We start from the raw sequence: 288,358 nt of genomic DNA on the forward strand, positions 1-288,358 counted from the left end.
GTGTCATGTCCCACACGGTTGCAGGTGTAGCATTTTGGCATCCTTGGAGCTTAGCCTCTTCCTCGGAAGGGACGTCTGGCTGGAGCCTTTGACGCTGGGGGTCATTGCAGATGTGGTGTAGCTAACTTGATAGCTTCCTCTTCCACTAAAAGTCTGCAAACGTGGTTAACTGTGCGTTGAGCAATAGGCACGTAGTTAATCTTTGCAACAGCATCTTTCCATTCATAATTCAATGAGTTAATGATGATGCTAATCATTTGGATATCATCGATTACATGGCCATTTTGTCTCAATTCACTTCTCATTCTTTTCAGTTTGGTCAAATGTCCACCAATTCGTTCACCAGGTTTCAACTTCGAACCATGGAACTCAGACATGAGCAAACATGAAGATTCAATTGAAACGGGCCTGTAGCAATCTTCCAAAATAGCCCAAATTTCTTGGGCAGTTGCATCAGGTGGAAAGATACCTTGGATCTCAATTTCCATTGACATGAGCAAAGTCGTGATAGCTCTGTTTTCCAGGTCTCTCATTGCAGGTGTCCATGGCTGAGGAGGAGGATTAAAAATCATGGAATGTGTGCCTTCTCTTCGAAGCAAGAGCGCAATTTCACTGACCCAGGCTTTATAATTCTCTCCTGACTCCTTTAATTTGGACTCACCAGTCAAGGGGGTGACTGTGAATACCTGCTGAGGAATGTGCATCGGAACAATTTGTTGATCTGGTTGCAAAGCTGGTTGTTGAACCAGGGGATGCTGGGGTTGCATCATTGGCCTTTGCATGGCAACATCAAATTGGCTTCCTTGCATTCGCCTTTGGCTTTGCCTTTTTCCATCTAGGGAGGATTCAGCACCACCAGGGGGTGTTGAAGACTTAACCTTTGGAGGCAAAGTTTTGGCTTCTAAAGAACTCATAGGTAAATCTTTAAAGCTTTGATGAAACTGCATCATCTTTTGCTCTAATGATTTTTCTCCGCCAGCAGATGGCAGTGCAGCTTCACTTCTTGGCTGCAGCCCTCTATACATGGCCGGAAGTTCAATGGGCTCAAAGGGATCACGTGACCTCGGTGACGTGTACATATCTCTTTGTTCTAATTGACCAATGAACTCTGTGGGGTGTGTTTTAGGCTGTTGTTTTGAAGACAAGATGGCGTCCTCAGACATTTTGGGAGTGGGGGAGCTCCTCCTACTCCTCTTCATCTCCTCAAAGCACACTCTCGCCTCCCTAGCATATTTTTCAAAACGTTTTAATTGATAAAGGTAGCTTTGCATTTCTTCGTCATCATCTGGGGAGGATTCATAAAATCTGCTTTCTGCGTGGGAGTGTTTTTTCTCTGCCGGCAGTTGCCGTTTAGACTTTTGCCGTTCATTAATTGTATCTTGATAATGAGGGAGATTTACTGACCTCAGTCCGTAGATCTTGCCTTCTGTAGCTCCTTCCCCCACATCTGGCTCGGCACCTGAAGAATCTTGCTGCTCCTGGAATACGTTTGAAGGTCCTTGTTTCTCTGTGTCTGAGGGAGCCTCCTTGTCAGAAGAAGCTGATCCATCTGTGCTTGCCCCATCTTTCTTTTTTTTCTTTTTCTTTTTCTCCGACATTGCTAATTAGCTTTAGTCGGTTATCATAAGATAGCACGAAGGGAAAATACAGCCATAAATTGTAGCCATCTCAGCTGGTATCATCAACCAACCTCTTGCATACCAAGCTGTCAGCAGAAAAAACACCCTGGAGAAATCTGAGATCAATGGACCGGGCTGATTCCCTTCCGCATATCTTTTGAGATATTAAGAAAAGAAATAAAAGTCTTTAAGAAGTATATTCTAATTAATAAACAAACTTTAATACGAAAATAATAAAAGTAAATGAAACAGAAATAACTAATGGTTACATTTTGATAATAAAAGCTCCGGTTGCCAAGTTGGCAGCCGAACAAAGAAGAAAGGAATTAGTTCTGGAATGTGTGACGCATGCGCAATAAATCACTTTCAGATAACATTTTGTTTTATGACCTGCGCAATAAAGCTTTCTTAGTTTAACTCTTGAATGTCAGTTCAGGCCTAGCAAACTTTTTAACATTGTGACATTCAGCACCACTGGTTGGGGCATAGACTTGGACTAATGTGATGTTGAATGGTTTGCCTTGGATTTGAACTGAGATCATTCTGTCATTTTGGGGATTGTATCCCAGTATTGCTTTCCCTACTCTTTTATTGACTATGAAGGCTACTCCATTTCTTCTGAGGGATTCTTGCCCACAGTAATATACCTGATGGTCATCTGAATTAAATTCACAAATTCCTGTCCATTTTAGCTCGCTGAATCCTAAGATGTCAATGTTCAGTCTTGTCATCTCTTGTTTGACCACGTCCAGCTTGCCTTGATCCATGGATCTTACATTCCAGGTTCCTATGGAGCATAGATCTTTACAGCATTGGACTTTCCTTTCGCCACCAGATACATCCACAGCTGAGAGTCCTTTCGGCATTGGCCCAGCCACTTTACTCTTTCTGACGCTACTAGTACTAGCCCTCTGCTCTTCCCCAGTAGCATATTGGACACCTTCCGACTTGAGGGGCTCATCTTCCTGCATCATATCTTTTTGACTTTTGGTACTGTCCATGGAGTTTTCATGGCAAAGATATTGGAGTGGGTTGCCATTTTCTTCTCCAGTGAATCACGTTTTGTCCGAGCTCTCTGCTATGACCTGTCCATTTTGGGTGGCCCTGCACGGCATAGCTCATAGCTTCATTGAGCTACACAAGCCCCTTCACCACGACACAGCAGTAATCCATGAAGGGTCCAAATTTAAGTCCAAATTTAAGTGGCTGCAATTACAATTTTTTCCTAACAAGTGGTGATAGCATAGACAAATATGTACTAAGGAAGTAAAATGAATGAAGTAGGTTGGAAAAGTCATTTCTACCCAAAGTAGTTTAGTTGGTGCTTAAGTGTTGTAATTAATCTGAAGCTTTGCAGGTTGACTGCTCAGAACCGCTACATACAATCTTTCATAAATTTATAATAATTTGCAAATCTGCTGGGCTACAAAAATATGTTTTGCAAGGATGAGAAAAAGAAAGGGAAAAACAACTAATAGAAGATAGATGGGATCAAAGAGATCACAGCAATATCCTTGGTTTTTTATTTTTGTAGTGTTGGAATATCCATCTAGTTCAGTTCCAAGTGGGGAGAAAGACACTGGAAACATGGAGGCTGATTGGAAAGATGGTTTAATGAAGCAGAACCATCAAGCACATAGTCCTGGTGCAGCTGACCACATGGAGTGGAGCGTGAGGGTTATTTATACCCTCTCTGGGCTTTGAACCTGAGCTTCCTATTCCTGTGGCAAGAGCATGTATTCTATTGGTTGCTGTAAGGGTCATAGCTAACCTTTTAGGTTTCCTGAGTTAAATTTGATTGAAGCCTGGACTCTCTGAGATGATGTAATGAGGAGGCTTGTGTCCTGAAAGGGTGTTGGGTGATTCCTATTGTGCCTTAATGGCTTTCCTGGTTTGGATCTTGAGTGAGGGCTGATCCTACTGTATGGTCCCAGAGGTTTCCCCGAGCCACTGAGATGCCAAAGAGAGTGTGACTCAAGACGAGGCTTGCAAAAAAGCAGATTTTATTTTTTGCCAAAAACAAAATACTGGGTGAAACCATATCCAGAACATACAGACACAATGCATGTAAGGAATAGCCACACCTTGGGGAAGATATGGTTTGCTTTTATACCTTCAGAATACCCAATTCTGGCCTCCTGGCCCATGCCTTCCTTGTAGCCCACCATTGGCTGTGCAGCAAGGAACAGGGAGGCTGAGTGCTTAGCAAGAAGAGGGGCTGGGTGCTTAGCAATCCTGCTTCTTGAGATATCCACCAGGCACGGAGTGGTACAGAAAAGCAAGTTAACCAGATAACAGAAGTTAAATCACTGGTAGCAGCAAATGGCAAAGGCAATTCCAATTCTTAGCAAACCAATTCTTACAGAAGCAAAACAGCAAGTTATTATTATGTCCCAGTAATTCTACTTATTCTACTATTATTATGTCCCTACAGTCTGGTCAAAATTGAACAGAATTAGGTGTGGTACTGGAAGAAATGCCTCTGCCCTGTATCGGTGAGGATGGAAATATTACCCTTGTTGCGATTGTGGTGCTGTTATGCAAACTATTAAATATATTGTAAATGTGCATTCTCTAGAAGATCTACATGAAGCAATGCCAAAGGCGATTGCCCAGATAGCTGAATTGGATATCCAGTTATGAGGCCACTGCCATGCCCCCGTAGAAGTTTTACTTATGTGGACTGTGTATATATATTTACTTCTCTTTTATCATGTTATCATACACTAAACATTACTTGAGAGTTGCTATCTGATGTAAAATAAGGTGATTTATTACTGCATTATTGTGTTTGTATTTTATTGTGCCTGCCCGGTTTGATTTGGCTGAGCTGAAAATATGTAAAACAAATAAATGGTCACATAGCAAACAAAGTGGACAAGTCAATTCCCTTTGAGTTGGGACCAATGGCACAACTGTTGCGGCTAATCTTCCCGGTCAGGGGCAAAAGTGAACTTGCTATATTCTATAGCATTCTTCTAGGTTGGCTTTGAAGGAAATAATAAGTTATTCTTTTATATAAAGTGTAAAATGTAACACAAAGGTGTGAGACTCTTGGGCGCTGTTTTTCTTGATTGTAAATTTAAGCACAAATAAGCAGTAAGTACCGGATGACTTGCTAAAATTCCTTTGACATTGAAATACCGATTGGGGAGATGGTAACATCCGCAGCTTGAATTGAAATAACAAAAGAGGCACAGATAGGAAACAAAGGGGTCTGCAGGAAAGGTCATGCTAATTATTATTTATTTATTTATTTATTTTATCAGACTTATTAGTCGCCCCCTCTCCCCACAGGGACTCGGGGCGACGTACACAAGCAACGGTCTACGGACTACAAAGAAGGAGGTAAAAATAAATAAATACAACAATCAGAGAAGTTAAAACCCCAATAAGAATAAAAGTTTAAAAGCTAACATTGACAATTAAAATTAACCAAGGGGTGGAACAGTTGTCGAGATTATGTCAGGCCGGCTAGCCGAAACAGGTGGGTCTTCAGTTTACTGCGGAAGGAGCGGAGATCGGTTGTTGTCCTGATGTCTGGGGGGAGGTCGTTCCAAAGGGTGGGACCCGCCACAGAGAAGGACCTACTCCTGGGCACCGCCCTCTGACAGTCTCTAGAGGACGGCACCCGGAGAAGGCCCTCTCTGTGTGAGCGAATGGGCCGCAGGGATGTATGGGGCAGGACACGATCCCGCAGATAACTAGGCCCTATGCCATGGAGCACTTTAAAGATGGTGACTAACACCTTGAAGCGCACCCGGTAGGCCACAGGAAGCCAGTGCAGCTCGCGCAGGAGAGGTGTTATATGGGAGAACCTCGATCTCCCCATGATTACCCGCGCGGCTGCATTCTGGACCAACTGCAGTCTCCGGGTGCACCTCAAGGGGAGCCCCATGTAGAGAGCATTACAGTAGTCCAGACGAGACGTCACCAGCGCGTGAGTGACTGTGCGCAGGGCCCCCCGGTCCAAAAGGGGACGCAATTGGCGCACCAGGCGAACCTGGTGGAATGTCCCCCTCGCCACGGCTGCCACATGATCTTCTATAGTCAGCCGGGCATCAAGGAGGACGCCCAAATTGCGTGCCCATTCCACCGGGGCTAATTGTTCATCCCCGATGGCCAGCGATGGAATGTGCTGGTTGTATCGGGGAGCCGGGAGCCACAGCCACTCTGTCTTGGAGGGGTTGAGCCTGAGCCTGTTGTCACCCATCCAGACCCGCACGGCTTCCAGACAACGGGACATCCCTTCGACGGCCTCGTTGGGGTGGTTTGGGGTGGAAATGTACAGCTGGGTATCATCAGCGTACAGGTGGTATCCCACCCCAAAACCACGGATGATCTCGCCCAGCGGTTTCATATATGTGTTGAACAGGAGAGGTGAGAGGATCGACCCCTGAGGGACCCCACAAGTAAGGGGCCTCGGGGTCGACCTCTGCTCCCCTGCCAACACACATTGCGTCCGGCCAGAGAGGTAGGAGCGGAACCACCGCAATACGGTGCCTCCGATCCCCAACCCCTCCAGACGGCGCAATAGGATACCATGGTCGATGGTATCGAAAGCTGCCGAGAGATCTAATAGGACAAGGATGGAGGAACAACCCCCATCCTTTGCCCTCCAGAGATCATCCACTAACGCGACCAAGGCCGTCTCAGTACTGTGACCGGGCCGGAAGCCGGACTGGCGCGGGTCTAGATAATCATCTTCCTCCAGGTGACGCGGGAACTGTTGAGCCACCACACTCTCAACAACCTTCGCTAGAAAAGGAAGGTTGGAGACAGGACGATAATTTGCTAGCTCCTCTGGGTCCAGGGAAGGCTTCTTGAGCAGGGGTCTCACCACCGCCTCTTTCAAGGCGGTAGGTAAAAGGCCCTCACCCAACGAAGCGTTCACCAGCCCCAGTAGCCAGCCTCGTGTACCCTCCCAGGAAGCCAGTACCAACCAGGAGGGACACGGGTCCAATAAACATGTGGTGGCTCGCAGTCGCCCGCGCAACCTGTCCAAATCTTCGGTGACAACAGGGTCAAACTCCTCCCAGCGTGGAATCTCAAGACTAGCCTCGGACGCCCCCTCTGGAACACTGGAGTGGGTCCACCCCCTCCGGATCTGATCAATTTTATCCTGCAGGTATTCCCCAAACTCCTCTGCCCTGCCCTGCAACGGGGGATCCCGCTGTCCCTGCGACAGCATGGAGCGGGTCACCCGAAACAGGGCGGCAGGGCGGTTCTCTGCGGACGCTATAAGGGTGGCACAATACTGATGCTTGGCCACCCTTATTGCCACAAGGTAGGTCCTTAAGTAGGCTCTTACCTGTGTTCGATCGGATTCGGAGCGGGAGGATCTCCACTTGCTCTCTAGGCGTCTCCTATGGCGTTTCATCGCCCTTAGCTTCTTTGATTAATCTCAAAGAAGTGGGAAGGGCTTCTTAATGTATGTATGATGAGTAGAAAAACGTATAAATTGTATTACTGGAAATCTATCTGGGCGCTCCTTGTACTCAAGCCAATGGGAAGGCTCTTGGAGGCCGCGCTTGCAACCACAATAAAAACTTTTGAATTGTGAACCAGACTTGTCTATTGAATTGTGAGCATAAAAATTGGGTTTTAATATCTCACAATCTTGGCGCCCAACGTGGGGCTTGAGTGCTTCAATTGGGGGTGATCCTCAGTAATTCTGGGGGCGCGCCTGTTGATTTCAACTGCCTAGAGTTATTTGAGATTTAACTTCCAGTTGCGGGCCCCGAGCCAACTAAATTGACAGCTCTGGTCTGCAATATCAAAAGGAAACAGAGGGAGTCAACAACTGAGAGCCCAGGACCAGGCAACTCTGTGCACAGACCCAGGTAAGAAACTTTTGCCCCAAAGGAGGGAAACATGCAATTGTACCTGGGTGGTCAGGAGAGCAATTGTGGGAGGTTTTTCAATAACGGCAGTGTGTGTGTGTGCTGGACTGTGTTCTGGGAACACTAGTGAGTCCAGAGCAAGTGCAGACCTGAAAGGTTGTGGTTCCTTACTCCGGGGAGGGGGAAGACCAGCCTGAAGGGAAGTGGACTGGTGTGTGGATTTGGAGTGGCCGTAAAATTGAGAACCTCAGGAAACCATAGTCAGGGAAACTCTCAAGAGAATGGGGAATAGTTGTAGTTGTTGTATTAAACCTAGGGTTAAGTAGTTTGGAACTACTGTTTGAAACTAGAAAAAAAAATAGGGGTGTGTTAGCCCACTGGGACACATTGAGAAGTTGTCTTTAAAAAAAAAGAAAAGTGGAGTTCAAATTTGTGTGAAAGCCTTGGCCAGGTGCAAACAATGTGTGAAAGTCTCTATACATCTTGATCTTTAAAGAGAAACCAGCATCTGCTGGGAAATTCAAGGGAGATAGAGGGTTTCACCCCCAGGGCAGAAATATGTAACAATAATCAAGTGCTTGAGAAGATAGAACAATGGGTGTAACGTCAAGTAAAATTGAGAAGTTACTAAAATAATTAGGAAGAATCCTGAATTGTAAATAGACCCATACGTTGGGGCTGACCAAAGAAGATATGGTTAGCTTATGCTGTTATGTTTGGTAGGAAGACCTAGGATTAGAAGGAAAGAAATACTGCAGTTTTATAAAGATCTTGAGCAATTACTATTCTCAAAAGAGCCAGAAAATTCTGAAAGAACTAAGAATAAAGAAGAAAAGGTTTATTGTTTTTCCCTACCCAGGGTTTAGCAGGTAATGAAAAAGGTAAAGCCTTTCTAAATGGGAAGACTCTGATAATTTGACTTTTAACAATTTGATGTGAATTCTGTTAAAAAAATTCTTAAATGTGCATCTATAATAATAGTGTGAAGAATTGAATGCAATCAGTTTTGGTCACCACGATGTAGAAAAGATGTGGAGACTCTAGAAAGAGTACAGAGAAGAGCAACAAAGAAGATTAGGGGACTGGAGACTAAAACATATGAAGAACGGTTGCAGGAACTGGGTATGTCTAGTTTATTTATTTATTTATTTCTTAGATTTTTAGACCGCCCCCTCTCCCAAAAAGGGACTCGTTTAATAGAAAGAAGGCCTAGGGGAGACATGATAGCAGTCTTCCAATATCTCAGGGTTTGCGCAAAGAAGAGGGAGTCAAACTATTTTCCAAGGAACCGACAGCATTAATCCCCCGGAAGTTGACACAGAGCTTTTCTCCTGGAAAAGAATGGGGGCGGCTACCCTTGATCTAGCTGGCTGAATAAAGCCCCTTTTTAAGTTCTTTTCTATGTATGCCCTCATTTCTGCTAGCTCTTGCGGAGTCATGGAATACATTCGGGGCTTTGGCAGCTTAGCCCCAGGGAGTAGTTCCATGGCACAATCCGTGGGGCGGTGAGGGGGCAAAGTATCACATTCCCGTTCGCTGCATACATCCTTTAAGTCTGCATATACCCGAGGGAATTGCTCCTCCCCACCTATATGTACCGATGGCACTGTAGTTTGCATACCTGGGCCATGGTTTGTGCCTCATGAAGAGGGGGGTCCATGCCAAGCCCTATTCTGAGATGCCTAATACCACCACCCCACCATATCGTGGGGCCCCACTTGTCCAACCATGCCAGGCCTAGTACAATCTCTTCCCTGGTGTTTAGAACTACTACAAAACACAGGACGTGTTAATACCACTTTATAATGCCTTGGTAAGGCCACACTTGGAATACTGCATTCAGTTCTGGTCGCCACGATGTAAAAAAGATGTGGAGACTCTAGAAAGAGTGCAGAGAAGAGCAACAAAGATGATTAGGGGACTGGAGACTAAAACATATGAAGAACGGTTGCAGGAACTGGGTATGTTTAGCTTAAGAGAAAGAAGGACTAGGGGAGACATGATAGCATTGTTCCAATATCTCAGGGGTTGCCACAAAGAAGAGGGAGTCAAACTATTCTCCAAGGCACCTGAGGGTAGAACAAGAAGCAATGGGTGGAAACTAACCAAGGAGAGAAGCAACTTAGAACTGAGGAGAAATTTCCTGACAGTTAGAACAATTAATCAGTGGAACAGCTTGCCTCCAGAAGTTGTGAATGCCCCAACTCTGGAAGTTTTTAAGAAGATGTTGGATAGCCATTTGTCTGAAATGATATAGGGTTTCCTGCCTAGGCAGGGGGTTGGACTAGAAGACCTCCAAGGTCCCTTCCAACTCTGTTATTGTATTGTATTGTATTGAATGGGATCCAATTGAGTGTGATATGTTTGGCTGGTTGGCAAAATGTGTGTGGGTGTTGTATATATGTGTGTATATGTTTGTGTGTAATCATTTCTAGACCTGAAATAATTGTAATGATTGGTTTGCATGAAATGGGATTTCTACATGAGAAATTGGTTTATGCAAGCAGTTTTATTGCAGTGCAAATGTTGAGAGTAAAAAGTTGGTGTGAATGTACTGTGATTCCCTTTAGCTTTGATGAAAGAAATGTCCTTCTGGGTTCAGCTCCAAGTGGGGAAAAAGACACTGGAGACATGGAGGCTGCTTGGAAAGATGGTTTTAATGGTGGACAGGACCACATGGCTTGAGCCCTGAACAGAAAAGGTGATCACATGCTTCAATGTTGGTGGAGAAGAAGAGAAGGGCAGATGGAGGGGCTTGCTAGGCTTTTTATAACCTGTTCAGTCCCACCGCTCTGTTTCCTGTTCCTGTGTAAGAAATGTATTCTGATTGGTTGTCAGACTCACATGGGCCCATGCAGGGGCAACTCTCTAGGCTGAGTCCAGGTTTGGTTGAGTTCTCAGATGCCATGTGGTCAGTCACGATGTCACGATGTTAAAAAGTTTGCTAGGCCTGAACTGCCTGAATTGACACTCAAGAGTTAAACTAAGAAAGCTTTATTGCGCAGGTCATAAAACAAAAAAAAGGGTTCTTATCTGAAAGTGATTTATTGCGCACGCGTAACACATTCCAAAATTCCTTTCTTCTTTGTTCGGCAGCCAACTTTGGCTAACGAAGCTTTTCATTATCAAAATGTAACCAATTAGTTATTTTCTGTTTTATTTTATTATTAAAGTTTGTTTATTAATTAGAATACTTTTAAAGACTTATTTTTCTAAATATCTCAAAAGATATGCAGAAGGGAATCAGCCACGGTCCATCGGTCTCTAACAGGGTGTTTTTTCCCCTGACAACTTGGTAGCAGAGGTTTGGTTGACAACTTGGTAGCAGAGTTTTGGCTTTTTTGATGATACAAGCTGAGATGACTACAATTTATGGCTGTATTTTCCCTTCATGCTATCTAAAGATAACCGACTAAGCCTAATTAGCAATGTCGGAGAAAAAGAAAAAAAAGAAAAAGAAAGATGGGGCGAGCACAGATGGATCAGCTTCCTCTGACAAGGAGGCTCCCTCGGACACAGAGAAGCAAGATCAAAACGTGCTTCAGGAACAGCAAGATTCTTCAGGTGCCGAGCCAGAAATGGGGGAAAGAGTTACAGAAGGCAAGATCTACGGACTGAGGTCAGTAAATGTCCCTCATTATCAAGATACAATTAATGAACGGCAAAAGTCTAAACGGCAACTGCCGGCAGAGTTAAAATCCTCCCACGCAGAAAGCAAAGTTTATGAAATTCCCCCAGATGGTGAGCAAGAAATGCAAAGCTATCTTGATCAAATAGAACGTTTAGAAAGATATGTTAAGGAGGCGAGAGTGTGTTTTGAGGAGATAAGGCGAAGTAGAAGAAGCTCCCCCACTCCCAAAATGTCTGAGGACGCCATCTTGTCTTCTTCAAAACAACAGCCTAAGACACACCCCACAGAGTTCACTGGTCAATTAGAACAAAGAGACATGTACACGTCACCGAGGTCACGTGGTCCCTTTGAGCCCATTGAACTTCAGCATACGTATAGAAAGGAGAGGCAGCCAAAAAGTGAAGCTGCACTGCCATCTGCTGGCGGAGAAAAATTATTACAGCAAAAGATTAAGCAATTGGACCAGATTTTCAGAGATATGTCTATGAGTCCTTTAGAAGCCAAAACTTTGTCTCCAGAGGTTAAGTCTTCAACACCTCCTGGCGGTGTGGAATTCTCCCTAGATGGAATAAGGCAAAGCCAGAGGCAAATTCGAGGAAGCCAATTTGATGTTGCCACGCAAAGGCCAATGATGCAACCCCAGCATCCCCTGGTTCAACAACCAGATTTGCAACCAGAGCAACAAATTATTCCTCAGCAGGTATTCACAGTCACCCCCTTGACTGGTGAGTCCAAATTAAAGGAGTCAGGAGAGAATTATAAAGCCTGGGTCAGTGAAATTGCGCTCTTGCTTCGAAGAGAAGGCACATATTCCATGGTTTTTGATCCTCCCCGTCAACCCTGGACACCTGCAATAAGAAACCTTGAAAACAGAGCTATCACGACTTTACTCATGTCAATGGAAATTGAGATCCAAGGTATCTTTCCACCTGATGCAACTGCCCAAGAAATATGGGCTATTTTGGAAGATTGCTACAGGCCCGTTTCAATTGAATCCTCATGTTTGCTCATGTCTGAGTTCCATGGTTCGAAGTTGAAACCTGGTGAACGAATTGGTGGACATTTGACCAAACTGAAAAGAATGAGAAGTGAATTGAGACAAAATGGCCATGTAATCGATGATATCCAAATGATTAGCATCATCATTAACTCATTGAATTATGAATGGAAAGATGCTGTTGCAAAGATTAACTACGTGCCTATTGCTCAACGCACAGTTAACCACGTTTGCAGACTTTTAGTGGAAGACGAAGCTATCAGGTTAGCTACCCCACATCTGCAACGGCCTCCAACGTCGAAGGCTCCAGCCAGACGTCCCTTCCGAGGAAGAGGCTACGCTCCAAGGATGCCAAAATGCTACACCTGCAACCGTGTGGGACATGACACCCGGGATTGTCCCCAACGAGTTCCAGCTCCCGCCACGTACCAGCCCAGAGGAACAGATTCCAGAGGCAGAGGTAGAGGCGGAAGACAAGGTCGTCGTGGTCCAAGGCATGATTCACAAGCTCCACTTGCAACACTGGCCATAACCAACGTTCCACAACCTGATCCAAAGTTCGACAGACGTCTTTTGTGGACTTTAGATAGTGGAGCAGCTGTGCACGTTACCCATAGAAGGGAACTTTTCACAGAGATGGGCGAACCAGAGCCCGAGTATCGAGAACTGTATTCCTTCACCAACCACACTTGCAAGGTTATGGGAAAAGGAACTGTTTACGTTGAAGAGCTCGATACACACATCCCTGATGTTTATTACATACCTTCAGCAACCAGTAATTTGCTTAGTCAAAGTCACTTGTCTAGAGAGTTAAAGTTCCAGGTTCACCACCTCGAAAAAGCAAGTTACTTAGTTAAAGATGGTGATATTGTTGCTGAAACTATGCTGATTGGTGGTGTTTATTACTTAAAGCCAAAGCCTAAAGGGCAAGCACAGGCAAGTATGCAAACTCCAAAAAGGCACAACGCAAACCCAGAGAGAGTTGTCCCAGAGAGAGAAAGCGTTACTGTGCCAAAGGCTCCTAAAGCCAACAAACAGAGAAAACAAAAACAGATTGCTCAGAGCAAGCCTGAGGGTCCTCATGAAACTGTTAATGTTGAGAATTCACTAACTGGTAAACCTTTGCATTCCAGGTGTATTCACAAGTGGCACAGAAGATTGGGGCATGCCAGTTTCCGTGTTCTTAGAAAGATGCCGGAGTTCGCAAAAGGTTTGGATCTAAAGGGGTGTAAGGTGTTTTTGGATTGTGCGGTTTGCAAAAAGGCTAAATCCAAGGCGGCTGCAATTCCCAAACACGCTACACGCCGGTCAACACGCATTTTTGATTTGGTACACACTGACATAGTGGGTCCTTTCCCACCAACACTTGGTGGCAGAAAGTATTTTTTAACAATTGTAGATAATCATTCTAGATATGGATTTGTATATCCTATGAGAGAGAAATCTGAGACCTTTCAGATCTTTAAAGACTTTGCAGCGTTTGTTTCTACACAATACCAAGTTCGCATCGCCAGAATCCAGAGTGACCGTGGTGCAGAATTCATGTCTCAGCGTTTCCAGGACTGGATGCGTAAGAATGGAATTCTTCATCAGACATCTGCTCCATATACACCGGCTCATAACGGAGTCGTAGAAAGAAGACAAGGGGTTCTACAAACCATGATGCGTTGTCTTCTAGAAGATGCCAATCTCAGTAACGCATACTGGGGTGAAGCAATCAAATATGCAAATTACATTGTCAACCGTACTTGGAGCAGTGTAATCAATCAAACTCCTTTCTACATGCTGTATGGCTACAAGCCTAATCTCAAGAACCTCCACATTTTTGGTTCATATGCTATGGTGAACACTCCCTTAAGTCAAAGAAGAAAGGGAGGTACAGTAGCAAAGAGACTGAGATTTATGGGTATTGATGATAATTCAAAATGGTACAAATTCATTGATACTAAACATGTGATTGTCATTTCACAATCTGCTAATTTTGAGGAAGATATTGACTGGTCCAGGATTCATTCCAATGATCCTGAAGTTTATTTTCCTAGAGATGGTGTTCCAGATGCCACGCAGCCTGATGACAATTCGCAGGCAGATATTCCTTCTACCAGTTCTTCACAACCTGATGTTCCGTCTTCTCAAGCCGCGGATGCTGATGCTAGCGACGAACGTGAGGACGAGGATGATGATGATGAAGAAGAAGAAGACTGGTCTGTTGTTCCTAGACGCTCCAAGAGGGCCACAAAAGGAATCCCTCCACAACGTTATTCATGGCAACTGACAAAAACACCATTACCTTTGATTTGCAACGTTACTCTTCCTCCAGAGACATTCACACAAATCAAACAGCTTCCTGATTCAGAACAAGACAAGTGGTATGATGCAATGCAGGATGAAATGGACAGTTTAAAGAAACTTAATGTATTCACACCTGCAAAACCTCCAGCAAACAAGAAAGTCATTGGCACCCGATGGGTCTACAGAATCAAGAAGAAACCAAATGGTGAGTCTTTATACAAAGCCAGACTGGTAGCTCAGGGTTTCGCTCAACGTTATCCTGAGGACTACACAAACACTTACTCACCAACAGTCAGAACTGAAAGTGTAAAAATTGCCTTAACCACTGCAACTATTCTTGGTTTAGAAGTTTTTCAATTTGATGTGGACACAGCTTATCTACATGCAGACCTAGATGAAGAGATCTACGTGAGAAGCCCTCCAGGATTCCGAAAGCAAGAAGGGGATACCTGGTTTCTGAACAAAAGTCTTTATGGTCTGAAACAGTCAGGTTTAATGTGGTATTTATGTCTTACTGACAAACTAAATTCAATGGGCTTTATTAAGTCCGAAACTGATGAATGCGTGTTCACAAAAAGATCTAACAATGCATATGAGATAATTCTTGTTTATGTTGATGATATTGTTTATATTGGTCCAAATAAGAAAATGAGTGAGATTTTTGCTAAAAGTTTGCAGAGATACTTCACACTAAAATCTTTAGGACACATTAGCACTTATTTAGGTGTTCAAATTGAAAAGACACAGAAGGGGTTTAGTCTTTCACAAGAGGAGAAAATTGACCACATTCTACATCATTGCAACATGAAAGATGCTAGCACAACAAAGACACCCATGCAAACAGATTTTCACAACTTAACACATGAACCAAGTCCTGAGTTCGAGGATCAAACACTTTATCGTTCAGTCATTGGTTCACTATTATACATTAGTAGTTGGACCAGACCTGACATCGCACTTAGTGTTAATCTTTTATCACGACACGTAGGTAAGGCAACACAATTTCATTGGTCATGCATTAAGAAGTTATTGAAATACCTAAAACACACTAAACACATGAAGTTATTGCTAGAACCAACACACACTGATCAACCAAAGTTGATTTGTTATGCCGACGCCGACTGGGCGAGCGACAAGAAGTCACGCAAAAGCACTTCTGGTTACATGATGTTCCTAAATGGTTGTCCTGTTTACTGGCAAGTGAGAAAACAGAGTTTTGTTTCATGTTCATCTACTGAAGCTGAATATGCTTGTGTTTCAGATGCTTGTAATTCTCTAACGTGGTTTGATGCTTTGATCACAGATATCTGGACACGTCCGATTCGACCAATCACCGTGATGGAAGATAATGTATCTGTTGTTTATATTTCTGAGTCACATTTCACAGGTTCTAGGTCCAGACACATTGACATTCGTTATCAAAACACAAAGCAATTAGTTAAGCAAGGTTTTGTTAAATTGCAATATGTTTCTACACATGATCAGATCGCAGACATGCTTAACAAACCACTTGCCGCAAATCAACACGAGTATCTGCGAAAGAAGATGTGCCTTAATTGATGATTTGATGACGTCAGCCCAGACTAGCAAAAGAAGGGGTGTCACGATGTTAAAAAGTTTGCTAGGCCTGAACTGCCTGAATTGACACTCAAGAGTTAAACTAAGAAAGCTTTATTGCGCAGGTCATAAAACAAAAAAAAGGGTTCTTATCTGAAAGTGATTTATTGCGCACGCGTAACACATTCCAAAATTCCTTTCTTCTTTGTTCGGCAGCCAACTTTGGCTAACGAAGCTTTTCATTATCAAAATGTAACCAATTAGTTATTTTCTGTTTTATTTTATTATTAAAGTTTGTTTATTAATTAGAATACTTTTAAAGACTTATTTTTCTAAATATCTCAAAAGATATGCAGAAGGGAATCAGCCACGGTCCATCGGTCTCTAACAGGGTGTTTTTTCCCCTGACAGAACGGTTGCAGGAACTGGGTATGTCTAGTTTATTTATTTATTTATTTCTTAGATTTTTAGACCGCCCCCTCTCCCAAAAAGGGACTCGTTTAATAGAAAGAAGGCCTAGGGGAGACATGATAGCAGTCTTCCAATATCTCAGGGTTTGCGCAAAGAAGAGGGAGTCAAACTATTTTCCAAGGAACCGACAGCATTAATCCCCCGGAAGTTGACACAGAGCTTTTCTCCTGGAAAAGAATGGGGGCGGCTACCCTTGATCTAGCTGGCTGAATAAAGCCCCTTTTTAAGTTCTTTTCTATGTATGCCCTCATTTCTGCTAGCTCTTGCGGAGTCATGGAATACATTCGGGGCTTTGGCAGCTTAGCCCCAGGGAGTAGTTCCATGGCACAATCCGTGGGGCGGTGAGGGGGCAAAGTATCACATTCCCGTTCGCTGCATACATCCTTTAAGTCTGCATATACCCGAGGGAATTGCTCCTCCCCACCTATATGTACCGATGGCACTGTAGTTTGCATACCTGGGCCATGGTTTGTGCCTCATGAAGAGGGGGGTCCATGCCAAGCCCTATTCTGAGATGCCTAATACCACCACCCCACCATATCGTGGGGCCCCACTTGTCCAACCATGCCAGGCCTAGTACAATCTCTTCCCTGGTGTTTAGAACTACTACAAAACACAGGACGTGTTAATACCACTTTATAATGCCTTGGTAAGGCCACACTTGGAATACTGCATTCAGTTCTGGTCGCCACGATGTAAAAAAGATGTGGAGACTCTAGAAAGAGTGCAGAGAAGAGCAACAAAGATGATTAGGGGACTGGAGACTAAAACATATGAAGAACGGTTGCAGGAACTGGGTATGTTTAGCTTAAGAGAAAGAAGGACTAGGGGAGACATGATAGCATTGTTCCAATATCTCAGGGGTTGCCACAAAGAAGAGGGAGTCAAACTATTCTCCAAGGCACCTGAGGGTAGAACAAGAAGCAATGGGTGGAAACTAACCAAGGAGAGAAGCAACTTAGAACTGAGGAGAAATTTCCTGACAGTTAGAACAATTAATCAGTGGAACAGCTTGCCTCCAGAAGTTGTGAATGCCCCAACTCTGGAAGTTTTTAAGAAGATGTTGGATAGCCATTTGTCTGAAATGATATAGGGTTTCCTGCCTAGGCAGGGGGTTGGACTAGAAGACCTCCAAGGTCCCTTCCAACTCTGTTATTGTATTGTATTGTATTGAATGGGATCCAATTGAGTGTGATATGTTTGGCTGGTTGGCAAAATGTGTGTGGGTGTTGTATATATGTGTGTATATGTTTGTGTGTAATCATTTCTAGACCTGAAATAATTGTAATGATTGGTTTGCATGAAATGGGATTTCTACATGAGAAATTGGTTTATGCAAGCAGTTTTATTGCAGTGCAAATGTTGAGAGTAAAAAGTTGGTGTGAATGTACTGTGATTCCCTTTAGCTTTGATGAAAGAAATGTCCTTCTGGGTTCAGCTCCAAGTGGGGAAAAAGACACTGGAGACATGGAGGCTGCTTGGAAAGATGGTTTTAATGGTGGACAGGACCACATGGCTTGAGCCCTGAACAGAAAAGGTGATCACATGCTTCAATGTTGGTGGAGAAGAAGAGAAGGGCAGATGGAGGGGCTTGCTAGGCTTTTTATAACCTGTTCAGTCCCACCGCTCTGTTTCCTGTTCCTGTGTAAGAAATGTATTCTGATTGGTTGTCAGACTCACATGGGCCCATGCAGGGGCAACTCTCTAGGCTGAGTCCAGGTTTGGTTGAGTTCTCAGATGCCATGTGGTCAGTTGAGTAAAAGGCAATATTATTCCGCCTTAATCCCATCCCCCTGGAGCTGAAGGGGAGAACTCTTTATTATGTAAAGGGACTGGCTTGGCTTTCTTAATGGCCCACTGACAAAGTGGGGATGGGCCGGAAGCTGCAGGAATTTACTTTGTGTTTAAAATGTGTTTCTCCCTTTTTTCACATCCATGAAAATATAATATTTCACATCCAGGAAACATCAATATTTCCTAGGATATTTCATTTTTCTGGGAGAGGGCTGGGTGATAACTTCCTACAGCTTAAAGAAACGGAGAAAATTATTTTGTTGAGAGAATGCAAGAGTGGAAAAAAAAAGGAGTGAGATTCCTTTGTGGGCTATTAAATTTTTTCCCTTGTCCTCACTGGTTGTTAACTCAAGGATTTTTTTCTTTGAAGAGCGCGTAGCAGGAAAAGGGGGGGGAGTGCAGGAAAGGGGGGGAGTGTGGCTTTTCTGCTCCCTTTAACAATTTTTTCCTTTACCCTTCTGTCTTAGAAAGGAGGGGCAAATGGGTGAACTGCTCATGGAGGTTTGCCCTTCATTGTTTTGGTTTTCTTACATTTTCTTCTGCTCTGAATATAATTTTGATTTTGTTTTTTTTCTGGGAAAGTTTTGAGGTATAAGATGTTAAACTAAACCTATATAAAAGGAAATGACTTTGGAGGATTTTGTTTGCATTTGTACATGTTTTAACCTACTTAATGAGAATTTGCTTCCATCTGAATGGAATCTGAACCTAACTCACATTTTACTAAAAACAGAGAACTGACACAAGTTTGATCCAAATATATTTCAGAGCATGGACCCAAAGTACTTCATTTAGATTGTTTGTTTTATTTTTGAAGCTGCTTTTCTTACCTCTATTTTCCCCCTTCCTTAAATGTCTTTATGTTTGAGTGCATTTTGAATGCTTTGTTTGGGCATCACAAGTTGTTGCCCTTTTAGGAAAAAAGTCTAAAAGATGGGAAATGTGGAATGGAAATTGTGGCAGAAACTCAGAAAGTACATGTGAATAGAGATGGACAAGATAGAAGAGAGGATAAGAAAGTGTGGTTGTCAGTTGTAGGAGTAATGATGGATAAGAGGTTAGGAGACCAGAAAAGACAGAGAAGGGACTTTGGAAATTGAGGATAATGGAGAGGAAGGTGGCAAGGCAGGGGAAAAAGAATGTGGGCAGGAGATGTGGAAAGGACGGACATTTTTCTAGAAACTGTCCACAAAAGGAAGTAGAAAGAAAGAGGGAACAACAAGTATATTGACTGATGGATGAGGATGAAGAATAGGATGGGGAGGATGAAATATTTGTTGGTTATTGTGGATCATTTGACTCGATGGGGGGAAAGGCAAATGCTAGTACTACAGCACGAATATTACTAGAGAATATAATCCCTCGATATGGTCTTCCTGAAGTAATAGACAGTGACCAGGGGACGCATTTTACAGCCAGGGCAGTAAAATTAATTAATGAGGCTGTGGGGATTAGGTGGGATTATCATACAGCATGGCACCCCAGTTCTTCTTCAATTGTGGAACGAGGGAACCAAAAATTAAAACAAACATTAATTAAATTGATGGAAGAGACAAATATGCCCTTGAATAAATGTCTCCCCTTGGCCTTATTACGGATACGAACACAACCACACAAAGATATTGGACTATCATCTTATGAATTAATGTTTGGAATACCTTATATGGGAAAGGAGGGGTTACCAAGAATTGAATTAAAAGATAAAATTATAAGAAAATATGTACTAGAACTGTCCAGATGTTTTTCTCTTTTGCGGCAGAAAGGGATTGTAGGAAGTTATCACCCAGCCCTCTCCCAGAAAAATGAAATATCCTAGGAATATTGAAAAGGCAGAATATTATATTTTCCTGGATGTGAAAAAGGGAGAAACACATTTTAAACACAAAGTAAATTCCTGCAGCTTCCGGCCCATCCCCACTTTGTCAATGGGCCATTAAGAAGGCCAAGCTAGTCCACTTTACATAATAAAGAGTTCTCCCCTTCAGCTCCAGAGGGATGGGATTAAGGCAGGATAATAAGCCTTTACTCAAGTGACCACATGGCATCTGAACTCAATCAAACCTGGATTCAAAACTCAGCCTAGAGGGTTGCCCTTGCACGGGCCCATGGGAGTCTGGCTACCAATCAGAATACATTTCTTACACAGGAACAGGAAACAGATAGGTGGGGCAGAACAGATTATAAAAAGCCCTGCAAGGCTCCTCTCTTCTCCTCTCTTCTCTTCCCTTCTCTTCTTCTCCACCAACATTGAAGCATGTGATCACCTTTTCTGTTCAGGACTCAAGCCATGTGGTCCTGTCCACCATTAAAACCATCTTTCCAAGCAGCCTCCATGTCTCCAGTGTCTTTTTCCCCACTTGGAGCCGAACCCAGAAGGACATTTCTTCCAACAGCATTCTTGCACAAACACCACCCTTGGATTTTGCTGTACACCATATAAAGCAGGACAGTTGGTGCTGATAAAGGCCTGGAGAGATGGAAAAACAAACTCCAACTTGGGAAGGACCTTTCAATGTCCTGTTAACTCTGAGACTGCAATTCGGACTGCTGAAAAAGGGACTCATTACTTCTGAATGAGAGGGCCCGTGCCAGCCCTAAAGGAATGGGAAGGTGGAGTCTCACCAAGGAGACCCACTGAAGTTAAAATTTCGAAGGACTTAACGGACTGATGGTTGATTTTCCTACCAACAGGAGGAGTAATAGTTGTACTTGGACTAATTTTATATTTTTCTAATCTAGAGCCGAGTGGTTGCCTATGCTTTTCCCTCAACTAAGAAAAACCATGATTTAACAAATACCTCTACGCAACTCCCCCGGATGTGTTGATTTTGTAGGTGTAAGTGTGGATGTTTATTTATTATTTATTTATTTTATTAAATTTGTTAGCCGCTCCCTCTCCACAAAGGGACTCGGGGCGGCGTACAATAAATAAAACACATATTATAAAAATTACACATTGTACACATTGTACAGAGGAGGTATAAAACACAATACAATATTATAATAACATAAATATTAAAATAAGTTAAATTAAAACCCCAATAGAGATTATAAGTTTAAAAATTGCCAGGGGGAATAAAATGGAACTATGGTTGAGCCAGGCCTGCTAGTTGATGTTGTTACTGTGCTCACTGCATAGATTGTATTGTGTGTACTAGGGGTAAGATAGTGTGTGATATTAAGATAATTGAAGATGTATTATCATTGCTTATATACTAATCAATCATTGGAACAGGGAACAAAATAAAAAGAATTTGGAATAGGAATAGACGGAACTGGAAAGGATCCATGGGGATGGTTAGTACTAAAAATAGAAACTACAAACATAAAACCTGTACATACCAGCATATTCTGGTCATACTATCAAGAATTTGAGAAATTAGAATTACCAGAATTCCTGAAGAAAGCAGTAAACATGTTCGTGCAATTGGCTGAGGAAATTGCTAAAACTCTTACTGTGAAAAACTGTTTTGTATGTGGGGGAACAAATATGGGAGAACAATGGCCATGGGAAGCTCAGGAATTACATCGTGGTACAGTGGTAGAGATGTGGAACAATAAAACTTTAACATTCATGAAAAGTAAAGAAGGAACATGGGCTTTAACTACTAATTTAGTGGGAAAGGTGTGTTATGAGCGAAGGAAAGGAAACAGAAAAGTAGCAGTAGGGAACATGATTTGCTTGACTACATGGCAGTTGATGGGGAGGAGATGGAAGCAAAAAGGAGGAAGCCTTATTAAGTGAAATAACTGAAATGGCTTAAAGGATCCAGAAAATGACACCCTGGAATGGATTGCACCTGGAGGTATGTATTGGATATGTGGTAAATATGCATACGGGGTTTTATCTGTTGGAAGAAATGTCCTTCTGGGTTCGGCTCCAAGTGGGGAAAAAGACACTGGAGACATGGAGGCTGCTTGGAAAGATGGTTTTAATGGTGGACAGGACGGCATGTCCTGAGTCCTGAACAGAAAAGTTGATCACATGCTTCAATGTTGGTGGAGAAGAAGAGAAGGGCTGATGGAGGGGCTTGCTAGGCTTTTTATAACCTGTTCAGTCCCACCTCTCTGTTTCCTGTTCCTGTGTAAGAAATGTATTCTGATTGGTTGTCAGACTCACATGGGCCCATGCAGGGGCAACTCTCTAGGCTGAGTCCAGGTTTGGTTGAGTTCTCAGATGCCATGTGGTCAGTTGAGTAAAAGGCAATATTATTCCGCCTTAATCCCATCACTCTGGAGCTGAAGAGGAGAACTCTTTATTATGTAAAGTGGACTAGCTTGGCCTTCTTAATGGCCCATTGACAAAGTGGGGATGGGCCGGAAGCTGCAGGAATTTACTTTGTGTTTAAAATGTGTTTCTCCCTTTTTCACATCCAGGAAAATATAATATTCTGCCTTTTCAATATTTCCTAGGATATTTCATTTTTCTGGGAGAGGGCTGGGTGATAACTTCCAACATATCCAAGGGGTGGTTTGGATCCTGCGTATTAGGAATTGGTGAATAATAAAACCAAGTTTTTTCCTCCTCCCCATTGAACAAAAACAACTGCTGGAATTAATGGTATATGATGTTATCAAGTAGAAATTGAGAAAAAAGATCTGTACAACCAAGTGATATACAGATTGGAGAATGGAAAGATAATGAATGGACTAAAATTCAGTTTGAGTAATTGTTGTATAGAAGTTGATGGAAGTGGTAAGGTGGTAAAAGGAATCACAGATCCCGATGATAAAGCTAGCACATGTCCCAGTCCAAACTTGGAGAGGACTGACAGCAGATGCTAGCGAAATTTGCAATATTAGGATTTTTGGCTATTATGTTCCTACCATGTTTGATTCTTCTCATACAACTATTAATAACAAGGACCATGAAGAATATGTCCCTAATAACAACTTCACTAGAAAGTGGGAAAAAGGAGACAATGTTAATAATGAAAGTGGGAAGGCAGAAATTAGAAAAAGAGGAATCAGAATATAAGAATTTGCTTCCACTTGACTTCCAGTTCCGGCGGCTGATCGCAACGGGCAAGCTTTGCTCGCTCCGCGCTCTCCTGGTGGGCCCCTCACTCCTTGGGGGGCACAGGACGCCCCGTAGAGGCTCCTGCCGAAGGGGCGGCACCGCGGGGATCCCCTGAGTCGGCGGCGGCCGGGGGGGGCGCATCGCCCTAGGCACCGGGAAGCATGATGGAGAGGCGCTCCGGCGCCTTTGTGAGGAGGCTGCTGGAAGAATGAGCAATCCGAAGGACGCGGTTGCGGTGCGGTGAGGTGGAAACTTCTCCCCATTCCTTTATTTGCTTTTAAAGAAACTGCCAGCTATACCTAAAACTGCTTTCAACTTGGTTTGGAGAAGCGCGGCTGGAGGGAGGGGGATTCCCCCCCCCCCTCGGACAGGCGGCTGTAAACTGTTTTTGCTCTCAGCCCTGGAGGAGGAGGAGGGAGAGAGCCAACCAATGACTCCATGCTCATAGCAAGGGCTAATTTTGGATCATTACCCTACAAATGAAATGATGATCTGAAAACTTTTGGAACTTTGAAAACTTTCTTTTATGCCTCTTAACCCCGAAACTGGCAGGGCAAGATGGCACACTTCCGTTGTCTTTATAAACACTGAAAACTGACTCCACCTACAGAACTTCAGGCTTCCTGTCTTTGTCTCCGTGCTACTCAGACAAATCTCTTATTGGTTTGAACTCCCTGGAATAAGGACTTGTTACTCTAATACGAGAAACTGTGATCAGGAAAATCTCCTTCTGCCCGGACCTTTAGTCTCTTGAACTCTCTTGGCGGTTTCCCCTCCCTGATTGATCTCTCTCTGTATTGACTTTGAACTCTTTATTGCTCATACAATGCCACCTAAAAAACCACCCCTGGGGAAGCCAGGCTTTGCTTCCTCTGCCCCGACATCCAGTCCCAGTACACAATCAACGATAACATCCCTGATGCAGCCTAAAACTACCGAGACGGACTTTCAACAAATGTTTCAACAAATCTTAAAGGGACAAGAGGAGATAAAAAGTCAACTGAAGCAGATGAAAGAAGAGCTTAAAGAGAACCAGGACCAGACCAGTAAAAATTCACAGAGACTGGATCTTTTGGAGGGGGGGAAGGCTGAGATGAGGGGGGAGATGGAAGGGGTGCAGAGGGGGAACAAAGAACTTGAGATCCACCAGATGAAAACAGAATTTGAAAGAATGTCTTTTTTTCTTAGATTTCAAAATGTGGTTGAGACAGATGATGAAGATTTAAGGGACATTATGACAAACATCTTGGCTGAATACATTCAGAAAGAGAAGCAACAGATGGGGTGGGAATTAGACCTGGTTTATAGAGTAAATTCAGCATATGCTAGAACACACAATGTACCCAGGGAAGTACACATTAAGTTTCTTAGACAGACTACAAGAGATGAAATTCTGAGTGCACAAAGGGGGCAAGTTTTGAAATACCAAGATAGAGAAATAACCATTCTGAAACAGATCCCCAAGAAAGTGAGGGAGAAAAGAAAAAATTATTCGCAATTAGCGAAGAAACTTTACCAGAAGGGGGTGTGGTTCAGATGGCTGATGCCTGAAGGTATGCTAATATTCTGGGAGGATACAAGAGTTAGAATTAACACAACCATAGAGGCTCAGGCCTTTATGGAAAAAAACAAAGGACTCCTAGATAAACCAGATGATCTTACAACAGACATACAGGACACGGGAGGGGCCGGAGCTCTGCTGGCGGGGGGAGAAGGGGCAACACCAAGGAAACTCAGATCACAAAAATGAACAAGAAAATTTGCTTGATATAAATTGATTGAAACTACTATATGAATTTATATGCTGACTAAATATTGTTATTTTGTACTGAATTTTGTTTAAATGTATACCATGAGTATGGGGGGAGGGGACACCTGCCGCATATTGCAACTGCCAAAATTTGTAACCTTTTCCAGCACCCTTTTCCTTTTTATTTCCAAAAAACCAATAAAACTTTGTTTTTAAAAAAAAATAAAAAAAAAAGAATTTGCTTCCACTTGAGTCCAAAGAAATGATAGGGAGTTATGAATAAATACAAGTATAAAAGAGTAATATAGGTAGAAAAGAAAAAGGGTGGATTTGAAGGAAATAATAAGTTACTCTTTTATATAAAGTGTAAAATGTAACGCAAAGGTGTGAGACTCTTGGGCGCTGTTTTTCTTGATTTTAAATTTAAGCACAAATAAGCAGTAAGTACCGGATGACTTGCTAAAATTCCTTTGACATTGAAATACTGATTGGGGAGATGGTAACATCCGCAGCTTGAATTGAAATAACAAAAGAGGCACAGATAGGAAACAAAGGGGTCTGCAGGAAAGGTCATGCTAATTAATCTCAAAGAAGTGGGAAGGGCTTCTTAATGTATGTATGATGAGTAGAAAAACGTATAAATTGTATTACTGGAAATCTATCTGGGCGCTCCTTGTACTCAAGCCAATGGGAAGGGTCTTGGAGGCTGCGCTTGCAACCGCAATAAAAACTTTTGAATTGTGAACCAGACTTGTCTATTGAATTGTGAGCATAAAAAATGGGTTTCAATATCTCACAGCTTTGTATTACATTGATTATATCTCCAAATTTCCATTATATGAATGCATGATTGGCAGATAACATTTTTTAACGTGCCCAAAGATGACAATACATTTACTGAAACCAACAAATGGGGCAAAATAGTGCAGGCAATGCATTTATCCACAACGAAAGCAAGACAGGAAATATTTTACCAAGCTAAACTCAGTTCTACTACTGTTTCTCAACAAACGTGGGTAGGATACAAAATAAAGCAGGAACGGTGAACGTTAAGAATTTCACCATGACTCTTCAGTGCTTTTCCTCACAATGCATGCTGGGAGACGTAATTCTGAGCTCTCCACGTGCCCTCTTTCCGAAGCATGCCGGGAAATGTAGTTTTTCCACTCCAGCTTTGAATCGCTGTTCCTGTTCCGCGTTACTTCCCCAGCTGGGCATGAATGGAGCAGGAGAGCCGGATCCGGGCGGTGGGGGCTACAAGAGGTGTTATAAAGCCTTAAAGAGGAGGCTCAAATTCCTGATTTTTGTAAGCGGCCGGGAATATCAGGGGTGAAAGGGAATTGGTGCCGGTAGAAAGAAAGGAGGTGGGTTGGGGGAGCAAATTTTAGGAAGACCTGGGCATGGGGGTGCGTGGGTGAGAATAATAAGGGGAGTTTTACAAGAAAGAATAAATGGTAAAAATCATATTGATCGCATGCCTCCCAGACATTTAAAGAGATTCTGACATTTGGGTAGGAAAGGCAACACGTGTGGATGTTGAGTAAATTTAGGTGCGATGACAGGTGAGATGAGGGTGATCAGAGAGAAAAGACCTTCCACGTGAACGTTGTAAAAGGATTATTACAAAAAGGGCGGTAAAGCGGTACAAACTGATATAGGTTGTTTTGTTGGGAGCAGCTCAGAAATAATTTGCCCTTGCTGTTAGATATTTGCATAAACTGCTGTAGTCTCCACTCAGGTCCGCCGCTAGGGCGGGAACAAGGGGTTGTTCTGATTGGACGGGAGGTCTGCCAGATCCCCATAAAATGGGAGCTGCACGACCCCGTACTCAGCTGGATCACTTCTACCTAACTAATAAAGAGCTGTTGTCACAATCGTCTGGAGTCTGTCCTCTCGTTGCCCGAATCTAACACTGGCGACGAAGGTGGGATCGAGAGGCAGATAGGACAAAGATCTACTAGTAAGAATCCACGGATTCAATCCAGCCCCGGATTTCGGCGGAAATCCCGGCAGCCATCTCAGCGCGGCAAATTCAAACGCAAGACAAGATGGCGATGCACGCTCCACCAACCCCGTACAACCCAGTAGCCGAACATTGGGAATCCTACATGTTGAGATTCGAATGCTTCCTCGAGGCAAACGATCTCATGGGAGTACCAGACTCCCGGAAAAAGAATATGTTCCTGAGCTACTGCGGTCGAGAGGTCTTCGAGATGGCCAGGGATCTATCGGAGCCAACCCCCATCCAGGCGGTAACATGGATGGCGCTACAATAAACACTACAGACGCATTACGCGCCAAAACCTTCCCGCCACGTTCGCCGCCACGAATTCAACATGAGGAACCAGAAGGCGGACGAGTCCATCAACCAATACGTTGCAGCACTCCGAAAAGCAGCAACGTATTGCGAATTTAGGGATCTGGATGAGCACATTCTATCACGCCTCATATGCGGAGTACGGGACAATGCCTTGCAGAAACGGTTGTTGGCCAAACCCAACTTAAACCTACAAATCGCACTTGATGAGGCAAGAGCTTCGGAATCAGCAGACAGATCAACAGAAACGCTGCAACGTGGGAACAGCGCACCCCAATCCGGAACCAGACAGACCCGGGTGCATCACGAGGCCGGAAGTCACCGGCATCAACGCCGTGGGTAACAGCAGCGCCGAGGGAATTTTTAAGGAGTTCGAGGATGTGTTCAGCCCCGGCCTTGGTAAGTATGTGGGGACACCAATTTCATTCAATTTGGATCCAAATGTGGTGCCTATCAGACTCAAGCCCAGGAGAGTGCCTTTTGCGCTCCGACCCAAAATTGATAAAGAAATTGATAAGCTGGTAGAACAAGGGATCCTCGAACCAGTGGACCACGCTCGCTGGGAAACCCCAATCGTGACCCCGGTTAAGCCAGACGGGTCAGTCCGCATCTGCACGGACTATAAATGCACAATTAATGTCGCCCTCCAACAGAGCGCTTATCCTGTGCCCGTAGTACAGCACCTATTGCACTCGTTGGGGCCAGGAAAAATCTTTGCAAAACTAGACATGGCACAAGCTTATCAGCAGCTGCCAGTGGATAGCGCCACGGCGGAGGCCCAAATCATAGTGACGCACAGGGGTGCTTTTAAATGCAACCGTTTACAATTCGGCATAAGCATTGCTCCGGGATTGTTCCAAAGCGTCATGGAACGGCTTTTGCAGGGCATACCAGGAGTCGTCCCTTATTTCGACGACATCTTAGTATCAGCTGCAAATGAGGAGCAACTATTAAAGCGTGTTAGGATTGTTTTGGCCAGAATTCGAGAAAAGGGTTTCCGCCTGAAAAAGGAAAAATGCCAAATTAACGTGCCCAGCATAGAATTCCTGGGTTACAGGATCGATGGACTGGGAATACACCCGACATCGAAAAAAATTAAGGCAATTCAGGACGCCCCCACACCACGGAATCAGACCGAGTTGCAGGCCTTCCTCGGACTTCTTAACTTCTACAGCGTCTTTCTCAGACAGAAAGCTACCGTTGCTGAACCGTTGCACCGACTTCTAGCGAAGAACACTAAATGGACCTGGGGGCGCTCCGAGGCGACCGCCTTCACCGCAGTCAAGCGCCTGCTGACGGCCGACTCCCTGCTAATCCAGTACAGCCAAACCCTACCGCTGGTGTTAACTTGTGATGCTTCACCTTTTGGCGTCGGCGCAGTACTCAGCCACAGGATGCCAAACGGAAACGAAGCCCCCATCGCATTCTACTCAAGGACATTATCTTCGGCGGAACGCAACTACAGCCAACTGGACAGAGAGGCGTTAGCCGCTGTGGCGGGAGTCAAGCGTTTTCACGAATATCTCTACGGCCGCGATTTTGAACTTGTGACGGACCACAAACCATTGCTGGGTCTACTGGCGGGAAACCGACCCACACCGGTCTCCCTCTCCCCGCGCATGACCAGGTGGACTGTTTTCCTGGCTGCGTACTCCTACAAACTGGTACACCGACCGGGTTCTACGTTGGGACACGCAGACGCGCTCAGCCGCTGCCCGTTACCGGAACTGTTGGCCGACCCCACTCCAGAAATGCCGGTCCTTTTGATTGACTGTTTGGACACAGGACCAGTATCTTCTGTGGACGTTGCTAGGTTTTCTGCTAAGGACAACGTAATCAGACAAGTGCAAACTTGGGTATGGAGGGGGTGGCCCAAAGGGATTGTGGGACCCGAATTCAAACTGTTTTGGTCTAAGCGGGATGAGCTGTCGGTTTTGAAAGGTTGTTTATTGTGGGGGGATCGAGTTGTTGTACCGCACAAACTGCGGAAGAATGTATTAGAAGCTTTGCATGTAGGGCATCCAGGGATCGTAAGGATGAAAGCATTAGCAAGGAGCTGCGTTTGGTGGCCTAACATGGACAAGGAGATAGAGGAATGGGTGGCTCTTGCAATCCGTGCCAAGAATCCAGACCAGCCCCCCCGAAGCACCCGCTACGGAGTGGGACAAACCGCAGGCACCCTGGTCGCGAATACACATAGATTTCGCAGGGCCAGTTCAGGAACAGACGTTCTTAATAGTTGTGGACGCATACTCCAAGTGATTGGAGGTAGTCCTGATGACCTCGATCACGGCAGAGGCGGTCATCAAGGTACTACGGCGACTTTTCGCCACGCACGGCCTGCCCGATCTTCTAGTCTCTGACAACGGGCCCCAGTTCACAGCCATGCAATTCGAATCCTATTTAGCAAGTCAGGGAATTCGGCATGCCCTCGTCGCACCATTCCATCCAGCATCCAATGGTCAGGCGGAAAGGATGGTGCGAGCTGCAAAAGAGGCCCTCGCTAGGATGGGCCCGGGGGATTGGCAAACACGGGTTGACCATTATCTACTAATTCAACATATTAGCCCTAGCGCCACGACGGGAAGGAGTCCCGCTGAACTCCTCATGGGTCGCCGACTAAGGTCTCACCTAGACCGGCTACACCCAAATTACTCTTGTCACATCGCCCCCAGACTCCACGAGCAAAATTCTGAATTTTAGCATAGGGGATTCAGTATATGCCCACAACTATGCAGGGGGAACACTGTGGATTCCAGCAAAGGTAATAGGCATCACTGGGCCTCATTCCTACTTGTTAGAATAGGAAGACGGTAGGAACTGGAAAAGACACATCGACCAACTCCGAGGTTGCCTGACACACTCCAACCTAAGATCACCTAACGAAGAGCTTATACCATCGGAGAGATTGCCGACACAACAAACCGACACACCCATCGCAGATGACTACGGCACAGCGGAACCAAGGGTGGAACCAGAGGCCGGCGTAAGAACAGAGCAGTCCCCGAGTAAAGGGAATCAACAATCCCCAACCAGGACGGAGGAACAAAAAGAACACTCCGATCGAGCACCCGTTCAGGCGCAACCCGAATTACGCAGGTCCACCCGAGCAAGGCAGAAACCCGCGTACTTACAGGACTTTGTAACTAACAGGAACACTCCATCTAAGAGGGGAGGGGTGTTAGATATTTGCATAAACTGCTGTAGTCTCCACTCAGGTCCGCCGCTAGGGCGGGAACAAGGGGTTGTTCTGATTGGACGGGAGGTCTGCCAGATCCCCATAAAAGGGGAGCTGCACGACCCCGTACTGAGCTGGATCACTTCTACCTAACTAATAAAGAGCTGTTGTCACAATCGTCTGGAGTCTGTCCTCTCGTTGCCCGAATCTAACACTTGCCTTATTCTGGGATGTGTTTTAGAGTTGTCTGTCTCCATACAGTTTTACTCGTCATCCATTCAGCAATTAGTCAGATCCAACTAACTTTAGTTTTTACAGGTCAGTGTGTAACATACACATCTACAATTTATGACTGACTACTTTGCTGACCGTCCTGGTAAACTATTACTGTTTGCTCAAGTGTCACATGTTAGGTGAACTCAGCAATTGTATTTTATTCACATCTTAAAAGTTGCTAAAGTTGAGAAACACTGAGCTAACAGGCTACAGAATTTGAGGAGACTGCAAGAAAGGGGGTTAGTCCCACAGGATGCCCACTTGGGTCCTAGACCATGCTTTCCAAACCACAATGACTGATTCACATCATATGCTAAGGGAACACTAAGCAATCAACTTAGTGCCAGAAGAGCCTTGTCTGTCAAATTTGCAGTGGTATAAAAGGAACAATAATACTAATCTGCCTTGTAGGTTGCTGGGATTATCTCCCCCCCCTTCAAGGCCCCCAAAATTTGGGGAGAATTTATCTCCATTTAATATAGCCAATTAGTATTATCACACTAAAGAGCTATTTTCTTAAAACAGCAATTCTGCTGTTGGAAGAAATGCCCTTCTGGGTTTGGCTCCAAGTGGGGAAAAAGACACTGGAGACATGGAGGCTGCTTGGAAAGATGGTTTTAATGGTGGACAGGACCACATGTCCTGAGTCCTGAACAGAAAAGGTGATCACATGCTTCAATGTTGGTGGAGGAGAAGAGAAGGGAAGAGGAGAGAAGAGCGTGAAGAAGGGCTTGCAGGGCTCTTTATAATCTGTTCGGCCCCACCTATCTGTTTCCTGTTCCTGTGTAAGAAATGTATTCTGATTGGTTGTCAGACTCACATGGGCCCATGCAAGGGCAAATCTCTAGGCTGAGTCCAGGTTTGGTTGAATTCTCAGAGTTTTCCAGTGGGGGAGAGGGAGCGGTCACATGCTGGTATTCTCAAAGCCTGATTGGTCCAAAGACTGAGAGCAAACTCTTAAATACTCCTGCCTTCCCATTCTTGCCCAGTTTCCTCTCAGTCTATTGGTCCAAGCACTGTTGAGATTGGTTGTTTAGGAAAGGTATCTTTTAAAAATTTTGTCTTGGAAATTGGATTGTTAATTTGGTTTAATTAGTAACTTAAATTCCAAATTAATTCAGCTGTGGCCCAAAGGGACAGTCCTTTCTGCCTCAGGCGGTTTGGGGGGGGGGGGGCTCGTGGGGCAATCTTCCTCCCCTCCGTGGGCCTGGAGTTCTAGCCCGATCCCCGGGGCTGCGGGGGTGCCAAGCTCCATTGGGCAGCTGGTGAGTGAGCCCGGGCCTCCCGGCTGCGTCTGAGGAGAGCCGGACTTTGTATAATTGCTGGAGCGTGCGCGAGATGCCTACAGAGCCGCCGTTTTTGCTCCAGGCGGCTGCAGCGCTTGATTTAAAAGCTGCGAGGCACGAGCCCTCGGCGGGGGAGTGCGCGTTGCTGAGCGGGGCCCCAGGAGGTTTTAGGAGGCTGCCTTGGCCCCGGATCTCCCGAGGGGGCGAAGGGCTTTTCTGCGGCGCTCCGAGATCGGCGCCAGCGCACGGTTTAACCCGGTGGCCATTTTGAGGCTGAGGCCACGTGCACAGTGCTAGGCCTTGGCCCGGGCGGCCATTTTGCGGAGGCCTAGGCCGGCAGGCCCCGATCTACTAGCAGCTCCTTCAGGCCCAGGTTCCGGCGGGACCTACAGAGGCCTAATTTCATCGCCCCGAGCTTCAGGACACGTAAGTGGGGCGATGGAGGAAGGGTCGGAAATCCCCCAGGGTCAGGTGGAGGCCCCTTTGGCGGGGAGTGGAGAGCTGGGGCAGGTGTCTGGACCCAGGGAACCCCCAGCCAGGCCCTTGGCCTCTAGTCGGCCCTCAAGGACCACTACAAGGGAGGAAGCCAGGAGGCACAAGGCCTTGGAAAAGACATTTGCCAGGGCTGAGCGACAGGCCAGGGCTGCTGGGCCTATTTCCTCCAGCAGATCCAGACCTCCACTCAGGCCTGCTTCAGCACGTTCCTCTCCTAGTGGGTTCAGCCCTTCCTCTCCTTCGGCTTCCCCTGCCAGGTCACGCTGCCATTCTAGACGAAGGGGGCGTTATTCTCCTTCTCCTTCGGTTTCCCCAGGTTCGGGGAGGGGTAGCTCTGAGGACCCCCTAGAGGGTACCTCTGGGGACTACCACTATGGCCGTAGGCTGGCACCATGGTGTCCCAGGCATTCTGATAAGGACTTGGATGACTTGGAGAATCTCCCTGTAGGGATTCAAAAGCTCATTGCTTCTGCCATATCACGGGGCATTGCCCAGCGTGATAAGGGCTCTCACTCCTCCAAGTCAAAGGGGGGTTCAGGCCGATCCCATTATAGGGCTCCCTCCCCCTCCCTGGTTAGTGAGGGGTCAATCTTGGGGGAGGAGAACCTCCAGGACATGGGGTTTTCGGAGGATGAGGATGCAGCGCCCCCTGATTCTCCTCGCTCCTTGGGCCTTTTTCCTCCAGCCATGTTCAAGATGCTTCTGAACAAGGCTAGGAAGACTACCAAAATTGGGACTGGGGATCCCACTGTGCCCCCTCCTAGGGACCCCGATATGGCTATTTTTTGCAACACGGCCACTAACAAGGAGGAAATTCCAGCTCCTCCTTTGTTTATGGAGGTACTCACCAACCAGTGGGCCCGGCCATCTACTTTCTCTAATCTGGGGAGCAATGATCGCAGATTTTATAATGTGGAACAGGCCTTTGCACAGGCCATTCATTTGCCTAACATTGACACCCCTGTAGCTACTCTGGTTGCTTCTTCACCGGGGGTATCAGGGGACACGGCCGACAAGTTAAAGCCCGAGGATAAGCGCACAGAGCTTACCTTGCGTAAAAATGTCAATGCCACGGCCTGGGCCATTAAATCTGCAGCGGCGGCGTCATACTTCAACCGCACCACGGTTATGTGGCTTCGCCAACTCCAGGATCGCATCCCGATCCAGGATGAGCGGATCCACCAGGATCTCACTAAAATCTTGGCTGCCTCGCAGTTTTCTGCGGACGCGACCCTGGACACGGTTAACTTTGCGTCTAGCGCTCTGGCCACCTCAGTCACCTCACGCCGTCTGTTGTGGCTTCGCAATTGGCAGATGGATAACAAGGCCAAGTGGGATTTGGCGGCTGCTCCCTTCAAGGGCCCAAACTTGTTTGGGGAGGCCGTCGATCCCATCTTGGTCGAGAATAAAGATAAAAAGAAGGTCCTGCCGTCCAAGGACAAGAAATCCGAGACTAGGACTCACCCCTATTGTAGGCAGTCTTATAGGGGTTCTAACTATGACCGTGATCAGCGTTTCTCTTCTTTCAGGTCGGACAGGCAGTTCTCTAGGTCGTCCTACCAGGACCGGAACCGTTATCAGCAACAGTCCCGGTGGCACTTTCGAGGCGGCGGCGGTCATCCCTTCCGCAGAGGGAAATGACTCGAACCCGAGTCGTCCCATAGGCGGCAGCCTATCCCATTATGCGGAACACTGGGACGCGATTACGTCAGACCCTTGGGTCAGATCCACAGTTCGGCTAGGTCTCAGGTTAGAGTTTCTTTCCATCCCCCAGATCTCTTCAGGTCGTTCCCTCAGTCTCGGAGCCTGGAGCGCCGTCGCCTGATGGATCAGGCGATTCTTCACCTGCTCGACATTCGGGCGGTGGAGGTCGTTCCCCCGCCAGAGCAGGGTCGGGGCCACTATTCCAATCTGTTCGTGGTCCCGAAGAGTTCGGGGGGCTGGAGAGCCATTCTAGTCCTCAAGCGCCTGAACCAATATCTGGTGTACAGGCGCTTCAAGATGTCCTCCCTCAAGTCTATCCTTCAGGGCATCAGGAAGGGGGACTTCTTGGCGTCAGTAGAACTGACGGAGGCCTACCTTCATATTCCCATCCACCCAGCTCACCGCAGGTTCCTAAGGTTCTCCCACGAGAACTGCCAGTACCAGTACAGGGCACTTCCCTTGGGGCTGGCGTCGGCTCACCGGACTTTCATGAAAGTTCTGGCGGCATTGGTGGCTCACCTCCGATCCATTCCGGTGAGGCTCCAATGCTACCTGGATGATGTCCTGGTCCAGGCAGGTTTGCTACCTCAGGCGGTCTCGGACCTACGACGCACGATCCAGTGTCTTCAGTCCTTGGGGTTTTTGGTCAACTTTCCAAAGAGTCACCTCTCCCCCTCCAGGCGCATTCTTCACCTGGGGACCCTCATAGATTCCGAGTCAGGGGTGGTCAGGCTTTCCCAGGACCGGCAGAAAAGTCTGCAACAGCTGGCAAGAAAGGTTCACGCAAGTCGGTCAGTTTCTGTCCTCACATTGTCACAGTTGCTCGGCAAGATGGTGTCTTGTATAGGGATAGTTCTGTGGGCCAGACTTCATCTTCGGCCTCTTCAGTGTGAACTCATTCCGTTCCAGAGGGGACGGCTGAGCAACACCCTTCGGCTTCTACGCCCTTCTGTGGGGGTTCGAGCCTCCCTCAGGTGGTGGATGTCCCCGGCAGTTCAGAGGGGTTGTTCCTTCTGGGAGCCGGACAGAGTGTCAGTGACCACAGACGCGAGTCTCTTCGGTTGGGGGGCCCTGGCAGGCTCACGCCTAGCCCAGGGCGGGTGGACAGCCTCGGATCTCCGACACAATATAAATTGGTTGGAGTTAAAGGCGGCACGTCTGGCCCTGCAGCATTTCCGGACCTCAGTGGAGGGCTGTCATGTGCTCCTCCTGACGGACAATGTGGGCGCCAAGGCCCACATAAACCGTCAGGGGGGGACCCATTCCCGGGCTCTCTGGTTGGAGGCTCTCAGGCTCGGCGCCTGGGCAGAGAGACACCTGGCATCCTTGGTCTCGGAACACATCTCCGGCCTGGCAAATCACCAGGCGGACTGGTTGAGCCGAGCGACTCTGGACAACGGCGAGTGGCAGCTTCACCCGGCCTTGTTTCAGAGGGTCTGCGAGAGGTTCGGCACTCCTCTGGTGGATCTGTTTGCTACCCCGGCGAATTCGCAGCTGCCGCGCTTCTTCTCCCGGTATCAAACCCGGTCTGTGGAGGGCACGGACGCCCTCCGGAGCAGGTGGCCGGCGGGCCTTCTCTATACCTTCCCTCCCATTCCCCTGGTCCCGGGGACTATCAGGAAGGTGATGGTGGAGAAGGCTTGGGTCATCGTGGTAGCCCCATATTGGCCCAGGAGGCCTTGGTTCGCGGACCTCGTCCAGCTCTCGGTGGCCCCGCCGTGGAGGATTCCACAGGAGGAGGTGGTTCTGCGGCAGGGGGTCCTTCTTCACCCGGAGCCTCAGTGGCTCCATCTAGCCGCTTGGTTATTGAACGAAGACTTTTGAGGGCGGCTAGCCTGTCTGCCGGTGTCATTCACACCATCGAGGCGGCTAGGCGCCCGTCGACCACGAGGATTTATAATTCCACCTGGGCGTCCTTCGTCAGGTGGTGCGCGCCGCTTTGTGTTTCCCCTGAGGGGGTGACCATTCCGCAAGTTGTGGACTTCCTGCAAGGGGGTCTAGAAAAGGGGTTGGCAGTTAACACCCTGCGCCGGCAGGTCACAGCTTTGTCTTCCGTTTTGGGGGGGTGGGGGGGTCTTCCTCCCTTTCTCAAGTTCCACTGATCAAGCGCTTTCTGAAAGGGGCGGCTAACCTCCGGCCTGCGCCTATTCATCGGTTCCCCTCTTGGGATTTACCCCTAGTTCTCCGGGCTCTGACGGGTTCCCCATTCAAACCGTTTCGTTCTGTTCATCTCAGACTTCTGTCTCTTAAGGTTGTTTTTCTGGTAGCAATTACTTCGGCCAGGCGCATCTCAGAGCTGGGCGCTCTTTCATCCAAGGAGGACCTTTGCCATTTTCACCAGGATAGGGTAGTACTTCGTCTTGATCCTACCTTCCTCCCGAAAGTGAACACTCCCTTTCACAGAGCACAGGACGTCATCCTGCCGGATTTTTGTCCGGGTCCTTCCAATGATAGGGAGAGGCTTTGGCACCATTTGGACGTGCGTCGCGCTCTGTGCATCTACCTTTGACGGACCGCGGAGATCCGTAGGTCGGAGGCATTATTTGTCTCTTTCCAACCTCGGACGCTGGGGACCAGGGTGTCCTCGGCGACCATTGGCCGTTGGTTGAGACGCCATCGTGGAGGCCTATGAGGCGTTGAGTCAGCCCGTTCCCTCGGGCATAACGGCCCATTCCACTAGGAGTGCGGCAACCACGGCGGCGTGGGCCACTAGGGCCCCCTTCGAGGATATTTGTCGGGCGGCAACTTGGGCATCCCCGACTCCCTTCATCAGGCATTATCGGCTGGACTCGTTTGCCTCGGCGGAGGCGTCGTTTGGGCAAAGGGTCCTATAGAGGGTGGTAGCGGATCCTCCCCTTGGGCCGTAGTTGTTGGTTTTTTTCCCTCCCTGGGACCGAGCTTGGGTATGTCCCGCATGTGACCGCTCCCTCTCCTCCACTGGAAAAGAACGTTGGTCTTACCTTGTCACGATGTTAAAAGGTTTGCTAGGCCTGAACTGCCTAAACTGACACTCAAGAGTTAAACTAAGAAAGCTTTATTGCGCAGGTCATAAAACAAAAAAAAAGGTTCTTATCTGAAAGTGATTTATTGCGCACGCGTTACACATTCCAAAATTCCTCTCTTCTTTGTTCGGCAGCCAACTTTGGCTAACGAAGCTTTTCATTATCAAAATGTAACCAATTAGTTATTTTCTGTTTTATTTTATTATTAAAGTTTGTTTATTAATTAGAATACTTTTAAAGACTTATTTTTCTCAATATCTCAAGAGATATGCGGAAGGGAATCAGCCACGGTCCATCGGTCTCTAACAGGGTGTTTTTTCCCCTGACATACCTGAACGTGTCTTTTCTGGGGGGGAGAGGGAGCGGTCACAGCCCGCCCTGTTACTTGGTGGTGGGCCCAGGGGAGGGCCAGGTGGTTTTGTGCCCGGGTTGTGATTTGGGTTTATTGTTTTTCAGTTCTGGAGTTCGCCTTCAAGAATGGGAAGGCAGGAGTATTTAAGAGTTTGCTCTCAGTCTTTGGACCAATCAGGCTTTGAGAATACCCGCATGTGACCGCTCCCTCTCCCCCCCAGAAAAGACACATTCAGGTAAGACCAACGTTCTTTCTCAGATGCCATGTGGTCAGTTGAGTAAAGTGCCAATATTATCATGCCTTAATCCCATCCCCCTGGAGCTGAAGGGGAGAACTCTTTATTATGTAAAGTGGACTAGCTTGGCCTTCTTAATGGCCCATTGACAAAGTGGGGATGGGCAGGAAGCTGCAGGAATTTACTTTGTGTTTAAAATGTGTTTCTCCCTTTTTCACATCCAGGGAAATATAATATTCTACATTTTTCTGGGAGAGGGCTGGGTGATAACTTCCTACACTGCCTATAAAGGAATAATTCACAAAACAATACTGTAAAAAGATAATATGAACAATCATATTACTGTATATTGATGATGCAGATAGTCCTCAATTTATGAGTGGTTGCTTAGTGACTCTTCGAAGTTATGACAGGCCTTCCCAAAGCTACTTATAAAGTGATTCTGGTTTCTTGGGGGTTGTCACATGAGAGCATGTTGGGTACTTGGCAGTTGGTTCACATTTATGTCCATTTGCAGCACCCATGGTTATATGACCATGTTTTATTATATATATTTTTGCCCAAACTGGCATTTACTTTATTTTTGTCAAAAAGTGGCCCATAATGAACAATGGATTCGCTTAATGACTGCTGCAAAATAAAGTTAGAAAAACAAGCTGATCACCTGGGTGACCTGCACTATGACTCACAATCGTAATGGGCAGGCTCCATTATGGTCGTAAGTGGAGGACTACCAGTAATGAACAAGGGAGCCAACTCGAGCAGGAAAACAAAATCTGACCAAGAACTGAAACTTAAACTATTAGCAATTGGCTGATACTTGATGGCTCTGAAAAGCTGCAATTTTTGCTGTGCCTGTTTGCGTGATTTATATGGAGGGGGAGGATCAACCTCCAAAGAGGAAGAATGAACCAGGGGTGGCAACTGTCTGGTGTGACGCCTGGCATTCACTTAATCTTTCCAGATCCTAGAGAGACTGTGTATGTGGACAAGTGAAATAAAACATATATTGGAATGCTGGTTGTATGTTAAACATTTATTGATCCTCATTACTTGATATGAGGGAATATTTGAAGTACATTGAATTTTCTCCTACAAGCTACTGTTCTGACCCCCTCCTCTTGTATACCAAGACACTCCGACACAAAGTCTCTTCAAAGATGTTTATTGACATACAGGTTCCACCTTGGCAGCAATCCAGCCTGCCAAGGTCAAGATAGCACTCTGGGCAGCAATCCAGCTACAGCGACACCCCTTGGCAGCAATCCAGCTACCAAGCTCCAGATAATCACCTTAGCAGCCAAGGTCCAGGGAACAGATTGACAGTAATCCAGGTAAAACCTTTAGCAGCAATCCAGCCTGCCAAAGTACGACACAGATCTGAGCTTCTCCAACTCCAATGATCAGTTGATTCCTGCAAAGGGTGTGTCCACAAGCAGTCCCTTTTTAGTCTGGAGAGGAGTCTAATGATCAGCAGCTGAGAGCCATTACCTCCGGTAATTGCTCAATTGCTCCTTACGCCGGGTAGCAGGTCGGTAACGAGCATCTAATAGCTCACTGCTGTCTGACTCACTGTCCTGTGACTCCTCTCCACTGCTCCAAGGCATGACATCAGGAGCCCCCTTCCTTTGGCTTTCACCACTGCTCCATGCCTCAAGCGCCCCCTGGTGGCCAACCAGCCTCTCTGTGCCCTGCTCAGCGTCGGAACCCTGTCCAGGGTCCCCCACCTCCTCTTGAGCCGACTCAGAGGACACCTCGCTGTCGGAGTCTGGTGGCAGCGGCACCGGCACCGGCTGGGCCACAACAAGCTACTATCCAATTTGTGACCCAATGAGTTAACTTTTGCAGTTAATGCAGCAAGGTTGAAAGGAATCCTTGACTCACAACCACAACTGAGCCCAAAATTTCTGTTGCTAAGCAAGACAGTTGTTAAATGTCTTTTGCCTCATTTTACATCCTTGCTTTGACTATGCTTGTCAAAATGTCACAAAAGGTGATCATATGACCCCGGGACACTGCAACCATCATAAATATGAGCCAGTTGCCAAGTGTCTGAATTTTGAACCATGGGACATGCTGCAACAGTTTGTGGTCCGCTGGCGGCCTGTGGAGCTGGCAGCAGAGTTGGACAGTGAGGAGGTTGGGGAGGAACATGGGCCAGTCCTGGAGTCTGGGGAAGGCTCAGACGAGGGCTCTGCGTCGGAGGCAGAGAGGGGGCCAGGGCCATCTGGGAGTTATGTGCTGCCTCCAGAGCCTCCAGAGTTGGACAACAGTGAGGCAGAGGAACAGGGGGAGCCTGTTCCCAGTGCGTGCGTGCGCAGAGCTGCCAGCAGGCAAGAACAGTTAAGACAAAAGGGGCAACTCGGGAGTAAGGCTTGGAGGTGATTGGCCCCTCCCATAGGACATAAAGGAGGAGCAAAGGCACGTGAGCCTTTGCAGGAAGTAACTTTGTTCATGCTGGTCGGTTTACATTCAGAAGCTCCATTTTGACTTTTTGCTCTGTGTGGCCTTGCAAGCTAATTGTCAATTAGGTCTTTGGCAGCGCTTCAAGAAAATAAAGGTGGGTGCTTATCCCAAAAGACTTTGGCAGAATACTGTCAGACTCTTTACAAATTATTTGTGACTCATTACGGGCTGTGAATGAACATAATTCACAGCCTTTGAAATAAAAAGAGGGTTTTTGGGACTAAGCGTGTGTTTTTTACTGTATCAGGAAGCCTAGGTCATAACACAGTTGTAAATGTGAAACACAGTCATCAGTCACTTTTTTTCAGTGCCGGTGTAACTGAATGGTCACTAAACAAATGGATGAAAGTTGAGGACTACCTGTTGTAGATTCTGCCTGACATGAATAATTATGTTGTGCTTCTATTTCCTAGGAGTCTGACAAGATGTTTTAAAATCCCCTACTCTATTTTCTTAACCATTTTAAAGTTTTATGTAGCAAAGGTTCAGAGATTTTAATGGTATTGTTTAGATTTTAGATTTAAATTTTAATACCTGTAACATGTTCAGATTTTAATAATGTCTCATTTTAAAATATCTATGTATTGTTATTACTCTTGGAGTACTTAAAATGGTCTGAAGATTTATTTAATATACTATTTCCTTACTTATACTTAGCCTTTTTAAATAAATTCTCAGGAGCAAGAATGTTTCCAAGAAGAACTGAGAAAAGCACAAAGAAAACTCTTGAAAGTTTCGCGGGATAAAAGGTAAGCTGATTTGATGAGGAAGGCTAGAGGGTATGTGAAATTGCCAAGAGTGCAATCAGAATTAGAATGTAGTGGCAGAAAGACAGAATTAGCATCCTTTCCCACTTGAGTCTGGAGTCTTCGATGGCCGGGTGGCAGGTAGAAGTTTAACTGGTCATTTTATTTTATCCAAACGCCTTTTGAATGTTTGTCCTTAAAATTGGCAGCTTAATCATTTGAGTTATAGGTAGAAATAGTTGGTGCAGTACAGGGATGTCCAACCTTGGCAACTTCAAGACCCATGGACTTAAATTCCCAGAATTCCCCTGCCAGCAGCAGGTCTTAGAATTGCCAAGATTGGACACCTCTGGCGTAATAGTTAAAGCCACCAGACTAGAAACAGGGAGGCTGGGAGTTCTAGTCCTGCTCTAGGGTGCAAAGCCAGCTGGGTGACCTTGGGCCAGTCACTCAGATGGCAGTGGCAAACCACCTCTGAAAGATGCTGCCAAAAAATCCCTGCACAGAGTGGTCCAGGTGGCCATCAGGAGTCAAAACAGGTTTAAAGACATTAAAAACGAAGCAACAACATCTCCGTTGAAGGGATAACATCTCTTTGATATATATGCAGCCACCTAGTCTGGGCTTGGAAACAAAGTAAGATCAAACCTTGTTAATATTTGCAATAGTGACTGTAAGGTCTTATTAGCAAGCAAAGGGCCAGATTGCTCCATTACAGTGTTACTTGACAGTGGTCAACTGCTTCCTCTGTTGAGAAGTGAATGTCTCTCAGGCTGTTGCAATGCCTGGATGGGGGTAAAAGTGGATTTGAACCTTGGATCTGCCATATAGAGCAGGAGTTCCCAAACTGCGGTCCGTGGACTGGCACCAGGTCATAGCATGCCAGAAACTGGGCCGTGCAAACAAGCGAAGCCCATCTGTGGGATGCAGGCAGCATGTGAAAACACTTCCCCTCCAGTCCACAGAAAAATCTCTCCACGGAACTGGTCCCTGGTGCCCAAAACGTGGTGGGGTGCTGATATAGAGGATATCACTTGAAATTTACAGATTGCAGTTGCTGGTTTTCTTCACATTAATGGCTTTGCTAGTGCAGGTAATCCCCGACGTTTAACCATTTGTTTAACAACTGTCAAAGTTTTTTTTTAATATAACATTTTTATTTTCAAACAAACATAAACACGCAAAACATAAAACAAAAAACCTCTTCAACTACATACAGTGTGTCGATTGGTTATAAAATCTTCCTCCGTCCTTTCCATAGTCATCACTTGAGCTTTATCAAAAATTACTTATTGTCAATCAAATATCTTTGTATACATTATTATTGTACTTCATTTGTTTAATTATCACTATTGTTTCACCATTTTAAACAAGGTATTCTAAATATGTATCCATTTATATTATGATGATTCATTATATCATCTTCAATATATCCAATAATAAAGAATTTTTTTGTATCCTATTCTAAATCATTCTATTATTTTAGCATTAATAACATTCTCTAATAATTTTCAATTCCATGTTTTTTCCATTATTAGTATCATCGGTTTAATATACATTTATACAAATTATTATAATTGTTAAACTTCCATTAAGCATAGCTATTATTACATCCTTTTTATATGAGGCATATTACATTTGAAGTAAATTTATATTATGGTGTTTCATTACATCATCCTGAAATCATCCAATGATATTACATCTTTATATTCTATTCTATATAGAATTATTTATCTTTTATAAAAAGGCTCTTCAACATCATCTCCATCATCCTCACTTACAGTTTATATGAAATTTCATATTATCAATCTAGTATATATAAATGCTTTATTATCATTATTGATCATTTATTTGACTATAGCTATTATCACTTTATCTTATACATACAACTCAAAGTTTAACTACATTTAACTAAATTTTATTGTGACATTTCATTTCATCATCCTGTATCCTTCCAGAAATAGTGCAGTCCAATATCTCTTACCATTAGTAGAATCTGTATTCTAAGTGTTTTCTTGATAAGTCTTCTGTGGACTTCTCTTGACAACTTGTTGTTCATTGGATATCTTAAAAGAATTCGAAACCCTCCATCTGTTCCTTTCATCTGCTTGACTTTTGTTATCACTGGTGCTTCTGCCGAAATTACTCTCATTGTTTCTGCCAAATTTTCTCCCGTATCTTCATCTATGTTTTGACATCTGAGATAGAGTTCCAGTTCATCGATTTCTCCTTTCCGTATTCCGCACTTATCATTTCTGTCGGCACTCGATTTGCTGTCAATGTCAACAATTTTCTTATCACTTTCATATGTCTCTGTAATTTTTTGAACTCTGTCCTCAAATTTCATCGTTGTTTTATAAGTATTCTCAACTCTTCCCTCCGTACTTTCTGTCAGGCCTGTAGTTATATTCTTTTTAGGATCTTTGGCCTGCCACACTTTCTTATAATTTTCTATGCTGTTTCAATAGTGTAGTATTTGGGAGGGGGGAATAGAAAGGAGTAGGATTGTAGAATGGATTGTTGACATTCTTTTATAGAAGCCAAGGTCATCTTTTGTCTCCGCACCTCGACACCTGACCGGAAGCAGAGGGGTGTAGATGCCAGCGTGGAAGATGGTGATTGGAACATGTGATGGATTTGTGGGTGTGGGGATAGATCATGAACTTTCAACTGGGTGGAATTTCAGGATGTACATCAGAGTTGGAATTTTTCCATAGAGGTGCTAACTTGCCTGTAGAATAAATTGGACCTTTAAGGATGTTTTGCCTTGGACAATGATTTATTTCTGCATGGTATTTAGAACCATAACACTTTCTGTATTTTGATATTTTGTATTTTGATCTATAAATTCAAAACTCTTTTCAATTCTCTCTGTAGTTATTAAGAGTTTTTGAATTTCTAACATAATTTTTTGCAATGTTAGTTCCTTTTCTTCTTCATATAGTGCCATTTTTCCAAGTTATAGACACTGCCACTAAAATATCCAAGGCTTTTGCTAGGTTTCAAACAAATTCAGTGAAGTTTTTTCCATTGACCCTTTCAGTAAACCAAGCTGATAGCTTTGTAATATCAGATGTTGCCAAACCTCTAGCCACTAGATGGCAGTCTTACATATTTTCCCTCTGTTTTTGGCTCTCTTTTCTAAACTCCGAACTCCGGAAAGGGTTTTTCTCCAGAAAGAGGGGAAAAAATTGTTTAAAGATTACGATCCGGCTGAGCCTTGCGAGGAAAGATGCTTTTAATCCACAAAAAATGGGAAAAGTATAGAGGAAGAAGGGGGAAAAAAAGACCAGTCCAGTTTAAAAGTAAGAGGCATTTGTAAAAAGTCCATCCATAAAAAACAAAATTAAAGTGAAAAAGATAACACAATAGTTTTAAACCAGGGTAAATTCACTGCTTGTTTCCTTCTGTCTTCAATTTTATTTTAATTCTGAGTCTTTTGGGTTTTCTCTTCTCTAATAATAAATATTTTTTCTCACCATTTCGACACACTGTCTCTCCTGTGCTGCTTCCGTTTCAGGGGCTTGTCCCAACATTCTGCAGCCATATTGGCTGCTTCTCTTGTAGCCGGCAAAAAGAGCTTTTTCCTGGATCAAGGAGGGGCTTTGCGATGTATCTGAGATCAGCAGGACATGCCCTTCACTATCACCGTTCCTTCAGAACGGTTTAGATCCGAAAAGGATCGTCCAGCAACAGAGATATCGACAGCAATCCTGGAGCCCCAAGATTGCATGTCATGTTGTTGCGACGTCAAGCCCCTCCCTTCTACAACTGTCAAAGTTTTAATAGCACTGAAAAAGTGAGTGACAGCTGGTCTTCACACTTACGACTGATGCAGCATCCCTATGGTCACATTATCAAAATGTAGCTGCTTGGCAACCAGGACGTATTTATGATGGTTGCAGCATCCCTGGGTCACGTGACCATCATTTGTGACTTTTCCAGCCTGCTTCTGACCAGCAAAGTCAGTGGAGGAAGTGGTGGTTTCACAAGTGCAATGATTTGCTTAACAACTGTGGTAAAACAGTTGTTTCAAATGATACCAATACTTAAAAAAGACACAAATCTGGAAGAATGGCAGAAAGGTATTAACAACTTTGTTTGGGCAGGAAAGAAACCGAGAATAAAACTTAAAATAATGCAAGATATACGTGAAAGAGGAGGCTTAAAAATGCCTAACTTAAAATTATACTATGAAGCAGCAGTTTTAGCAACAATTAGCGATTGGATTAACCTAACAGAGGATAGAATATTGAATATTGAGGGTTATGATTTGGTATATTGGCATGCTTATTTAATATACGACAAGAAGGCCGACAATATCTTTAAAAGTCATATTTTAAGGAATGCCTTACTGTGTGTTTGGAAAAAATATCAATATAGGTTAAACGACAAAATACCTATGTGGGGGGTGCCTAGACATGCTATCGAGAATATAAGTATAGAACAAAAACAAGATCTAACTACATATGCAGAACTCCTTAGTATGGATAGAGGTGCACTGCAGTTGAAATTTTTGAATGCACTAAGAGATGAAAGGGTAATTCAAACCTGGTTCCAGTATGGTCAGTTACAGGCTAGATGGAAAAAAGACCAGAAATCCAGTATTATTCAAAATGAGGATAACTTGATAAAACAAATCAGGGATCAGGGTCAAATGCACATAAAAAGGTTGTATAATGTATTGATAGAAATAGACTCAGAAACAGAATTAGTTAAAGATTGTATGATAAAATGGGCACAAAATTTTGAAGAACCAGTAATGATGGAAACATGGGAAGAGATTTGGGTAAGAAATGTAAAATTTATACAAGCTCAGAACTTGAGAGAGAATTTCTACAAGATGTTGTACAGATGGCATTTAGATCCAAAAAGGCTAGCCAGTATGTATCCAAAGCTACAATCTAAATGTTGGAGATGTGACTGTGCTGGTGCCACGTACTACCATATTTGGTGGACTTGTAAAAAAGTTAAAGCATTTTGGATAAAAATATGGTGGGTTATTCAAAATATTTTGAAAAAGAGGATAAAGTTCACACCCCAGTTGTTTTTGTTAGGCGTAGTTTCAGACTGTACTGTCATAGAGACTAATCTGATCTTGAACCTAACGATGGCTGCAAGATTGTTGGTGGCGCAATACTGGAAGAAGGAAGAGTTGCCTACTATCCAAGAATGGACGTTAAAAGTAGTAAACTTAGCAGAGATGGCCAAAATTTCAGCGTATTTGAAGGACCATTCGGATGAGAAGTACAAGCTGGATTGGAGAAGATGGATTGACTATATTCAAAACAAATACCGGACTAAAAAATTCCAGTTAGCTTATGAATGAAGGCATAAAGAACGTTACAATTTATTCAAAGTTAGTTTAATAAAGGAGGAGCTAAAGCACAAGAATAGTAACATGTTAAAATTAGTTAGCTTATGTTAGCGTATGGTTGTTAAATGTTTATACCCTGTATTTTGCTCTGGGAGGTCGGGGGGAGGGTGGGAAGAGGGAAGGGTAAGAGGGGTGATAATTGTAAAATTTATTTTAAAAGTTTAATTAAAAAACAACAACTGTGGTAAAACCATTGTAAAATCAGGTGTGGATCATTTAACAACCCCCATGTTTGCAATAGAAATTCTGGTCCCAGTCCAGTCCTCGACTTTTGACCACAATTGAGCCCAACATTTCTGTTGTTAAATGAGACATTTGTTAAGTGAGTTTTTCCCCATTTTACAGTCTTTCTTGCCTCAGTTGTTAAGTTAGTAACCCGGATGTTAAGTGAATCTGGCTTCCTCGTTGACTTTGCTTGTCAGAAAGTCGCAAAAGGGGGTCACATGACCCTGGGACACAGCAAAGGTCATAAATACGAATCAGTTGGCAAGCATCTGAATTTTCATCATGTGACCATGGGGATGCTGTAGTAACTATGGAAAATGGTCATAAGTCACATTTTCCAGTGCCATTGTTACTTTGAATGCTCACTAAATGAACTGTTGTAAGTCAAGGACTACCTGTATGTACAAAGATCTTTCTGTTGCCAAAGAATAATTGCAGCTAGATGCTGGATGCCTGTCCTGGAATAGAGGATGGCCCAGGAAAACGGCAAATCTTTGGAACCAGCTTAACGCCTCGGTCTCTTCCTAACAATTAAGCATCAGGTCTGAGTCACTGCTTTTTCCTACCTGTTTCCTCTTTCTAGTTTCCTGCTTGATCGCCTGCTCCAGTATGAGAATGTGGATGAAGACTCCTCAGGTAAAGTGAGGCTCACAACCTCCATTTTATGGTGCTGCAAGAAGGGGGAGGATATCCTCTTTCTTTTTAAAGGGGCTTAATAATATTAATTTGGCTGTTGTGGGTATAACATCACCTATTCAGGCCAGAAGAGAATAAAACAATGATATGGCAGGTTAAAGGATTTCACATCAAATATATAAATCTTAACCAAATCTGACATCCTTATAATCATTTGTAGTTTATCTTTTAAGGATAAAAGTGGTCCATATTCCACAAAAGGTACCAAGATACCTTTTATTTGCTGTTAAATATTATGGAATCAAACCAGGGCAAATCCACAGTGGTAGATTTTCTGATTCTGGCTGACGATAGCATTTATTAATAGTTAGATATTGCAAAACACATCCTTGAATATAGGTAGTCCTCAGCTTACAACCACAATTGAGTGCAAATTTTCTTTTGCTAAGCAAGACAGTTGTTAAGTGAGTTTTGCCCTATTTTATGACTTTCTTTTTTTTTTATTGAAAAGTTTTAGTAGAATTTACAGATATTTCCCCTTCCCCTTCCCTCCCTCCACCCCAACCCTGCCACCCTTCCAACCCTCCCTCCCCCCAACTTCCCAGAGCAAAATAAAGGGTATAAACATTTAACAACCATACACTAACATAAGCTAACTAACTATAACATCTTACCTCCCTCTTGTACTTTAACTCCCCTTTTATTAAGCTAAGTTTGGATAAACTGTAACATTCCTTATTCATTCATAATCTAATTGAAGTTCCTTAGTCCAATGTTTATTTTGAATATAGTCAATCCATCTTCTCCATTCCAACTTGTGTTTCTCCTCTGAATAGTCTTTCCAATATGCTGAAATTTTAGCTGTCTCTGCTAAATTAACTACTTTTAACGTCCAATCTTGAATAGTAACCAATTCTTCCTTCTTCCAGCAATCTTGTCGCCATTATCAAATTCAGAATCAAATTAGTCTCTATAATTGTACAGTCTGTAATTATACCTAGCAAAAACAACTGAAGAGTGAACTTTATCCTCTTTTTGAGAATATTTTAAATAATCCACCATTTTTATCCAAAATGCTTTAGCTTCTTTACAAATCCACCATACATAATAATACATAGCATCAACACAATCACATTTCCAACATTCAAATTATAAATTGGGATACACACAAGCTAACTTTTTAAGATCTAAAGACCGTCTATAAAACATCTTATAAAAACACTCTATCAAGTTTTAATCTTGCATAAATTTTTCATTTCTTACCCAAATCTTTTTCCATATTCCCATCATTATTAGACAAAATTATCAATACCTTTCTACCATTCTTCCATATTTGCATCTTTTTTCCCCTTTTTAAAAAAAATCTTGGTATCATTTAAAGAAAAAATAAAAACTTAAACAAAACTTTCATTTTACTACTATTATCCTTCCCAGCAAAAACTATTGTAAGTTCTCCCATTTATCCATCTCTATCTATATTTTGTGCCATAATGGTCATAATTATACTTATGTAATCTCCCATTTAAAATTGTAATATAGAGTCCTAAGTGGATAACCTTTTTTACTATCTCACATCCTGTTATTTTTCTGATTCTTCTTTTGGATTTATCCTGGGGATGGTGGATATCCATCCTTTAGTACATTATTGTAAAAATCTTTTGCCTTCCAAACTGAATTAAGACGATATCTTTCTTCTAAATAATTCACCACCAATCCGGCTGCAGCCTCCCATTTATACTGTATCTGGCGATTTCTAAATTCATCAACTAGGAATGCATAATCCTTTCTAGATCTCAATATTTTAAAAGCAATTTCCTTCAGTACTGCCACCTCCTGTCCTGCCACCTATAGTTTGCTTTCGTAAGTCGCTTGTAATATTCCATTCCTTGTTTTCCTGGTAACAAAGTAGATTACAATATCTCTTGGTAGTTGTCTCTGTCTGGCAATCCATGAATTAACACGATATTTTTTTTCAATCTGCCAATCATATTCTGCTTTTGGTTCACCAATTAACTGAGCGAAAGCTTCTGCAAAGATTTCTTTCAAATTTTCTTGGTTATCTTCTTTCAGGCCTCTTATTCTCAAAGCAAATTCCATCGCTCTGTATTGTATCATTGTAACTTCTGCCTCTGATTTTTCAATCTTGATTTGAATCTCATCAACTTTATTCTCCAAATTCACATTAGACTGAGTAATTTCTTCCACCCTGTTGTCCAATGATGTTACAAAAGCAAACAAACCCTTAAACGCATCCACTATATCCTCTCTTATTTGTTGATTGCGGGTTTGAATTAAGTCCTTAATTTCAGACATTTCATCAGACACATCTTTAAGGGCAGATGTAATTTTTTTCTTGCAAAAACGAGGCTTGTGCTTTTGAAGCGCCTTGGAGCGTTTCAAATGTCACTGTTTGTGTATCCGCTAAAGATAATAAAGACTGCAATTTAGGTGGCTGGGCCGGGTGACTTCCAGCACTCTTAGAGGCACTTATTTTGATTTGTTTTGAAGGCATTTCCAAATATTCAAATCACACTTTCCAACAACCAAATTATTGAGTCCAAAAAGTCCACTTAATCCCCAAACTTGTTAAATCTTATAGCTCATTAGTAAACCAAAACTGTTTTCTTTAATCTTGAGCTCTTGAGTCTTTTAACGACGTTAATAAACACTTAACAAATACTTTCCTTTTAAGTTTTGCTTTGATCACACCCTTTGACTTGCAGACGCCATCTTTATTACCCTTTGTTCTCCTCAATCTTCATAGAAGGAAGTGATACTGCGTCGGAGTTAAAGTTTATACTTGCAATTATAATCGCTCCTGTCTTTGCTCTGCCTGCTTCTTATTCAATTGTAGATTAAAACATTGATTGCAGGTGTGGTCGTGGCGTTTTGTTTCTACTGCAGCAGAAGTGTCCCGAGATGCGGAGCCTTGTCGGGCTGCTGGGGGGCTCTCACCCTTCGAGCCCCAGAATTGTTCCTGGGGGTCTATGGGGAGCTCTACCCTTGCCCGACTGCTCTTCTCCCCCTCTTTTCCCGAGGAGAGTGTTTTCAAGCCGCTTGACAGCTGATTTACGCTGTTCTAGCAGCTTAAACGCGATCATGAGGCTGGCGTTCCCAAAGGAACGTCCTTCAATGCCTACGGTGCCAACGGAAGTACCTATTTTATGACTTTCTTGTATGTTTCGAATGGTTGTTGAACAAGTCATTAAATGAGGACAACCTGTATAAGCAAGCATACAAATAGATATCCATGGTTGAGGTTTAATCCTGAGCCTTTCCCTAACCTGATCTCTTTCCTAAAGTATGGACTACAACAGTGTTTCTCACCCTTAGCAACTTTAAGGGGAGTGGACTTCAGTTCTGGGAGTTGAAGTCCATTCCTCTTAAAGTTGATAAGATTGAGAAACCCTGGACTACAACTTCCAAAATTACTAGCCCTATTAACTAGGGAAAACTAAATTCTAGCCTAGGAGAGTACGTTGAAGTTGCTATCTCTCTTCATGCAGAAGGACATTTATTTATGTACAGATACATGAACCATTGTGTTGTTAATTTTTCTGGCTTGTTTTCCCCTCCTTTGAATTGGTGTGAGTGGTCCCTCTTTTCCAGTTCTTCTGTGCATAGCAACTTTTTATATTGGTGCTTGTAAAAAATTTAATTGCTATGTTTTTTGAGGATCCGGCTGCTGATTACTTGTTAATATTTGATTCCTCCAGGACATGTTATTCTTAAGCACTTTTATTTCTGTATTATATTTTATATTTGGCTGACATTGCCTTTTTATTTTAATATCCAATTACCGGGGGAGTTTTTAGCTGCCCAGTGAAGCCTCCCTATTATGCTAATTTATCTACATTTTTCTTTCTGCTCAGTCCCATTGGTGATTTTGACTAGATTGGATAAATGACCATGACATTCTTCATTTGAAAGCTGTCTCTGTAAAGATGAATGGCTAGAAATTGAATGTTGATGTTGTTTTGGAGACGTCTTCATTTTGTTGCAAATGGGTCTGTTGCGGTATCTCTGATAACCTCAGTTAGGAGAGCAAGGTGCTGGCAAAAAGTGAGATATAAATAAATTGGATGAGTGACTTGTTCCAAAGCATACTTTGTTCTGAATTATGCAAATTAGAAGTGTAACTAAATGCAGATTTTGGTATCTGAGAATTCAGGCAGTGTCACGGTATACTTAGGATGGTGTATAGTTCAGTAAACATGGTTTATAGACGTGTTTGCTTCACAGGATAGTTTGCAGAGCCAAGCTGAGAAAAAGTGGACTTCTAGGCAGAGGGAGCTATATTTAGTGTCTGAAAAGGGAGTCATTGCAATATAGTTAGTCCTCGATTTACAACTATTCATTTAGTGACCGTTCAAAGTTACAACAGCACTGAAAAATGTGACTTACAACTAGTCCTTGCTCTTAAAACTGGCACATCATTCCCTATGGTCACCTGATCAAAATTTGGTTGCTTGGCATCTGGCATGTATTCACAATAGTTGCAGTGTCCTGGGGTCGTGTGATCACCACTTACGAGCTTCCCAGGCAGCATCCAGCAAGCAAAGTCAATAAGGAAAGCTGGATTTGCTTAAAGACCGCAGGATTAATTTAACAACAGCAGAGATTCTCTTAACAACTGTGACAAAAGTCATAAAATTGGGTGCAACTAATTTACTTAACAATGGAAATTCTGGCCTCAGTTGAGGTCGTAAATCAAGGACTACCTGTATTTTGACCTTGAATCCAGAAATGAAAATCGCTGGGGAGCCCAACCTGGATGAGATCACCTAATCAACATCACCAGGAAATGATGCAAATGCACACAGCAGCATTATGTGAAGTCTATAACTCTCTGGCAGAAGGAGGTGGTGGTGGAATGGCTTTGTCTGATTTTATTTTTCCGGAATCAGATTCGGAAGCAACAGCCTCCTCAGACAACAGTGATGGAGAGATGCCGAAAGGGTTGGAGCCTCAGTCCCTCAAGAGGTGAGTATGTGGTGGGCTTCAGGTTAGAGAGAAAATGTAAAAATCAAAGATGATAGATGACTAATTGCGGCTAAAGGGGCTGTTCTCTTTAGCAGAGAAAAGAGGTGGAATTCTTGGATATTTTCAACGTACGTCCACAGTGACTTTCATTAAATGATGTTCTAGTGGTAGGTGTAGGAGATGGTGTTGTGAAACCAGACTAGGCCTACACTAGGCCTACAGGCTTGAGCTGGCTGGGGGATCCTGGGAGTTGAAGTCTGCCAATCTTCCAGTTGCCAAAGTTGAGATAAATTAGTGAGTCCATCTGGTGAGATTTTTTCTTTGAGAATGATTGCCCAAAGAAACTTTTAAAAAACGATAAATTAGTCCTTTAAGCAAAAGAATAAAGTGGCGAAATTTATCTTTATTGGACTGCCTTAGAAAGTCTTTTTTTTTCCTCTTTCTTTGTAACAATGTTTTGTGGATTGAAGTGATTGTAATGCTTCCCGTTTCTCCTCTTAAGTGAATTAATTGATTTTTTTTCTCCTATTCTTTGCTACCTTATTTTTTGGCTGAACTAAAACCTTTTTTTTATTCTAACAATCCTCCCTACTACTGCTTATTAAACTTCATTAAAGACATTTAAAGACTTTTGCTTTCCATAAGCTTGAAACAAATAGGAAAAAATTGAATCTGCCACTCGGAAGCCAGAACTTGGTTTTTTTCCCCCTTTTTGAAACAATGTATCCTTTGTTCTCTTTCCTTTGATTTTACTGACTGTAACTGGAAGGTTTGCAGCTTACTTGTGGAGACTGATAAGGAGCCAAGGGCACGGATTGTTTTTTTTGCAGGTGCCTTTGTGAAATATTTTGGCAAGGGAAGGAAAAGAAAAGAAAAAGATAGAACCCTTCCTTTTTGAAAAAATTAAAAGAACTTGTACACAAAAGAGACATTGAAGGCTAGAGTGGCAGTGGATTTTAGACTCTTTTTTACCTTCTTTCTCCTCTTTTTTCTTTTTCTCTTCTTGGAAATATGTATCAATATGCAGATGAGGAAACCTTATGTTTTCAAGATTTTTTGGTTGGAATTCAAAACATATTGGAAGGATTTGGTGAGACGACTTCCGGTTCCTGACGGCGACGGAAGTGTTGTCCGCCGCTCATCTCCCCGGCTGGCTCCGTAAGGACCCCAGGGGGCCCTGGAGGGGTCCTCTGCCGAAGGGCGGCTTGCTGAAGCCCCCCGGAATTGGCGACAGCCGGTGGGGGTGCTTTTCAGCTTCGCCTAGGAGCCGGGGAGCGGAGGGGGGGCAAGGGACAGCGTTGAGCTGTCCGCCCTTTTGCCGAATGGATTCGGAGGAGAGAATGTACCTGGAGAAGCGCTGCTGGATCCTGGTGGTGGGGGACCCATCCTGAACTCTTTGATCGTTTAAAAGAAAAGCAGCAGAAAAACAGAAGACTTCTGTAAGTTTTGTGTTCAAGCTATTTGAATGGAGATTAGAGGGGGGTGTTTCTCCTTTCTACCCACCCCTCCTCGGATTAAGCGGCATTTGAATGATCTCTCTTGAAGAGAGAGAACAAAGGCGGACCTGTCACTTGAGCTGGCTAATTGAGAAAGATCGTGATCACAATTGCTAGAAATGACTGCTGAGCCGTTTCTTCTTTAAAAGTTTTGATAGAGATTTCTGCTTTCTTTCTTCCTGTGGAAAGAGGAGCCAAAATGGTGCCCGCCCTTCTTTGTTTTTCTACTGATAAATGAAGTCTGCCCTTTGAAATTACCTTCAAAAAAAAATCCCCTTTGGAGCTGCCTTATTACTCTCTCTGAGGGAAACCGAGACTCCTCCCTGCTACGTGGCTCTTCTGAACTTTGAATATTTGACCCCCTCCTTTTGATTTGCCTCTGCCTTGGAACTGTGAACTGTCGCTTTCGGCTTTGTTTTTGGGATCAGCACAGCTGCGAAATCCTCAGACGCCATTTTTCTGGGAAAAGACTCACATCTCTGAATTCTAAACAAATGGGGCCTAAGAAACCACCGATGGGCAAGTCACTTTTGGCCCCCTCATCTGCCTCCTCCAGTCCTAGTATGCAACAAACGAAAATTACCTCACTGTTACAGCAAGAGGGGACTGGAGAGGGACCAAAAGAACTATCTGTCTCTCAAATGTTTCAAGAACTTATGAGGGGTCAAAATGAATTGAAAAAAGAAATGACAGAGATTAAAGAGGAACTCAGAGAGGCTAAACATCATATTGCAGAAAATAAACAGAAAATTGTGGTGTTGGAGGAGGGAGCAGCTGGGCTGGGGGAAGAAATTAAAACAATCCGGAAGGGAAATGCAGACTTGAAAAACTTTTTGGCAAAAATAGAATTTGAAAGAATGTCCTTTTTTCTTAGATTCCAGAACCTACCAGAGACAGAAAATGAAGACCTTAAGGATATCTTGAGTACAATTTTAGCAGATTATATTAAGAGAGATAAAAATCAGCTGTGGTGGGACATGGACCTAGTTTATAGGATAAATTCAGCATATGCTAGAAGTCATAATGTTCCAAGGGAGGTATCCTTAAAACTCCAATTTAATAAGACAGACATGTTGGCATTATGCTGTGAAATTTCAACTCTAATGTACATCCTGTGGATTCACCCAGTTAAAAGTTCATTATCTATCCCCACACCCCATAATTCATCACATGGTCCAATCTTCATCTTCCACGCTGGCATGTACACCCCTCTGCTTCCGGTCAGGTGTCGAGGTACGGAGACAAAAGACGACCTTGAGCTTCTAAGAAGAACCATAACAATGCATTCCACAATCCTACTCCTTTCTATTCCCCCCTCCCAACTACTACACTAATGAAACAGCATAAGAAATTAATAAAAAGTGTGGCAGGCCAAAGATCCTAAAAGGAACATAACTATAGGCCTGACAGGCGGCCTCTCCTCAGAAGAAAAACGTTTCCTGAAAAGAGAATAACATAAAAGTTAACATAATAAAATTTAACCACCTCTTCCTCCCCCAGGGGGACCCTTTGGCTTATCAGGGAACTTCTCATGGAATTGTTTCACTAATTTATCTGCTTTCAGATCCCAACTTTTCACCCACGTAGCTTCGGACAAAGGGTATCCCTTCCAATGCACTAAATATTGTAAGCGACCTCTATACAGCCTGGAATCTAATATTTTTTTCACCTCATAATGTGTTTCCCCCTCTACCACTACGGGAGGAGGTGGAGTTTGGGTGGATGGTCTTATGCTAGACTCCCTTACCGGCTTCAATAAGCTGTCTGTCTCATATCGTCCCCTTCCTCTGAATCCATGTCCTCTAAATCCTCGTCCCCTAGAGCCGGGGGGAGGCAACGCCCTGCCTCTTCCCCTGAATGTCCTGCAATTCCAGGATCCCAAATGCCGTGGGCATTCCTGTTGCCAATGTCCCTCTTCTTTACAGAGAGTACATTGATTGGATCCAAGTGTGACCCCTCCTATGGCTGCCGCTAAAAGTTCTGCTTTTTTCTGCATTCTATTGTCTTTTGCCCTTTTCTCAACTTTATCTCGGTTTACATACACTTTCCTGGCTATCTCAAGGAGCTGGGTGGTATTCATTCCCTATGCTCCCTCCTGTTTCTGGAGTTTTTTTCTAATATCATCTGTACTCTGGGCGATAAATCTTTCATTTAACATTGGTAGATTCTGGGGTGCACGTATGTCAACCTGGGCATACTCCTCATATGCGGCAACCAACCTTTGGAAAAATGACTCGGGACTTTCTTGAGGTTCTTGAATAATACAGTAGTTGCAGGTTTGGAGAAATTTATGGGCGGTTTCCCCGCTCGTTTTAAAGCTTCCATTGTCAAAGCTTGATATTCTACTAGTTGGGTCATATGGACTGGATTATTTATGTCCCACTGGGGATCCTGATTTGCAGCTCTGATTCTCCTCTCATTTATATCTGCTACAGTCTCATTCGGAAATCTTTCTTTTAGAATTTTCTCTTTCGCTGTCCTCCACTTTTCCTTATCTTCGGGGCTGAGCAATGTCCCTAACAGCTGGCCAATATTACCCCAAGTCGGGAGATGGGTCTGCATGATGGTCTGAACCAGCTCGATCACCTCTCTTGGTTTTTGGGAAAACGGACCATAGTGTTGTTTCCAATTAAGGAGATCAGTCATGGTGAATGGAGTATATTGGAAAAATGACATCAGTTGGTTTTGGTTTTGTGCATTTAAGACCCTTTGATCCACCTGCCTAAGTGGAGCCATTAAGGTGATTTGGTCTGCCTTACTTCTAGTCCTTCCTGAAATTGGGGATTCTAGACCTGCGCTGGACTCAGTCTCTGTCTTCAGTGGGGCTGATGCCCCTTCCTGTTTTGGCCTGACTAGGTCTTCCTTCGGAACCGGCACTTCCATTACTGGGGGTGGCTGATGTATTGGGGGGTAGCGGGGGACGTAAGGTGGGGGACACTCGTCTTCCTCCTGCCTTCCTGTTAAGATCGTGGCTGCCCCCTTTGTTGTGAGTAAAGTTTTCTTCCTCTGGGCAAACTCTAGGGTGTGATTTACACATACTCTCAGCATTTCAGCTTTGCACTTTTTAAGCCAATCGGGACTTTTTCTGACTGCAATTTGCCATTGATCAATATATTGATATTGATCTGGATGGCCAATCTCTGGGTCGGTTATGACTTGATGAACTAGGCTTATAATTCGGGGATCTAGGGTCCCTTCTGATGGCCACCCTATGCCGAAAGTGGGCCATTCTGATTCGCCAAGCTTCCTCAGCTTAGACGGGGTTGCTGGGGAATCTCCATAATCTCCACCATACGCCCTTTTAAAATTCTTCAACATACACTGGAGAGGTGTCCTTGGGACACTCCCTCCCCCACCCATGTTCTAAAAACTCTACCACTGACCTGCGGTGCCGACGGACACTCGAAGAGTGTCTGAGGTACCCGGGGCTTGGATTCCTTTGCCAGCGCGGCGTCCTAGTTGTTCCGAGCGAAAGATGGCCTGGCAGTCCCTTTGTGTGTCGCCAGAAATGTTGCAGAAATGACGCCAAACCAGCTCTTTGTCGAAGGGAAAGGTTTATTGCACAAGATTCAGCAGTGATAGCTCAAGCAGAATCTGAACCCCGAAGGGCAGTTTGTTGCAGATTTTTATACTTTATCAGGCAGGATATTGATCATTCTCCTAATACACATTCTTCCCGTGTCACGTATGCCTTGTACACATTAACCCTAGTGACAGGATAGCTTGATTGCCTTATGAGGATAGAATAATACCAATTTCCTAGCTAGACCTAGTCAGGTAGATAAGGTATTTAATACCCTGTGGAATGGATAAGGCTCGTGGCATTCTTATCCAGTTCAATTTTACATTTTATGTTAACCCTTTACTTTAATATGATCCTGCAACATGGGCAGCAGATGGAACGTATGGGTACCTGTTCTGACCCAGCTCCGTGTCCAACAAAGCACTCCGAGACAAGGACTCTGCAAGATGATTTATAAACACACAGACTAAATCTTGGCAGCAATCTAGTACAGACAAGACCTTGGCAGCAATCCAGCCTGCCGAGATAGTAAATATCAGCTCTAGTAAATATGTTGATTCCTGCAAACAGTTTGCGCAAAGTCATTTCTTTTTATACAGTCTTGAGAGGAGCCTAATTGCAACCACCTGGATCCAATTATCTCCTGTAACTGCGTAGCTGTTCTTTACATCTATTAGCTCTCCGTTCCCAGGCATCCAGAACCACCTCCCTTTTTTTTTCTTTAAAAAAGACAAGACAACACATACAGAACAAGAGCAGGGAAGAAAAAAGAAAAAACCCAATTTCATCAAGCATGTCGTTTGGTTACAAGTTTTGGTGCAATGGTTTTTACAATTAAGGATAAAGTCACTAATTATCCATTAAACATAGTTAAGTATTTCATTGAGCATTGTGTGTTCAAATTACCATTAGTATTCTTTCTTTTATGACAACCCTTGTTTCTTTACATCCATAATTATCTACTAGGTAACAATAAGTCTTTATAAAATTATATCACCATTCTCTAAAAGATAAGAATAAGCATTAAGTTAAAGAAAAAAAACCTCATTACTTCATATAAGACATTTCTACTTTCCATTAGCCATAGAATTTCCAGTCATCCAGAACTCCAAATATAATTTTTCATTATTATTTGTCAATCCATGTAGTCATTAAATATTTCAGTCTATATTTATATCCATTATTCATTACATCATCATTATTCCATTTTATATTATAAGATAGTTACCAACTACAATCATACCTAACAATTTAAATTGACTCACTCTTATATATTGAATACCTTATTATTCTTATATCATATAAGCAGATAGTCTATTTCATAGTTAAAGCTTAACACATATAAAAAGAGAAAAAAGAAAAAATAATTTTTTTTCCAACATTAAATATAGCTTTCTATTATTATTACATATAAGATAAAATAAAGGGGGAAAAAATCATTTCCAGGTTTTTTTATCCAACCATTGGTAAAACAAATCCCATACTTTATAGAATTGCTCATCCTCTAGTTCTCTAATTTCAAATGTAAGTTTACTCATTTCAGCACAGTCCATTATCTTCCGAACAATTTCTTCCTCTGTTGGTACTTTCTCATTTTTCCAATGTTTAGCAAATACAATTCTAGCAGCTGTTAAGACATTTATAATCAAATATTTCAAGTCTTTATTGTATATTTCTGGTATTATTCCCAATAGAAAAAGTTCTGGTTTCAAGTCTATATGTTTATGTATCATTTTCTCCAACCACATGTGTATTTTAGTCCAGTATCCTTTAGCTTCAGGACAGGTCCACCACATATGGTAGAATGTGCCCGGCGTATGTTGACATTTCCAGCATTTTTCAGACTTATTCTTCGACATTCTTGCTATTCTCGATGGGGATAAGTGCCACCTATAAAACATCTTATACAAATTTTCTTTATATGCAACTGACATTGTCATTTTGTAATTTTGAGTCCACAATTTTTGCCATTTTTCTAAGTCAATCCCATGTCCAAAGTTTTTTCCCCAAGCTAGCATAGTTCCTTTCACTTGTTCTTCATATAGTTTCACCTCTAATAGATAATCATAAAAAAATTTAATTACTTTTTCATCATTACCTGTTAAGTTCACCCTCAGTATTCAATAATTCAGCATATCTAACTGTTTCTTCCCTTTTATATACTATTGGATATGAAAAAGCTTCAATAGTTGATATCCAGACTGGAATTTTCAAATAGTGCAACCTCTTAACCTTCTCCCAATTTGATAACAGAGCCTCTCTTATAAAATGGTCTCTGAAATAACCATGCTTTTTAGTTCCTTTATACCATAAGTATGCATGCCACCCCAACAGCAGGTCATGACCCTTTAGATTCAAAAGCCTAGCATTTCTTAGCATTATCCATTCCTTGATCCACATCAAACTAGCTGCTTGGTAGTATAACTCCCAATCGGGTAGGCCCCACCCTCCCCTTGATTTGGCATCTTGTAACAATTTACGTTTTATTCTTGCTTTTTTCCCTTGCCATATGAATTTCAACACCATTTTATTTAATTCTTCAAAATAGCCTTTCCCCAACTTAATTGGAATAGTCTGGAACAAATATAACAGTCTAGGTAAGATATTCATTTTAATTGTTGCGATTCTACCAATCATTGATAATTGAAAGTTCTCCCATCTCGCCAAGTCTGTTGCAATTTGTTGCTTCAATTTAAAATAATTATCTTCTTTGAGGGTGCTGCACTTGGCTGTTAGGTGAATCCCCAAATATTTAACTTTATTTGTGATTTGCATTTCCAAATTTTCCGCCAGTTCTTCTTTTTGTTTTCGGGGTATATTTTTTGTCAAGATCTTTGTTTTATCTTTGTTTATTTTTAAACCTGCAACTTCTCCATACGCCTCAATTTCTCCTATCAATTTAGGTGCAGATTGAAATGGCTCCTCAAGAATGAAGACTAGATCGTCAGCAAATGCTTGCAACTTGTATTCTTCCTTTTTAATGGTCATTCCCTTTATTTCTTTCTCTTCTCTAATCTTTCTATTTAGTACTTCTAATGTTAAAACAAAAAGCAATGGTGATAGTGGACAGCCTTGTCTCGTACCTCTTTTAATTTCGATTGGATCCGTCAGTTCTCCATTTATCATTATCTTGGCTGTTTGCTTGTGGTAAATCGTTTGTATAGCTTGAATAAAGTTCTTACCAAAGTTCATCTGTTCCATTTGTTGTGTCATAAACATCCAGTTCACATTATCGAAGGCTTTCTGCGCATCCAGAAACATCAAGGCCACTTGCTTCCCAGAGTGGACCTGATAATATTCCAAGGTGTCCAGAATTGTCCTTATATTGTCTCTAATTTGCCTCTTTGGTAAGAAACCATTTTGGTCCGGATGGATAAACCCATTTAAGTATTTTTTCAGTCTCTCTGCCAGTATGGAAGCAAATAGCTTATAATCTGAGTTCAACAAGGAGATAGGTCTATAGTTCTTAATTTGCGTATGGTCTGCCTCCTCTTTGGGCAGCAATGTAATATATGCCTCCAACCATGAATTAGGTATTTTGCTTTCAATCATTACTTCATTCATAACTTCTAGTAAAGGAACGGCCAAGGATTTTTCTAGTGCTCTATAGAATTCCACAGGAAGGCCATCCAGTCCCGGGGCCTTCCCATTATTTTGTCTTTTAAGGGCCTCGGTTAGTTCCATCATTGTTATTTTATCTTCAAGTATAGTTCTAGTATCATTTGGTATTTGGGGGAGTTTGGCATTTTGTAAATATTGTTTCACTTCTTCCTCTTTTATGTTCTCTTGTTCATACAATTTGGCATAGTAATCTTGTATAATTTTCTTTTTTTCCATATTTCCATAGTGCAATTGTCCTTGTTCGTCTCTTAGTTGTAATATTTTCTTGATCTCTCTTTCTTTTCTCAGTTTATATGCCAGCCATCTGCCTGGTTTGTTTGCATTTTCAAAATAATTCTGTTTAGCGCCTCTGATTTTTTGAGCCAGGTCCTCCTTTTCCAGTAGGTCCAGTTTGTGTTTTATTGTGTCCATCTTTATTTTAATCTCTTTCTTTTGCGGAAGTTTCTGTAGTTCTTTTTCCAGTATGCTATAATCTTTTTCTAGATCCTTAGACACTTGTCTTTTCTTTAAGTTTCTCTTTCTTGTATAGTCTATTATCAAACCTCTAGAAAAGGCCTTCATTGTATCCCAGAGATTCTGTAGGGACGTGTCTTCTTTTTTGTTTTCTTTAAAGAAAAAGGTCAATTCTTTTTCCATTTTCTTTACAAATTCTTTCTCTTTCAATATCCTGTTATTTAGTGTCCATCTAGATCTTATTCTTTGTTGTCTCCAGCCTATTGCCATTGGATTGTGATCCGCCCAAGTGTTTGACTCAATCTCCACGTCTAGTACGCTGCTAGATATGCCCGTTGAGGCCCAAATCATGTCAATTCTAGAGAGCGATAAGTGTCTATTTGAATAGAAGGTGTATTGTTTTTTAGTGGGGTTCCTTTCTCTCCAAACGTCTTTTAGGTTTATTTCATCCATCATCCTGAAGAAGGACTTTGGGAGTGTTTTTCTATTTAGTTTTGTTGTTTTGTGGGTTTTATAGTCCAAGTTCTGATCTACAATACCATTGAAATCTCCCATCATGCAAATGTCAACATAGTCTAAATCAGAAATTTTCTTGTGGATTTTTTTATAAAAGTGATCTTGTTTTTCATTAGGTGCATAAATTCCAATTAGCAGTATTTTCCTAGCATTGTCCATTATCTCCACCATTAAAATTCTTCCATCTTCGTCTGTAAAGATTTGTTTCGCAGGGATTTTATCTTTAATGTAAAAAGTCACACCTCTTTGTTTACACTCCGCTAACGAAGTAAAAATTTTCCCCAGCTTTGGTTGTACTAATAGATGACTATTTCTTTGCTGGATGTGTACTTCTTGTAGGCAGATTATGTCATTTCAATTTTCCTAATTTGTGAAATATTTTGTTTCGTTTATATGGCGAATTAAATCCATTTATATTAATTGAGAGTAATTTTATTCCTTCCATCCTTATGTTTTATATATAGGATTTATAGCTCTAGTTGATCTTGGTTCCCGTTGTGCTCTGATCTCTACACCCCCAACAGCACCTTCTTCAATGTCAATTCCACCTACAGCACCCTCTATCCTCTCAGTTTCGATTATGGGTAAATCCAGCAGTTGCACTGGTAGCTCTTCATTTCCAGGCTTCTCTGCCTTTCCTCTCAAATGTTCTGTATAGAAGGCTTCTGCCTTCTCAATTGTATCAATTCTATATCTCTGTCCTTTCTATACAAACATGAGGCCTTCTGGAATCAACCATCTATAGTTAACTCCTATTTTAAGTAAAACTGTAGTCAAAAATTGATATTTTCTTCTTTTCTCTCTCACCCTTCTTGGTATTTGCTTTAGAATTGCAATCTCCTTGCCTTTGTATTCCAGTTTTTTATCTCTTGTATTTTGCAGGATTTGTAGTTTTAGTGCTTTTTTCGTAAATCTTACATGGACCTCCCTTGGGAGGGAGTTCCTCGTTGCATATCTTGTATTAACTCAAAATGTCTCATCTATCCCGTCCATTATCTTCTCCTCAGGTATCCCTGATATTTCTATGAGAATTTCAGATATTATTTGTGGCAGATTTTCACCCTTTTCTTCTACTATATTTTGAAACCTCAGAAAATATTCAGAGCGCTCCATCTCCAATCCAATTATTGCACTGCTTTCTGTTTCCACTTCACTCAATCTGGAATCAAATTCTTCATCCCTCTTCTCTCTCTGCTTCTCTCTTTCAGCAATTTTTTGCATAACATCTTCTTGTTTTTTGACCCACTGTTGTACATCTTTTATATTTCTCTCTGCTTCATCTGTTTTTTTTTCTATGTTCTCCATCTTCATTTCCATATTGCCCGTTCTCTTTATAAGTGTATCTAATTTTTCATCAGTGCTTGTTTGTAGTTTCTGTATTGATTGCATAATTGAATCTAAAGATATGGTCTTCTCTTTTTCCTGTTGAATCATAGATTGTATTGATCTTTGTCCGCCTGCCGGTGAAGAAGCAGGAGTTGTTGTTGTAGAGCCCACTGGTGTTGGCTTTCTACTCATCTTGTTATTTTATTCTCTCTTCTTCTTCCTCTTCGTTTTGTGGTTCAGTCCAATTGCAATTAACACTAGGAGAGGAAGAAGATAGGAAGAATAAAAGAGGAAGGGAGGAGGAAAAAGGGAAAAAGAGTGTATGGTAGTTAGATAAAAGTAATACGGGGAGAAAGCAAGATTTAATAAAGGATATAAAAGAGAGGTAGAAGGAGGAGAGGGACAAAAAGAGAAAGTGAGAGAAAGGAGAAAAAAAAGACAATCCGTATAAGAAAGATAAGGGTAAATAAAGGAAGTGGGAGGAGAGAGAGAAAAATTGTATCTCTGTTATTTCAAAAAAGAAAAAGGGAAAAAAAACAAAAAAAAAAAGTTACGGACCAAGAGGGGAAAAAAAGAAAAAAAAAGAAAAAATTATTCAGCGCTTCCAGGCTCCAGGACTTCAGGAAAAAAAGAGACAAACAGCACACGCACCAACCAGGAAAAAGAAAAAATCATCACATCCCCAGTAAAATAGTATAGACACTTGATGTAATTTCCAAAGTCACTCAAGTTTTCTCTTATAAGTCTTCCAAGATAAGTTTCCAGACCTTACAGCTCCACAAGAAATAGCCTGCTATAAACAGCTGTGTTCCTTGCTTCTTATCAGGTCTCGACCTTGGATGAATGTTTTTTCTCAAAATAGTCCCAGCAGTAGGAATTAGCAACAATGTTTCAAAGTCCGCTAGATGGCAGTGTTAAAATAGCAGTGTTAAAATGTATCCAGTCCCTAACCCCTCAAAGCGCTGCCTTTAGTAAAAGAGAAAGTTAAACTCAGCAAAAAAAGAAAAAAAGTCTTTTAGGCATTAAAAGGGATAAAGTAAAAATAAAAAAAGGCTCTAGTGAAGTCACTTTAAAAAAAAAAAGAAGGGAAAATTAAAAATAAAGAAAAGGCTTCAACCGCAATTGTAACAACAGTAATGAAAGTCCCGTCTGGCTTCCGGTAGATAAAAAGGGAAGGACAAAAAGCCCAAATGGTTTCAATTAACTCTATTCAAACCCGCCGCTAAGTCTTTGGTTATTTTCTATTTTCCTTTAATCTTCCAAGTTAAGGGTGTCCTCTATATAATTTAAACAAAAAAGAAATACTTTTTTCAAGTAGTCTCACCAAAACACGGCATGTTTCTCTTTCTCTCCTCTCTCTCTCTCCTGCTCTTGCTTTACGGAGCCGTCAGCCGCTTCGGCAGCCTGGGGGCTGGCTCCTGATCGCAGGCAAAAAGGGGTTTCCCCAGGGTTTCCAGAGACTTTGCGAGTGTCTCTGGGTCCCCCGGAATTTCCCCTTACCACCCACTGTCTCCCCGAGACAGCTTGGGTCCAGTGGACCGTCCAAACGATCAGGATTCAACGGATCATCTGGAGTAACCAGAAGACCCGTGGTAACGCAGCGACGCGTGGCTCCTCCTCCAGAACCACCTCCCTTGTCTCCTCCCCACTGCTCCAATGCATGACGTCAGGAGCACACTCCCTTTGGCTTTCACCACTGCTCCATGCCTCAGCCGCCTCCTGGTGGCCAACCAGCCTCTCTGATCCCTGATCGGAGTCGGAACCCTGTCCAGGGTCCTACACATCTTCCAGAGCCGAGTCATAAGACCCCTCACTGTTGGAGTCTGGTTGCAGCTCCAATGGCTCCTGCTGGGTAACAACACTATCCCTCACCGCAGGGCCCTTCCCCCGGGTCTGACACTCGGGGTGCAGCCTCGAGGGATATTGTGCATGATAGGCTCGCACCAAAGCAGGGGCATGCACGTCTGTTGCATCGGTCCAGGTCCCCCCGTCCGACTCCTCGTCCTTCCAGTCGACCAAGTACTGAAAACGTCCCTTCAGCCATCTCGAGTCTTGGATCTGGGCCACTTCGTGCAGTAGCCGCGTCTCCACCTCAAGCAAAGTTGGCTGGGCGGGGAGAGGGTTGGCGGAGAGGACAAGTTGACCGCTCAGGGATCAGGAGCGAGCGATGGAACACCGGGTGCACTCGATAAGCCACCGGGTTGATGACGGCCTCCACGGGGAACGGCCCAAGATACCGGTGGTCCAACTTCTTAGTCAGGCGGTGGGACGGAAGATGCTGCGTGGACAGCCACACACGATCTCCCACAGCCAACTCCGGCACCGCACGTCGAGACTTATCTGCCACACTTTTGTAGTCCTCCTTTGCCTGATTCAGATAGCGGCGCACCACTTGGTGGACCATCTGGAGCTCAGAGAGGAAGTCCTGTGCTGCGGGGACCGGGGAGTCCACTGGGGTGAGAGGGAAAAAGCGAGGGTGGTACCCGACATTCGCCATGAAGGGTGTCATCCATGTGGAGGTATGCTGCGAGTTGTTAAATACAAACTCCGCCACGGTCAGGTACTCCACCCAGTTGTTCTGCTGCTCATTCACGAAGCAGCGCAGATATTGTTCCAAAATCCCAATCACCTTCTCCGTCCCCCCATTGGTTTCGGGATGGTGTGCCGAGGACAAACAAACCTGGAAATCTAGAGCTGCCATCAGCCCTTTCCAGAACTGGGCTGTGAATTGTGTCCCACAGTCCGACATGACCCGGTCGGGTAGGCTGTGCAGCCGGAAAACGTGCTGGATGAACATGCGGGCAGTGGCACGGGCTGTCGGCAATCTCCGATAGGGGATGAAATGTGCCATCTTGGTGAGCATGTCCACCACCACGAGGACCATGGTAAACCCTGACGACGGAGGCAGCTCGGTCAGGAAGTCCATGGACACAGCCCCCCAGGGTCTATCCGGGGTCGGCAATGGCTGCAACAAGCCTGGAGGAGCTCCCATAGCTGACTTGGCCTGTCGACACTGCACACATGACATCGTGTCGCAAGCGGGGCCACCAGAAAGTACGGGAGACCAGGTTCAAAGTCTTGAAAAGGCCAAAATGTCCCGCCGCTGGATTGTTGTGACATTGGGAGAGCACAAGTCCACGGAGAGGCCCTGTGGGCAGTCCCAGTATCTGAAAAGGTCCTCGTCGAAGGTCCATGGGGAAGCCGGCCCTACCTCTGCTCTCCGTTGCTCTACCCACTCGTCGCCCCACTGCGCATCCCATATCAGAGACTGTAAGTCCACGGGCTTGTGAACTGCAGCGAAGGAGTCGACGGGCAGAATGGTCCGGGGTGGAAGTGAGTCTGCAGGGTCAGAGTACTCCGGTTTTCTAGACAGGGCATCTGCCCTTTGATTGTTCACACTAGGAATGTAAGTCACTTTAAAGTTGAACCGGGCAAAGACCAGAGACCACCGGATCTGGCGTTGGTTCAGCTTACGCGCCGTTGTCAAAAACTCTAAATTCTTATGGTCTGTCCAGACCTCGACCTGATGCCTGGCCCCCTCCAGGTGATGCCTCCAGGCCTCAAACACCACCTTGATAGCCAACAACTCCTTCTCCCAGATGGTGTAATTGCGCTCGGAAGGATTGAGATTCCGAGAGTAATAAGCTCAAGGGAAAAGGGTACCATCAGGGGCATGAGCCTGCAGTAACACCGCACCCACCGCGATGTCAGATGCGTCCGCTTCCACTACAAATGGACAATGGGGATCAGGGTGCTTCAGGATCGGCTCCCTCGTAAAAGCGCGCTTCAGGGCCACGAACACCTGTTGCTCTGTGGGCCCCCTCTTTCTTTTGCAGGAGCCGAGTGAGGGGCGCGGTCAAGAAAGCAAAGCTGGGGATGAAGGTCCGGTAATAGTTGGCAAACCCGAGGAGTCTCTGAACATCCTTCATATGTCGAGGAGGTTGCCAACTGCACAACGCCTCCACCTTGCCTGGCTCCATTGCAATTCCCTCAGGGGAGATACGGTGCCCCAGGAACTCGATGGTAGTCTGCCAGAACTGACACTTCTCCAGCTTTGCGAACAAATGATGCTCTTGGAGTCGTTGCAAGACCAGGCGCAAATGTTGTTGATGATCCTTCCGGGACGTTGAGTAGATCAAGATGTCGTCCAGGTAAATGACAACAAACTGATCCAAGAGGTCCCGAAAGATATCATTCATGAAGTGTTGGAAGACTGCCGGGGCATTGGTCAACCTGAACGGCATGACCGTGTACTCGAAATGTCCGTACCGGGTGCCAAAGGCCGTATTCCATTCATCCCCCGCCCTGACTCGGACCAGGTTATACGCCTCAGGCAAGTCCAGTTTCGTGAACACCGTCGCCTCCCGGAGCCGCTCCAACAACTCAGGAGTCAGGGGCAGAGGGTAACGGTTACGCACCGTGATGGAATTCAGGCGACGGTAATCACAGCAAAGTCTCAGATCCCCCGTCTTCTTTTTCACGAACAAAACCGGGGCAGACAATGGCGAAGACGAGGGCCGGATAAAACCCTGGGCAAGGTTCTTGTCTATAAAGTCCCGCAAGGCAGCCAACTCCGGCTCGGACACGGAGTACAGACGACCCCCAGGGAGCTTCGCATCAGGTACCAGGTCGATGGAACAGTCATAAGGCCGGTGTGGCGGCAGTTAATCCGCCTCCTGCTCGCTGAAGACATCCGCAAACTCCGCTAAACCCGGCGGCACGGCCACCTTAGGCGAGCTGAGTACCTGGGCCGCACAGATCTGCCGGGTGTGGTCGACACATTGCAGGGACGGGAACGTGATCAGGTTCTGCGACCAGTAGAACTGAGGATCGTGCGCCCGCAGCCAAGCCAAGACCAAGACCATGGGGAAATGCAGGCCCGAAGCCACGTAAAATTGGATGGCCTCCTCGTACTCCCCGAGGATCAGGCCCAAAGGCTGCGTGGCGGCCTTGATAGGCCCAGACAGAAGCACCCGGCCGTCAATGGTCTCGAAACGCATCTGTGGGTCCACCGGGCACAGAGGGACATCGTACTTTGTAGCAAACGCCGCATCCATAAAGTTTGTGGTAGCCCCGGAATCGACCAAGGCATGGGCCGGAATTCCTTGCGGACTACCTGACAAGAGGATGTGTGCTGGTAAGATCATGTGCCGTGGAGGCCCGTCAACCTTTGTTTTGGCCTGCGCCCAACCTAAAGTCTCCCTCAGATTGGGCTCCGCCTGTTTTCCGACACGTTGTTCCTGAATTGAGGGGGAGGCCGCAGGCCGCGCAGCCCCCCTACTCTTTTTGGGGCAAACCAAAGCCAGGTGTCCAGGATCCCCACAGTAGAAACACAACCCCCCTGCATGCCGTCTGTCCATCTCCGTGCGCGACAAGCGGGGTTTGGCGGCACCCAACTCCATGGGCTCCTCCCGCACAACTGTAGTCTCCTGAGGGACCGTCACCCTAGTGGTCTCCTGGGACGCACGGCAAGGCCTCCGCCTCTGCAGCCGGGCGTCTATCCGGAGGCACAAGTGGACCAACACGTCGAATGTCGGTGGCCTGTCCACCCTCACCAGCTCATCCTGCAGGTTATCTGACAGCCCGTCCTGAAAAGTGTCCATGAGGGCTGGCTCATTCCAAGCTGAGTCCTGACTAAGCAGCCGGAATTCGCTGACATAATCCTGCATGGAGCCATGGTCCTGCTGCAGCAACTTGAGTAGTCTAGTGGCTGTTTCCCCCTTAATGGGATCATCAAACATCAGCCTGAGATGGTTACAAAAGCCCTGGAAGTCATCCAGCAAAGGGCTAGGCTGAGATAACAATGGAGTAGCCCAACAAGCTGCTGTGCCTGAGAGCAAGCTGATAATAAATACCACCTTAGTCCGGTCAGTGGGAAAATCCTCCACTCTCAAGCTGATAAACAGCTGGCATTGTCCCAAGAACGCTGCAAACATCGCTTGTTTGCCATCAAACCTGTCTGGTGTAGCCACTGGACATTTCCTCTGTGGCTGAGGGGGGTTAGCAAGCCCCTGGAGCTGGGCTACTTGCCAAGTCAACAAAGCCAACTGTTGTGCCAAGTGGGCATTCTCAGCATGTAGTTGCTCCATTGTAGCTTAATGGAGCTTTGTTTGGGGCAGGAATCAATCTGTTCTGACCCCCCTCCGCATCCAACAAAGCACTCCGAGACAAGGACTCTGCAAGATGATTTATAAACACACAGACTAAACCTTGGCAGCAATCCAGTACAGACAAGACCTTGGCAGCAATCCAGCCTGCCAAGATAAGGCACAGACTTGATAGCGTCTCCAGCTCTAGTAAATATGTTGATTCCTGCAAACAGTTTGTGCAAAGTCATTTCTTTTTATACATTTATTTATTTTATTTATTTATTTCTTGGATTTCTAAACCGCCCCCTCTCCCAAAAAGGGACTCGGGGCGGTGTACAGTCAAATGCAGATAAAAATACAATAATATAAAACAATTAAATACATTTGGATGGAGGAGATAAGGCTGTACAAGAAATAAATATACTATAAAAACCCTAAAAACATCCCCAATTAAAATACCCAAACCCAATTAAAATATATCCCCGGGAGGTAAAACTAAGAGAGTGCCAGGCCAGCTGCTTGAAATAGGTGAGTCTTTAATTTTTGACGGAAGGAACGGAGGTCGGTGGTAGTTCGAATGTCAGGGGGGAGGTCATTCCAGAGGGTTGGGCCCATCACAGAGAAGGACCTACTCCTAGGTGTCGCCCGCTGGCATTGCCTAGCGGATGGCACCAGGAGGAGTCCCTCCCTGTGTGAGCGGATAGGTCGCAGGGACGTGTGTGGTAGGATGCGATCCTGCAGATAACTAGGTCCTATGCCATGGAGCGCTTTAAAGATGGTAATCAATACCTTGAAACGCACCCGAAAGGCCACAGGTAGCCAGTGCAGCTCGCGCAGGAGAGGTGTTACGTGGGAGTAACGTGTACTCCCCATGAAAACCCGCGCGGCTGCATTCTGAACTAGCTGCAGTCTCCGGATGCGTCCCAAGGGAAGCCCCATGTAGAGGGCATTGCAGTAGTCCAGGCGAGACGTCACCAGCGCATGAGTGACCGTGCGCAGGGCACTCCGGTCCAGTAGGGGGCACAATTGGCGCACCAGGCGAACCTGGTGGAACGCCCCCCTTGCCACGGCTGCCACTACAGTCTTGAGAGGAGCCTAATTGCAACCACCTGGGTCCAATTATCTCCTGTAACTGCGTAGCTGTTCTTTACATCTATTAGCTCTCCGTTGCCGGGCATCCAGAACCACCTCCCTTGTCTCTTTCCCACTGCTCCAATGCATGACGTCAGGAGCACACTCCCTTTGGCTTTCACCACTGCTCCATGCCTCAGGTGCCTCCTGATGGCCAACCAGCCTCTCTGATCCCTGATCGGAGTCGGAACCCTGTCCAGGGTCCTACACATCTTCCAGAGCCGAGTCATAAGACCCCTCACTGTCGGAGTCTGGTTGCAGCTCCAACGGCTCCTGCTGGGTCACAACAGGTACCGTACTCCAATATATATATCAAATGGGATAATTAGGCTGCAAGCTGTGGTGCAAATCATAACTAATAAAATTGCATTGGCCCTAGACCTAGTAGCTGAAATGAATATGAAATTTAGAACAGCGATCTACCAGAACCGATTAGGCTTAGATTATTTGTTAGCAAAAGGAGAAGTGTGTAGCAAATTTAATTTAACAAATTGTTGCTTAGAGATTGATGATACTGGAGACGTAATCAGACAGATAACAGACCGGATGAGAAAGATTGCCCATGTCCCTGTACAAACTTGGACTGGAATCTTGGATGATGAAGGATTTTTAGGGGGAATCTTCAGAAATTGGAAACAGGCCCTATTTATGGTAGGCATGATATTCCTCGGACTGATGCGCCTACTGTGTTTAATACCTGTAATAAGAAGTATTGTACACAACACTGTGAAAGGAATGATAAGTGTAACTAATAGAGATAAGCAAATGATGATGTTAACAGAGGTAACTGAACATACTGCAATTATGAAATATGAAAATTGTTGTGGCCCAGCAGGAGCCGTTGGAGCTGCCACCAGACTCCGACAGCGAGGGTCCCTATGAGTCGGCTCTGGAGGATGTGGAGGACCTTGGGCAGGGTTCTGACTCTGAGCAGGGATCGGACAGTCTGGGCGGCCACCAGGAGGCGCCGGAGGCATGGAGCAGCGATGAGAGCCAAAGGAGGGGGGCTCCTGATGCCATGCCTTGGAGCAGTGGGGAGGAGTTATGGGACAGTGACTCAGACATCAGCAGGGAGTTCTTAGATGCTCGTTACCGCCTTGCCCACAGGCGCAAGGAGCAAGGGCGCAGTTACCGGCGGTAATTGTTCTCAGCTGCTGCTACGTAGACTCCTCTTCAGTCTATAAAAGGATTGATTGTGCATACGCCCTTTGCAGAAGTCAACACAGTAACTATTGGGAAAGTTCTGTCTTGGGAGCTTGGTATGCTGGATAGCTGCTATCGTGTCTCTTTGCCGGAGGGTTCTGAGAGTCTTGTCGTGGTGGATTGCTGCCAAGGATCTGTCTGTGCAATAAATCCTGTTGAAGTAGTTTTGGTCCGGAGTGTGTTCTGTGTGGGTGAGGGAAGAAGGGGGGTCAGAACAGAAAATGCTGAAGAAATTAGGGAAAGTTTGAAACCTTTTAATAAGTAAGTTTAATTTTTGAAAATGAATAAAGAATAGAAAGGGTGGATTTGTAAGGAACAATAAAATTCAAAAATAAAATCCATTGGGGATTAGTCGTGCTAAAACTGCACGTAGGCAGGAAGATGCGGGAAGAGGGTTAATATATTCTTAATAGGCACCTCGGATTAGTTGTAACCCCTGAAGACCTATCCAATGGGACCAAAGAGGAGGGAATGGGGATTAGGTATAAAAACTCTTACTTTTCAATTTTGGTGTGTGTTTTTGGGCCTAGAACTTCCGGTTGAAGTCTTGCTCAAGCTCACCGCACTTTGCAAACTGCCTTTTGTTTTATTTTATTTTTTATAATAAAATTCTTTTCTTACTGATCCAAGTTTTTGTAAGGAATTATTTCCAACACTCCTGGGGAGGAAAGCTATGGCAAATCTAAACAGCATACTAAAAACCAGAGACATCACCCTGCCAACAGAACACTGGTGGGTTTCAAAATTTTTTAGAAGCTATTCTGTAGGTGTGGCCTGTTTTGTGGGAGTCGCTTGGCAGTCGTGTGACTGGGTGGGTCTGGCCAAGTTGGAAAAAGTGGTGAAACTTACTTAACAATGCTCTTGCTTAGCAACCAAAATTTTGGCCTCAATTGTGATCATAAGTTCTGTTTCTTTCTTTTCCTTCCTTCCTTCCTGTGTCTCTCTCCCCCACTTATTTTCTTTTCTTCCTTCCTTCCTTTTTTCTTGTCTCTCTCTCTCTCCAACTTTCCTTCTCTTTCTCATTCTTTCTTTCTCTCTCTCTCATACACACACAACATTTCCCTCATGTCTGCCACTGACAGCTCTCAAAGAGAAGGAAGGAGTCCTGCCTTAGGAAAGGGTTGGACTAGATTACCTCCATGTTCCCTTGCATCCCTCTATGTTCTCTGTCCCATTTAGTCACAAACAGCCCCATTCACTTTAAAGTTGGTTGCAAACTCCACTCACCCTGTGCGCACCCTGGTCCCACCCAAAGAGGCGAGCTGTGGGAAGGGGCAAAGGGGGGAGTCTGTGGCTCCACGTCTCTCGATCTTCTTCCCCGCCTCGGTTCTGCGGGTGGGAGGTGCTGCTGCTGAGGTGGCGCGGCGGTGGTGGAGTCGGGGCTCTGCCCACCAAGCAGCACAACCCACAGCGAGCCCAGGAGCAGCCACCCAGCACCATCGCTTGCTCCCCTTCAGGACAGTGGCTGGGCACGTAGAGGGTGTGCGGCAGCAGTGAGGGCAGCCGAGTGCGGGCAGCGCTTTGGTGGGTGATGAGGGAAGGAAGGAATGAAGAAGTGAGCTGAGGGGAAAAAGAAAAGCTCTGCCGGGCGGGGTAGCGGGGTGGGTCGCTCCATGGCGGGATGATCCCATTGCCGCGGAGTCTTTCATTATTTTTTTCTCTTCCCCTCACGAGAGTCGCGCCAACAGTGGCGGCGGCAGGAGGAGCAACAGCCTGGCGTGCGCTCCTGATCCGGCCTGCCTGAGGAACAGGAGGGGAGTTCGGCTGTTTGAAAAGCCCCGCGTGGAACTCCTCTCCTGTTCCTTCTTCTGCTGTTTGAACAAGCCACGCGGGGGGCTCTGCCTTGTCTTTCACAGCCGCCTCATTTCCAATCAGGGTGGGGATCCATGGAGAGGGAGGGAAAAGATGATTTCCCCCCCCCCAAATTGGAAACGAGGCGGCTGTCAAAGACAAGGGAGTGCACCCCGCGTGGCTTATTCAAACAGCAGAAGAAGGAACAGGAGAGGAGTTCAGCTGTTTGAAAAGCCCTGCGTGGAAAGACAAGGCAGCACGCCCCACGTAGCTTGTTCAAACAGCAGAAGAAGGAACAGGAGGGGAGGATTCCTTGGACAAGCCCACAGGGGCAAGCTGCTCTCTCCTCTGACAGCCGCCTTGTTTCCAATGAAGGGGGTGGGGAATCCATGCAATTTCCTCCCTCTGCATGGATTCCCCACCACCTTCATTGGAAATGAGGCAGCTATCAGACAGAAGAGGGGAGCGTACGCCACATTGGCTTGTCGGGGACCTCCGGAAGAACCGGTACTCTAAGGCATGCTAAATTTCACCAACTGGTACACCCATACCGGTCCGTACCGGCTAAAACCCATCCCTGCAACAGAAGTGTGTATAGTCAAGGCTATGATTTTCCCAGTTGCAATGTATGGCTGTGAAAGTTGAACCATAGAAAGTCTGAGCACCAAAGCATGGAGGCCTTTGAACTATGGTGCTGGAGAAGACTCCTGCGAGTCCCTTGGACTGCAAGGCGATCAAACCAGTCCGTTCTAGAGGACATCAACACTGACTGTTCTTTAGAAGGCCAGATCCTGAAGATGAAACTCAAATACTTTGGCCACCTAATGAGAAGGAAGGACTCACTGGAGAAGAGTCTGATGCCAAGAAAGATTGAGGGCAAAAGAAGGGGATGACAGAGAATGAGGTGGCTGGATGGAGTCACCAAAGCAATAGGCATGAGATTAAATGGACTCCAGAGGAGGGTAGAGAACAGGAAGGCCTGGAGGAACGTTGTTCATAGGGTCGCGATGGGCAGGTTGGAGTTCTGCTCTCTGGCCCCTTTCACTTGGGCTCCGCTAGACGGCTGGCCTCGTTCCTCCATCCTGCAGGGGTTGCTGCTTCGACTGAAGCTGCCACTGAGTGCATGCATACTCATCAATCCGCCCGGCGCCAAGGGTCACCTGGCGCTGGAGCAGCGACCCGGGGCGCATGCGTGGAAGCTGCACCTAGCGGGCATTGGCCATGGCTGAGTGGACGCCTGCCCAGGTGAGGGTCAGCAATGCTTTTCCCAGGCGGGGAGGGGGAGGTGGGGTGGTGGTGGTCCTAGGGTCCAGGGTTGGCTTTTTGGGGGGTGGGGTTGAGGGATCTCCAGATGCCCCAGATGGGCTGCAGCCTCTTTGGGGAGCCCTGAACCCCAAATCAAAGGTGTCCCCAGAGGGCTCCTGAACATGTGCAGAGTGCTCATCAGTGCACAATGCCCCCCATTTGGGGAGGGGGCTGTTCAGAGCAGCAGGAAGGATCCCTTTTGGGAGAGGGGAAGAGAGCTGTCAGATGGCCCCTTTTGGGGTTGTGTCTCCAGAGGGGCTCTGGGTGGCTTTTGGGGGGCTCCTTAAGCCCCAGATGGGCTGCTCTCTTTGGGGACCCTCAAACTCCGATTGACAGCCTCATGGGAGTGGCAAGAGGGCCCCTGAGCATGTGCAGAGTGCATGGCCTTGAAGCATGCACAAAGCCATTTGGGGAGTGGGGAGGGAAGTTTTTTGCCTCATTTTACCACCTTTCTTTCTTGCCACTGTGGTTCAGTGAACCTCTGTGGTGGTTGAAAGTTAGAAAAATGATCATTAAGTGAATCTGGCTTCCCCCCTCCCCCGCCCCCTGTTGACTTTGCTTGTCAGAAGGTCGTAAATACAAGCGTCGTAGGTACTAGTTGGCCAAGCATCCAAATTTTGATTTTGTGACCATGGGGATGCCGTGACAGTCGTTAAATGTGAAAAAGGGTTCTAAGTCTTTTTTCCAGTGACATAACTTTAAACAGGTCACTGAATGGACACAGCACAGGTCGTCCTTGACTTACAATGGCAATTGAGCCCCAGATTTCTGTGCTTAAGTGAGACATTTGTAAAGTGAGTTTTGCCCCATCGTATGACCTGTCTTGCCACGGTTGTTAACTGAATCACTGCAGTTGTTCAATGAGTTACCTGGTTGTTAAGTGAATCTGGCTTCCTCCTTGTCGCAAAAGGGGTTCATGTGATGCCAGAACACTGCAACCATCATAAATGAGTTAGTTGCCAAGTGTATGTATTTTGATCACATGACCATGGGATGCAACGATGGTCATAAGTGTGAAACGCGGTCCTAAGTTCCCTTTTTTTAGGGCCATTGTAACTTGGAATGGTCATAAATGGACCATTCATTCTCAACAATCATAAATACAAGTCAGTTGCCAAACATCCAAATTTTGATCACATTGATCATGGGGATGCTGCGATGGTCATAAGTGTGAAACACAGTCCTAAGTCCCTTTTTTTCAGTGACGTACCTTTGACTCATCACTAAACAGATGCTGCAACTGTTATTAATACGACTCGGTAGCCAAGCTTCCGATTTTGATCACAGGGATGCCACAAGTCATAAGTGTGAAACACGGTCCTACGTCCCATTTTTAAGTGCCGTTGTACCTTTGAACGGTCACTAAATGGACGCTACAGCCATCATTAATACGAGTCAGTTGCCAAGCATCTGAGTTTTGAAGAAGTGACCACGGAGACAGTCGTAACTGCAAACAATGGTCCTAAATTGGTTTTTTTGTGTATCTTCGAGCTGTCGCTAAATGAATGGTTGGTACGGACTGTTGGGAGTATACTCCTAGTGTTGGGTAGGCAACATATATCTGTATACAATAACAAATGGTCGTTGTTGCTTTAAATGGGTGAATGTACTTATCAGCTGTAATTAACTTTACAATAAGAGGGAGTCAGGAGAGCTCACTCTCTCTCTCTGCTTGTCCTATGCTTGATAACTACTTGCTCGCTTGATGACTGGAACGTGAACTGCGACTGTAAGCAATTGTTTGTTCTTTGAATTGTGTTTGGACATATATCTACTATCACTGCTTGTGAAGCAATTATTAGTAGTAAAGCTACTTGTTTTTTACTAGCAGCGTCTGAAACTCTATTCATGTGTTTTTTCTACTAGCAACGTTTTTTCTCTCTAGCTGTAAATTCCGCTGCGCTATTTTCTGTCTCCCAACGGAGATACCCCTAACACGGACCAATGGTACGGACTCCCCGTTGGTACGGACTCACCGTACCATCCGTCCATTCTTCAGGTTGTCCCCAGCCGACCCTTTTTCCCGTTGTCATCGAGCAAAAAGTATCAGCTTTTATTGATGGCCATAGCAAAAGCTGGGTGACAAAACTATATCCAAAGCATACAAACAAATGCATGTAAGGAATAGCCACCCCCTGCAAGAGGGGCTCAGAGGATTATATACATTTAAGGCAGATAGAAACAAAGTTTATCCAATCAGAGACAAAGATTCGTTACCAACGTGATCTTTAAAGTGTTCTTTTGATCAGGCTCCTGTCTCTGTCTACCTTACCTGTAGAGTATTCCTATAGCCTTTTGTAGGGGGTGGCAGCCCCCCTTTGCCAAGTTGTTTTTTGGCAGAATGCTTTAAGGATTTATGAGCCAGGAAAAATCCCTAGTTCGGTTCCTTTATCTATGCAGCCCATGTAACAGTTTCTTCTATGTTTTCAAGAATGTCTCTAGCTTTGAAGCCAAGATAGAAGCGAGACGCAGCAGTGAGATAACATTTACAGTCCAGTATTAAGGTTCCAATTTGATAGGCTAGAAAACAACTAATTTCAGACAGTATATAATAATATAAGCAGAAGCCAATATTGATTCATATTGATTCATATACTCCTTCACTAGCTTGTTTTCCTGCATGCATGTCTAATTCTGGCTTGTTTTCCTGCATGCATTTCTTTCTTTTTTAAAAAACATTTTTTATTTGTTTTTGAACAAGGACAAACAAACATTTAAAAAAAAAACATCTTCCATTACAAATTGTAGAAGGTGTGTCAGTTGGTTACAGTATTTCCATGCATCTCTTCCATAGTCACCACCTGCTTTTCATATCAAATTGCATATTTTAAATTAACATATATTCATGTATATCACAATTATTATATCTCGACCTTAATTTGACTATAATTGTTTTTACATCCTTTTATATATAATATTCAAAATCTAGAATAGGATTATATGATAACATTCCATTATATCATCCTAAGATCATCCAATCACAATACATCTTTATAGCATATTCTAGATAAAACTTTTAAACCTCCTCTCATAATCTCCATGTGTTGTTTATATAAAATTTCATATTATATAAAATTTCATATTATCAAACTAATATATCTATATGTATTGTTATCATTATTAATCATTATTTAACTATAGCTATTGTTACTTCATTTTATACATACTACTAGTAAACTAAATTTAGCTCAATTTTTTATTATACATTTTCATTGCATCAACCTGTATCTTTCCAGTAATAGTATGGTCTTATATCTCTTGCCATTTGTAGCATTAATGTTCTAGTTACTTTCATAATAAATCTTGTATAAACTTCTCTTGGCAACATGTTATTCCTTTCATATCTCATAAAAGCTTGAAACCCAACATCTGTTCTTTCCATCAGCTTATCTTTGGTTATCGCTAGTGCTTCTGTCAAGATTTCTCTCTTTGACTGTTTAATGGGTGATTTCAATGCTATAGTTGACCAGAAATGGGACTATAAAAGTGGAAAGAAGAGAAAAGGAGCTAGGAGAATTTTTCCCAGGTCATTCTTCCAAATGGCTGAAGAATTAAATATCTATGATGTATGGCGAGAAAGATGTCCAGAGGGAAAGCAATATACCCTCTACTCAAATAGACATGAATCCTGGTCACGAATAGATATGGTCTGGATGTCAAAGGAGTTAATTTCGGAAGAGAAGGAGATAGTTATAGAACCCAATTTATGGGCCGACCACAATCCCATGAGGATTATATGGAAAAAACAAAAGGGCAGTTATCGTTGGTTATTCAATAGAACACTCCTAAAGGAAAAGGAATATATTAAAAGAGTTAATCAGGAATTAAGATTTTTCTTCAAAGAAAACTGGCCAGGAGACACATCCATACAAAACCTATGGGATACAACTAAGGCATTTATAAGAGGGGTCACAATATCGGCTACAGCTAGGAAGAAAAAAAATGAGAATCAAAAAATAAGAGAGTTGAAAGAAAGGTATAGAAATTTAGAGAGTGAACTTCAAAAGAAACCACAAAATAGAAGTATTAAAGGAAGTATGGAATTGATTAAGCATGAATTGGCTATATTTGAAAAAGCAAAATTGGCAGAGTCTATAAAAAAAGCAAAACAAAACTTCTTTGAGAATGCAAATAAACCGGGGCGGTGGCTATCCTATTGTCAGGCCTGTAGTTATATTCTTTTTAGGATCTTTGGCCTGCCACACTTTCTTATAATTTTCTATGCTGTTTCAATAGTGTAGTAGTTGGGAGGGGGGAATAGAAAGGAGTAGGATTGTAGAATGGATTGTTGACATTCTTTTATAGAAGCCAAGGTCATCTTTTGTCTCCGCACCTCGACACCTGGCCGGAAGAAGATGGGTGTACATGCCAGCGTGGAAGATGATGATTGGAACATGTGATGGATTTGTGGGTGTGGGGATAGATCATGAACTTTCAACTGGGTGGAATACCAGGATGTAAATCAGAGTTGGAATTTTTCCATAGAGGTGCTAACATGCCTGTAGAATAAATTGGACCTTTAAGGATGTTTTGCCTTGGACAATGATTTATTTCTGCATGGTATTTAGAACCCTAACATTATTCCAACTCTCCCCTTTAAAATAATTCACTAGCACCCTCCCCCTTTCATGGGCGGAGGGGCTGGTGATGAAAGAGCTGGTGATGGGGGTCACGGCATTCCCAACGCTGACCGGGACAGCGTAAATATCAGCGAAGAATTAATGAGAAGCTTTTGGTGATAAGAAGCTGAGTGCAGAACTTCAAAGGCAATGGAATGCTGCTTCCAGTTTAATTGCATCTGGAGGAATGCAGGAGGAGACACGACTAGACGAAGGAAAGTCTCAGACGTACTTCTTCAGCAAAACATGAGTGCATGCTCCCCCTCCTTCCCCCCAGCTTGGAAGCAAGGCTTGGAATAAAAAAAAAACCTAGAACGGAGGTTTGGGCTCCTTCCAGACGGCAATAAATGAAATGGCTTATTACCCTGCAACTAACTGGGAGAAAGATTCCCTTTCAAAATGGGAATTTCAAAGGAGGCAGGAAGAAGGGATTTTGCCAGCATCTTTCACTTGCAAGCCACCACAATTGGGGCTGCAACCAGTAAATGAAGCAAAACCAGATTGGGCTTTCTTCCCAGGTTTTGGATGGAAGAGATGCTACTGGCCACCTCCTTTGCCATCAGCATGGGGAAATGCTCCAAGCCAGCAGAGGGCACCTACTCGGCCCACAACTCCTCCAAGCCAGCAAAGGGCACCTACTTGGCCCATAACTCCTCCAAGCCAGCAGGAGGGTCCTTGGCACATAAAACCGCCTAGCCAGCCATCATTGGTTGAGCTGCAAACTGTGAAGCAGGCAACCCCGGGAAGGGTCTTAACCCCAGGTCATGGATGGGAGGGATGCCAGTGGGCACCTGCCCTCCCTCAGCAGATGGCACCATGGCAGAAAGCTGGGCAGTGGCCAACCGAGGGATTGACCTCCCCACCGGTTCCAGTCTCCCCTGCAAGGCCCAAAAAGGTTCTTACCAGACCTTCCTACAGAGAAGAAATCTCCATGGAAGAAGGGATTACCAAACAGAGGCCTGCAGTGTGGATGGCGGGAAAATGTGCGCCTGCAAGGCCCCAAGTGGTTCTTACCCCACCTTCCTACAGAATAGCAATCACCAACATGGAAGAAGGGATTACCAAAGCCAGGCCTGCAAGATGGGAAGCGGGACAAGGTGCATCTGCAATGCCACAAAAGGTTCTTACTCCACCTTCCTACAGAGAAGCAATCTCCACCATGGAAGAAGGGTTTACCAAGGGGGCAGCTGCAAGTTGGAAAGCAAGGCAGTGTGATGAAATGGTTCCTAAGTTTAGAGATGTAACTAGGTTCCATTCCTCATGGGGGCCAATTAAATGCCACCATTGTTGTCAACTTGGCCACAGAGCGTCAGAGTGCTTGGCTCCAGCCCCCATGCCACAAACGTGCGCACCAACCACCACGGCGGTAAAGAGAGGGTCCCAGATGCCACCACAGAAGAGTCATCTGGGCCAACAACCTCTGGAAGAGGATCCCCAACTTAAGGTGAGGAAGTGTCCTACCAAGGGGGAGGCCTCGGAAGAGGAAAAGGGCAGACAATCTCTGGAGGAGGATCCCCAACTTAAGGTGACAAAGAGTCCAACTAAGGGGGAGGCCTCGGAGGGGGAGAAGCCTAAACGACCTCTGGAAGAGGATCCCCAACTTATGGTGACGAAGAGTCTTACCAAGGGGGAGGCCTCGGAGGAGGGAATTGCCGAAGAACAAACGTGTGTACCAATCGCCATGGTGGTAAAGAGAGGGCCCCAGATGCCAGCACAGAAAAGTCATCTGGGCAAACGACCTCTGGAAGAGGATCCCCAACTTAAAGTGACGAAGTGTCCTACCAAGGGGGAGGCCTCGGAAGAGGAAAAGGGCAAACAATCTCCGGAGGAGGATCCCCAACTGAAGGTGACAAAGAGTCCAACTAAGGGGGAGGCCTCGGAGGGGGAAATGCCCAACCGACCTCTGGAAGAGGATCCCCAACTTAAGGTGAGGAAGTGTCCTACCAAGGGGGAGGCCTCGGAAGAGGAAAAGGGCAGACAATCTCCGGAGGAGGATCCCCAACTTAAGGTGACAAAGAGTCCAACTAAGGGGGAGGCCTCGGAGGGGGAAATGCCCAACCGACTTCTGGAAGAGGATCCCCAACTTCAGGTGACGAAGAGTCCTACCAAGGGGGAGGCCTCGGAGGAGGAAAAAGGCCAGCCGTGGATGATTGAATCCAAGAGCCCAGAACCTACAGCACCTGCAGCAGAGAGCCCTAAACGGCCATGGGAAGAGGTCGCAATGGACTTCATCGTGGAACTCCCAGACAGCAGTGGGCATAAAGTAATTTGGACTGTTATTGATTTGTTTTCTAAGCAGGCACACTTCATTGCTTGCTCAGGATTGCCATCCGCAAACGAATTAGCGAAAATGTTTGTGAAACACATTTATTGCCTGCACGGAGTACCCAAGAGGATCATTTCAGACCGCGGAGTCCAGTTCACAGCCAAGTTCTGGAGAGAGGTCCTGAGATCCATTGGGTCCACACAAGAACTGAGCTCAGAGGTTCATCCCAGCATGAACGGCGCAGCAGAGGGAGCCAATGCGGTGGTGGAACAATACATCAGGTGTTTTGTGGACTATCAGCACGACAACTGGTCGGACTTGCTACCCTTCGCCGAAGTGGCGTACAACGATGCGGTCCACAGCAGCACAGGATTAGCGGTTTTCCAGATTACCAGTGGCAGGGAAGTTGTTGCCATGCCTGAGTTGCCTAGAGAACCTCCTTCTTTCATGTCTTTGAGTGAATGGATGGACATGCTAGAGAAAGGATGGGAGAATACGAAGAAGGCTCTAGCAGTTGCAGCAGAAGCCTACCAGAAGCTAGATGATCAACATCACTCGCTCCAAAACCCCTACCGTGTGGGGGAAAATATTTTTGTATCTACCAAATACATAAGATTAGAAATGCTTAGCAAGGAATTGGGTCCAAAATTTCTAGGTCCATTCTCAATAGTGAAGATAGTTAACCCAGTTACAGTTCAACTCAGTCTACCCAGAAGTCTAGGGGAAATTGACCCAGAATTTCATTGTAGCTTGTTGAAACCAGTAATTGGGTCTAACAGAAGAGCATCCACCCAAGCTCAATCTCCTCCTGTAGTGATAGAAGGGGAAACGCAATCTGAGGTGGAAAAAATTGTAGATTTCAGGCTGAATAGGGGTCGCTTACAGTACTTAGTGCATTGGAAGGGTTACCCTTGGTCTGAAGCTACTTGGGTGAACAGTGGGAACCTAAAAGTGGAGAAGTTAGTAAAGCAATTCAATGGGAAGTTTCCCGAGAAGTCAAAGGGTTCCCCTGGGTGGAGAAGAGGTGGTTAATTTTGTTATGTTAACTTTTATATTATTCTCTTTGCAGGAAACATTTTTCTTTTGAGGAGAGGCCGTCTGTCAGGCCTGTAGTTATATTCTTTTTAGGATCTTTGGCCTGCCACACTTTCTTATAATTTTCTATGCTGTTTCAATAGTGTAGTAGTTGGGAGGGGGGAATAGAAAGGAGTAGGATTGTAGAATGGATTGTTGACATTCTTTTATAGAAGCCAAGGTCATCTTTTGTCTCCGCACCTCGACACCTGGCCGGAAGAAGATGGGTGTACATGCCAGCGTGGAAGATGATGATTGGAACATGTGATGGATTTGTGGGTGTGGGGATAGATCATGAACTTTCAACTGGGTGGAATACCAGGATGTAAATCAGAGTTGGAATTTTTCCATAGAGGTGCTAACATGCCTGTAGAATAAATTGGACCTTTAAGGATGTTTTGCCTTGGACAATGATTTATTTCTGCATGGTATTTAGAACCCTAACACCTATAGGTTGAGGAAGCAGAAGCAAGAGAATTGGATCAATAAACTACAAGATGAAAAAGGCAAGATCTGCTATCAACTAGAGGAAAAGAAAAGGATTACCCAAGAGTTCTATGAACAATTACAGGATATAGAGAAAACTGAGACTATACAAAGGAAAGAATACTACCGTGTTTCCCCGAAAATAAGACAGGGTCTTATTTTTTTTTGACCCACGAAATATGGCCTTGGGCCAGTGGTGGGTTCCTGCCGGTTCACACCGGTTCGGGCGAACCTGTTGGTCAATGAACCTGGAAGTAAGTTCCTGCCCCGGCCCTGTCACTCACTCCCTCGCCCCCACCTGTCCAGAAGCCACTCCATTGCTCGCTCCCGCCCCCCCCCCCCCGAGTGGGGTGGGGAATCCTCCCGTTCCTCCTCTCAGCGATCTTTTGGGAAGGGAAACAGCTCTGAGAGAGGGAAAATGCCTCCCATCGAAAACAGCGCTGAGTGGGGTGGGGAATCCTCCCTTTCCTCCTCTCAGATCTTTTGCGAAGGGAGGCTTCTCAAAATGGGACGCCCCCATCTGTTTGCACCCTTCAATCCGTCTCTCTCTCTCCCTCTGCCCTCCCCCAATGGCTCAGCGTGAAAAACTGGGGGAAACCGTGCAGAGGAAAAGGAGGAGGAAGGAAAGGGGGGAGAGAAACGGGGGGGAGGAAGAGAGAGAGTGACACACAAGGGGGGGAAATTGGGAGATGCTACCTCTAAATACTGACACCCTCTGCTTTTGGGGGGAAAGGAGAGGAGGGTCCTTGGTGAACCTCTACCCCCTATTCCCCCTATCCCAGTTAAGCCAGCTTGGTTTGGGACCCAGCCTTTCTAACTTCATTTGGGATCTTCTAACATCCCACTCCCACCCAGTCACATGGCCAGCAAGCCACTCCCACAAAGCAGGCCACACCCACAGAGTAGGTTCCAAAAATTTTTGAAACCCACCACTGCCTTGGGCTTATTATAGGGGAGGGCTTATTATTTTCTAGGGCAGGCGAGAAGCGAGGCGTGCCTTTTACCTTTCCAGCTCCGTCACGTTCCTCGCTGTTGTGTCCAGGGATGCTGCTGGTAAAAAAACCCAACCCTTCTTGTGAGTTCTATCAAACTTCTTGAAGTCACGAGAAGGGTTTCTTTTTTTTTTTTTAAAGGGGCTTCCCTGGACACAATGGTGTGGAACACGACCGACCTGGGAAGGTAAGAGGAGCGCCTCGCAGCCCAACACCACCCACCTTGCCCCAATGGTAAAGGCAGCCTGCCTGGTTCCCTTCCCCGCTGCCCCTTTAGCGAGGGGTGGCAGGTGGGGGGAGCAAGGCGTGTGTCCTAGCGCTACCAGACTGACAGCTCCACTGCATTATTTCGTCCAGTGAAGCCCCTTGTAAAAAAAACCTCGCAAGTTGAACTCACGAGGTTTTTTTTACAAGGATGAAAGGGCAAGGAACGCAGCGGAGCTGTCAGTCTCCCGTAGCACTAGGACACGCATCTTGCTTCTCCCCCCACTGCTACCCCTCACTAAAGGGAGGTCGGGGAAGGGCAGCAGCCAGGCCCGCCGTTATCATTGGGGCTTGGTGGGAGGTGCTCTTTTTGCATGAGAGGGAATGGGGTGCGAGGTGCGTTGCTGGCCTGCCACCTCCCACCCCACCCCCAATGTAACAGCTGCCTGGCTTCTTCCCTTCCTCCACGTCCCTTTAGCGAGGGAGGGGAGAAGCGAGACACGCTTCCTAGCGTGGAATGGGACTGTTCTCTTCCTGCCCTTCGCCCGCCTATTTCGCCCCCAGGGTTTCTCCCCCAGTCATCCACCTCTTATCACTTCGCCTCCGCTGTGAGGCCCCTGGCTGTTTGTCCTTCTCTTCCGTCCCCAGCCCTTCCTCACGGGCCTTTGGGACAGAGACTCTTCACCCCGGCCTTTTGGGCTCAAGAAACAGTTAGCCGCGAGCCAATTGGAGGAAGGGAAGGGAGAAAGAGAGAGGCACAGAGGGAGAAAGTGTTTTGTGTCAAGTTTCCAGTTGCCTCGGGTCCAAGCTAGAAAATCTAATTAAATCCTTTGCATTCCCCCCACCCCAAAATGCTGGGGAATAGCTAATAAATCCTAAAACAGTAGCCTTGTCTGATTCATTTCAAGAACTGATAGTCCCAGGGGGCTAATCAGAAAGAGTAACAAAATATTGAATAATTACCATCTTGTTAAAGCAATTATTAGGCACAGGAACTAGTCAGATTTCGCAAGTTCATTTCTTTTCAACAGAGATAAACCCTTTTCCCTTCCAAACAAAGCTAAACTAAGAAAATTATTCCATCAATAGATATAGCATTTGAAGGGAATAATAATAAATAAAAAGTAATAATTTATTTGTTAAGCATCTGTAAAAACATATGCTAACAATCACTTGCATTCTTCCTGCGAAATCCTTTATATGCCACCCCTATCTCCTCCAGGACTCAGCACGTAACTATGCTCTATCTCAAATACCAGAGCAATCCTCACACCTTTTGTACTGTTAATAAGGGGACCAAATGGGCAATTAAGCAAACAGAGAAGGGAAAATATAACAAAACAAAACATAAACACTGCCAGGAAGGATGTAAATCTAAGTTAGGATATATCCCTGAGTTTTACAATGTAGTTAGATTACATGACTAGAGTAATTTAGAATAATTAGGATACCAATTTGAGGGAGCCTGAATGTGTTTTCAAAATGCGAAGTATACCTATGGTTGACACGTGTTGGGGAATCTTACCACAGAACAATGGTGAACTCTTAATAATACACATTTAAGCCTGTGCAAAGATAAAAGAGAGGAAATAGGCCCTCTCAGGAGAAAGAAATGTTCCCCAGCATTTTGGAGTGGGGGGATTGCAAAGGATTTATTAGATTTTCTAGCTCGGACCCGAGGCAACTGGAAACTCGACACAAAACACTTTCTCTCTCCGTGCCTCTCTCTTTCTCCCTTCCTTTCCTCCAATTGGCTGGCAGCTAACTGTCTCTTGAGCCCCAAAGGCCGGGGTGAAGAGTCTCTCTCCCAAAGGCCCGTGAGGAATGGCTGGGGAGGGAAGAGAAGGAAGAACAGCCAGGGGCCTCACAGCAGAGGCGAAATAATAAGAGGTGGATGACTGGGGGAGAAACCCTGGGGGCAAAATAGGCGGGCGAAGGGCAGGAGCAGAACAGTCCCATTCCATGCTAGGAAGCATGTCTCGCTTCCCCCCCCCCCCCCGTTGCTAAAGGGATGTTGAGGAAGAGAAGAAGCCAGGCAGCTGTTACATTGGGGGTGGGGTAGGAGGTGGCAGGCCAGCAACGCACCTCGCACCCCATTACCTCTCACGCAAATAGAACACCTCCCACCAAGCCCCAATGATAACGGCGGGCCTGGCTGCTGCCCTTCCCCGACCTCCCTTTAGTGAGGGGTAGCAGTGGGGGGAGAAGCGAGACGCGTGTCCTAGTGATGTAGGAAGAGGGAAGGACACAGCCAAGCACTCTAGTGTAGGAAACAGTTTTATTATGCATAATAAAGGACCGAACAAAGAGAAAACAGCTTGTCCGGACCCCGAATGATTATCATAAACAGGGTTTTATACCCCACATTACGTATACAGTTGCTGATGGTTACATTTGACATATATGGTATGATAAGGAACTGGAAAATGCTTCATACAGATATTTGGTTACAGTTAAGGACAGAAAAGAGAGTTACACGCATCTCAAGAATTGTGCAAACCTTATCACATTCTAACCATTGCATTTGGGGAGGAAAGCAGAAGTGAACAACATCCGTCTGGGTCAGCTTGCCTCATTGCAGATAAAAATAAACATTAGTCATGTCAGCAATTCTTACAAGAAAGGAAATAAAGCTTTTGGACTTGATCAGACTTTTACAGGCCTGGGCCTGTAGCCTGATTTTTAGGCCTGAACCAAAGTTTTAGGCTATCTCACCCACCCACCCCTTTGTGACTCATCTGACATGTCCAGAAGAGTCACATATTCTGGATCTCCTCCAACCTCTTGTGGCTGAAGCTTTTCATATTCCCATATTGCCATTACCTGAGCAGTTGCTTTCCTTTCAGCTAATAAAGATAGACTATTAGTGATAGTTTTAACAAAGATGGGTAGCACACATCCAGCAGCAATTAACCCCACCAGACCCACAATGGCTTGCAGGCCAGGCAGTTTAGGCCACCAGCCTGAAAATATATCTTGTAGATTGAGACCTTTCCAAGTTTGTACTGGCACATGGGCTATTTTAACCATTTTATCAGTGACTTCTTTAATTACCTTACCACTTTCATCTATTTCGATATAACAATTAGTCAAATTGAACTTTCCACATACTCCTCCTTCCTTAGCTAATAGGTAATCTAAAGCTAATCTGTTTTGCATAATATAAGTTCTAGACTTTGCACTTTCCCTAGCTAATTGGGTAAGACCCTTAACTGTCTCATTAGTTATGATTTCCACAACTGCTTGCAAACGAATCAGACGATTTAGGATGTACACAGGGGTACGATAGCCATACATGCCATCTTCCGCCCATGCAGCTGGTCCATATACCTGTATGATTCGTTCTGCAGGCCATTCTTCATCTCCCCAACTATGATGATTTCCTCCCACATTAACTTTCCCTATAATAGATGTGTCTATGCCTCTCTTTTTCCTTTGTACATTTCCAACCTCATCATAAACCGGAACCCCCAAAATCTGTCTTTTTCGTAATGGAAGTAGGAAGAATCCAGGTCTGATTATCCCAAGAACACATGTTCCACACCAATTAGCAGGTAATGATCCATATGCCATTTTTCCACAGATCCAGTATAGTCCATCAGGGGCTAACCATACAAGGGTTTGATTATCAGGATCATTCAAGAACTCCAGCCCCTTAATTTTGAACAGGGCCTGTTCATCAACTCCCTCTGTGATATTGCTTCCTGACCACCATATTCCACTTTCCCATTTTCCTGTGCATATTAGATTACCTACTTCCTTACATCCAGTTCTACTTCTCCTTCTAAAACACACATTTCCTACCAAGTTGGTAGTGAGGGTCCAATCTCCATCTTTTCCCTGATTATAAGACAGGTTTCCTTGTTGCTCCATTTCTAATACCTTAGAGTGATTAAGTTCCTGAGCTTCCCAGGGCCACTTCTCTCCCATGTTAGTCCCTCCACACACAAAACAATTAGCTACACTCAGAGTATGGGCTATGTCCTCAGCTAATTTAACAAAAGTATTAGTTACATATTGAGGAATTTCTGGTATGTTTAGTTTTTCCATTTCCAGATGAAATGACCAAAATAAGCCCTTAGTATCTTGTACCTTTCTTGTGGTTTTGGTAATCTTCCATTTGAGTGTTACATGAGGGTCTGCTCCTTTTGCATAGATTCCTAATCCATACAACCCTTCCCATGTTTTCATAGGTGTACAAGTCAGTTTTACAGGGTTGCATCTGTCTGTTTATCTGTTGGTGATGTTCTAGGTGTCACTAGCGACTGTATAGTAGGGTATGCTTTAATTACTGAACCCTGATTTCCCCCAATGTATTGTGTAGGTGTTAATGAGGTAGCTCTCTTTGTGCGTTCCTCAAGTGGTTCCTTTAGTGTCAATGTCCTTTTCCTTGGGGTGTAACACAACACTCCTTGTGTCCCATTGTACCTAACAACTAATACAGGTTGGTTAGTGCCAAATACACATATAGTTAGATCAAACTGCTCACATGTTTTAGGTATTCCCATCTCCATTTGGATGGCACGGCCATCCTGACTTACACATGGAGTACATGGGCCTAACCCTATATGATCTTTGGTGTCTCTAGTTCTTCTTCTTGGAGAAGAAGATTTTCTATTGTCATACCAAATTCAACAGTTCCAGCCACTATTTGTAACATGCATGTTCCCTGCCAACCAGTTCTCAATTGGGAGGGGGACGTCACAGGTTTCCATCCCCAGTATTGAGGTGTTCCACAATCTAAGGTGAGTGAGTTGCTTCCTTCTTTTAAGGGGGTTCTCTCACAAATCCCTCTCCTTAAGAGATATCCTACATATTGACAAACCTTAGGGTTTGAGTACCCTCGGGCTTGGCAAGTGATTGCAGCTATTTTGTCAAACAATTTAGGAGTATTACACGGGTGGGGCAAAATACCATTCCAACATTCAGGGGTAAACAGGATAGGTGATGGACTATGACAATTCCCTGTTCCAATGTTAAATGCTTGTATTATACGAGGCTGTTCTTCTGGCTTACTCCACTGACCCAAGTTGCTAACACATACCAGGTTACTGTCCACTCCATACACCATAGCACTTACCCATATCCACACAATACCATATTTTAGGAGCATGTTTATCAGCTTCACGTTCTCTTTGAATCTCCTTGCGATCATCTTCTAATGCTTTCCTGATGGTGGGGCAAGATTTGAGCGTGTAGTAGGAGTGTGTACCTACACCTACTATTTTATAAAACTGTAATTTATCCTCTATGATTACCACATCACACTCCACAATACAATATGTGCAGAGAACACAATCAATACAATGTGCACAACAACAACATCCACATTTACACTTACAAAACCAACACATATAAGTAATACAAAGAATTTCCTAATGAATATCAGCAAAATCAGAAACCTTTCATCCGGTCTTCCCCCTTGTGTAGAAAGTCAGCGTCCGGAGTGACTTAGCAAGGGTCTTTTCTTTCTTCAAGGAACTCAAGCCACGTAATCAGTTCTGGAGGAGAAATTGACTGGGGCTGGCTAGCCCAATTATTAAGAGGTTTTGATTGTCCACAGAATAGGAATTTATAGTGATAGAATAAAATGAGAGCCAATGAGATGATTGCCAGTAGCCAGAGTCCCCACAACCAGGATTCCCACATAGATCATTACCAATCTTCTGCCGTGCTCAGGAGACCAGCGTCCAGGAGTAGTCCAGCAGGGCAAATCTTCAACCTTTACACTTTAGTCTGCTAACAGCATCCTATTACACACACACAACATATATTATCTAGACACGTTTGAAAGTAAGTTTGGTTGGGTTCTTCTGATCCACAGACACCTTCCAACTTGCATCTGCTGCAGCCTTAATTCGTGTCCAGTGGATCCAGGACTTAGATCCTGCAACCTTTACTGCAAGCGGAGAAGACATAACAACAGTAAAAGGCCCTTTCCATCTTCCCTCAAGCTGTTCCTTCTTCCAATGTTTTACCCATACTTGATCTCCTGGTTTAAATGGGTGACAATGGGTCACTAGCCTAGGGTGCACCCTTACCAGTACATAGTTTTGGAGTTTTTCAACTTGCTTATTCAATTCCTGTACCATTTCCATATTCCAAACACCCCCCTTATGACCCATATCAGGCCATCCCGATAAACTTCTTCTCAGGAGATTTGGAGGCCTACCAAACATCAGCTCATAAGGTGACAACTTGTGTTGCCCTCTAGGAGAGCTTCTAATTGCATACAAGGCTAACGGCAAATCATCTGGCCACTTCAAATGGCTCTCTGAGCATATCTTTGTTATTCGTTCCTTTAGGGTCCTGTTCATGCGTTCACAAGAACCCCCAGACTGTGGCCGAAACGCACTGTGAAACCTCCATTTTATGCCTACCGCACTTGATACAGCTTGATTAACCTGGTGTACAAACTCTGGCCCATTGTCAGATGACATATGACTAGGTATCCCAAACCTTGGGATCATTTCTTTCAACAACAGTCTTGCCACCTCCCTAGCTTGTTTAGTCTTAGTAGGAAAGGCCTCTGGCCATCCTGTGTACATGTCTACCATAACTAACATAGCTTTGAACAATCCACACCTCGGCATGTCAGTAAAATCAACCATCACATAATCCATAGGGATATATGACCGTGGTATTGCCCCTGGGGGCAGCAGGGGTCCTTGCCTTGGGTTTACCTTTGCACAAGTGACACATTTAGCTACCACCCCAGCTGCAATGCCAGCCAGGCCATTGATGTAATAATCCCTCTGTAGAGCAGCTTCCAATTCAGTTTTCCCCATATGAGTAGCCTCATGGGCTAACTGAGCTAGTGTCCAAGCTACAGACGACGGCACAAAAACCCTGTTGTCTGGTAAGATATACCACCCATCTTCCTTCAAATCAGTCACGGCTTTCACACTTCCCTGTTGGGAATATGTAGGTTTAATCTCAGGTGGGATCACTCCCATGTCCACTGCCACACATACAGATAAATCAGGTAATGGTTCAGATCTCTTAGCTGCATCCCTTGCTTCTATATCTGCTGCCCTGTTGCCCAATGCCACTTTGTCATCTCCTCTCTGATGTCCTTTGCAATGCATCACTGCTACCTTTTTAGGTTTCTGTACCGCATCAAGCAACCGGCTTATTAAATGTCCATACAAAATATACTTTCCTGCTGAATCTCTAAATCCCCTTTCTTTATATACAGCTCCATGTGCATGTAGTGTAAGAAATGCATACTTGCTGTCTGTCCACACATTCAAAGACTCTCCCTCAGCTCTTTCTAATGCTCTTATCAGAGCCCATAATTCTGCCACTTGTGCACTGTACCCTTGCCCTATAGGACCACTTTCTACCACTCCTTCATCATCAACAATTGCATATCCTGACACTCTTCTGCCTTCTATCATGTAGCTAGATCCATCAGTATACCAACTGAATTTAGCATCTGACCATGGTATGTTTGTTAAATCTGGGTGGCTTGAATACACCTTATCCAAAACCTCTAAGCAATTGTGTACTGGTGCTGTCTGTATTGGTAACAAAGTAGCAGGATTTAATCTATTTGAGGTTACTAATCTCACTTGTGGGTTTTCAATCATGAGTGCTTGGTATTTGGCTAAACGCTGTCCACTAATCCACAGATGTCCCTTAGCATCCAAAACTGATTGCACTGCATGTGGGGTGTGTACATTTATAGTACTTGAGAAAGTGAGCTTGAGAAAGTGAGCTCATTACAGTCTTGAATCAACTCAGCAATGGCAGCTAATACCTTTAGACCAGTGATGGCGAACCTTTTTCGCCTCGGGTGCCAAAAGCACATACGTGCGCACTATCACATGAACTCGAGTGCCCACCCACATAACTTAATGTCCCCCCTCACCTGTGTGGACCGTGCATTTTTGCACAAGGCTTCCTCGCCACTCCCTGCTCTGGCTGCTTCCCCTTGGATAACACCCAGTGAGGGGAGAAGTTGCTCTGCCACTAACGGGCAGAGATTGGGGTGGGGGTGGGGGGATGCTCAAGTGTGCTCCTGTGTCAAAAAACCTTCCCTTATCATTCTCCTGTGTAAAGATTGGGCCCTTTTTACAATGGCAGGTGTGAGTCCAGTTGCTAAATTCTCCCCTTCTATTAAAGAGGATCCTGGCCACTACAGTCAATAGACAAATGAGGAAGGGAGCTGCTGGCACAGGGGAAAGAAAAGCGGCAAGAAAAGAAGAAAAAGCAGCTTTTTTCCCTCAAGGTGGCTGCTCTGTTTCCCCCCCTCCCCCGTGCTAGCATAGAGGATCCTGCCTGGTTGCTGCAATCCAGAGAGAAATGAGGAAGAGAGCAATCTGCATGAGGGAAAAACAAGCAACAAGGAAATAAGGAAAAGCAGCTTTTTTTCCCTCAAGGTGGCTGCTCTGGTGCCCTTTTCTCCATTTCAGCACCACTCCATGGAGCCTGCCCCACCACCCATCGCCCAGGTCCTCGCTTCTCCCAAGCATTTCTTTGCCTATTTAATTTCCCCTCCGTAGCATTTTTCCATCGTGTTTCTTGCCGTTTTGGACAGGAAAACAAAGTTTGTGGGACTAAAAAAAACTCCTTTCAATCAATCAATTCCAACTTTGCGAGATCTCTTCCCCCCCCCCCCCCCCCAAGTTGTAATTGATTGAAGTTTTGTTTTAGTCCCACAAACTTTGTTTCTCTGCACACGATGGCAAGAAACGCGATGGAGCTGGAAATCAGGTAGGCAAAGAAATGTTTGGGAGAAGCGAGGACCTGGGCGATGGTGGGTGGGGCAACCTCGATGCCATATCACTGAAATGGAGAAAAGGGCAACAGAGCAGCCACGTTGAGTGAAAGAAGCCTCTTTTCTTCTTTCCTTGCTCGTTTCCCTGTGGATTCAAGCGATCGGGCAGGATCCTTTTTAGTAGCAGGGGAGGAGGGGGGAACAGAGCGAGTGAAAGAAGCCTCTTTCCTTGCCGCTTGTCTTCTCCCCCTCCCCCCTGCTGGCAATTCTCCTCATTTCCCTGTGGATTCAAGCGATCGGGCAGGATCCTTTTTAGTAGCAGGGGAGGAGGGGGGAACAGAGCAGCCAGCACGAGTGAAAGAAGCCTCTTTCCTTGCCGCTTGTCTTCTCCCCCTCCCCCCTGCTGGCAACTCTCATTTCCCTGTGGATTCAAGCGATCGGGCAGGATCCTTTTTAGTAGCAGGGGAGGAGGGGGGAACAGAGAAGCCAGCACGAGTGAAAGAAGCCTCTTTCCTTGCCGCTTGTCTTCTCCCCCTCCCCCCTGCTGGCAACTCTCCCCATTTCCCTGTGGATTCAAGTGATCGGGCAGGATCCTTTTTAGTAGCAGGGGAGGAGGGGGGAACAGAGCAGCCAGCACGAGTGAAAGAAGCCTCTTTCCTTGCCGCTTGTCTTCTCCCCCTCCCCCCTGCTGGCAACTCTCCCCATTTCCCTGTGGATTCAAGCGATCGGGCAGGATCCTTTTTAGCAGCAGGGGAGGAGGGGGGAACAGAGCGAGTGAAAGAAGCCTCTTTCCTTGCCGCTTGTCTTCTCCCCCTCCCCCCTGCTGGCAACTCTCCCCATTTCCCTGTGGATTCAAGCGATCGGGCAGGATCCTTTTTAGTAGCAGGGGAGGGAGGGGGGAACAGAGCAGCCAGCACGAGTGAAAGAAGCCTCTTGCCGCTTGTCTTTCCCCCGTTCCGGCAGCTCTCTCCTCATTTCTGGTTTGCATTGGGCTGTTTTTCGCCCTTTGGAGGCTTCAGGGAATCCTCCGGAGATTTAAAAAAAAACTATCGAAAATCAGCTGGCCAGCGGGCGCATGCGCACTGGAGCTGACAGGGCAATGCCTCGCGTGCCCTCAGAAATGGCTCTGCGTGCCGCCTGTGGCACGCATGCCATAGGTTCGCCATCACGGCTTTAGACAATGAGGCCAACCTTTTGCTACTCCATCTAATTGCTTAGAAAGATAAGCTACCGGCTGCTGCCAGCTTCCAAGGGGCTGAGTCAGCACCCCTAATGCTATGTTTCTATTTGTGTCTACATATAGATTGAAGGGCTTTTGTAGATTTGGTAATGTTAATGCAGGAACCTGTGTTAAAGCTTCTTTAACATCATGAAATGCCTTCTTTTGTTCTCCTCCCCATTCAAGGGGTTCCAGGTTTGCACCTTTTGTTGCAGCATACAACGGAGCTGCTATCAAAGCAAAATTTGGAATCCAAATACGACAGAGACTTGCCAATCCCAGAAAACTCCTCAACTGTCTTTTCGTCTTAGGCTCAGCCAGAGCCAAGATCGCATGCTTCCTTTCAGGTCCTAATGCACGACTGCCTTGTTCTATGACATACCCTAGATATCTGACACGCTTCATCACAAGCTGTGCTTTCTTCTGGAAACTCTATACCCACACTCTGATAACAAATCCAACCATCCCTTGGTATTATCCCAACAAGTATCTTCTGTCATCCCTGTCACTAAGACATCAAGTTAGGTACTGAGTACCTAACAACGGAATTGGGCATTCAGAAATATATAAAAATTCATGTTGTATTTTGGCTCCTTTAAAATCACAAAAGACAAGGCCCCATGCCCCAAGACCTGTCCTGATACCCCCTAAACCTGAATCTAAACCCTCTATTAAATCCTCTACCACCTCTACCAGTCAACTGACCAGTTCCCTGACCTCCTTTATTTCCTCCCTCCATACGTCTCGGACATTCCTTCTGCCAAGCACACCGGCTTGGCCCCAAGGATAACCCTCCTTGCAAAGCCACTCCTTGCAAAGCCACAACTAATAGTTCAGCCTATGCCCCTATCAATCTCTGCAGAAAACCTTAGCCTTTGCAGTAAACCTTCGCCTCAGATTCGGCTGCACGGGTCCGCACCCCCACAGCTTCCTCCTCTATTCCCCCTACCACACCCAAAGCCCCCTCATCATCCTCCACATCACTCTGTCCACTTCCATCAGCAGATGGGCTTATCTTAACTCGTGCCCTTGTCACATCCCCACTCTTTCCTGCCTGATCTACCCCTATCGCTCCCCCAACAGCACCTCTTCCCTGGGGAGGCTGATAAGGCGGCAACGGCGGCGCACAGGGAGGGGGTCGAATAATCTCTTCCTCATCAGCAGCTAACACTTTCCTCATTCTGTCTCTCTCTATAGTATTTCGCCTGCTATGTTTAATTCTAGGTCGTGCCACACACAGACGTACCATCTCTGCCTGACTTTGCAACAAATCATTAGTTTTTTCAGTCAAAACATTATAGCATTTACCCACTGAGCTATAATTCCCCACAGCTCATCAGCAAAAGATCCCTCTGGTGGCCACCCAATTCCTCTATGTGGCCACACATTTTTACACAAATGCTTTAATCTATCCTTCGTTACTTTAGGATATGAGGGGTCTCCACAATAGCTATCCAAGCCTTTCACCATGCATTCCAACGGTGTGTTGGGCACACTCTGAGTCCCCCCCATCCTAACACACTGTCACCGACTCGCAGCCCCGGTTCACACGGCCACTAATGAGAACTGCGGTGACTTAACCTTCCCACACAATTACCTCACACGGACTTCGTTAGGACAGCCGTCCCGAGTCCAGGGGAGAGATCAGGTCCCCTCTTCTGTCTGCAAATGAGACAGGTACCAATTGTTACAGATACTCGCCTGAAACTGCACACGTCCTGGCCAGGAAACACACAAATCCTCTTTCCTACACCACAGGGTTCTTGGGCTCATTCACAGCACCGTCGGCCTCACAGGGAAGTCGCTGCCGCCTCCCAGAAGTCAGGAAACTCCCGTGGCGCCTGGAGGATGTTCAGGAGCGGCTGGCCCGAGGGCCCGAGGGGTTGAACGACCCTCAGTAAAATATTATCCCAGCCAGTCCCTTCGTCGGTCGCCACATGATGTAGGAAGAGGGAAGGACACAGCCAAGCACTCTAGTGTAGGAAACAGTTTTATTATGCATAATAAAGGACCGAACAAAGAGAAAACAGCTTGTCCGGACCCCGAATGATTATCATAAACAGGGTTTTATACCCCACATTACGTATACAGTTGCTGATGGTTACATTTGACATATATGGTATGATAAGGAACTAGAAAATGCTTCATACAGATATTTGGTTACAGTTAATGATAGAAAAGAGAGTTACACGCATCTCAAGAATTGTGCAAACCTTATCACATTCTAACTATTGCATTTGGGGAGGAAAGCAGAAGTGAACAACATCCGTCTGGGTCAGCTTGCCTTATTGCAGATAAAAATAAACATTAGTCATGTCAGCAATTCTTACAAGAAAGGAAATAAAGCTTTTGGACTTGATCAGACTTTTACAGGCCTGGGCCTGTAGCCTGATTTTTAGGCCTGAACCAAAGTTTTAGGCTATCTCACCAGTGCTACGGGAGACTGACAGCTCCGCTGCGTTCCTTGCCCTTTCATCCTTGTAAAAAAAACCTCGTGAGTTCAACTTGTGAGGTTTTTTTTACAAGCGGCTTCACTGGACGAATGGGCGAGGAACACAGTGGGGCTGAACAGGTAAGAGGCACGGCTCGCTTCTCCCCCCCCCACCTGCCACCCCTCGCTAAAGGGGCGGCGGGGAAGGGAACCAGGCAGGCTGCCTTTAACATTGGGGTGGGGTGGGTGGTGTTTTTTTGCGTGAGAGGGAACAGGCAGGAGCGGGTGATCGCATTGCTGGCCTGCCGCTCTTTTTGCAGCGGGCCCTTTGCACGGCAGGGAATGGGGCATGAAGCACTTTGCTTGGCCGGCAGCTCTTTTTGTGGCAGGCCCTCTTTTTGCCTTGGAAGCTGTACCGATAGGTGGTACAGTGGTAATGGCGGGGACCAGTTGCACATGCGCTTAAATAGTTGGGGGTGGGCTTATTTTTTGGGGAGGGCTTATTATGGCGCATGCTGTGAAAAGCCTGATTGGGCTTATTAGCAGGGCATGTCTTATTTTCGTGGAAACACGGTACAATATCAGGAAAAGTCAGATCTGCCAAAGATACCAGAGGAAATAAAATATATGCTCAATGAAGAAATTAAAACATCAGAGATAATTGAAGCCATACAAAAACAAAAGAATAATAAAGCTGCAGGGCCGGATGGACTGCCAGCAGAAATATATAAAGAATTCCAGGATATGCTTGTTCCAACGCTGTTGGAAGTTTATAATGCTGTGTTGAAAGAGGCGAAGACACCGTTATCATGGACGGAGGCTAATATTGTATTATTACCTAAGGTGGACACAGACAAGATGTTTATACAAAATTACAGACCAATCTCACTGCTAAATACAGACTACAAAATTTTTGCTCTAATAATAGCAGAACGGTTGAAAAAATTCCTTACATCATTCATCCACAGAATGGATTCCTCCCCAGAAGACAAATTAAAAACAATATGAGAATTATGCTGAACATTCTCGAATATTATGAAGTGTATAATGAAAAACAGGTTGCACTATTTTTTCTCAATGCCCAAAAGGCATTTGATAATGTGAACTGGGAATTTTTGCATCAACAATTGGAACACATGGAATTTGGGGATAAATTTATAAACACGATTAGAGCAATATATACAAATCAAAAAGCCAAAATAATAATTAATGGTGAATTAATGCAAAGTATAGCAATCCAGAAAGGTACAAGACAAAGTTGTCCCCTATCCCCGCTGCTGTTTATATTAATCTTAGAAGTTATAGCCAGGAATGTACGTAAAGAGGAACAGATAAAGGGACTAGAAATTAAAAAGGAACAATTTAAGTTACAGACTTTTGCGGACGATCTAGTGTTTGTGTTAGAGGATCCTATAAAGTCTGTTATGAAACGTATTGAGGAATTGACAGAGTATGGGAAAGTAGCGGGTTTAAAGATAAATATGACAAAGACTAAAATGCTGGTTAAAAATATGACATCAAAATCGAAAGAGGAGTTAACGAAGAAATTGGGTATCCAAACTGTCAAAAAAGTCAAATATCTAGGTATACATTTATCTGCGAGGTGTGTGTCCATCAAAGAAGATAACTATACTAATTTGATCAATAAAACTAAGAAAGACTTAGGTGGAAAAACCTACAATTGTCCCTGATGGGTAGGATCGCAGTCATAAAAATGAATGTATTACCAAAATTTCTTTTCCTATTTCAGAATATTCCCATTAAATTCGAAAAAGGTTTTTTAAAGGATTTGAATCAATTGGTTTCGAAATTTATTTGGCAGGGAAGAAAACCAAGAATAAAACTCAAGGCTATGCAAGACACTAAGGAAAAAGGAGGATTTGGCGTACCAGATTGGGAACTTTATTATACTGCGGCCACTTTAACATGGTTAAAAGAATGGATAATGTTGAGAAATAAAAGATTACTCAAATTGGAAGGTCATGACCTCCAAGTAGGATGGCATGCCTTCCTTTGGTATGAAAAAGGATCTGCACACAAATATTTCAACAGACACTACATCAGACAGTCCCTGTTATTAATATGGAACAAAATTAAACACGACCACTATACCAAAACACCCATTTGGCTATCTACGATGGAAGCATACATACACCCAAATTTAATTAATATGGAAAATATAGTTATGTTGTGGCCCAGCAGGAGCCGTTGGAGCTGCCACCAGACTCCGAGAGCGAGGGTCCCTATGAGTCGGCTCTGGAGGACCCAGGGCAGGGTTCTGACTCTGAGCAGGGATCGGAGAGTCTGGTCGGCCACCAGGAGGTGCCTGAGGCATGGAGCAGCGGTGAGAGCCAAAGGAGGGGGGCTCCGGATGCCATGCCTTGGAGCAGTGGGGAGGAGTCACGGGACAGTGACTCAGAAATAAGCAGGGAGTTCCTAGATGCCCGTTATCGCCGCGCCCACAGGCGCAAGGAGCAAGGGCGCAGTTACCGCCGGTAATTGCTCTCAGCTGCTGATAAGTAGACTCCCCCTCAGGCTATAAAAGGATTGACTGAGCATACGCCCTTTGCAGTAGTCAACAAAGGAATTATTCAAGAAGTTCGGTCTTGGAAACGTAGCATGCTGGATAGCTGCTATCGTGTCTCGTGTCTGTGAGCCTTGTCGTGGTGATTTACTGCCAAGGATCTGTCTGTCTGTCTGTGCAATAAATCCTGTTAAAGTAGTATTGTTCCAGAGCGTGTTCTGTGTGGGCGAGGGAAGAAGGGGGGTCAGAACATAGTTACATATAAAGAGTTATTGAACAGACAGGGGGAAATCAAAACTAGATTAGAATTGGCATCACAAGGGGTACAAGTAGAATGGTGGTCCTACTTATAGATACAATCAAGGTTTGCACAGGATAGGAAGAAGGTAGGTATTGCCAAAGATTACACAATATTAGATAAACTTTTGATACAGACAGAAAACAGGCTGATCAAAGTGTTGTATAGATTTTTGTTGGAATATAAGCTAGAGGAGGAACGTCAAAGAAACTATGGTCGCCTGGGCGAAAAAGTTTGGTTATAATGTGGAATTGGCTAAGTGGGAAAAACTTTGGATACTTAATCAGAAACTAACAATGGCTACAGCGTATAAAGAAAATCTTTATAAGATGTTCTATAGATGGCATCTCCCCCCAGCACGGCTCTCCAAAATGTTTAAAAATCTGGCCCCAAATTGTTGGAAGTGTAAAAAACCACCAGGCACTTTTTATCATATGTGGTGGACGTGCAATGAGGCAAAAAATATTGGAAAATGATTCAATCATGGTTAGAACAAATGGTGGGAGACCAAATCTTGTTTAAACCAGAAATTTTTCTCCTAGGTATAATATCGGAGGGGTTTAAGAAAGATACACTTTATCTAATTATACATGTACAAACTGCGGCACGCATAACTTATGCACAATATTGGAAAAAAGAAAATACACCATCAGAGCTAGATATAATCAGAAAAGTGTTGGCCTGTGCGGAAGCAGATAGGCTCACTCTTGAACTCAAAAATAAAGGGGAATCAGAATATTTTGAAGTATGGAATAGACTTTATGATTGGTATAAGTTAAGATGACAAGACTGGAACAAATGTATATATTGTGATTGGACAGAAGGATAGACAATGTATTAAGTAGGCTAATTGTTAATGGTTGAGACTAGCTATATATAATGTGAATGTATGGTCACTTCGACTTTGCGGTACTGCATTGTTTTAAATGTAAAAATAATAAAAATATTTTTTAAAAAAAGATTTCTCTCATCTCCGTCAATTTTTCTCTCTTTTCTTCTTCTGTGCTTTGAAGTCTGGGGTAGAGTTCCGATCCAGCTATCTCCCCTTTCCATATTCCGCTCTTGCCATTACCAACCACACTCACTTTGTTGTCAGTATCCAGTTTTCTTATCTCTTTGCTCATTTTTTTCTTCCATCTTTTGAACTCTGTCCTCCACTTTCTTCATTTGGTAAACATCCTCAGTTTCTCCATCAGATTTTTCTGTTTTGTATTCCATATTCTCCAATCTCTTTTCAATTCTCTCTGTCACAACTAATAGATTTTGAATTTAAAACATAATCATTTGCAATGTTACAGTTTCTTTTTCCTGCTGGGCCATTCTTTCAATTTTGCAGATACTGCCACTATAGGGTTCAAGGCTATTTTAATAAACCTCAAACAGTTTCATTTATTATCTTTCAAGTCCAAATGTTGTCTTCCCTCCAATAGCTAGTGATAGAACTTCCAAAAGGCACCTGTATAAACAACTTGTGCTCTTCCTACTATTACTGTCAGTAAACAAAGTGAAAGAACCTTGAATCTCAAGTGATCAAAGAGAAAGAAGAAAAAACAATGTATCCAGCCTCCAGCCTCTAAGTGGCAGTGTAACTGCTTTTCCTCCTGTTGTTACAACCCTCTTCATAATCTTTATTATTTTCTTTATATTCCAAGTTTAAGAAAGAAAAAAAACCCTTAAATGGAGATCAAAAACAATCCAATCAATACAATACAATACAATAGTAGAGTTGGCCAAAGCTCTCGCAGCCGCAGCAAATTCACTCCCACACACAAGGAGATATGTATGATTCTCTCACCTCTATACAATACAATACAATACAATACAATACAATAGTAGAGTTGGAAGGGACCTTGGAGGTCTTCTAGTCCAACCCCCTGCCTAGGCAGGAAACCCTATACCGTTCCAGACAAATGGCTATCCAACATCTTCTTAAAGACTTCCAGTGTTGGGGCATTCACAACTTCTGGAGGCAAGCTGTTCCACTGATTAATTGTTCTAACTGTCAGGAAGTTTCTCCTCGGTTCTAAGTTGCTTCTCTCCTTGATTAGTTTCCACCCATTGCTTCTTGTTCTACCCTCAGGTGCCTTGGAAAATAGTTTGACTCCCTCTTCTTTGTGGCAACCCCTGAGATATTGGAACACTGCTATCATGTCTCCCCTAGTCCTTCTTTCTCTTAAGCTGAACATACCCAGTTCCTGCAACCGTTCTTCATATGTTTTAGTCTCCAGTCCCCTAATCATCTTTGTTGCTCTTCTCTGCACTCTTTCTAGAGTCTCCACATCTTTTTTACATCGTGGCGACCAGAACTGAATGCAGTATTCCAAGTGTGGCCTCACCAAGGCATTATAAAGCGGCATCAACACTTCATGTGATCTTGATTCTATCCCTCTGTTGATGCAGCCTAGGACTGCGTTGGCTTTTTTGGCAGCTGCTGCACACTGCTGGCTCATATTTAAATGGTTGTCCACTAGGACTCCAAGATCCCTTTCACAGTTACTACTACTGAGCAAGGTACCACCTATACTGTACCTGTGCATTCCATTTTTGTTGCCTAAATGTAGAACCTTACTCTTTTCACCATTGAATTTCATTTTATTAGATAGTGCCCAATGTTCAAGTTTGTCAAGATCCTTCTGTATCTTAAGCCTATCTTCTGGAGTGTTGGCTATTCCTGCCAGCTTGGTGTCATCTGCAAATTTGATGAGTTCCCCATTTATTCCCTCATCCAAATCATTGATGAAGATGTTGAAGAGTACTGGGCCTAAAACAGAGCCTTGGGGTACTCCACTGCATACTTCCCTCCATGTAGATGCAGTTCCATTGAGGACTACCCGTTGAGTGCGGTTGGTCAGCCAGTTACGAATCCATCTGGTGGTGATGCTGTCTAACCCACTTTTTTCTACTTTATCTAGTAGTAGGTTATGGTCTACCTTATCAAAAGCCTTACTGAAGTCCAAGTAAACTATATCGACGGCATTCCTCTGGTCCACTAATTTTGTCACATTATCAAAGAATGCAATAAGATTAGTCTGGCATGATCTGTTTTTGACAAATCCATGTTGGCTTTTGGCTATTACTTTGTTTGCTTCTAGGTGTTCGCAAATTCGTTGCTTGATTATCTTTTCCAGAATCTTTCCTGGTATTGAGGTCAGGCTGATAGGTCTGTAGTTTCCTGGATCTAATTTTTTCCCTTTTTTGAAGATGGGAACCACATCAGCTCTTTTCCAGTCCTCTGATATAATTCAGTGGTTCTGAGATCTCGTCTGCTAGTTCCTTCAGAACCCTGGGGTGTAATCCATCCGGTCCTGGTGATTTGAACTCGTCTAGGGTAGACAGGTGCTCACTTACCATTTTCTTCCCTATTTCAATTTGTGTTCCTAATCTGATTTTTGTAGTGCTGCTTTGATAGGTTGGACTGTTTTATCCCTTTGTGTAAAGACAGATGCAAAACATGAGTTAAATAGTTCTGCTTTCTCCCTGTTGCTTGTCACCTTCTTGCCACTTTCTCCTAGCAATGGACCAATTGTTTCCTTAACTTTTTTCTTGTTTTTAACATGTTGGAAGAAGCTTTTTTTGTTAATTTTTACTTTTGTGGCAATCAAATCAAACATTATAAAAAAGGATAATTTTAATCCATAGGTATAAGCAAAAGTGAAAAAAGAAGAATTAATCCATTCAGTTTAAAAAATAGGGAGCCCCTGTAAAAGTTCCATCCGTGAAAAAAAAAATAGAAACTGGATAACACACTAAGTTCAATGCAGATCAATCTCGCCACCTACAGTCTTTTGTCTTCAATCTTAACTTAACTTACATTTTTTTCTTGGGTAGTCTCTTCCTCTAATAAAATTTCCTCACCAATTCGACACACTTTCTCTTTCCGCTTTCTTCCTGTTCCGGAGTTTTCTCAACTTCAGCAGCTTCATTAACTGTGTTTCTGTCACCAGAAAAAAAGGGCTATTCCTGGATCTTTCGGGGACTTTGCGGTGTCCCTGAGATCAGCAGGAGGTGCCCTTCTCAATCACCGTCTCTGCGGGATGGTTTAGGTCCAAATGGACAGTCCAACGGCAGAAATTCGACTGCGATCTCGGAGCACCAAGATCGCGCTTCGTGCTGTCAGCTCTCCTACCTCATGTGTGCCGAGTTCTGATCTTCCTTCCCATCCAGGCATGGGAATGGGAGGTGGAACCTCAGCACCTTGCGCCCTTCCAACCTCCCACCATTTTCGACCAATTGGCCAAGTGAGAGATCTACCTGGCGGATGAGATCTCTCTCTGGACAGTGGTGCCCGCCCTTCAAGTGGTAGAGAGGAAGGTGGATGCTTCGGCAGCTTGCTTGCTCAACCTCGAAAGCCAGATGGGCATGGCCAAGAAGATCTTTGAGTGCAAGAAGACGGAACTAGAATTCAGCAGCCACCTGGCAGCTTTGGGCACCTTGATCCAGGAATACCGGGTGCTCCAATGGTGCCTGGCGAACATTGAGAACCTCCTGAAGAACCGCAACTTCGTGATTCTGAAGCTTCCCCTTGGCCTGAAGGGGGAGATCCCCAAGGTAAATAAAAGAAGCGCACAACATGAACACCACACAATGGGTGTGAATTCCACCTGTGCCTGGACAGCTGTGGACGCACCCGGTGTGACACAGGTGGCTCACTCGGTCCTGTAGAGTGGGGTCTCCAACCTTGGGAACTTTAAGACTTGTGGACTTCAAATCCCAGAATTCCTCAGCTGGCCTCACTGGCTGCAGAATTCTGGTTGTTGAAGTCCACACCCTTTCAGAAGGGTAAGAAAAGGGCCAAGGTCTTCCTTCTTGGAAGCTGTGAAGGAGGCAAGTTTGGTCAGATCTTGGACAGCTGCCTCTGATTTTAGGTCCCCGTGACGTTTGATGAGGAGCAAGCGGTCCATTTTTCCACACCAGAATGGGCCAAACTGGAAGTCTGGCACAAGGAACTTTACTGGAACATCACAAGAGGAAGCTATGAGCCGCTGGTCTCTCTTGTTAAGACCCGAGTTTGCCTGGAGGAGAATTTTTATTATTGCTTTAGGCCAGAGGTACACAACTGACGAGCTGCAGCCTACGACCGGGCCCTGAACCATTCACAACCAGGCTGTAGAAGTGGAACCATCTCCTCTCCCCTAATAACTAATCAGAGAGAATGTGAGACATTACCCCACCTCCTCCTCCCTCCCTCCCTTCTAGCACTGATGTTGTTTCCTAGCTGGGTCATGAGATGTCTGCAAGGAAAGCACCAAGGACCCCACTGTGTTTCTCCTCCTCCTCCTCCTCCCCATGAACCTCACACACCCCTAGCACTGATAAAGTTACCTAGCTGGGTCATGAAATGTCTGCAAGAAAACCACCAAGCTCAGAGGGGACCAAACACCACTTCCTCTCCTCCTCCTCCCCATGAACCTCACACTCTCCTAGCGCTGATGATGTTCCCTAGTTGGTTCATGAAACGTCTGTAAGAAAACTACCAAGGTCAGAAAGCACCAGGGACCCCACAGTCCTCCTCCCCATTAACCTCACACCCTCCTAGCACTGATGTTCCCTAGTTGGGTCACGAGACGTCTGCAAAAAAACCCACCCAGCTCAGAGTGCACCAAGGAGACCCCCGGAGTTCAACCCTGAGCTACACATATTTTCTTTCATCTGCTAAACCTCTTCTTTCTGTTCTCCAGACTCTGCCGTTGCCAAAGCAGACATCCTTCCCCTCCAGGTGGGTCTGGGGGCAGCGCCCCACGTTGCTGATCAGCCCTCGGGGGGAAAAGGGACTCCCCATGGAGCCCAAACTAGGTGTGTGAAAACATCAAATGGGCTGGATTTCTCTCTGAAAATTTCTCGTGATCCTAGTTAGTTTGAAATCATGGTTCCTTTTTTAAACCTGTCTCTGATCATTTTTTGGCACCCCACTGTTCCCCCCCCCCATCCCCAGAGAAAAGTGGTCCTTCATTGGGAACAAGGGAGGCAAGAATCAGACTCTAAAAAGGGCTGAAGGGACCTTGGAGGTCTTCTAGCCTCACCCACCCACCCTTTCCTGATCAGGATGGTTTGCGTAGCTGAATTTGGCAGGAGGGGGCTGGGTTAGGCTCTGGGACCAGAGGTTCACACCTCACTTCAGACCAAGAATGGGGTACCTTGCAAGTGTTGGGGAGCACTGGGGTCCCTCAGACATGGTCTAGGAGTTGGTCCTTCTTCTGAAGCATTCTTGAAGGGCTCAAAAAGATGAGGCTCCTTCCAGGCCTGAGTCTGTCATTGTAGATCCCGCCTTCCATTTTCCCTTCCCCAATTTTCCAGGGCACGCCACGATTAGGCGTTGATTGCCTCTGGGATGACTCTCAATGTCCGGCAGCATTTGGAAAGTGACTTTGGTGCTCTCCGAGGTGGGTGGTTTCCTTGCAGACATTTCATGACCCAGCTAGGTAACATCAACAGTGCTAGGAGGGAATGGGGTTTGTGGAGTGGAAAATAAGGGGGAGGAGTAAGAAGGAGGAAAATGTAAAGGACTGTGGGATCCTTGGTGCTCTCTGAGCTTTGTGGTTTTCTTGCAGATGTTTCATGACCCAACTAGGTAACATCATCAGTGCTAGAAGGGAAGGACGTTAGAGACCATATCCTGTTCCCTTCCAGCACTGATGCTGTTACCTAGTTGGCTCATGAAATGTCTGCAAGAAAGCCACCCAGCTCAGAGAGCCCCAAGGACCCCTCATTTCAACCCTGAGATACAAAAACCTTCTATCAGTAGTTCTATCTTCTATCAGCAGTGCCTCAGATAGAAAGTCCCTATAGAGTGGTGAGGACAGTGGAGATGATAGGAAGCTCGCTTCCCATCATTCAGGATGCTGCTTATAAACGCTGTGTGCTTAAGAGCCCAAAGCATTGTTAGAGACCCCACCCATCCACCCCACGGTCTGTTTCTGTTGCTCCCCTCTGGGAGGAGGTTTTGAAGTATTTCTAATAGGACTTCCAAATTCTGTAACAGCTTTGTTCCCTAGGCCATCTGTCTGGGAATCTCGCAAGATTCGTTTTTCTCGCCATGTACATGTACACATCCAAACTAGCCTGTTTTGTTCCTCTGTGTCATGCAATATATGTGGGTATATGCATAATTTTGTATTTATTTATTGATCTATTTTGTTATGTCTATGTAGTGTATGTTAGAGGTGGAGCCTCTTTAAGAGCTGTATGCAACGAAATTTCATTTTAATGTATGCCGATTAGTGTACCTTCAGTGACAATAAAGTTATTCTGTAGTTCTGTATCGGTACCTACCTGTGATCCTCTTTCCTAACAGCAGAACCATTGACTTCCACAGATGATCTCTTGTCCTGGATTAAACAGGAGGAATCTCCCAGTCCCGGAAAGTGGAATCTGGAGAGAGATATCACTGCCACCCTTGGCTATGGTGAGTGTGGTCGAATGATCACAGGCCTCCAGGAGAAGCCATGATGCCATCTCATCTGACATGATGTTATCACAATTCCTGGCATGCTCCACTGGGGAATTCTGGGAGTTGAAGTCCACATCTCTTAAAAGCATACTGACTGGGGGATTCTGGGAGTTGGTCCACCCTTCAAATGCCCAAGGCTGAGCTACATGCCTTCAAAAGGTTTGCACCTCTCTTTTGTCTTCTTCCAATGACAACCTCAAACAGCTCTCCTCCTTCGCTGCAAAATCTGTCCATTTAAGGATTCCCTTTGATTCAGATTCCTCGGGGGTGGGTGGGGTGGGTTAGGGTTACCCATTTTAACTGAGTTGTTTCCCCCACCCCCACCCCCCGGTTCTCCTGTCTTCCAGACGAGAGCACCAGAATCAAAAGCGAGGAACAGAAGCTCCAAGAAAGTTTGAAACAGGCCTTGCCTGCCCGGCTCCATGCAGCACCCAGCAACGAGGTCTTCCAGACCCCCAGATGCTGTCAGAGGCAAAGCTGCCCTCAGAGTCAACCTTCCCCTCCTCCTCCCCAAAAGCCACCAGAGGAGCTGCCCCACCCCAGTGGGAGAACCTGCCCCAAACCTGAGGCTGCCCCACCAGCAACCTGCTTGAAGGAAGGCCAGCTGAGATGCTTCAAGGGTCTGGATGAGCTTTCCTTGCCCTCGAAGATCCCCGCAGGAGAGGAAGTGTATGGGGAAGGGGTCAGGCCGGTGACCAAGTCCAGTGTCCCCCCAGGTCCCTGAGCCCTATCTGTGCCCAGAGGATAACAACAGCTTCAGTGATGTGGTTGTCTCCGAAACAGCTGGCCGGCCGCACGCCTGCTCCCTCTGCCCGAAGTGTTTCTGGCTCAAGACCAGCCTGCTTATCCACCAGAAGACCCACGCTGTGGGGAAGAGTAACAGCCCCTTTGTGTGCTCTGAGTGTGGCTGCGGCTTTAGCTACCAGGCCCAGCTGACTTGGCACCAGGCCATCCACGCTGACCAGTAGCACCAGTGCTCGGAGTGCCACAAAGCCTTCAACCACAAGTCCAGCATGGTGGTCCACCAGAAGACCCACCGCGAGCGACCACACCCTTGCCAGTGTCTCCAGTGCAACAAGACCTTCATCCGGAAACAGCACCTGGACAATCACACCCACACCCACATGGGGGAAAAGCCCTACCAGTGTCCCGAGTGTGAGAAGCGCTTCGCAGAGAAGTCCAGGCTGACCAACCACTACCGGATCCACACCGGGGAGTGACCGTACCGCTGCGGGCAATGCGACAAGCTGGTGGGCCACCTGAGATCCTCACTGACTTCCGTCGGGCGGCTCCAATGCTGCTTCTCTCCCCATGGAGACCTTCCTTCTTGCTTGCTGATCTGGACCATGTGGAGCAGGCTCCAGTCCTGTGGAATAAGCCCAGCTTCCAGTGGTCAGAACACACCACTATTGTCTGAAATATTTCTTCGATGGAGACAGCTGCCCAAAGACTCGCCGTCCTGCACTGCAGTCCAAGGAGCTGAGCTGCGAGTCCTGGCCAAACCGAAAAAAAATTGCACCTAAAATGTGATTGTGTCCTTACCTTCTTGGTTCCATTACCCAGTCCAGCACTGGAGGCAGGCCTGCTGGAGTCAAAGGGTTCGTGGCTGCACCCCAAGGCTGTGGTTTCCTCGCCTGCAGGGAGAAAGACACAGATTCTGAGGTCGCCGTGCATGGCTGTGTTTTTTCAGCCTCACCCTCCACTAGACGATCAGAGGAGTGTTTGAAAGCACTTTGTGTGCAGCAGGTACTGCAAAGAGGAGGCAAACTTCAGGGGCTGAATCAGCCCCTTCCTCAAATAAAAAACTCCCCTACAAGAGACAGCCAGAAAGTTGGAATTGACTGTCCTCTGCCACCTGCCTCTCTTCTCTGGAGGGCCACGCAGGGCAGCTGTCTGTGGCTCCCAGTTCTTATTCCCTCTGCCTGTGCAGTGATGTGAAATCTTGAGTTTTGCCCCATCTCTCCAAATTCTTTGTCACCAAGAGGATGTAGCCTTCACATCATTCTCTCCAGCCCTGAAAATGCTCCCCGCCCCGCAAAAAAAAGAGGACTCAGTAAGCAACCCTAAAATCATAGCCATAAGCCGAGACCTCCAGCCCACTTCCACACCAGGTTCTCACTACCTTAAATCGAACTGTGCTACAGGTAGTCCTCAATTTACAACAGGACTACCTGTATTACTGGACATACAGCAGTTCATTTAGTGACCGTTCAAAATTACAACGGCATGAGAAAAGTGACTTATTACTGTTTTTCACACATACAACCATTGCAGCATTCCCGGGGCCACGCGATCCAAAATTTAGGCACTTGGAAACTGGCGTGTACTTATAACAGTTCCAGTGTCCCTTGGTCATGTGATCCCCTTTTGCAACCTTCCGACAAGCAAAGTCAATGGGGAAGCCAGAGTCACTTAACAACTGTGTGACTAACTTAACTGCAATCATTTACTTAACGACTATGACAATAAAGGTCGTAAAATGGGGGGGGGAACGTAAACCAGGGGAAAAGGCTGCATCCCTTAGTGGCATCTTGCAAAGTGGTAAGTGGTTTCGAAGTTGCATGCAAGCAAGCTGGATTGTCCATTCGATACTCTGGAATGAAGTGTTATCGGCCCCGGTTCTCACCTCATTCCAAGGTACCACAACTGTGCAGACCAGGGGTGTCAAAGTGGGTCAATTACCAGGAGATGGTGATTTCTAGTTCTGCCTTAGGCTTAAAACTGGCCAGGTGACTTTGGGCCAATCCTGGTGATTACCCATTTCACTTTGATGGTTTAAGATGGGACTAGAACTCCCCATCTCCTGGTAATTGGCCAAAGTCACCTAACCGGCTTTCACACCTAGGGTAGAACTAGAACTCACTGTCTTCTGGTAATTGGCCCAGTCACTGCTTTCACACCTAAGGTGGGACTAGAACTCACTAACTCCTAGTTCCTTGGCCAGCACCTTTGCACAATTATGTGCAAAGTATTAAAACAATTATTTTAACAGAAGACCAATATATAAGCAATCCTTGTTTAGTGACCACAATCAGGACCAACAACTTATGTACTGCATCACTAAGTGATGCAGTACATAAGTGGAAAAATCACAATTTTACTTTTTTCCATTCATATGCAATTTAACTTCTTCCTTTCGTACGTAACTTCTTTAAGCTTTCAATGAACTGAGTTACATTTTTTAATGTTTTAAAACATCTTTATTTCTAAAGAAATCAATTTCGTCCTCCAACAAACCGAACATTATTTCTAATATTTTAAAACATCTTTGATCTAACATGTATTATTAAGCACCATCATGTTGTGTTACAGCACAAAAATAAAAGAATACAAAATCAGTGTTTACAATTACAGTACTGTACCTGTAAACATTAATAGAAATCCCCTTCCAAAGAATAGTCTTTTTGCTGTTTTGGGAAATGGATACCCGGGGGGGTGGGGGGCTAGCAGGCTGATGAACTGAACATCTTCTGGGTCTGCTCTTTTTCAGGATGGGGATTCGCAAGAGGTGAGCAAGGAATAACTTTTCTGAAAGAATTCACTAAGTTTTCTTTGCACATTTTTTTCTTCATTTATTTTCCTAGAACACATGCATTTCCCAATGTAGCTTTCCAAAACGTTCTACATTCGGATCCATACTTCCTAATTTTCGTAACATTTCATTAACATCTGAGAAAACACCGATCAATATTTTCACACTGAACTTCCTGGGCTCCCAATGTAACTTTCCAAAACATTCTACATTTAGATCCATACTTGCTAATTTTTGTAACATTTCATTAACATGAGAAAACACCAGTTGATATTTTCACATGAACTTCCTGGGCCCCCGATGTGGCTTTCCAAAATGCTCTACATTCGGATTCATACTTCCTAATTTTCATAACATTTCATTAACATAAGAAAACACTGGTCGATATTTTCACATGAACTTCCTAGTCTCCCAATGTAACTTTCCAAAATGTTCTACATCTGGATCCATACTTCCTAATTTCCAAAACATTTTGCTAATGTTCGAGAAAAACACCTGTTGATATTTTCACACTGAACTTCCTGAACTTAAGTCTAGAATTTTATTTCTTCTTCCTCCTCCGCAATGCCTTGGGCCTCCAATTCTTCTTTCAGTTCCATCAATTCTTCATTGGAAAGCTCTCCCTCACGGTAGGCGATCCATTTTTTCACATCTTCCGCATCCACCTCTAAACTGAGGGCTTGGGTGAGTGTCAAAATGTTGTGACTGATTTCATTCAAATCTTCATTCGGGTCAAAGCCTTCAAAATTATGGACGAGGAGAGCAAAGCGTTTTAAGCATCGTTCCCAAATCCCTTGCATGCATTTCATGCTGACATCCTTCCAGGCTGTTGCAATATTTTCGATGCAGTGGCTAATATCGTACGCTTTCCAAAACTCGCGCAAGGTCACCCCATTGTCCTCCGTTGCGGCAACGGCTGTGGCCAGCGTGGCCCGTAAATAGCATGCTTTGAAGGTCGACACAGCTCCCTGATCCATGGGCTGTAGGAAAGGGCTGGTGTTTTTTGGTAGATAAACAACCTTCACGTCTGGATGGATATCCTCCAGGTGCGGGGGACATCCAGGGGCGTTATTGAGGAGCAGAAGAATTCTAAAAGGGATTCTGTTTTGAAAACAATATTCCTGCACTTGGGGTATGAAACAATTCACAAACCAATCCTCAAAGAAGACTTGGGTCATCCAAGCCTTCTGATCAGATTGATAATAAATGGGCAGGGTCTTCTGGCCAATGTTTTTGCACACGGGGGGATCCTCCGATTTGTGGATCAGAAACGGCTTCAGCTTGAATCCGGTGACATTTCCACCCAACAGCAAAGTGATCCTGTCCTTAAAGGTTTTGTATCCAGGCATAGCTTGGGCTTCTTGGTGAAGATAGGTGCGTTCGGGCATTTTTTTCCAGAATAACCTGGTTTTGTCCATGCTGAATATCTGTTCAGGCAAATAGTTCCCTTCTGCTATGAGATCGTCGAAGTCATCCAGGAAGCGTTGGGCTGCTATTTCGTCAGCACCAGCAACTTCGCCTGGTGGGTGCACGGTGTGGTAATTAAACCTTCGCTGGAAGCGCATGAACCAACCACGGCTGGCTGTGAATGTTTCAGTGCACTCCTCGCCTGCTCGTTCCTTCAGGGTCGCAAAAATGCTGCGGGCCTTGGCCTGAATGAGAGGGAGGCTGATGGGAATCCTTTTCTGGATCTGATCCTCGATCCAAAGCATCAGGAGTTTCTCAGTTTCGTGGATGAGGCCTTTGCGTTGCCTGGTGATAATGGCCTTCGTTCCCGGGGATCCTTTCATGGCCTCCCTGATCCGTTCCTTGTTCTTCAAAATGGTGGAGATTGTGGAATGGGCCAGGCCTTCTTCTTGAGCAATGATGTTCACCTTCTTCCCGGCGTCGTGGGCTTTGATTATCTTCATCTTCAAATTCAGGCTGATGGCCTTCCTGTGCTTCTTGCTGCGCTCTTCGGATGAACCGTGGCCCTTTCTCTTCCCCTTTGAGGACATGGCAAGAGAAAATAAGAGCCCGTTGCAAAATACTGTAGACAGAGAGAGAGGGAGAGAAATGAGAGATAATTTTTAAAAAAAGTTTAATTGTTTGAGAACAATTTAACTTCAGGTGGGAGAAGCGTAAATATATTTTTTCCTTGTTTGGTAACAATTTCACTCTCTGGATCAAAGCATGTAAATCAGGTGTGGCAACTTTTAATACCTGTGGACTTCAACTCCCAGAATTCCCCAGACAACAAATATGTGGATCATCAAGACAATTGGGAGCATGGTGGCTTGCATGGTTAGGACGCTAGGTTGGAGGTCAGCAAGCCCGTGTTCGAGTCCCGGTGCTGTTGTAAGGCAGGGTGAGCTCCCGTCCTTTACTCCAGCTCCTGTTGGGGACATGAAAGGAGCACTGAACTGGGCGTGCCCCAGGCAACGGTGATGTCACCAACTAATCCTGTCAACACGGAAGCACCTTGGTGCTGCTGACGTGAGTGTTATCTTAAATTATCATATTATGCAATGATCCTGCTTGCTTGCATACTCCATAAGAGTGGGAAACGCAGAAGAAAAGAAAAGAGGACGACAACTAATACAAGGTGAATGGACTCAGTTAAAAGCAGTCATGGTTCCATTACTTGAAGGGGCAATTTATGCTGGAGAAGGCATAATTAATGGCCATTAATGGCCAACACTACCATTATGAATGGTCATTAATAATGACCGTTATTAACAGCCAACACTACCTTGACAGCACACAATCAAGTAATCAAATCAAGGAAAAATTGATTCCTCCTAGCACAATGGTTTGTCAAGTTGCCACTGTGCTGAGTACAGGTAATCCTCAACTTACAACCATTTGTTTAGTGACCATTTGAAGTTACAACAGCACTGGAAAAAAAATGACTTATGATTGTTTTTCAAACTTACAAGTGTCGCAACACCCCTGTGGTCACATGATCAAAATTCGGTAATTGGCATGTATTTATGACAGTTGCAGCATCCCGGGGTCAAGTGATCGCCTCTGGCGACCTACTGACAAGCAAAAGTGGAAGCCAGATTCACTTAACAACTCTGTTACCAATCTAACAACTGCCGTGATTCACAAACTCTGGGGAAAGGGCATAAAAAGAGGCAAAACTCCCTTAAGTGTGAGCAATGGAAATGTTGGACTCATATTGTGGTTGTAATTCAAGGACGACCTGAAGCAGATCCTGCCCTCCCCAAACTCTGCTCCCTGACATTCTTGACCAGGACTTGTGGTTTCCTAGCCTATTGTATACCATGGCAAGGTGGGAATATTTTGCTTAATTTAGTGGGAAGGCCACATCTCAACAAATAAACTACCATCATGTTCAAAACAGACATCAGAAGAATCCAGAATTCTCCTCTTACCAGAGCTAGGGCCTTCCCCAAAAAACAACGGATCCTGAGCACACTGGTCTTCCTGAAGTCCACACAGATGTTCTTCAGAAATGGTAATGGTCTGATATTCTGTCAAGAAAAAAAAAGAAAGGAAAAGAGGCAGGGAGGCAAGGAAGGAAAAGGAAAGAAAGGAAGGAAGGAAGGGGAAGAAAGAGAAAGAAAAGGAAAAGAAAGAAAGAAAGAAGGGAAGGAAGGAAAAAGAGAAAGAAAGAAGGGAAGGAAGGAAAAAGAGAAAGAAAGAAGGAAAAAGAAAGAAAGAAAGAAGGAAGGAAAAAGAAAGAGAAAAGGAAAGAAATAAAAAGAGGGAGGGAAGGAAAGAGAAAAAGAAAAAGGGAAGGAAGGAAAAAGAAGAAAGAAAGAAAAAGTCTCTCAAATTTATTGCATTGAAATGCACAATATCTAAAAAACCAACACCCATGGAGATTGAGGATTGTTGAGAGGTTGACCCAAACATACAATGAGGACAGGAAGAGGTATGGGGATCTTAGATCAGCTTAATATAACAATTGTGGGGTCCTTGGTGCTCTGTGAGCTTGACATTTCACGACCCAACATTTCATGACCCCACCTAACATCAACAGTGGGAGAAGGGAGTGGCATTTGCTCTCTAACCTCACTCCTTTCTAGCACTGATGATGTTCTCTAGTTGGGTCATGTAAAGTCTGCAAACAGACAACCAAGCTCAGAGAGCACCAAGGACCACACAGTCCTCCTCCTCCTTTCCTGACACCCCTCCCTCCTAGCACTGATTATGTTCCCTAGTTGGGTCATGAAACGTCTACAAACAACCAAGCTCAGATAGCACCAAGGATCCGACAGTCCTTTTCCTCTACCTCTTCCCTTTCTCCTCCTCTGCAAACCCCACTACCTACAGCATTGATGATGTTACCTAGTTGGGTCATGAAACGTCTACAAGAAAAAGAGTGTTGGTACTTACCTGATACGCTTCTTCTAATAGGGTGGAGATAGCATCCATGCATGGGTTGACACTGTCCTCGCTCTGATTGGACTGAGTCTGAATATTAATTAGTCAATGTACTATATAACCCGCCCCTGTGAGTGTTACCACCCAGTTTCCAGTGAAGTAAATGAAGACACAGACTCCACGTGTTATCCCCAAAAAAACATCTTTAGTGATACAGGTGAACATAACAAACCGTAAGCATTCAACTAATCACGAGGATACTCCAACAGCGGGTAAGACAGGTTGCCTACAAAAAAAGTAAGGGATGGGGCTGGATGCTATCTCCACCCTATTAGAAAGTGTATCAGGTAAGTACCAATGCTCTTTCTCAATAAGGGTGGAGATAGCATCCATGCATGGGACATACCCAAGCCAGATGTCCTTAAGGGAGGGAAGGCGACCGGTCCGGCAGTGGAACATCAGATCTAACCGCCTGCAACACTCTGCGGCCAAAAGTGGCCTCTGCCGATGCAAACTTGTCCAACTTATAGTTCCTAATAAACAGTGACAGGGATGCCCAAGCCGCCACCCTACAGATCTCATCCAGAGAGGCCTGAGTAGCCCAAGCTGCGGTGGTGAGTGAGCGGTAATACCCTCTAGAACCTCCATCTCCTGGGCTGCGTAGGCTGCCGCTATACAATGCCTCACCCATCTGCCAATCACTGCCGTGGATACCTTCTTGCCTAAGGAAGAAGACTGAAAAGATACAAAAAGCGACTCCGTCTAATCTCAGACGTACGCACGATGACACAGACAGACATCAAGATTGTGCCATTGTTTCTCGAGCTGGTGAACCCGGGGGGGGGGGGGCAGAAATTAGGGAGCACCACCTGGGACCTATGGAACCATGACCCCACCTTTGGCACAAAGGAAGGGTCCAGTCTAAGGACCACCCTATCACTGTGGAACTTGCACAGGTCCTCCCTAACAGAGAGAGGGTGCAGCTCCGAAATCCTCCTGGCAGAAGTTATTGCCACCAGGAAGGCAACTTTCCAGGTAAGTAATTCCATGGAGATCTCTCTTAAAGGCTTGAATGGTGGCTTGGTTAGAGCCCCCAGGACACTGGTAAGATCCCAAGTTGGGTAACGGTGTACAGCAGGCGGTCGAAGGTTGGTAGCCCCTCTTAAAAACCTTTTTACCGTGGAGTGTTGCGAAATAGCCTGGCCGCCTCCCCAGGTAAGAATGGTGCCCAAGGCGGCCACCTGCCTCCTGATGGTGTTGGGAGATAACCCCTTATCAAGGCCGTCCTGTAAAAATTCCAGGATCTGAGGTATGGAGGAGTCTGCAGGATCAATCTGTTTAGGTAGGCACCACTTACAAAAGATCCTCCAGGTGGCGTCGTAAAAGCGCACCATCGAGGGCCTCCTGGAGGCCTGTATAGCCTCAATAACCCTGGTAGAGAACTGATCTCCCCTTAGAGTGAGCTGCTCAACTGCAAGGCGGCTAGCTGGAGCCATTGGGGCTCCGGGTGTTTTGAGCTCCCTGGCAGAGGACAATCTTGTCCGCTGGAATCCTCCAGGGCCTTTCCACCGACGTCTGAAGGTCGGCAAACTAAGGATGACTCGGCCAGTGCGGGGCCATGAGGATGACCTCCGCTCTGACCTCGATGATCCTGTGGACCACCCTGGGTTGGAGAGGCACTGGGCGAAAAGCATAGAGGAGACCCCGGGGCCACGGGTAGCGAAGAGCATCCATTCCCTCCACTCCCGGTGTGCGGAATCTTGTGAAAAATCTGGGGAGGTGAGCATTGGAGGGATTGGTGAACAGATCCGCAATCAGGACTCCGAACCAGCGGGTGATCTCCTGAAAGAGAGAAGGGTGTAACTGCCATTCGGCCTGGTCTACTGTAGCCCTGCTTAGCCAGTCAGCCCGCACGTTAGCCTCCCCTGAAATGTGCTCAGCCATGAGGGAAAGGAGGTTATGCTCCGCCCACGTTCCCAGGACATCAGCCTCTAGCATGAGATCCCTCGATCTGGTGCTCCCTGTCACTGCGTTAATTGGTTTGCTAGCTGCGCTGAAAATTTACTGCACAGGTCACAGTTCTTATCTGCAAGTGATTTAGTACGCATGCTCCTTCACATTCCTTACTTTCTCTTCTGATCTTCCGTTCGCCTGCCGAAGGAGACAGGCATATATCTTTGCCAAAATGTAATTAATTCAGTTAGCAAGTTTTGCATTTTTATTTTCTTTTATATTAAAAATGTTTTTATTAGATCTTGCTTCGGGTTTATTTTTGCTTATTTCAAAAGTATGCTACAAGGGATGCCAAGATCCACACCTCCTTAATTCAGGGCGGAATTCACACCCTAACAAATGGCCCAAGAGGTTGGTTGTCTGATTTATGGCTTTTCCCCTTGTTAGCTAATTCCAAGAGATAAGCGTATAGGCTAATTAGACAGGATGATTTAACGACTGAGGAACGTTTTAGATCATTTTTCTAACATGCTGAAGAAAAAGAAAAAGAAAACAAAAGCACATTCCAAAGGCTTCCTCCCCTCTGATGGAGAAGCGAAAAGCATTTTACGCTGGCTTCCAAGTTTTCAAATGCCAATAGCTTCAGCAACCAGACTGGATGGAGAATCTGCTGTGGGACAGATCTCATCAAGACGGGACTGCTCCAGGAGATGCCAATCTACAACCGAGGTTAGTAGAGTATCTCCCTGATTATGCATGCTCCCCAAATCTTATTGAGTTTGAAACGCTCGATGCTTGGCCAAAGCTCTCGCAGCCGCAGCAAATTCACTCCCACACACAAGGAGATATGTATGATTCTCTCACCTCTATACAATACAATACAATACAATAGTAGAGTTGGAAGGGACCTTGGAGGTCTTCTAGTCCAACCCCCTGCCTAGGCAGGAAACCCTATACCGTTTCAGGCAAATGGCTATCCAACATCTTCTTAAAGACTTCCAGTGTTGGGGCATTCACAACTTCTGGAGGCAAGCTGTTCCACTGATTAATTGTTCTAACTGTCAGGAAATTTCTCCTCGGTTCTAAGTTGCTTCTCTCCTTGATTAGTTTCCACCCATTGCTTCTTGTTCTACCCTCAGGTGCCTTGGAAAATAGTTTGACTCCCTCTTCTTTGTGGCAACCCCTGAGATATTGGAACACTGCTATCATGTCTCCCCTAGTCCTTCTTTCTCTTAAGCTGAACATACCCAGTTCCTGCAACCGTTCTTCATATGTTTTAGTCTCCAGTCCCCTAATCATCTTTGTTGCTCTTCTCTGCACTCTTTCTAGAGTCTCCACATCTTTTTTACATCGTGGCGACCAGAACTGAATGCAGTATTCCAAGTGTGGCCTCACCAAGGCATTATAAAGCGGCATCAACATTTCATGTGATCTTGATTCTATCCCTCTGTTGATGCAGCCTAGGACTGCGTTGGCTTTTTTGGCAGCTGCTGCACACTGCTGGCTCATATTTAAATGGTTGTCCACTAGGACTCCAAGATCCCTTTCACAGTTACTACTACTGAGCAAGGTACCACCTATACTGTACCTGTGCATTCCATTTTTGTTGCCTAAATGTAGAACCTTACTCTTTTCACCATTGAATTTCATTTTATTAGATAGTGCCCAATGTTCAAGTTTGTCAAGATCCTTCTGTATCTTAAGCCTATCTTCTGGAGTGTTGGCTATTCCTGCCAGCTTGGTGTCATCTGCAAATTTGATGAGTTCCCCATTTATTCCCTCATCCAAATCATTGATGAAGATGTTGAAGAGTACTGGGCCTAAAACAGAGCCTTGGGGTACTCCACTGCATACTTCCCTCCATGTAGATGCAGTTCCATTGAGGACTACCCGTTGAGTGCGGTTGGTCAGCCAGTTACGAATCCATCTGGTGGTGATGCTGTCTAACCCACATTCTTCTACTTTATCTAGTAGTAGGTTATGGTCTACCTTATCAAAAGCCTTACTGAAGTCCAAGTAAACTATATCGACGGCATTCCTCTGGTCCACTAATTTTGTCACATTATCAAAGAATGCAATAAGATTAGTCTGGCATGATCTGTTTTTGACAAATCCATGTTGGCTTTTGGCTATTACTTTGTTTGCTTCTAGGTGTTCGCAAATTCGTTGCTTGATTATTTTTTCCAGAATCTTTCCTGGTACTGAGGTCAGGCTGATAGGTCTGTAGTTTCCTGGATCTAATTTTTTCCCTTTTTTGAAGATGGGAACCACATCAGCTCTTTTCCAGTCCTCTGGTAGTTCCCCCGTGTTCCAGGATCTCTGAAAGATATAATTCAGTGGTTCTGAGATCTCGTCTGCTAGTTCCTTCAGAACCCTGGGGTGTAATCCATCCGGTCCTGGTGATTTGAACTCGTCTAGGGTAGACAGGTGCTCACTTACCATTTTCTTCCCTATTTCAATTTGTGTTCCTAATCTGATTTTTGTGGTGCTGCTTTTGATAGGTTGGACTGTTTTATCCCTTTGTGTAAAGACAGATGCAAAACATGAGTTAAATAGTTCTGCTTTCTCCCTGTTGCTTATCACCTTCTTGCCACTTTCTCCTAGCAATGGACCAATTGTTTCCTTAACTTTTTTCTTGCTTTTAACATGTTGGAAGAAGCTTTTTTTGTTAATTTTTACTTTTGTGGCAAGCCTTTCTTCATTGTGAGCCTTAGCTTTCCTCACTTCATCTTTACAGGCTCGGGCTATTTGCTGATATTCTGCCTTAGTTATGTCCCCCTCCTTCCACTTTTTATACTTACCTTTTTTGTCTTTCAGTTTGTCAGATAGTTCTTTATGCAGCCATGCTGGTTTCTTTTGGGAGCTGTTATTTTTCTTCTTCATTGGTATTGTGCTAGCCTGGGCTTTTGTAATCTCATTTTTCAAAATTTCCCAAGCTTCTTGAGTTGTTTTCCCTTTGAGGATTCTCATCCATGGAATTTTTCCCAAGCTCTCTCTAAGTTTATTGAAATTAGCTTTCTTAAAGTCCAAGACTCTAGTTTGACTTCGTTCTACTACTTGTGTTTGGATAATGTTGAATTCCAATATTGCATGGTCACTTGCCCCGAGGGTTCCTATGGCTTCAACACCTTCTATCATTTCCTCTCTGTTAGTGAGAATTAAGTCCAATATGGCTGATCCCCTTGTTCCCTTCTCTACTTTTTGGAAAACAAAGTTGTCTGCTAGGTTTGTTAGGAACCTGTTGGATCTTCCACTTGGTGCAGAGTTTGTTTCCCAGTTGATATCAGGGTAGTTAAAATCTCCCATTGCTATTGTGGTGTGCTTCCTACATACCTTAGTTAGCTGACTAGCAAAAAGTTCATCTACTTCCTCTGCTTGGTTGGGTGGCCTGTAGTATAGACCTATGGCAATGTCATTTCCCCCACAACCTTTAATATTGACCCAAATGCATTCAAGATTGTTCTCATCATTGTTGTGCTCTATTTCTGTAGAGACGTAGCTATTTCTTATATATAGTGCAACTCCACCTCCTCTTTTATTTGGTCTATTTCTTTTAAATAATTTAAATCCTTCTAGCTGTATGTTCCATTTGTCGGTTTCATCCCACCAAGTTTCTGTAATGGCAATAATATCATATCTGCCCTCTTTTACTTGAATTTCTAATTCGCCCTGTTTATTCCTCATACTCTGTGCATTGGTATATAGACATTTGAGTCCATTTTGATTGACCTTGTGTTTACTGTCTACATAACCTGTGTTATGCCTGACTGCCCCTATTTTCTTGCCACTTGTGTGATTCATGCACATGGTATGGCAATCACTATTAAATGCTTGGTTTTGCTTGACAGCAGGAGTGATAGTCTTACCCACACATACATCTATGTTACATGCACTTATAACCCTATGGATTTTAGTTTGCTGGGGACAGAAATGTTCTGTATCTATTAATTCTCTGTCCCCGCTCTTCAGTTTAAATGTTTATCAAGAAAATCTGTGAATTTAATGCTAAGTAACTCAGTCCCTTTCTTGGATGGGTGCAACCCATCTCTTTTGTACAATTTTTCATTGGACCAGCTACAGGCATCATGACTAATAAAACCAAAGCCTTCCCTTTTACACCACTCCTTTAGCCAAACATTAAACTCTGCTACACGCTGGCCCTTCCCTTTTTGTTCCTTATATACAGGTAAAACCTCTGAAAAGATAAGCCTACAACCTATACTATTAAGTTCATACCCCAAGTTCTGGAAATCATTCTGCACAGAATGTCAGTTGGTCTTACCTGAACTGCATGTCTCGAAGGTGGCGTGGGAGCAGTCACATATGGGTATTAACACAGCCCTTTTGCCCTGGAGGCTGAGGTAAATCTTGAGGCCACACCTCCGTACCTCCTCTGACCTCCCAGATTAACCGATGGTCGTAGCAAAGAACCTGAAAGAGGAAGGGAAAGGTAAAACACAAACACATCCTTCCTGCCTGGTCCCTGACTCACCGCTGAGCTAACTCAAGCCCTTGGCGCGGGGCGCCCTAACGGGGGGGAAGTGACTGCTCCCACGCCACCTTCGAGACATGCAGTTCAGGTAAGACCAACTGACAGTCTCCGAAGTGAGGCGTGGGAGGAGTCACATATGGGACATACCAAAGCTAGATGTCCTTGGGAGGGATCACTGGGCCTGAGCCCCACGAGAGTCTAAGACTCCCTGCAGAACCCTCCTCCCGAAGGCCGCGTCCGCAGAGGCATACGCGTCTAGCCGGTAATGCCTGATGAAAGGCGATGGAGAAGACCAAGCGGCAGCCCTGCAGATCTCCTCGAGGGGAGCCTGAGTGGTCCAGGCCGCTGAGGTGGCCGCACTCCTGGTGGAGTGTGCGGTGATGCCCTCTGGAACCTGAAGACCTTGTGCTTCGTAGGCTTTGGAAATGGCTGCTCTGATCCACCTGCTAATGGTGGCTGGAGAGACCTTGGCTCCTCGGGTGGAATGCTGAAAGGAGACGAAGAGGGCCTCTGAACGCCTAAAGGGCGCCGTGCGCTTCAGGTAGATGCGCAGGGCTCGTCTAACATCCAGCCGGTGCCAGGATCTTTCTCTATCCCTGGACGGCTAAGGACAGAAATCCGGCAGGACTATCTCTAGTCCTCTGTGGAATGGGGAGTTGATCTTGGGCATGAACGTGGGGTCCAGTCTGAGGACGACCCGGTTCTCCAGAAAGGAACAGAGGTCCGCCCTGCTGGATAGAGCGTTGAGCTCAGAAACTCTCCTGGCTGAGGTGATGGCAACCAGGAAGACGACCTTAAGGGTCAGTAATTGGAGGGAGACCTCACTCAAGGGTTCGAAGGGTGCCTCCGTTAAAGCCTGGAGGACCGTGGGAAGGTCCCAGGTAGGGAAGCGATGGACTACGGGGGGCTTCAGATTCGCTGCTCCCTTAAGGAAATGCCTAAGGACCGGATGTTGGGACAAAGGCGGGGAGTCCACCCCCCCCCCCCAGGATGGTGGAGAGGGCAGAGACCTGCCTCCTGAGGGTGCTGGGTGCCAGACCTTTCTCTAGGCCTTCCTGTAGGAAGTCCAACACCTGGGGCACAGAGGCCGAAGTCGGGACAAGACCCCTTGCTTGGCACCAGTCCGCAAAGGCGGCCTAGGAGGCATTGTAAATGTGAGTGGTGGACTGCCTCCTGGACGCCTCGACGGTCTTAATGACCTCCGCGGAGAAGTGTGCCCCTCTCAGTTGTTCCCGCTCAATCGCCAGGCGGTCAGCTGGAGCCACTCCGGGTGTGGATATTCCAGGGACCCCTGGTGAAGGGACACCTCCCCTAGTGGGAGCCTCCAGTGGGGGGCTGAAGACAGCTCCACCAGGTCTGCTAGCCAGGGGCGGCGTGGCCAGAAGGGGGCCACTAGAACCATTTCTGCTCTCTCTGTCACTAACTTCCTCAGGACCCCGGGCATGAGGGGAAGGGGAGGGAATGCGTAAAGGAGGCCGGACGGCCATCTGCAACGAAGAGCATCCGTGTCCATGGCACCTCTGGACGGGAACCTCGACACGAAGGTCGGTAGCTGGGCATTCGCTGGAGTTGCGAAGAGATCCACCGTCGGGCGTCCGAACCTCTCGCAGATCTGCAGGAAGGTGTCGGGGTGGAGCTGCCACTCTCCATTGTCGACTGTCTCCTGAGCCAGTCCGCCTGCTGATTCTCTGTCCCCGAGATGTGTTCTGCTCTGATGGATCGGAGGTTCCTCTCTGACCAGTTCCCCAATCGGAGGGCCTCGTCGCGTAGAGCCTTGGAGTGGGTGCCTCCCTGTCTGTTCACGTGGGCCTTGGCTGCCACGTTGTCTGTCAGGACCAGGACATGCTGGTCGGTCACCGTAGCCCTGAAGTGGCGTAGGGCCAGATGGATGGCCCTCAGCTCCAACCAGTTGATGTTGTTGTGTAGGTCGGTTGGAGTCCAGCGGCCCTGGGCTATCTGAGCCTCCAGGTGAGCTCCCCAGCCGAACAGACTCGCGTCCGTCGTGAGTACCTTCCTTGCTGGTTCTCTGAAGAGTGACCCCTTGTCTAGGGCTGGGGTCAACCACAAACGGAGCGATAGGAGAACTTGGGGTGACACCCGGACCTTGAAGCTGGCGTCGCTCGTCCCGGCTCTCTGGTGTGGGAACAGGAACCACTGGAGCTCCCTGGCGTGGAGACGAGCCCAAGGCACGATCCCTATGCAAGAAATGAATTTCCCAAGGAGCCTGGAAAGAAGAACTACAGGGACAGAGCGTAACTTGCGAATCTCCTGAACCAGCTGGACGATGCTGTCCCTACGCTCCCGGGAGAGAAAGACCTCTCCAGACACTGAATCTATGATGGACCCTAGGTGTTGGAGTCTGGTAGTAGGGGCTAGGTGACTCTTCTCGAGGTTGATCGAGAACCCCAGGGACCTTAGCATGTCGATGGTGAGACCCAGGTCCTGCCTTGCCGAGGCTGGCGACCTGGCTAGGACTAGGATGTCATCCAGGTAACAATGGAGACGGACTGGGAAGGAACGAAGGTGACCCGCGGCCGCGGCCAGCACCTTGGTAAAAGTCCTGGGGGCAGAGGCCAGCCCGAAGGGGAGGGCTCTATACTGGAAGTGGCTGCCCTCGTGGGAGAATCTGAGGAATCTACGATGTTCAGGGGCGATTCTGATATGTAAATAAGCCTCCGTGAGGTCGATGGAAGCCAGGTAATCGCCCTGCCTGATGCCCTCTAGGATGGACTTCAGCGAGGCCATCTTGAACCTACGGTAGACCACTCTGGAGTTGAGCAGTTTAAGGTCCAAGATGGCCCTCCACCCCCCTGAGCTCTTGGGAACCAAGAACAGGTTCGAATAGAATCCAGAGCCCTTCTCCCCCTCTGGTACTCTCTCTATAGCCCTGATGTCTAACAGGTGCTTTATGGCTTTGGCCATCAGGGCCCGCTTGGCCGAATCTCTGGAGGGGGCGAAGATGCGGAATCTATTCGGGGGTTGCGAGCAGAACTCCAGTTGGAGCCCGAGCCTGACCGTCTGCAGGACCCACTCGTCCGAGGTGATGCGATCCCAGGCATCCGCACATAAGGAGAGGCGACCGCCAATGGGGTGATCCCCGCAAGGATCACTTGGACCTGCGGAAAGGACGGCCGCCCCCTCCTCGAAAGGGCCGCTTGCCCTGCTGCTGACCTCTGAATCTGTCCCTAGAGAACTGTCTGTCCCCCTGCCTGTGGAACCTGGAAACCGGGTACCTCTGATTCTGGGGGTCCATGTCAGGCGGGCGGTAGGATGCTCTCCTGGGATACGGGGCCGGTCGGTGTTCTGACCTCCTGGTCGTGGATGGGAAGACCTTCCTCTTGTTCTTGTCCTCCACCAGGATTGGATCCAGTGACGAACCGAACAGCTTGTCCCCGGTGCAGTCGGCTCCTGTCAGGTCCCATTTAGCTCGAGACTCCGCCTGCCAGTGGCGTACCTCCATATCCTCTCCTAAATTTACATCCCTTACTATTGAATCACCAACCAGAAGGTGACTTCTCTTTCTACATACCTTGATCTTCTTCTGCGACTGATGTGTGATACCTGATTCCCCATTTCGCATTTACGAAGAAGGTTCTTCGTTTTGGACCACGATCCCCTGCTTATTTGAGTCATCATTATCACAACTACCTTGATCTATCTCTTTAGTGTCCCCATTAAGGTCAGCAAGGGCACTATATCTGTTTTGCTGGGTCACAGCAAAAGCTTTGTGTTTATGGTTCAGAGCTCTCAACCTGCCAGATCCCACGGTTGTCCAGACTGCTCTTCTCCTGCAAGATCTTTGTGGCAGAGGGGGCTGATAGCATGGCATCGCCATAGAGTGGAACGGCTGAAGTAGAGACCTAGTTTCTGCTTGGAGAGCACTGATTACAGATTCTAGATATGTAATCTGTCTATGTAGACTAGTAATTTGTTTACAAAGGGGACAGTATCCAAATTTGAAAAGAGTACTGCGAAAGACAGGTGCAAAACAGCTATTACATTGAACTAAGCCGGTCATTTTGAAATAAAATAAAATCACAAACTCAAGCACACTAATCCAGAATGTATTATTGCTATTTTGGTTTATAGATATATGATTCTAATGGCGCGCGGGCCTTTGACCTCTTTGTCTCTGTGACTCACCCCCCTTCTATCCAGCAAGCTCCAATCCCAGCTTCAGGAAGGTTCAAATGATATGGAGTTTAAGGGCCCCCACCTCTGTGACCTCTTTGTCTCTGTGACTCACCCCCCTTCTATCCAGCAAGCTCCAATCCCAGCTTCAGGAAGGTTCAAATGATATGGAGTTTAAGGGCCCCCACCTCTGTGACCTCTTTGTCTCTGTGACTCATCCCCCCTTCTATCCAGCAAGCTCCAATCCCAGCTTCAGGAAGGTTCAAATGATATGGAGTTTAAGGGCCCCCACCTCTGTGACCTCTTTGTCTCTGTGACTCACCCCCCTTCTATCCAGCAAGCTCCAATCCCAGCTTCAGGAAGGTTCAAATGATATGGAGTTTAAGGGCCCCCACCTCTGTGACCTTTTTGTCTCTGTAACTCACCCCCCTTCTATCCAGCAAGCTCCAATCCCAGCTTCAGGAAGGTTCAAATGATATGGAGTTTAAGGCCCCCCACCTCTGTGACCTCTTTGTCTCTGTGACTCACCCCCCTTCAATCCAGCAAGCTCCAATCCCAGCTTCAGGAAGGTTCAAATGATATGGAGTTTAAGGGTCCCCACCTCTGTGACCTCTTTGTCTCACCCCCCTTCTATCCAGCAAGCTCCAATCCCAGCTTCAGGAAGGTTCAAATGATATGGAGTTTAAGGGCCCCCACCTCTGTGACCTCTTTGTCTCTGTGACTCACCCCCCTTCTATCCAGCAAGCTCCAATCCCAGCTTCAGGAAGGTTCAAATGATATGGAGTTTAAGGGCCCCCACCTCTGTGACCTCTTTGTCTCTGTGACTCACCCCCCTTCTATCCAGCAAGCTCCAATCCCAGCTTCAGGAAGGTTCAAATGATATGGAGTTTAAGGGCCCCCACCTCTGTGACCTCTTTGTCTCTGTGACTCACCCCCCCTTCTATCCAGCAAGCTCCAATCCCATCTTCAGGAAGGTTCAAATGATATGGAGTTTAAGGGCCCCCACCTCTGTGACCTCTTTGTCTCTGTGACTCACCCCCCCTTCTATCCAGCAAGCTCCAATCCCAGCTTCAGGAAGGTTCAAATGATATGGAGTTTAAGGGCCCCCACCTCTGTGACCTCTTTGTCTCTGTGACTCACCCTCCTTCTATCCAGCAAGCTCCAATCCCAGCTTCAGGAAGGTTCAAATGATATGGAGTTTAAGGGCCTCCACCTCTGTGACCTCTTTGTCTCTGTGACTCACCCCCCTTCTATCCAGCAAGCTCCAATCCCAGCTTCAGGAAGGTTCAAATGATATGGAGTTTAAGGGCCCCCACCTCTGTGACCTCTTTGTCTCTGTGACTCACCCCCCTTCTATCCAGCAAGCTCCAATCCCAGCTTCAGGAAGGTTCAAATGATATGGAGTTTAAGGGCCCCCACCTCTGTGACCTCTTTGTCTCTGTGACTCACCCCCCTTCTATCCAGCAAGCTCCAATCCCAGCTTCAGGAAGGTTCAAATGATATGGAGTTTAAGGGCCCCCACCTCTGTGACCTCTTTGTCTCTGTGACTCACCCCCCTTCTATCCAGCAAGCTCCAATCCCAGCTTCAGGAAGGTTCAAATGATATGGAGTTTAAGGGCCCCCACCTCTGTGACCTCTTTGTCTCTGTGACTCACCCCCCTTCTATCCAGCAAGCTCCAATCCCAGCTTCAGGAAGGTTCAAATGATATGGAGTTTAAGGGCCCCCACCTCTGTGACCTCTTTGTCTCTGTGACTCACCCCCCTTCTATCCAGCAAGCTCCAATCCCAGCTTCAGGAAGGTTCAAATGATATGGAGTTTAAGGGCCCCCACCTCTGTGACCTCTTTGTCTCTGTGACTCACCCCCCTTCTATCCAGCAAGCTCCAATCCCAGCTTCAGGAAGGTTCAAATGATATGAACTCTGAGCAAGATATGGAAACTGTTCTGACCCCCCCACCAACACACACACACACACTCCGAGCCACAGATAAAGTACCGGATTTATTTACAGACAGACAGGTCCTTGGCAGCAATCCAACACAAATAAGCCTTCATAACAACTCGGCACTGATAGCACTGGCAGCAATCCAGCCTGCCACGCTCACAAGACTGTTCTCCCACATTAGTTCATGAGTTTACTTCTGCAAAAGGGCGTGTGCACAAGCAGTCCTTTTATAGTCTGGAGAGGAGTCTAATTATCAGCAGCTGAGAGCAATTACCTCCTGTAACTGCGTAATTGCTCCTGACGCCTGTTAGCGCGCCGGTAAAGAGCATCTAACAACTCACTGCTGATGTCTGACTCACTGACCCTTGTCTCCTCCCCACTGCTCCAAGGCATGACATCAGGAGCACCCTCCCGTTGGCTTTCACCACGGCTCCATGCCTCAGGCGCCTCCTGGTGGCCAACCAGCCTCTCTGATCCCTGCTCGGAGTCAGAACCCTGTCCAGGGTCCTCCACATCCTCCAGAGCCGACTCATAGGGACCCTCGCTGTCGGAGTCTGGTGGAAGCTCCAATGGCTCCTGCTGGGTCACAACAGGAAAGCTATCGTAATCAAATAATTTTTTTTGAAAATCAGCTGTTTCAAGCCAAAAGGGCTTATTCCATGCTCAAGTCAGAGAAGAGAGATTCCCATGCTTTTCAAATTTCTGAAAACGCCAACTTGCCTTCTTCTCCAAAGCCTAAGACACCCCCCCTGGAGGATATTGTGTCAGGCAAATCAGAACAGAGAGATGTGCACACGTCACAATTGCCACATGAATCTTCATGTTTGCTCATGTCTGAGTTCCATGGTTCGAAGTTGAAACCTGGTGAACAAATTGGTGGACATTTGACCAAACTGAAAGGAATGAGAAAAGAATTGAGAGAAAGAGGCCATTTTATTGATGATGTTCAAATGATCAGCATTATCATTAACTCATTGAATTATGAATGGAAAGATGCCATTGCAAAGATTAATCATGTGCCTATTGCTCAACGAACAGTAGATAATGTTTGCAGACTTTTAATTGAAGAAGGATCACTTATGTTAGCCACACCACATTTGCTGTGGAAGAGCCTACGCTCCAAGGATGCCAAGATGCTACATCTGCAACCGTATGGGACATGACACCCGGGATTGTCCCCAACGAGTTCCAACTCCCGTCACATACCAGCCCAGAGGAAGACTCCAGAGATAGAGGTAGAGGCGGAAGACAAGGTTGTCGTGGTCCAAGGCGTGATCCACAAGCTCCACTCGCCACATTGGCCTTAACCAACGATTCACAACCTGATCCAGAGTACGACAGACGTCTTTTGTGGACTTTGGACAGTGGCGCAGCTTTACACGTTACTTACAGAATGGAACTTTTCACAGAGACGCACGAGGCTAAATCTGATCTTGGGAAACTGTATTCCTTCTCCAACTACCCTTGTAAGGTCATGGGAAAAGGAACTGTTTACGTTGAAGAGCTCGATACATTCATCCCTGATGTTTATTACATACCTTCAGCAATCAGTAATTTGCTTAGTCAGTGTCACTTGTCTAGAGTGTTAAAGTTCCAGGTTCACCACCTCGAGAAAGCAAGTTACATAGTTAAAGTTGGAGATATTGTTGCTGAAACCATGCTAATTGGTGGTGTTTATTACTTAAAGCCAAAGCCTAAACCGCAAGCACAGGCAAGTATGCAAACTCCAAAAAAGGAAAGCACAGGCCCAGAGAGAGTTGGTTCAGAGAGAGATTCTGTTGCTACTCCAAAGGCTCCTAAAGCCAACAAACAGAAAATAAGGAAGCAGGTTGCTCAGAGCAAGCCTGAGGTTCCTCATGAAACTGTTAATGTTGAAAATTCACTAACTGGTAAACCTTTGCATTCCAGGTGTATCCACAAGTGGCATAGAAGATTGGGGCATGCCAGTTTCCGTGTTCTTAGAAAAATGCCGGAGTTCGCAAAAGGTTTGGATCTAAAGGGGTGTAAGGTGTTTTTGGATTGTGCAGTTTGCAGGAAAGCTAAATCCAAAGCAGCAGCCATTCCCAAACATGCTACACGCCTGTCAACGCGCATTTTTTATTTGGTACACACTGACATAGTAGGTCCTTTTCCACCAACAATTGGTGATAGAAAGTATTTTCTAACAATTGTTGATAATCATTCTAGATATGGATTTGTATATCCTATGAAAGAGAAATCTGAGACCTTTCAGATCTTTAAAGACTTTGCAGCTTTTGTTTCTACCCAATATCAAGTTCGCATCGCCAGAATCCAGAGTGACCGTGGTGCCGAATTCATGTCTCAGCGTTTCCAGGACTGGATGCGTAAGAATGGAATTCTTCATCAGACATCCGATCCATATACACCGGCTCATAATGGAGTCGCAGAACAGAGACAAGGAGTTCTACAAACCATGATGCGTTTTCTCCTAGAAGATGCCAATCTCAGTAACATATACTGGGGTGAAGCTATCAAATACGCAAATTACATTGTCAACCGTACTTGGAGCAGTGTAATAAATCAAACTCCTTTCTTCATGATGTATGGCTACAAGCCTGATCTCAAGAACCTCCACATTTTTGGTTCATATGCTATGGTGAACATTCCCTTAGCTCAAAGAAGAAAAGGAGGTCCAGTAGGCAAAGAGACTGAGATTTATGGGTATTGATGATAATTCAAAATGGAGCAAATTTATTGACCCTAAACATGTAATTGTCATTTCTCAATCTGCTAATTTTGAGGAAGATATTGACTGGTCCAGGATTCATTCCAATGATCCTGGAGTTTATTTTCCTAGGGATGACGTTGCAGATGCCACGCAGCCTGATGACCAAGATTCACAGGCAGATATTCCTTCTACCAGTTCTTCACAACCTGATGTAACATCTTTGCAAGCCGCAGATGCTGATGCTAGCGGTGAATGTGAGGACGAGGACGAAGCAGAAGAAGAATGGACTGTTGTTCCGAGACATTCCAAGAGGATCACAAAAGGAATCCCTCCACAACGATATTTGTGGCAACTGACAAAAACACCCTTGCCTTTGATTTGCAATGTTAGACTTCCTCCTGATACGTTCACACAAATCAAGCAGCTTCCTGAATCAGAGCAAGACAAATAGTATGAAGCAATGCAGGATGGACAGTTTAAAGAAACTTAATGTATTTACACCTGCCAAACCTCCCGCAAACAAAAAGGTCATTGGCACTCGATGTGTCTACAGAATCAAGAAGAAACCGAATGGTGAATCATTGTACAAAGCCAGACTTGTAGCTCAGGGTTTCGCTCAACGTTATCCTGAGGACTACACAAACACTTACCAACAGTCAGAACTGAGTGTCTGTTGACGTGGGTCTTGGCTGTGATGTTGTCTGTGAGGACCAGCACGTGCCAGCCCTTGATATATCGGTGGAATTCCAGTAGAGCTAGTCTAATGGCTCGGAGCTCCAGCCAGTTAATGCTCTTGCTGGCCTCATCCTGTGATTACTGACCCGGGGCTATATGTGCGTCCATGTGTGCCCCCCAGCCGTACAGGCTGGCATCAGTGGTGATGGTGATTCTGTGCCTGACCCTGAAATGACAACCTTTGTCTATGGTCGGGGTGCGCCACCAAATAAGGGACTGACGGACCTCCTTGGTGAGATGCACCCGTCTTAACGGCGTGCTGATCCTCTTCTTCTGGAAAGGTAGCAAGAGCCATTGGAGGTTGTAGCCTAGCCCAGGGTACTATGGAAATGGTCGAGACCATCTTCCCAAGGACTTTAGATAAGGTTGCCAGCGAAACATCTCTACTGTTGACCACCTCCGCTACCAGTTGTCCAAGGCTGGCCGTCTGCTCCTCAGATAGGAATACCTGCCTAGCCCTGAAATCTATCCAAGCCCCAAGATGGAGAATTCTGGTGGTAGGTGTGAAATGGCTTTTAGCCTCGTTAATGGAAAACCCATGGGCCTGCAACACCTGTGTCGTGATGTGGAGGTCTGCCCTGGCCCTGGCCGGTGGACTGTACCAAGATGTCATCAAGGTATAGTTGAATTCTGGGCTTCCGGTGGTACCGTCGGCATTGAAGGACGCTCCTCAGGGAACGCCAGCCCCGTGACAGAGTATAAGATGCTAGAACAGCGTAGATCAGCTGCCTAGCGGCTTGGAAACTCCCCCCTCGGGAAAAGAGGGGGGGTGAGCAGCCGGGTTAGGGTAGAGCTCCCCTAGACCCCCAGAAGCAAATCTGGAGTTCGAAGGGTGAGAGCTCCCCCGTAGCCTGACAGAACTCCTCGTCCGGGATGCTTCTGCCTTTGCAGAAACAAAACGTCACGACCACCCCTGCAATCAACGTTTTAATCTACATTTGAATAGGATGCAGGCAGAGCAAATACAGGAGTGATTACAATAGCAAGTACAAATCTTTAACTCTGATGTGGAAATACTTCCTTCTGTTAAGATTAAGGGAACAAAAGGGAAGATGGCGCCTGAATTTCAAAGGGCGTGGTGAGAGTGAAACTTAAAAAGGATAGTATTTCTTAAGTGCCTGTTAACGTTGTTAAAAGATTCAAGAGCTCAAGATTAAAGAAAGCAATATTAGTTTATTGACAAGCTATAAGATTTAACAAATCTGGGAAATAGGTGGTCTTTTTGGACTTAATAATTTGGCTGTTGAAAAGTCTGATTTGAATATTTGGAAATGGCTTCAAAAGAAAAAAAATTAAGTGTTTCCAAGAGCACTGGAAGCTCCCCAGCCCAGACACAGAAATTGCAGTCTTTATTACCCCCAGTGGATACACAAACCTTGACACTTGAAGCCCTCCAGAATGCCTTAAAGGAACAAGCCGTTGTTTTGGAAGGAAAGATTGCAAATGCTTTTAAAGATGTGTCTGATGAAATGTCTGAAATTAAGGATTTAATCCAAACCCGCAACCAACAGATAAGAGAGGACATAGTGGACGCACTTAAAGGCTTATCTGGTTATGTAACATTACTGGAGGATAGGGTGGAAGAAATTAATCAGTCTAATGTCAATTTGGAGAATAAAGTCGAGGAGGCACAAAGTAAGATCGACAAATCAGAGGCAGAGGTTACAATGATACAATATAGAGCGATGGAATTTGCTTTGAGAATAAGGGGCTTGAAAGAAAATAATCAAGAAAATTTAAGAGAGATCTTTGCAGAAGCTTTTGCTCAATTGACTGGCAAACCAAAGACAGAATGTGATTGGCAGATGGACAAAATTTACCGTGTTAACTCATGGATTGCCAGACAGAGACAACTACCAAGAGATATTGTAATCTATTTTGTCACCAGGAAAACTAGGAATGGAATATTACAAGCGACTTATAAAAACAAGTTACAAGTGGCAGGTCATGATGTGGCAGTATTGAAGGAAATCCCCCCCAAAATGTTGAGATCCAGAAAGGACTATGCATTTCTAGTACACGAACGTAGAAATCGTCAGATACAGTATAGATGGGAGGTTCCGGTTGGACTGGTGGTGAATTATTTAGGTGAAAGATATCGTCTTAACTCAGTTTGGAAGGCAAGAGATTTTTACAGTAATGTACTAAAGGCTGGACACCCACCATCTCCAGGATCCAGAAGAAGAAAAGAAGCAGAGGAGGCTAGACAGGAAGATACCCAGGTACAAGCAGGTGCTGCTCAAGCCTTGGAACTACTCGAGGAGACAGAAGGAGTTATGGAACAAAGACAAACCCGAGCGGCAACCAAACGTAAAGAACAAGAATTAAAGATGCAACAAGTTCAGATAACAATCCAAGAAGTTACTATAAATACAGAAGCTGTGGGGGGAGCTAGACCCAAGAAATTCCAGCAGGATTTCCAGGTAGCTCTAAAAAGCTTCAGGGGGCTCAAGATGACAATTACATTTCTAACCTGGAATGTTAATGGCTTAAACTCTCCACAAAAAAGGAAAAAACTATTTCACTATCTGAAACAATTTAAAAATGATGTAATTTGTTTGCAGGAAACAAATTATTAGAACAAATGAACAGAAATACCTGATGAACGCAAGATTGGGAATGCATTTTGTGGCATCCACACCAGAGAAGAAAAATGGTATAGTTATATATTTAAGGAAAGATTTAAAGGCTGAATTAATTGAAGCAGATCCTCAAGGAAGATATTGAATTATTAATAGAAGGAGAGAAAATACTTTTAACGGGAGTATATGCCCCCAATCAACAAGAAAAATTTTACAAGTTGCTCCATACTAAATTAATACAATGGAACTATAAATCGTGTATATTATTGGGTGACTGGAATGGAGTATTGGATACTATGATAGACAAGAAGGGACTTTCGCAAAATATTCAAACACGAGCAAGATTGCCTAAACCCTTTTTCGATATGATGGAAGATATTGAACTGAGGGATATTTGGCGAGAACGGAATGTTAAAGAACAAGACTTTACATTTTTTTCTGATAGGCACCAATCCTTTTCTAGAATTGACTTTATACTAATAACGAATGATCTTTCTTCCAGGGTGAAGAAGACGAAGATATGTCCGAGAACTCTAACAGATCATAATCCTGTGAGGATGGAACTGGAATATGAAGAGGGATCTAGGAGGTCTTGGAGGCTAAATGAAAATTTATTTAACCAGGCCAGGAGGGAAGCCAGTGCCAGACGAACAGGTGAGTCCAGGAGGGAAGTGAGCGGAATGGGGGGGGGGGGGGTGAGGGAACAAGCTATTCCAGTAGAGGGTTGTTTTATTGCAACGGTCGCGGGGAGGGGGGGATGCGAGGACAAGAGAAGATCACAAGGTCGGTTGGGAGACCGTGGCTGCTGGCTACGCCTGGTCGTTTGTACCAACCCCCGCAACCTAGGTGGTCGGGAACTACAGAGACAGGGCCTGCGGCTGATGCTTTGCAATGCAAGGTCCGTGACCAATAAGGCCCCCCTCATTAATGAGTTGATCTCTGAGGGGGAGCTGGACCTTGCAGGAATAACGGAGACCTGGTTGGGTCGCGAGGGTGGTTTACCCCTCGTGGAAATGTGCCCACCAGGTCTCCATGCATTCCATCAGCCTCGGGCCCTGGGTAAGGGTGGAGGGGTGGCGGTAGTTATACGGGATGGTCTAGAGCCGAAGGAGTTCACTGTTCCTCAGATATCCGGGTGTGAGTCACTTGGTGTGAAATGGGGCCCAGGGAGGCAGTGGGGTTTGCTGATTGTATACTTGGCTCCTCGCTATACGTCAGCAGCCCTGCCCGAGCTCCTCGAGCTGATCTCGGAGACGGCGGTGGAGATCCCCAAACTTTTAGTTATGGGGGACTTCAACCTGCCGTCGACGGGAGCAGCATCCAAGGTAGCTCGGGAGTTCATGGCTTCCATGACAGCCATGGGCCTGACCCAACTAATTCAGGGCCCCACACACGAAGGTGGTCACACACTGGACCTTGTTTTTGTATCTGAGCAGTGGACGAGTGATCTGGGAATAGGGGATTTAGATATTACCCCCCCTGTCATGGTCAGATCACTCATGTCTCCGGCTAGACTTCCCTGGCGCTACCCCCCACCGCGAGGAGGCGGAGCCAGTTCGTCCAAGCTGGTACCGCCCCAAGCGCCTGATGGAACCAGATAGGTTCCAGACGGAGCTTGGGCCATTACCTGTAGCCCTGACCCACGCTCGGTCGGAGGACCTAGTGGCCGCCTGGAATAGGGCGACGGCTGGGGCCTTGGACCGGGTTGCGCCTTTGCGACCTCTCCTACGGCAGCGACTCACCCGGGCACCTTGGTATACCGAGGAGCTCAGGGTGATGAAGCGCCATAGAAGACGTCTAGAGAGCAGGTGGAGGTCCTCACGCTCCGAGTCTGACCGAACACAGGTAAGAGCCTATTTACGGACCTACCTTGTGGCATTGAGAGCGGCCAAACGTAGACATTGCGCCGCTCTTATTGCGTCTGAGGATAACGACCCTGCCGCCCTGTTTAGGGTGACCCGCTCCCTCTTGGTTCAGGAGACGCGGGGGGCACCCTTACAGGGAAGAGCAGAGGAGTTTGGAGAATATCTACAGAACAAAGTCGCTCAGATCCGAAGCGGATGGGCCCCCTCCAGTGGTCTGGACGGGCCGTCAACAGCGAGTCTTGTGAATCCACTCTGGGAGGAGTTTGACTCTGTTGCCCCCGAGGATTTGGACAGGTTGCGTGGACGGCTGCGACCCACCACATGTTCATTGGACCCGTGTCCCTCCTGGTTGGTACTGGCATCCTGGGAGGTGACACGAGGCTGGCTTCTGGGCCTGGTGTATGCCTCGTTGGGGGAGGGATCCTTACCATCTGCCTTGAAAGAGGCGGTGGTGAGGCCCTTACTCAAGAGGTCTTCGCTTGACCCAATGGAGCTAGCTAATTATCGTCCAGTCTCCAACCTTCCCTTTCTGGCGAAGGTTGTTGAGAATGTGGTAGCGCAGCAATTTCCACGTCACCTTGATGAATCTGACTATCTAGACCCACGCCAGTCCGGCTTCCGACCCGGACACAGCACAGAGACAGCCTTGGTCGCGTTGGTCGATGATCTCTGGAGGGCCAGAGATAGAGGTTATTCCTCTATCCTGGTCCTATTAGACCTCTCAGCGGCTTTTGATACCATCGACCATGGTATCCTACTGCGCCGGCTGGAGGGGATGGGAGTCGGAGGCACCGTTTTGCGGTGGTTTGGCTCCTACCTCTCCGGCCGGATGCAATATGTGTTGACGGGGGGGGGGCAGAGATCGACCCTGAGGCCACTCTCTTGTGGAGTGCCGCAGGGGTCGGTCCTCTCGCCCCTTCTGTTCAATACATATGTGAAGCCGCTGGGCGAGATCATCCGTGGTTTTGGGGTTGAATACCATCTGTACGCTGACGACACTCAGCTGTACATTTCAACCCCGAGCCACCCCAACGAGGCTGTTGAAGTGATGTCCCGGTGTTTGGAAGCCGTCGGGGTCTGGATGGGGGACAACAGACTCAAACTCAACCCCTCCAAGACTGAGTGGCTGTGGCTACCGGCGCCTCGGTTCAGCCAGCTGACCCCATCGCTGGCCATAGGGGGCGAGCAATTGCCCCCTGTGGAACGGGCGCGCAATTTGGGCGTCCTCCTAGATGCCCGGCTGTCAATGGATGACCATGTGGCAGCCGTGGCAAGGGGGGCGTTCCACCAGGTTCGCCTGGTGCGCCAATTGCGCCCCCTTCTGGATCGGGATGCCCTACGCACAGTCACTCATGCGCTGGTGACGTCTCGCCTAGACTACTGTAACGGTCTCTACATGGGGCTTCCCTTGGGACGCGCCCGGAGACTGCAGCTAGTCCAGAACGCGGCCGCGCGGGTTGTCATGGGGAGCTCTAGATACTCCCATGTAACACCACTCCTGCGCGAGCTGCACTGGCTACCTGTAGTTTTTCGGGTGCATTTCAAGGTCCTGATTACCATCTTTAAAGCGCTCCATGGCACAGGACCTAGTTACTTGCGGGATCGCATCCTCCCACATACATCCCTGCGGCCAATCCGCTCTCACAGGGAGGGGCTTCTCCAGGTGCCGTCCACTAGGCAATGCCAGCGGGCGGCGCCAAGGAGTAGGGCCTTCTCTGTGATGGGCCCAACCCTCTGGAATGACCTCCCCCCTGATATCAGAACCATCACAGACTTCCGCTCCTTCCGACAAAAATTGAAGACTCACCTGTTTCGATTAGCTGGCCTGGCATAATTATAATTGTGACAACTGTTACCTCCTGGAAACATATTCTTACCTGGTTATTTATAGGGTACGGTTTTAAATTTAACTGATTTTAGGGTTTTTAGAACCATATTTATATTCTTCCGTACAGTTCTTTTAAATTTTTAACCTCCTCCTTATGTGTATTTATATCTGTATTTACATTTGTATTTGATACTTGTTGTTTGTTGTGTGGACTGTACACCGCCCCGAGTCCTTTTCGGGAGAGGGGGCGGTCTAGAAATTCGAAGAAAATAAAATAAATAAAAAATAAATTTAGATATGAGGGAAATGTCACAGAATGTAAACAATTGCTGAAAGAATATTTTGCTTTTAACATGCATAAGGGAATATCCATGGAAATGGTTTGGGATGCAAGTAAAGCATATATGAGAGGTGTCTTAATAAACTAGAATAATCTATATAGACGTAGACAAGGGGGAAAAAGAAGGGAACTAGAAGAGGAGATAAAAAGGAAAGAGCAGGCGCTAATATCCAACCCAGATGACAAGACAAAAGAAGCAATTACTTTATTACGAGGGAAATTTAACATGTTGATGTCAGCTCAAGTAGCAACTAATTTGTTGTACGCTAAACACAATACTTTTTGTAATGCAAATAAACCAGGTAGATGGTTAACTGACATGTTAAGGAAAAAACAGAAGTCTCCTAATATAGAGAAAATAGAGTACAAAGGTAAAGAAGTTTATCAACAGGATATGATTAAAAAGGCTTTTTTAGAATTTTATAAGAAACTGTATGCTGGGGATAAAATACAAGGTTTAGATATAGATAGATATTTGGAGAAAGGAAATATCCCCATAGTTACAGATGAGCAAAGGGAAAGATTGAATCAACCGATATCCACAGAAGAAATTCTCCTGGTAATTAAGCAGTTAAAAGTTGGTAAGGCCTCTGGCACAGATGGATTGAAGGCGGTTTATTACAAAAATTTACAATTAGAAATGGTAGAACCTCTTAAGGAACTATTTAATAGAATACAACTGGGAGGAGGGGTACCATCATCTTGGAGAACAGACTTTATTTCCCTGATCCCGAAAGAAGATCAAGATTACAGTCAACCAAAAAATTATAGGCCTATATCACTACTCAATACAGATTACAATTTTTTTGCTAAAATACTAGCAAATAGGTTGATGTCAGTTATACAACAAATGATTCACAATGATCAATCTGGTTTTATACATGGGAGACAAATGAAAAGTAATGTAAGACAAATTGTTAATATATTGGAGTATTTGGGGAAGAATAACCAAATCCCTGCAGTGCTTATATTCTTAGATGCGGAGAAAGCATTTGATCGAGTGGATTGGCAGTTTTTAATGAAAATAATACAAAAGATGCAGTTTGGAGAGTACTTTACACAATCTATTAATGCAATATACCAGAAACAAACAGCACAAATTATAGTTAATGGTAGTTTAACAGAACCTTTTAAAATTGAAAAAGGAACAAGACAGGGATGTCCCCTGTCTCCATTATTGTTTATTTTAACCTTGGAATTATTGTTGAATAGAATACGTAACTCAGATGATGTACAGGGAATTAAGATTAGGCACCATGAATACAGAGTACGAGCATTTGCGGATGATTTGGTTGTAACTCTAACCCAACCGGGGAAATCAGCTGTAGGTTTAATGAACATAATTACTCAATATGGTCAAGTATCGGGGTTTAAAATAAATTTAGGAAAAACAAAGATGATAGTTAAAAATATGACTATAAATCAAAAAGAAGAATTGGAAAGAGTGACAGGATGTGAGATAGTTAAAAAGGTCAAATATCTAGGAGTTTATATTACAACCTCAAATATGAAATTATATAAGTATAATTACAAACCATTATGGCATAAAATACAGATGGAGATGAGTAAGTGGAACAAATTACAATTGTCCTTACTGGGAAGGATAGCTGCAGTTAAAATGAATGTTTTGCCTAAGTTTTTATTTCTTTTTCAAATGATACCAATACTTAAAAAAGATGCAAATCTGGAGGAATGGCAGAAAAGTATTAATAACTTTGTCTGGGCAGGGAAGAAACCAAGAATAAAACTTAAAATAATGCAAGATATATGTGAAAGAGGAGGTCTGAAAATGCCTAACTTAAAATTATATTACGAAGCAGTAGTATTATCAACAATCAGTGATTGGATTAATTTAACAGAGGAAAAAATATTGAATATTGAGGGATATGATTTGGTATACGGTTGGCATGCTTATTTAATATATGACAAGAAGGTGGACAAGATTATTATTTTTTTAGGTTTTCAATCTTTTTTTTTTGTTCTTAAAATTTTTATTGGTTTTTAAAAATTTTACAAAGGAAAAAGGGTAAAAGGTTATGGAACATTTTGACAGCTACATCGTGCGGGGGGGAGAAGCCCCCCCGGATCTCACAACTTTTACAAAAAGGAAAAATAGAAAACTATAAACATTTACTTAGATATTAGCAGTTTTAAGTTTAACCAAATCATCAGTATGTTTCAATCATTTTACTTTTGTCACTCCCTTAAGAATACATTGTAACAACATTTGGAATAGTGTTTCAATTCACTTTTGTGGTCTGAGTCTTCTTGTTGTCTCCTCTTCCCCCCCCTCCCCCGTCCACTGGCAGAGCCTCAGCCCCTCCCTGCTTTGTATCTTGTGTAGGATCCCCCACATCACCTAATAGAGCAGTATGTTTTTTCATGAAAGCCTCTGCTTCCGCAACTCTGTTAATTCTAATTCTACTGCCCTCCCAAAAAATCAACATGCCTTCTGGTAACAGCCATTTGAACCAGATCCTGTTATTATATACTTTTTTTGCTAAGAAGGTATATTTCCTTCTCTTATCTCTTACTTTCTTTGGGATCTGCTTAAGAATGGCTATTTCTTTATCCTTATATTTTAATGGTCCTCCCCTTTGAGCTCCTAGAACCTCATCTCTTGCAGTTTTTCTAAGAAATTTAACATGAACTTCCCTTGGGACATTATGTGTTCTTGCATAGGCTGAGTTAATCCTATAGATCAAGTCAATATCCCACCCAAGCTGTTGTTTATCTCTATTAATATATTCTGCTAACATTGTGGTCATAATCTCTTTAAGATCTTCATTTTCAACTTCTGGTAAATTTTGAAACCTAAGAAAAAAAAGACATCCTTTCAAATTCCGTTTTTATCATGTGATTCTCAAATTCTATATTCCCCCTTTGGATTGCCTCCAGGCCACTCCTCATCCCAACCACACCCTCCTCCAGTACACCTATCCGCTGTTCGTTCTGTGTTGTTTTTTGTTGTGTCTCTCTGAACTGATCATTTAAGTCCTGCAACTGTTTTTTCATTTCATCCTGTCCCTTTAAGAGGTCCTGAAGCATCTGCTGAGTAGAGAAATCCTTTGAACTCTCTTCAGGGGCTTTAGGTTGTAGAAAAGACCCCAACTGTGACTGGTGGGCAATGGGGCTGGATGTAGAAGATGTTGGGGCCGACGAGGCCTTTCCAGGTGGTAATTTTTTTGGACCCATCATGAAGCTCGGAGATAGTTGTTTATCTATACAGGGAATGGTGTCCGTAGGAAAGCACAGCTGGTAGAGGCCACCAAACAGGCAAGTCCAAAGGAGAATAAGTTGTTTAATTCAAGACCAAAGCAGATGGGTGGATCAAAACGTTCCAAATCCAGGGAAAAAGTTTGTTTGAAGAGGCTCCTGGAGATCTCTGGGGTAGAAATTAAATCAAGGCAAACAAAGTCTTTCAAGCGAGGAGTCTCATGCTCACAGACAAAGAAGAAAGAGGAAGTGAGCCATCTTGGCTCAGCCAGCACCGGTGGTTAGGAAACAGCAAAATCAGAATTCCCATAGATAGCTTAGAGAAGAATCAGTTCACCATCCTTTCTCTCACAGTTGTAGTCAAAAGAGAAAAAAAAAAAGGAAAAAAAGGGTTTTCTTTTCCCTTTTTCCCCATTAATCAAGGGAAGTGAAAGTATTTTAAACTTTTTTGAACTTTCTCTCTCTCCCTCGCAAGGGAGAGATTTTCCAAGTGCCGCTTTTCCGAGGGGGGTGGAAATTCCCTCCCCCCTCCACTTTTAACTCCTTCACTGGTTGAAACAAAGTCAGGAAAAAAAAAACTGCAAGATAGTCAGTAAGGTTTTAAACTGTATAAGACCCGGGGAAAGCCCCCACCTCACCGCGCTTCAGCTGCTGCATTCAAATTAGTCATTTCCTTCCTGGCTGCGCTCGGCGAAGCGCGCGTTGGGATTCCGCGCACTCCTTGCGCTCCACGGCTCCTGGGGCAAAGCTGGAGACCCCCCCGCGGCCGCCGCCGTTCCAGGGGGTCCCAGCAAGCCGCCCCTACGGCAGGGCACCACTCCAAGGCACCCTGTGCTCCCCTAGGATCCAGGGGAGCCCACCGAGGCAGCGAGAAGGCAGACGCTCGCATCTGTCGCCTTTGGCTGCCGGAAGTGATCCTTTCAAGGTGGACAAGATTTTTAAAAGCCACATATTAAGGAATGCTCTATTGCGTGTCTGGAAAAAGTATCAATACAAGTTAAATGATAAGATACCTATGTGGACAGTACCCAGACTATAGAGAATATAAGTATAGAACAAAAACAGGAGGTAATTACATATAAAGAGCTTCTCAACATAGAAAGAGGTGTACCACAACTAAAATCCTTGAACGTATTAAGAGAGGAAAGGGTAATTCAAACCTGGTTTCAGTATGGACAGTTACAGGCTAGATGGAAAAAAGACCAGAAAATTGGCATTATACAAAATGAAGATAATTTGGTAAAACAAATTAGGGACCAGGGTCAAATGCATATAAAAAGGTTGTATAATATACTGATAGAAATAGACTCGGAAAAAGAGTTAGTTAAAGATTGTATGATAAAATGGGCACAAAATTTTGAAGAACCAATATTGATGGAAACATGGGAAAAGATTTGGGTAAGAAATGTAAAATTCACACAAGCTCAAAACTTGAGAGATAATTTTTATAAGATGTTTTATAGATGGCATTTAGATCCTAAAAAGTTAGCTTGTATGTATCCGAATTTACAATCTAAATGTTGGAGATGTGATTGTATTGACGCCACGTATTATCATGTATGGTGGACTTGTAAAAAAGTTAAAGCATTTTGGATAAAAATATGGTGGATCATTCAAAATATTCTTTAAAAGAGGATAAAGTTCACTCCCCAGCTATTCTTGTTAGGTATAATCACAGATTGCACAGCTATAGAGACTAATTTGATTTTGAATTTAATAACCACAGCAAGATTGTTGGTGGCGCAGTACTGGAAGAGGGAAGAACTGCCTACTATTCAAGAATGGACGTTAAAAGTAGTGAACTTAGCAGAGATGGCCAAAATTTCAGCATATTTGAAGGATTCTTCAGATGAGAAATACAAGGTGGAATGGAAAAGATGGCTTGACTACATTCAAAATAAATATCGGACTAAGAAATTCCAATTAGCTTATGAATAAACAAGGAATGTTACAATTTATCCAAAGTTAGTTTAATAAAAGGGGAGTTAAAGTACAAGAGTTGATATTTATTTATTATTATTTATTACTTGAACTTATTAGTCGCCCCCTCTCCCCACAGGGACTCGGGGCGACGTACAAAAGTATTATATAGCGTACAGAGGAGGTAAGAATAAATAAATAAGTTACAATACCTAAAAAAGTTAAAACCCCAGTGAAATTAACCCTTAAAAACTAAAATTACCAATTAAAAATGCCCTGGGCTGGAGAGGTTGTAGTATTATGCCAGGTCAGCTAGTCGAAACAGGTAGGTTTTCAGCTTCATACGGAAGGAGCGAAGGTCGGTTGTTGTCCTGATGTCTGGGGGGAGGTCATTCCAAAGGGTGGGGCCCACTACAGAGAAGGCCCTACTCCTGGGCGTCGCCCTCTGGCACTCTCTGGAGGACGGCACCCGGAGTAGTCCCTCTCTGTGTGAGCGGACGGGTCGCAGGGATGTATGGGGCAGGACGCGATCCCGCAGGTAACTAGGCCCTGTGCCATGGAGCGCTTTGAAGGTGGTAACCAGCACCTTGAAGCGCACCCGGTAGGCCACAGGAAGCCAGTGATAGGATGCTATAGTTTGTTAGCTTATGTTAGTGTATGATTGTTAAATGTTTATACCCTGTATTTTGCTCTGGGAGGTAGGGGGGAGGGAGGGTTGGGGTAGGGGGAGGGTTGGGGTGGAAGGAGGGAAGGGGAAGGGGAAATATTTGTAAAATCATTAAATTCTTTAATAAAAGGTTTAGTTGAATTCTGACAGGCACTGTGTGTAAGTGAGCCGCCAAGGCGGCCAAAACCTTAGTAAAGACACGGGGAGCAGAAGAAAGGCCAAATGGCAAAGCCGTGTATTGGTAATAAGAACCATAACAAAAACGTAAAAACTGTCGATGTTCCTGCAGGATGGATATATGTAAATACGCCTCCGTGAGGTCAATTGAAGTAAGGTAATCATCCTCCCTTACACCCTCCAAGACGGTCTGCAAGGAGTGCATCTTAAAACGTTTATATGCAATAAACCTATTCAACCGTTTCAAGTCAAGGATGGCCCTCCACCCTCCAGTGGCCTTGGGAATGACAAATAACAAGGAATAAAACCCCTGGCAAATCTGGTCGGTGGGTACCCTTTGGATGGCTTCAATATCAAGATGTTGAATAGCCTCCAGCATCAACAACCGCCTCTGGGAGTTACCAGAAATAGGGCACTGGAGGAAGGAACTGGGGCGGGGGTGGGAAACAAATCCCAGGGTCAGACCGAACCTGACCGTGGCTCTAACCCAGGCATCAGAGGTTGTGGCCTCCCACTGGTCAGCGAAGTGCCGTAGCCGCCCCCCAATGGGGGCCCGATCCTGTGACTGGTTAGGATTTGCGGTAGTATCGTTTACCGCCTCCATGAAAGGGACGTTTGGACTGCCCCCCCCCCCCCCTTTGCTGCTGATACTGCTGCTGTCTTGGGGACTGGGAGAAACCGCCCTGCTGGTGGAACCCTGATGGGGAATAATCATTATTTCTAAAGGACCCACCGTACTCGTGTCTGAAGGATTGTCTCCTCGGGTAGGGGGCAGCTCGGGCGAACCCTTTATTTGGGTTAGAGGGCAGGATCTTACTCTTGTCCTTGCCCTTGATCAATAGGGGTGTCAAAGAATCCCCGAAAAGGTTCCCCCCTTGGTACGGTTCCGACGCCAGGCACCACTTGTGTCTTAAGTCAGATTGCCATTGCTGGAGCCACAGGAGTCTGCGTGAGGCCACCGATGAGGCCATGGTCCTGGAAGCAAACCGGTTCGCGCTCAGCATGGCGTCAACTGAAAACTGCACTGCGGCAATAATTTTATTAAGGTCCTGGTGGGCCCTGGAATCCCCTGCGAAGATAAGTTCCTGCAGTTGCTGCAGCCAGAAAAGACTCGAGCGTGAGAAAAAGGAGGCCGCTGTTGAGGCCCACACCGCCCATGCTGACGCCTGATGACCCTGCTGTAGGACCTGATCGGTGCGTCTATCCTCAGTTTTGAGGCTATCTTCCTGGGCGCCCGGGAGCGTGGTGTTAGTGTGCAGCGCCGCCACGGGAGCGTCGATGGTCAGCCAGAGGAGGTTATTGCCCAGTTGTTCCACTACATTGTAGAACTGTCTATCATTGGCCGATGGCGCCGGGCCTGATGTTGGCTTGGTCCACTGGCGTCTCACCGTGTCAACGAAGAGTTGAGGAGTGAGTATGGTGTCTGCTTCCACCTTGTGCTCCTTGAACAGTGCGCTTGCCGATGGGCCCTGTATCGGGGCCGTCGGAGCCTCGGCTTGGCCCTCGAGGTCTGAGGAGGCCTTGGCCTTAGCCAACAGGGGTTTGAACAATGCCGGAGGGAACAGACCCCGCAGGTGGGCTTATCCGGTGTGGCGCTTTCCTCCTCTGAGAGGTCGTCCCTGATCTCCCCTTCCTCTGAGGCGGGGGAAGGGCTACGGACAGGTTCTGCCGGAGACAGACGGTCCATGGGCTCTGGAGCTGGCCCTGGTCGTGGAGCGGAATGAGAGACCCCTGACGTCGCCCCTTGGTTCTTTTCTTAGAGTCCTGCCGCTATGCCCTATTTAATGGCCTCGGCTATTATGTCCTGGAACCCAGTAGCCATTGACTGCAATGGCAATGCAGCGGGCAAGGCAGGCAACTGACCTTCCTGGCAGAGCCCCGCCGTAGTGGGGGTGAAGGTGGCCTCCGCCGGTCTGCTCATTGGTCTCGAGATCGTGCTGCCCCAGAGGCCGGAGGTGTCAATGGGGAGCATAGGGCTAAATGGCCCGTGGTCACTTCCAGCTGTAGTGGTGGCAGTGGGCTGGACCGGGCCAACACAGCCGGAGCCTTCTTGGGCCGTTGGCGGGAGGAGCCCGAATCATCCCGGCTCTTGTCCTTGGAGGACTTGCAGGCCTTCTTTTTCGAGGCCTTGCTGGAGGAAGAGGAGCCTTTGCTCGAGGCCTTGTCTCGCGATCGGGTCTGGGAAGAAGGCTGCTTAATGGGGGACATGGTGCTCTGCCCTAGCGCAAGCAAGCCGCCGGCTTGACTAGTTGGCCTGCTGGTCTCTGGACCTGGGTCAGACATGCTGCTGTCTGCCATGTCGCCGCTAACAGGGAGTGCCGATTCAAAATGGCGACCGCGACGTTGCAGTCTCCGCCCACTAGCCAAAATGGCGCTCCCGCTCTTTTTTGCAACAGACCGGGCCCCGATGTAAGGAGAAGGTTTCCTGTTGCTGCCTGGTTTCAGCCTGGCTGTTCCGGGCTGCCCACGCCTCGCCTGGAGAAATTGTTTTCACGCTGCAATCTTCAAGGCAGGAGGCCCCCGTACGGCTCGTCTACAGCGCGTGCGGCACTTCAGAGCAGCGTGACGTGCGTGTGCGCTCTGCTGCTTAAAGCCTGGCGTGTGAAACGCTTCCTGGCTGTAAAAGACAAGCCTCACAGGTGATCTGCTAAGAGGCTGGGCTTTTTGATCCCAAATGCTTCTCTCTCCTCCTTTGCAATGCGTAGACAGTCCAGAAAGGTTGTCCAGAACACAGGCCTGTGGGCCGCAGCCCCGTGGCCAGAGAGAGGCGAGCACCCAGAGCAGTCTCGAAATACTCACGATCCTTCAAATAGATTGTTTTCCTTTTTTGACAACAAGGATGGAACTTGTGAAACTGGTAAGGAGAAGTAAGTAAATTGCTAATGCATGCAAGGGGTAACACGACTGTCCCAGAGTGGACTGAGTCAAAAACTGGGTGGTAACACTCACAGGGGCGGGTTATATAGTACATTGACTAATTAAAATTCAGACTCAGTCCAATCACAGCAAGGACAGTGTCAACCCATGCATGGATGCTATCTCCACTCTTATTGAGAACCACCAAGTTCAGTGAGCATCAAGGATCCCACCATTCAACCCATCACTTCAAATATTATTCTACTGATAACAAGGATCAAAATGAAGAAATATCTAGCTACCACAGCCTAATAGGACTTCAAACATATAAAATGAGTTAAAAATAGGACCCGGATTGTTGGGGGCAATATGCAGACTGTGTAAACCGCTTAAGAGTGGGTTGTAAAGCACTGTGAAGTGGTATGCAAGTCTAAGTGCTATATAGCTCTCAACAGAAGGGGGTACTTACCCTCACTAGGATCGTATTGCATGTGCTCTCTGTGGGATTCCCCGGGGCCCAAGCACACCTCCTCCATCTCCTCTTTAATCCCTGAGGGTATGTTTATATACTCCACCGAAGAACCTGGACACAGCACAGAGGAAAACAGGGGAGTTGCTCTTTGTTAGGGATGTAACCCTAGGCTTGGCTTGGCAATGTATATAACCTATGATTACTTTACTGTTACTTTAAATGCTTAAGAGATGTAATTGGTTTGTTACCTCAAGCAGCTATAAGAGGGAGCCAGAATGGCTGTTAGATCTCTGTTTTGTTAGACGCTGATCGGTGTATTTTGAGGTATTGTGGTTTGCTACTGTTTAGCTATACTTTGTGTGTTAGACTGACTATTTTGATAACTGAATTACTGAACCGTGTATGACTTGGACTGTTAACCGGACTCTGAATACCTCTATATATTTCTACATAGTAAACTACTATATTTTATACTATTCAGTGTCTCTATGCTGGTTTGTGCATGTTATTCCATATCACTCTCATTACGCTTCTCTGCATACTCGCTCTCCTAATGGGGAGCTTAATTACTTAACACTCTTCTCTAACACCAAGGAATCTCATGGACTGGAAGAGGTGTGCAGAAACAGAACTGAGGAGGCAGGACAGGGGGACACTTCTGGTTGCTAAACAAGAGCATTGTTGAAGTGTGGCTAAATTTAGAAAACGCAACAGGATGTGGTTGGTGTGTGGAAAGGAGACCACCAGGAGATCTCACAGATAGTAAATGCGGCTAATTTGCAAAGCGAAGCAGGATGTTGTTGGGATGTGGAAAGGAATCCACCAGGAGATCTCACAGATAGCAAATGCGGATAATTTGGAAAGCGAAGCAGGATGTTGTTGGTATATGGAAAGGAGACCACCAGAAGATCTCCCTCAGACCCTAACCCTAACCCTAACCCTAACCTTAAAGATATTATGAGTACAATTTTAGCAGATTATCTCAAGAGAGATAAAAAACAAATATGGTGGGATATGGATCTAGCTTATAGGATAAATTCAGCATATGCTAGAAGACACAATGTTCCGAGGGAGATACATGTTAAGTTTGTCAGGAGATCCACAAGGGACGAGGTACTTGCGACCCAAAGGGAGGGACCATTGAAATATAAGGGTGAAGAGATCACAATTCTCAAACAGATCCCGAAAAAAATAAGAGATAGAAGGAGGAAATTTTCCTCCCTAGCAAAAAATTTATATGAAAAAGGGATCTGGTTTAAATGGCTGATTCCGGAGGGGATGTTAATCTTCTGGGAGGGAAACAGGATCAGAATCAATACAGTCCAGGAGGCGGAGGCCTTCATTAAAAAGAATTTTCCACTCTCAGAGGAGGAACAGAGTGGGAGTAGTGAAAGAGACAGTAAAACACAAGACAGTAAGATCCAAGACGGGAAGGAGGGGGGCACTGAGGCTCTCTCTGGCGACAGGGAGGAAGAAGCAATATCGAAAAGGCTCAAATCTCAAAAATAAAATTATTTGGAACAATAGCAGTTAGTGATATATTAGAAAACGACAAAGAGAAACATGTAGGAACACAAGACTAACAATATAGAGTAAGATTTGGTTTACTGTTTTCTTCTATAAATTTGTTGTACAATGTTATATAAATGAGTACCGTGCTAGGATCTCTACCAGCAGTATGAAAGCTGCCAAAAAATTTTGTATACCTATTTACCCTTCCCTATATATTTGAAAACCAATAAAACTTTGTTTAAAAAAAAAAGATCTCCCTAAGACCCGGTAAGCCTTGATGACCTCATTTTACCCGAGTACAAGACATATTCACCAACTCCTGGTTTACAAGAGCCTTTCCTACTAGGAGATTTTGGAGAGGGATCAAGGAGGATCCTAGTATTTGGAAGAAGGACCTGGTTGAACATCTTGCAGTCATCTGACACCTGGTATTTAGATGGGACTTTTAGCTCCAAAACTCTTTGCACAGGTGTATGTCATTCTAGCCAAGAAGTATAAGGGAGTGCATCCTGTCTTGTATGCACTTCTGCCAAACAAACAACATGCTACATATGAAAGGCTGTTTGAGTTTGTTAAAAACTTGATGCCTGACACTCAGCAGCGTTCCATTCACTTGTGATTTTGAACTGGCTGCCATTAATGCCATCAGGGAATGCTTTCCAGAAGCAGCTTTGAAAGGGTGCTTTTTTCATCTAGCACAAAATGTCAGTTGGTCTTACCTGAACTGCATGTCTCTAAGTCCCTGTGGGAGGAGTCACTGATGGGTTATTCTCAAATCCAATCTGCCTAGAGACTGAGGTTAAAATTGAGGCCACTCCCCTCTACTTCCTCTTCCTGGTTCCAGTTTTAATTGAAGGTCGGTGCTGTAGGAAGAATCTGGGAAAAACTGGTAAGGAACAACAAACAGGAACAACGCCCCCCCCCCCCCCCCCCCGAACCAAGCCGACCAACCAGAAACAATAACGTGCAGGCCCTCCCTGCGCCAGCGCCCAATTAGGGTGGGAAGTGACTCCTCCTACAGGGACTTAGAGACATGCAGTTCAGGTAAGACCAACTGACAGTCCCCTAAGTGACCCTGTGGGAGGAGTCACTAATGGGACATACCAAAGCTAGATGTCCCAGTGAGGGAATCAGAGGCCTGCACCCACCCTAGGTTCTAGCACTCTCTGCAGAACCCTCCTACCGAATGAAGCCTGCGCTGAAGCGTAAGTATCCACCCGGTAATGCCTAATGAAAGGCGTAGAGGAAGTCCAGGCCGCTGCCCTGCAAATATCTTCTATGGGCGCCTGAATAGACCAGGCAGCCAACGTTGCCACACTCCTGGTGGAGTGAGCCATTATGCCAGCCGGCACTGGGAGACTGTGGACTTCGTAAGCCCTGGTGATAGCCAATCTGATCCATCTGCCAATGGTAGCAGAGGACACCCTAGCCCCCAGGAGAGAAGGCTGGAAGGAGACAAATAACGCCTCTGACCTACGGGAGAGGTGCGCTTTAGGTAGATGCGTAACGCCCTCCTCACATCTAGGTGATGCCAGGAGCATTCCCTCTCCCTGGAATGAGACGGACACAAGTCTGGCAGAACCACCTCCTGCGCCCTGTTGAACGGGGAATTGACCTTGGGCAAAAAAAAAGGGTCCAGTCTAAGAAGGACCCTATTCTCATGGAAGGTGCACAGTTCCTCCCTAGATGACAATGCACTGATCTCAGAAATGCACCTGGCAGATGTAATGGCCACCAGGAACACCACCTTGAGGAACTGCAGGTTCACTGACCTCAACGGCTCAAAGGGAGCCCCAGTCAGCACCTGCAGGACAGTGGACAAGTCCCATGTGAGGAAACGATGAACCACGGGAGGCCTGAGGTTAGCCACCCCCTGGAGAAACCTCTTGATGATCGGGTCCTGTGCCAGCGAACGGGATCCCATCCTCCCAAGAACTGTTGCCAATGCCGCAACCTCCCTCCTGAGGGTGTTGTGGGAAAGTCCCTTTTCCAGCCCGTCTTGAAGGAACTCCAACACCTGAGGCGCTGAGGCTGTTGCCGGTTCCACCTGTGCTGAACAGCACCAAGACACAAATGTGGCCCAAGTGGCATCATAGATGCGGGTAGTGGACTGCCTCCTGGAGGCCTCAATAGTCCTGATAACCCTAGCCGAGAACTGGGCCGCCCGTAACTGTTTCCGCTCAAGTGCCAGGCAGTCAACTGGAGCCACTGGGGCTCCGGGTGACACAGGGCCCCCTGGCGCAGAGCCACCTCCCCTGGGGAATCCTCCAGTGGGGGGGACACGGAAAGATCTATCAGGTCCACAAACCAAGGCCGATGGGGACAGTAAGGGGCCACAAGAATGACCTCCGCCCCCTCCGCTACCAGCTTCCTGAGTACACCGGGAATGACAGGAAGGGGGGGAAAGGCATAAAGGAGGCCCTCCGGCCAACAACACCACAGGGCATCTACGTCCTTCGCTCCCTGAGCTGGGTACCAGGAGATGAACCTCTGGACCTGCACGTTGGCTGGTGTGGCGAACAGATTCACCACTGGGCTGCCAAACCTCCGGCAAATCTTGTCAAAGACCTCGGGATGTAACTGCCATTCTCCATGGTACACTGTCACCCGGCTGAGCCAATCGGCTTGCAGGTTGTCCACCCCTGAAATGTGCTCCACCCTCAGCGACAGGAGATGGCGTTCCGCCCAGTTTCCCAACTTCACTTCTGTGAAGCCGAAACTAAATCCTACTTAATGGCACCTGAACTTTACCCCTGTGTCCCCTCCCCTCTGCCTGAAGTCATCAATCACATTCTCCAACAGGACGCTACGGCAGGGTTCTGGACATGCACATTCACATCCCAGTTACAGAAACATGAGACTTTTTACTCTGGCCAAAAGTATGCATGGCATTTTCCCCCCTTCTCAAGTTGATAGTAGTCATGGAAACGCTTTAGACGTTGACATCGAGCTCCCTTGGTCATGGCGGGAGACGTCCACCAGCACAGGGACAACAGGACCTGGGGCGGAACGGGAATCTTGAACGTCACGTTGCTGGAGCCGTCCCTCTGGTACAGAAGCAGCAGCCACTGAAATTCCCTGACATGGAGCCGGGCCCACGGGACAATCGCTATGCAAGAGATGCATTTCCTCAGGAGATGCGAGAGAAGCACTATGGGAACAGAGCGCGCCCTGCAAAACTGTTGCACCAGCTGACAAATACTGTCCCTATGATCTTGGGACAGGAACACTCTACTCTCTACTGTGTCAATGATCATCCCAAGGTGTTGCAACCTGGTGGAAGGCTCTAAATGGCTCTTCTCGAAGTTTACCGAGAACCTCAAGGACTGCAAAGTCCTAATAGTGATCTCAAGGTCCCTCTTCGCAGCCCCAGGACTTGTCGCTTGAACGAGGACATCATCTAAATAACATTGAATTCGGATCAGGACGGACCTAAGGTGGCCCACAACCATGGCCAGTACCTTGGTAAAGGTCCTCGGAGCCAAAGCCAGTCCGAAGGGAAGGGCCCTGTACTTGTAATGGACCCCCTTGTATGAAAATCTAAGAAACTTCCTATGCTCTGGTGCAATCAGGATATGGAGATAGGCTTCCGTAAGATCAATGGAGGCCAGGGAATCCCCAACTCTGATCCCCTCAAGGATACATCTCAAGTAAGCCATTTTGAACTTCTGGTAAACCAATCTAGAATTTAGCAACTTCAAATCGAGAATGGCTCTCCACCCCCCCAAACTCTTCGGAACTACAAATAAATTGGAATAGAAACCGGAACCCAAGAGGAAGAGAAAACCCGGAAACGAGAAGAGGAAGAGAACGAAACTCCAAGTGTAACCCGAACCTAACTGTGTGAAGGACCCATTCATTGGAAGTGATGAGGTCCCAGCGGTCCGCAAAATGAGCGAGGCAATGGGATGATCCAAAGCCGGATCACTTATTCCTGCGGTAGGGACGGCCGTCGCCCCCTTGAAAGGGCTGCTTGTTGGGCTGCTGGTATCTATTTCTGTCCCTGTAGTATTGTCTATCCCCCTGTCTAGAGAACCTAGAAGGAGGGTACCTTTGTTGTTGGTAGTCCTGATCTGGAGGCCGGTATGCAGGCCTCCTCTGGTAGGGCGTTGACTTTTGCTCTGCGCGTTTCGAAGTAGAAGGCAGGATCTTACGCTTGTTCTTGTCCTCCATTAGGATGGGATCCAGGGAGGCCCCAAACAGCTTGTCGCCATAATATTCCGCTGCAGCCAGGTTCCACTTGGACTGGGCATCCACCTGCCACCCGTGCAGCCAGAGAAGCCTCCTGGAGGCCACCGACATGGCGAGTGCCCTGGAGGCGTATTTGATTGTATCCAGCGTGGCATCCGCCGAAAACTGAGTAGCAGCTGTAAGCTTCGTAATGTCCTGCAAGAGACGTACCTCCGAAGCAGGAACCCTCTCCTACATCTGAGTCAGCCAAAGGAGGGTGGATCTATTGAAGAAAGAGGCCGCAGCCACTGCCTTGATCGCCCATATGGCGACCTGGAATTTCTTGCGCAAAGTCAGCTCAGCTCTCCTATCCTCTGCCTTAAGGTTGTTGGTGATGTCACCCGCCACCAGGGACGAAGAAGATGCCAAGGGCACATCCACCGTCAGGATCTGTAAAGCCTGGGAGAAACTGGGATCAAGGTTATAAAAACGGCGATCGTTGCTCCCAGGTGTGGGAAAAGCCCCTGGTTTCGCCCATTGGGACTTGAGTACCTCCATGAACATAAGAGGAGTTGGAATTTCCTCCTTCTCCACTGGAGGCTTGTGGAACAGACCCTTCTTGGAACTTGGGGCCGAGGTAGCCGGGGTGCCCGCAGCTGCGGGAGTCACCTCCAGATGCGCAATGGCCTTGGCCTTGCGAAGAAGGGAACCAAATTGGGAGGAGGGAAAAAGACCAGAACTGGTTCCTCATCATCGGAAAAACCAACCTCCTTCTGACCCTCCTCATCTAGAACAGATCCCTCACTAGTTGTAGAAGGGGAACTCTGCCTACACTCACGAGTAGAAGTTGAGGGTTGGTTTGGATGACCTCTAGGTGTCCCATGAGAAGAACTTCTAGAGGATCTGGATTTCTGCTGCATGCCTGTAGCAATACCTTGTGAGATTGCCTGGGCAATGATATGCTGAAACCTCTCTGGGAGTTCAGGAAAGGCCGGGGAAAGAGTAGGGCCCCCCAAATCCGGCCCTGTCTCAGCAGATTGAGGGGCAAGCCTAGTCCTGCTCACTCCAGTGGCCAGCCGGCCAAAAGGATCCCCCCACCGGGACCCAGGGTGCTCAGGGGTGATGGGGGGGACACATGGAAACATCCCCTCTGGATGATCCTTGAGATCTGGGGGGGATTCAGGCATCGGTGTGAGTCTATGGGGTGAATGGGACCTGGAGGGCGAAGGGCTGACACACTCCCTGGTTCTTCTGGAGGAAGTCCTAGTGATAACGCCCTCAGACCCTCTGTGAGAGCCCCCTGCCGAAGCAGACTTGGAGGTGCTCTTCCTGCCCAAGGCCCTCTCTCTGGAAGCAGAGGGGCCCCTGGAAGTCCACTCCCTGGAATGAGAAGCCTCAGGGGAATCCAGAACAGCTGCCCATGGCATCCGCCATCTTGTCCAACTCCCCCAATCTGCTGCTACTCACAGCTCCGCGACGATGGGCTGCAAGGCTCGCCGCAGCCTCCTCGCCTCTCCGCTCAGTAGGTTGCTGCCAGCGATCCTGATGAGCCCTGTGCCTCCGTGCATGTTGCCCCAATGGTGCTGCCGATCCACGGCTCGATTGCGCCGCCGATCTGCGGCTCAAAAAGTGGACGGCACAGGCAGCTGGAGGCTGTTCTCCGATTGACGGGGGAGAGTGCCTCTGCACATGGCCCAGATCAGAGCTAGAGGCAGCTCCGTGGAGCGCCGATGGGTTGCTCCGGTCACGTGCGACTTCCCGGCTCTCCAAAATGGTGACCGCCGACCACGTGGCCCGATGTCTCCGGGAGCTCTGCCTCAGGAAACTCCAGCAGTGAAACGGCAGAGCTCCAGCAACCCCTGGTGGGCTGGGGTTGCAGCGCCTCATTGGATCTCCTGGCGCCCATCTTCGGAGGCCCCTCAATGACTGCCAGCGGTCTTGGAGCCTTAAAGCGCCCCTGGCAAAGCCCAGCTATTGCCCAGCACTCACTCACACACAGGGAAGACCAAGGGAGGAGGTGGGGAAAGCAAGGATGAAAAATACTCCCAATCAAATTCAAATCACAGGAGCCAAGAATTTAGTCTCCCATTAGGCCGAAAGACAGAGATTAAAACTGGAGCCAGGAAGAGGAAGTAGAGGGGAGTGGCCTCAATTTTAACCTCAGTCTGTAGGCAGATTGGATTTGAGAATAAGCCATCAGTGACTCCTCCCACAGGGTCACTTAGGAAACTATGAGGAAGCATTTGGTTAGAGATGGAACAGCACATGAGTACAATACAGATCCTGAGTTCGCTGAGAGGGCAAAAATGGTTGTGGCCTTGGCTTTTGTCTGTCCCAGACTTGGATGAATACATTACTGCTCTGGAAAGTTATCTTCTGGAACCACTGCTCCCACTCCTGCACTGCTTTGAGGATACCTACGTTGGCCGTCCTGTAAGGCGGGGGCATGGAACACAACCACCTTTGTTCCCAACAGCTATGTGGAATCTTTTCCAGCAAGCACAGACGGCAGAAGATCGTACAATCACTCGGAAGCAGCTCATCAAAGACTCCGAGCACAATTGGGCATGTGTCATCCTAACATTTGGAAATTTATAGATGGCCTGCGCAAGGCTCAACAAGGCAGGGATGCATTTTATGAACTCCTCTTATCAGGACATAGTCCTCCATTGAAACTGAAGAAATACCGCAATGCAGACCAACGGATTGCCCGTATTGTAGGTGAATATGGCAACCGAAACCATATTGATTACTTGCCTGCCATTGCACAATTATCAAATAGATTAATAAAGGCTGATTTTAAGTGGCCTTGTTTCTGGTGTGTATTTAACATAGTGCGTGAATGAGAGGGGAAGTCTGGAGCCTGGTGGTCTCCTTTCCAAATAGCAACACCATCTTGCTGTTTTTTTCAAATTATCCTCTCTCAATGGGTCAAGCGGCACTGTCTGTTCGGTTTCAATTTGCTGTTAGGGTTCGCTTGTAGTGTTTCAAATCTCCTGTTTTGCTATCTGTGAGATCTCCTGGTGGCCTCCTTTCCACACACCAATCACATCCTGTTGCGTTTTCTAAATTTAGCCACACTTTAACAACGCTCTTGTTTAACAACCAAAATTTTGGGTTCAATTGTGGCCGTAAGTCAAGGGCTATCTCTTCCTTCCTCTGCATGGCAGTCTTCCTTTTCCTCTCCCTCCCTCCCTCCCTCCCTCCCATTCCTTCCTTCATTTCCTTCCTTTCTTTCTCCCTTCCCTCCCTCGTTTTCTTTCTTGTCCCCCTTCTCCCTCTCTTTCTCGCTCTCTCGCTCTCTTTCTCCCTTCCCTTCCTCCTTCCCTCTCTCCTTCTAAGGTTAAGATACCCACCCAAAACAAAAACTCCTTTGCATGAAGCTGGGTTATTTGCCCTCCCAACCCCCTTCTCCTCCCATTGTCAGGGAGGCACAATCAGCTACAGTACAGGGGAGCTTCCACCCCTCCCCTTCCTTTCTTGTAACAAGCACCTGAAGCTGCAGCACCTCCCGCAAAGCCTCCCAGCCCCTGTATTGATCATGCCGTGGCTTCTGGCTGCCAATTGGCTGGTGTCAAACTGTCCCGTCCACCCAAAGGCCTGGGGTGAACTATATTTCGGCGAAGGGCCTGGGGCCCATTGGCCGTGGCGAACAGCTAGGTGCGTGTCAGCCGAGGAGAAACATTAGGAGTCAATGGCCAGAGGTGGAACCCTGGTGGCGAAGCAGGCATGGCCAAAGGTATGAGGCGAACAGTCCTAGACCCCGTCTCAGGCATGAAAGCCAGCTGGGTGACTTTGGGCCAGTCATCAGGTGATTGTGAGTTCTAATACCACCTCAGGCATGAAAGCCAACTGGGTGACTTTGGGCCAGTCCCTCTCTCCTATCCCAACCCACCTTACAGGGTAATTGTGGGAAAAATAGGAAGGGGAAGGAACATTAGACATGCTCCCCACCTTGAGCTACTTAAAAAGTTATCAAGGTGGGATAAAAATCTAATATATAAATAACACATAAGCAGTAAGGAGATGTCAGATTCATCAATACAAGCTTTCATTTCTCTCCAGAATATGTCATTCTGGCACGGTCCAGAGGGAAACAAGATTCTGGGATGGTCATCTCCCGGGTCAACAAATTTTGGGTCAATGAGGAAGACTGCCCTTATGGGGAAAAAAAGCACGATGAAAGGCTTCCTTCTTTCTAAGCCAAACCACAATTCCAGGACACCGGCTATTCACCCTCATGAAGTTCAGCACTGATCTCCTCAGGAGGCCTGGCGTTGCCACCGCCTTGAGGTCCTTCTACTTCTTCTTTCAGCCACAAAGAAACATCAACCGGAGCAATGGGGGACTCTGAATGGAGGAGAGAGGAAAAGGTTGCCATAAACCCCGAGCTCAAAACCCCAGGGTCTGAAGGTGACCGACCCTTGAAAAGTATCCAGGTTCAAAATGGGGTGGTCGACTTGGTTGTGCAGAAGCTGAGATTTGCAAACAGGTCAACAGTCTTACTGGTTGCCGATTTGCTTCAGTGTCCAATTCACAGTGCCGGTTGTCCAAGCCCTATCATCATCTTTTAATGACCCCATAATCCCTTGCAGGGTGGAGTCTGGGTAACTGAATGGAGCTGAGTGTTTGCTGGCCGGATACCCTTCCTGTTGCCAATGTGGAGCTATGTTCAGCAGATATATTCCCATTGTGCCAGAGAGAGAAATATCTGCCTCTACCTAGGATCGAACTCACAGCCTCCTGATTGTGAGGTGAGAGCTCCATCTCTAGGCCACTGCACCACTCTTGTCAAATCCCTATATGGGCTGGTTATTTGAAGGACCAAGAGCACCAAGGACCACACAGTCCTCCTCCCCCTCCTCATCTTCTTCCTCCACAACTACCCCTCCTTTTAGCACTAATGCTGTTCCCTAGTTCAGTGGTCGGCAAGCCGCGGCTCGCGAGCCACATGCGGCTCTTTACTCACTTTAATGCGGCTCTTCTGTGTGCCGGGCGGCCGCTCCCCTCCCTCCTCTCGGGCACTTCAAAACAAGCGCCCCTTTCCCTTTTCTCTTTTCGACCCACAATGATTAGGGAGGATCCTGAAGTCGGGACGAGAAGCGAGGAGGCAGAAAAAGAAACGGAGGCTAAGGAGCTTCCCCCCCGCCCCCTCCCAGCAAAAATCTAACCGGGGAGCCGGGCGGGCAGTAGCAAATTAGCCGATCACGCTGCGTGATCGGTTAATTTGCTACTGCCCATGCGGCGTGATCGGCTAATTTGCTACTGCCCGCCCGGCTCCCCGGTTAGATTTTTGCTGGGAGGGGGCGGGGGGGAAGCTCCTTGGCCTCCGTCTCTTTTTCTCCCTCCTCGCTTCTTGGGGCTCCACCAATGGGGGAGCAAGGCCCGCCCAGCGCCAGGCTTTGGGCTAACACAGAGGTCTGCAAAGTTGGCTGTTTTAAGACTGGTGGACTTCAATTCTCAGAATTCTGGGAGTTGAAGTCCACCAGTCTTAAGAGCCAATTTTGCAGATCCCTGGGCTAATATGATTGATGCCCTTGGTGGACTTCAACTCTCAGAATTCTGGGAGTTGAAGTCCACAAGTCTTCAAGCTGTCAGGTTTGAAGACCCTGGGTTTTTTTTTTCTAAAGGGTTAGGGGTGCAAGGGTCTTGCAACTTGACAGCTTTAAGACTTGCATGCTTCAATGCCAGAGTTTCTGAGCCAACATGACTGGAGGAAAAAATCCATCAAACATCTATTTAATTCGTCTGCCTACTTACACCATAGACTGCCTCCCGGCCTCCATCTCTTTTACCGTCTTTCTACTGTCTTCTCATCGTCCCTTTATTCACCATCTGATGTGGAACCTGGCCTGCTGACTCATTTTAACATCCATGGCACTCTGGCCCTGGTTGCATCGCTTCCAGCATATATTCCCAGCATATATTTGAGATCGGATTTGCTCCAGCTGCGGGAGTCCCCCCTCTCGCAGATATGGCCCTTCGCCCTTTCTAGGGCCCACCTTAATGACGGGTTTGTTAACCCCGAGAGGTGGAGGAAGCGAAGACTCAGGGGTTTTTTAACTAAATGCTTTTTATCCTTTTTAGGGGGTTCCAGGGTGGGTGGGAGGGATCAGGCCAGGAGGAGGATTGTAGCCAGGCGAACAGGTGAGGTCAAGGAGGAAGTGAGCGGAGTGTGGAGGGGGAGGGAAAACATTCCTACAGAGGGTTGTTTTATTCCAACGGTCGTGGGGAGGGGTGGATGCGATGACCGAAGAAAATCCTGTAGTCGGTTGGGAGACCGTGGCTGTTGGACACGCCCGGTCGCTTGTACCAACCCTCGCAGCCTAGGCGGTCAGGACCTACAGAGCCAGGGCCTGAGGCTGATGCTTTGCAATGCAAGGTCCGTTGTTAACAAGGCCCCCCTCATTAATGAGTTGATCTCAGAGGGGGAGCCGGACCTTGCAGGGATAACGGAGACCTGGTTGGGCCACGAGGGTGGTTTGACCCTTGTGGAGATGTGCCCGCCAGGTTACCGTGCATTTCATCAGCCGCGGGCCCAGGGTAAGGGTGGTGGGGTGGCGGTAATTATACGGGAGAGTCTGGAACCGAGGGAGTTCACTGTGCCACAGATCTCCGGGTGTGAGTCCCTTGGTGTGAAATGGGGCCCAGGGAGGCAGTTGGGCTTGCTGATTGTATACTTGGCTCCTCGCTATGCATCAGCGGCCCTGCCCGAGCTCCTCGAGCTGATCGCGGAGACGGCAGTTGATACCCCCAAACTTGTGGTTATGGGGGATTTCAATCTGCCGTCAACGGGTGAAGCATCCGAGGTGGCTCGGGAGTTCATGGCTTCCATGACAGCCATGGACCTGTCCCAATTAATTCAGGGCCCCACACACGAGGGTGGACACACACTGGACCTTGTTTTTGTATCTGGACAGTGGACGAGTGGTCTGGGAATAGGGGATCTAGTTATCACACCCCTGTCATGGTCAGACCACTCCTCTCTCCGGCTCGACTTCTCCAGCGCTACCCCCCACCGCGGGGAGGCGGAACCTGATTGTCCCAGATGGTTCCGCCCCAAGCGACTGATGGAACCGGATAGGTTCCAGACGGAGCTTGGGCCACTTCCTGTAGCCTTGACCCGCTCCCGGACAGAGGACCTAGTGGCCGCTTGGAATCAGGCGGCTGCGGGGGCCTTGGACCGGGTAGCGCCTTTGCGGCCTCTCTTGCGGCAACGAACCACCCTGGCTCCTTGGTTTACCGAGGAGCTGAGGGTGATGAAACGCCACAAGAGACGCCTAGAAGCAGGTGGAGGTCCTCTCGCTCCGAATCTGACTGAACACAGGTAAGAGCCTATTTACGGACCTACCTTGTGGCTCTAAGAGCGGCCAAACACAGACTTATTGCGTCCGCAGATAACCGCCCTGCCGCCCTGTTTCGGGTGACCCGCTCTCTCTTATTTCAGAGGTCGCGGGAAGCCCCTTTGCAGGGTAGAGCAGAGGAGTTTGGGAAATATCTGCAGGACAAAATCGATCAGATCCGGAGTGGATGGGCCCCCTTCAGTGGACCAGGGGAGACGTCGGAAGCAAGTCTTGAGACACCATGCTGGGAGGAGTTTGACTCTGTTGCCCCCGAGGACTTGGACAGGTTACGTGGGCGACTGCGAGCCACCTCATGTTTACTGGACCTGTGTCCCTCCTGGCTTGTACTGGCATCCTGGGAGGTTACACGAGGCTGGCTCCTGGGTCTGGTGAACGCTTCACTGGAGGAAGGGTCCTCGCCGGCCGCCTTGAAAGAGGCGGTGGTGAGGCCCCTGCTCAAGAGGCCTTCCCTGGATCCGGAGGAACTAGCTAATTACCGTCCTGTCTCCAACCTTCCCTTTTTAGCGAAGGTTGTAGAGAGTGTGGTGGCGCAACAGTTCCCACGTCACCTGGAGGAAGCAGTCTATCTTGACCCGCGCCAGTCCGGCTTTCGACCCGGTCACAGCACGGAGGCGGCCTTGGTCGCGTTGGTAGATGATCTATGGAGGGCCAGAGATAGGGGTTGTTCCTCTATCCTGGTCCTATTAGATCTATCAGCGGCTTTCGATACCATCAACCATGGTATCTTATTGCGCCGGCTGGAAGAGATGGGCGTGGGGGGCACCGTTCTGCGGTGGTTCCGCTCCTATCTCTCCGACCGGACGCAGTGTGTGTTGGCAGGGGAGCAGAGGTCGACCCTGAGGCCACTCACTTGTGGGGTGCCTCAGGGTTCGGTCCTCTCGCCCCTCCTGTTCAACACATACATGAAGCCGCTGGGTGAGATCATCCGTGGTTTTGGGGTGGGATACCATCTGTACGCTGATGATACACAGCTGTACATTTCCACCCCAAACCACCCCAACGAGGCCGTCGAAATGTTGTCCCGGTGTTTGGAAGCCGTGCGGGTCTGGATGGGGGACAACAGACTTAAGCTCAACCCTTCCAAGACTGAGTGGCTGTGGCTACCGGCGCCCCGATTTAACCAGTTGACGCCATCACTGGCCATAGGGGGCGAATTATTGCCCCCCCGTGGAACGGGCGCGCAATCTGGGCGTCCTCCTTGATGCCAGGCTGTCAATGGATGACCATCTGACAGCCGTGGCGAGGGGGGCGTTCCACCAGGTTCGCCTGGTGCGTCAATTGCGCCCCCTATTGGATCGGGACGCCCTACGCACAGTCACTCATGCGCTGGTGACGTCTCGCCTGGACTACTGTAATGCTCTCTACATGGGGCTCCCCTTGAGATGCACCCGAAGACTACAGCTAGTTCAGAATGCGGCCGCGCGGGTTATCATGGGAGGATCAAGATACTCCCATATAACACCATTCCTGCGCGAGCTGCACTGGCTGCCTGTGGTTTTTCGGGTGCGTTTCAAGGTGTTGGTTACTATCTTCAAAGCGCTCCATGGCATGGGACCTAGTTACCTGCGGGACCGCATCTCACCTCATACATCTCTACGACCTATCCGCTCTCACAGAGAGGGTCTCCTTCAGGTGCCATCCGCCAAGCAGTGCCAGCGGGAGTAGAGCCTTCTCTGTGATGGGCCCAACCCTCTGGAATGACCTCCCTCCTGATATTAGAACTACTAATGACCTCCGCTCCTTCCGACAGAAGCTCAAGACTCACCTGTTCCGACTAGCTGGCTTAGCCGATTGATAGTTCCATCTTCCACCTCCTGGCAAACATTTTAAACATTTTATTGGGGAATTTTTTAAGGGAAGTTTAATTGTATTTGTATTTTAATTAAGAACTGTACAGTATATTTTTTACCTCCTCCGTCTACGTCTATGTCTACGTCTACGTTTCTGTCTATGTATTTGTATATGGTTTTAACATGACTGTACACCGCCCCGAGTCCTGCCAAGGAAAGGGTGCGGTCTAGAAATAAATTTTTTTTTTTTAATTATTATTATTATTATTATTATTATTATTATTATTATTATTATTATTATTATTATTATTATTATTATTATAGGAGGAATTCTGGGAGTTGAAGTCCACAAGTCTTAAAGCTGTCAGGTTTGAAGACCCCTTGGGTTTTTTTTCCTAAAGGGTTAGGGATGCAAGGATCTTGTAACTTGACAGCTTTAAGACTTGCGTGCTTCAAATGCCAGAGTTTATTGAAACTAAAAACAGTGTACCATCCTATGTATTTTCGGTTTTAAAAATGTGGCTCTCAAAATAAATTTCAATTGTGGTTTTGGCGAGATTTGGCTCAGTTGAAAAAAAAGGTTGCCCACCACTGCCCTAGTTGGATCATGAAACATCTGCAAGAAAACCACCAGGCTCAGAGAGCACCAATGACCCCACAACTGAGAACAACCTACCTCTTATGAAAAAAAAAGGATTAAGAAAAGAAAAACAAAGCTATATATTTCAAGAAACAGTGTATTTACCTGTGCTAGGGTGTGCCAGTGTGTTATTTTCAGGCATGGTTTCAATGTTTCTTTCACACAAGGAGTCTCCTTGTTCAATCCGAGTCAGGATCTCGGGCTTGGCAACTGCGTAATCTATCCAGATGACAAATGAAAATACAGTTCTGTTAACTGCGCACACAATTTTACACAAGGCCTCCTGGCCACAACCTCCACCCCAATTCCTCCATCTCATAAACCTCTTAGGACATAATTTTTATGATCAAAGCACATAAGAATAACGTCATTTTATACTCTCACTCTCCCCATAGATTACAGCAGGGGTCCACAACCCCAGAGCATGACATATTTGAAACCGAGTCTGTGGAGAAAGACGAGCTGGAGCTGACAAAGATCAAGGGGCAGTCTCACTGGCTCTGGAGGAACACAGGGAAGAGCAGGATGAGGCAGCCCCAGGTCCCTCGTGCCTGGGACAGCTTGCCAGCAGGGAAGAATGGGGACAGGACAACCAAGAGAGGGGGGAAGAGGGGGCAGGCAGTGGAGATGAGGAGCAACGGAGCTCAGGCGACAAGGGAGAACTGCCCCCTCCTGATCACAGAGAGAGCACAGAGAGTGGAGAGGAAGAAGGAGCAGCGCAGGCTGACCTGACAACTCGGGAGAGCACCCTGTTGTGGTCCATCAGCGGCCTGCAGAGCTGGCAGCAGAGTCGGACAGTGAGGAGGTTGGGGAGGATCAGGGGCCAGTCCTGAGGGCTGAGGAAAGCTCAGATGAGGGCTCTGCGTCGGAGGCAGAGAGGGAGCTAGACAGCAGCGAGGCAGAGGAACAGCTGGAACCTATTCCCAGTGCGCACATGCGCAGAGCTGCCAGAAGACAAGAACAACTAAGAAAACAGGATCGACTTGAGTAAAGCCACACCCTGGAGGTGATTGGCCCCTCCCATAAGAAACAAAAGAGGAATGAACAGGGAGTGGGCTTTTGCAGGAAACAACTTGGTCATTGGTCAGGAAAGTTCTGTGTGAGAAACTCTGTGGCAAGTTTTGCTTTGCTCTGTGTTTGGACACTAGTTGGCAGCACTCCTAATGGGATAAGGTGCATCAATGGTGGGTTTCAAAAATTTTTAGAACCTATTCTGTAGGTGTGGCCTGTTTTGTGGGAGTGGCTTGGTGGTCATGTGACCAGGTGGGAGTGGCTTGGTGGTCATATGACCGGGTGGGAGTGGCTTGGTGGTCATGTGACCGGGTGGGAGTGGCTTGGCAGTCATGTGACCGGGTGGGTGTGGCCAAGTTGATGTCACTGAATTCTTTGCCCCAATGAATGATCTACAAAAAGAAGATATATAAAAAAAGGAAATTTATTATTTTGTGCACTTACTATTTAAATAAGATTAAAATAAGTACACAAAACAATAAAACAGCTACTTACAGAAGGAAGATGACTGTCCTTGCCAGTCTTCAGTATCACTGACTCCAATGAATGGCCTGCACAAAGAAGAGGCACAGAAATGAACTCTTCAATTGCACGCACTACATTAGGATGAAACAAGCACACAAAATAATAGAAAAGGAAAATGACTGTCCTTTTGTGTGTCTTCAACATCACCAACTGACCACCTTGCTCCAATGAATGGCCTGAACAAAGAGACACAGAAAGGAAGACTTTAATTGCATGCACTACTACATTAAGGATGAAACCAGCACACAAAGCAACAAAACAGCTACTTACATAGGAAAGATGACTGCCTTGCCGGTCTTTTATACCACCACCTCACCACCTTGCTCCAATACCCTACACAAAGAAGAGACAAAAAGGAAGATTTTAATTGCATGCACTTACACCTTACATAAGAATAACACAATGAAAGAGATACACTCAAGTCCTTACTTGTGTTATTGGTTTTCTGGTTGAAGATATTTCCAAATTGTTCTTAGGCTTCCAGACTCCTCAGTTGCACTTTTCTTGGTCTTTACTCGTGGATCATCAGCCGTGTGATGGTGTGCTCTGAGCCACTTTTTCACTGCAGGAATTGGGTCCCATTGCTCAACAGGCATGCCAACAATGCTTATCTTCATATTACTTATGTTTGAAACAATTAGGCGGGTTCTTTGCTCTGAACATATGAGGTTCATTTTTGAGAGCCCCCTTTTCCGCCTCTGCTGAACTAACAGCAATTGTCCTGACAATATCTTTAGCTGTTTTGATACTGTCAGGAATTTTGTAGGTCTTTGGATCTTTGATCACATTTTCCAAAAAATCTCTGTAGTTGTTCAAAACAATTTCATAATGAAAAACTTCACCAAATTCAATCAATGCTGCCTCTGCTTCTGCCCATGGAATGACTACATCTTCAATGTTTCAGTAATCCGGCTCCAAATAAGTGATAAAGTGTAATTTGTTTGCATCTGGCAATTGGCTACCTGTTTTTAGATGGTTGCAATCCATCAGCCTTTTATTCAAATTGGTGATGATGCTTGCCAAAAGGTTTTCACGAGGAAGGGCAACAAATCGTTGATTTGGAACTAATTTTATGTTTTTGAAGGTTTCTGAAGCTACCATTGCATCAACCTTTTTTTCATACGGGCCCTTTCCCCGTCTAAGCATTTCAAATGCTTTAATTGATCGCAATACTAATTTCTCGGCCTTGATGATATTTGTGTTTCTCCCCTGCAGGGCATTTGATAGAAGAGAAATCTCATTTAGAATATTGATCATGAGGGCCAAATCCTTCAAAAAATTTAAATTTTCAAAACAGAAAGCCATGCCTGGGAATCTTTCATTGCCCAGAAAAAAATGATGTAGCGCTGGATAAGCACGCCACACAGCTACGGTTGACCTTAAACTACAGGCAGCCCATCTTGGTCTCAAAACTCTGCCAATCTTCACAATTTCAATGCTCAGTTGTTCAGATATTTGGAAAAGGTCATTCTGGCTCTTACAGGATTTCTGGAAAGTGGTGTGTACCTTATTAAGGAATATCTTGAAGTGGTTAACTTGTTTTATTTCTTTTATTGCATCATCCAACACAAGTTGGAGGCGGTGGTTCAAACAGTGCCAGATTACGATGGTTGGGAAGTCTTGAGCTATTCAGGTGCTGACTCAAGATTTTCTCCCAAGCATAACGTTGGCACCATCGGAGCAGAAAGCTATTAAATTATTCTGCAGATATTCGGTGGTAAACCCAACTTTACGTAAGCTTCCCATCACTGCAGAACATATGGTCTCCGCATCTTGTTTCTCTAATTCCAACAGCTCAACGAAAATGGTAGCTGGGCATTCTGAATCAAATTTAATAAAAACTATCAGAACTGCTTTCATTGATAACGTTGAGGCTTCATCGATTATTAAACACACCTTTAGATTCTTTGCAATAATGCTGGCAAACATGGTGGTCTTAATTTCGTTTGCAATGAATTCAACTATTTTCACTGTGGATCTCTGTGAATGCAAGCCTACTCCCACATCTACTCCAACCGTAGTTAGCAAATTTACCTGCCCTTCGATGTCTGAGAAGGGTTTCCATCTTTGTGCCAAATCGTAAACAGTAAAAAATATTTTGCTAGTACTGGACAAATGTTTGTCAGTTGACTTATCTATGGATTTGGTTAAAGCATCTTGTTCCCGTTGTTTACTGTTCTCTTTACAAATAGGGTGTGCTTTTGATTGAAAATGTTCCTTCAATTTTTTTCTGAGAGAGGATTGCTGATTCTCCTTAGTTGTCCCTGCAGCCTCAACCTGGAAATTTTTCACTCTCTAGAAACATGAATACCTTTATCTAATGAGAACAAGGGTTTCGCACAGTACTCACAACCTAACTTTTTGTCGGATACTGCCAGTCCATCATACTTCTCCTTGAGGTTTCTTTATTGCTGCAAACTCCAGCAGTCAGGAAGTTTTGGAACTTCAGTGGAGGAGATGGACTTGCTGCTTTCTCCGACTTCAAGTGGTGTTGGTGCTGGTGCTGGTGTTGGTGGTGTTGGTGCCTGTTGTGGATGAGCTGATTGCTCCTCTCTTGTTTTTTTGGAGAAGAAAGCGGTCATACTCTGTTGCCTCTTCATCCTGTTAAATAATACTAACTGTAAAAGAAATAAAACAATATTGGACTCAATTGTGGTTGTAAGCTGAGGACTACAGGTAACAGAAGGGACCTCTGTTTTCACCCAACAATGTACACTCTTTTCAGGAAGGATGTCCCCCAACAAACAGGAAATGACCATTGGCTTACCTGAAGGGTCATTTTCTGTACGCTGCGAGGAGAGTCCAAGAATGGGTTAAACTCAGCCAATCTGCCCAGGACTGAATTGAAACTTTAGCCACGCCTCTTGGTTGCCTTGACTGCCAGTTTTTTTCAATGAAAGCGTGGAACTGTACGTGTTGAAAGGTTGTCCAAATACATTCGTGAAACTGTCCAAGAATACGCCTCGACAGCAAAGAAAGACCCCAGGGTGGGGTTGGACTCTCCTCGCAGCGTACAGAAAATGACCCTTCAGGTAAGCCAATGGTCGTTTTCCTGTACGCTGCTTGTAGAGTTGTAGAGTCCAAGAATGGGACATACCCAAGCTAAATGTCACTAGAGCGGGAAGCTGATGAGTCCAGGGTCTCTCCGCTGCTATGAATGTCCTGTAGGACTCGCCTCCCAAACGTCCCCTCCGCAGAGGCAAACCTATCCAGTTTATAGTTTCTGACAAAGGGAGATAAGGAAGTCCAAGTAGCCGCTCTGCAAATCTCCTCTATTGGAGCCTAGGTCGCCCAAGCCGCGGTGGTGGCGGCACTCCTGGTAGAATGCGCAGTAATCTGTCGAGGTAGCGGTCTGGATTGCAGGACGTAAGCGAAGGCAATGCAGGCGCACAACCAACGTCCAATGGTAGAGGAGGAAACTTTGCAACCTTGGGATGCAGGTTGAAAGGACACGAATAGTGACTCAGAACGCCTGAAAGCTGCCGTGCGCTTGATGTACCTACGCAGGGCTTGACGAACATCGAGCATGTGCCATCTTCTCTCCCTCGGATGCCTGGGATGCAGACAGAAATCCGGGAGGATAACCTCCTGGGCCTGGTGAAACCATGAGTTGATCTTGGGGATAAAAACCGGGTCTAGCCGGAGGACCACTGTGTCAGGATGTATCAGACACAAGTCCTCCCTAACCGACAGGGCTGCTAACTCCGAGATATGTTGCGCTGATGTGATGGCAATCAGGAAGACGGTCTTAAAGTTTAGATGTTTCAGACTGGCGAACCATATCGGCTCAAACGGCATGCCTATCAGAGCCCGTAACACAACCTCGAGCTCCCATGATGGGAATCGATGAATGACTGGAGGGCTCAGGTTGGTGGCACCCTGCAGGAAGTTGCGGATGGTGGGGTGATGGCCAAGGGACGAGACACTGTCCAGAGCAAGAATCGTGGACAAGGCAGCCACCTGTCGCCTGAGAGTGTTAGGCGCCAGGCCCTGGTCCAGCCCATCCTACAAAAAGTCCAGCACCTGGGGAATGGTAGCCGCTGTCGGCATAATCTCATGTGTCATGCACCATCTTTCAAAGGATCTCCAGGTAGAGTCGTATATTCTGGTCGTGGCGAGTCATCTGGATGCCTGGATGGTCTGGATGACCTTGGAGGAGAGCCTGCCCCTGCTCAGGAGGTCCCTCTCAAGTACCAAATGGCTAGCTGCAACCACTGGGGCGCCAGATGTTGAAGAGCCCCCTGGTTGAGAGAGATCTCTCGCGGGAGAATCCGCCATGGTGGATTGACGGACAGACTCACCAGATCGGCGAACCAGGTCCTCCTGGGCCAGAAGGGAGTCACAAGGAGAACCTCCACGCCCTTCACCAGGATCTTCCAAATAACTCTGGGCAGGAGCGGTAGCGGAGGGAAGGCATATAGAAGTCCCAGCGGCCAGGGGCAATGAAGGGTGTTGACACCTTCCGCCAGAGGGGAGTGAAATTGTGTGAAGAACCTGGGAAGGTGTGTGTTCTCCGGGTTGGCGAAGAGATTGACTAACGGGTGGCCGAACCTCTGCGACAGACGATGAAACAGGTCCGGATGCAGGCGCCACTCCGAATGGTCTATGGTGGCCCTGCTTAACCAATCCATCTGGATGTTGTTCACCCCAGAGATGTGCTCCGCCTGAATCGAGAACAGGTGTCTTTCTGCCCACCTTCCCAGGGATTCGGCCTCCGCCATCAGGGATCTGGATCAGGTGCCCCCTTGGCGGTTTATGTGCGCCTTGGTCGCTACATTGTCCATGAGAATCATCATGTGATGGTTCTGGAAGTTCGTCCAAAATTGAAGCAGGGCCAACCTCACCGCCCTCAGCTCCAACCAGTTGATGCTGTGTGTCAACTGTCTCCAACCACCTGCCCTGTGCGATTTGGTTGCGGAAGTGGGCCCCCCAGCGGGAAAAGGCTGGTGTTTGTTGTGATGGTCAGATGGTCTGGCTCCTTGAAGAGGGTGCCCTTCGCCAGGGGGGAAGACAGCCACCACTGGAAGGAGCGACGAACGCGCAGGGGAACCGGAATCAGCCTTGGAGAATTGCTGTTGTTGGCACGCTGGTGCGATAATAGGAGCCACTGAAGCTGCCGAGAGTGAAGCCTCGCCCACAGCACAATTGACAGGCAGGAAATCATTTTTCCTAAGAGCTGGGACAATTGCACAATCGAGGTTTGAGGAGAGAGCCGTACCTGATGCACTAGGGCCCTGATGCTTGCCATCAGCTCCAGAGAGGGGGAGACCTGACAGGTCACAATGTCTATGATGGCGCCGAGGTGCTGCAACCTGGTGGTCGGCTCGAGATGGCTTTTTTTCAGGTTGACAAGAGAACCCGTGGTCCTGAAGGACCTTCATTGTGTACTGCAGGTCGAGTCTCGCTTGCTGATGAGATGACGACTGGATGAGCACGTCATCCAGGTATGCTTGGAGTCTCACCGGACAGGATCTGAGACATGCTGTCACTGCCGCAAGGATCTTTGTGAACGTTCTGGGGGCTGATGACAGGCCAAATGGCAGTGCCCTGTACTGGAAGTGCTGGCCTGTGTAAAAGAACCTCATAAATTTGTGGTGAGCCTTGAGAATTGGAACATGTAGGTACGCCTCTTTGAGATCTATGGATGTTAGCAGATCTCCGGGCCTCATGCAGCCTAGAATTGACTGAAGGGAATGCATCTTGAACCTCTTGTATGCTAGGTGGTAGTTTAGCTTTTTTAGGTCTAGTATGCCCCTCCATCCCCCGGAGTTCTTTGGGACAAGGAACAGGATGGAATAGAACCCTGTCCCCTCCTGACCGGGCAGAACCGGTTCTATGGCCCTGATCTCCCTGAGGTGAAGGATCTCCTGTTCCATGAGAGCCTTCTTGACCGGGCAAGTGGGGGTTGGGCAGCGGATGAAGTGACGAGGCGGGGGTGAAAGAAACTCTAGAGTCAGACCCAGGCGGATTGTTTGTAGCACCTACTGGTCTGACGTGGTGCTCTCCCATTGGGCGTGGAACAGCTGAAGATGGGAGCCGTCGGCTCCAATGGGAGCCGTCGGCTCCAATGGGAGCCGTCCGCTGATGGTCACTTATAGCGCCGGAAGGGTCTGGAACCAGACCCCCCCCCCCAACAGAAGAGGCGCTTGGATAAGCCCTGTTGATGTCCCCTGTCCCGAAAGGACTGGTGATCCTGAGACCTGTCTGCACCTTGTGGATAGGGGCGCTGGAAGGAGCTCGAAGTGGAGGGTTGCTCCAAGGAACGAAAGGACTGCCTCCTGTAAAAATGGGAACCCTTGCGCTCTGATTTCTTTTTTTTTCCATGTTTTTTTTTTGAACATAAAAGACAACATTAAAAAATTTTCATCCATTACATATAGCATGTCGTTTGGTTACAAGTGCTTTTATATCCGTATTTTCAATTACATATACAATCCCAGTTTTTCCATCCAATATAGCCAAAAAACTCACTTTCATTGTGCAGCATATGTTCAATTACGATTAATATTTCTTTCTTTTCAATAAGCCTAATTCTCTTACATTCTTGATTGTCTGCTTAACAACAACATACATTTATGCAATCATTATCTCATTTTAAATATTTTTACAATATAAAAGAATTTACCTAGTGTTTATGTTTGTATATCTTTTACTGCTTTCAACAGGGTATCTTTATGGTATGCACTTAGAGTTATATATTGTATTACCAATCTTCTATCAAATGTACATTGGTTCATTTATTATCTTTATCCTTCATTTTATAACAAAACATTCTAAATTATTCATATATATGTCAGTGTTTCATTGTATTATTGTTAGTCTAACAAGATTACGTTTTGCTTTTCTCCTTCAATTAAAACATTGTATCGTTATTAGTCTATTTAACAACATTATTATATTCTCACTTTTCTCCTTCAATTAAAACATAGATAAAACATTTTTCATGTCCAGGTTTTTTTTTCCAGCCACTGATAAAACAAATCCCATATCTTATAAAATTGCTCGTCTTCTTGTTCTCTAATTTCAAATGTCAATTTGCTCATTTCAGCGCACTCCATTATCTTTCGAATAACTTTTTCCTGTTTTGGTATCATTTCGTTTTTCCAGTTTTTTGCAAATACGATTCTAGCTGCTGTTAAAACGTTTAGAATCAAATATTTTAAGTCTTTGTTGTAAATTTCTGCTATGATTCCCAGTAAAAAGATCTCTGGTTTGAGGTCTATGTGTTTATGTATCATTTTCTCCAACCACATGTGGATTTTAGTCCAGTATCTTTTAGCTTCAATACAAGTCCACCACATGTGGTAGTATAAACCCAGTATCTGATGACATTTCCAACACTTTTCCGATTTGTTCTTGGACATTCTTGCAATTCTCGTTGGGGATAGATGCCACCTGTAAAAATGGGAACCCTTGCGCTCTGATTTCTTAACGACCGAAGGCATGAACTTCTTCTTGTCCTTGTTCTCTACAAGGACAGGATCCAAGGCCTCCCCAAAGAGTTTGTCCCCTTTAAAGGGGGCGGAAGCGTGCTTCCACTTGGACCTCATGTCCACATTCCACTGTCTGAGTCAGAGAAGGCGTCGGGTGGTGACATTGGATGCTAAGGCCCTAGACCCAAACTTGGCGGAGTTCAGAGTGGCATCAGCCGTGTACTCTGTTACCGCAATGACTTTGTTGACATCCTGTCTAAGCTTAGTGTCCCCAGCCGGGAGTTTGGTGAGCAACTGCCTCAACCAAAGAAGTGAAGCTCTGGATAGAAAGGAAGTGGAAGCGGATGTCTTAATCGCCCAGGCAGCTGCCTGATGCGTTTTGTGGCAGGCCTTTTCAGCTCGCTTCTCCTCCGCCTTGAGCCCTTCAAGAAGGTCAGGGGGAAGGACAGACGAGGGTGTGAGCGTGGCCACCGGAGCGTCCACAGGGGGCAACTTCAACAAGTCCTCCAAGCTAGCATCTACAGTGTACAGCTTCCTGTCACTACCACTAGTGGTGGCAAGGGTGCCCGGCTGCGCCCACTGTTTCTGCACTACATTTAGGAATAACTTTGGAACAGAAACTATTTCTTGAGGTTGGACCGGCTCCTCAAAGAGGCCCTCACTGAGATCCGTGGGATCCGGAACAGGTTGTTCAGTATGTATGACATGCGCAGTAAATCATTGCTGATAAGAGACAGTTCATTCTGCCGTATAACTCAGAATGTGTGTACAGCTGGCAAACCAAATAAACACAGTGACATGGGGGAGGCTAAAAACCCCTATGCCGCCCAATCTAATCCTCTAGATAAGAGCAGACACACCGAACCAACCCGGACAGGAAAGCTCCATAAGCGATCTGCGCAGAGCGAGGCTACTGGCAGGCTATTCTGGCAACAGAAGAAAAAACATGCCAAAAGGGAGGCTTCGCACCAAAAATAAACAAACCAAAATGACGGCTGTCACAATAAAGGCTTCCAAAATGGCCACCGCCACAAAGGAGGCTTTCAAAATGGCCACCACCATAAGTAAGGCTTCCAAAATGGCCACCGCCACAAGAAAAGCTTCCAAAATGGCTACCACCAGCCAAGAGGACCTGAAAACCACCTGCGGCTTCAGGCACAGTTTAAAATAAAAGTGGAGGTGAGGTGCCGTGGCGATCACATGGAGCCCCGCCCGCTGCCCGCACTCTCCTGCCTCCAATAGCCTGCCAGGCAGTAGCAGGCACCTGGGCAACCCCAGGACCCCTGAAACTGCAACGGTGAACCGGAATCCAATCAAAATGATTTAACTCACCAAGCCTGCTCTCTGGGGAAAAAAGAGAAAAGGAAAAAGGAAAAAAAAGGGTACTTAAAAAACAAAAAGAAGAGTCCAAGCAATATGCCTACAACTCAGAGAAATAGAAACGCGTCCACTGGACTTGAGCTGAATTGAAAAAAACTGGCAGTCAAGGCAACCAAGAGGCGTTGCTAAAGTTTCAATTCAGTCCTGAGCAGATTGGCTGAGTTTAACCCATTCCTGGACTCTCCAAGGAGCATATAGGAAAAGATATAGTTTTTCATCTAAGAAGTTAGATCAAGAGGAATGAATGTCATAGGTAGATTCAAGGAGCAATACAGATTTCTTTTTCTGAAATTTATTCCTCACTTCAAAAAACAGGAATATATGAATTAGGTTCAGTACTTAGGTCAGTCCAAGTAGCTATTCAAGAGTTAGTGGTGTCATGGTTAGAACCAATGGTAAAGCAAGATATGGATTTAAAACCAGAAATATTTTGTTGGGTATTTCAAAGGGAATACAATACATATTTAATTTTACACGTTAACAGCTGCTGGAATTGTGTTTGCACAACAGTGGAAAAACAAAGATATGAAAATGAATAAATATTAAAATGTGCAGGAATGAATAAATTGACAATTAGAATCAAGGAGAAGGCTTCAAATACTTTTTCACGTGGGATTTGTTTTATCAATGGCTAACTAACAGAAACAGAAGTTAGAAATCTAAAAGTATGAAAGAAAACACCAATAATGTAAGGAAAGGTCACTAAAATGTATAAGGAAATATTATTAGTACTTGATCATTATTAATGTGTAGATAACTGTTCTGACTCCCCCTCTTCATACACCAAACACGCCGAGATAAAGATACTGCACGATGATTTATTAACACACAGACTAGACCTTAGCAGCAATCCAGCACAGACGAGACCTTGGCAGCAATCCAGCACAGACGAGACCTTGGCAGCAATCCAGCACAGACGAGACCTTGGCAGCAATCCAGCCTGCCAAGATAAGACAAGACCTGATGGCTTCTCCAGCTCTGGTAAATATGTTGATTCCTGCAAACATCTTACGGAAAGTCCCTCCTTAAACACAGTCTTGAGAGGAGCCTAATTACAACCACCTGAGTTTAATTATCTCCTGTAACTGCGTAGCTGTTCTTTACGTCTATTAGCCCTTCGTTGCCGGGCATCCAGAACCACCTCGTCTCCTCCCCACTGCTCCAATGCATGACGTCAGGAGCACACTCCCTTGTCTCCTTTCCACTGTTCCAAGGCATGACTTCAGGAGCACACTCCCTTTGGCTATCACCGCTGCTCCATGCCTCAGGCACCTCCTGGTGGCCAACCAGCCTCTCTGATCCCTGCTCGGAGTCGGAACCGTGTCCAGGGTCTTCCACATCTTCCAGAGCCGACTCATAAGGCCCCTCACTGTCGGAGTCTGGTTACAGCTCCAACAGCTCCTGCTGGCCCACAACACTATCCCTCACCGCAGGGCCCTTCCCCTGGCTCTGATGCTCGGGGAGCGGCCTCGAGGGATATTGCACATGATAGGCGTGCACCAAAGCAGGGGCATGCATGTCAGTCGCATCGGTCCAGGTCCCCCAGTCCGCCCCCTCGTCCTTCCAGTCGACCAAGTACTGAAAACATCCCTTCAGCCATCTCGAGTCTCGGATCCGGGCCACTTCGTGCGGTAACCACGTCTCCACCTCACGCGATGACGGCTGTGGGGGGAGAGGGTTGGCGGAGAGGACAAGCCGACTGCTCAGGGATCAGGAGCGAGCGATGGAACACCGGGTGCACTCGCATCGAGCTTGGTAGGGTCAGGCGATAGGCCACAGGGTTGATGATGGCCTCCACGGGGAATGGCCCAAGATACCGGTGGTCCAACTTCTTAGTTGGCCGGTGGGATGGAAGATGCCGCATGGACAGCCACATGCGATCTCCCACAGCCAACTCCGGCACCGCACGTCGAGACTTATCCGCCACTCTTTTGTAGTCCTCCTTTGCTGATTCAGATAGCGGCGCACCACTTGGTGGACCGTCTGGAGCTCAGAGAGGAAATCCTCCGCTGCGGGGACCGGGGAGTCCACTGGGGTGAGAGGGAAAAGGCGAGGGTGATACCCGACATTACCCATGAAGGGCGTCGTCCGTGTGGAGGTATGCTGCGAGTTGTTAAACGTGAACTCCGCCATGGCCAGGTACTCCGCCTAGTTGTTTTGCTGCTGATTCACGAAGCAGTGCAGGTACTGTTCCAGAATCCCAATCACCGCCTCCGTCCCCCCATCGGTTTCGGGATGGTGCGCCAAGGACAAACAAACCTGGACATCTAGAGCTGCCATCAGCCCTTTCCAAAATTCGGCCGTGAATTGTGTCCCACAGTCCAACACGACCCGGTCGGGTAGGCCGTGCAGCCAGAAGACGTGCTGGATGAACATGCGGGCGATGGCGCGGGCTGTCGGCAATCTCTGACAGGGGATGAAATGCGCCATCTTGGTGAGCATGTCCACCACCACGAGGACCGTGGTAAAACCTGACGACGGAGGGAGCTCTGTCAGGAAGTCCATGGACACGCCCCCCCCCCTCAGGGTCTGTCCGGGGTCAGCAATGGCTGCAACAAGCCTGGAGGAGCTCCCGTAGCTGACTTGGCCTGTCAACACTGCACACACGACGTGACGTACATCTGCACGTCGTGTCGCAAGCGGGGCCACCAGAAAGTACGGGAGACCAGATTCAAAGTCTTGAAAAGGCCAAAATGTCCCGCCGCTGGATTGTCATGACATTGGGAGAGCACAAGTCCACGGAGAGGCCCTGTGGGCACATAGAGCCGGTCCCGGTATCTCAAAAGGTCCTCGTCGAAGGTCCACGGGGAAGCTGGCCCTACCTCTGCTCTCCGTTGCTCTACCCACTCGTCGCAATGCTGCACATCTCTTATCAGAGACCGTAAGTCCACGGGCTCGTGAACTGCAGCGAAGGATTCGACGGGCAGAATGGTCTGGGGTGGAAGTCTGCAGGGTCAGAGTAGTCCGGTTTTCTATACAGGGCATCCGCCCTTTGATTGTTCGCACTAGGAATGTAAGTCACTTTAAAGTTGAACCGGGTGAAGAACAGAGACCACCGGATCTGGCGCTGGTTCAGCTTACGAGCCGTTGTCAAAAACTCTAAATTCTTATGGTCCGTCCGGACCTCGACCTGATGCCTGGACCCCTCCAGGTGATGCCTCCTTGCCTCAAACGCCACCTAGATAGCCAACAACTCCTTCTCCAAGATGGTGTAATTGCGCTCGGAAGGATTGAGTTTTCGAGAATAATAAACGCAAGGAAAATGGGCACAATCAGGGGCGTGAGCCTGCAGTAACACCGCACCCACCACGATGTCAGACATGTCCGCCTCCACTACAAATGGACGATGGGGATCAGGGTGCTTCAGGATCGTCTCCCTCGTAAAAGCGCACTTCAGGGCCACGAACGCCTGTTGCTCCGTGGGCCCCCAGCGAAACAGAACTTTCTTTTGCAGGAGCCGAGTGAGGGGCGCGGTCAAGAAAGCAAAGCTGGGGATGAAGGTCCGGTAATAGTTGGCAAACCCGAGGAGTCTCTGAACATCCTTCATATGTCGAGGAGGTTGCCAACTGCGCAACGCCTCCACCTTGCCCGGCTCCATCGCAATTCCCTCAGGGGAGATACGGTGCCCCAGGAACTCGATGGTAGTCTGCCAGAACTGACACTTCTCCAGATTTGCAAACAAACGATGTTCTCAGAGTCGTTGCAAGACCAGGCGCAAATGTTGTTGATGATCCTTCCGGGACGTTGAGTAGATCAAGATGTCGTCCAGGTAAATGATGACAAACTGATCCAAGAGGTCCCGGAAGATGTCATTCATGAAATGTTGGAAGACTGCCGGGGCATTGGTCAACCCAAACGGCATGACCGTGTACTCGAAATGTCCGTACCAGGTGTCGAAGGCCATCTTCCATTCGTCCCCCGCCCTGACTCGGACCAGGTTATAAGCCCCACGCAAGTCCAATTTTGTGAACACCGTTGCCTCCCGGAGCCGCTCTAACAAGTCAGGAATCAGGGGAAGCGGGTAATGGTTATGCACCGTGATGGAATTCAGGCGACGGTAATCACAGCAAAGTCTCAGATCCCCCGTCTTCTTTTTCACGAAAAAAACTGGGGCAGACAATGGGGAAGACGAGGGCCGGATAAAACCCTGGGCGAGGTTGTCTATAAAGTCCCGCAATGCGGCCAACTCCGGCTCGGACATGGAGTACAGGCGACCCATAGGGAGCTTTGCATCAGGTACCAGGTCGATGGGACAGTCATAAGGCCGGTGCGGCGGCAGTTGATCCGCCTCCTGCTCGCTGAAGACGTCCGCGAACTCCGCTAAGTCCGGCGGCACAGCCACCTTAGGAGAGCTGAGTACCTGGGCCGCACAGACGTGACGGGTGTGGACGACACATTGCAGGGATGGGAACGTGATCAGGTTCTGCGACCAGTAGATCTGAGGGTCGTGCGTCCACAGCCAAGCCAAACCCAAGACCACGGGGAAATGCAGGCCTGAAGCCACGTAAAATTGGATGGCCTCCTCATGCTCCCTGAGGATCAGGCGCAAAGGCTGCGTGGCAGCCTTGATAGGCCCAGACAGAAGCACCCGGCCGTCAATGGTCTCAACACGCATCTGTGGGTCCACCGGACAAAGAGGGATGTTGTACTTTGTAGCTAACACCGCATCCATAAAGTTCGTGGTAGCCCCAGAATTGACGAAGGCATGGGCCGGAATTCCCTGCGGACTACCCGAGAAGAGGATGTGTGCTGCTAAGATCATGTGCCGTGGCGGCCCGTCCACCTCTGTTTCAGCATGCGCCCAACCTATAGTCTCCCTCAGATTGGGCTCCGCTGGTTTTCCGACAAATTGTTCCTGAATTGAGAGGGAGGCCGCAGGCCGCGCAGCCCCCCTACCCTTTTTGGGGCAAACCAAAGCCAGGTGTCCAGGATCCCCACAGAAGAAACACAACCCCCCTGCACGCTGTCTGTACATCTCCGTGTGCGACAAGCGGGGTTTGGCGGCACCCAACTCCATGGGCTCCTCCCGTGCAACTGTAGTCTCCTGAGGGACCGGCACCCTAGTGGTCTCCTGGGACGTGCGGCGAGGCCTCCCCCTCTGCAGCCAGGCGTCTATCCGGAGGCACAAGTGGACCAACACGTCGAATGTCGGTGGCCTGTCCACCCTCACCAGCTCATCCTGCAGGTCATCTGACAGCCCGTCCTGAAAAGTGTCCATGAGGGCTGGCTCATTCCAAGCTGAGTCCTGACTAAGCAGCCGGAATTCGCTGACATAATCCTGCAAGGAGCCACGGCCCTGCTGCAGCGACTTGAGTAGTCTGGTGGCTGTTTCCCCCTTAATGGGATCATCATACATCAGCCTGAGATGGTCACAAAAGCCCTGGAAATCATCCAGCAGAGGGCTAGGCTGAGATAACAACGGAGTAGCCCAACGAGCTGCTGTGCCTGAGAGCAAGCTGATAATAAATCCCACCTTCGTCCGGTCGGTGGGAAAGTCCTCCGCTCTCAAGCTGATAAACAGCTGGCATTGTCCCAAGAACGCTGCAAACATAGCTTGTTTGCCATCAAACCTGTCTGGTGTAGCCACTGCGCATTTCCTCGGTGGCTGGCGGGGGGGGGGGGTTAGCAGGCCCCTGGAGCTGAGCTACTTGCCCAGCCAGCAAAGCCAACTGTTGAGCCACCAAGTGGGCATTCTCAGCATGTACTTGTTCCATTGTAACTGAATGGAGCTTTGTTTGGGGCAGGAATCAATCTGTTCTGACCGACCCGCTTCACACACCAAACACGCCGAGACAAAGATACTGCACGATGATTTATTAACACACAGACTAGACCTTGGCAGTAATCCAGCACAGACGAGACCTTGGCAGCAATCCAGCACAGACTAGACCTTGGCAGCAATCCAGCACAGACTAGACCTTGGCAGCAATCCAGCCTGCCAAGATAAGACAAGACCTGATGGCTTCTCCAGCTCTAGTAAATATGTTGATTCCTGCAAACATCTTGCGGAAAGTCCCTCCTCAAATACAGTCTTGAGAGGAGCCTAATTACAACCACCTGAGTTTAATTATCTCCTGTAACTGCGTAGCTGTTCTTCAAGTCTATTAGCCCTTCGTTGCCGGGCATCCAGAACCACCTCCCTTGTCTCCTCCCCACTGCTCCAATGCATGACGTCAGGAGCACACTCCCTTGTCTCCTCCCCACTGCTCCAAGGCATGACTTCAGGAGCACACTCCCTTTGGCTTTCACCGCTGCTCCATGCCTCAGGCGCCTCCTGGTGGCCAACCAGCCTCTCTGATCCCTGCTCGGAGTCGGAACCCTGTCCAGGGTCTTCCACATCTTCCAGAGCCGACTCATAAGGCCCCTCACTGTCGGAGTCTGGTTACAGCTCCAACAGCTCCTGCTGGCCCACAACACTATCCCTCACTGCGGGACATTACACACACACACACACCCAAACTATGACAGCGCCCGGAAAACACCAAAACGGTAACAGTTTTCCCCCAAAAGACTGCAGATGAAACCAGTTTTTCCCCTAACGCTAAGGAAAGACAAAGCCACTGGAATAAAAACCATCAAGGCATTGTGGGAAATTATAAAGGAAAGTGCCAGGAAGCTCACAGAACCAGAAACCACTAGACAAAAATACCAGCTGAAAGCTAAATTTTAAATACACCCATTAAAACAAAGGCTAAAAATAGGTCACCTGGAACTCCCCTTTTCCTGTTTCCTCGCAGAACTAACCCCCAGGATAGGAAAGACAAAAGACCTGGGACCAACATTAACCCAGGAAAACAGGAAAATATCTTTTTTTTAAATAGTTTTAAGGGAGGGAATGGTATTTTTAATTATTGTTTATAGAAAATGTTTTAATAGTTTTTAGGGAATTTTTATTTATTTATTGTTTATTACAAGAAATGTTATTGCTTTTTGCAAATGTTTTATTTGTGATGCAATATGTGGCTTTTAAGTGTGCAGGTTGGTACATGGTTTTTAACTGGGTATTTTAATTATATTTAATTATCTAGGGGTTTTTAAATACTGTATTTTAATTGTTTTTATTTATCAGCCGACCTCCTCGTGTGTGTCTCAGTATATGTCTCTGTTATATGTTTGTTTTGTCCACATATTTATTTCATATGTTTCATTGTACGCCGCCCCGAGTCCTTCGGGAGAGGGTGCGGCTAAGAAATAAATATATTATTATTATTATTATTATTATTATTTTCGAGATTTTGTGTGTTTCTGTAGTGAATTCACTACAGAAATAAACGCAAAATCTCGCAAAGCTGCCTTGCACCAACCTGGCCTGCCCATAGTAAAGCAGCCACTTTGAGGCACATAACATTTATGGGCAGGCCAGGTTGGTGCAAGGCAGCTTTGCGAGATTTTGTGTGTTTCTGTGTGATACCTGGTTGTTGAGGTTATTGTGAGGTGGCTGCTTCTTGCAGCAATAACCTTTCATGTGACTCCATGGCTGTTATGTTGAGTTGTGTGCTGCTTTGTGAGCTCCTGCAGCTTGATGGGTTTTGATGGTTTCTGATTTCCCTGCTTTTGTTCTATAAACAATAAAATATCCTTTAAAAAACACAAAAGCATAAAGAAAAAAAAACGAGTCACTTACCAGCAGGCAGAATCAGCAGCTCTCCAATGCTATGGATGCAGGGAGCAGGCAGGCGACCAGGCAGCAGGTAAGCTGGACTGGAAGGACACTGGGACGACCCAGTCAGCTAGGCTGAGGACTGGGTGGGGGGGTGGCAAGAAAGGCCTCAGCCGAGCGCCACGCGGTCCTACGATCTAGGCGAGCTTGGGGATCCGCTGGAAAGAAGGCCGCAAGGCATCCCCGGACTTGCCCAGAGTGCAGAGCTGCGGCAGGCCGCTCCAGCTGGCTTCCCACCACCCCAGCCCCCGCGCTTACTTGCGGCCACGCGGTCTAAGTGAGCCCAGGGACTGTCCCCAGACTTGCCTAGAATGTAGGCTGCCCCGCCTAGGCTCCTGCCGCCCCCGCCCCCATGCTTACTTGTGGCCACGCGGTCTAAGCAAGCCCTGGGACCTCACAAAGGCCTTTGCGAGGTCCCTGGACTTGCCTAGAACGCAGGCCACTCCACCTAGGCTCCCCCTCGCGCTTAGTTTACTTATCTGAGGGAGGCAGTAATAGCAGCAGGGAAGGCAAGCGAGACGAGGATCCGATAGCGAGCAACGATGCGAGAGCCAAACAGGAAAAGAGGTAAGTGGGCCATCTGTTCTGCACTTTAAATAGGGCTCTCAGAGGCGGGGCGATTGGTGAGTCAGCCAGTGAGCAGCAGGTAAGCTAAACATGGTGCCGACGGGCGGAGCGATCGAGCGGCAACCGGGGCGAGCAACCGGGAACGGAGCGTTATGGTACGGTGCCACCGGACCAACAGGTACGGAACACGGTAAATTTGACCATCTGGTATGTGCGTTCTGGTGCGTACCGGGTGAAACCCTCCCCTGAGGTGCATGTGTTAAGACTGTTTGATAAGCGGTGCTGACTGTGAATGAAAGGAATTCACAGTCGTGTAAATAAAAGAGGTTTTGTTGCGACTAAGACTTTGCTTTTGCTTTCTAAGGAAGCCTGGGACAGAACATGCCCCACCCCTATTCGCAAGGGGAGGGGTGCTTGTTGGGAACAAGCGCTGAGTTTGTAGAGCTTTGTGTGCCATTGCTGACGTCTGGAATTTGCTGGACTTCCTGCCTTCTTGCTTTGTTTCTTTGCCTCGCTGGACTTCTTGCCTTGAAGCCATTGCACTAACAGCGTTTTGTTGGACTACTCACAGCCAGAGGCTGCTGGAGGTTGTGTGTGCATGAGCGCTTTGCTCTGGGACTTGCCATAAACGTGCGAGCATTTGGGGGAAAGTTGGAGGAGAACTGACGGTAGGTGAACCAAAGCAGTCATAGAACGGATCCCACTGGATCAAAAGTGTTCACAAAAGAGACCTAAAATAAGATGCCGTGACGGCATCAGTAAGGATGACAGGTCCAATCGGCAAAAGAAAGCTCAGGACCGTATTGGTTGGAAACATGCAAAGATAAACAATGGCTGGAAAGACGATGAATTATGATACATTCTCACCCATGGATACCAACATCTCATAATTGCTTTTCATGACAGTCTTATACAGATCCTTCTGCAATTCATCCAGTTTGACCCATTCTTGCTCATTGAAATGAACAGAAAGGTCATCAAAAGTGACTGGAACCTGGAAATACAATAGCAGGGTTACAGTTTTGGTATTCTCTGGCCTGCAAATCCTGTATGTTTAATAGTAAGTTGACAAATACTATAAATTGCTGTTAAGTTGCATACTGGGGGGGGGGCAGTATTTTATAATTAGCACACAAAAACCTACCGTATTTTTTGCAGTATAAGACGCACCGGAGTATAAGACGCACCAAGGTTTTGAAGAGGCATTTTTTTAAAAAAGTAGGTAGGTAGATGGATAGAGAGGGAGAGAAAGAGAAATACAGTAGGTAGGTAGAGAGAGTAGTTAGGTAGGTGTTGTGGCCCAGCAGGAGCCGTTGGAGTTGCCACCAGACTCCGACAGCGAGGTGTCCTCTGAGTCGGCTCAAGAGGAGGTGGGGGACCCTGGACAGGGTTTCGACGCTGAGCAGGGCGCAGAGAGGCTGGTTGGCCACCAGGGGGCACCTGAGGCATGGAGCAGTGGTGAAAGCCAAAGGAAGGGGGCTCCTGATGTCATGCCTTGGAGCAGTGGGGAGGAGTCACAGGACAGTGAGTCAGACATCAGCAGTGAGCTATTAGATGCTCGTTACCGGCATGCTACCCTGCTTGTGGACACACCCTTTGCAGGAATCAACTGATCATTGGAGTTGGAGAAGCTCAGATCTGTGTTGTACTTTGGCAGGCTGGATTGCTGCCAAAGGGTTTACCTGGATTGCTGCCAATCTGTTCCCTGGACCTTGGAAGGCAGGAGTGCTGCTAAGGTGATTATCTGGAGCTTGGTAGCTGGATTGCTGCCAAGGGGTGTCGCTGTAGCTGGATTGCTGCCCAGAGTGCTATCTGAATCTTGGCAGGCTGGATTGCTGCCAAGGTGGAACTTGTATGAAAATAAACATCTTGAAGAGTCTTTGTTTCGGAGTGACTTGGTGATGAGAGTGGGGGGGGGGGGTCAGAACAGGTAGGTAGGTAGATAAAGGCATAGAGAGAGATAGAGAAATAGAGATAGATAAATACAGTAGGTAGGTAGGGAGAGAGAGTGTGTAGGTAGGTAGGTAGAAGGCTAGAGAGAGAGAAATAGAAAGAGATATACATAGAGAGAAATACAGTAGATAGGTAGGGAAAGAGAGAGAGAGTAGGTAGGTAGGTAGAGGGATAGAGAGAGAGAGAGAAATACAGTAGGTAGGTAGGGAGAGAGTGTGTGTGTGTAGGTAGATAGGTAGGGAGAGGGAGAGAGAGAGAGAAATAGAGAGAGAAATACAGTAGATAGGTAGGGAAGGGAGAGAAAGTAGGTGGGTACCATGTTTCCCCGAAAATAAGACAGGGTCTTATTTTCTTTTTACCCACAAAATATGGCTTGGGCCTTATTATGAGGGGAGGGTTTATTGTTTTGGAGTTGCCGGGTGGCTGCTCTCTTCCGAGCGGGCTCCCAAAGAGCCGGGCACAGCCTCATGGGTGAATGGCTGTGTTGCGCTGTCGCAGCAGCGCAACACAACAACCATAAAGCGACCACGCTCACGAGCAGCCACCCAGCAAGTCCCCTTTCCAGCCGGGCAAAGCACCATTCACTGACCTAGGGGTATCGCCAAGCCGTGTGAGTGCCTGTTCGCCGCTGCCCGGCTCCCGCAGCTTGGCGCCTTCGAAATGCCAGTGAATGGCGCTCTGCACAGCTGGAGAGGGGGGTTGCGTGAGCGGCTGCTCCGCTCTCACTCACGCGCCTCTCAGCCTCACGATGCTCTGGCCCAGCTCTCTCTGCAGAGCCAGGGCACCTCTGCTGCCACCGCCGCAGCCACCGCCATCCCAGCATGTCTTTTTCTGCGGCTTCCAAACCGAGTCTTCCAGCAATGGCCGCTCTGAGCGTACGCTCTATGGTTGTACGCTCTGCTGGAAGCTGGCCCACAACCATAGAGCGTACACCCAGACTGGTCACTGCCGGAAGACTTGGTTTGGAAGCTGCCGAAAAAGCCATCCTGGGATGGCGCCGGCGGCAACCCCTCTTCAGCTGGGCACAGCGCTGCTCACCAACCTAACGTTATCCCGAAGGCACCAAGCAACGCGATCACCTTTGCCTCCCCACTGTTCCCGCGGCTTGGCACCTTCAGGATATCGCTAGGTTGGTAAGTGGCACTCTGCCTGGCAGGAGGTGGGGGGTTGTCCAGGGGGCTTATTTGCAGGGGAGGGCTTATACATTTGCCCACCAGAAAAGTGTGGCATGGCCTTATTATCAGGAGATGTCGTATTTTCGGGGAAACAGGGTAGGTAAGTAGAGGGATAGAGAAAGAGAGAAATACTGTAGGTAGGTAGGGAGAGGGAGTGTGTGTAGGTAGGCAGGTAGAGGGAGAGAGAGAGAGAGAAATAGAAAGAGAGAGAGAGAAATACAGTAGATAGGGAAAGAGAGAGAGTAGGTAGGTAAGTAGGTAGAGGGATAGAGAGAGAGAAATAGAAAGAGATAGAGAAATAAAGTAGGTAGGTAGGGAGAGAGAGAGCAGGTAAGTAGGTAGATGTTTCCAGGTGTATTTATCCATGTGCTGGAGAAGGAAATCGCTGACAAACCTTAAGCCTTTGTTTCTGCTGGCACAGCACTTGATCAATGTAATTCTCATCAGTTAAAGAGCTTTCCAAAAGGGGGAAAAAGTTTTTGCACTCTGCAAACCTCCGAAAAACGGCCCGTTTTTCGCAAAAACAGGCCCATTTTTTTTCAAATAAAAGGCATGACTAGCCTTGGGGGGGGGGCCTTATAGAGTGCTACTGGGGGCTGGGGGGGCAAAAAACGGCCCATTTCTTGCTCATTTCTGCCCACCCCAGCCCCCAGGAGCTCTCTGAAAGCCTTCATAAGGCTATGCACGGCCATTTTGGTGAAGGGGCGGGGCTTCGGGAGGCAAAAAATGCTGTATTCAATGTATAAGATGCACCCAGATTTTCAGCCTCTTTTTTGCGGAAAAAAGGTACGTCTTATACTCCGAAAAATACGATACTAGCTTCCTCTAGGTCAGGGGTCTCTTGGCAACTTTAAGACTTGGCAACTTTAAGACACAGATTTTCTTGATAAACATTTAAACTGAAGAGCGGGGACAGAGAATTAATAGATACAGAACATTTCTGTCACCAGCAAATTAAAATTCATAGGGTTATAAGTGCATGTAACATAGATGTGTGTGTGGGTAAGATTATCACTCCTGCTGTCAAGCAAAACCAAGCATTTAATAGTGATTGCCATACCATGTGCATGAATCACACAAGTGGCAAGAAAATAGGGGCAGTCAGGCATAACACAGGTTATGTAGACAGTAAACACAAGGTCAATCAAAATGGACTCAAATGTCTATACACCAATGCACAGAGTATGAGGAATAAACAGGGCGAATTAGAAATTCAAGTAAAAGAGGGCAGATACGATATTATTGCCATTACAGAAACTTGGTGGGATGAAACCGACAAATGGAACATACAGCTAGAAGGATTTAAATTATTTAAAAGAAATAGACCAAATAAAAGAGGAGGTGGAGTTGCACTATATATAAGAAATAACTACGTCTCTACAGAAATAGAGCACAATGATGAGAACTATCTTGAATGCATTTGGGTCAATATTAAAGGTTGTGGGGAAAATGACATTGCCATAGGTCTATACTACAGGCCACCCAACCAAGCAGAGGAAGTAGATGAACTTTTTGCTAGTCAGCTAACTAAGGTATGTAGGAAGCACACCACAATAGTAATGGGAGATTTTAACTACCCTGATATCAACTGGGAAACAAACTCCGCACCAAGTGGAAGATCCAACAGGTTCCTAACAAACCTAGCAGACAACTTTGTTTTCCAAAAAGTAGAGAAGGGAACAAGGGGATCAGCCATATTGGACTTAATTCTCACTAACAGAGAGGAAATGATAGAAGGTGTTGAAGCCATAGGAACCCTGGGGGCAGGTGACCATGCAATATTGGAATTCAACATTATCCAAACACAAGTAGTAGAACAAAGTCAAACTAGAATCTTGGACTTTAAGAAAGCTAATTTCAATAAACTTAGAGAGAGCTTGGGAAAAATTCCATAGATGAGAATCCTCAAGGGGAAAACAACTCAAGAAGCTTGGGAAATTTTGAAAAATGAGATTACAAAAGCCCAGTCTAGCACAATACCAATGAAGAAGAAAAATAACAGCTCCCAAAAGAAACCAGCATGGCTGCATAAAAAACTCTCTGACAAATTGAAAGACAAAAAAGGTAAGTATAAAAAGTGGAAGGAGGGGGACATAACTAAGGCAGAATATCAGCAAATAGCCCGAGCCTGTAAAGATGAAGTGAGGAAAGCTAAGGCTCACAATGAAGAAAGGCTTGCCACAGGTCTACTTCCGGTTGTTGAGAGCGACGGACGTGTTTCGTCCGCCCTGAGCTCTCTTAGTGGGCTCCCCTCAGCTGGGGGGGCACAGGGTGCCTTGAAGGGGCGCCCTGCCTTATGGGCTGCTCGCTGGGGGTCCCCTGGAACGGTGGAGGCCGCGGGGGGGTGCCTGGCATTGCCCCAGGAGCCGAGAAGCGAGAGGGGGGTGCGCTCCCGCACACCTTCGTTTCGAGGCAGCTGGATGATTGATAACTTGAAAGCTGCAGCTGAAGTGCGGTGAGATGGGAATCCTCCCCAATTCTCCTTTGATTCTCCTTTGATATTTAAATGAAAGATTGTCAGCTTTTCAAGAGACTTTCAATCCTCCCTTGGGAAGTGTGATCGGAGGAAGGGGGATTTCCCCCCCCCCTCGGAAAAGCAGCTTGGAGCTATCTCCTCTCTCGGAGGAGAGAGTTTTTAAAAGATCACACTCGCTACAAGCAATGGCAAAATGAATGTCCTAATACAATTGTGAAAGAAAAGTGAATCTGACTGTTTTAAAAACTTTGAAAACTTTTGACTTGTTGCTTTCTGATCCCCGGTGTTGGCGAAGCAAGATGGCACACTTCCGCTGTCTTTATGCCCTGTGAAATTAGACTCCTCCTATAAAAACTACTGGCATTGTGCTTTTGCCTCCGTGACTCCCAGAAACATCTCTTGCTACATAGTATCTTGGACTTGGAATAACTGACTTAATTGGCTGGAATTGAATTATATAGAAGGTTTCTACTCCTGTCTGGACTGCCTGCCTCGTGGTCTCTCTTGGTTGTGCCTTTCTACAGTTGCCATTTCTCTGTATGGACATAGATATTCCTGAGTCCTTTTTTTTCTATGATGGCTCTGAAGAAACCTCCACCTGGGAAGCCAAGTTCCGCCCCAGCATATTCAACATCCAGTCCCATTGGGCAACAATCCTTAACATCGTTTCTACAACCCAAAGCACTTGAGGAGGAATCTGTAACCCATCAGTTGCTTCAAAAGATTTTAAAGGGGCAGGAAGAAATGAAAAATCAACTGAGAGAGATGAATGAACAGCTCAGAGAAAATCAAAATCAAACGGCACAAAACAAACAGAGACTGGACGTTCTGGAGGAGGGGACAGTTGAGATGAGGGGGGAGGTGAGGGGGGTCCAGAGAGGAAATTTAGAACTTGAGAACCATATGATAAAAATGGAATTTGAAAGGATGTCTTTTTTCCTTAGATTTCAAAATGTAATTGAGACTGACAATGAAGACCTTAAGGAGATAATGACAACAATCTTAGCTGAATATATTAAAAAAGACAAACAGCAGTTAGGGTGGGATATTGACTTGATTTATAGAGTTAACTCAGCTTATGCTAGAACACACAATGTTCCAAGAGAGGTTCATATTAAATTTCTTAGAAAGGCTACAAGAGATGAGATTTTGGGGGCACAAAGGGGGCAAACATTAAAATATAAGGACAGAGAGATAGCCATTTTGAAACAAATACCGAAGAAAGTAAGAGATGAGAGGAAAAAATATGCATAATTAGCAAAAAAATTATTTGACAAAGGTTTTTGGTTTCGGTGGCTTCTCCCAGAGGGTATGCTGATTTTCTGGGAGGGCAGTAGAATTAGAATTAATACAACTATGGAGGCGGAGGCCTTCATGGAAAAAAACAAAGCTCTCCTAGATAAAGCGGAGGACACTACACAAGATATGGGAGGTGCCGAGGCTTTGCTGGCAGGCGGGGGGGAGGAGGCAACAATGAGAAAACTCAGATCACAAAAGTAAGTTAGAAAAATTAGTGCAATTGCTGATATAATGAATCTTTTTGTTTGATACAAAGTAAATGATTGAAATTATTGAAAGATACAATGTAAGAATAAGCTGTCAGAAGTTAGTTAAGCAATAACATCTTGTTTATCTTTTTGTAAAAGTTATGAGTCTTGGAGGGAATACCATTTCCTGCACGATGTAGCTGTCAAAATTTGTACACATATCCAATACCCCCCCTTTCCTAAAAATTTTTGCAAAACCAATAAAATTCTTTTTTTAAAAAAAAAAAGAAAGGCGTGCCACAAAAGTAAAAAATAACAAAAAAAGCTTCTTCCAACATGTTAAAAACAAGAAAAAAGTTAAGGAAACAATTGGTCCATTGCTAGGAGAAAGTGGCAAGAAGGTGACAAGCAACAGGGAGAAAGCAGAACTATTTAACTCATGTTTTGCATCTGTCTTTACACAAAGGGATAAAACAGTCCAACCTATCAAAAGCAGCACCACAAAAATCAGATTAGGAACACAAATTGAAATAGGGAAGAAAATGGTAAGTGAGCACCTGTCTACCCTAGACGAGTTCAAATCACCAGGACCGGATGGATTACACCCCAGGGTTCTGAAGGAACTAGCAGACGAGATCTCAGAACCACTCAATTATATCTTTCAGAGATCCTGGAACACCAGAGGACTGGAAAAGAGCTGATGTGGTTCCCATCTTCAAAAAAGGGAAAAAATAGATCCAAGAAACCACAGACCTATCAGCCTGACCTCAATACCAGGAAAGATTCTGGAAAAAATAATTAAGCAACGAATTTGCGAACACCTAGAAGCAAACAAAGTAATAGCCAAAAGCCAACATGGATTTGTCAAAAACAGATCATGCCAGACTAATCTTATTGCATTCTTTGATAATGTGACAAAATTAGTGGACCAGAGGAATGCCATTGATATTACTTTTACTTTTACTTTACTTTTATTTAATTTATAAACCGCGCCCTCTCCCAGAAGGGACTCGGGGCGGTGTACAGTCATATTAAAACAACAATATAAATACATAAATATAGATAAATATAGATGGGGGAGGTAACATATAAACTGTACAGTAATAATTAAAATCACCCGGAGGAGTCCCTCCCTGTGGGAGCGAATTGGTCGCAGGGATGTATGAGGTAAGATGCGATCCCACAGGTAACTAGGTCCTGTGCCATGGAGCGCTTTAAAGATGGTAATCAACACCTTGAAACGCACCCGAAAAACCACAGGCAGCCAGTGCAGCTCGCGCAGGAGAGGTGTTATGTGGGAGTACCTGGTACTCCCCATGATAGCCCGCGCGGCCGCATTCTGAACTAGCTGTAGTCTTCGGGCACATCTCAAGGGGAGCCCCATGTAGAGAGCGTTGCAGTAGTCCAGACGGGACGTCACCAGCGCATGAGTGACTGTGCGTAGGGTGTCCCGGTCCAATAGGGGGCGCAATTGGCGCACCAGGCGAACCTGGTGGAACGCCCCCCTCGCCACGGCTGCCACATGGTCATCCATCGACAGCTGGGCATCTAGGAGGATGCCTAAATTGTGCGCCCGCTCCACGGGGTGCAGTTGCTCGCCCCCTATGGCCAGCGATGGAGTCCACTGGTTGAACCGGGGCGCCGGTGGCCACAGCGACTCCGTCTTGGAGGGGTTGAGCCTGAGTCTGTTGTCCCCCATCCAGACCCGAACGGCTTCCAAGCACAGGGACATCATTTCGACGGCCTCGTTGGGGTGGTTTGGGGTGGAAATGTACAGCTGCGTATCATCAGCGTACAGGTGGTATCCGACCCCAAAACCACGGATGATCTCACCTAGCGGCTTCACATATGTGTTGAACAGGAGGGGCGAGAGGACCGACCCCTGCGGCACCCCACAAGTGAGCTGCCTCAGGGTCGACCTCTGCTCCCCTGCCAACACACATTGCGTCCGGTCGGAGAGGTAGGAGCAGAACCACCGCAAAACGGTGCCCCCTACTCCCACCCCCTCCAGCCGGCGCAATAGGATACCATGGTCGATGGTATCAAAAGCCGCTGATAGGTCTAATAGGACCAGGATAGAGGAACAACCCCTATCTCTGGCCCTCCAGAGATCATACACCAACGCGACCAAGGCCGTCTCCGTGCTGTGACCGGGCCGGAAACCGGACTGGCGCGGGTCTAGATAGTCAGTTTCCTCCAGGTGATGTGGGAACTGTTGTGCCACCACACTCTCTACAACCTTCGCTAAGAAGGGAAGGTTGGAGACGGGACGATAATTAGCTAGCTCCGCCGGGTCCAGGGAAGGCTTCTTGAGTAAGGGCCTCACCACCGCCTCCTTCAAGGCGGCCGGTAAGGACCCCTCACCCAATGAAGCGTTCACTAGACCCAGGAGCCAGCCTCGTGTAACCTCCCAGGATGCCAGTACAAGCCAGGAGGGACACGGGTCCAATAAACATGTAGTGGCTCGCAGTCGCCCACGTAACCTGTCTAAATCCTCGGGGGCAACAGAGTCAAACTCCTCCCAGCGTGGTGCCTCAAGATTTGCTTCTGACGTCTCCCCTGGTTCACTGAAGGGGGCCCATCCACTCCGGATCTGAGCGATTTTGTCCTGCAGATATTCCCCAAACTCCTCTGCTCTACCCTGCAAAGGGGCTTCCCGTGGCCTCTGTGATAGGAGGGAGCGGGTCACCCGAAACAGGGCAGCAGGGCGGTTGTCTGCGGACGCAATAAGAGCGGCACAATGTCTACGTTTGGCCGCTCTTAGTGCCACAAGGTAGGTCCGTAAATAGGCTCTTACCTATGTTCGGTCAGATTCGGAGCGTGAGGACCTCCACCTGCTCTCTAGGCGTCTCTTGTGGCGTTTCATCACCCTTAGCTCCTCGGTAAACCAAGGAGCCAGGGTGGTTCGTTGCCGCAGGAGAGGCTGCAAAGGCGCAACCCGGTCCAAGGCCCCGGCAGCCGTCCTATTCCATGCGGCCACTAGGTCCTCCGTCCGGGAGCGGGTCAGGGCTACAGGAAGTGGCCCAAGCTCCGTCTGGAACCTATCCGGTTCCATCAGGCGCCTGGGGCGGAACCATCTGGTACAATCTGTTTCCGCCTCCCCGCGGCGGAGGGTAGCGCCAGGGAAGTCGAGCCGGAGAGATGAGTGATCTGACCATGACAGGGGTGTAATAACCAAATCCCCTATTCCCAGATCACTGTCCAGAAACAAAAACAAGGTCCAGCGTGTGGCCACCCTCGTGTGTGGGGCCCTGAATTAGTTGGGTCAGGTCCATGGCTGTCATGGAAGCTATGAACTCCCGAGCCACCTCAGATGCTTCACCCGTCGACGGCAGATTGAAATCCCCCATAACCAGAAGTTTGGGGGTCTCAACCGCCATCTCTGCGATCAGCTCGAGGAGCTCAGGCAGGGCCGCTGATGCATAGCGAGGAGCCAAGTATACAATCAGCAAGCCCAACTGCCTCCCTGGGCCCCATTTTACGCCAAGGGACTCACACCCGGATATCTGTGGCACAGTGAACTCCCTCGGTTCCAGACTCTCCCGTATAATTACCGCCACCCCACCACCCTTACCCAGGGCCCGCGGCTGATGAAATGCACGGTAGCCCGGTGGGCACATTTCCACGAGGGGTAAACCACCCTCGTGGCCCAACCAGGTCTCCGTTATCCCTGCAAGTTCCAGCTCCCCCTCCGAGATCAACTCATTAATGAGGGGGGCCTTGTTGACAACGGACCTTGCATTGCAAAGCATCAGCCTTAGGCCCTGGCTCTGTAGGTCCTGGCCACCTAGACTGCGGGGGTTGGTACAAGCGACCGGGCGTGTCCAACAGCCACGGTCTCCCAACCGACTACGAGATTTTCTTCCATCCTCGCACCCACCCCTCCCCACGACCGTTGAAATAGGACAACCCTCTATTGGAATATCATTCTCCCTTCCCCCCCCACTCCGCTCACTCCCCTCCTGACCTCACCTGTTCGCCTGGCACTGGTCCCCCTCCTGGCCTGATTCACCCTCCCACGCACCCTGGAGCCCCCTAAAACAGATAAAAAACATTTTGTTAAAAACCCCAAGTCTATGCTTCCTCCACCTCTCTGGGTTAACGAACCCATCATCAAGGTGGGCCCTTGAGAGGGCAAAGGGCCATACCTGCGAGAGGGGGGACTCCCGCAGTAGGAGCAAGTCTGACCTCAAGTATATGATGGAAAGAGCTATAACAGGGCCAGGGTGCTGTCGATGTTAAGTGAGTCAACAAGCCAGGGTTCCATACGAGGGGATAGCAGTGCCTATAGTCACATCTAGATGAAAAGATGGTGAGCTGGTCAGATGGTCGGATGATAGGTCGGATGATAGGTGGATGGAGGCCAGGAGGCAGTCCGTGGTCGGCGGTAAAAGGCAGATAGTCTATAGTAAATAATTGATGGTAAGCGGAGGGGGTAGATGAACAGTAAGATGGTAGGGGTGAAAGATGGTAGGGGGGTAATCTAGCAGGTACGCACTGACAGTCAGCTGGAAGCAGTTGTAGATAGCCAAATATCAGGCGGGCAGATAATTACAGATGGTCAGCGAGGGGCACCTGGGCACAGCCATGGCAGGCAGCTGGCAGGAGGCCGATGGATCCTCTGCCTGCCAGGCGGTAAGCCTCCTGCCAGTCTCCAGGGCAAGCCCCGCCCTGCCCCTGGTGCCACAGGTCTCCCTCCTTCTGCCGAGGCTTCAGCGCAGACCTCTAGCGACTAGTCCCCATCGTAGCCTGCCTCCCCATGCTTCGGCGACCCCCAGCTGCTGTTCCTGGCCCGAGCGCCGCTCCCGCCGGCCTACGGCCCTCCCGTACACCTTCCATCGGCCTCCGGCGCCTCGAGACTCGCTCAGCCCCCGCATGGCCCTCAGACGGCCCTCACCAGGCTTCCCGCTAGATCACACTCACAGCGGCCGAGAGTTTTGGTATTCGGCGTCTCCAGTCAACATCGCCGACATTGCCGGTATCGTAGCCGCTCGGGTCGCCGGAACGCCGCCCCCTTTGTCCTTCCTCTGCCGCCGCCGCCGTTGCCGCCGCCGCCGCCATCACCGGCCTCCAGCTCCGACTCCAGCTCCAGTTCCGACTCCAGCCGGTGCTTTCCCCTCCCCTCCTCTGGCTGTTCGACCACCCTGGAGGGCCAATTTAGGTCCTAGGGAAAGCCAGGGTGGTCGTTGATCTGATTCCCGGCCTTCAAGGTGGAAAGAGGGCCGGCAGCATCCCCTCCCCCGTCAGAGAGCCTCCGTAAACATACGGAGCTCAGAAGCCAGCCGCCATTTCCCCGGAAGCTCCTCCTCCTCCTCCAAGTAAATATAGTTTACTTGGACTTCAGTAAGGCTTTTGATAAGGTAGACCATAACCTACTACTAGATAAAGTAGAAGAATGTGGGTTAGACAGCATCACCACCAGATGGATTCGCAACTGGCTGACCAACCGCACTCAACGTGTAGTCCTCAATGATACTGCATCTACATGGAGGGAAGTATGCAGTGGAGTACCCCAAGGCTCTGTTTTAGGCCCAGTACTCTTCAACATCTTCATCAATGATTTGGATGAGGGAATAAATGGGGAACTCATCAAATTTGCAGATGACACCAAGCTGGCAGGAATAGCCAACACTCCAGAAGATAGGCTTAAGATACAGAAGGATCTTGACAAACTTGAACATTGGGCACTATCTAATAAAATGAAATTCAATGGTGAAAAGAGTAAGGTTCTACATTTAGGCAACAAAAATGGAATGCACAGGTACAGTATAGGTGGTACCTTGCTCAGTAGTAGTAACTGTGAAAGGGATCTTGGAGTCCTAGTGGACAACCATTTAAATATGAGCCAGCAGTGTGCAGCAGCTGCCAAAAAAGCCAACACAGTCCTAGGCTGCATGAACAGAGGGATAGAATCAAGATCACGCGAAGTGTTAATACCACTTTATAATGCCTTGGTAAGGCCACACTTGGAATACTGCATTCAGTTCTGGTCGCCACGATGTAAAAATGATGTGGAGACTCTGGAGAGAGTGCAGAGAAGAGCAACAAAGATGATTAGGGGACTGGAGACTAAAACATATAAAGAACGGTTGCAGGAACTGGGTATGTTTAGCTTAAGAGAAAGAAGGACTAGGGGAGACATGATAGCAGTGTTCCAATATCTCAGGGGTTGCCACAAAGAAGAGGGAGTCAAACTATTCTCCAAGGCACCTGAGGGTAGAACAAGAAGCAATGGATGGAAACTAATCAAGGAGAGAAGCAACTTAGAACTGAGGAGAAATTTCCTGACAGTTAGAACAATTAATCAGTGGAACAGCTTGCCTCCAGAAGTTGTGAATGCCCCAACACTGGAAGTCTTTAAGAAGATGTTGGATAGCTATTTGTCTGGAACAGTATAGGGTTTCCTGCCTAGGCAGGGGGTTGGACTAGAAGACCTCCAAGGTCCCTTCCAACTCTTGTATTGTATTGTATTGTATTGTATTACTTGTGGACTGCAATTCCCAGAATTCCACAGCCAGCATGCTTTTAAGCGGGGTGGACTTCATCTCCCAGAATTTCCCAGCCAGCACGCTTCAAGTATGGTGGAATTGAACTCCCAGAATTTAAGAGATCGCCAGCGTCTCCATATTGCAGAATTCAGTCTGTACAGGTAGTCCTCAACGTATGACAATTGAGTCCAAAATTCCTGTTGCTAAGCGAGACATTATGAGTGTTGCCCCATTTTACGATCTTTCTTGCCACAGTTGTTAAGTGAAAACCTCCGTCAGGCTGGGGAATTCTGGGAGTTGAAGTCCCCCAAAGTCTTAAAGTTGCCAAGTTCAGAGATCCCTGATAGAAATAAACAAATCTGATTGAAAAAGGAAGCTCACAAAGGAAGTGTCAAAATCTCTCGAATGTGTCACTATTCAAGCCTCCCCAAACCAAGAATGTAGGACTCAGCCTGATGCTAAAGCCAGTCAAGCCAGTCCCTGCTTTGACCCAACTAGGTAACATCATCAGTGCAAGGAGGACAACGATAAGTGTGTGGTGTTCATTGAGCTTTGTTGTCGTCTTCCAGACTTTTCATGACCCAACTAGGTAACAGCAGCCGTGATAGAAGGGAGTAAAGGTTGCAGACAGGAGGATAACGATGACAACCTTGAGTGGGGGTAGCCATATAAATGTTCTTATAGGTAGTCCTCACCAACAGTTTGTTTAGTGACCGTTCAAAATTATGCCACTAAAAAAAGTGACTTTATGACCAGTTTTCACATTTAACCATTACAGTAGCCCCATGGTCACAAGATTAAAAATCAGACACTTGGCAGCTAACTTATATTTAGGACGGTTGCAGTGTCCTGGGTCATGTGATCCCCCTTTTCCTACTGTCAACTGGGAAGCCAGATTCACTTCACAACCATGTGACTAACTTAGCAACCACAGTGATTTATTTAACAACTGTGGCAAGAAAGGACATAAAATGGGGCAAAATTCACTCAATAAATGTCTCGCTTTGCAACAGAAATGTTGCGTTCAATTGTGGTCCAAAGTCAAGGACTACATCTTCCAAGAATATCTGATCCTCATCCAAACCTGATCTAAACGTTCACGGCATGTTTAAAATTGAGAGCAACTGCACTGATCACCAAGCACAGAGAAAACCAAGGACCCCACGGCTGCCTCCTCCTCCAGAAACACCCCTCTCCTTCTAGCACTGATTATGTTTCCTAGTTGGGTCATGAAACGTCTTCAAGAAAATCAGCCAGCTCAGAGAGCACCAAGGACAGCCTGGTCTTTTTCCTCCTTCCCAGCAGTGATGCCATCACCGAGATAAGTCATGAGGCGTCTGCAAGGAAACCAACAAGCTCAGAGACCCCCAAGAACCCACCACCCCAATCATTTTCCCCCTCCTCCTCAACACAACCCCTCCTTCTTTCAATCACTGATGATGTTACCTAGTTTGGTAACGAAACATCTGCCAGGAAACCACCACCCCCTATCAGGCTGAACCCCAAGGACCCCCCCCCCCAGGACTTTTCCTCCTCCCCCTTCCCCCCCCTCCTTCTCTCCACAAACCACCTTTCCTCCTAACACTGATGATATTACCTAGCTGGGTCCCAAGACATCTGCCAGGAAACCAGCAAGCTTTTGCTCCTCCTCCCCCCTTTCTGCCAAACCCCCTCCTTCCCATGTCCTGATGCTGTCACCTAGTTGGGTCCCGAGATGTCTGGCAGGAATCTCCCCCCTCAGGGCAACCCTCCCAAGGAGCACCCACCCACCCACCAGTCTCTCTGCGCCACAGGCAAGATAACCAGCCCCTCTCCTCCTGATCTCTTGGCCCATCATCCCCCCTACCGACCTTCGGCGTGTCCCCCTGGCCGCCCGGCGGGAAGCGGAGGATCCAGAAGTTGCGGTTCCTCAGCAGGTTCTCCAGGTTGTCCAGCCGCCGTTGGAGCCGCCCGTATTCCTGAACCAGGCCGCCCCATTTGCCTTCCAGCTGGCTGCCCAGCTCTGTTACCGTCCTCTGGCAAACACCCAGCTTCTTCTCGGCCGAAGCCAAGCGCCCTTCCAAGCCCAACAGACGAAGCCCTGGGCCGTCCGACGCCTCCGGGCCTTGCAAAGCGGCCCCGACCGGCCACAACGGCGCCTCCATCTCCTTCACTCTGAGGTAAAAATTAAGGCGAAGGAGGGGGGACGACGACAGTCATGCCCCGCGGCGGAGGACCTCCCGCCCAGCCCCGACCACCCCGCTCCCCCGGGGACGCTCCGTCCGCCCCCTCACCTGCCCTGCCGGCTCTGAGAGGAAGCGGGGAACGAGAGCTGGGAGGAAGGCCTAGAGCAGTCGTCGCTTTTGGCGGCGGGCGACCCCTGCCTGCGGGAGAAGCGAGGAGGCGTTCTCGCGCTCTTCTTCCCACGCTCCCTCGGCGCTTTTTTGGGGGGTGGGTGGGGGCGGGAAAGCTACCCGTCTCTGCCTCAGAGGGAGTGTCGCCCGCCGCAGTGAGGGGGGAAAAGAGGGGGAAAAACAAAAAGGTGGCTCTGATTTTCTCTCTTTCTGTTTCACTCCCTTTATCTGCCTCTTGCTTTCTGTCTTTCTTCCCCTCTTGCTCTTTCTTCTTTCTCCCTTTCTTTCCCCTTTCATTTCCATCCCTTTCTCAGCCCCTTTCTCGCCCTTTCCCTTCCTCCGTCTTTCTCTCCCATTCTTTCCTTCTCTCCTTCCGTCTTTCTCCCCCTTTACCTCTCTTGCTATCTCTCCCTTTTGCTTTTTCCCTTTCCCTCTTGCTCTCGCTTTCCCTTTCTCCCTCTTTTCCCCCTTGCGTTTCCATCTTTCTCACTCCTCTTGCTTTCTTTCCCTTTCTCTCCCTTTCCCTTTTTCTCCTTTTCCCTCTTGTTCTCTCGTTCTTTCCCTTTCTCCCCCTCTTCTCCCTTTCCATCTGTTTCTCTCCCTCTTTTCCTCTCTTGCTCTTTTTATCTTTCCCTTTTTTTCTCTTTCTCCCCCCCCCCCCCCCAACCTCTTCTCTGGCTTTTCTGATTGAGCGATGGGCATCTCCGGCTCAGGAGTCCGTCATCTGTAGGCAAGGGAGAGGGGGCCATGACAGGCTATGAAACTGGAGGGTGAGGAGAGCTGGGACTGGGGGGTGGGGAGATAAAGGGTTCCACAATGGCCCCATTGCCATCTAGGGTTGTTGTGAGGTTTGCTTCCCACAGGAGGGACCCTCTTCAAAAGTCCCATTTGGGAACATTTGACCTTGTTATCTATCAATCCACCCATCCATCTATCCTACTCATCCATCTACCTGATCCATCCATCCATGCTATCTATCCACTTCATCTAGTCTATCCATCCTATTCATCTATGCTATCCATCCATCCTATCAATCCTATCTTATCTAATGTATTTGCCACACATCTTGCAGTCCAGGTGATTATGAATAGACAGTCTAACCATCCTCCACTCCTTGGTGTCTCTCAACTGCCAGTCACTTCGATGGAAATGTTTGACCCAGGATGAGCACCACAGAAGTGTTCACATCCAAGGATTTGGGACAGAAGACCTTTGAAATAATTAACCATTAGACAGTTCTGCAGGTGTCATTGCATCTTATTTATTTATTTATTTATTTTATGTGCTTCTAGACCGCCCCCTCTCCCAGAAGGGACTCGCATCTGCTTGATTCATGGTAGCCTGTTGTGGCCTGCCAGCTGCCAGCAGAGCTGGCGGCAGACTCGGATGATGTGGAGGTTGGAGAGGAACTTGAGCTAGTCCTGGAGTGTGGGGAAGGCTCTGATGGATGCCCTGCGTCGGAAGCAGAGATAGAGCCATGGCCGTTTCCCAGCTGCCTTTGGAGTCGGAGATAAGTGGGGAGGACGAACAGCTGGGGCCTGTTCCAGATGTGCACATGCATAGAGCTTTTAGGAGAGGAGAACTGAGGACAAGGAGCCACACACGTGAACACTGAATGGCCCCTCCCTGGCTGGGGAATAAATAGGAGGAAAGGGGAGTGGTGGTTGTAGGGATTTCTTTTGGAAGATTTGCTTATTGTGGTTCCTGCCTCAGAGACTGCTTGCCAGAACTTAATTTATAGCTTTGTGACTGGAAGCTCCTGGCCTGGCAAGTATGGCAAGGAACTGATAAGGTCTGTTACTGCAATTAACCCTTTGAAGGTTTATTGCCTGGACTTTTCAGTGTGTGAATGCCAGTAATTCACAGGAGCTAAACAAAGAGGGTTTTTTCGGGACAAGGAGTCTGTTTCTTGGTTCTGCAAAGGCTGGGTCAGAACAGTAGCCCTAGGAATGTGAAGGTTTCCAGGATATGTGAAGTCCTTAAGTTATGACTAATTCATGACAATTTTTTAAATGAATCAGTCATGTAATAGGCTTGATTTTACGGCGGTGGTTAAACAACCACTGTGGTTGTTAAGCAAACTAGTGGTTTGCTATGGGCATGGTTTTGTCAAAAACCAGAAGTAAATTTTAATGAAAGCAGCATAAAACGTGATCGTGTGGCTGCTGCAAACGGCCGTTAGTGCAATCCAGCTGTCAAGTGTGATGCAGATGTTGTGAGACTATTGGAATGAAGTCTGAGTGCCCCCCCCCATAGGTCCATCAGAACTTTGAATGGTCGCTATGCAACCAGTCGTATGTCAAAGACTACCTATAATGTAGCTCTTTCAAAGCTTCTCCAACCATCTTGTCTTTCCCCTTTTGCTTCCCTCAGCCTTTCTGAGCATAATCTCAAGTGACCTAGGGGTATTTGTCTTTCTCTGATTTAATTATGATCTCAGAGGAACCACCCCTAAAATTCATTTGACCAAACTCATCCCAATTCATGGCCTTCCAAATATTGTAAATCAGGTCTGCCTTTTCATGGAAAGATCCATAGAAGAATAAAATAAATTTTATTCTGAAACACCTTGTCAGCACATGGCCACTTTAAAGTGCCACTGTAACAAAAGAAAAATGTTGCAAGGTCTGAGGGACAAAACAACTCTGGAGAGACTGGAGGAACTGAACATGTACAGCCTGGAGGACAAAAGAGAAAGGGGATACAGGATTGAAACTTTTAAATATATTAAGTCTGTAAATAGAGTTTTAGAAGGCGGAATGTACAATATTAAGCAAAAATCAAGGACACAAGGGCATAAACTGACAAGAGGGAAGTTCAAAAGTAATGTTAGAAATGTTCCAGTGGCACCGCCGGCGTTGGAAGACGCTCCCTAGGGAACGCCAGCCCCGTGACAGAGTTAAGCTGCTAGAACAGCGTAAATCAGCTGTCTAGCAGCTTGAAAACTCCCCCCTCGGGAAAAGTGAGCAGACGGGTGAGGGTACAGCTCCCTGGGATCCCCAGGAGAAATTCTGGGGCATGAAGGGGGAGAGCTTGCAGAAACGAAATGTCACGACCACCCCTGCTGTCAATTTTTAAATCTATATTTGAATGATACCCAGGCAGAGCAAAACAGGAGTGAATATAATTGTAAGTACAAACCTTAATTCCAATGTAATATACTTCCCTCTGTGAAGACAAGGGGACTTAAAAGGAAGATGGCGATTGAATAACAAAGGGCGTGTCGAAAGTGAAACCTAAAAGGGACAGCACTTGTTAACTGCCTGCTAACGATGTTAAAAGACTCAAGAGTTTAAGATCAAAGAAAACAGTATTAGTTAACAAATCTGGGGGAATAGGTGGACTTTTTGGACTCAATAAACTGGCTGTTGAAAAGTTTGTTTGAATATCTGGAAATGGCTTCAAAACAAACAAAACTAAGCATTTCCAAGAACACTGGAAGTTCCCCAGCCCAGAGACAGAAATTACAATCTTTATTACCCTCAGTAGAAACACAAACTCTGACACTTGAGGCTCTCCAAAATACATTAAAGGACCAAGCCGTTGTTTTGGAGGAAAAGATTTCAAATGCTTTTAAAGACGTGTCTGAGGAAATGTCTGGAATTAAGGATTTAATCCAAACCCGTAATCAACAGATTAGGGAGGATATAGTAGATGCATTTAAGGGTTTACTTGGTTATGTAACATCTCTGGATGAGAAGGTGGAAGAAATTAATCAGTCTAATATCAAGTTGGAGAATAATGTTGAGGAGGCACAAAGCAAAATCGATAAATCAGAGGCAGAAGTTACAATGATACAATACAGAACAATGGAATTTGCCTTAAGAATAAGAGGTCTGAAAGAACATAACCAAGAAGATCTGAGAGATATTTTTGCTGAAGCTTTCTCCCAATTAACTGGTGAACCAAAGGTAGAGTGTGCCTGGCAGATCGATAAAATTTACCGTGTCAATTCATGGATTGCCAGACAACTACCAAGAGATATTGTAATTTATTTTGTCACCAGGAAAACTAGGAATGAAATACTGCAAGCAACTTACAAAAATAAGTTGCAAGTGGCAGGGCAAAACGTGGTAGTATTGAAGGAAATCCCTCCAAAAATGTTGAGATCCAGAAAGGATTACGCATTTTTAGTGGACGAACTTAGAAATCGCCAGATACAATATAGATGGGAGGCCCCAGCCGGATTGGTGGTGAATTACCAAGGAGAAAGATATCGTCTTAACTCAGTTTGGAAAGCAAGAGATTTCTATAGCAATGTATTAAAGGCTGGATACCCTCCATCTCCAGGATCTAGAGGAAGAAAAGAAGCAGGCGAGACCAGACAGCAAGATATTCAGGTACAAGCGGGAGCTGCTCAAGCTCTGGACTTACCTGAGGAGACAGAAGAAATTATGGAACAAAGACAAACTCGAGCGCCACTAAACGCAAAGAGCAAGAATTAAAGATGCAGCAAACCGAGAGAATAATCCAAGAAATTACAAATACGAACACAGAAGCTGTGGGGGGAGCAAGACCGAAGGTGAAATCCCAGCAAGATTTCCAGGCAGCTCTTAGAAAGCTTCAGGGGGCTGAAGATGACAATTAAATTTCTAACCTGGAACGTTAATGGTTTAAATTCACCACAAAAAAAGGAAAAAAAAAATTCACTATCTGAAACAATTTAAAAATGATGTAATTTGTTTGCAAGAAACACATATTAGAACACAGGATCAGAAATACTTGATGAACGCAAGATTGGGACCATACTTTGTGGCATCTGCTCCAGAGAAGAAAAATGGTATAGTTATATACTTAAGAAAAGATTTAAAGGCTGAATTAATCGAAGCAGATCCTCAAGGAAGATATATTGCAATTGAACTACTAATAGAAGGAAAGAAAAGACTCTTAACAGGAGTATATACTCCCAATCAACAACAAGAAAAATTTTACAACTTGCTTCATACTAAATTAACACAATGGGATTATAGATCGTGTATACTATTGGGTGACTGGAACGGAGTACTGGACACCATCAAAGACAAGAAGAGACTACTGCAAAATAGTCAAACACGAACAAGACTGCCTAAATCCTTTTTTGAGTTGATGGATGATATGGAACTGAGAGACATTTGGAGGGAACAGAATGTTAAAGAACGGAACTTTACTTTTTTTTCCGATAGGCATCAATCCTTTTCCAGAATTGACTTCATACTAATTACAAATGATTTACTTTCTAGGGTGAAGAAGACAAAGATATGCTCGAGAACTCTAACAGATCATAATCTGGTTTGGATGGAATTGGAATATAGAGAGGGATCTAGGAGGTCTTGGAGGTTAAATGAAAATTTATTTAGATATGAGAGAAATGTTATATAATGTAAAAAACTATTGAAAGAATATTTTGCTTTTAACATGCATAAGGGGACATCGATGGAAATGGTTTGGGATGCAAGCAAAGCTTACATGAGAGGTGTCTTAATAAATTTGAACAATCTATATAGGCGTAGACAGAGGGAAAAACGAAGGGAATTAGAAGAAGAGATAAAAAAGAAAGAGCAGGCGTTAATATCTAACCCAGATGATAAGAAGACAAGAGAAGCAATTACTTTACTGCGAGGGCAGTTCAATATGTTGATGTCAGATCAAGTAGCCACTAATCTGATATATGCTAAACATAATACTTTTTGTAATGCAAATAAACCAGGTAGATGGCTAGCATACATGTTAAGGAAAAAGCAAAAGTCTCATACTATAGAGAAAGTAGAATACAAAGGCAAAGAAGTTTATCAACAGGATATGATTAAAAGGGCTTTCTCAGAATATTATACTAGATTGTACGCTGGTGATAGAATACAAGGTTTAGATATAGATAGATATCTGGAGAAAGAGAAAATACCTATAGTTACAGATGAACAAAGGGAAAGACTGAATCAACTTGTAACCATGGAGGAAATTCTCCTGGCAATTAAGCAATTAAAAATTGGGAAGGCCCCAGGTACAGATGGATTGACAGCGGTTTATTATAAAAAGTTACAATTAGAAATGGTAGATCCTCTTAAGGAATTATTTAATAAAATTCAAATGGAAGGGTACCGCCATCTTGGAGAACAGCCTTTATTTCCCTGATTCCAAAAGAAGATCAGGACCACACTCAGCCAAAAAACTATAGACCTATTTCATTACTTAATACAGATTATAAAATCTTTGCTAAAATATTAGCAAATAGGTTGATGTCAATTATACAACAAACGATTCATAATGATCAATCTGGTTTTATACAGGGGAGACAAATGAAAAGTAATGTAAGACAAATTGTTAATATATTGGAATATTTGGGGAACAACAACCAATTCCCCGCAGCTTAGATGCGGAGAAAGCATTTGATCGAGTGAATTGGCAATTTCTAATAAAAACAATACAAAAGATGCATTTTGGAGAGTATTTCACACAATCTATCAAGAAACAGACAGCGCAAATTATAGTTAATGGTAGTTTTAACAGAATCCTTCAAAATTGAAAAAGGAACAAGACAGGGGTGTCCCCTGTCTCCATTATTGTTTATTTTAACCTTGGAGTTATTGTTGAATAGAATATGTGGGTCAGATGACCTACAGGGAATTAAGATTAGGCATTATGAATACAGAGTACGAGCATTTGCGGATGACTTGGTTGTAACTTTAACCCAACCGGGGAAATCAGCTATAGGTTTAATGAACATAATGAATCAATATGGTCAAGTATCTGGGTTCAAAATAAATCTAGGAAAAACAAAGATGATAGTTAAAAATATGACCACAAATCAAAAAGAAGAACTAGAAAGAGTAACAGGATGCGAGATAGTAGAAAAGGTTAAATATTTAGGAGTTTACATTACAACCTCAAATGGGTAATTATATAAGTATAATTATGAATCATTATGGCATAAAATACAGTTAGAGATGAATAAATGGAAAAACTACAATTGTCATTGTTGGGAAGGATAGCAGCAGTAAAAATGAATGTTTTGCCTAAGTTTCTATTTCTCTTTCAAATGATACCAATACTTTAAAAAGATGCAAATTTGGAAGAATGGCAGAAAGGTATTAATAACTTTGTCTGGGCGGGGAAGAAACCAAGAATAAAACTTAAAATAATGCAAGACATACGGGAAAGAGGAGGTTTGAAAATGCCCAATTAAAAATTATACTATGAAGCAGTAGTTTTATCAACAATTAGTGATTGGATTAATCTAACAGAGGATAGAATATTGAATATTGAGGGATATGATTTGGTATATGGTTGGCACGCTTATTTAATATATGATAAGAAGGTGGATAAGATTTTTAAAAGCCATATATTAAGGAATGCCCTATTGCGTGTCTGGAAAAAATACCAATATAGGTTAAATGATAAGATACCTATGTGGGTAGTACCCAGACACGCGATAGAGAATATAAGTATAGAACAAAAACAGGATGTAATTACATATAGAGAACTTCTTAATATAGAGAGAGGTGTACTACAGTTAAAGCCTTTGAACGTATTAAGAGAGGAAAGGGTAATTCAAACCTGGTTCCAGTATGGACAGTTACAAGCTAGATGGAAAAAAGATCAGACAATTGGTATCATGCAAAATGAGGATAGTTTGGTAAAACAAATTAGGGACCAGAGTCAAATGCATATAAAAAGGTTGTATAATATACTGATAGAAATAGATTCTGAAACAGAGTTAGTTAAAGACTGTATGATAAAATGGGCACAAAATTTCGAAGAGCCAATAATGATGGAAACATGGGAAAAGATTTGGGTAAGAAATGTAAAATTTACGCAAGCTCAGAATTTGAGAGATAATTTTTATAAGATGTTGTATAGATGGCATTTAGATCCCAAAAAGTTATCTTGTCTGTATCCGAATTTACAACCTAAATGTTGGAGATGTGATTGTGCTGTTGCTACGTATTACCATATATGGTGGACTTGCAAAAAAGTCAAAGCATTTTGGATAAAAATATGGTGGGTTAGTCAAAATATACTTTAAAAAAGGATAAAGTTCACCCCCCAGTTGTTTTTGTTAGGTATAATTACAGACTGTACAGTTATAGAGACTAATTTGATTTTGAACTTAACGACGGAAGCAAGATTGTTGGTGGCGCAGTACTGGAAGAGGGAAGAATGCCTGCTATTCAAGAATTGACGCTAAAAGTAGCAAATCTAGCAGAGATGGCCAAAATTACAGCATATTTGAAGGACCATTCAGATGAGAAATATAAGTTGGAATGGAGAAGTTGGATTGACTATATTCAAAATAAATATTGGACTAAAAAATTTCAATTAGCTTATGAGTGAAGGCACAAAGAATGTTACAATTTACCTAAAGTTAGATTAACCAAAGGGGAATTAAAGCACAAGAGGAGGTAGGATGTTAAAATCAGTTAGCTTGTTATTGTTAAATGTTTATACCCTGTATTTTGCTCTGGGAGGTTGCGGGGAGGGAGGGTTGGAGGGAAGGAAGGGGTAATATTTGTAAAATTTATGAAAACTTTTAATTAAAAAAAAAGTAATGTTAGAAAGGATTACTCCACAGAAGTAGTGGAAGCTTGGAACCAGCTACCAGTAGCAGTAGTGGGCTAATTGTCAGTAAGTGAGTTCAAACATGCTTGGGATAAATATGTCCATCACCCGACAAAATAAAATAAAATAAAATAATAAAGATAGTTTAAAAAACCAAATACATTGAAACAAAAACAACAAAAAACTCAAAAGGGTGGACTCGAGGGACTACTCCCGTGATGGTGAACCTATGGCACATGTGCCACAGGTGGCACACAGAGCCATATCTGCCAGTACACGAGCCGTTAGCTCCAGTGTGCATGCCTGCGCCAGCCAGCTGATTTTCAGCCTTCCAGGGAGCCAGGGGAGGCTGTTTTCTCCCTCCCCAGGCTTCAGGAAAGCCTCCGGAGCCTGGGGAGGGTGAAAAACATGCCCAACCATTGGGCCTGTTTTTCTCCCTCCCCAGGTTCCGGAGGCTTTCCTGGCGCTTGGGTTGGGTGAAAACGGCCTCCCTGGGGCCCCTGGAGGAAATACCAAGCTCAGCTTGGCGATGAGAAGTGTGGCGGGGGGGAGCGGGGGGGTGCGCGTATGTGCATGTGGGGGCGCACTTTGCATTAGGGGTGCCGGGACGCACATGTGCTATCGCATGCACGTGCTCGTTTTTTTGGCACCCAACAACAAAAAGGTTAGCCATCACTGGACTACTCGGTCTCTGCAGTTTCTATGTTTCTATCTGCCAGCATTGCTGATACCCAAGACTAGAGCAGTTGATAATATAAACTCTGCTAAGATTTTATTAGCAGAACTCCAACAGAATTTGAAGCCAGTAACTTTAGCACCTTGAACAAGGCCATATGACTAAAATAAAATAAAGTTCTAACTTAGGAAGATATGTAAAAATACCACAAAATCCAAATCTGATATTTTAGAGGGAAGTAACCATTTAATGAAGCAGCAAATATTAAAAACACAAAAGCGACGAAGTGCTTGATGGAAGCAAATTGACTGATTTCCTCCTTACAATAAAGCAGCTTCTTCAGTCGAATCAAGCAACCTGGAAAAAGTATGGTTTGGTATATTTCTCAAATGAGGAACAGCCTTCAGGTAAATTAGTGGATTAAGACCAAAGGAAATCATGAGGGCAAATCATGAGCACACAGGATAATCTTTTAGCATACAATGCATCGAAACCTCTTAGTGACTGCTTCAGGAAAAAATATATACAGTACTGTGCAAAAGTTTTAGGCAGGAGTGAAAAAATGCTGTAAACAAAGAATGCTTTCAGACATATAAATAATGATTGTTTATTTTTGTCAATTGTCAAAATGCAAAGTGAGCGAACAAAAGAAAAATCTAAATCAAATCAATATTTGGTGTGACCACCCTTTGCTTTCAAACTAGCATCAATTCTCATAGGTACATAGGCACAAAGTCAGGGATTTTGCAGGATTATAGTCAGGTGTATGATCAACCAATTATACCAAACAGGTGCTAATGAGCATCAATGTCACAGGTAGGTTGAAACCCAGTCATGAACTGAAACAGAAACAGCTGTGTAGGAGGCTTAAAACTGGGTGAGGAACAGCCAAACTCTGCTACCAAGGTGAGGTTGTGAAAGACAGTTTCATGTCATGACAAGATTGAACACAGCAACAAGACACAAGGTAGTTATACTGCATCAACAAGGTCTCTCCCAGACAAAGATTTCAAAGCAGACTGGGGTTTCAAGATGTGCTGTTCAAGCTCTTTTGAAGAAGCACAAACAAACGGGCAACATTGAGGGTCGTAGACGCAGTGGTCGGCCAAGGAAACTTAGTGCAGCAGATGAAAGACACATCAAGCTTATTACCCTTCGAAATCGGAAGATGTCCAGCAGTGCCATCAGCTCATAACTGGCAGAAACCAGTGGGACCCAGGTACACCCATCTACTGTCCAGAGAAGTCTGGCCAGAAGTGGTCTTCATGGAAGAGTTGCAGCTAAAAAGCCATACCTCTGACGTGGGAACAAGGCCAAGCGACTAAAGTATGCATGAAAACATAGGAACTGGGGTGCAGAAAAATGGCAGCAGGTGCTCTGGACTGATGAGTCAAAATTTGAAATATTTGGCTGTAGCAGAAGGCAGTTTGTGCGTCGAAGGACTGGAAAGCGGTACAATGAGTGTCTGCAGGCAACTGTGAAGCATGGTAGAGGTTCTTTGAACGTTTGGGGCTGCATTTCTGCAAGTGGAGTTGGAGATTTGGTCAGGATTAATGGTGTTCTCAATGCTGAGAAATACAGGCAGATACTTATCCATCATGCAATACCATCAGGGAGGCGTATGATTGGCCCCAAATTTATTCTGCAGCAGGACAAGGAACCCAAACATACAGCCAAAGTCATTAAGAACTATCATCAGCGTAAAGAAGAACAAGAAGTACTGGGAGTGATGGCATGGCCCCCATAGAGCCCTGATCTCAACATCATCAAGTGTGTCTGGGATTACATGAAGAGACAGAAGGATGTGAGAAAGCCTACATGCACAGAAGATCTGTGGATAGTTCTCCAAGATGTTTGGAACAACCTACCAGCTGAAAAACTGTGTGCAAGTATACCTAGAAGAATTGCTGCTGTTTTGAAGGCAAAGTGGGGTCACACCAAATATTGATTTGATTTAGATTTTTCTTTTGTTCGCTCACTTTGCATTTTGAAAATTCACAAAAATAAACAATCATTATTTATATTTCTGAAAGCATTGTTTACAACTTTTCACACCTGCCTACAACTTTTGCACAGTACTGTATGTAACAACTCCAGAAGTGAAAACACTAATATATTCTTCCTGATGTGGAGTAAAAAAATAAAGCCACTTTCTGCAACCTGAAATCCTCAGGATATGTTGGATTACTTCACATACATCCAGCCCACTTTGCTGTTGTCTAACACATATGGAAAAGCTCAGACCAAGGAAAGCGGAAACATAGCATAGGAAGAATACAGAGTATAAATGTGCAATAGCAAAATCAGAAAATATTTCAGAGATAATATATCCAGATGTAGCTTGTAGCTTGTTTTTCAACCACTTACTGCCTGAACACTTTTCAGAATATTATTTCTACAGTGACTATGGTTATCTATCATGAGAAAGTCCCGACAGACAAGTGATAATCCTCTACAGAGGGGGACTTGAGAGTGAAAACAAAAAGCTGATTTGGATAAGTGGATGGCAAAAACAGCACTCCAATTGCCATAAGCTCCTCTCCTATGCATGCCTAAGAAGCAAACCTATTTTACAGATAACAAAGCAGCCCTTACACAATGCAAGAGGTTGCAATTTCCAACACTTATTCAAAAGTCAAAAGAAGAAAACTGCCCACCTGATCACAAGAAAAATCAAATTTGGATGTACTAAGGGGGGAGAGATTAGGAGACTGCAGGTAAGAAGTTAAAGAAGCATCCTCTACATTCCATTGCTAACAGGAGCAGGTGGTCTTATTCCACAGCAACATCCTTTCTGGACCAATCCATGTTGCCTAATCCTTGAGAATTAGGAAGACTTCCGTGCTATCACAATATATCCAAGTGCATTCCTTCACTTTTCTTAACTGCCTTAAAGAAGAGGAATCCACAAAAATAATATTTGCATCTGACTCAGGATACAGCCTAATGAGGGCTAACAACTACCTTTGCCTGGCTTCTTTGCATTTTTAACACTCATAGTCACTGAGTCAGACCCCTGAACCTGGCAAGAAGTATTACACTTCTTGCAGTGATACAACTGGGCCCCAGTATGCTTCAGCAAACCCTTGTAGGATAGCCATGAGCCACAGATATGGCAGCGGCGACTCCTTGTCCGGCTATGATTCTGAAGGTGTTCCAACAGTAAGCCCTCATGGACAAAGGTTCGGTCACACTGAGCACACCGGAAAGGCCAGTCTTCTGAGTGCATTCGCTTGTGTTCTGCTAAAGCTGCTGGATCGGTAAAGTAAACGCTGCACTCCACACACCGGCAAACCTGGCCTGGAGCATGAGATAACTGGTGTTGATCAAATGCTGCTGTGTCCAAAAATGTCCTGTTGCATGCAGAACAGTGCAGCGGCCAATCCACAGCATGAACACGCTCGTGCACAGTAAGCGCCTTTTGGCTTGAAAAACACAAATTACATTCAGTACAATGGAACTGTGTCCCTGGTACGTGTATTAGCAAGTGTTGGGACAGCTGTCCCTCAAAAGCGAAACTCCTGTTGCATTCTGTGCATTGGAATTTTCGTTTGCGGCTATACTGGTGATCAGTCAAGGTCTCCTGCTGCACGGAGTTCTTAGTGCATTTGCCACACTGAACAAGGCATCCTTTTGCATATGCTTCTTTCTGCTCAGGGTCATCTGTGGCATTGTGCAGAACAGCATTCCTACAGGCCATCAAGGATGTTGGAGTCTTCTGTCCCTCTTCTTCTTCAACAGAATGTAGTAGCACTGGGTGCCCAGCTAAAGCAAAAAGGAACCACTCTTTAAGGGAAAAGAAATCCCTATCCACGGTTCAAAAGATTCCAGTTTAGAAACCAAAAGCTGAAAAGGAGATGTTCTACAATTCATCCTTATCTGAAGGAGAAACAAGCTAAAAGCACTAGCATGAAAACATCTAAGAATACATTACAGGTACCCCTTGGGTTATGACAACAATTGAGACTGGAATTCTCATCACTGAGTGATAAATTGTGACATCACTTGACCAAAACACTTAATAAGAGCAATCCCAGCAGTCCTGATTGCCATTGTTACTCCAGGACTGCAGTTAAGTGGGAAGAGGTGGGAGTCACAGGCAGGAACAGGTGGGTACAGGATGGGTGCCACAGATTGGGAGCATGAGTGGGTTGGTGGGGACCGCAGGCAGGTAGCTTGGTGGAGGGGTACTGTAGATGGGCACATGCTTGGAATGCTATGGAGTACAAGATCCCCGAGATCCCCGTAATGGGGCTTCTCAGGAGAAATGTGGCAGGAGTGACTTAAAGGCACAAATTGTGACCTTCCCTGCCAGCTTCCCCATTGACTTTGCTTGTGGGAAGCCAGCAAAGAAGATTCCAAATGTAGGTTGTGTTACCACAAGATGTTGCAACAGCTAGAATTTCAAGGATCAGTCTAAGTACCACTTGGTTCAGTGACTTGTAACTTAAAATAGTTGCTCAACAAGTGGTCATAATCCAAGGACTAACAGTGTTTCCCTGAAAATAAGACCTGGTCTTATATTAACTTTCCATCCAAAACACACATTAGGGCTTATTTTCAGGTGATGTCTTATTTTTTCATTTACAAGAGCCATGTCAAACACAAGGCCTGTGGGCAGGATGGGCTTATATCTGGCCCGAAGTGCTGCCCCAGAGATGGGGAGGGACTGCCCCCCGCAGCCCCAGCCCAGCTCAACGTCCTCCTAGTGCACGCACAGGAAGAGGCATGCACGTGGCAGCCGACGGTGTCCAACAGCAGCCATAGCCCGCCGGCCCTTTGGCCAGAACACTGAGGCTGCGCAGCTTGCACAGTGCCGGTGAGTACGAGCATGTGACTGCAGGGCTGGCCTTCCAAGCAGCAGGCAACCACCCACTCTGTCCCACCATCTGTCTTTGCTTGTGAGCTGGCCATGCCCCCCACTCCCCCTAAGGGCAACCACAATGCTGATGCAGCCCTCAATGAAATCAAGTTTGACACCCCTGATATACAACAATCTACATTTATTCAAATACAGTCATGTCATCTTCTGGAACATCATCATAACTTTCCAAACCTCAAATTCCAGCCTGAATTTCTTGCGACTCCATTTCCTGTAGAACTATTGGCCTCAATCTGTCATGTCCAGCAATAGAGCTCTCCTTAAATGAGCACTTCTTTTCCATGAAGCCTGCTCATAGAGCATTGGCAACACAGCTGTCAGTGATTTTATCCCATGAATTCTTCACCCAAGTCACAACCTCTGACAGGCTAGGCTTCACAAAGTTTCCACACTGATTTCTCTCCATTCTATTTTCAATGTAGTCATTGATTTCCATGTGCAAATGGTCCTTGAATGGCTTGTTTATTGCAATATCAAGAGTCTGGAGATAGGCAGTCATTCCTGCAGGAATCATTATTTGATCTATTCTTCTCTGCAAGGAAGTTCTTCATATCTTTAGCGCAGTGAATGCTGGCTGAATCCCAGACTAGCAGACATCTTTGGTCACCTCACAAAACAAGTAGCAACATTAAATCGACCCACTTCCTTATAACTGCTTTTGTGCACCAGGCTTTTTCGGTTAGAGAACGTAAATGCCTGAAACACGTTCAATCTTATTTTTCTTGCCCTTAGTGATGATTACAGATGGGGCTTTCTTTCCATTCAGATGAATTGCCAAAATACAGGTAACAAGTGCACTTCATAACCAGTGGAGAGAATGTAGATTGATGAGGCACCCCTCTGATCAATTGTAATTTGAGATCCTTGGCCCATAATCACTGCAGTTTCATACATAGCAATTATGTTGGAGAGTTGGTATTTAGAAAAGTCGATGCCTTCAACAAAGGACTTGAATGTAAGTGCATGTTTAATAAGTTCAGTATCTTCCAGCTTGAACAGTGTTGTCAATCTTCTTAAAGACAGTTCATATCACTGAAGGAAGTCATCCAGCCAGTGTTGCGATGCTATGAATTCTTCTGGGGATATTTCTACATAACTGTGATGCCATTGCAAGGGCAAATGCTTGAATATCAGCCCTGTGCACGACCAAAGCCTTTGCTCTCCTGTCAGCAATCCATTCAGAGATGATGTCTTCCAGTTCAGGAAATAAAGGTTGCCAACCTGATGCACACTTGTACTTCTTAGCATTTCCTTTGTCCAACTGTTGACTGAGGTTATTGTACTCTGCTTCCCATTTTCGGACCATTTGGAAATCCAACTTCTTTTCATTGCAGAAAGCTGTAAGATTCTTGCCCCAAGAGTCCTCCATGATTCCTTTCTTGAACTCGATGGAATAGCTCTGTCTTTTTGCACTCATCTTGTCTGGGGGTGAAAATATTTATTCCCTTTAAATCTATCATTAAATCAGGGGTGTCAAACTCAATTTCACTGAGGGCCACATCAGCATTGTGGTTGCCCATTGTGGTGGGGGAGGCGCAGGTGGCTGCGCCTCCCTCACCACAGCCGCGGGCAAGCAAAGACCAATGGTGGGATGGAGTGGGCGGGCAGCCACCTGCTGCTTGGAGGGCCGGGCCAGTGGTAACAGCGCTCTGACTCACTTGTGCTGTGCGGACTGCGCAGCCTGAGTGCTCCAGCCAAGGGGCTGGTGGGCTGCAGCTGCTGCCGAACACCGTCAGCCCCTGCGTGCTCGCCGCCTGTGCATATGGCAGGGGGACAATCAGCCAAGCTGGGCCACGGCTGCAGGGGCCAGTCCTCATTATCTCTGGAGCAGCCCCATGGGCCAGATATGCTCCCACCCAGCCTGCAGGCCTTCTGTTTGATTTACAAGACAGGAGTGGCAACAAAAATGATGACAGTTAAGAATGGTGACAATTAAGAATGACACAAAAAAGGGATGAAAAATTGCATGCACGAAAATTCAGAAAACATTTATTTCACATGAGTGCATTAAGTATGTCCATCACAACACACATGAATTGTGTCTGTACTCTGGTCATTTGGGAGTAAGTCTCGAGTTCAACAGTTTACATAGGTTTTTACCTGTCATCCAAAGGCACCCGCTTGTGTATTTACAAATTATAATGTATATTATTTATTTTAAGCATTAATGCCAATATTATTATTTGATATTTAATTATATATTAATATTATTTTATAATTCAATGTGTCTGTCATGTGTTGCAACGGACATACTAAATGTGTCCATCTGGCTGACAATCTTAACCAGGGCTTATTTTGGGGGTAGGGTTTATATTACAAGCATCCTGAAAAATCATGCTAGGGTTTATTTTCTGGTTGGGTCTTATTCTTGGGGAAACACCGTATCTGTATTTGTGGGCTTAACATTTTCAAGGTATGTAACCAAAAAGTTATACTTACCACGTGGAATTCATTCTCTACATCATTAAGGACTAAATATTCCTTCAATTGTAGGAAAGCCTGGTTATGCTAAATAATTGCTGTACTCTGGCATTATTATCCAGCACTCACCAAGTGAAGCCAAACCCTCCTGATCCTCGACACACAACTCCTCTTCTTGTTTAATGGTGACTGCAACAGGTGGATCTGTACACAAGAGATACAAATCAAAATGTTCTACTCTGTTTCACCTCCCTAGACCCCAGTGCAGCAGGCAGAAGGTCTTCCCTGAGCTCTCAGTGGAAACCAAAGTACCGTATTTTTCGGAGTATAAGACACATCAAGGTTTTGAAGAGGCAATTTTTTTAAAAAAAGTAGGTAGGTAGATAGAGGGATAGAGAGAGAGAAAGATAGAGAAATACAGTAGGTAGGTGTTGTGACCCAGCAGCGGCCAGCTGAGCTGTTGGTGGACTCTGACAGCTCAGACCATTATGGGACTGCTCTGGAGGATGAGGAAGACTCTGGAGGGTGTTTGGAGTCAGAGCAGGAACTAGAGAGGCCTGTTGGCCACCAGGTGGCATCTGAGTCAGGGAGCAGTGAGGAGGAACAGAGGGAGGTTGTCCCTGATATGCGTGTACGTAGAGCTGAGAAGAGAAAGGAACAGCTGTGGAGAAGACGTCATAGAAGAAAGTAAGGACAGCTGGTTAAGGGTGTGGCCCCTCCCAAAGAGTTTATAGGTGGAGCGATGGGAGGGGAATCTTTGCAGGAAACAATAGTCCATTTTACTAGCCATTGAGAAAGTATTCCGTAAATTTAATCTTGGTTCTTGAAGATAGCTTTCTAGGCTCCTAGCCAAGGGGTGGCTTTATCTATGTAATTAGTCGTGGCAGACAGCCAAGCCTGTGTCTGCATATTCATTGGAATCACGGGAAAGAACAGTAGGTAGGGAGAGTGAGTAGTTAGGTAGGTAGATAAAGGGATATAGAGAGAAATACAGTAGAGAGAGAGAGAGAGAAATACAGTAGGTAGTTATGGAGAGAGAGAGAGTAGGTAGGTAGGTAGATGTTTCCAGGTGTATTCATCCATGTGCTGGAGAAGTAGCTGACAATCTGCAGCACCTAAGACTTTGTTTCTGCTGGCACAGCACTTGATCAATGTAATTCTCATCAATCAGTTAAAGAGCTTTCCAAAAGGAAAAAAAAAGGTTTTGCACTCTGCAAACATCGTGAAAACGGGCCCGTTTTTTTCAAAACAAAAATCATGAATAACCTTTAGGGGGCTTGCAGAGTGCTTGGGGGGGGGGGGGGAATGAGCAAAAGTTTTGAACGAGCCAGACGTCGCGACGACACAACACCATTGATTCTTTTTCCAGGTGCACGGTCCATATGGACCTAAACCGTCCCAGAGAGACAGTGACAGGGAGACAAATCCTTGCTGGTCTCAGGGATACCGCAAAGTCCCTGATCGACTGAAGGGAAGTTCTCCAAGCTGGTGGTAAACAGACAGCCCCCAGGCTGACAAAGTCGGAGACAGCTCCGGAAAGAAGGCAGTGAAAGTGTGTCCAGCTGGTGAGATTTATTTCTTTGAGTATGATTGCCCAAAGAAATGTTTTTTAAAAGATAAATTAGTCCTTTAAGCAAAAGAATAAAGTGGCGAAATTTATCTTTATTGGACTGCCTTAGAAAGTTTTCCCCTCTTCTATGTAACAGCGTTTTGTGGATTGAAGTGATTGGAACGCTTCCCGTTTCCGCTCTTAAGTGAATGAATTGATTTTTTCTCCTACTCTGTGCTACCTTTATTTTTTGGTTGAACTAAAACTTTTTTTACTTTAACAATCCTTCCTCTTACTGTTTATTAAATTTTATTAAAGACACAGTGATTTTTGTTGTCCTTAATTTTGATACGAATAAGAGAAAGTTGAATCTGCCATTTGGAAGCCAGAACTTGGTTTTTTTTTCTTTTTTTGAAACAAAATATTCTTTGCTCTATTTTCTCTGATTCTGTTGACATTGTAACTTGAGGGTTTGCAGCTTGTCTGTAGAGACTGATAATGACTCAAGGACACAGACTGTTTTCTTGCAGGTATCTTTGTGGAATATTTTGGACAAGGGAAGGGAAAGAAAAGATAGATCCCTCACTTTTTTGAAAAAATTAAAAGGATCTTATGTTTAAGCAAATTCAAAACAAAAATATTTTTATACATAAAAGAGACATTGAAGGTGAGAGTGGCAGTGGATTTTAAACTTTCTCTTTTCTTCTGGGAAATATGAATTTATATACAGATGAAGAAACCCTAAATTACCAGGATTTTTTGGATGGAATTCTAAAGATATTGGAAGGATTTGAGAGGTTTGATAAGAAGTTAGATAGATTATTGTCTGGCTCAATAAAAGATGAAGGGACTGGAGCCTCAAAAATTAAAGAAGAGCGTGAAGATATAGAAGATAAAGACAAGATAACAGATGAACCTAATAATGGAGCACCTATGAGTGAAAGTGGAAAGGAGGGAACATGGAAAAGTGAATCTGATTATTATTATATACTTGATGATCTGGAGCTCTACCCCTCCTGTCAAGATATGGATTTGATGATGGAATTAAGAAGAAAAACAGATTTAGAAAGACATCTGATAATCAGACATGTTAATTTTAATACCAGTTCAAGGGCAACAAGACTACATGAGAGATCTTTCAAGCAAAAAAGTGCGGAGAGAAGTCTTTAAAAACTTTATAAAGAAGTTTATAAGAGAATTGATGCAACAACTGGCTAAAGAGATAAGACTGTTTTGTTACTGGAAAGACACAGGCTGATAATGAAGGTTGATAACTCAAAACTTAGTTAACCTTTGGTGATTAATAAGTAGGATTTCTTAGACACTTTTAGAATGTTTTCTTTAAAATGTTTATTTGTTAATTAATAACTCATTATGATAATAATAATGAAATAATCTCAATTAGTAAAAATAATTTGGATATAAACTGTAAATTGGGACCTGGGGAAAAGATTTATCAATTTCATTAATATATTTTTGTTTAGATTTTAGTATAAAGATGTAATTTCTCTTGGGCACTTACAAACTTTACTAACAAACTTTTGTTTAGATTTTATTATAAAGATGTAATTTTTCTTGAGTCGGAGGGGAGGAGATGTGATATAAATGACATTTTTTTCTTTTTTCTTTTTTTTCTTTAGATAACTGTTGTGGCCCAGCAGGAGCCGTTGCCGCTGCCACTAGACTCCGAGAGTGAGGGTCCCTATGAGTCAGCTCAGGAGGATGTGGAGGACACTGGACAGGGTTCCGACTCTGAGCAGGGATCGGAGAGTCTGGTCGGCCACCAGGAGGCGCCTGAGGCATGGAGCAGCGGTGAGAGCCAGAGGAGGGGGGCTCCTGATGCCATGCCTTGGAGCAGTGGGGAGGAGTCATGAGACAGTGAGTCAGAGATTAACAGGGAGTTCCTGGACGCCCGTTATCGCCGCGCCCATAGACGCAAGGAGCGAGGGCGCAATTATCGGCGGTAAGGGCTCTCAGCTGCTGATCAGGAGACTCCTCTTCAGGCTATAAAAGGGTTGACTGTGCATACACCCTTTGCAGCAGTCAACAAAGAACTCCTGCAAGAAGTTTTGGTCTTGAAACGTAGCAGGCTGGATAGCTGCTTTCGTGTCTTGTATTTGTGAGCTTTGTCGTGGTGGTTTACTGCCACGGAACTTTCTGTCTGTCTGTGGAATAAACCTTGTTAATTCGTATTGTTCCGGAGCGTGTTCTGTGTGGGCGAAGGAGGAAGGGGGGGTCAGAACAGATAACTATAATAACAATAAGGAAGTGTTAATGGATAGTGTTTAATGATTTTTATATGTCTTGGCATTGGTAAAAGCAATTAGATATAAGCCTTAAATAGTGAGTTGGAAAAAAAAAGGGAATATGTTATAAAAGGGTAATTATTGGAGGTTTATAGGAATAGCTAATTATTATTATTTATTTATTATTTATTTATTTATTTAAACTTATTAGTCGCCCCCTCTCCCCACAGGGACTCGGGGCGACGTACACAAGCAACAGTCAGCACAGTATCGTACAGAGGAGGTAAAAAATAAATAAATAATTACAATACTGAAAAAGGTTAAAACCCCAATAACATTAAGAGTTTAAAAACTAAAATTAACAATTAAATATGACCTAGGGGTGGAAAAGTTGTCGAGTTATGCCAGGCCGGCTAGCCGAAACAGGTGGGTCTTCAGTTTACTACGGAAGGAGCGGAGATCGGTTGTTGTTCTGATGTCTGGGGGGAGGTCGTTCCAAAGGGTAGGGCCCGCCACAGAGAAGGACCTACTCCTGGGCATCGCCCTCTGACAATCTCTAGAGGACGGCACCCGGAGGAGACCCTCTCTGTGTGAGCGAATGGGCCGCAGGGATGTATGGGGCAGGACACGATCCCGCAGGTAACTAGGCCCTATGCCATGGAGCGCTTTGAAGATGGTAACTAACACCTTGAAGCGCACCCGGTAGGCCACAGGAAGCCAGTGCAGCTCGCGCAGGAGCGGTGTTATATGGGAGAACCTCGATCTCCCCATAATTACCCGCGCGGCTGCATTCTGGACCAACTGCAGTCTCCGGGTGCACCTCAAGGGGAGCCCCATGTAGAGAGCATTACAGTAGTCCAGACGAGACGTCACCAGCGCGTGAGTGACTGTGTGCAAGGCCTCCCGGTCCAAAAGGGGTCGCAATTGGCGCACCAGGCGAACCTGGTGGAACGTCCCCCTCGCCACGGCTGCCACATGATCTTCCATAGCCAGCCGGGCATCAAGGAGGACGCCCAAATTGCGTGCCCGTTCCACCGGGGCTAATTGTTCATCCCCGATGGCCAGCGATGGAATGTGCTGGTTGTACCGGGCTGCCGGAAGCCACAGCCACTCTGTCTTGGAGGGGTTGAGCCTGAGCCTGTTGTCACCCATCCAGACCCGCACGGCTTCCAGACAACGGGACATCACTTCAACAGCCTCGTTGGGGTGGTTTGGGGTGGAAATATACAGCTGAGTGTCATCAGCGTACAGGTGATATCTCACCCCAAAACCACGGATGATCTCGCCCAGCGGTTTCATATATGTGTTGAACAGGAGAGGCGAGAGGATTGACCCCTGTGGGACCCCACAAGTAAGGGGCCTCTGCTCCCGTCAACACACATTGCGTCCGGCCAGAGAGGTAGGAGCGGAACCACCGCAATACGGTGCCCCCAATCCCCAACCCCTCCAGACGGCGCAATAGGATACCATGGTCGATGGTATCGAAAGCCGCCGAGAGGTCTAATAGGACAAGGATGGAGGAACAACCCCCATCCTTTGCCCTCCAGAGATCATCCACCAACGCGACCAAGGCCGTCTCCGTGCTGTGACCGGGCCGGAAGCCGGACTGGCGCGGGTCTAGATAATCATCTTCCTCCAGGTGGCGCGGGAACTGCTGAGCCACCACACTCTCAACAACCTTCGCTAAAAAAGGAAGGTTGGAGACCGGACGATAATTTGCTAGCTCCATTGGGTCCAGAGAAGGCTTCTTGAGCAGGGGTCTCACCACCGCCTCTTTCAAGGCGGTTGGTAAAAGGCCCTCACCCAACGAAGCGTTCACCAGTCCCAGTAGCCAGCCTCGTGAACCCTCCCAGGAAGCCAGTACCAACCAGGAGGGACACGGGTCCAGTAAACATGTGGTGGCTCGCAGTTGCCCGCGCAACCTGTCCAAATCTTCGGTGACAACAGGGTCAAACTCCTCCCAGCGTGGAATCTCAAGACTAGCCTCGGACGCCCCCTCTGGAGCACTGGAGTGGGTCCACCCCCTCCGGATCTGATCAATTTTATCCTGCAGGTATTCCCCAAACTTCTCTGCCCTGCCCTGCAATGGGGGGTCCCGCTGTCCCTGAGACAGCAGGGAGCGGGTCACCCGAAACAGGGCGGCAGGGCGGTTCTCTGCGGACGTTATAAGGGTGGCACAATATTGACGTTTGGCCACCCTTATTGCCACAAAGTAGGTCCTTAAGTAGGCTCTTACCTGTGTTCGATCGGATTCGGAGCGGGAGGATCTCCACTTGTTCTCTAGGCGTCTCCTGTGGCGTTTCATCGCCCTTAGCTCCCCGTTAAACCAGGGGGCCCGGGTCGATCGTTGCCATCGGAGAGGCCGCAAAGGCGCAACCCGGTCCAAGGCTCCGGCGGCCACACTGTTCCACGCGGCCACCAGGTCCTCTGCCCGGGAGCGGGACAGGTCTGCAGGAGGTGGCCCAAGCTCCGCCTGGAACCTATCTGGTTCCATCAGACGCCTGGGGCGGAACCATCTGGGACCGTCTGGTTCCGCCTCCCCGCGGCGGGGAGTAGCACCAGGGAAGTCCAGTTGGAGAAGTGAGTGATCTGACCATGACAGGGGCGTGATGACTAAATTCCCTCTTCCCAGATCACTCGTCCACTGGTCGGAGACAAACACAAGATCCAGTATGTGGCCTCTTTCGTGTGTGGGGTCCCGAACTACTTGAGTCAGATCCATGGCTGTCATGGAAGCCATGAATTCCCGGGCTGCCTCGGATGCCTCTCCCGTCGACGGCAGATTGAAATCCCCCATCACTAATAACTTGGGGGTCTCAATCGCCATCTCCGCGATCAGCTCGAGGAGTCCGGGCAGGGCCGTTGATGTATGGCGGGGAGCCAGGTATACTATCAACAGACCCAACTGACTCCCTGGGCCCCATTTCACACCCAGAGACTCACAACCAGATGTCTGCCATGAATGCCAGTATGTGGTTGTGTCTTTAAATACAAAAGATTCTAGATTTAAAGCATGTTTAAATAATTATAGCTAAATGAGAATGATGGTATATTGATGGTAAAATACATAAAAAAATTTCAATTTTAAAATGTAAATTAAAAATATGAAGGATGTATAGTAACGCACGAAATTTATTTGTAACCAATCGACATGCTTTCTACAAGATGTAATCAAGAATGTTTTTTTTGTTTTCGTTTAATTAAAACAATTTTTAAAAATGAGCAAAAAATGGCCTGTTTTTCACGAAAACGGGCCTGTTTTTTGTCAAAAAAATTGCATGCATAGCCTTAGGAAGCTTATAGAGTGCTGCTGGGGGGGCAAAAAATGGGCCGTTTTTCACTCATTTCTGCCCTCCCCAGACCCCAGGAGCTCTCTAAAAGCCTCCATAAGGCTATGCACGGCCATTTTGGTGAAGGGGCGGGGCTTCGGGAGGCAAAAAAATACTGTATTCGGTGTATAAGACGCACCCAGATTTTTTGAGGCAAAAAGGTGCATCTTATACTCTGAAAAATATGGCAGTTTGAAATGCTTGTAGGCTCCACTTTCTTCCCTGACACAATTTAAATTGTCTTGAGATGCCAAAGCATCGCTTTTCAAGCCATTCTTTGTCCTCCCACTCCACATCTTTAAAATAGAACACTATGAAGAAAATGCCAAATCCATTTCAAAGTAATCACATAGAGTATATCAGGCAGTAACGAAGGACAGCAATTCGAATTCCTGGAATATTCCACTCACCCCAATCAAGATTCCCAGGAATATCAAAATTTTCCATTTTATTATTACACTCACATTCATCACTGCCAGGGCTTCCTGGAGACCATGGTTCCTCCTTAATATGCAGTTCTTCTTTTTCTTCCTTGATATTATGACGAACAATCTGATATTCTTTGTGGAATAAAGAGAATTAGACCCCAAATGATTTCAACCCAGAATTAAACAATAACTTTTTATTTGATGTAGCGTACAGTTTACCTAGTACCAATGTGCATAAAATGTATTACTATGATATTCTGAGATCAAATTAGATTTCCTACCTCAAAATCCTAAAAGAGCTGCCTCCACTGCAGTTTGACCTAAATGCTTAAGGAAGAAATAGATCTGTATCAAGTCATTCCTCTAGGAAGCTTCTGACTAAAGGCAGGACTACGTGGTAGACAAATTGGTAAAGACCAAGTATTTTTAAAGCATGATAAATCATTGGTTGATAAAAAAAAACATCATGTTTGCCTGGCCAAGCAAGAAAGAAAATGTTGCCACATTCTTCCACCTGAGAGGTATACTGTAACAACATAAGGACACAAAGACTGGATCAGGCTAACAACTATTTTGCAAAACAGCAAGTATCTCTAGGAAGCTTGCAAGCAAGTAGACAGAAGAATGACAGCCTTCTTCCATTATTGTTGCCTGATAGCTGTTACTGAAAATATGGCATCTGCGGGCAGCCATCAATCATCGGATCCTCCATTCATTTCTCCAATCTTTTACAAATAACTAAACTGGTGGCTATTGTCATATCCAATAGCAAATTTCATAGTATGATCTTGGCCACCTGGCAGGTCAACACATGAATACAAATTACCAGCTTTGGGGACAGGATTGGGTAAACTTGCCACATCGTAAGTGGATTTGTGTACAATTTGTTACATTACACCACAAAAGGATGTGGGTCAGTGGCTGAGGCTCAGTGGATAAATATTACAGAACAGAAACTCACCAAGGCCAGCGCTATCAATGAAGCTCATTTCATAGCAATTGTCTTGATCAACCAACAGATTACTTTTTTCTTCCGCTTCTCCATCTCCAGAAGAAGCATCTGCTACATCAACAAACAGGTTAGTTTCTCCCTCGGCCTCTCCATCTCCAGAAGAAACCTCTGCCACATCAACAGGGGAAGCTGCACACAGAGAAGGAAAACAACAACTAAGATTAACAAATCAAAGAGAATATCTATATCCAAGAATTGTTTAGTCCTTGGTTGTTTTCTTGCAGACGTTTCATTATCTGACTAGGTAAAATCATTGTTATTGGAAGGGTTTGCTCTGTTTATACAAGTAGTCCTTGATTTACAACCATAATTGAGTCTGGAATTATGGTGGTAAATTGCGGTAGTTGTTAAGCAGGTCACCTCCTGATTTTACAACTTTTTTTTGTGGCAGCTCTTAAGCAAACACCAGAATCATATTGCAAATGCCTCAGTCATGAAACGAATACATTTTACTCAATGGGAACTTTTTTTGCCAGAAACCAGGAGTAAATGCTGGAAACCAGCAAAAAAAACCACCAGAAATCACCATAAATGCAAACTGGTTGCCAAGTACCCAAAATATGATCCGTGTGACCACAGGAAAGGCACAGCCATCGGAACTCCAGAACCAAATTGGAAGTAGCTCTGAAGAGGTCCATCGTAACTTCAATTGCTAAGTGACTGATTGTTAAGCGAGGACTACCTGTATAGGGTAGCTTCCTCTGCCACTGTTGGTGGGGGTGTATGGTTTTCTCCTAATTGAGAAAGTACAAAGGCCAAAAACCCTCCACCTTCCAACATTGCAAGGCATGTTACTGTATATAAACAGAGAGCGAACCCCACTCCCTTCTAGCACTGATGACGTACCCTAGCTAGGTCATGAAATGTCTGCAAGAAAACAAGCTCAGAGAGCACCAAGCATCCTACCACCCTCCTCCTCGTCCCATAGCCTCCTCCCTTCTAGAACTGATGATGTTATCTAGTTGGGTCACGAAATGACTGCAAGAAACAAGCTTGGACAGCACCAAGGACACAACGGATTTTAAAAATGTATTATAGCATCAGGTTCTGTGATTATCCATTCCATCAGAAGCACAGGATATTCTCCTGAACAAGGGGCATTTATTTTTATTATGCCTTCTGTCTTTCAATGCATATGTGCCAACATATCTAAGTCCACAGGAAAGTAAATCGTAATGAAGTAAAATACAAGTTCAGGCCCTGATATAAGGAAATAGTAGATATAAGGAAGAAGCGGATATAAGGAAACTGCAGTCCAGGAAGTGGCTTGGATTGCTCTTTCTCTTCCCACCGACAACAAATCCAGCAACCTCGATGAGAGGTTGGCATTCCTCAGGAGGCTCTGCACAAGTGCCAGGCGGTGAGGTGGAGCCACTGAGGCTCCAGATGGACCAAGACCCCCTGACACAAGGAGACCTCCTCCTGAGGAATCCTCCACGGGGGCCAGATGGACATCTGGACCAGGTCTGCGAACCACGGCCATCGGGGCTAGGAGAATGATGACAGCCCTCTCTGTCTCTACCTTCCTCAGGGTCGTCGGGATCAGAGGAAGGGGTGGAAACGCATAGAGTAGTCCGCTCAGCCAACTGCTCCACAGGGCGTCCGTCCCCTCTGCTCCCCGTGCTGGAAACCGTGAAAAGAAGCGTGGGAGCTGTGCGTTTGCCGGGGTTGCAAAGAGGTCCACCAGGGGGGTGCCAAATCTCTGGCAAATCCTCCGGAACAGATCGGGGTGGACCTTCCATTCCCTGTGGTCCACAGTTGCACGGCTGAGCCAGTCGGACTGGTGATTGGCCGTCCCTGAGATGTGCTCCGCCACTATCAATGACAAGTATCTCTCCACCCATGATCCGAGCCTCAGGGCTTCGAGCCACAGGCTCAAGTGCGTGCCCCCCTGGCAATTCACGTGCGCTTTTGCGGCAACATTGTCCATCAGAAGAAGAACATGCTGGCTGGCCAAGAGGTCGTGAAAGTGGTGAAGCGCCAGAAGTCGCCTTCAACTCCAGCCAATTGATATTGTGGCGCAGGTCTGCGAAAGTCCACCGACCCGGCGCCAGCTGGGAGCCTGTCAGCGCCCCCCAGCTGAAGAGGCTCACATCTGTCGTAACCGTGATGCGGTCTGGTTCCCTGAACTCTACTCCCTGATCTAACGCTGGGGAAAGCCACCACCGGAGGGAAAGCCTCACATCTGCTGGAAAGGTGATGAGAACCGCAGAATTGCTGAGCAGTCACCATTGGTAGGGAATGAGCGCCCATTGAAGAGGCCTGGCATGTAGGGGCACCCACGGTACGATGCCGATGCAAGAGACCATCTTGCCCAGGAGACGGGACAGGTCCAAGATGGAATCGGACCTTTTTGCACACACCTGCTGCACCAAGGTCCAGAGGCTCAACCGACGTTCCAAAGAAAGCAGCACCCGGCCTGTCACTGAGTCTATGACCGTCCCGAGATGGAAGAATCTGTGTCGAAGGTGACAGGTGACTTTTTGCAAAGTTCACTAAAAACCCCAGCGTCTGCAGTGTCCGGATTGTGAGATCTAGATTGCGCCATGCCTGCGAGGGGGACTGGGCCTGAACTAGGATGTCGTTGAGGTAGCAGACGAATCTAACCGGAATAGACCGCAGGTGAGCTGCCAATGCTGCCAGGACTTTCGTGAAAGTGTGCGGGGCCAAAGCCAGCCCAAATGGGAGAGCCCTGTACTGAAAGTGGCATCCCAACTGGGAGAACCGGAGATATCTGCGATGACAAGGGAGAATCTGGATGTGTAAATAGACCTCTGTGAGTTCCACTGATGCTAAGTGATCCCCCCTCCTGATCCCCTGAAAAATGGATCTTAGGGAGGCCATCTTGAAACACCTGTAAACCAGATAGGCATTCAGCCATTTGAGGTCGAGGATCGCCCTCCACCACCACACCGAACTCTTCGGGACAACAAAAAGGTTGGAGTAGGACTCCAACCCCTGTTCCACCAGCAAAACTGGCTCTATCGCCTGGATCTCCAAGAGGTGTTGGATGGCGAGATCCATTAGGCGATGCCGCTCCGGGTCCCTCGATGGGGGAAAAGTCCTGAAGAAGTTCGGGGGAGAGGAGAGAAACTCCAGCCTCAGACCGTCCCTCACTGTGGACAGAACCCACGCATCCGAGGTGATCTCCACCCAATGATCCGCAAAGAGACCCAGACGGCCACCTATGGGAAGACTCGGGTTTGAGTCATTTCCCCTTGTGGAAGGGACAGCCGTCCCCCCCCCCCCCGGCGAAAGGGCCGTTTGGACTGGCTCTGAAGACAGTTCCTGTCCTGGTAATATGGGCGAGTAGTCTGCCTATCCGATCTGGGGGAGAAGTACCTCTGGCTCTGATAGTCTGGCTCGGGCGCTCTATAAGAGGGCCTGCAATAATACAGGGCCGGACAGGTCTCTGCCCATTTGGCGTTGGAAGGCAACACTTTTTTCTTATCCTTATTCTCTATCAGGATAGGGTCCAGAGCCTCCCCGAACAAGGAGGAGCCCGAGTAAGGTGTTGCCACCAGATTCCATTTGTTCCTGTTGTCCACCTGCCAATTGTGCAGCCAGAGGAGGCGGCTGGCCGTCACAGATGTGGACAGGGCCCGAGATGCATACTTGACAGAGTCAAACGTAGCATCAGCAGAGAATGGGTCGCGGACATGATCTTAGTAATATCCTGCAGAAGGCGTTCATCAGACGCCAGGATACGGTCCCGTAACTGGCGCAACCATAGGACCGTGGCACGATTGAAATAGGAAGCTGCTGCCGCCGGTTTAATGGCCCACGCAGAGGCTTGGAAATTCTTACGTAAGGTAAGCTCTGCCCGCCTATCCTCAGGCTTAAGCTTATCAGCAGCATCACCCGACACTATGGTCGAGGAGGTTGCCAATGCCGCCACAGGCGCATCCACAGTGGGGACCTGAAGAGCCTGTGCAAAGGCCTGATCTATATTATAGAAACGACGGTCGTTACTCCCTGGATTGGGCAACACCAAAGGCCGTGCCCACTGCTTCTTCACAACCTCCAGAAAGAGGGGGCGCCAGGACCTCTTCCTTATCGGAAGACATAGCAGCAAACATGGTCTGACCTGGGTCCCGTGGCTTAGGAGCCCCAGGGGTGCCCCCCTCTCAATTTAGTGGTAGCCCTAGCCTTATGCAGCAGCGTCTTGAAATGCAAAGGAACAAACAAACCCGGGAAGGCCAGGGGATCAGGAGGAAGAGCCTCCTCATCCTCAGAAAATTCTGCCTCACGCTGGGTCTCCTCCCCCATGACCGACCCTTCACTGACCACAGAAGGGGAACGTGGCCTGGAAACCTCCTGGGAAGAAGCCCCTATCACTAGATCGCTTGACCTGAGACCTCTCATGAGACACCCTGTGGCCCTGAGAACGGGCCTCCTGTTGGCTCATGCCTATGGCAATGCCCCGAGAGATGACAGAAGCAATAAGCCTCCTGATACTCTCAGGGAGAAGATCCAGATCCTCCAGGTCCTCAACAGTGGGCCTCTGTGGTTCAACCCCATGGGGGGCCAAAACGGGGGGGGGGGAGGTAATCTCTAGAAGTGCCCTCCAAGGGATCCCCCCAAACATCCCTGACTGACTCAGGAGAGGGAGGAGGGGATGGAGAACCTTCCTGCCTGTTGTGTATGAAAGGCCTGGCAGGGGACCCTGGAGATGAAATGGAAGGGCTAAAGCCCCTGGCAGGCGATCTGGATCTGTGTAATGGACTAGGCCTGCTGGCTCAAGCCTCCTGTTGCCTGCCTGTGGATTGCCGGACTGTAGCCCTGGAAGGGCACTGGGAGGCCAGGAGCTTAGAAGTAGACGCTCTGGTGCTGGGCTTGGGGTCACTCTCCTCCGCCCCCATGTCCTGAAGCTCCCCTGGTGAATTGGGCCCAGCTGCAGCCCTGGCGGCCGCCATCGTACTCACAGTCAGGTGTCAAGCGGTAAAGCCAGTAAAGGCCCTCAGGCACTGCGGCTGTGGGAGGTCCTAGGCTGCTTCCGGCTCCAAAAGGCTTCCCCCGGCCTTGATCGGTGGCTGCGATGCTGGGGAGCTGTTCTGGCAATCTGCGCCACACCAAAGATGACCGCCGCCTCGTGTCAGGCCTCGTGGCCACCCAAGATGGCCACCGCCACCCAGAGCTCTGTTGCGCAATTGCTGCACGCCTCCTCTCTGCGCGATCGCCGGTTGCCTCCTCGCCCGCTGAGGTGGCAGCACTTTTGGTAGAGTGCGCGGTGATGCCCTCAGGAACCTGGAGGCCTCGTGCCTCGTAGGCTTTGGAGATGGCCGATCTGATCCACCTGCTGATGGAGGCTGGGGAAACCTTGGCTCCCCGGGTGGACGTCTGGAAGGAGACAAAGAGCGCCTCAGAGCGTCTGAAGGGGGCCGTGCGCTTCAGGTAGATGCGCAAGGCTCTTCTGACATCCAAGCGATGCCAAGATTTCTCTCTATCCCTGGTCGGCTGCGGACAGAAGTCCGGCAGAACTATTTCTAAGCCTCTGTGAAAGGGAGAGTTGACCTTGGGCATGAAAGCGGGGTCCAGTCTGAGGACGACCCGGTTGTCTAGGAATGAGCAGAGGTCCCTTCTGCTGGAGAGGGCGTTAAGCTCTGATACCCTCCTGGCCGACGTGATGGCAACCAGGAAGACTACCTTGAGGGTCAGGAATTGGAGGGAGACCTCTCTCAGGGGCTCGAAGGGAGCCTCGGTCAGAGCCTGGAGGACCGTGGGAAAGTCCCAGGTAGGGAAACGATGGACCACAGGGGGCTTCAGATTCGTCGCCCCCTTGAGAAAGCGCTTTAGGACAGGGTGCTGGGATAAAGGCGGGGCGTCCACACCCCCCAGGACAGTGGAAAGGGCCGAGACCTGCCTCCTCAGAGTGCTAGGGGCCAGACCCTTCTCCAGACCTTCCTGCAAAAAATCCAGCACCTGGGGCACGGAAGCCGCAGCTGGGACAATGTCCCTCGCTCGGCACCAGTCCGCGAAGGCGAGCCAGGAAGCATTGTAGATGCGAGTTGTGGACTGCCTCCTGGACGCCTCGATGGTCCTAATGACCTGCGCGGAATATTGGGCCTCTCTTAATTGTTCCCGCTCAATCGCCAGACGGTCAGATGGAGCCACTCCGGGTCCGGATGCTCCAGGGACCCCTGGAGCAGGGTTACCTCCCCCTGCGGGATCCTCCAACGGGGGGCTGAGGACAGATCCACCAGGTCTGCTAACCAGGAGCGGCGTGGCCAGAAGGGGGCTACTAGGACCATCTCTGCTCTCTCTGCCACTAACTTCCTCAGGACCCCGGGAATGAGGGGAAGGGGGGGAAAGCGTAGAGGAGGCCGGGCGGCCAAGGGCAGCGCATCGCGTCCGTGTCCATGGCGCCTCTGGCTGGGAACCTCGATATGAAGACTGGCAGCTGGGTGTTCGCTGGGGTTGCGAAGAGGTCCACTGTTGGACGGCCGAACCTCCTGCAGATCTGTTGGAAGACGGCGGGATGGAGTTGCCACTCTCCGTTGTCGACTGTCTCCCTGCTGAGCCAGTCTGCCTGCTGGTTCTCTATCCCGGAGATGTGCTCGGCTCTGATCGATCGGACGTTCCTTTCTGCCCAGTTCCCCAGCCGGAGGGCCTCGTTGCGTAGGGCCTTGGAGTGGGTACCTCCCTGTTTGTTCACGTGGGCCTTGGCTGCCACGTTGTCGGTCAGGATCAGGATGTGGTGGTCGGTCACTGCGGTCTTGAAGTGGCGTAGCGCCAGGTGAATGGCTCTGAGTTCCAGCCAGTTGATGTTGTTGCGTAGATCTGATGTCGTCCAGCGGCCCTGGGCTATCCGAGATTCCAGGTGCGCTCCCCAGCCAAACAGGCTTGCGTCTGTCGTGAGGACCATCCTCGATGGCTCCCTGAATAGGGACCCCCTGTCCAGAGCTGGAGTCGTCCACCAACGGAGAGAGAGGCGCACCTGGGGAGTCACGAGTACCTTGAAGGTGGCGTCGCTCGTCCCGGCTCTCTGGTGTGGGAGCAGGAACCACTGGAGCTCTCTGGCGTGGAGGCGAGCCCAGGGCACGATCTCTATGCAGGAGACGAATTTCCCGAGAAGCCTGGAAAGAAGAACTACAGGGACAGAACATGATTTGCGGATCACCTGCACCAGCCGAACAATGCTGTCCCTACACTCCTGAGAGAGGGAGACCTCTCCCGACACCAAATCTATGATGGCCCCTAGGTGTTGGAGCCTGGTAGCAGGAGCTAGTTGGCTCTTCTCGATATTGATCGAGAACCCCAGGGACTTTAGGGTATCGATGGTGAGACCTAGGTCCTTCTCAGCTCTGGCTGGGGACCTGGCTAGGATTAGGATATCGTCCAGGTAGCAATGGAGCCGAACCGGGAGGGAACGAAGGTGGCCCGCAGCCAGAACCTTGGTAAAGGTTCTGGGGGCTGAGGCCAGCCCAAAGTGGAGGGCCCTGTACTGGAAATGGTTGCCCTCATGGGAAAACCTCAGGAACCTACGATGCTCGGGGGCGATCCTAATGTGAAGGTAGGCCTCAGTGAGGTCGATGGAAGCCAGGAAGTCCCCTTGCCGGATACTCTCTAGGATGGATTTAAGAGAGGCCATCTTAAACCTACGGTAGACTACCCTGGAGTTGAGCAGCTTGAGGTCCAAGATGGCTCTCCACCCCCCTGAACTCTTGGGGACCAGGAACAGGTTAGAATAAAAACCTGAACCCTTCTCCCCCTCCGGGACCCTCTCTACTGCCCTGATGTCCAGTAGATGCTGGATGGCCTTGCCCAGTAGGGCCCGTTTGGCCGGATCTGAAGAGGAGGCAAAGGTTCGGAATCTATTCGGGGGCTGCGCGCGGAACTCCAGGTGGAGCCCAAGCCTAACGGTTTGGCGGACCCACTCATCCGAGGTGACACGATCCCAGGCATCCGCAAATAGGGAGAGGCGACCACCGATGGGATGATCCCGGGACGGATCATTTGAACCTGCGGAAAGGACGGCCACCCACCCCTCGAAAGGGCTGCTTGCCCTGCTGTTGGCCCCTGAATCTGTCTCTGGGGAACTGCCTATCCTCCTGCCTGGGAAACCTGGACGCCGTGTACCTCTGATTCTGGAAGTCCGAATCTGGTGGGCGATACGTCGCTCTCCTAGAATAGGGAGCCTGTCGGTGCTCTGAACGCCTGGTCGTGGTGGGGAAGACCTTACGCTTATTCTTGTCCTCCACAAGAATGGGATCCAGCGAAGAACCGAACAGCTTGTCCCTGGTGTAGTCAGCTCCTGCCAGGTGCCACTTTGCGCGAGATTCTGCCTGCCAGTGGCACAGCCACAGCAGGCGCCGGGATGCTACAGAGGACGATAAAGCTCTAGAGGCATACTTAACCACATCCAAGGTGGCGTCAGCTGAAAACTGGGTGGCTGCCAACACCTTTGAGATGTCCTGCAACAGGCGCACTTCTGAGGCCGGGGTCCTGTCTCTTAGTTGCTCCAACCATAGGACTGTGGACCTGTTAAAGAAAGAAGCGGACGCAGCCGCCCTAATAGCCCAGGTTATCGCCTGAAATGACTTACGCAACACCATCTCTGCTTTCTTGTCCTCTGCTTTGAGACAGTTAGCAATGTCTCCAGTCACTACTGCGGAGGACGAAGCCAAACCGGCAACCGGGGTGTCCACTGGTGGTACCTGCAGAGCTTGGGCGAAGGTAGCGTTAAGGTTATAAAATTTGCGTTCATTGCCCCCTGGTGTAGGGAAGGATCCTGGCTTAACCCACTGGGATTTAAGCACCTCTAAAAACATTTCAGGAGTAGGGATCTCCTCCTTCTCTGCCGGGGGCCTGTGGAAAGGACCCTTTTTTCTCCCCCCACCAGTGCTGGGGGTGGAAGTCGCTGGAGCGGGCTCTGTAGGAGAGTCCAGGTCCGCAGTGGCTCTGGCCTTACGCAGTAAGGAACTAAATAGGGAGGGAGGGAACAGCCCGGTAATATTGGGAGCCTCCGGGTTCTGGGCATCCTCATCCTCCGAAAATCCCACCTCCTTCAACTCTCCCTCCTCCAGTTCCGAGGTCTCGCTGGCGGTGGAGGGGGAGGGAGACCTGGATTCCCTGGGATCAGAAAACCTGGGGTTATCCTGGTGGCCTCTGGTGGGATGTCGGGAAGACCATTTTCTGGAACTCTGGGACTGGAGTTGCATCCCAGAGGTTATCCCCTGGACTATAGCCCTGGCTAAGACCTCCTGAAAGCTTGCAGGGAGCTCTGGGAGAACATGGTGGAGATCTGGGGGTTGTAGCCCTTCCCCTGGAGCAGGAGACTGGGGGGGGGGGGGCAGTCGGTTCCTAGTAGGGCTGGGTGCCCTGCGCCCAAAGGGGTCTCCCCGTGTCTCCGACGGTTGGGCAGGTGAGAGGGGGGGGGGTGATAGAGAGCTAGGCCCTCTGCCTGAGCCCCTAGGTGAGCCTGGGGATCCAGCCCTGGCCTCTTCCAGGGCAGGGAGTCTGCGAGGGGAGCGGGATCTGGAAGGAGAAGGGCTGATGGTGGCCCTGAAATTTCTCCTAGAAGCCCTGGTGGCCCTCATTTCCTTAGAGGAGGTCTCCTTCCTGGCGGCTCTGGAGTGGCCTTGCCTAGCGGAGGACCTTCCTCTGGTGACTGGGGGCCCCTTGGAAGTCCCCTCTCCCGGGTCCGAGTCCCCTGGGGATCTAGGCCTGGTCCCCCTGCTCCTCGTCTCTGCCATGTACTCACAAGTTCGTTGATCACCACCTCCTCCTCCTGCCGGCCTCCTTGCTGCTGTGCGCGTGCTTCTTCCCAGCTCCGCGCTCTTCCTCGCAGTTCCTGCCGCCGATCTGCGGCCCGAGCGCCGGCTCTCCACAGCGTTTCGGCCCTCCCCGGATCACCGACGGAGTTCAGGCCTCTAGAAGCCTCTTCCGGCTTCGGTGGAGTCTTCTGAGCACTCTCGGCGTCCGTAGTAGGATCGCCGGTCACGCGCTCTCCCACGTGCTCTTTCAAAATGGCGGAGGTGCTAAGATGGCGGCCGCCGATCTGCGGCCCGGTTCTCTGCTGCTCGGGTGCGTTGGGAGCCGATCCTTCGGTTCCTGGCTCAAACAGCGTCCCGCGAAGCTCTCCTGTGAGGCGCGCCGCCGCCTCAGTGGTCCTTGCGGCGTGGGGCTTCTCCCCCTCTTACGCAGCCGTCCGGCCGCCTGGGGGCTCGCGCTAGCAAGCGGAGATGCTTTGGAGCTAGCTGCGATGAGCACGGATGAGGAGGGGTGAAGAAGCAATCCGATGAAGAGAAATTGAAGCTCTGTGAACAAAAACCCTGAAGTCTTCGAAGTGAGGGAGAGTCAGGAAAAAACACTCCTTCTGGGCCGAAGGCTGAGGTTAATCTGGGAGGTCAGAGGAGGTACGGAGGTGTGGCCTCAAGATTTACCTCAGCCTCCAGGGCAAAAGGGCTGTGTTAATACCCATGTGTGACTCCTCCCACGCCTCACTTCAGAGACTTTAAAATATCCAATTAAGCCAAATCCAAACAAGGTTAGTCTTAGTTTTCCCAAGCAAGAGCCAAAAAAACACAGCCTGCTGGACCAAAGACTGAAGGAAAACTGGGAGCCAGAAGGAAGGAGGAGGTGTGGCTAAGAAATTCCTTCAGTCTCTGGACCAATCAGGCTGTATTGATACCCACACGTAGCCCCTCCCATATCACACACAGGAAAAATGAGAAAGCTTCATCTGTCAGTGCCATTAACATACTTCTGCAGTTGGGATCTTTAGGTATCTCCCTATACTCCAAGACTTCTGACTCCTCCATGTGGACTTCTTCCCCTTGGTCCATCTGGGATAGGATATCAGGCTTGGAAATAGCATGATCTATACCATAGGAAAGGAGACAGTTTGTTAGGAAACCAGGCCATTTGAGCAACTGCACAGAGGATAACTCAGTCAACATATAGACAAGAGATCAAAGTCCTCACCCAGCGAGACCAGCATGTCATAGTTGCTCCTCATGACAGTTCTATAAAGCTCTCTCTGCCATTCTTCTAGGTTCCTCCATTCCTGCTCATTGAAATGGACCGAAGCATCACTGAAGTTCAAGGGCACCTAGAAAAAGCAAGATGGCTAAAAAAAATCACTCTGCATTTTCCATCAAGTCAACCCCATTTCCCTTCTGCATTTTCATACTAGATCCTGAGCGAAATCCTAATCTTCTCTTCGGTTCTAAAAACTCGCAAACCTCTAGCTGGCAACATATTTATTGATCTATGTAGAGAATTTGTATGGCCATCCACTCACTCTTATGGACTCTAGGCAGCTTACAAACAATTAAAATGACCAGCTTTTAAGCAAGCAGTATGTTCTTTGACAGACTACAGTTTACAGCTCCAGAATCTGAAGATGCCTAAAATCCAAATAACTCCATCTGTCGTCATTTTTTCCTTCCAGTCATAAACTGGAGAGTGGATGATCTTCCTGTTTTCAACTAGCTAATCTGTCTTGTCCAAAATCAGAGCAAACTGTGATTCACTGCAAAGATACCCTGGCTTCTCATTGTAATTTGGGCGAGATAAACCATAATGCTAACTGAATTCCACAGAATTTCTTTCACAGGCTGAGCTGTAAGGCAGAACTGAACTTTACGGATGATGGTTCATCTACAAGTCCAGTCAGGCTTTGTAGCCTCCTCCCAAACCATTTCTGCTGAGTCCCGACTCTTCTCTGAATCAGGCCACTCCAGTGGGACAGAGGTTACCTTAGGGACTTCTCCTTTAAATCCTGGAGGAAATCGCAAGATCCAGAAGTTCGGATTCTTCAACAGACTCTCAAGGTTCTCCAACCTCCGCTGCAACAGGCTGTTCTCCTCCAAGATGGTCCCCAACATGGCCAGTTTGCTCTCCAGCTGGCTCCCCATTTCCATTACGGCTTTCTCGCAGCCCATCCACTTCTGCTCAGCCGCCACCATTCTCTGCTCCAGATGGAGCAACTGGGCATTGGGGGGATCCATCGCAGCCTCCTTGGCTTCTCCGGCAGACATGGCAGACCCAGCAGATGTTTCCGAGTTCTTGACCTTCATTGCCCCATCCCACGCCGGTTTGAAGTCTCTCAAGGCAGAAGGGAGGCCAACCCGGATGCCTTGTACCCCGCAGCTCGCTTTTTGGGGTAGAGGGAAAGAGGAATTCGCACAGAACTCTTCTCCACCAAATTCAGACATGTATCATTTCAAGAATTGCAAAGTTCAACTGGGCTACTTGTCACCTGCTGCTAAGATTTAACCATTTGCATTCTGCTTGAGAAATTTAAGTCATCCAACCCCGGTCCCTAAGTTTTCCAGTTCCCATTGTTTAGATCAGGGGTGTCAAACTCGCGGCATCATGGCAGAGACCGGAAGTACCTCAGTGAGACAGACAGAAAAACGTGAGCTCTGAAGATCCTCACAAAATTTATGTCTGACAAACCGATGCCGGGGATCCTTTTGGATCAGAACGTTTCTGGAGGAAAAGTGTAGAAGGAACTGTGTCTCATTAGACTCAAAGGTATGCAACAGGTTCGTCGTAGGTCAGAGATTAGCTCTCTGAATCAGCGTTGGGGGAGGCAGCATGGCTGCTATCAAGCTGAAGCTTCTGGACTAAGCATATGAGCAGGAGCGGTGTATGAAAGGCATGTGGAAATCTGCTAAGATTTAAATAACCAACTGCCACAAATCAGAATTTGGAAAAGGCAAAGAATCTTGTGAGTAGAAATAATATTGACGGATAGATTGGGATTTTGATGGAAAGAAAAGAAAGAAGGAAAAAAACCTGTGGTTTAAATCATTAAGCCCAAAGAGAACTGCTTGTTTTAAACAACTTGGAGACAGAAATGAGAAAACAGAGAATGGACTAACCCAGCGATGGCGAACCTTTTTTGGCTCGCGTGCCACAAGTGGGGGGAGCGCAGGGGGGTCGTGTGCGGGCGTGCTGCACCCATAATGCAACGCGCGACCCTCCAGTGCGCATGCACGCACAACGTGTGACCCCCCCATTTTTACATGCTTTTTATGCCCTGCCCAGGCTCCAGAGGCTTTATAGGAGCCTGGGGAGGGCGAAAAGAGCCTCCCCCGCCCCCCCAGAGGCCCTCCGGAGGCCCTCTGGAGGCTTTAGGGACCGTCCAGAGGCTTCCCTGAAGCCTTCGGAACGCTTAAAACCACCCTCCAAGCAACCCGGAAGTCACTTCCGGTTTGCTCGGAGGGTCGTTTTAAGCGTTCCGAAGGCTTCAGGGAAGCCTCGGACGGTCCCTGAAGCCTCCGGGGGGGGGGAGGCTCTTTTTGCCCTCCCCAGGCTCCTATAAAGCCTCTGGAGCCTGGGGAAGGCGAAAAATAGCTTTTAAAAAGGTGAACACAGCTGGCCAGCGCACGCATGCGCGCTGGCCAGCTGACAGGGCAGCGCCTTGCGTGCCCTGACAAATGGCTCCGCGTGCCACTTGTGGCACGCGTGCCATAGGTTCACCATCACTGGACTAACCCATTGAAATACAAACTTTGAATTTGAAAAGATTGTGTCTTTAAAAGAGATTAATTGACAATTGGGAACTTCACAGAGCTTCACAGAGGGAAAGAAGAAGGAGGGGAGCTAAAAATACACCAAGGAGACTTGCTTTGTTCGAGTTTGTTCTAATTTACATATCTTCAGCAACTCTAATCAATGAGAGGTGGAAAGTAACAAGAAAAAAAAATCAAGGAAAAGCACTATTTTCTCCGTTCATGATTCTATTTTGCCTGGATTTAAAACTGGATTTAAAAATATCAAGCTGTATTGCTGGAAATCATCAAGTTGAAAGAATATGGAGCCATTTGCCGGAGGGAAGAATAAAGAAAGTGAAGTGATTAAGATGTCTCCCCCTTCTCTTCCACTCCATTTTAACTGAATTGGAATATAAGTCGGATCAGAATTGAGAAATAAGGAGAAACCATGGAACTTAAATTATAATTAACTGTATAACTAACTGTAATTTTTGAACTGGACATTATGGAAAGGTGGGAATTTGAAGAAATATGTGAAATTATAAAAAATATGCATAAATCATTAAAATTAAGCTTAAATAGAATTTTGAAGTTAGAAATTGAGGAGAGGCAGGAAATGAGGGAAGAAGAGGGGGAGGGTAATAAAATGGTAGAAACAATGGAAAATAAAAAGCAGACTAAAGATTTCACTGGGTTTGACAGTGGCACAGGGAAAATTGAAAAGGGAGGATATGTCTCAACAAAGAAAAGGGAAGGGACAGGAATAGAGAAGAAACAAGAAAAAAAGGAGCGATAAGAAAAAAGAGGAAGAGAAGACAGGGAGACAGAGGATATGTCAAAAGAGAAGCAGCAGTGGGTGGAGAAGGAAGAAGATATACCCAGTAGGAAAAAAAAAGCAGTTTAGAGTTTGGGATAAAAGGCTCACTACGAAGAAATCAGATATTTAGAAACTGTTATGTGGAGAATATAAAGTAGAGGTATGTGATTTACTCTTTTACATGATAATTAAACAGTTGCTAATTGGTTGAACATGATAATGGAAAGATAATTAAATATAGGTTAAAATATATAAAATATGGAAATATATAGAACTTCTAAAAAGATGAACAAAAGTGAGGTGCATATTGCTTGTTATTTTATATAGTAGATCAACGGAATTGTAATAAGCATTAAATAGCAAGGATTGTAATTTAAAGACAATTAAATGTAAGCTAAGTAAAGATATGGAAAAATGGAGGGGGAACTTGAAATATACTTATAATGGAAAATTATTGAGATTATAAAGGCGGAACTAAAAATTTGGGCGGTGTAATGATGTATATACAATATTATGATGAGAAGAGCTGGAAATTGTAACGAGGTCCACATTTCGGCCAAAAATAAGTTGGGGGGTGGGGTGTTAAAAATATAATTGGTATATATGTATACTTTTTTTTTCTTTTAAAAAAAAGGATATATGTTAAAATTAAAGATGCTTATTGAAATGAAATTATAAATATCATCAACATAAAATGAAGCCCGCTCAGAGGCTGAAATACACCATGTAAATGAGGTGAAGAGTGTGGAAGAGAGAAGTAAGGGGAAGAAGAGAGGGCGTGTGTGTGTGTGTGTTCACTAAACCGGGGGTGGCCACGGCCAGCGTGTGATACATCTGGCCCGCATATTTGACACCCCTGGTTTAAAGTTTCTAGTCCTCATGGCTGGACATTTGCTCGTTAACATTCAGGAAACATTAGGAAAGGCCTGCTACCAGCATGGCCACATAAACCACAACTCAAGTTTCTAACCCTCTTCACTCAGAAAATACAGTCTAATCAACTGACCCCACCGCCACTGACGTGCTCCCAAAGACTGGGTGACTACAACTCCATTACAGCCAATGACAAAGGACCAAGAACAGTTGAGAATGCTCTGCTTAATATATTAGAACAGAATACTTCATGGATGTCAAATGCATTTCACAACTTTTTTCCCTTCACGGAGCTGGGGTGGACGTGACCTGAGCATGACGCATCTGGCCTCCGGGCCGCCAGTTTGACACCCCTGGCAATACTTTATTTGGCCAAGTGTGACTAAGATACACAAGGAATTTGTCTCCAGTGCAACTTAAGTTGATGGAAAAGGCCCTGGGAGATCCGGGTTCAACTTCACTCACTCATCTAGCCTACATTATAGGGTTGTCGTAGGGAAAAACTGGAATCACATGGGATATAAATGCGGACGAAGGGCACCTACCTCTCTTCCTATGGCAGAATAACCAACCAACAGAAAGGATTGCGGGGGGGGGGGAAAGCCCATCGGACAAGACTTAGACCTATGAGCTGTTTGTAAATGGAAACAAGAAAAAAAGGCAGGCTGAAAAAAAAATCTGCATTTTTCCAGAACCCTACATATAACCCTCCTTTACTCGGCTGGATCTATCATTGCAACTGATGCCTCGCTGAACGACCAACCCCTACCTTTTCTCAATGGAAAAAAAAACACCATTCCCAGGGCAGATCATTTACAGAAGGCCAAGCCAGGAAGAGACTTTGGAGGTCTTCTAGTCCAGCCCCACCCTTGGAAGAAACGCTAGGACAAACCCCTTCCTTCAAAAGCTTGAAACCCTGCCCACAAAAAGGGGGAAGGGGGACAGAGGAGCGCAGGACTCCCGGAAGGGGGGGGGGAGAGTCTAGATTCGGACGTAAAGGCGAGGACCTGCAAAGCCAGGCGAAACAAAAATCCCCAGCCAAAAAGGGATTTCCGGGAAAGGTCACGCCGCCAGGATCAATCGGGCAAGACGCACCAGATGGATTCCGCGCAAAAGGCACCCGGGACCCCTCGAGGTCTTCTAGAAGCGCCCCCTTCCCGCACTTTGGGGGGCGGGGGCCTTGCAGGGGAAACGCCACCACCCCAATTCTTCTAGACGGGGTAAACCTCATTACCGAACGGCGATCCCAGAAGACCCCACCCTGCCCGCCGCGGAGGATTCTGGGAAGGCATCCGGAGGGCGCCCGTTGCCGACGAGCGGCTGGCTCCCGAGCCGTAGACCCCCCCCTCCCTCCCTCCCTCGGGTCTGGCGACCCCCGGTTCCCCCCCCCCCTCTCCACCCGCGCCCCGTGTTGCGCTACCTGGCCGCGCCCGCCCGCCCCTCCCCCGCTCGGACGTTCCTGCGGGGCCGCCTTTGTCTCGACTGCCGCAACGCCGTGCACTCGGAAGGCTGGCCGCGACGCGCGCATGCGGCGGGCCCGTCCAGAGAGTCGAGGCGGCGAAAGAGCTTCTCTTCTTGAGAACTCGGACTAGCGCCGCCCTAACGGTCGGAAGAAGATCGCCTGGGACCTAAAGCGCTTATACCAGATAGTCCTTGACATACAACCGAAAATGTGTGTTGTTAAGCAAGACAGACCTTCATTCCGTGAGTTTTGTCCTGTTTTACAACCTTCCTTGCCGCCATTGTTCAGCAAATCGCCATGGTTGATAAAACTCAGGAACAACAGTCATTAAGTGAGTCTACCTTTCCCATTGACTTTGGTCGCCAAAGAGGATCAAAAGGGGAACTCGGGGACACAGTGACCGTCATAAGTATGAACCAGTGGCCAAGTGTCTTGAATTTCGATCCCGTGACCAAGATGCTGCTTACAAAGGTCATAAGTGTGAATCATGGTGTTGGAAGAAATGTCCTTCTGGGTTCAGCTCAATGGTGGGTTCCGGATCCCGTTGCAACCAGTACGGTTGCAACAGGGCCCGGTGTCATCCACCTGAACGTGCACGGCTTACCATCCAGCGACGCCTCCATGAGCCTCCGCAACGCTCCAGCTGCTCGGCGGAGTGTCACATAGGCGTTGTACGCGCTTTACGTGTATGGGAAAGCGCTGAAGAGTTTAAAGACAGGTAAGGAGCATGGGCGGGTGGGTGGACCCTAGAGACATGGAGGCTGCTTGGAAAGATGGTTTAATGGTGGACAGGATCACATGGCTTGAGCTCCTGAACAGTAAAGGGGGAGGTTGTGTCACATGCTTCCAGATGTTGGGTGAAGAAGAGAAGAGAAGAGAAAGAAGGGCTGAAACTTCCTGGCTTTATACTCTCTGTTCGGCCCCACATCTCTGTTTCCTGTTCCTGTGTAAGAAAATGTATTCTGACTGGTTATCAGATTCCCATGGGGCCATGCAGGGGCAACTCTTTAAGCTGTGTTTTGAGTCCAAGTTTGAGTTCCCAGATGCCATGTGGTGAGTTTCTGTGGAAGGCTAATCCTTCCTTTACTATGTAAAGTAGACTAGCTCAGGCTTTAATGGCTCATTGACAAAAAGGGGGTGGGGGGCAGGAAGCTGCAGGGAGCTACTCTGTCTTTAAAAACATGTTTCTCCCTGTTCACATCCAGGGAAATATAATATTCTGCCTTTTCAATATTTCCTAGGATATTTCATTTTTCTAGGAGAGTGGGGTTGCTAACTTCCTACAATGGTCCTATGTCACTTTGTTTTTGGTGCCATTGTGACTTTGAACAGTCACTAAATGAACCGTTGTAAGTCAAGAACTACCTGTACACGCATCATGGTGTCTTACATGCAAAATTGCACGCGTGTCAAGGCCAAGAGGCTCCCACTAATAGGATTTAGACAGGGATGAGTCTTGTCTTCCCAGGAGGCATCTAGAGGTGGGGGGTGGGGGCTTTTCGGGGTTGGGAGAATGGGTTCCAGATGAACAGTCTCCAAGGGCCGGTCCCATTGCATCCCTGCAGCCAACCTGATCGTAGCGGGAGACGCCTTCAAAGGGCAATTGCGCCATCCAACAGGAAGGCGAGAATGTGCCATTAAGGAAAGTCTGAAATTCGTTGGTCGCCTGACTTGCTCCCAATCCAAGCCAACATGGTTTGTGCAAACCACGAAGGCTCTCTGTTGTGGCCTGTTGGCCGCCGGCCGCTCCAGCAACCGAATCAGAGGAGGCAGCATGGGAGTCAGGGTCAGCATCAAGGCAAACTGAGAGCTCCGAGGGGGAAGAGGGAATGGAGCTGGCAGAGAGAGAGAGACAGAGGCGGAGCCTGGGCCATCCATCAGCCCTCGGAGAGTCAACAGCCCCCAGGTCTGGAGGTGACTGATGAGGAAGAGGAGGAACAGCTGGGTCCAGTGCCTGATGTGCGGATGCGCAATAGGCAGAGGAGAGGAGAGCTGTGGAAATCTATGGGCCGATCCTTGGGACGAAGAGTCACCGCAGCTAGCAAAGCCCCACCCTAGCTCTGGGGATAAAAGGCAGGGGGCAGAGATGAATAGGTGTGGCAGGCAACTATTCATCTCCCTGCCGGACAGACTTGTTAGCAGTGGTAAAATTCAAAAATTTTCCCTACCAGTTCTGTGGGTGTAGCTTGGTGGGCATGCCTTGGTAGTCATGTGACTGGGTGGGCATGGCTTGGTGGTCATGTGACCGGGCAGGCGTGGTTTAGTGCAACAAGCAGGAACCTCAGTCACAGAGAGCAAAAAAACAAACTATCACACTTTACACAAAAATAACACAAAAGCTACACAAAGCTACCTCACACATGATCAGTTGTGACAATCAGCTGTGTCGTGCGATCATCAAAACCTTTTTTTTACTTTTTAAAAGCATTTTTTTACTACCAGTTCGGGCGAGCCTTCCTGAACAGGTAGCATTTCACCCCGCTTGTTAGCCTGTGGTGAAAGAGAAACTTTTTGCTGGGGCTGCTGGCACTTTTAATAAAGGAATCTTTGAATTAACTTCAGAGCGTTTGTCGTGTTTGGGGAGCTGAGTCAGAATACTCTCAGGGTTCGCAATATTCTTCTTTTGGGTCCAGGATGGTGTGCCCTACCGCCAGGATAAGACCCTTCTGGGTCCCTTAGGTACTCAAACCGGAAGCTCCTCCCCTTTAAGACGGGTGGCCCCACAAAGAAGCAAATTCCCCCCACCTTCTCTCTTTCCTCCCCCTCCAAGGATAAAAATCCTGACTCCCTTTCAGCCACCGGACATCCAATCCAGTTTATCCATATCCTGAAAAATGGAGTGCATTATATTATTTCTGCTCTGTCCAGGTAGTCTTCGACTTACAATGGTTCACTTAGTGACCGTTCAAAGTTACAATGGGGCCGAATACAGGATTGTTTTCCACATGGGTGTCCATTGCAGCATCCCCGCAGTCATGTTGAATCAAAATTCAAACTGACTTGTATTTATGACGGTTGCGGTGTCCTGGGGTCAGGAGACAAGCGAAGTCAACGGGGAAGCCGGATTCACATGACTAAATTTAACACCTGCAGCGATTCACTTAACAACTGCGTCTTCAACACATTCTTCACTTAGCAACATAAAGTCTGGACTCAAGTGTGGTCATAAGGCGAAGACTTGCTGTATGGAGTATACTACCTTGATCCTCCAGCAAGGTAACAAAATGGCCAGCCAGCCAGGAATTTTTGCCTCTTCTGCCATTGATGCTTTGTAGTACCCCAAAGCTGTCGGTACCCATTGTCCCCAACCAAGTGCAGCCTAGCACTGTTTGGAGGGTCAATTCTTTCCTTTCCTACCCTCAAGCCAAAACATTTAACCTGTTTTGGCTTTCTCCTTCTCAAGCTCAGAGTTTCTTTCTCTTCAATAAATTTCCTTTAATATTGAAGGGATTTGGGGTCTGTGGGCAAACCATAAGCAGTCTTTGACTTATGACCACAACCGAGCCTAGTTTCTGTCACTAAGCAAGGCCATTAGGGGAGTTGAGCCCATTGGTGGGATTCAACCGGTTCTCACCTATTCGCTAGAACCGGTTGTTAACTTTCTAAACAGTTCGGAGAACCTGTTGTTGGAAGAAATATTTTGGGTTTTTTTCCACTTTGCAGGGCTAATCCTGTAAGGAAGGCAGGAAGGAAACATTCTGATGTTGTTTCTAGTCTAATCTTTATTGCCCTGCTTACAGAAACTGCCTCTCCTAACCCTTATTACATTCTTGGCAGTACGCCTAGACTTACCGTTGCCTGAGCTTCTCCAGAGGTTTTTCTTTTTCTTTGCTGGTACTTTGCTGGGGCTTGACTTTCTTAAAGGGGAAAGGTTGTTTTCAGCTTTTTACACTGCTGTTGGGAGGAAATACTCCCCTGTTGGGGTTCTTCCAGCAAGGATGCAAGGATCAGCACTTTGAAGAAATAATTGAATAATGAAGCAGAACTGTTGAAAAGAAGCTTTTAATGACAAGGAACCAAGATGAGTGGCATTCAGCAAGGCTTCTTGACTAGCTAGAAAGATTGACATTCAAACATGAGTTTACATACCCTGAGTTTTGGTCTAAAATTGGTTTTTGGTGAAGTTTAAGCCTGTGTTTATTGATGGAATAATTTTCCTTATTCAGCTTTGTTTGGAAGGAAAAAGGTTAATCTCTGTTCCTGAAAAGAAGCAGGGTTCAGAAATCTGGCTAGTTCCTGTGCCTATTTGTTCTGGTAATTGGTTTAACAAACAACAGCTACCATGTTTGCTCTTTTGCTACATTCTAGCGCTATTTGCTGTCTTTGTAACTCCTGCTATCTTGTTTTTTCGTATAACTTGGAGCCTGGTACATATCTCAAACAAGAAGCGGGGTATGTCATAGCTTGCCAGGGTTACATCAGGCAAAATACCTGTGTTGCTAAGCACTCAGCCCCCCCTGTTCCTTGCTGCACAGCCAATGCAGGGCTACAAGGAAGGCATGGGCCAGGGGGCCAGAATTGGGTACTAAGCTGATATATCTGAAGGTATAAAAGGACACCACACCTTCTCTAAGGTGTGGCTATTCCTTACATGCACCTTGTCTGTATGTTCATGGAATGGTCTACCCAGCCTTTTGCTTTGATCAAAATAAATGCTGATTCTTTCTCAAGTCTCCATGCGCGAGGCCTCCGACTCCCGGCTGCATGAGGCTATGACAAGTGATGACATCACACCAGCGCCAAGTTGTGAAGCCAGGTGGGCTGTTTGAACTTGCTAATGACCAACCAGCTGGGAGGGGACACCTGATGGTGGCTAATGAGGAAGAGCAGACTGATAAAGAGCACTGGAAGGCGGAGGCTCCCAGCGCCAGCTTTATATTGTTTTACAAACTCGTTGTGTGCTGAGGTCCATGCTTGTAGCAGGAATAAAGCTCAGAGATTTTTCAGATAATTGAGTGTACCGAGCTTTTGTTCATTCTGCACAGGCTGGCCTAGCGCTGCTTTTATCTTCAGCCTCATATTTTGTTTGGTGAGCTTGTGTGTTCGGGAAACTTAAGGCAACCCCAAGGATGGCGGAAGGTACGTCTACTGTGGAGTTAGAGACTGAGTTGGTGGCGGATGAAAAGGATGTGAAGTCGGAGGTGGAGGTTTGGGAAGACGTTGTCCACCCAGTTATGAGGCTCAAGGAATGGGAGCCACAGACAGAGGGGCGGTTTGCAGAAGGCAAGGGGCCAATGGGGCCTGGACCAAGTCAATCAACATCAGGGGCGTGGTGGCATAGCTCAGCTTTGAGCGGAAATGTCGGGACAAGGAAGCCAACGCTCCCTAGCGCTGGACGTCCGCCGTCGCAAGGCTGGAGGGAGAGACAGTGGACCAAGGATGAGGAGGGGGAGTGGAGTTATTCCACTGGCCCTGGTAGCAACACGATGGAGATATTGCGAGAACGCTTTGGGAAAGCCAGTTTCCGGGATGCCCCACCCTGGCAACCATGGGCTACGGGGTTGGACCCATCGACCACGTGGCAGGCAGGGGGGTTATGTCCCTGCTTGCCAGCCCTAAGTTTCTCTTAGACCAGGGTAACAGTAGGGCTAGGCCCATGGAGCAGCAAGGGCCCTGGGAGCAAGGCTCTTCTCTGGTGGATGTTATTCACGGCCGGAGCATCCCTCACGCAAGGGCCCTATGGCTTAGAAAAGGACAACCAGACCCTGCCCGGGTGGATGGGAGCAATACAGGCATGACCCACCAATCATTCCACCAATGGCGTCACTCCTGCACAACAACCACAATTACCCTCTGACACACCCACAAGTAGTTCGCCCAATCCCCTCACACAACACCGAATATCCCTGCCTGCTACAGCCGATTAGCCTTGCAATGCAGCAACTGTCCGGGAGGCGCGCTGCTGATGACGTGGACGGCGCGACTGCAGAGCCATTAGGGAGGTCATGTGGAGCTGCGCCCCCCTGCCATGTGGATCAGTGCGGCTCTCGATTGCTGCGGAGCCACTCATGCCTCCCGAATGCCGCTCCTGAGGAGACCACAAATGCCGCTCCTGAGGAGATCACAATCTTGAAACCGCGCCGCTCCCACGTCAACGTGAAGAAAGGTTTTGTTGTTGACAGCTCGGAGGGGAGGGGGAGGGTGTTGGCAGTGTTTGGGGAAGCAGAGTCACGGGAGGCTGGTGGCAGCACCTCGGCAAGACTGCAGCCATGCGCCCCGCAAATGGCGGCCTGAAGGCTGACACCTGACCACGCCCCAATGTGGGTCCCTGGGATGTGGCCCCAGCCGATTGCCTGGGGTCCTCCACCAGTACAGGCCACATTTGATGGTAGCCCTGACTGTGTGGCCCTTTTCCTTAGTCAAATAATTAGTCATATGGACCTTTATGGAAGATTCAATGGGCGATGGTGGTGGCGATCACCGCAGTGCTTACTGGGGAGGCTGCAGACTGGGTGTCTGATCTCCACAGCGTCCATGCCAGAGAACTCACCAATATGCAACTTTTTCTGGAAGCTCTGCGGGCAAGGTTTGAAGATGGGTCCTGAACACAGCTGGCGGAGGGGGAGCTTCTGTCGCTTCAGCAACAGAACAGGTCAGCCTAAGAGTATGTGTGAGACTTTCAAAAAATAGGTGGAAGACTGAGATTGTGGCCAGAATGCCTTTTAGTCCACCAATTCCAGATGGGGTTGGTTCAGGATTTAAGGTAAGCCTGTTTGTATTGGGATTAACCACCCCGTCTGCACGAGTGGTTTCATGCCATTATTATGCCAGGAGTAGGGCCTTCTCTGTGATGGGCCCAGCCCTCTGGAATGACCTCCCCCCGGATATTAGGATTACCACCGACCTCCGCTCCTTCCGTTCAAAACTCAAGACCCACCTTTTTCAACTAGCAGGCCTGGCTCAACCATAGTTCCATTTTATTCCCCCTGGCAGTTTTTTAAACTTATAATCTCTATTGGGGTTTTAATTTAACTTATTTTAATATTTATATGTTATTATAATATTGTATTATGTTTTATACCTCCTCTGTACAATGTGTACAATGTGTAATTTTTATAATATGTGTTTTATTTATTGTACGCCGCCCCGAGTCCCTTTGTGGAGAGGGAGCGGCTAACAAATTTAATAAAATAAATAAATAAATAAATAAATAAATTATTGACTTGGATGTGGGACTGAGAGAGTTTAGGTCATGTGGGGACGGTGGGATTGGACAGCTGAGACTACCTGTGGACAGACCAGCACCTCCCAGGGTTGCTAGACCTGCTGTTACTATCCCAGATGTCACTGACCAGGCCAGGAGGCCTCTGCTTCGTTGCTTTAGATGCAACCAGATGGGTCATCGAGTGGCAGAATGTCCAGCTTGAACACCCAGAACGCCGGTCCCCAAACCACCACCACTTGGAGGGAAGTTCAAGGAGCGATCCCAACCAACGCTCGAGTGATCAAGAGGTGCAGCACAGGTGCAGCCATTGGACAACCACTAAACGTCAGCTAAGGAGGTGGGGTCCTCGCCAGGGACTGGATGGCGTCTGGTGGTATCATGTGATAGCGAGGATGAGGAACAGGAGGACCCAATGGTGAGCGCTTCCATCCATCCTTTTGTGATACCTGTGACAATCCGGAACATCCACACTTCCCAGGGGGTCCAGCATGGTGCTCTAATAGATTCGGGGTGTACCCGATGTTAAATACGTCGTGCAATAGTGGAAGAGTTGGGAGTCCGAGTGATAAAAATGCTCCAGGCCATTAAGTTCGAACAAATGGATGGGTCCATGCTTGGAGGGGCACCAGCTACCCATTGTACAGAACCAGTCAAATTAGAAATAAGTGAACATTGGGAGAAAATCAGGTTTATCGTAGTGGAGAAGATGATAGAACCTATCATCTTGGTCTTAGCTTGGATGGTGGGAGTTTTTTTTTTTTCGAAAGGTAAGACTGGTACTGGGCCATGGAGCATGGTAAAGGGGGGAAGGAGGCCAAGTTGCAGGCAGGGCAAGAGGCCGCAGACCTGAGTTTCCCGAGTATATACAGGGATTTGGCAGATGTTTTTAGCAAGGAGGAATGTGAAATACTACCCCCGCACCATACAACCAATTGTGACATTGAGTTTTGTTCCTAGGGCTAAACTGCAAAAACCCCGTATGTACTCGATGACACCAGAAGAGCTTGAAGAATTAAGACGTTACATAGACAAGAACCTGGCTAGGGGATTTCTTTGGCCCAGTAGGTCTAGGATGGCAGCAACCGTTCTTTTCCGGGGAAAAAGAAGATGGGGGGGGGGGGGGGGGCTCCATTTATGTGTGGACTTTTGTGGCTTAAACGGTGTGTGTGTGTGGAGCATCTATACCAGTGATGGCTAACCTTTTTTTCCTCGGGTGCCAAAAGCACTCGCTTGCATGCCCACACCCATAATGCAATGCCCCTCCCATGTGCCCCACCCCCCTGCACATCTGCTCATGGGCATGCGTGCGTGACACACACACCCCGCTCGCCCCATGGATGTGTGCGCAACATTCCCCCCTTTTGGCATCATGTCCCAAAACAGCGCTGGGGAGGGGAAAAAAGCCTCCCATCCCAAAACAGCACTGGGAGGCTTTTCCCCCTCTCAGCACTGTTTTATGAAGGGAGGATTTCCCCCCTCTCAGCGCTGTTTTGAGGAGGGAGACTTCTCAAAACAGCGCTGAGAGGGGAAAAAAGTCTCCCTTCTCAAAACAGTGCTGAAAGGGGGAAAAAGCCTCGCAACTCAAAACAGTGCTGGGGGCGGGGGGAATCTCCGGAGATCTGGGAAGGCACAGGCTGCAGAAAGTGAGGAGAAAGGTATGCACGTGCATCTCCCGTCTGCAGGGTAAACCCAAAAATCAGCTGGCTGGCGGGAGGTTCGTGTGCTGGGCAACGGCTCGCGTGCCCACAGAGAGGGCTCCGTGTGCCACCTGTGGCCCGCGTGCCATAGGTTTGCCATCACAGATCTATACCCCCTACCTCTAATGAAAGATCTACTCGCCAGATAAAACCCAGAAGCATTGCGACAAGAACGGCTGGGAAAATAGCGAGCTCTGTGGAGCTACGCGAAAACCCAGCCAGCAAACCACTGTCGAGAGATGGAAATGGAAATATAATGTAAAATGAATTATGTTTATGTGAAAATGTTAAAGGGGAAATCTGAACAACACTTTGTTCATAAAAGGATTTTTAATTATGCAACAAAAATATAAAAAACTTTGCTTGGAAAAAAAATTATTTGCCACTTTAGCGACTGGCTGCTTCTTCACGAAGCTCGATTTACGGGAAGCCTACTACAGGGTGCGCATCTGACCAGGGGATGAATGGAAGACAACTTTCAATTGTCCCTTAGGAAGCTATCAGTTCCAGGTGATGCCATTCAGGTTGCAAGGAGACCCTGCTGTGTTCATGCTGCTGATCAATGAAGTTGGACCGGGACGCCCTACGCACAGTCACCCATGCGCTGGTGACGTCTCGCCTGGACTACTGTAACGCTCTCTACATGGGGCTTCCCTTGAAATGCACTCGGAGACTGCAGTTGGTCCAGAATGCGGCCGCGCAGGTGATTATGGGGAGTACTAAGTACTCCCATGTGACACCTCTCCTGCGCGAGCTGCACTGGCTTCCTGTGGTCTATCGGGTGCGTTTCAAGGTCTTGATTACGATCTTTAAAGCGCTCCATGGCTCAGGACCTAGTTACCTGCGGGATCGTATTCTGCCCCATACATCCCTACGACCCATCCGCTCGCACAGAGAGGGACTTCTCCAGGTGCCGTCCACCAGACAGTGCCATGGGGCGGCGCCTAGGAGCAGAGCCTTCTCTGTGGCGGGCCCAGCCCTGTGGAATGACCTCCCCCCGGATATTAGGACCACTACTGACCTCCGCTCCTTCCGTGTAAAGCTCAAGACCCACCTATTCCAAATAGCCGGCCTGGCTCAATCATAACTTCATAACGCTCCTGATGGGTTTTTTAATTCAGTAATTTTATTTAATGGGATTTTAAATTGTGTTTTTTAATTGTCTTTCACTTATGAGTCTACCTCCTCCATGCACATGTATATGTCTTTGTTCTTTATGTATGTATGTTTGTCTTTATCTGTATTTTATCTGTTTTGATTGTACGCCGCCCCGAGTCCTTCGGGAGAGGGTTGCGGCTAATCAAATAAATTATTATTATTATTATTATTATTAAGTTCTGCATGAGCATTTATATCAGGGGGTCCTTGTATACCTGATGACATCTTGGTTTACACCAAAACAATGGAAGACCACACCCGGTTGGTCCGGCAAGTTCTGCAGAAGTTATTAGACGCCAAACTGTTCATGAAACTCTCCAAATGCTAGTTTCACTGAATGAGTTTGGATTATTTAGGGTATCGCATCACCAGGGATAGGGTGGAGATGGTCCCTTGTAAGGTCCAGGCAGTACTGGGATGGCAAGCGCTAAGGACGTGGAAACAATTGCAAAGTTTCCTCGGCTTTGCCAGCTTTTACCCGCAATTTATTCCCGCGTTTGCTAGAGTAGCATTACCCCTGACAGACTTGCTACATACCAAACCCTCCGTACTTAAGCCATGGCCAGGACAGTCCCTGAAGTGGACAACGGAGTGTCAAAAGGCATTTGAGGAGCTAAAAGCACTTTTTGCCCGTGAGCCTGTCTTGAAACACCCCGACCGAGAACAAACCTTTGTCATACAGGCGGATGCCAGCGACGTGGCTATGGGAGCCGCCTTATTACAAGCTAATAAGCAGGGTAGACTGCAGCCTTGTGCCTATACCTCCCAAAAGCTCACCTCGATGGAACGAGGTTGGGAAATCTGGGAGAAGGAAGCTTACGCAGTGTGTTGGGCGATTCTGACAAGGTGGCATCTTCTGGAGGGGGCTAGACAACAATTCAACGTGTGGACAGACCACAAGAACTTGGAAGCTCTGCAGACCCCATGTAGGTTATCACCCAGACAGGTTTGATGGGCGCAGTACTTCCAACGTTTTAACTTTAAGTTGAAGTACGTTACGGCTGGAAAGAACTTTTTAGCCAATGTGCTGTCTCACATGCCACAATATAATAGTAAACAAGATGAGGTTGTGCAGGCTATTATCCCACCTACTCAGCCTGTGCGAAGAGTGACAAGTAATTCCCCTATCAACCCGCTGCATGACGAATTACAAAAAGCATTACTGGCAGATCCCTGGTTAGCTGAAAATAGAACCATTTTCACCCATAGGGATGGGCTGGCATGGATGGGGGACAAATTGTATGTGCCCACGGCCTTGAGGTCTAACGTATTACACAGCTGTCATGATGTTAAGCCAGCTGGCCACTTTGGCTTCCTTAAGACATTACATCTAGTGTGGCAACAATTCTGGTGGCCCAAAATGAGAGCGACAGTCGAGGACTATATGAAAAACTGTCAAGTTTGTGCGGTCACCAAAGCCAGGCCTGGAAAACCGCTTGGACTATTACAACCAGTGGCCGTTCCCGTCCGTCCGTGGGAAGAAATTGCTATGGATTTTGTTGTGGAATTACCCAGTAGCAATGGACATACGGTGATATGGACAGTGATAGACTTGTTTTCAAAACAGGCTCATTTCATCCCATGCAAAAGTATACCATCAGCACGGAGACTGGCGAAAATGTTTCTCCAACACATTTATCGATTGCATGGAGTGCTCCGTCAAATCGTTTCGGATAGGGGGGTGCAGTTTACTGCCTGGTTTTGGAGGGACTTTGTATGATTGATTGGTTCCTCACAGGGGTTAAGCTCAGCATTTCACCCTAGTACCAACGGTGCAGCTGAAAGAGCCAATGCTATGGAGGAACATTACCTACGATGTTACGTCTCGTAGCAGCTGTCGGATTGGTCAGATCTTCTACCATTCGCGGAAGCTGCTTATAATAAAGTGGTCCACCCTAGCACTTGCTTGACACCATTCCGAGTGGTATATGGTGTAGAGTTCCCCACCATCCCTGAACTAGAACTGAACCCCCAACGTCCAGGGACCCCAAGGGAGTGGGCTGAGACAACAAGGGCTGTGTTCTAAGGTGGAGGAGAAAAGGAGATAGAAAAGGGACTAAATGAAGAACAAGAAGATACTACAGAACAAAAAGGGATTGAAAAAGAAAAATATGCAGATTATTGTATTGGGATTTACAGTGACACACTAAAAAGAGACAAGGGGGAAGTAGCCCCCAAAAGGGAAAATTAAATGGTAAAGGTGAGAATAATTGGGAAAGACTGGAAAAAAACCTGGGGAAAGTTACCAAAACAATAGAATAAAAAGGGAGAAAAAAGATTGGAAAGAAAAAAAAATTAGAAACTACAAAAACAAGAAAAATAAAAAACTAGGCAAATGGGTGGAAAGAAGAGAATATAAGAGAGGTGAAGTTTCTGAGAGACTAAGAGAAAATGGTTAGGAAAGGAGGAAAGAAGGAAAAAGATTTACTAGTAGAATAAAATGAAATAGGTTAATATTGCCAATGGTACATAGTTAATGTGATGTGAGGTAAATAGATTAATACTATTAATTGTGGATAATTAACTAAGTGAAATGTTTATTATACAAAATTAAATTTGAGGATATATGTTATTGATAGTAAAATAGAATAATAGATGGAAATGAAATGTTAAATTTGATTAACTTGGAGGGGCAAATAATGATATTGTTTATATATTAAGAAGAAATTAAACTTAAATTGGAAAATATGAAAAGAAAATAAGATGGCTGAAATTCAAAATGGAAATATGATGTAAAAGACCTGAAATATGATGTAAAAGGCTGAAGACCTGGACGTTTAAGGGTAAGCTTTTGTATGTTTACACATACCCTAGATAGGGGGCCTGGTTCACTAGGACAATGAAATTCACAGTGATAGTGGTGATTGCCTTGTTGGATGTCTTGCGAGATATGCAAGTAGGAATTGAACATTTTGTTGCTTTGCCAAGTTACCCTATAATGTGTCATCAACTATGTTTCCATACCAAACGTGAACAGGAATATTCGCAAGTGCAGACACAGTTATCACTAATTGAATCTACAGTTGATGCTGCCATCTGTATCAGATCAACATTTGAGGATGGTATACCTTTAGGTAAATACCCGAAGTATAACCATACTTATGAAATTGTTACACACCACAGAGATTTATCAAATAGAATGGAACTCCTATACAATCAATGCACTGAGATGTATGGAAATTACACCCCATCTTATAAGAAGTTTAGAATTATAGAAAAAGGGTTGCTTTTACCTTATGTTGAAATAAAAGCTCCTTCGAAGCTTATGTTTTTATGTGGAAGTATAGCAATGGCTAAGTTGCCCTATGTGTGGAAGGGTAGATGTGCAATTGGGTATGTTAAGGTTCCACCACTCATAAGACACAAGAGACAAGTGGGTGGACCGTTGAAACCTGGACCTAATAGACAAGTCAGTGATCCAAGTAAAAAGGAAGGAAATATTTTTCTGGATTTAAGGAAAGTAGCTTTGAATAGTTCATCTTTTTGTGTGAAAGGAGAGACAAGTCTCCAATATAATGTCTACATGCTTTGTAGGAGTGCCTGTCCCTGAAAAGTTTTTATTTGATGAAGCAAAAATCACCATAGAACCCAATAATTATACACTTTCCCAAGTAATTACTCTTTTTGGAAGTCCACATAAACCTAATGGACTAACCAGAAGAAATTGGTGAATGAATTAAAAACAGTATTGCCTTCTTATGATTGTGTATATTACAAACATCCAGAAAAGAAACAGGAAAAGGTAATATATGTGCAGGTGCCTACTGATCATATATTTACTTGTTCTGAGGTGGAAGAGGTAGAGGCTGCAGGACCGGTATTATATTTAACTAGAGGTTGGTGTTTGTTTTGTGGCTTACATGCTTATTCATATGTACCTTCTAATGCAATAGGAGGCCCTTGTACTATTGGATGTTTAACTACCTTTATGGCAGTAACACATTTTAAGGATGTTAATCAGAAAACAGAATTTTACTATGAAATGATGAATACAAGTCTCTATCATAGTAACTGAGTGCCACAAAAGGTAGTTCCAAAAGATACTACACACGATGATACTGCACATGAACCACTAGATAGAACACATGAACATGAGCATGAACATGGTCATGAACATGTTGGACTACCTGTGAAGGGGAAAGTACCTCACGTGGTTATATATACTAGTGTGAAACCTATAAAATGGACTATAACACCAGTGGATCTTTTAAAAAGTGCAGAATTAAGTGTGTATAGAGGGAAAAGATCTACATTAAGTGATGCATATAATGCTGGATGTGGTGCTGAGGTTGTAATATTAGATAAAGTACCATACAAGCTGGACTTTTAGGGATGATGCCCTGGGTTGCTACTCAATATAATCATAGACAACTTGGGCATCTTGCTTGTGCTTTAGCTAAAAGCATAAATGAAACCTCATCTGCAATAGCTGCTTTAGCTGATGAAATGGGAGAAATTAGAAAATCTCTTCAGTTTAACTGAGGAGAAATTGGATGGGTCAGAAAGTGCTGGCATCAGTCTCAGTCTCAAGAGGCTGACATAAGTAGAGTGATTATTCATTTATTCTATTATCTTCATGTAATGGGGACTAAAATAATGTGGACTTTCTGTTCAAGGGGATGTTTACAGAAAACTGGTAGAATAGTAGTCAAATATATAACATGTATTGTGTAACATGCCTTTATGTAACAGACATTTAAGGAAATGACCTGCACCCCAAAAACTGTATTTAAACGCTGTATCTAGACCTATCAGACATTATCTTTCATGATTGAGAATCCTTTTGCAAAAGCTTATCTTGAATAAATACTTTTTATTGTTCATGGTCTTCTAGTTCTTCTGTTCCTTTAAGAGATAGAGATTTATTTTTCTCACATATGCATATGAGAAGATGTTAAGGGGGAAAACCCGGGCAACACTTTGTTTATAAAAGAAGTTAAATTATGTAACAAAAAAAAACTGTTTTAAAAAAACAAGGGCTGTGTTCTCCATTTGGCTGTGTGTGGAACACATTAAAAACATGTTGTGAAAAAGAAAACAAAGAAAAAAATGTGGCAGTAAAAGTTGCTTTAAATCAGTGCTTCTCAATTATTTTCTGTCATGCCCCCCCTAGGAAGAAGAAAACATTTCGCGCCCCCCCCCCCCCGCGTGACTGTAAATAGTATCATTTGTCTATAAAATTGTTATAAGTACACCTCTGCATAACATAGCACACCGGTCTTTCCTCGTCTCCCACCGTAGTCACATGATTTCTTTCCTCTTTCCCTCTTACTTGTCTATCCTTCCTTCCACCCTCCCTTCCTCCTTCCCTTCCTTCCTGCCTCCCTTCCAGTTCCCTCCTTCCTCTTTCCCCCTGCCTGCCTGCCTTCTTTCCTCTTTCCCTATCCTCCTATCCTTCCTTTCTCCCTCCCTCCCTTCTGCCTGCCTGCCTTCTTTCCTCTTTCCCTATCCTCCTATCCTTCCTTTCTCCCTCCCTCCTTCCCTGCCTCCTTTCCAGTTCCATTCTTCCCTCCTTCCTTCTGCCTCCTTCCTGCCTGCTTGCCTTCTTTCCTCTTTCCCTCCGGCGTGTCTGCTTTTCTTTCCTTCCTTCCACCTCCCTTCTGCCCTCCTGCTTTCTTTCCTCTTTCCCTCTTGCTTGTCTATCCTTACTCCCTCCTCCCCTTCTTCCCTCCCTCCCTGCCAGCAGCTCCTCCAGCATCCCAGCTGGAAGCAGCAGCACAACAGTCGCCGTTACCAGGGGCGAAGGGGTGGCGGTGGCAAGATCGGGCGACCGCCACCCCTTTGTCCCTTCCCCAACAGCGGCTGTTGCGCTTCCGCTTCCAGACGGAATGCTGGCGGTGGAGCTGCTGGCGGGGAGGCGAGCTACGCGGTGGCGAAGACGGGCGGTCCCATGCTTCCCTCCCTCCCACCCCCGCCCGAGCAGGCTTCTTGCACAGCTCCAGCCCGCGGCTCCAATGAAAATCCACAGTCCGAAGTGCTGCCACTTCCAGGCGGGATATATTATGCCTCGCCCACGCCTTCGCCGCCGTTGCACCCAGATGGAAAGGGAGCCTTCGCGCCCCCCTTTACGGAGCCTCGCGCCCCCCCCCGGGGGCGCGCCCCACTATTTGAGAACCGCTGCTTTAAATCAAGCTTTGAATTCCTTTGAAGTTTGAGGCAATAATTTAGCTGACTTGGAAGCCAGGATGGCAGCGGCAGAAGGAAATGAATGTTTAATGTTAGGTGAGAATAACGAGTTAGAGAAAATGTGAGCAGTAGAAAGTGGGGAGGTAAATGGGTAGCACCTGATGGAAGGCAAATGTTGATTTTGGAAGTACTACATCAGGGTAGTCATTGGGGACTAAGGTATGTGACTTGTTTGTAGAAGCTTATGGATGCTGTGGATTGTGACAAATATGTGAAAAATGTATAGTATGTAAAACAGTAAACACATTCTACACATAAAGAAAAGGGAGGACAACTGTAGCGTGAGACCATTTCAATGCATTCGAGTTGATTTTATTACACTACCTCAAGTGGGGAGACTTAAATATTTATAGTGGGTCACTTGACGGGATGGGTTGAGGCTTATCCAGCCATGACAGCCACTGCAGCAGTAGTCACCAAAATTATATTGGAATAGATTATACCTAGATATGGAATAGTAGAAGATCTAGATAACAACCAAAGGACTCATTTTACTGCAAAGTGCTTCCATTAATCATAGAGGCAGTGGAAATTCAGTAGGAATGTCATGTTCTGTGGAATGCAAAATCATCTATGCTGTGAACCAAATCTTTACCCTTGGCCTTGCTCAAACTTTGAACCTGCCCAAAAAGGGTTACTGGTATTTCACCTTCTGAAATGATGTTTGGATTACCACACTTGGACAGAATGGAGGAAATTCCACAATATACAACTAAAGATATGTCTGTAACAGTTGTGGGTTCCGGATCCCGTCGCAACCAGTATGCTGCAACGGGGCTGGACGTCCACCTCGGGCATGCACGCTGTGCGTGGGTGCACATGCAACCACCCTGCGATGCCCCAGCTGCTCGGCAAGGTCGCGCAGGCGCCATACGCTGTGTGCATGTGTGCAATTGGCCCGTTTCCCTCAAAAAGAGGTAAGGAACGTGGGCAGGCCCACCGGAACAGCATTCCAGTACGGTGGCCACTGCTCCCAGCTGCCACCAGTACGCCCGTACCAGGCCGTACCACCCAGAACCCACCACTGGTCTGTAAAGAACTTTATACTTGGCCTCTCCTCTTCTTTATCTTACCTCAGAAACAAAGGACTACTAGCTGAAACCCTACCTCTCGATTTTGCTGTTCATAAGTTCCAGCCTGGTGATTGGGTCCTGATAAACACTGACGTGAGGAAAAACCTAGCCAACCTTAGGACAGGCCCTACCAAATCCTGCTGACCACTGAAACAGCAGTCCAAACTAAAGACAAAGGGTGGACCACTACACCCGTGTAAAAGGACCAGTGGAAGAACTTAGAGGGAAAAGTGATTCCTGGAGAAGACCCACTGAGAATAAACATTCCCAAAAACTGATGTGGTCATTGTGGTATGAATGGGTTTTGTTTGTGATTTTTCTCCTTGAAGTAGTAGCAACTTTTTGGTCTTTCCCGCCTGAGTGGTGGCCTGTTATTCCATCTGAAGATCACAAAAGCAGCTGTGCAACTTCACACTCTACTGATTGTGTTGGTTCTGTGATTGTAACTGTAGCACTAAACGTTGTGATTGTAAATGTCAGTTGGTCCTACCTGAACTGCATGTCTCGAGGGTGGGTGTGGGAGCAGTCACTGTATGGGTATTGTTACAGCCCAATTGCCTGGAGACTGAGGTAATCTGAGGACACGCCCTCTGCTCCTCCTGGTGACTCCCCATATCAACCGATGATTCGGAAGAAGGACCTGGAAGGGAAGAGAAGAAAAAACCCAACGGCAGCTTCCCTTCCTGAACCTTGGATGGTCTGGTTGCTTGCTCAGGCCCGGCGCTGGCGCCTGATGGGTGGGAAGTGACTGCTCCCACACCCACCCTCGAGACATGCAGTTCAGGTAGGACCAACTGACAGTCTCCGAGGTGGGGTGTGGGAGGAGTCACTGTATGGGACATACCAAAGCTAGATGTCCATGGGAGGGGTTATTGGGCCTGAGTCTCCTGCATGCCTAGGACACCCTGAAGGACCCGCCTCCTGGGCCCTGGCCCCCTGAAATTGGTGCTGCATGCCTGAGGTGATGCCCTCTGCTATGGCCCTGGCCAGCACATTCTGGAAGCTTTCAGGTAGCTCTGGATAGGGCGGGGTAAGAATAGGGGGCCCCCTGTTCTCCCTGGGCTCAGGGGCCTGAGGGGCCAAATGCTGCCTGAGGGAACCTCCTGCCCTACGACCAAAAGGGTCCCCCCTCGCCCTTGGAGAATGAGATGGGGATAGAGGAGGGGACGGGGCTACGTTCTCTGGAGCCTCTCTCTGGGCCTGGAGAACCAGGCTCCTGTGAGAGCAAGGGAGGCCTGTGGGGAGATTGTGACCTGGCTGGGGAGGGGCTGATGGCATCCCTAGCCCTCCTGCTGGTGGCCTTGGCAGAGGGGGCCTCCTGCCTAGGCTTCTCCCTTCTGGAGGATTTGGAGGAGCACTTCTTGAGAAGTGAGCTCCCCCTAGGCCCTGGGCCTGCCCCCCTGGAGGGTCCCTCGGCCGGATCAGAAGGCCTTGGAGGACTGGGAGCCCTAGCTCCTTTGCTCCGCGTGGCCTCCACCATCGCAGTACTCACAGTTGGTGAATTGCCTCTCTTCTCTCTCTCTCTGCCTCCGTGGCCTGGTCTCCCTGGGCCTCGTGGATCCGGAGCTCCTTCGGATCAGGGCCCTTTCTGTCTGTCCGCCGATCTGCGGACCGAGTGGAGACTGCTGCACCGCCTGCGCTGGGCCCTCTCCGGATGGCCGGCACAGAGCTCAGGCCCGACGATTCTTCTCTTCCTGCGGTGCTGGGGAGCTGCGGCAACTGAGACCAGTTGCCTTGTCGCTCTGCCCGTGCGCCCTGCTCTTTCCAAAATGGCGACCACCGACCTGGTCCGATGCCTAGAGTGGCTCCGACTGAGCCGCTCTTTCCTCTTCTCGCTGCCTCCGGAGTCTTTGTGGCTCCAATGGCTTCCTCTTCTCCTTCGGACGGCAGCAGGCGACGAGGCTTGCCGTGTGCCTCGGGCTGCAGCTGGCACGGGAGCGCTTAGGCAGCCAGGCAAAGGGGCGCAAAACCGAGGCAGAAGAGGCAAGGTAGGCTTGCTTAGGGAAAGGAAAAAAAATCTCTAACTAGCTAAAACTAAAACTCTATCTAATTTACTGGATAGTCACTGTATAGCTCCTGTTAGGCCGAAGACTGAGGTTAATCTGGGGAGTCACCAGGAGGAGCAGAGGGCGTGTCCTCAGATTACCTCAGTCTCCAGGCAATTGGGCCGTAACAATACCCATACAGTGACTCCTCCCACACCCCACCTCGGAGACCTGATATACGCCTGTGGGGAATAGTGGGACACTGTGATTGTGGAAATGTGCAAAGGATTGCTCCCCATATAAACTCTATTTATATTGGGACATTGAATCAGATCAATCGGACTTGAACACAGTAGTCCTAGGAGATAGTGATATCATAATCCCTGAAGATATAGAATGGATTGATTTAATGCAATGGTTCAATATTTGGGACTAATTTTCTTATGCATAGGACTAACAGGAGGAGAATATAATGCAATGATAAGTGTGAAAAATCCTTTATTACAAGCGTGTTTTCTTCGCTGTCACCTTTAAGTCTGGAATGAACCTAACACAACCTACTAACCCATTTGAAAATATAACTAGACTGAGTGGGTTATGGATGGATGTGGTAACTCTTAATTGGCAAACTCCAGATGGCTTCTTTTGGATGTGGAAAGTTTGCCTATGTGCAATTGCCTGGCTGATGGTATGTAGTATGTGCATTAGGCACTGTGAAACCTAGTTTTTTTTCTACTGCCCATACAAGAAGGTGACCGACTGGCTGTACCTGTTTATGAGGAAGGATTATGTGTGGCCTCCAGAATGAATAAGTCAGATATATGAACCAGCCACCTGGGCAGAAGATGGTGTGTCTGGTTATAGAACTCCCAATTATTTGCGGATTGGAATTATAAGGCTATAGGCAGTGCTTGAAATAATCACTAATGAAACTACTATTGCTTTAAATTTCATGCGCTGGATTGGATTTCTAGTGTTAACCTTTGGAGGTCTCCTTCCGTTTCATCCCTTTAATCCAGCGCATAATGTCTGCTACCGCTCCCAATACACCGGCAAGTATCATGGTCCTCCAGACCGCGTCCCCATTAAATATACACCCCTAATCCACCATTGACAGGCCACATCCTGTCCTAAAAGAAAAGGGAGGAATGAAGGGACATAATAATAACTTGCTGTTTTGCTTCTGTAAGAATTGCTTTGCTCCTGTAAGAATTAGAATTGCCTCTGCCATTTGCTTCTACCAGTGATCTAACTCCTGCTATCTTGTTTTTTTTAATAACTCGGAGCCTGGTACATATCTCAAACAAGAAGCGGGGTATGTCATAGCTTGCCAGGGTTACATCAGGCAAATACCTGTGTTGCTAAGCACTCAGCCCCCCCTGTTCCTTGCTGCACAGCCAATGCAGGGCTACAAGGAAGGCATGGGCCAGGGGGCCAGAATTGGGTACTAAGCTGATATCTCTGAAGGTATAAAAGGACACCACACCTTCTCTAAGGTGTGGCTATTCCTTACATGCACCTTGTCTGTATGTTCATGGAATGGTCTACCCAGCCTTTTGTTTTGATCAAAATAAATGCTGATTCTTTCTCAAGCCTTCGCTCAAGCCCTTCTTTTGGCTCATTGTTGACTTAAGCGTATCACCAAACCTTACAGTGCAATTGTTATTATTATACTTACAGGCCACCCAAATAAATTCACTGCCCTCCTCCCTCCTTCTGTCTTCCCTGTGGCCTTTTCTCCACCAGAACCAAATACCCGTAACTAACTTGCATCTGAATTCTGTATCTTGTCTGATCTTTACTCTGGGAGGTAGCCCCAGATCTAAGTCTGCATTCCTAGCTCGATAAGAAATGGTGGACCATCAGTGGTCAAAATGGGTGGCCAGAGAGCAGATGGCTGAGCAGGGAAGACAAGAGATGGAAGTCCATGGAAGCTCCCTGGGGAAGTCATGCTCTCTCAACCCACCGTCCCCACAGGACTGCCAAGAAGAAGAAAAAAACAATAGTAAAAGGAGCCTTGAATGCTACAATGAACTGGGGGCGAAGCAGCATATAAATAAATAAATCCAGCAGGGCTTCACATGGATACAGTATTCCTTCGCCGTCATTTTAAGGTTCTCCCTTCTTTTTATGAAGGTTTGATTTTTGACGGCCGGCCAAAAGTTCAGGGAGAACAAAAAACCGTATCATTTCCTCGCATGCACGAGCTCATCATAATTTTTTAATCAAGGGAAAAGAGGGAGCATGGAAAGCAGAGACGTTACACAAATAAAAAACAAAACAAAAAAAACAAAGAACTATTTTCTTTTAGCCACCCATCCCCAAGTTTCAGCTTTTCGGGAACTTTTCCCCAAAGAGTTACAACAGCGCTTATAAAACAGCATACAAATCGAGCATAATGAAAGACACAATAGTCCCAATCACACTTTGGGTCCTCCTTGTCTACTTTCTGTGTCTCTCCCCATCCAAGTTCCCACACACGGTCTCAGAGGCAACACGAGCAGCCGAGACATAACGGCATCTTCTTGGGAGATCTTTTGGGCCTCAAAATAAGAGAAAGAAGCTGCAACGGGGTTCGGAAAGTCCAGCATTGATCTGATCGAAATCCTGTCTCATCCTGTTTACTTGGGAATTGCAGAATAACAGAGTTGGAAGGGACCGTGGAGGTCTTCTACTCCAAACCTCTGCTCAAGCAGGAGACCCTAACCATTCTGGACAAATGGAGATCCAGTCTCTTCTTGAATACCTCCAATGATACAGCACCCACAAGTTCTGGAGGCAAGCTGTCCCACTTCTCAAACTTGGTTTCTGGGCAGACGTGCCTGGCTGGGGAAGCCAAAACAGACAACGGGAAATCCTTTCTTGATCTAACTCCCACATCTTCATGACAACGAGCAACCAAGAAAGCCTTTAAGGTAGAGCAGCCTCTGTCCCATTTGCTTCCAGATTCACATCCTTTGGGACCTTCTAAAACAGGGGTGTCAAACTGAAGGCCCAGGTGCCAAATCGGGCCCGCGGGGTGCTCAGATCTGGCCCGCAGGGACGCCCTGGAAACAGCGAAGGACTGGCCTGTGGTGCCTCTGCCAGTGAAAATGGAGCTCGGGAGGGCCACACATGGCCCTCCCAAGCTCCATTTTTGCTGGCAGAGGGTTGCAGGGGGCTGTCGTAGCCGAAAACAGAGCTTATGAAGGGCACAAGCAGCCCTCCCGAGCTCCATTTTCGCTGGCAGAGGGTTGCAGGAGGCCGTCACAGCTTAAAACGGAGCTTGGGAGCCCGTTTTTGCTGGCAGAGCACTCAAGCCACCACAGGCGCCTCTGACACGAGTGACGTCGAGCTGGCCACACACACACTGCCCCCCCCCCCGAGGACAAACACAACCCTGATGCGTCCCTCAATGAAATCAAGTTTGACACCCCTGTTCTAAAAGATGAAACACAGAGTTGGCCACAGACTGAATGAAGATGAAGGTGATCGGTCAGCACATTTGCCCAACGATTAAGGACCTTCCGCGTCTGACCAAAGGCTCACACGGGATCTTCAAGAATTGATTGAAGGCTGATTCAGGACCTTCCAGGGATGAATGTTTTTTCTTTCCAATTGAACAGAATCTTCACCAGCCTGATTTCCCTAGGAACACAATCCACAAAGAAGGTGAGACTACAAACATAAGTTCAGCCCCATCCCGATGACGCCCAGCACAGCAAGTTGAACTTCTGCACCTGAATTACAGACAAGCTGAACTAAAATGGCCCCAGCAAAGGGGTGAGGTGGGGCAAAGTCCCTGTTGCATCGGTGGGTCAGGAAGCAGGTGTCCCTTTCAGGAGGGCCAAGGGCCGCCCTGTGGTTTCGGAGGGGGGCACTGGAGGCAAGGCGCAGCTGTGTTGCAGAAGGCGCTGCTTGCAGGCAAAAGCCTCGGGGCACAGGCTGCACTTGTAGGGCTTCTCCCCCGTGTGGGTGCGGAGGTGCTTCTGCAGGTGGTGCTTTTGCATGAAACTCTTCGGGCAGAGCGGACACTGGTGGGGCCGCTCCCGCGTGTGGGTGCGCTGGTGCTTGACCAGGTGGTGCCGCCGGACAAAGTGCTTCCCGCAGTCTGTGCAGTGGAAGGGGCGTTCTCCTGTGTGGGTCCGGAAGTGATTGGTCAGCTTGCTTTTGTCTGTGAAGCTCTTCTCGCACACTGGGCATTGGTGAGGCCGGGCGCCCGTGTGGCTCATCTGGTGACGTAGCAGGTGATCTGAGCGGCCGAAACACCGGGGACAGTAGGGGCAGCCCAGGGGATCCTTAGGGATGGGCTCAGCAGGTGCTTCCCAGTGGGTGTTCTGATGGAGCAGCAGGTGGGCATGGAGCCGGAAGCGTTGATGGCACAGCAGACAAGCCCAAAGCTCCTCTCCCGGCAGACTGGCTGATGGCTTCCCTGTCTCTTGAGGGGACATCAGAGTGCTCCCGTTCATGAGCAGTGAGGACAGATTTTGCCCCGAAATGGTGAGTCTTCTGTAACTTTGCGGGCGCTCCTGCCGGTGGACATCAGCAGTTGCTTCTTCGGCTGGACTTCCCTCGTTGGCGCTGAAGTCTGCCGTCTCCCCCAGAGAATCCCTTGGCCACATACAGGAATCAAAGTCCTCTTCTTTCTTTATAATTCTTTCCACAAATGTCTCTCCTGCCATCATCCAAGTCTCGTGGGCTGCATAGTCATCCTCTGGCTCAGTTTTGATTAAGATGTGGTTTGTCGCGACGGCTGCAGGAAATAAGGACACCCAACATTCGTCATGGTTTAGTTCCACCACACACATAGGAATGCACAGCACACCCCCAAACCAGTATTTCTCAACCTTGGAAAACTTCAAGATGGGTGGACTTCAACTCCCAGAATTCCCCAGCTGCCTGGGGACTTCTGGGATTTGAAGTCCACCGAACTTGAAGTTGCCATGGTTGAGAAACACTGCCCCGAACCCTACCATCTTCTTAAAATAATGCTTTCTTTATTTAGCAATTAATGTAAATCAGCATTTCTCAATCTCAACAACTTTCAAATGTGTGGACTCCAGCTCCTAGAATTTCCTAGCATGCTAGCTGGGGAATTCTGGGAGTTAAAGTCCACACAACTTACAAGTTCCTGAGAAACAATGCTGGGGATCATCGAAAATCCTTTGCTGAGATTTGAAGCCGAGGAATTCGACAAAAACCCACAACTCTGCAGTAAACTTAAAAAGACCAAAGAGAAGAATTGGGGTGAATGAAAAAAACCAGACTGACATTTTAGAGGATTTTGAGCAAATGATTCTGAAGATGGCTTTCGCAAAATGGCTCTCTCTTGAATATAAGACACGGATACTACAAGGTTGAATGCAGATCACGGCAAGCAAATACAAGTGAAAAAGGCTTCCTAATTTTACACGGAACTTCGGTCCTGTGCTCGACTTTCATGGATGGTGGCGCACGAGGACACCTGAAGGAATATTCTCGAGACTAGGCTGGATTGTTTGATGACCACAATAATAATTTATTAAATTTACAGGCTGCCCAACTCTGAGCGACTTCGGGCGGTTTACAAATTGTTACAAAAACACTTTGAAAGTTTGGAAACAAGTAATAATACAAAAGGAAAAAGATGGTGAAGGAATAAACCCAGATCAAATGAGGGAGGAGGAGGAGAACAACGACTGTCCTAGGTGATCTCTAACCTTGGTGGTTTTCTTGCAGACATTTCATGACCCAACAAGGCAACAGCATCAATGCTAAATTTATGTTAGAAGGCTTCTAGCACTAATGCTGTTACCTAGTTGGGTCGTGAAACGCCTACAAGAAAACACTCAAATTCAGAGAGGATCGAGGACCCCATAGTCGTCAATGCCCTCCTCCTCCACCCGACGATACCCCCCTTCCTTCAAGTATTGATATTCCCTACTTAGGTCATGAAACATCTGCAAGAAAACCACCAAGTGAGTGGGACACTCAGAGCTTCCTTTTTGGCATGCTCTCCCTTTTCGGCACTTGCCATCACTGCCCTAAACTTTCTAGTCCGAACCATCCCATGTTTGAAAGTCAGTAGGAAAAATCATGTTTGTTTATGGCTAACTCACATTATGTCTTAATTTAAGCCACACACACCCCCGACAGTTTTCCTTAAATTATTTCAATTTGTTTTAAATACATCAGAGTTTTTTTAAAGCATTTAAATAAACCACTTCTTAATGTATTTTGGAAAAGAATTTTGGGGCAGTTATAAGATGCTCCTGTTCGAGTGGTGCGATGGCCTAGAGGTGGAGGTGGGAAGTTTCCAAAAGATGCCCTAATTAATTTACGAGCCTCGAGACAAAGTTCAAAAGAAATCCAGTCATTAGGAGCAACATTTTGGCATGTTCTTCTGCAGAGCCGAATCTGATTTCCGGTTAATGGTGTCTGACCTTTACCCCTGTGTCTCCCCTCCCCTCAGTCTGTGTCATAAATCATATCCACCAACTAGGTGCTGCAGCAGGCTGTGAACTTTTGCGCCTCACACGCCTGCTGTAGAAGTCTGAGATCCGACTCTGGTCGAAGGTATGCAATTCTCCCTCCCTTTTTCATGTCAACTTGATAATAGTCATGGAAATGCTTTACAAGTTGACAGGAGGTCTCGCCTCACAATCAGGAGGCTGTGAGTTCGATCCTAGGTAGAGGCAGAAATTTCTTTCTCACAATGAGAATATATCAGCTGAACAAAGCTGGACATCCAGCCATTAAGCACTGCTAGCTCCATTCAGTTGTCCAGATTCCACCCTGCAAGGGATTATGGGGTTGTTTAATGATGAAGATGACAATAAGATGCTCCTGTTCGTTTAGGCCAGGGGTGTCAAACTCAAGGCCCTGGGGCTGAATCTGGCCCTCGGGGTGCTTAGATCTGGTCCACAGGGCCTCCCTGGAAACAGCAAAGGACCGGCCCGTGGTGCTTCTTCCAGCAAAAATGGAGCTTGGGAGGCCCTCACGAGCTCCGTTTTCACTGGTAGAGGGTTGCAGGGGGCAGTTGCAGCCGAAAACGGATCTTGGGAGCCCGTTTTCGCTGGCAGAGCGCTCGGGAGACCACAGGTGCTCCGACACAAGTGACGTTGAGCTGGCCATGTCCGCCCCCCCCCCGCCCCCAGGTCAAACACAACCCTGATGCGGCCCTCAATGAAATCGAGTTTGACACCCCTGGTTTAGGCAGTTTCACACTATCAAAAAATTAACACATATACTCAATTCTGATCCACAGTCGGCGGGGGGGACGGGGACGGGGGGACAAGGGCCATACACAAAGCAATTTCTTCACATCTCTAGTTTATTTCTCAGTTTCCAGAGAACAACAAAGAAAAAAGAAATCCAGAAAATATAAGTTTTTAAAAAAGTGTCCTGCTCAGACCCATTTGAGTTTGCCCAACAGCAAACAGAGAGGTCGCTTCTGGACAGTCCCCCATCTCCAGGACTTTGACATGGAGACCTTGTGATTAGGGGAACAACACAATACCTACAGTATTGTACACTGCAAAGAAGATAAAAACGACAATCCTGGCTACTACCCCTTTTTGTTAGTTTTCGCCGTTCGGAAGCATTGTTAGAGACCCCGTAAAAAAATGTCCTCGCTACGACAGGGCATCGTCTCTGGAATCTGAACTCTGGTCTAGAGAGGGGGAGTCCATCCAGAAGTACCAGTCTTTGAGGTGGCCTAGCATCCTCGTAGGACCGGACTAAATGAAGATGGCATCCAGCAGGGCTTCCTGGACAGCTGTATCCATCAGCCTGTTCTGCTCACGCAGGTGGATTTTCTGGTGCTGGAGAAGATGTTGCTTCTGGGTGAAGCTTTTATCGCACTCGGCGCAACGATAGGGTCTCTCTCCGGTGTGGATGCGCTGGTGCCGGACCAGGTCCGAGGGGTGGCTGAAGTTCTTGCCACAGTAGAGGCAGGCCAGGGAGCTGCCGCCACGCCCGGAATGCAGCCGCTGGTGTGTGACAAGGGTCTTCTTTTGGGAGAAACTCTCTGGGCACCGGCTGCAGCGGTATGGCCCCTCACACCCGTGACGCTTGGGGTGCTGCCTATAGGACGACTTGACGTTGAAGGTCTTCACACACTTGGCACCACTGTACAGCTTGTCTGCTCCTGGGCCCCGAGGAAGGGGCTTCAAATTATGGCTTTGCTTGAAGGTCTCCTCGCAGGCCACTGAGGTGTACCCACCACCCCCGGTGTGGATGTGCTGGTGGAGGGTGAACTGCTGCTTGTATGTGAAGCTCTTTTTGCAGGCCACTGGTGCTGCAGCGTGGCTTTTCTGGTGGCACACAAGGCTCTTGTAAAGGCGGAAATGTTTCCCACATTCTGGACAGGCAAACATTTTGTCCTCCAGGCAGTCGCGCAAGTCTGTCAGGGCATCAGGACTGCCGAAGCCGCCTTCTTCCTGTCTGGGATTCTCAGCTTGCCTTTGCTGTTGTACAAAGTACCGGCTGGCAACGGAGGCTGCTTGGGGGTGAGCGTGTAGGAGAGTCTCGTCTATGCACTTGAGCCCCAAACTTTCGCACAGCGCTCGCTGAGCTTGGAGCACCTCAGCTTTGAAGACCAGCCCGTCATCTGGGGGGATTTAAAGAAAAGGTCATGGGGCATGCTTCTCCAATGGACACGGCCTTATCCACCCAGCGGACTGCCCTAGTCAATGGGCTAGGACCCTCTTTATGCATGGCCGGAAGACCCCCTCGGTCCAGCCTCGCTGCAGCACACCTCCCTACATGCCACACGAGGGACCCCAGCCTCTTCCCTGCCCTGAGGTGAGCATGGTTTGCTTTCCTTCTGTGAGAAGGAAATGCTGTCAGATCTGGCTACGCACGATGGGAGGAAGCCAAGCAGCCCTTCCTTGCTTGCCTCCTTTCAAGAATGGAAGCCAATTCCGGGGGCGCTAATGCACCCCGCTGCATTGAATTCGCATGCCAAAATAACCCAGCAGGGAGTCACTTCAGCCAACCATTCCCAAAGTTTGCTTTAGTGCTGAGATTTTTTGCTTTTCAAGAACTGTTGGATATACAGGTAGTCCTCAACTCGTGACCGTAATAGAGCCTGTGTGATAAATGTTAAGTGAAGCACCCACGTGATCGCCTCATTGATGACCCTTCATTCCATGAAACAACCATGTGGGTTGTTAAGCCGAGCATGTTGTAGGTGCCTTGGGGTACCAGGGGAGGCCCTGGGAGTTCTAGCACAGGCTTGCTCCAGGCCTACCAAGACCCTCTGCACCCGAGGCACCCCGTGCTACACTTCCCACCCCTCAGGGTCCCTGCAGGGGAATCCCACCCCATGGTACTCCACACCCTACTCCTCATCATGAGTCAACCATTGTCCACTTAACTTTCAATTATCTCTGGACCTCTGATTCGCAAAGCAAACCACTTTGTTCCTGGGTCGCAAGGCATGTTTTCAGAAGCAACTGCCTTTTCGGAGCACTCACAATTCACTTCATTGTGGCAACCGCTTCCTGGATCATGCCACACGGCCCAGCAATGGGGCGGCCTGTCCTCCATACCTGACCTGAGCAATGGAGCTCCAGACAACTGAGGAAGAAGAGGATGTAGGACTATGTTGGGTGGGATTCAAAGCTTGCAGGGACCTCGAGGGGGAGAAGATACGCAGTTGGTTGTAAGAGTGAACAGCTGCACAGATGCTACGGCAGCCGTTAACTCCAGAACTGGGTTGCGTCAGTCGTTTTTGGTAGGTCTGCCATAATTGTGCACTGTCACTAAGGTTATCCCCAAAGTGCTTTGCCAAAATGTAGCTTAGACTTAGAATAACTTTATTGTCACTTTGAATGTACACGAATCGGCGTACATTAAAATGAAATTTCATCGCATACAGCTCTTAAAGGGTCACCACCACCCATATACACTACATAAACATGACAAAATAAATAAAATTATGCATATACCCACATATATTATTTGACACATATAAAGTTCACAACTGGACTTTCTTGCTTTCTTTCCTTGCAAATGTTTTGCTTTTCATCCCAGAAGCTTCTCTGGTTCACTGAACTTCACTTCATTCTTCGGTTCATCCCTCAAGAAGCTTCTGGGATGAGAAGCAAAGGGTTTTCAAGGAGGAAAAATCCCTCCAGAAAGTCAAGTTGCCTTTTGGAGAAAGAACATCTCTGGGATAACCCTGACCTGCAGGATTGAGAGTCTCTGTAAATGTCCCTAAGGTTGTAAGCCGAGGACTACCTGTAATTTATAAAGGATTCACTTTATGGCTGGGTGCACTGGACGAATTGTTGGCATCACTGTCCACCTCACCCTGGATAATCTCACCCCACCTATTCTGGGAACATGACTGTGTTCCCGAAGAAGAGGGCAAGCAGGTAAGCGCATTTTAGCGAGTCTCGAACATGGAAAGATGAAAGGGAGAAAAGCAACGATTGTCCTTTGTCCCCCACCCCAAGGCACCTGCGGGAAAAAGTCCGAAACGGGAAGGGGGTTAGCTTTGTTCTTATATGAAGTTCTTTGCTCTCCCGGAGACTCCTTGTGGCTCACCAACCTGCTCATCCCAGCCCAGTTTTTTGTCCAGGTGGTGTCCAAACCAGCCTTGCCCAATCTCCAGAGTCGCCACCTCAGAGCCTCCCAGCCATCCTCGCCTCTGGCCCCTGCCACCCTCCGGGGCCACGAACTTCCACCAGCTCCATCCTGGGGACACGCCCAGAGATCCTGGTCCCAAGACAAACCAGCATTCAGGGTCTCCGTCCCAGAGATCAGTTGCCCCTCCCAAATCGAATGGGGATGGTGGCTTAGAGCAGCGGTCCCCAACGTTTATGGCTTGGCGGCCTGGCAGGAGGGGATAAACTGGCCCTCCACTTGCGGGAATTAAGCCACTCATGCAAGTCAAGCTGCGCATGTGCCAACCAGCCACTTGCACGCCCCAGTTCCAAACAGGCCACAGCCTGAGGATTGGGGACCCCTGGCTTAGTGGGTTGGGACAAAACCATCTGGATGCATTTATGGTTTCATTTTGGCTATAATTATTGCGAGAGTCACTCAACACTGAGGTGGGCAGCATATACATTTAATAACGTTAATTTAATAAATAGATTAGGATACCACCGTGTGACTCATCCTAGGCCCAAGAGATCAGGCTTTATATTTTACAAGGCAGCTTTACAAGATGCCAGAGGAGCGAAAACGACAGGCAAAGGATCACTTGTGGAATCTGAGTGGAGAGAACCAGTGGTGGGATACGACCGGTATGCCCTGGTATGGGCGTACTGGTGCCTGCTGGGAGCACCAGGTACCGTTCTGGTACGGTGCTCCGGAGGGCCCTCCCACCCTCCCTACCTGTATTTAAGCCGATTGGGGCTTATGCGCACAAAGCGTACGGCGCCTGTGCGATGCTCCGCTGAGGAGCTGGAGCGTTGCAGAGCATCGCGGGCGGTAAGTACGCATGCGCGTGCGTGCATGTGGTGGATGCCCGGCCCCATTGCACCATACCGGTTGCAACGGGATCCAGAACCCACCACTGGGGAGAACCCATACGTTGACTCAACCAGTGGAAATATTCAGGGACCACTGGACCCAAATCTAGGCTCTCTTCTCCAAAGGGTACCCAGAGCAGCACAAGGGATTCCCCCTCAACCATAGCATCTGAGCAGCGAAACCACATCAAAAATAGCTCAGCCCAAGACAAAGGGCAGTGGGTTAGCAAGGAATGGCAGAAACTCACCCCTAAGCCAGAAAGCGAACATGGTCCACTCCTGACCACGGACGTAAACCAGGCTTCAGTTTGTCCCATTAAATTTGCAGGATTGAATGAAGACAATGGGGAAGGGGATCCTCAGGGGGAGGAGAGAATCTCCAGCTACAGAAGGGGGTGGTGAAAAGAGATCCTCCCCCTTAAGACCCCCAAAGCCTTTGCGTCTTCCCACATGAATGCAGTTGGTCTGGCGAGATTCTTGTAAATAGGCAAGCTGCAATCAAGAAGCAACTTGGATCAGCTCATGGCGTCGTTCTGGTTTTTTGCACCCAACGTAAACCCGGATAACAAGATTGCCTTTTGCTAGCTTGTTCCTGGGAACGCAGACCCACTCCTTCCTCTCTCTTCACCTACTCTGCCCTGCCTAAAAGGAACCCAACCGGTGGGGGAGAGGTTAAAATACACTCTGGGCATAACGTGAAAGTAAGTCCACTCCCTTTGCTTCAGACTGCACATCAACACCAAATCTTCCAAGGTAACTGAATCATCGTTGTGCATCTTGAGGGTTAGGGGTAGCAGTCCCCAACCTTTCTGGCTTTGCGGCCCGGTGGGGGGCAGGGGGTGATAGTTTCTTGTGAGTGGCAGATGGGCGCACGCAAGGACGCGCAGCTACATTTGTGTCAGCAGTGGGTGCTCGTAACTGCTACTCAAGCAAAGGGAGCTTCAGGCACGACAGCAAGAGGCCGCTGCTCGTGCGAAAGAGCTTCACACATGTGCATGAACTTGCCTGCTGCCTGTGTGGCCCAGTTCTAAACAGACCACAGCCCGGTAGTGGATCGTGGCCCAGGGGTTGGGGACCCCTTGGTTAGGAAGATGGCCACACCTCTGGATACGTCCCAAAAATACTTTTTCAAAAGGCAACTGGAGTTATCTTGAGAGACAGACAGATGCCAATCAAGGGAATGAAACGAGCCAAAGGATCGTGACGAGCTTCTTGCCTCCCGGGTCTTTGGGCTAGAAGACAGTCGGGAGACATGGGTCAGGGTGGGGGGAGCTCATTGGTGGTGGAAAATGGCCTACAAAGCAGCAGAAAGAAGGCCTGCCCATTGCGTACACCCTAGAGACCACTCCCTGCAGCGAATGGACCAACAGACAACCTGGAAGGAAGACGTTAACGGTGACAACCTACAGGCTGTAAAGAGGAAAACCACAGCAAGCCTCAAAGCATTAATAATCAAAGACACACCCCCCCCCGAGAGGACCGTCTTCTCAGGTGGGGGGAATGAGGAGATGCAGCCCCCCCCCCAGCAGGTGGAGTGGAATACAGGTAGTCCTCGACTTACGACCACAATGGAGCCAAACATTTCCGCTGCTAAGTGAGACGTCTGCAAAGGGGTTTTTGTCCCATTTTACGATCTTTCTTGCCACCATTGTTCAGTGAATCCCTGCAGTGGTCCAGGTGAGAACACCGCTGTTTAAGTGACTCTGACTTCCGGCTGGTCAGAAGATAGCCAAAGAGGGACCACGTCACACACACACACACACGAGACACTGCACCCATCATAAATAGGAACCATTTGCCAAGCATCTGAATTTCGATCCCATCACCCTGGGGAGACGCGACGGTCATTAAGTGTGAAAAACTAGTCACAAGTCCCTTTTTTCAATGCTGTTGAAACTTCGGTCACTAAATGAATGGTCATAAGCCAAGGACTGCCTGTATTCAGGAGCGTGCTGCCTGCCTAAAGGAAGTTTTTTTGAGTTCAAATGACAGCAAATGGGTTTCAGTTTCAGCAACCTGAGAACTGTCTTGCAATTCAAGCCCAGTGATGGGGGAAAAAAAACAGGGACGCAAAATGAAATGCAAGTAGGATTTGAGACATCCTCAGTGTTCTTGCATCTCGGAGCCTGAAAAACAACACGGTTCCATCCAGCAAGATACTCACCCATGCTCGGCGGGACGTGCAGCTTGCTTTTGTCTGAGAGGTCGGGGGCGTCCACGTTCCCCTCCAGATCTTGCTTCCCTTGGGATCTGAAGGACGCCTGGGTGACTTTGTCATCTGTTCAACCAAAGAGAAGGTGACACTCGTGGTTCCTTTGGGATCTTCCTCCTCTTCCTGCGGCCTCCCTTAGCAAGAATCTGACTTTCTACCACCAAACAACCACACCGTAATGACCACAATTGAGCTCACTTCTCTTGCTAAACGAGATGGTTTTTCAGGGAGCTCAGCCCCATTTTACGACCTTTGTTGCCACAGTTGTTAAGCGAATCACTGCAGTTGTTACATTAATCACACAGCTGTTAAGCTAATCAGGCTTCCCCATTGATTTTGCTCATCGGAAGGTTGCAAAAAGGGATCATGTGAGCCCGGGAGACACGGTAACAGTCGTAAATGTAAACCAGTTGCTAAGTGTATGAATTTTGATCACGTGAGCACAGGGAGGCTACAATGGTTGTAAGCATGAAAATGGTCATAAGTCCCCTTTTTCAGGGCCCTTGTAACTTTGAACAGTCACTAAATAAATGGTTGTAAGTCAAGGACTGTCTTTATTCAACTATTTCAATATATTTTGTATTCAATGTTTTTCTGAAGTATGAAAATCGATCATAAGTCCCCTTTTTTGATGCTGTTGAAACTTTGAACAGACATGGTTGTAATGGTTGTAAGTGGAAGACTCTGTATTCAACTATAGGTAGTCCTCAACTTACGACCACAATTGAGCACCAAATTTATGTTGCTAAGTGAAACACTGGTTGAGTGAGTTTTACCCCATTTCATGACTTTTTCATGACTGGCCACTGTTGAATCCTGGCAGTTGTTAAGTTAGTCACATGGTTGTTAAGTGAATCTGGCTTCCCCATTGAGTTTGCTTCTCAGAAAGTTGCAAATGGGGATCAGGTGACCCTGGGACACTTCGACTGTTGTAAATATGAACCAGTTGCCAAGTGTCTGAATTTTGATCCTGTGAGCACAAGGGTGCTACAACAGTCGTTAAGTGTGAAAAATGATCCTAAGTCACTTTTTTCATTGCCGCTATAGCTTTGAATGGTCACTAAATAAATTGTTGTAGGTTGAGGACTAGCTGCATTATAATATATTTTGTGTTCAATGTTTTTCAAAAACAGAAAGTGTGTTTTCTTTCTTATACCGTTTCTTTAATTTCTGCTTATCCAGAAGATATTTGTCGCAACGTCTTCATGGGCAAGGGAAACCCGAAAAAATATTTTTGGGGGCATTCGGCAAGATTCTTTGTTGGCACAAAGCCTTGCTGGGGTCGCAGACCCTGAAAAAAATATGCCAAATTTCCAAACGTGGTTAGCTGCCACTTACCAATGCCGGATGCCTGTGGGACCCTCCGTGCTTCCCCGTGTTCCCCTTCTCGACCTCCTTCCGCAGGGGAGGAGAGGCAGGGTCTAAAAACCAGGATTTCTGTGTTGGATGGCATAACAGAGAGGTTGTGATGACCCAGGACAAGGCACAAAGGCCACACACTGAGAGTTCAAACTTCCCTTTAATGCTCCAACTCCCCCCCCCCCGCCCCACGCTCCCACATTATGCAAGTCCCAGAGCAAAGCACTCACACACACAGAGACAAAGCAGCCTCTGGCTATGTGCTGTCCATGTTAGTACAACGGCATCAAAACAAGAAGTGCAGCAAGGCAAAGGAACAAAGAAATGAATCCACGAAGCAAGGAAGCAGCAAGCAGTCCTGCAAATGCCAGACGTCGGCAATGGCACACAAAACTCCACAAATTCCGTGTTTGTTCCCGACAAATGCCCCTCCCCACAGCGTCTCCTTATGTCTTAGTCCCCAGGTTTGCCTTGTGAAGAGGGGAGGGGTGCTCTCCTACCAAGTCGTCGGGTCGGCCTGCACTGTTCCTGTCTCCTCTCCACGCTCCGTGCTCATGGATCAGGAGGAGGTGGTCCTTGCTTGTTGCCTGAGCGCCATCGCTCCTCATTTCCACTGTCTGCCCACTCTTGGCTGTCTTGCCCATGTTCCTCCCTGCTGGTAAGCTGTCCCAAGCCAGAGTGGTCCAGGGCTCCCTCGTCCTGCTCCTCCCCTCATTCCTCCGAAGCCAATGAGGCTGCCCTCTCGACCTCCATTCAGCCCAGCTCCTGCTCGTCCTCCTTCGCAGATTCAGGCTCCAACGGGGGCATGACAAAGGTTTTTGCTGAAGAATTGGGCCCTGCCAAGACTTCATTGCTTCACTCAATTGTAAAATTCACAGCAGATATTCTTTTACGGGTGATCCTCGAGTTACGACCACAATTCAGGCCAAAACTTACGTGGCTAAGCACGTTAAGTGAGTTTTGCCCCATTTTACAAACTTTGCCACGGTTGTTAAGCGAATCAAAGCACTGATTAAGTTAGTCACATGGTTTTTAAGTGGCTTCCCCGTTGACTTTGTTGCTTGCAATAAGGGGATCATGTGACCCAAGGACACTGCAACTGTCGTAAATACGAGTCAGTTGGCAGGCGTCCGAATTTTGATGATGTGACGTTCAGCAGGGATGCTACGATGGTTGGGTGAAAAATGGTCATGAGTCCCTTTTTCCACTGCCGTTGTAACTTTGAATGGTCACTAAATGAAGAGTTATAAGCCAAGGACTGCCTATGGACACCAGTTTGGGGTAAAAACCTTGTAAATTCTGGTCCCAGGACCGCAGGCCAGGTGCCGGGTGCCAAAAATGCAATCATTTTTGATTCTGTATCTCTGACTGACCATCAAAACCAGGTTGTTAGCATCCATTGACAAGTCTGCTGTCACTTCATACAGTTGCTAAGAAACCAGTCGTAAGTCGAGGACTACCCGTACTTAACAATCCCACCTCCTGTTTGCACCCTGTGAGCTGGGTTGGGCCAAGATGCCTGCTGAGGAATTCAAAGTTGCCAGGTTTGGAGACCCCTGATTCTAGCCCCTTCCTCCTTACCTGGGCTGGGTTCCGAAGTTATCACCCTGTCCGTCATTGCTGCCTCCTCTTCACTGGCACAGGGACGTTCCCCTTGTTCAATCCGGGACAGAAAATCCGGTTTAGCTATGGCATAGTCTGTTGGAGAAAAGAGCAAGATAATTTATCTTTGCAAGATAAAGCTTGATTGGAATGAAAAATACAGGGGATCATGTGACCTTTGGACACAGCAACTGTATGTAGCTTTATGCAACAACTGCAGTAGTATTCACCCAATAGAGGACAATGTTTACAAGTTAGGATCTATGGTAGATGCTCTGTGCTATTTTGTTCTAAGTCCGTGATGGCGAACCTATGGCACACATACCACAGGTGGCAGGCAGAGCCATGTTGCCTGGCACGCCAAGCCTTGCCCAATTGTCTTCCTGGTTTCTGCCGTTAATGCATGCGCAACAAACAGCTCCCAAATAGCAGCCAGCTGATTGGCGCGTACGCGTGCGCACAGAATCTGAAAGTTAATTGAGCTCCTTTTACTTTGTGCACGAAGCTGAACTCTCTGGATCCTCTTCTCCCGCTTGCTGCTCTGGCTCCTCTCTCTTGACTGTAAGTTGCCCAAATGAGATGGGATAGCTCAGGGGTGAGGGCTGGCTGCAGCCGAGCTGGAGGAGGCGGTAGCTGCGAAGCCTCGGGGCTCCTGGAACTCATGGTTGCATCTCTCCTCAATGAGCGAGGGGGTCTGTTTCCACCTCGCGAAGCTGCGAAGGCTGGGCCGGGCCGAACATCAGCCCAAGAGACCACAAGAGAAGCGCCGCACCTGTCTACCTGCAGCTCATCTGAGGGAAGGGAAAGAGGAGGGAGAAACCAGGACAGGGAGGAGACTTCCAGGAAAGTGAGACAGAGGGGGAGAAAGGCTGGGAGGAGGGAGGGAGGGCCGAAGGGTGCCTGTGGGGCTCATTTGTGAATATTAACGTGGGTGCTCCAAGCAGAGACAGACAGCCCAGAGGAGCTGAAGTGACCGCCTCCGGGCCTCTCCCATTCTTCCCCCGGCCCTGCCTGGCTAGGTTTACAGCTGACTCTCCTTGGCTGGGCAAGGCTCGAGTCTGCCCACAGGGACTCCCTCACACCCGCGGCCAACGCAGAGGGGAAAGGGAGGAGCCCAGCCGTTCAAGCTTAATTGTTTGGCCCATTGGCCGTTCTCACCTTTGCAACCCGAAGGCTGGCATTTCGTCTCAGGGGCGCGGCCCGCCTGCCTCTTCATGCCTCTTGCAGTGCCAGCTGCTCAGGGAAGACGGCAGGCTTCGGTTGGCCAACTTGTGTAAGACAAGACAGGCAGACTGGCGGGCGTGTGACTCTGCCTGGGAAAACATAGAAGGCACGGAATCTGCTCTGCCTGAAGGCGAGAAGGCTCGGAGCCCTCTCCCCCCCCCCTCACCCGCCAGCAGAAGCCTCCCAGGAGGTTTTGGCTGGCAGGCACGCAAGGGGAGCTCCAAGCCTTTTTGCCTTCCGGCAGAGCTGATTCCGCGCCTTCTACGTTTTCCCGGGCAGAGTCACGCACCCGCCTGCCTGCCTGTCTTGTACACAAGTTGGTCTGGAGTGGATGAGACCATCTTTGGGGAAGGGCTGTTCCTTCTGCTCAGCTTACGCACTTGAAAAGACCCCACGGTTCCACATCCGCAGCTGATCCCTTCCTGGCCAAAAGGGCACCTTTTCGGTCCCAGCGGGGCTTCTGGAAGAGAGTAGCCGAAGCGGCTTCTCTCTCCTCCTCCTGCCAGCCGAAGGAAAAGCCCCGGGGAGACGGGCTCCCTGTGCTGCTCTGGCGGCACCAGCTGAAGTCTTGAGCAGCCAGCGGCTGCAAGAGGCATGAGGGAAATCAGCTCTGCCTGAAGGCAAGAAGGCTTGGAGCTCCCCGCCCCCCCCTGCTTGCCCGCCCGCCCGCCCAAACCTCCCGGGAGGCTTCTCCTTTGCTCCTCTAGGGAGGCGTCGGCTGGCGGGCGGGGAGGGGGGAAAGCTTCAATCCTTCTCAAACCACTCTGTCCCGTTTGTAGTTTAGGCTTATTGCTTTGTGACACTTAGGTTGCAAGATTAAAAAGGATAAGGCAGCGCGTCTGCCCGAAAGTTGGAAAAAATTAGGCACTCTGACAATTTGCACAGGGCTTGTTCTCTCGCCTGCAGCTTTGGAGCTGGAGGGAGTCACTGTGGGCGGACTCGAGCCTTGTCCAGCAGAGGCGAGGGAAGCCCTCCGCCTCACACTTCAGTTGTGTGGGTGGGAGGTTCCTGCTCTGTAGAGGACTGAGCAGGGAGACCTTTCCCGACGCCAGGTCATTGAAAGTTATAGCAAGGGAACACCTCGTTTGCAGGAGGGGGGAAGAGGAGTGGTCATTTCAGCGCCTCTGGGCTGTCTGTCTCTGCTCAGAGCACCCATGTTAATATTCACAAATGAGCCCCACAGGCACCCTTCGGCCCTCCCTCCCTCCTCCCAGCCTTTCTCCCCCACTCTCTCCCTTTCCTGGTCGTCTCCTCGCTTCCTGGCTTCTCCCTCCTCTTTCCCTTCCCCCAGAGGAACTGCAGATAGGCACCGCAGACAGCTATTATCATGTCTAAAAGCAAGATACTCCATCTTTTGTCTGGAGTACTATTTAATCCAGAGCCTGACTTCTGGAATGAAAAGGCTGATAAAAATGCAAAGACAAGTACAAGGAGCAAATAAAAGACCTTCATGTTGGACCAAATCTTACTGGTGGGACAGAAAACAGCTCTCAGCCCCCTTGTGGCTCTTTGAAAAGCATCCCCGCCCCCACGCTCCAATGCCTGAGGAGGCAGGGGAGGGCTGCAGGTGTCCTGGTTGATCCCAAGGGGGTCTAGGAGTGGGTGTGAATTTCTCGAGACAAACCATCCACAGCCCTCTCCATCCCCTCTTCTGTGAAATTGCTTTCTCCCACTTGCTGGTGGTCAGCAAATTCAAAAGAACCCCCAGCTGATAATTACTGCTGTAGATTGGTTGATTCAGGGAATATTTTTCGGACAATAAGACGCACCAGTGTATAAGACACACCAAGATTTCAAAGAGGTAAGTAAGAAAAAATAGGTTTTTGTATTTCCCCGGCCCCCAGGAGCACTCTGCAAGCTTCAGCAGGGCTGGGGGAAGGCAAAAATGCCCCCGTTTTGGTGAAAAATGGCCCGTTTTCCACCCGTCTTTCATCAAAATGTGGGCATTTTCCCCTAACACCCTGTTTTGGTGAAAAACGGACTGTTTCCCGCCCATTTCTCACCTATATGGGGGCATTTTTCCCTTCCCCCAGCCCTGCTGAAGCCTGCAGAATGCTTCTGGGGGGTGGGGGAAGGCAAGGACACCCCCGTTTTGGTCAAAAACGGCCCATTTTCCACCCGTCTTTCATCAAAATGGGGGCATTTTCCCGTAACACCCTGTTTTGGTGAAAAACGGACTGTTTTCCGCCCATTTTTCACCAAAATGGGGGCATTTCTCCCTTCCCCCAGCCCTGATGAAGCCTGCAGAGTGCTTGGGGGGGCAAAAACTGGCCTGTTTTTCACCCATTTTTCACAAAAAATGGGATGCGGGGTATAGAGATAGAGGTCATATAAAGGTTACGTAGAGGCCGTGTGCAGCAAACCGCCATGCCTCAGTAACTATTTACCTCAAATATCTATGAGCTCACCAAATTAGCACCACCAGGCAGCACCAGGAACCATCAACATATGTGAGACTCTACCTTGGCTGGGATGTTCTTAAAGATTGACAAGGAGAATACACCAATAACTATGCTGGTCTCCAAAGTGTCCTGTGAGAGGAGTCACTGATGGGTTATTTTCAGACCCCATTTGCCTAGAGACTGAGGTTAAAATTGAGGCAACTCACCTCTGCCTCACTTCCTGGCTCCACTTTTCATCTCAGTCTTTGGCCTATTAGAAGACTAAATTCTTGGCTCCTGATATTAATATTTTTTGTGTGAGAATTTTCCATCCTTGCCTTCCCCACCTCCTCCCTTGGTCTTCCCTGAGTACTTGTGACTGTGCTGGGCAATAGCTGGGCTTTGCTAGGGGCACTTTAGGGCTCCAAGACCGCTGGCGGTCGTTGGGGAGCCTCTGAAGCCAGGCGCCAGGAGATCCAACGAGGTGCTGCGTTCCCATTCCATCGGGGGTCGCTGGAGCTCTGCCGGTCCTCTGGAGGCGCTAATGAACCAGAGCTCCTGGAGGCATCAGGCTGCGTGGTTGGCGGCCGCCATCTTGACTATTTGCCAGCTTCCGGGAAGATGCACGTGGCCGGGGCAGCCATCGGAGCTCCACAGAGCTGCTTCTCTCCCCGATTAGGGCCACGTGCAGACACAATCTCCCCGTGAATCAGGGAACAGACTCCAGCTGCTTTCCTGGCGTTCCGCTTTTGGAGCTGCAGATTGGCAGCACCATTGGGGCCACGTTCACAGAGGCACGGGGCTCATCAGGTTCGCTAGCAGCCGACTTTAAACTGAGAGGCGCGGAGGCCGCGAAGAGCCTTGTGGACAGTCAACGGAGCTGTGAGTACCTGCGGATTGGGGGAAGCCTTCTAAATGACGGACGCCACGAGGCGACCAGGGGCAGCAGCACCGGATTCCCCTGTGGATTCTGAGCCTGGAGAGGGGACTTCCAGGGATCCCTCTGCTACCAGAGAGAGGGCCTCGGGCAGGAGGACCATCTCCAAGTCGCACAGCAGGGAGCTCTCACAGGGGGACTGAAGGTGTGACCACCAGGGCTCCCTCGAGCAGGACCAGAGAGTGCATCAGCCATTCACCCTCCAGGTCACAATCGCCCCATAGGCTCACGCCTGTTGCGGAGTCCCCCCTCAGATCTAGAGGATCTTCCAGGGAGAGTGTTTCTATGTCCCCTCCTATCACCCCTGAACACCCTGGGGCCTGGAGAGGGGATCCTTTCGGCAGGCCAGCTGCTGGAGTGAGCAGAACTAGGCTTGCCCTTCAGTCTGCTGAGGCAGGGTTAGATTTGGGGCCTCCCACTCTTTCCCCTGCCTTTCTGGAGCTCCCAGAGAGATTTCAGCATATCATTGGCCAGGCAATTTCTCAATGTTTTGCTACTGGCATGCAGCAGAGATCCAGGTCTTCTAGGAGGAGTTCTTCTCGAGGGACACCGAGAGGTCATCCAAACCAACCCGCATCATCTTCTGCTCGTGCGCATAGGCAGAGTTCCCCTTCTACAGCTAGTGAGGGTTCTGTGTTAGATGAAGAGGGTCAGGAGGAGGTTGGTTTTTCCGATGATGAGGAACCAGTTCCAGAGGCTTCTGTGGTCACTGGTCTTTTTCCCTCCTCCCAAGTTGGTTCCCTTCTTCGCAAGGCCAAGGCCATTGAGGACCTAGAGGTGACTCCCGCGGCTGCGGGCACCCCTGCTACCCTGGCCCCAAGTTCCAAGAACGGTCCGTTCCACAAGCCTCCAGTGGAGAAGGAGGAAATTCTAACTCCTCTTATGTTCATGGAGGTACTCAAGTCCCAATGGGCAAAGCCCGTGGCCTTTCCCACCTCAGGCGGCAACCATCGCCGTTTTTATAACCTTGATCCTAGTTTCTCCCAGGCTTTACAGATCCCAATGGAGGATGCGCCCGTGGTGGCTTTGGCGTCTTCTTCGTCTCTGGTGGCAGGTGACATCGCCAACAATCTTAAGGCGGAGGATAAGAGAGCTGAGCTGACTTTGTGCAAGAACTTCCAGACGGCCACGTGGGCAATCAAGGCAGCAGCTGCGGCCTCCTTCTTCAATAGGTCCTCTCTCCTCTGGCTGACCCAGATGCAGGAGAGGGTTCCGGCTACGGAGGTACGTCTTTTGCAGGACATTGCAAAGCTTACAGTGGCTGCTCAGTTCTCAGCTGATGCCACACTCGACTGGCTCAGCTGAGTGACAGTGGACCATGGAGAATGGCAGCTGCTTCCCGAGGTTTTCGACAAGATTTGCCGGAGGTTCGCCAGGTCGGTGGTGGATCTGTTTGCCACGCTAGCCAACGCGCAGGTCCAGAGGTTCATCTCCCGGTACCCGGCTCGGGGTGCGGAGGACGTAGACACCCTACGGTGTCGTTGGTTGGAGGGCCTCCTGTATGCCTTTCCCCCCCTTCCACTCATTCCCAGGGTTCTCAGGAAGCTTGTAGCGGAGGGGGCGTAGATCATCGTAGTGGCTACCTATTGGCCCCATCGGACTTGGTTCGCGCACCTGATCTGTCCATGTCTCCCCACTGGAGGATTCCCCGGGGGGAGGTGGCTCTACGCCAGGGGACCCTGCGCCATCCGGAGCCCCAGTGGCTCGTTGACCACTTGGCACTTGAACGGGAGCAGTTGAGGGCGGCCCAGTTTTTGGCCAGAGTTATCAGAACTATTGAGGCCTCCAGGAGGAAGTCTACAATGCTACATGGGCCGCCTTCATGTCCTGGTGTCGTTCCGCGCAGGTGGATCCGGCAACAGCCTCGACACCTCAGGTGCTGGATTTCCTTCAGGACGGGCTGGACAAGGGGCTGTCGCACAACACCCTCAGGAGGCAGGTTGTGGCATTGGCAACAGTTCTTGGGGGGGCTGGGATACTGTTCTTTAGTGCAGGACCCAATCATTAAGAAGTTTCTCCGGGGGGCGGGTAACCTTAGGCCTCCTGTGGTGCATCGTTTCCCCACATGGGATTTACCAACTGTCCTGCAGGCGCTGATGGGGGCTCCCTTTGAGCCGTTGAGGACAGTGAGCCTGCAGTTCCTCACCCTGAAGGTGGTGTTCCTGGTGGCCATTATGTCCGCCAGGCGCATGTCTGAGATCAATTAACTGTCCTCCAGGGAGGATCTGTGCACCTTCCATGAAAACAGGGTCGTTCTCAGGTTGGACCCTTCGTTTTTGCCCCAGGTCAATTCCCCATTCCATAGGGCGCTCTCCAGGGAGAGGGAACACTCCTGGCATCGCCTAAATGTGAGGAGGTCTATCTTAAGCGCACCTCTCGCTTACGGAGGTCGGAGGCGTTGTTCGTCTCCTTCCAGCCTTCTACCCTTGGGGCTAGGGTGTCCTCTGCTACCATAGGTAGATGGATTAGACTGGCCATCACCAGAGCCTACAAAGCTCGCAGCCTTACAGTGCCAGCTGGCATTACCACCCATTCCACAAGGAGCACGGCCACGTCAGCAGCCTGGTCCACTCAGGCACCCATAGAGGATATTTGCAGGGTGGCAGCCTGGGTTTCCCCTACGCCTTTCATCAGGGACTATCAGGTGGACGCTTACGCTTCAGCGGAGGTTTCATTCGGTAGGCGGGTTCTGCAGAGAGTGTTGAAACCTCGGGAGACTCAGGCTTCCGATTCCCTCCCTGGGACATCAAGCTTTGGTATGTCCCATCAGTGACTCCTCCCACAGGGCACTTTGGAGACTGTCAGTTGGTCTTACCTGAACTGCATGTCTCAAAGTCCTCTGGGATGAGTCACTTCCCACCGAAGTGGGGGCACGGGCGCGAGGAGGGCCTGAGCATTATTGTTTAAGTTTGGTCGGTTAGGTTCTGGGCTTGTTGTAGTTGTTGTTCTTGTGTCCCGATTGTTGTTCCTTACCATTCTGTACCAGATTCCTCCTACAACACCGACCTTCAATTAAAAGTGGAGCCAGGAAGTGAGACAGAGGGGAGTGGCCTCAATTTTAACCTCAGTCTCTAGGCAAATGGGGTCTGAGAATAACCCATCAGTGACTCCTCTCACAGGACTTTGAGACATACAGTTCAGGTAAGACCAACTGACATTTTGGTGAAAAACAGCCCATTTTCCGCCCATTTTTCACCAAAATGGGGGCATTTTTCCCTCCCCCCAGCCCTGATGAAGCCTGCAGAGTGCTTCTGGGGGGGGGAGGCAAAAACACCTCCGGTTTTGATGAAAAAATGGCCTGTTTTTCACCCATTTTTCACAAAAATGGGATGCAGGGGTGGGGCTTCGGGAGGCAAAACTGGGTGTACTTGGTGTATAATATGCACCAACATTTCCACGCTCTTTTAGGGGGCGGAAGTGCGTCTTATACTCTGCAAGCGCTGTTATTGTGGGGGGGTTTTCAGAGAAAAGACGTTAATCACGCATGAGTTGTTTTTTTAAACTAAAACCTCATTATTCAGGTTAAATTGCCATATTGGCACTCCGAGATAAATATGTGGGTTTTGGGTTGCAGTTTGGGCACTTGCTATATATATAAACAGAATTCCTAACAGCAACGCTCGTAAGTATGAGTCAGTTGCCAAGCATCTGAATTTTGATCATGTGACCATGGGGATGCTGCAACGATCATAAGTGTGAAAAATATTCACAAGTCCCTTTTTCAGTGCCGTTGTAACTTTGAACTGTCACTAAATGAACTGTTGTAAGTCGACAACTACCTATACTTCAGCCATCTACGCTGTTTAGTTGCCAAGTCTCTTAAGACTCTTTTAGGCTGGGAGGTGTTTCTAAAAATAAGATGGGGCTGGCAGCATCCCACTTCCTTTAAAAAATAAAGGTTACATTTTCAAAATTACAATTTCAAAATTGTATTCAATTACAAAAACACTGAGATGTTAAAATTATTTCCGATGGGCAACCACAACTCTTGTTTGTTAAACTTCACATTAAGCTCTGTTCCCCTGCAACAGGTCCTTCTGATTTACAAGTTTCTCAACATGTTTTGAGAGTTGAAGAGATGTCCAAACTACCATACCCAACTCTTGGTCTGAACGAGAACAAACCAGGATGGTGCTTCAAAAGGAAACTGAAAGCAAACAGGAGAAGTGGATGAACAGGATTGGAAATCATGGCAATGTTCTCCAGATGTTCTCCTGAGAAACTTCTAGGAACCTGTCTGGAAGGAGGCCATCATCTAGACCAGGTGTCTCCAACCATGGCAACTTGTAGACCTCAACTCCCAGAATTCTGGGAGGGAATTCTGGGTGTTGAAGTCCACAAGTCTTAAAATTGACTAAGTAGGAGACCTCTGATCTAGACAATTCCTCAATGTTCATCAAAGAAGCCAAGATTCATGTTTTCAACCCACGAGGAACAAAACCTGATTTTTTTTTACCCAGGGAGACCAGTGACTCGTAGTTACTCTTCATCACATTCTTGTAGAGTTCCTTCTGCCATTCCTCCAGGTTACCCCACTCCTGCTCTGAGAAGTAGACAGCGTTGTCTTCAAAAGTCATGGGCACCTGAAAACACATCAATTAACAGGGGTTTAGATCTGCGAGAAGGAGCTGTTGGTGCTCAGATGGACCACCCTGGGCTCCAAAATCGTCATTGTTTGGAGGGACAGGTGGGCCCATATCTCCTCCATCTCAACGAAAAGGATGGAGGTGCATGTAGGAGAACATCTTGTCAAATGGAGGAATCTTGTAACCCTTGAAGGCACATGTTCATCAGATATTCAGATGCCACTAAGTCTACTTAGCAGTGACCTTCACAAGCTCCTGGAATATTTCGGGTGGAGCAGACCTCAACTCAAGATCCAAGATCAATGATGGGATGAGAGTGAACGCCGCACCAGCCAACTTCTCAAACACAACTTGTTGGATTGGACAAAAGCCACTAGGAACAGAGGAGCTAACAATTTGCTCCCCTCTACTCCCTTTGAGAATGACCCTTAAAAGCACCACAACCAGGAACATCAACTAGAACACGGCTGCTGTGACACGTCACATGTAAAAAGTTTACACGTGTTTAGGGTTTGGGATTCACACAACAGGCAAGTTTGGCCATTACAACTGATACTCTACACCTTGGCATTTTGGGTTTAACTCAGCCAACTGTGGCTTATTCTAACAATCATCATCTTTTTTAATGACCCCATAATCCCTTATGGTCGTGATGGCAAACCTCTGGCATGGGTGCCAGAGGTGGCAACTAGAGCCCTCTCTGCTGGCATGCACGCCATTGCCCCAGGCCAGACCTTTCAGTTTGGGCATGCACACGCACGCAGTTTGGGCACTTGATGTCTAAAAGGCTCGCCATTACTGCCTTACAGGGTGGAGTCTGGGCAACTGAATGGAGCTAGCAGAGTGTTTACTGGCCAGATGCCCTTCCTGTCACCAATAAGGAGTTTTGTTCAGCAGACATATTCTTGTTGTGCCCAGAGAGACAAATATCTACCTCTACCTAGGATCGAACTCACAGCCTCCTGATTGTGAGGCAAGAGCTCCACCTCTAGGCCACCACACCACTCCATGGCTTATTCCAACAATCTAGGATTAAAACAAGCCTGGCTTAGCGTGATGTATAGACAGCAGTCCAGGCCGATATGCAGGAGGTGGGTTGGGCCTGCTTCGTCACGGAATCCTAAAGGGTCATTCCATGTCAAGTGGTCTGGGGCTCCCAGCTCAACCATTACAGATCTTGATGAAATTTGGTGTGAACATGCACACCATGTTCAAACAAATGACTATATCTCCACAAGTATTGCATCGAAAAACGTAACACTTATCCAATGTTCATTGGGGACGTGTGTGCATGTTCACACCAAATTTCATCGAAATCTGTGATAGTTAAGCTGGGCATTCCCACTGTCACCACTGCTTTTTGTTTTAACATTAGAAGTACTAAATAGAAAGATTAGAGAAGAGGAAGAAATAAAGGGAATGACCATTAAAAAGGAAGAATACAAGTTGCAAGCATTTGCTGACGACTTAGTCTTCATTCTTGAGGAGCCATTTCAATCTGCACCTAAACTGATAGGAGAAATCGAGGCGTATGGAAAAGTTGCAGGTTTAAAAATAAACAAAGACAAAACAAAGATTTTAACAAAAAATATACCCCGAAAACAAAAAGAAGAATTGGCGGAAAACTTGGAAATGCAAATCACAAATAAAGTTAAATATTTGGGGATTCACCTAACAGCCAAGTGCAGCACTCTCAAAGAAGATAATTATCTTAAATTGAAGCAACAAATTGTAACAGACTTGGCGAAATGGAAGAATCTTCAATTATCAATGATTGGTAGAATCGCAACAATTAAAATGAATATCTTACCTAGACTGTTATACCTGTTTCAGACTATTCCAATTAAGTTGGGGAAAGGATATTTTGAAGAATTAAATAAAATAGTGTTGAAATTTATATGGCAAGGGAAAAAAGCAAGAATAAAATGTAAATTGTTACAAGATTCCAAATCAAGGGGAGGGTGGGGTTTACCTGATTGGGAGTTATACTATCAGGCAGCTAGTCTGATGTGGATCAAGGAATGGATAATGCTAAGAAATGATAGGCTTTTGAATCTAGAAGGTCATGACTTGCTGTTGGGATGGCATGCATACTTATGGTATAAAGGAACTAAAAAACATGGTTACTTTAGAGACCATTCTATAAGAGAGGCTCTGTTATTAAACTGGCAGAAGGTTAAGAGGTCGCACTACTTGAAAATTCCAGTCTGGATATCAACTATTGAAGCCTTTTCATATCCAATAATATTTAAAAGGGAAGAAGCAGTTAGATATGCTGAATTATTGAATGCAGAGGGTGAACTTAAATCTATACAAGAATTGAAACAAGAAGGTATTGAACTCAATTGGTACTCATATGTGCAAATACATTCTAGATACAATGAAGATCGAAAAAATGAGGGTTTTTATGATAAACTGACTGAATTAGATAAAATTTTAACAGGTAACGATGAAAAATTAATTAAAAAATTTTACGATTATTTATTAGAGGTGAAATTATATGAAGAACAAGTGAAAGGAACTATGTTAGCCTGGGGAAAAAACTTTGGACATGGGATTGATTTAGAAAAATGGCAAAAATTGTGGACTCAAAATTATAAAATGACAATGTCAACTGCATATAAAGAAAATTTGTATAAGATGTTTTATAGGTGGCATTTATCCCCATCGAGAATAGCAAGAATGTCGAAGAATAAGTCTGAAAAATGCTGGAAATGTCAACATACACCGGGCACATACTACCACATGTGGTGGACTTGTCCTGAAGCTAAGAGATACTGGACTAAAATACACATGTGGTTGGAGAAAATGATACATAAACATATAGACCTGAAACCAGAACTTTTCTTATTGGGAATAATACCAGAAACATACAATAAAGACTTGAAATATTTGATCATAAATGTGTTAACAGCTGCTAGAATTGTATTTGCTAAATACTGGAAAAATGAGAAAGTACCAACAGAGGAGGAAATTGTTCGGAAGATAATGAACTGTGCAGAAATGAGTAAACTTACATTTGAAATTAGAGAATTAGAGGATGAGCAATTTTATAAAGTATGGGACTTGTTTTATCAATGGTTGGATAAAAAAACTTGGAAGTGAATCTTTTCTTTTTCTTTACCCTATCTTATATGTAATAATAATAGAAAGTTATACTTAATGTTTTGAAAAAATCTCTCTCTTTTTTCTTTCTTTTTTTTTCTCTTTCTATACATATTAAGCCTTTATTATGAAATAGACCATTTACTTATACGAGATAAGAATAATAATGTATTTAATGTATAAGAGTGAGATGATTTAAATTGTTAGGTATGATTATGGCTGGTGACTATTTTATAATATAAAATGGAATAATGATGATGTAATGAACAATGGATGTGAATATAGATTAAAATATTTAATGACTACATGGATTGACAAATAATAATGGGAAATTAAATTTGGAGTTGAGGATGATTGGAAACTTTAAGATTAATGGAAAATAGAAATGTCTTATATGAAGTAATGAGTTTCTTTTTTTCTTTGACTTAATCTCCACTTTTATTTTTGAGAGAATGGTGATACAATTTTATAAAGACCTATTGCTACCTAGTACATAATTGTAGAGATAAAGAAATAAGGGTTGTCATAAAAGAAAGAATACTATGGTAACTTGAACATGCAATGCTCAATGAAATATTTAACTATATTTAATGGATAATTAGTGAACGCATCCTTAATTGTAAAAACCATCGCACAAAAACTTGTAACCAAACGACATGCTTGATGAAAATGTGTTTTTTTTTTACTTCCCTGCTCTTGTACCTTATGTGTTGTCTTGTCTTTTTAAAGAAAAATAAATAAACATTTATAAAAAAAAAAAAAGCTGGGCATTTATCTGAAATCCGACCACTTGACATGGAATTACCCTAAAATGGAAAGAGGCCATTTTGTTTGGGGTCCAAACGAGGCACCGTGTTCACCACCCACGATTAAGATTCATAGTTAAATTCTGCTGGAGGTAGTTGGGTATCTTTAAAAACTGGCTTCCAACTCAGATTCATCTAAACGCTGGCAGGGCAAGTACTGAATATAAATTGGGAGTAAACCTCACACTCCCTCATACCGATGATGTTACTTAGTTGGATCATGAGATGTCTGCAAGAAAACTACTAAGCTCGGAGACCACCAAAGACCCCACAATCCTTCTCCTCCTCCCCCTTCTCTTCCTCTTCATTCTCTTCCTCCTCTCCACAAACCCTCCTCCCTTATAACACTGATGATGTGACTTAGCTGGGTCATGAAACATCTGAAAGAAAACAACAGAGTTCAGAGACCACCAAGAACCCCACAGTCGTCCTCCTCCTTCATGCTACAAACCCTCCTCTCTTTCAACACTGATGATGCTACCTAGTTAGGTCATGAAATGTCTGCAAGAAACAACCGAACATCAAGGATCCCACAGTCCCCCTGCTCTTCTTCTACCCAAACTCCTGTCCCTTCTAGAATTGATGATGTTCCCTAGTTGGGTCATGGGATGTCTACAAGAAAAAGAACATTGGTCTTACCTGAACGTGTCTTTTCTGGGGAAGAGAGGGAGTGGTCACGTGTGGGTATTCTCAAAGCCTGATTGGTCCAAAGACTGAGAGTAAACTTCTTAAATACTCCTGCCTTCCTTTCCTGCCCAGTTTCCTCGAAGGCGAACACCAGAACTGGAACAAAAAAAAACAACACAAACCCTGGAAACCACCCAGCCTCCCCTTGGCCCCAACAACCTAAACAGGGCGGGTCGTGACCACTACCTCTCTTCCCCAGAAAAGATACGTTCAGGTAAGACCAACGTTCTTTTTCCAGTGGAAGAGAGGGAGTGGTCACGTGTGGGACATACCAAAGCTCAGTCCCAAGGGGGGGAAACAACACACAACCACAAGCTATGGCCCAAGGGGAGTATCTGCCACCACCCTCTGCAGGACCCTCTGACCAAAGGAAGCATCCGCTGAAGCAAA

At 46.9% G+C, this 288,358-nt stretch overlaps 3 protein-coding genes across 4 annotated transcripts in view; 1 reads left to right on the forward strand and 2 right to left on the reverse strand.

The window, feature by feature from the left end:
* Nucleotides 1–26,137: 26,137 nt before the first annotated feature.
* On the forward strand, nt 26,138–53,634 carry LOC309400332 (INO80 complex subunit E-like). The gene is made up of 5 exons (XM_081968748.1): nt 26,138–26,280; nt 40,964–41,034; nt 47,217–47,269; nt 52,177–52,252; nt 53,280–53,634. The coding sequence occupies exons 1-5, from the start codon at nt 26,191–26,193 to the stop codon at nt 53,281–53,283; spliced, it is 294 nt and encodes a 97-aa protein (XP_081824874.1). The 5' UTR covers nt 26,138–26,190; the 3' UTR covers nt 53,284–53,634.
* A 56,580-nt stretch (nt 53,635–110,214) lies between these two features.
* Nucleotides 110,215–238,797, reverse strand: LOC309400506 (uncharacterized protein). Of its 2 annotated transcripts, XM_081969040.1 has the most exons (13): nt 238,320–238,797; nt 237,445–237,530; nt 233,464–233,861; nt 232,688–232,814; nt 232,467–232,583; nt 221,711–221,890; nt 220,786–220,881; nt 213,327–213,401; nt 162,304–162,417; nt 156,641–156,754; nt 146,720–146,833; nt 113,901–113,999; nt 110,215–112,549 (listed from the first exon to the last, which is right to left on the reverse strand). In XM_081969040.1, the coding sequence occupies exons 3-13, from the start codon at nt 233,782–233,784 to the stop codon at nt 111,054–111,056; spliced, it is 2,853 nt and encodes a 950-aa protein (XP_081825166.1). In that variant the 5' UTR covers nt 233,785–233,861; nt 237,445–237,530; nt 238,320–238,797; the 3' UTR covers nt 110,215–111,053. The 2 variants fall into 2 exon arrangements, with proteins under 2 accessions (XP_081825166.1, XP_081825165.1); XM_081969039.1 differs by lacking the exons at nt 232,467–232,583; nt 232,688–232,814; nt 233,464–233,861; nt 237,445–237,530; nt 238,320–238,797 and adding exons at nt 226,687–227,101; nt 228,142–228,850; nt 229,841–232,400.
* Nucleotides 238,798–264,898: 26,101 nt separating this feature from the next.
* Nucleotides 264,899–288,358, reverse strand: part of LOC309400507 (zinc finger protein 783-like) — a gene marked incomplete at its 5' end in the record, with an annotated part of 33,805 nt that continues 10,345 nt past the window's right edge. Inside the window, 5 exons of the mRNA XM_081969041.1 lie at nt 264,899–266,194; nt 271,234–271,347; nt 272,620–272,718; nt 274,222–274,338; nt 283,241–283,367. Coding sequence (XP_081825167.1) covers nt 265,323–266,194; nt 271,234–271,347; nt 272,620–272,718; nt 274,222–274,338; nt 283,241–283,367 — 1,329 coding nt within the window. The 3' untranslated portion in view covers nt 264,899–265,322. The remainder of the gene's footprint in view (nt 266,195–271,233; nt 271,348–272,619; nt 272,719–274,221; nt 274,339–283,240; nt 283,368–288,358) is intronic.

Source organism: Natrix helvetica (genome assembly GCF_964273705.1).
Source record: "Natrix helvetica genome assembly, chromosome: W".
Classification (NCBI taxonomy): Eukaryota; Metazoa; Chordata; class Lepidosauria; order Squamata; family Natricidae; genus Natrix; species Natrix helvetica.

Bases quoted from the DNA above. Each gene is read 5' to 3' on its own strand.
- LOC309400332 (XM_081968748.1), top strand. From the start codon at position 26,191: ATGAATGGAGCAGGAGAGCCGGATCCGGGCGGTGGGGGCTACAAGAGG. The intron at 26,281-40,963 runs GTAAGCGGCCGG...ATAAATTCTCAG, and splicing joins GGCTCAAATTCCTGATTTTT to GAGCAAGAATGTTTCCAAGA. The intron at 41,035-47,216 runs GTAAGCTGATTT...TCCTCTTTCTAG, and splicing joins AAAGTTTCGCGGGATAAAAG to TTTCCTGCTTGATCGCCTGC.
- LOC309400506 (XM_081969039.1), bottom strand. From the start codon at position 231,456: ATGGCAGAGACGAGGAGCAGGGGGACCAGGCCTAGATCCCCAGGGGAC. The intron at 227,102-228,141 runs GTTCCCAGCCAG...GTCTCCTTCCAG, and splicing joins CTGCCAGTCTTCATATCGAG to ACGTCCACCCGGGGAGCCAA. The intron at 162,418-213,326 runs GTGAGTGCTGGA...TCATCTGGATAG, and splicing joins GGAGGGTTTGGCTTCACTTG to ATTACGCAGTTGCCAAGCCC.